This window comes from Amblyraja radiata, chromosome 26, assembly GCF_010909765.2.
Source record: "Amblyraja radiata isolate CabotCenter1 chromosome 26, sAmbRad1.1.pri, whole genome shotgun sequence".
In the NCBI taxonomy this organism is placed as follows: Eukaryota; Metazoa; Chordata; class Chondrichthyes; order Rajiformes; family Rajidae; genus Amblyraja; species Amblyraja radiata.
Genome location: NC_045981.1, coordinates 11359553 through 11643367, shown reverse-complemented (window position 1 = coordinate 11643367; position 283815 = coordinate 11359553). Strand labels below are relative to the sequence as shown.

Here is a 283815-nt window from a genome sequence, read left to right as displayed (position 1 = left end):
TATAAAATCATCAAATAAAAACCAGCCTTTGATATTTCACTTTGATATCGCATCTACTGTAAGTTTGGGTTTTAAGTGTCCAATTGTGATATATTTTTAGATTTTAAAACTTGCATTTACACCAGCAATATGTCTTTATATTTTTTCTTTTATTTTCTTAACAATTACTTAATATTTTGTGAAAGTACTTATTTCATAAAGAAACATTCGTTATTATGGATCCTGAAGGAATATTTGTGGTAACTGACATATTGTGTGCAAATAGGTTTGCAATCTGAATCAACAATAAATATTAATCCACTGTTTCAAATAATGTAATAAATTTAAATATTAAATACATTATCACTGTTTCTAGAACTGAAATAATCACGTCTGAAAATAGCGGGGGGATATTATAAGGTTGAAAATAAGGGTTCTCTGCTTGTTATCTGCATTGCTAATGTTGCAGATAATTTTACCATTACTATAAAGCCAGAAAATGCTGCAACCTTTGTCAGATCAGAATACATCCATGGAAAGAAAAACAGTTGATATTTCAGATCATATGCCCTTAAAGAGAACTAGAAAGTGAGATTAAGTAATAGAGGCTGGATCTTCAACCTTAAACTCTGCTTCTGTCAGTATGTTCTTTGGAACCTATCACTTTGGCCAACTATATGTCCATTTGTCCAAAGTCTGCTCATGTGGGTTGATGCCAAAATGTATGTGTTGACACTTTTGTGAACCACTTGAGTTGTTCTACTACATTAAAAAATACTAGGGAGTTTTGCAATGTTCCTAGAATAGTACGAGATCATCTCAGCAAGTACTTAAGCATTTTTTTGAAAACCACTGAATTAGTTGAACAGAACTGACTTTTCAGTCTGAGGAAGGGTCTCGACTCGAAATGTCACCTATCCATGTTCTGCAGAGCTGCTGCCTGACCTGCTGAGTTACCCCAGCACTTTGTCTTTTTGTGACCTACTCTAATGGCTTAGTTTCTCTAAGTTCTCCTTAACTATTCTTTGTTATGGATTCCGATAACTTAACCACAACTGAGAATGCAAACCCTTGTAATATTGTGCATATAACTCTAAATATATTTTTAATTTCTATTAGCGAAAAATGCAGGAACAGGGCTATTGCTTAGAAAGAAATGAAATTATCATGAGTTTTGCTGTTGGAAACAAACAGGCAAAATTTGTGTCATTTGCAAAAATTCATGAAATAGATAATGATTTATGTTTTTTGCATTGACAGTCAAATATTTTGATTTCCCAGGTTTAATTAATGTGTTTATGAGAAGAAAAGAAATGCAAATGGCCTTGATTTACTTTCGACAATAATTTTCACATAGTATATAGTTTTTTTTGTTGAATAATAGTTTTACTTAATAACAGAAATATTTTTCTTTCAGGTACAGAAAGGATTATGTGAATTTCTTTTCAAACTATTTATCCTACAATATTTAATGGGCACCGATGAAAAGATGTGGAAGTGCAGTCAAAGACATTTGTACGTTGTGGAAATGCTTAAGGGATCTGGATTTCTTCCCAGGATGCGAGCAAGACATGTACGTAATGTAATGCATTGGTGGGAAGAAGCAGGCAGGAATTATTTTCAAAAATATATTTAAAAGATTGAATTCTATTTGTGCAATTAAAAGAAATCAATTTTCATCAGGTATCTTTTTATCTATATTACTAAAATTCTGATCTTGACCACTTCCTGTTGTTCTGTATATTGATTTTAGAAAAGACGCTGCCACTTACGGCTGTGATTTTTGGTCATCTTACTCCGATTCCCCCTCCGCTGCGCAGGACAAGAGGATTTTTCCCATTGATTAATAATAAAAGAGTTATTAGTGTTTAAAACATGTTGAGATTCTCTCTCCTGAAGGCCATGCCCCTTCCAGAGGGACTATAAAACCTGGAAGTGTTGAGTGCCTCAGTCGCTTGCTCCCCCATCTCAGCAAGATGGGGGAGCGAGAGGGTCACGTCTCTCAACCTGAGCTGTGAATGACGCTGAACACATGTCTTAAGAGGTTGGACAGGCTAGATGCAGGAAGATTGTTCCCGATGTTGAGGAAGTCCAGAACACGGGGTCACAGTTTAAGAATAAGGGGGAAATCTTTTAGGATGGAGATGAGAAAAACATTTTTCACACAGAGAGTGGTGAATCTCTGGAATTCTCTGCCACAGAATGTAGTTGAGGCCAGTTCATTGGCTATATTTAAGAGTTAGATGTAGCCCTTGTGGCTAAAGAGATCAGGGGGTATGGAGAGCAGGCAGGTACAGGATACTGAGTTGGATGATCAATCATGATCATATTGAATGGCGGTGCAGGCTCAAAGGGCCGAATGGCCTAATCCTGCACCTAATTTCTATGTTTCTACTAAACTGAGTGGTTTTACTGACCTGTCAGCGCCCTTAATGTGGTTTGAAAATATAATTTGGAAATGCTAAAGCTATATTGCCTTTGGTTTGGAAATGCTAAAGCTGTGTTGCCTTTGGTTTGGAAATGCTAAATCTGTGTTGCCTTTGGTTTGGAAAGGCTAAAGCTGTGTTGCCTTTGGTTTGGAAATGCTAAAGCTGTGTTGCCTTTAGTTTGAAAATGCTAAAACTGTGCCTAATTAAAGTTGCCTTGCCTAATTAAAGTTGCCTTGCCTAATTAAAGTTGCCTTGCCTAATTAAAGTTGCCGCCTAATTAAAGTTGCCTTGCCTAATTAAAGTTGCCTTGCCTAATTAAAGTTGCCTTGCCTAATTAAAGTTGCCGCCTAATTAAAGTTGCCTTGCCTAATTAAAGTTGCCTTGCCTAATTAAAGTTGTCTTGCCTAATTAAAGTTGCCTTGCCTTCTATATAATTAAAAGTCTAATCTTGACCACTTCCTGTTTGTGCTTTACATTGATGTTAGAAAAAACGCTACCACGTACGGCTGTGATTTTTGGCCATCTTACTCAGAGTCCCCCTCCGCTCATCAGGTGCTGAGGATTTTTCCCATTGATGAAAAATAAAAGAGTTATTAGTGTTTAAAAAATGTTGAGATTCTCTCTCCTGTCAATCACGCCATGAAGGCCACGCCCCTTCTGGTGGGAGGGGGGCAGGGACTATAAAACCCAGAAGTGTGGGGGGGGTGGCTCAGTCTCTGCAAGATGGAGGGGGGAGAGGTCACGACTCGCTGTCTTTAGTGGCCTTGCACACTGCTTGAAATGGTATGAAACTGCACGAATTTGGTGGCCTTGCACCCTGCTTGAAGTGGTAAGAAACCACGTGAATTTGGTGGCCTAGCACCCAGCTTGAAATGGAATTTCAAAGAATAGCCATGAGTCAACTGCCAGCCCACTAGCCGTGAGTGAGTGAGCTGCCAGCACAACAGGCTTGAGTGATTGAGCCGCCAGCCCAAGAATCCATTCGGCCCACAATGTCTATAATAGCCCTTTGGAAACCAGTCCCTTCAGCTCACAACACCCATACTAGCGTTCCAGAAAGCGCTATTGGAATTGGTGGAGAGGTGGAATATTGCATTGGGGGACCAGTCCTCCCATGTGATGCTGGGACCCAACGGATCCCACTTAGTCTAGTAAAGTAGAGACAATTTTGCCAGAAGCTAAAAAAAAATTAGCAGATGAGAGACAGGAGAGTATCTATCGTTTCCAATTAGAAACTGTTTTAATTCAATTATACTTTTTATTTCAGAGTGCACAGGTGGCAAGTTACAATTTTCTAGATGTCTTCCCAAAAGTGTACTGTAGACCACCAAAAGAAGTACTTGAAGAAGAAGTACGAAAGTCCGAAACTCAGTCGTGGAATGGGAATGATATTGATCCTCTCATGGATGAGAAAGAATTTCGAAGTGAATCATTTCAAAGACCTTATCAGTATCTCAGAAAATTTAAAAACAGACAGACCTTGGATACCTTTATTTACCAAGGAACTGTTGAAGGCAACCATGTTGAATGCTTACAGTTGTTTCTAATCTATTCTGGGGTAATGGATCCTTCCTGGTCTGAGTTACGGAATTTTGCCTGGTTTCTTAACCTGCAGTTGAAGGACTGTGAAACGTCTGTGTTTTGTAACTTTGATTTCATCCAAGATACTCTACAAGGCTTTAAAGATTTTGTTGTCAACTTCATGATTTTGATGGCAAAAGATTTTGCCACACCATCCCTTAACATCTCAGACCAGAGCCCAGGAATTCCAGTTTCAAACTTAAATGGTGCTTCAGAAGAAGACATTGCACCATTTCTTTTGAGAAAAAAGTGGGAATCCGAGCCACATCCTTACATTTTCTTTAATGATGATCACATATCTATGACTTTCATTGGTTTTCATCTCCAACAAAATGGGCAAGGTGGCATTGATGCTGTTGACCCATCAAATGGCAATATTATTAAACCAAATGTAATGACCCGTCAGCTATATCAAGGTTTGCTGCTACAAAAAGTCCCGTTCAACATTAATTTTGATGAGCTTCCACGGAGTGAAAAGATTGAGAGGCTTTGCATGGTACTGGGCATTGAGTGGCCAATCGATCCCGATGAAACCTACGAGTTGACCACAGACAATATTTTAAAAATTCTTGCCATTCACATGAGATTCAGGTGTGACATTCCTGTGATCATTATGGGAGAGACTGGGTGTGGTAAAACAAGGCTGATCAAATTCTTGTGTGAGTTACGGAAAATTGGTGCTGACACAGAGAACATGAAGCTAGTGAAAGTGCATGGTGGAACAACTGCAGATGTAATCTACGCAAAAATTAAAGAAGCAGAAGCCCTTGCAATATACAATAAGCAGGAGTTTAATTTAGACACCATCCTCTTTTTTGATGAAGCCAATACAAGTGAAGCTGTTAGCTGCATTAAGGAAGTTGTTTGTGACCATATGATTGAAGGCGTTCCTTTAAGTCCCAATACAGGCTTGCAGATAATTGCAGCATGCAATCCTTACAGAAAACACACAGATGAAATGGTAAAGCGTTTGGAGTCAGCTGGGTTAGGCTACCGTGTCCGAGCAGATGAAACTGAAGATAAATTGGGATGCATTCCTTTGAGGCAACTTGTCTATCGTGTGCAAGCTTTGCCTCCTAGTATGATACCATTAGTGTGGGATTTCGGGCAACTTGATGATCTCACTGAGAAGATGTACATCCAGCAAATTGTCCAAAGGTTGACTCAGTCCATTTCAGTTTCCTCTCTCAATATTAAATGCATGGTGGATACTTTGTCAGCTTCACAAAATTTCATGAGATGTCAGCAAGACGAGTGCAGTTTTGTAAGTCTTCGAGATGTGGAGAGATGTATGAAAGTGTTTGTTTGGTTTTACAACAATCGCAACATGCTATTGGACAATTTGGAACAATTTCTACAAGATGTTGGCAATAAGGAGGTATCCATTCCATCAAGTGATGACAACTGGCCTTTTGTGTTGGCACTTGGAGTTTGTTATCATGCATGTTTGGAAAAGAAGGATGTTTATCGTAGGGCTATCTGCCATCATCTGCCTTCACCATATGATGATCCTTCCAAATTTTCACAGCAACTTGAGCTCTTCCAAGATCTTTTACTAAGTGGTGCACCCCTGCGAGAAACAATTGCCAGGAACTCTGCATTAAAGGAGAACGTTTTCATGATGGTCATTTGCATTGAACTTAAAATCCCTCTTTTCTTGGTTGGAAAGCCTGGCAGCTCCAAATCTCTTGCAAAAACAATTGTAGCAGATGCTATGCAGGGCAAATCAGCACATTCTGAATTATATAAAAAACTAAAGCAGATCCATTTAGTGTCTTTCCAGTGTAGTCCTCATTCCACCTCTGAAGGAATAATTAATACATTTAAGCAGTGTGCACGCTTCCAAGAAGGGAAGAACCTAGATGAATATGTTTCTGTTGTGGTCTTGGATGAAATTGGTCTTGCAGAAGATTCACCAAAAATGCCACTAAAAGCTCTTCATCCACTCTTAGAAGATGGATGCATTGACGATGACCCTGTTAAACATAAAAAAGTAGGTTTCATTGGAATATCCAACTGGGCTCTAGATCCTGCTAAAATGAACAGAGGGATTTTTGTATCGCGAGGGGATCCTGACAAAGAAGAATTGATTGTAAGTGCCAAAGGAATCAGTTCTTCTGATCCTATGATACAAAAAAAAGTGAAAGGGTCATTTGTGAACTTTGCAAACGCTTATCTAAAAATTTGTAAACAACAAGCTAAAGAGTTTTTTGGACTACGTGACTATTATAGTTTAATAAAAATGGTCTTTTCACTATCGAAAACCTCCAAATCAGAACCAACCCCAGAGCAGTTAGCCAAGATTGTGCTGCGTAACTTTAGTGGAAGCGATGATGTTAATGTTATGGATGTTTTCAAGCCTGTACTTGGGAATATTTCTCATGACAGCATCAACACGTTGGATCTGATCAAATGCAACATATATGCTGCAGATTCTGATGATATGGAGTGTCGGTACCTTCTTATTCTTACCAAAAATTTTGCAGCTCTTCAAATTCTTCAGCAAATGTTTTTTGCCAATCAACATCAGCCTGAGATAATCTTTGGGTCTAGTTTTCCAAAAGATCAAGATTATACTCAGATTTGCAGAAACATCAACCGTGTTAAGATTTGCATGGAAACTGGGCAAATGGTAGTTCTGTTAAATCTGCAGAATCTTTATGAAAGTCTTTACGATGCATTGAATCAATATTACGTGTACCTTGGAGGACAGAAATATGTGGATTTAGGATTGGGGACTCACAGAGTCAAATGCAGAGTCCATCCAAAGTTCAGACTGATCGTTATAGAGGAGAAGGAAGTAGTCTACAGAGAGTTTCCAATTCCACTGATCAATAGACTTGAGAAGCATTATCTTGATATTAACACAGTCCTTGACAGAGAGCAAAGAAGTACTGCAAACTGCATGGAAAAGTGGGTGCAGAGGTTCACAGCAGCCAGATCCCAAAATGTTTCAACCCATGGCAGGGAACAGAAATATGGTCCATCGGATGTGTTTGTTGGCTATCACTCTGACACATGTGCAGCTGTTGTTTTAAAAATAACACAAAGCTTGAAGCAGACTCAAAGATCTTGGGAAGATGTTCTCAATGAAGCACAATGGGTGCTACTGAATTGTGCCACCCCAGATTCCGTGGTTCGTTTAACTAATTCTAAACTTCCTGCACACGAGGCTGATGTGGTTGTGCAGAAATACTTTGAAGAACAACATCACGATTCTCTTGCCGATTTCATCCATTCTCATATCAAATCTGGAGTTCAGACCTGCGCAGTTTTCACCGAGGTACTGTAATTTTTATGTCAAACATAATTTGCCATGTTATAACAGTGACATTACTTTTTAGATTACCAGATTAGTTTGCAACTCTAGCCATACTAAAAATCTACAGATTTACCTTCTGAAATCTACCGTCTCAATAACGTTTGAGAACGTTGTTTCTTCAGGCAAGCTTAAAAGTTAGAATACTTTTTGGTATTGGAATTTAATTTTTTTTCATCTCTTGGTAAACTGTATATAATTTAACCATACAAGATTCCTATTTCATGCATGTTTCACTTGGGTTATGTCCACAATTTGAAATAAAATTAAGAATGTTGAATTAGTTTACTAAGACCATTATCAATAATTCAAGAATGACTTATTCTTTGTTTTAGGTTACAACATATTCACGGCTTCTAACTGCTTCTGACATTGAATTCTTGCAAAGAGAAATAAGTGGCAGTGTTCAGAATATCTTCCTTTGCTCACTACAGCAGTTTGAAACGGAGCATTCATTTCTGAAGAAAATAAGGTTTGTTTAAAGTTAATGTCCAAATGAAATCAATAGTCATCAAATTAGTGATAGAAGCCAAAAGCAACAAGGATCTATTTTGCACCAGTATCACAATGTACATTTCGTTTTGCTAAATGTGTGGAGACATTTTGAATTTCTAAATTTAGTTGTATTTTTATTTATGTGATCTTTTATTTTGTTCAATGATAGAAAAGTGGCGTGAGAATGTCAACTTAAAAAAAAACCCAATAAAAATAGAAAATGCTGTCAGATAGCACTGAGCAGGTCAGATAGCACATCTTCTCTGTGCGTAAATGCTGCCTGCCTTGCGGAGTGTTTCCAGCAACTTTTGTTTTTATTTTAGATTTGCAGCATCTTTGGCTTTTTCAAATTCACATCAGGAATGCAAATGTATTTGGCTTCTCATGACGCAATGGAGTCCAATTCACAGTAACTTGGAATACCATGATTTATCCTTTCAGCTCAATTATGCCCTTCACTATAGTCCAGCTGCCTGTAATCCATTACTGATTGTTAAAATGTAAAGGTAATCGTTTTGATGTCAGAGGACACAGTGTGAAGCATAAAGAAATCAAAATCATATTTCATTCTTTTAAATACTGTACCTTATTATTAACAAATACAAATTATCACATAAAAATATATTCCCAAAAGTAGTTTGAAATAAATTGAAATGATAATGTAACACTACATCACCATAAAGACTGATATAGAGAAAGTTGTGATAATTGTTTTCTCTTTAATGCAGTTGGGAAGGATAACCAGATTAATAAGTATACTAATCAATATTTCCTCTAATAAAATCCACCTTAATCTTGTTTGCTTACTATTTAAATGTAAACAAATGTTGGTTAATTAAACATATTCAAATGTCTTGTTTCTAGGCACTGCATCTATTCTAGCCAGGGAAACACAATCTTGCTTATACAAACGGATTTTGAAAACAGTTTACAGAGTGCAAATTTGGTTGCTTCTGCCAAGTAAGTCCATGTCAGAGTTCTACTTTCACTTTAATTATTTTCTGATTTTCTTTGTTGAGAAAATTTAAAGCAAGGTAATGCTGGTCATGAGATCTTCTTTCTTCTAGCATGGTTACTGTTGCTGCAAAGATAGGTCAGAATGATTTATCATCTTTTCGACATACCTTGAAGCCTTTAAAGAATGAATGCTACAGTGAAAAGTGTATTTCCATTTTAATTAGGCAAAATCTTTGATTAGTGAGAGCATACAACTTGATAGGAGGATGTCAAAAAAGTTATAGGAAGTGGAAAAGATGAGTTTGAATTTGAGAATATGGAAGCATAAGACACAGTGTGCAATGATTAAAGTAAGGACTAGGAATATGTAAAAAAACATACTTGGAATAGAGTGCAAAGCCATTGGAATACTCTTGCAATAGAGTTCACAGAGATAAGAAGGAATGAAATGGTGAAGAAAATTGAACCACGGAAGAGAATTAAATGTGAATCTTTGACCGATCAGAAGCCAATTTTCATCGTTAAAGGATGAGTGGTAGATGAGAGACTTGGTGCCTTTAGATAGCTATTTTGGATAAACAGGAATTTATTACAGGTGGAAATTGCAAGGAAAGCCATTTGAACATTCCAATAGGATTCCAAAAGAATAGATGTAGATTCAACTGTCAATAAGGTTGATGGTAGTGAAGGTGCAGTGTATCTTGTCCAAGATGCCATTCTGCATCACCTATTATATAACACAGCCTAAACATTTATCCATCTAAACCATGTCAGAACTCTCTTAAAATTATTTTGTTGTAGAAATATATTTTTAAAAAGATTAAAGATTAAATTGCCTTGATTTACATTGAAATACATTATTGGTCTTTCCTGGTACTGAATGATAGAAACATCTATGATTGCAGTTATAACCATATAACCATATAACAATTACAGCACGGAAACAGGCCATCTCGGCCCTACAAGTCCGCGCCGAACAATTTTTTTCCCTTAGTCCCACCTGCCTGCACTCATACCATAACCCTCCATTCCCTTCTCATCCATATGCCTATCCAATTTATTCTTAAATAATACCAACGAACCTGCCGCCACCACTTCCACTGGAAGCTCATTCCACACCGCTACCACTCTCTGAGTAAAGAAGTTCCCCCTCATGTTACCCCTAAACTTCTGTCCCTTAATTCTGAAGTCATGTCCTCTTGTTTGAACCTTCCCTATTCTCAAAGGGAAAAGCTTGATCACATCAACTCTGTCTATCCCTCTCATCATTTTAAAGACCTCTATCAAGTCCCCCCTTAACCTTCTGCGCTCCAGAGAATAAAGACCTAACTTATTCAACCTATCTCTGTAACTTAGTTGTTGAAACCCAGGCAACATTCTAGTAAATCTCCTCTGTACTCTGTAATGAATATATTTTAATTGCAGTAACCATATATTGGATAGCTGTCACCAACTATTATTATTTTAATGTGATTATTATTTCCATCATTAATTCATGTTGTATGCTGGGGTTTTTTCAATAAAAATAAATTTAAGCAAGATTGTATAATTTTACATGGTAGTAAACTTTTTCCACCCCAAACCTTTTAAAATAATTTGTTTTTGTCGTCATTATCTTTCTAGGCACTGATACTTAGGAAATTAATATTTGATTTTGTGTATTTTATTATACATGTTCATAGTAGCAGCAGTTTGCATTAACATTTGTAAAGGTATTATGCTTTGAATTTCGTGAGTGACTGAAATGATAGATGTTAAAAGTAGAAAATAATCCACAGAGAATCATAGTCTTAAATGTTTGGGTTAGTTTATACATATTCTAATACAATTTGTATTCTTTGTGCAGGTATTCCACTTTAAATGAAATCAACAAAAGCAAAAGTGACAATCGAACAGTCTACATTTATTTTCTCACTAAATTGCCAAGAATAGAAGGTGGATCAGCATACATAGGATTCCATGGAGGTATGAGTGATACTACACAGCTGAGCAGTTTGCTTTTTTTGTACCTTAAGTTAAAAAAATTTAAAACAGCTACTCCTGAGTTTAAAGTGGTCTTATGTGAAACAATACATAGTTCAATAGTAACTGCCAGCATGAGTAAATTATTTAATTTATTTTATTTAAACAAGATTTGAAATATAACATATCTTGCAAACTGTTCATCAACTTACTGTGAATCCTGCCGTATTCTGCCTGAGAATGTATCGCTGGCATCTTCAGTTGAAAGAAATGTGTCTTTTATAAATTAATCCACAAGTATTCATGGAAGAATTCTATGTAATCAACCAATAATGTTCACACTGTGTACATTTACTTGATGTCCCAGTCACCTCTTGTTTGTAGTCTTTCTTGGCCAAGCCCTCTCCATTCATTCAATTCGTTATTGGATTCAGACCACACTTTTCCAGGTCTCAGAGCTTTCAGAAAATCATAAAACTTATCAGTGTGATTTGCTTAGAGATGGTTCTCATCCATTTATAGAACTCTCTTAACTATGGTCATTGGTGAATTGATATTTTTGCTGTGATGATGTCTCAAAAAACAAGTATAGAAACAGTGATGCATCATTTCGTCACCCAGAGAGTTGTGAATATGTGGAATTCTCTGCCACAGCAAGCAGTAGAGGCTAATTTACTGGATGAATTTAAAAGAGAGTTAGATAAAGCTCTAGGGGCTAGCGGAATCAAGGGATATGGGGAGGAGGCAGGCACTGATTGTGGATGACCAGCCATGATCACAATGAATGGCGGCTGGCTCAGAAAGCCAAATGGCCTCCATTGCACCTATTTTCAATGTTTCTATGATATATGACACAACTTAATTTGTCCTCTTTTAACCCTTCCACCCCATATACCTTAATCCCTTTTACACATAAAGATCTATCATTAATTTGTTGTTGTGGATATATCAAACTCTGTTTTTCCGTTTGTTAACTTTATATCTGAGAGAGATGGTTCTAAATTTTGCACATCCTGTACTTTTGGTATATTGCAGTGTAAATTATTCTGTTTATTTGATTGACATTCCAGATTTCCAAACCTTTTTTTGTTTGAAAAAAGTTTTGCTTCTTACCTTCCAGATAGTTCTTGTATCAATGTATTTATATTTGTGCTGCTTTTAATGAATTCTTTGTCAAGGAATATTTAAATATCACACATGGACAAATGATCACATGTGATAATGTTGGGACAACAGTGATCTTTTTTTTCAGATCAGCAAGTTTATTGAAAAGTTGTTAATTTCCATTCACAACGACTGAATATGGATAATGTTAGTAAAGACATCTAATTTGTTGAAATATCAGAGCAGCCACTTGAACAATATAAATAATAGTAAATTATTTGGGGTTTGCATGCCTTCTGTGTTAAACATATGTGATGAATAATCAATAGAATCCTTGAACCATTCAGCAGCATATGTGGAAGAAAAGTGGACTTATGATTTAGATTGAACAACCTTTTGTTTTACTGGCTTTATGATTCATGGCTTGCTACCAGACTCAATGTTGTCTGTTCTGTTAGTGCCGGTCATTAAGGACAAAGCTGGTAAAGTAGGCAGCCTAAATAATTACAAGCCCATAGCTTTAGCCAGCATATTGTCAAAAGTTTTAGAAAGAGTTCTGCTGGATAGAATAAATTAGTTGTTAACTCCACAGATAACCAGTTTGGCTTTAAAGCTAAACATGGCACTGACTTATGCATATATGCCCTAAAGGAGATTGTAAACAAATATAGAGGCAAAAACTCTTCAATCCTTATGTGCTTTATTGATGCTTCCAAAGCCTTTGACCATGTTAATCACAGAAAGCTGTTTGGTAAAGTGAGTCAAAGAGGGGTGCCTAAATACATTGTGAGAATTCTGGCCTACTGGTATGCCCACCAGACTATGCAAATAAAATGGGGCAATAGGGTCTCAGCCCCATTTGGGGTTAGCAATGGTGTTAGACAAGGGGGAATTTTGTCCCCAGTCCTTTTTAATCTATATATTGATGATCTGTCCAAACAATTGAAAGCCTGCAATACTGGGTGCGTGATTGGTAATATTTTAGTGAACCATATTATGTATGCAGATGATCTTGTGATCTTTAGTCCATCTAGTGCTGGTCTCCAGCAGCTCCTTACTATATGTTCTGTGTATGGTGTGGAACATGATATTAAATATAATGCTGGTAAGAGTGCTGTTATAATCTGTAGAACCAAAGAGGATAAATGTCTAAAATTTCCTGATTTTAAATTGTCTGACAATAATCTTAGTGTTTGTAATAAGGTAAAATATCTAGGGCATTTTATTACAGAACAAATGACAGATGATGAGGATATTTATATGCAACGACGCATGCTGTATGTACAGGCGAATATTCTCTTGCGTAAATTTGGTGCGTGTGCAGATGTGGTGAAGATGTCGCTATTTAGAGCATACTGCACACCACTCTACACTGCGCACCTGTGGTCGAACTATGGAAAGACATGTTTGCAGAGACGAAAGGTGGCACATAACGATGCCATGAGAACACTGCTAAGGAAACCTAGATGGTTTAGTGCCAGTATTATGTTTATGGCTGCAGGAATCAGTACTTTAGAAGCTATCCTAAGAAATCACATGTATAAATTCATTTGCAGGATAAATGACTCTAAAAATGTAATTCTTGTGGCCTTGTCAAACATAAGGGTTAGCACTACACGCTACGAATCCCAGCAGTGGACACACTGGTATCGTTGTCTCGTTGTAGGACATTGATCATTCTTTTAATCTGGATTTTTAACTGATGTATTGTGTTTTTTTTAAATATAATTTATAATGCTTTTATGTGATATACTAAGATTTTATATGTACTTTACGATATTTTTTTAATATGCAATGCATTTTTTTATGTAATGTTGCCCCTTGTCTGGACCTCGAGTCCATAATAAAGATTATTATTATTATTATTATTATTATTATTATTATTATTATTATAATAACCTGGCTAAACACTTCCAGCATTTTCTGTTTCAATTTCAGATTTACAATTTTATAATTCTTCAAAGTGTTTATATATTTTATGTTTCAAACCAAAGTAATTTATAGTGAATAAAGCTCCACCTTAATATATTCTGTCTATTTTTAGACCCATGGCAGTCAGTTCATATTGATGACCTTCGGAAATCGAAAGACATGTTTACAGATCTGACAGCTTTCAAAGGGATTACTATTAGCCAGCTTTTCGGCAGAGACCCAGGGGAGCCTGAACGTATGTGCTTAATATTTTTCTTTTTTTAGAATTTCGCTTGCTTCTATATGATCTCCATAAAATTTCAATTATCCTAATATGAATTGGGATATAGTTGGTGTAACATCAACAAGTGTTGAGAGGGCAGGAGTTGCTGTTTGTAGATGGTGCAGTTCTGGATTTGGCTTTTGGAAATAAATCATTGGAGAAAGTATTGATAGGGGAGTATTTTTGTGATGATCTGACAGCATCTGTTGCGTCCAAACTGTTAATGTTTTTGGTCAGAAATTCAAAAATTTAGAAAACAGACATGCTTTAAATTTTAAAAAAAATGCAAGAGTTGCAGAAAATCAAAAGCATATTTGTGCTAGATGGAGACCTAGGGAAAATAAATCACACAGATTGGTGATAGTTGAAGACACAGGTTGGTGACATACAGTAGATTGGTATTATCAATTCTATGTCATTCATTTTATTTTGGTTTCCATCTCATTAAGGGTGTTCCCTGAATTACATAACAGCTATTTTTTTTGGTGACAAGAAAATTATTGGAACTTTATAAACTTTAATTTCAAAAGGCACACATTAATCAAGGAAATTAATCATGTACTTGTAAAGGATATTCGTGTATGGATAAAATGTTTGCATGCAGTTCTGGGTGTCATGGTACAGGAATTATGAGATGATGATAAAGAAAGTGAAGAGAGTTATTAACATATGTCAATGAATTTTAGAATTTGTGTGTTATAGTTAGGCCAATATTTATTGTCCATTGTTTAAAGATTTTTGGGAAGATCATGGTGAGCGGTGTTCTTGGAACAGCTAGCCTTCTGAAGGTATGACATTGACCTGGCATCAATTAAAAGCAACAACTTCTGATTTGGACAGAATGATGATAACTTGGATATGAGCATCGGGGAAGTGGGTGCAAACATTTCTTGGTGATTCAGGATGTACGTTTGGGGATGTGTTGAAGACGTCCTGGCATGTTGCTGCAGTGTATGGCTAGTTGTCGAAGAAGTGGATGCTTAAAGTAGTGAATCAGCAGTTAATCAAATTAAGTAACAGCTTGATGATCTTGAATCAGACCACCATCAAATGAATTGCTGGCTGATGTTTCTCAAGCTGCATTCAACTAAGGAAGAATATGTTGTTACACTCCTGATTTGTATTTTGTTTTCAGAGGAAAGGCTTTGAGTATGTGTAAGAGGGAACAGCAGATGTTGGTTTACACCAAAGATAGACACAAAATGTTGGAGTAACTCAGCGGATCATTCATTATCTCTGGAGAAAAGGAATAGGTGACATTTCAGGTCAAGACCCTTCATCAGAAGTGGTCTCGACCCAAAACGTCATTTTCTCCAAAGGCTTTGAAGTTTGGTTGATAATTGTTCAATTGATGAGTGAACTGATGTCAATTCATTCAAATCGTCTTTATAAGAATGAAATGTGTGTATTTAACCAATATCTGTTTGTATTTCAGCCATGATTGTTGATCAGGAGGAAGAGATTCTTGTAAGTATTTTAATTATTTTGGTGATCGTTTTCTTGGAATCACTGCAGTATTGTACATTGTCAATGTCTCTGAAAATCCTGATGTTAAGCTTTTGATTTAGATATTTCTGAAGAATGATGTAAAACACAGTTTAGCAGGTTTGATTTGGCTTTTCAAAATCCCAGGAGAGAAGAAGAAACCTAAAATAGTACAGAAGGAAAACTAGATTGTTTAAGATTGGTAATGAACAATTTGAACATGTACTGCATGTAATAAGTTCTATATATATACCTTTTATATATGGTTTGCTAATTTATAAACATTGTTACAAAAATAGTTTTTTTTTTTAATAAGGATAAAACAAAGATACTGGATACAACTTCCCTCATAAGGAATTGTGTGCAGTCTGCTGTTAGCATGCTGAGAGATCTTCATCGGAGTTCAAGTCGCAGCACCACACGAGTTGAAATCCTGCTTTCTCTGTTAAGAGAAGATGTTGAATTCAAAGGTTTGTTGTTAATGTCTTTACATTAATCCGTTTTATGTCTAAAATGATAATTTAAATTTTAACAACATTGTCAAAATTTATAATAATGGCAAATAATCGGCACTAACATTGATTACAGGATAAGTTCATACACAGGCAATTAAATGTGGAAGTCTAAAATTTGCTGTCAGAAGTATTATGTTCTTATTTTAGTATATCTGATATTTTTGAAACAACTATCACCTAACCCATAATGGCCATTTGTCCAAATGAGCAATCTAGCAAAAAAAAAAGCAAAACATTAGATGATGACAGAAACATTAGGGATTGCAGTTGCTGGTATCTTGAGCAAAACAAGTGCTGGAGGAACTCAGTGGGCCAGGCAGCATCTGGAGGAAGAAGACAGACAATGTGCGGTGTTCAGTGTATGCAAATGAATACCTATATCAGTAATTAGTTTTGAATCTCAATTTTATTTTTTTGTTTAGCTTCATTCCTGGCATTGATGAAGCAAAGGTTGCACTCCCTTCTGGTGAAACGTGATGAGGAGTCTTTCAGTGCAACTGAGTGGATGCTACGGGAAGCCTCAAATGTTGAAGCCCTTCAGGAAGGTGGCACTTTCAGGTAAACTCAAGGACGCCCCCTGGTCTCAGAAGCCATACAACATTTTTTAAATATGAAATGAATTACTGAAAAAACATATGTAGAATATCATTCCAAAGCAAACAAAAATTGTGTGCTTGTTGGAGAGAGTATCTAAATACACCATTACCAACTTTAATTGCAGCAATGGAATGGAGGTTCATTTAATAATTCATTTAAATTAATGAATTCTTCATATTCAATGTGAATCTGAGGTTAAAAGTAGCTTGGCTAATTGGCACCATTGACCCATTCTTACGTACTAGTGTTTCCATTCAAACACAGCACCTCCCTGGGAGAAATGGATCAATAAATTTACCTCCACATTGCAGGTACTTTAAAAAAAACGTTTCCTGAAATTGCATCATTTAATGTGATGGTCTAGTACCATGTACAATATTATTCCTCATTCTTGCTTAATTTTCATTCCTCTTCATTTCTACTTACCAGCACATTAATTTATTTTGCTGTGCTTATGCAATTTTCATTGTAGAGGTATGTTCAGTTTGAAAGATGCCGGAATGTTTAGAGGATGCTCTTAGATGGAATTGTGTTACAAATGTCACAAAATCCAAGCAGATTGAATCAATTTACCAAATGCAATTTCTTGTTTCTTGATTTAATTTTCTATTTACACGCACAATTTTAATTTATTGTGCCAATTTGCATTGGTAGAATAATATTGCTGCCCATCCTTCTTCCATCGTGTACCCTCCTCACCAGCTACCACCAAATAATCTATAGTGTGTTCCTGAAGAGATTGGATTCATCCAACAACAACACTTGATATATCGCATATGTCTTATATTTAATACTCGTCAGGGTTATCTTGGCTTTGGGATTCATACTTTAAAAAAACGTTAATTTTTGCTTCACAGACACACACTTTGGAAGCGAATTCAAACAGTAGTAACACCTCTTCTGGCACAGATAATCTCTGTTATAGACCGAGACTGTAACTTAAATTTGTTACGTGATGATACTCCTTTATTTGTACGAAATCTATGGATGAACATTTTTAATGACGCAAATCTCTTGGAGCTTCCTTACAACAGAACTATCTTCAGGTTAGTATTTATATTGAAAGGAAAGTCAGTATTTCAAAAGGATCAGAATTGATTAAGATTTGTATTTTTCTGTTTCTATTTTATGAATATATGAATTAGGAGCAAGAATAGACTGCTCAACTCCTCAAGCTCAACCACCCCACCTATAACATATTGGAATCTTCCTGCCTTGTTTTTAAATATTCAAATTCTGCTTCTAATGCTCTCTGCTGGGGAAATAATTGTACTCATAGGCTTCTGAGAAAAAAATCACTTCATCTTTGTCATAAGTAGGCAACCTGTCATTTTATAAAATGAGAGGTTGACTATTTATGACAAAGATAAAGTGTATTTTTACCCCCATAATTGTGTAAATTAGTGTTTTTAGTGTATTCAATTGTTTAAGTTTTCTGATTGTAACGTACAGATCTTGATAATTTTCTAACAGTCGTAGACTAAAATCAGGCACGAGTTAATGAGTGGAATAGCTACAGTCACCTCACAGGACATGAATATCATCCAGCGCCAGTGAAAATTAGAATTGACATAAATCAAGAGACATGTTTGAGCTGCTGTATTACATTTTTTAATATAATCCAGAAAAATTGTATTTATTCTTTTGACAGTTTGGAATCTGAAATTGTTGTCCACAATTATATGAAGATGGACGTACTAAATATTGGCAATGAGCTTCCTTTCAGTTGGAGAATAAAGGAGTTTCTGGATGAGCTATGGATTCAAGCCCAATACATGGAAGGTATTAGCAATGGCCTACTCCTGCCGAATGTCCCACTCCTGCACCTATTTTCGATGTTTCTAAGATATTACTTGTTTTATTTCCAAAACCCATAAACAGGACAAGTTGAACCAAAGCTGAATGAAATATTTAACAAAACTGGATTTGGAAAGTACTTTTCAAATGTGAATGAAGAATGGAGACAGAACTTTTTCTTCAGGTACTTGGCTGATTTCCTGCTGATGACAATGAAAATCTCAACTGAAGTTGAATTTGAGGTAATTGCGAAAATGTGGTTAAGTGCCGCGTGCTTTTCATTGTATAAAGCAGAGTTCTGTAGAGGGGTCCTGACACAAAACGTCATCTATCCATGTTCTCCAAAGATGCTGAAAAAGTTACTTTTATAACAACTAAACAGGTTCGCTTCTTAATAAACAGACACCACACAAACTGTTTGGTAGACCAGTTCAAATCTTTACTTATTATCGGCCGATGGAAGGGAGCGAGAATTCCAGTCAAGTGACCAATGTAGACACTTAACTGTGCTCTCCACTTCCCTGAACAACAGAATTACATAGCATTATATAGTGTATGTTTGTCACCTTAGCACATTCCACAGACATTAGTCATGGTCAGAGGTACAGCAAAAGGCATCACATCAAAGGCATTTTGTCACATGGTACAAGATATATTAAAAACATTGGCCATTTGGTTTATGACATCTTACTTCAAAGAGATGACTAGCTGTTTCTCTCTTCCTCTCTGTCACCTCCTCCCTCATAAACATTGGCCATTTGGTTTACGGCATCTTACTTTTCAAATACATCAAAGAAATGTAGCATCTCTCGTCACCTCCTCCCTCATAAACATAGGACACTTGGTTTACGGCATCTTACTTCAAAGAGATGACTCAGCTCTTTCTCTCTTCCTCTCTGTCACCTCCTCACTTGGGAGACAATGTTATAGTATTTATTATCTCACACACCGCAACCTGAGGCAAGCCTAATTTGACACTAAATATAAGCTGTAAGGTAGCCCAGAAACCTATTTTAATATTTTCTTATTTTTGTAACTTTATTCAGCTTCATCAATGCTGCCTGACCCATGAGTTACTACAGCACGTTGTATATTTTTTTGTAAACCATCATCTGCAGTTCTTTGTTTCTACTTTGTTCACAGGAAGTTGTTCCCCCTCAAATTTCCCCTCATTATGAAAATCGTTATCAAGGTTTATTTTCAGCCCTGGATATGGCAGCAGTGAACTAATTCATGATGTGAGCCTGAGAAATGCTTGTACATAATTTGTTATTTACTAATTTGAGGTTTTGTTTTTCATAGTTCCTTCAAGGAGCACTGATCTCCTGCATAAATCAGCTGAAAATAGAACATAATATTGGAGACGAAATGTCTTTGCTTTGGGTGCACGTTGCATATCAACATTTCAAAAACCGTCTGCAGAACTTTTCAAGAATTATTGTAGTGAATCCTTCTGTTCTGACATTGCTACAGAAGATCAAAGATAAAATACAGAAGGCTGAAGACAAAGAGATGGTGAGAATATTGCTGAATATTTTGATTAATTTGCTAAATAATTTGGATATTTTTAGAGCTATTAAGAGAAAAAATTGCATTTAAATAGAACTGTATAATGTTATATAATATTGGGTGTCCTAAATCACAGATTTTTAAAAATCCTAATTTTCTATTCTATAACCAGCTGTTACATTTATCGTAGGCAAAATAAAATGATATTTTACATCAAGCACCATTCATTCTAGATGCACCATTCATTCTAGATGATATTTTAACAATTGACCACGTCAAAATAATGTATTAATGTACATTAATATGTATTGTAATTGTATTGTACTGGCATTTGATCAAGTCAAGTCAAGTCAACTTTATTTGTCACATACACATACAAGATGTGCAGTGAAATGAAAGTGGCAATGCCTGCGTATTGTGCAAAAACTATAGAACAGAATAGAATAGAATCAGTATTTACGTTAGAAAATATTTTTTTGCAAAAGACACAACACAACAGTAAATTAGTACAGTAAATTAGTCCCTGGTGAGATAGGAGTTTACAGTCCTGATGACCTGTTTTCACAGCATTACAGCAGAGGCGTTTGCCTGACCATAGCAGCTGGAATAGTCCGTTGCTGGGGTGGTAGGGATCCCCCATAATGTTGTTGGCTCTGGATCTGCACCTCCTGGTGTATAGGTCTTGCAGGGGGGCGTGTGTAGTTCCCATACTCTGCAACGCCTTCCTGTCCTGGGCAGAGTTGTTCCCAAACCGGTTTGTGATGTTGCTGGACAAGATGCTTTCTACAGCCCCAGAGTAGAAACACTGTAGGAGCCTCAGAGAGACTCTGAATTTCCTCAGCTGCCTGAGGGGGTAAAGGCGCTACCTTGCCTTACTCACCAGTGCGGCAGTGTGTGTTGTCCATGTCAGACCCTCTGTGATGTGGACTCCCAGGTATTTAAAGCAGCTCACCCTATCCACAGTAGTCCCATTTATCTCCAGTGGCGTGTACGTCCTTGGATGTTGTGCTCTTCTAAAGTCCACAATCAGCTCCTTCGTTTTTGTGACATTTGCCATATTTGCCATACAGTCATACCAAAAAAACAACAAGATTCACAACTACATAAATTGAATTGAATTGAATCCTTTATTTGTCATTCAGACCTTTCGGTCTGAACGAAATGCTGTTGCCTGCAGCCATACATGTAATAATAACAAAACACAATAAACACAAATTAACATCCACCACAGTGAGTTCACCAAACACCTCCTCACTGTGATGGAGGCAAAAGTCTTAGAGTTACTGTCTCTTCCCTCCTCTTCTCCCTCTGCGCCGAGGCGATACCCCACCGGGCGATGGTAAGTCAGTCCCGCGGCTCAACCGAGCTCCGCGAACGGGCCGGTTCAAGCTCCGCGGCCCGGGGGATGGTCGAAGATGCCCGCAGCTGTTGTGTCCTCCATTGGCCCGCGGCCGAGCCCCGGATCCAGGTCGCCGCCGCCAGAACGCCGCCTCAGCCGCCGTCTCCGCCCCGCACCGGGCCGTCCACAAGGCAGCGTCTCAGCCCCGCACCGGGCTGCTCACACGGGAGCACCTTCCAGTCGGTAGCCTTGCCGGCCGCACGGGAGTGTCTCAGCCCCGCGCCGTTCGCCCTCACCGGAGCGCCGAGTCGTGCCGCTACCCGGACGTCGCCACAGCTCGAAGACGGCCAGCCTCGCGTTGGTGAGTCCTGGCTGGCTCTACCTCCGGACCCTCGAGGTCGGTCGCAGGTTGGAGGCCGCCAGCTCCGCCATTAGGCCTCAGCGCAGACGGGGGAAGAGAAGGGGGATACGACAAAAAGTCGCATTCCCCCGAAGGGAGAGACAGAAAGCTCTGTTTCACCCACCCCCCACACACATAACACCACCTAATAACCAAAAAAATTACTAAACTAGACAAAAAAAACCAACATAAAAAGTAAAAACAGACAGACTGCAGGCGAGCCGCAGCTGTATCACAGCGCCGCCACTTCCGGAAAAATGTACATAAACATCCACCACAGCGCACTGTGATGGTAGGCAATAACGTATTATCTTCTTCCCTCCTATTATAAATAAGAATAATGCCATTTTATTGTTTTTGTCAAAAGATAGAATACAAATAGCTTCCCAGTTATGTTAGGAAACCAAGACTACAAAGAAAAGTAACTAAAGGAAATCAGTATTGGTAAAGAAATAGTATTTATGAAATTGCAGGAATTAAAAGCTGGCAAATCCACAGGATGGGAAAATCTACTTTCTAGAATACTAAAGGAGGTGGCCCTACGAATAGTAGAATGGTGGTCTAAAATTCTTTAGACACTGGAACAATTCCTCTGGTTTGGATTTGTATGATAGAACTGCAGATGCTGATTTAAATTGAATATAGACTCAAAATGCTGGAGTAACTCAGCGGGACAGGGAGCATCTCTGGAGAGAAGGAATGGGTGATGTTTCGAGTCAAGACTCTTCAACGGACTGAAGAATGGTCTCGACCTGAAACTCATTCCTTCTCCCCAGAGATGCTGCCTGTCCCGCAGAGTTACTCCAGCATTTTGTGTCTATCCTCGTGTTTGGAGGTTGACAAATACTATTTCAAATAGAAGCAAATGTATAAACAAAGAATTATGAAAGAGTAAGCCTGACATCATAGCCATATACGGATAGAGCTATGTATATGGCATGGAAACAGGTCTTTTGGCACAACTGTCCCATTTGCCTGTGCCAATATATATGTATCTGTCCAAGTTTATTTTTAATTTTGTAATTACATCCGCCTCTACCACGTCTTCTGACAGTTTGTGGAAAATGTTGTATCTCAGATAACTTTTAAATGTTTTCCCTCTACCATAAACATACATCTTTAGTTTTAGACTCCTGTACCATAGTGAAGAGACTGATTATTCACCTTGTCTATGTCCCTCATGATATGGTATTGCACTATAAGATCATCCCTCAGCTTCCATTGCTGCCAGGATATACGTTTGAGCCCATTCAGCCTCTGGTAGTTTTAAATAAAACTATTTATGTGGATGAAATTGATAAAGTGGCGGCGGTGGGAACGGCTGCGGCTCGCCTGCAGTCCGTTTGTCTTTTACTTTTTTGTGTTGTTTTTTTTAGTTTTGTCTAGTTACGTTTTTGTTTTTTAGGTTGTGTTTATGTGGGGGGGGGGGGGGTGAAACGGGGCTTGCTGTCTCTCCCTTCGGGGGAATACGACCTTTTTGTCGTATCCCCCTTCTCTGCCTCCGTCTACGCTGAGGCCTAATGGCGGAGCTGGCGACCTTGGGACTCTGGAGGCAGCTGACAGGACTTGCCTTGAGCTCGCTCCCGTGAGGGTGGCCCAGCCCGGGGCTGGAACTGCGCTCTCGTGAGAGCGGCCTGGCGAGGGGCTGAGAGACTCTCCCGTGAGGGGCTGTGGCCCGTTAGAGTGGCCCAGCCCAAGGGAGAACAGCACTCCCGTCGGAGTGGCCCAGCCCAAGGGAGAACGGCGCTCCCGTCGGAGTGGCCCAGCCCAAGGGAGAACGGCATTCCCGTCGGAGTGGCCCAGCCCAAGGGAGAACTGCACTCCCGTCGGAGTGACCCAGCCCAAGGGAGAACGGTACTCACGTGAGGGCGATCCGGCTCGGTGGGCTGGAACGGTGCTCCGGTGGCTGGGACGGCGTTCTGCGGCTATGACCCGAGTCCTGGGTTCAGCGCGGGCCAGCGGCTGCGTCCGCTGGACTGGAGGGCGGCAGCTTCGACCACCCCCGGGCCGCGGTGTATGAACCGGCCCGTTTGCGGGGTTCGGTGAGCCGCGGGACTGTTAGTACCATCGCCCGGTGGGGAATCGCCTCAGCGCAGAGGGTGAAGAGGAGGGAAGAGACAGTAACCCTAAGATTTTTGCCTCCACCACAGTGAGGAGGTGCTTGGAGGATACACTGTGGTGGATGTTAATTTGTGTTTCTTGTTGTTTATTATTGTATGATTGTATGTATGACTGCAGGCACGAAATTTTGTTCAGACCGTAAGGTCTGAATGACAATAAAGGTATTCAATTCAATTCAATTCAATTCAAGTATTCAAAAATATAATCGGGTTACTGGGTCCTGAGGGCTTAAGTTAGAACCCTAACTTAAACACTTCTAACTTAAACCTTCAGGACACAATAACCTGATTTTATATTTGATTTTTTAAAATCAGTTTCACCCACATTTTAAACAATTTAAATAAAACTACCAGTTGTTCCAGCATCTTAGAGTCATGGAATCACACAACACAGAAATTGGGCCCTTCAACACAACTTGTCCATGCCAACCATGCTGTCTACCTGACCTGCCCCATTTGCCTATGTTTGGCCCATATCTCTCTATACCTTTCCTATCCATGTACCTATCTAAATGTCTTTTAAATGTTGCAATTGTACCCACCCCTACAGCATTCTCTGGAAATTCATTCCATACCCACCAGCCTTTGTGTGCTAATGTAGCTCCTTAGATTCATTTTAAATATTGCCCTTCTCACTTTAAAGCTGTGACTTTTAGCTTTAGATCCCCTACCCTGGGGGGGGGGGGGGGACGGGGGGGGCTATTCACTTTACCAAGCCATTTTGTATCCAGAGACACGAGACTGCTTGGATAGCTCACCCTGGATCCCATGATCCCATGTGATTTAACTAGCCCATGTGGGACCTTGTTAAAGATCTTGCTATCATCCATGTAGATGATGTGTAATACTCTGCTCATCGATTTGATAGTTTGCCAGTGTAAGTAAACTGAAAGATTTTCTTTAAGCTTGCTGCCTGGATATTAGTGGTGCTTTTCGTAAAATGAGAATATCAGATTGGAAAAATATTGTGTAATATCCAATATAATTATTTTCAGTATTGAATAATGGTAGAAGTGGTATGCTTAAAACATTAGTTCAAGGCTATTTCTAATGGATTTATTTAACTATTTAAAACATGTATACAACTATTAATGTTTGCAATTTTAATACAGGTCATAGATATTTATGCAGCAGCTGCCTGTGTTGATCTGCTGGAATTTGAACACACTAAATTGTCATATCCGGCCTGGCTGCAGATGGTGAACACTCTGCAAATGCCCATTGAGTTGGTCTGCACAGAAGTCTTATCACAATGTGAAGGAAGGAAATCTTCCATTATGCATTATGTCCAGTAAGAATTTTGTGTGTCATTTTTGTATTTATAGGAGGATACTGTTTTTTCAATTAATAGAATTTTCAAAGTAAATTAAAGATTTGTAATCATCTATTCTGTGTGTTTCAATGAGGTCCCCCCTCATTCTTCTGAACTTCAGCGAGTACAGGTCCAAGGCCGACAAATGTTAACCTACTAATTTCTGGGATAATTCTTGTAAATCTCCTCTGGACCCTCTCCAGAGCCAGCACATTCTTCCTCAAATATGGTGCCAAAAATTGCTCACACTATTCTAAATGCGACCGCACCAGTGCCTTATAGAGCCTCAACATTACATCCCTGTTTTTATGTACAAGCCATCTTGAAATAAATGCTGCCATTGATATTGCTTTCTTTACTACCGATTCGACTTTTTGGGAATCGTGCACCAGCATTCCCAAGTCGCTTTGTGCCTCCGATTTCTGGATTCTCGCCCCATTTAGAAAATAGTCTAAACCTTTATTCCTACTACCAAAATGCATGACACCACACTTTGCTACACTATATTCCATCTGCCACTTTGCCCATCCTCCCAACCTGCCCAAGTCCTTCTGCAGAGTTCCTGCTTTCTCTACACTAGCTGCCCCTACACCTATTTTCGTATCATCTGCAAACTGCCCCAGCACTGACCCTTGCGGAACTCCACTGGTCAACTGTTTTATTGTCATATGTCCCAGATAGAACAATGAAATTCTTACTTGCTGCAGTACAACAGAATATGTAAACATAACACTGTAAACAATACCAAGCACCTTCTCCCTAGCAATAGCCACTCCATAAACTTCCACCCCTGACTCTTCGGGCACGTTGCTGGTGTCTTCCACTGTGAAGACTAATGCAAAAAAGTTATTGAACTCCTCAGCCATTTCTATATTCCCCATTATCACTTCTCCTGTATCATTCTCCAGTCATCCAACGTCCACCCTTGCATCTTTCTTGATCTTTATATAACTGAAGAATCTCGTGCTATCCTCTCATATTATTGGCTAGCTTACCTTTGTATTTCATCTTTTCTCATCACTAATCATTGCTATGTTATACACATTTTTGTTCTCATGTCATTGTTGGCAATTTCCTCCTATCATTTATAAGTTTTACCAGATCATAGTTTATTTTCCATTTCATTAGGCAGCTGATCATCTCATTCCTGCTGACAGTTTTGTAATTTCCACTCTAAACAAGGTTAACCTATCCACAGAACATAGAAACATAGAAAATAGGTGCAGGAGGAGGCCATTCGGCCCTTCGAGCCAGCACCGCCATTCATTGTGATCATGGCTGATCGTCCCCTATCAATAACTATCCCTTGACTCCACTAGCCCCTAGAGCTCTATCTAACTCTCTCTTAAATCCATCCAGTGACTTGGCCTCCACTGCCCTCTGTGGCAGGGAATTCCATAAATTCACAACTCTCTGGGTGAAAAAGTTTTTTCTCACCTCAGTCTTAAATGACCTCCCCTTTATTCTAAGACTGTGGCCCCTGGTTCTGGACTCGCCCCACATTGGGAACATTTTTCCTGCATCTAGCTTGTCCAGTCCTTTTATAATTTTATATGTTTCTTTTAGATCCCCCTCATCCTTCTAAACTCCAGTGAATACAAGCCTAGTCTTTTCAATCTTTCCTCATATAGCAGTCCCGCCATCCCAGGGATCAATCTCCGTTTCAAATGGGCACTTTACAAGACTCATTAAGTCAGCAGTAAAGTAGTGGTTCTGGCAGGTCAAAATACTCGAAAGAAGAAGCTAAAAGGAAGCATTATTTGGTTGCTGGGAACGAGAGAAGAAAAAGACAATAAATATACAGAGTGACAAGGAAGACAAATATCTTGATCAAAGGGGAGGCAAAATACCCATACAATTAAGCCTAAAGAAGATTCATCTTATATAGGATTATCAAAGCTTAAGATAGATAGATATATCCTGATTGTAAACAACGCACAGGGAGGAGTTATTGTGCAGAGATCAAAGTTATGTTTGGTGGTCTGTAATTGGCTGATGGAGGTAGAAATTATGCAACTAATCTGCAGAACCAATGAAGCCGATTTGAAGATTAACATGCTGGGGGGGATTCCAGGAGCTGCGTAAAGAAACGGTAAATTAATGGAAAGACAATGCCAGGTTCACCTGTAGAAAAGAGGGAATCAAGTTGGCATCTATTGCCAGTCCTATACCAACAATGGTTAAGGAAGTGCCCAGCAAATAACAGCATACTTTTGGCGCAGTATACCAACAGAAGTACGTAAATTACAATGAATACTAGAAAAGTAAATGAGAATAAAAGTTATTTGGCAATAGTCTAGTAGGTTCCAGATGGACAAAACAACAGGAATAGATCAGAGTGCAAAGTTAGAAGGGGAATGGCGGGAAATTCTGTCCATCTTGTATTAAACACAAAACAACTGGAATTGCTGGAATCTCTCCACGGGTCAGGCAGGATCTATGGAAGGAGAAACAGAGTGAACATTTCTGGTTGAAGACATTTCAGCAGTGTCCTGATGAAGTCTTTAATCTGAAGTCTAACTCTGTTTCTCTTTCCACTGATACCGCCTGGCCTACTGAATGTTTCCAGCCTTTTTTTTTCAATTGGACTTGCACCATGTTTATATTTCAGATCTGGGTGGCGGAGAATATTTTCATTGTCACTTTTCGTGGAGCATCTCATTTTGGGAGTTGATGAAATACATAGTAAATTGCAGAACATGGTTGTAATCTACGCTGTTCGACTTGCAAAGGTACCATTAGGTGTTATGAATCGCTCTTACTGTTTTTATTTACCTATGGTGTTTACTTACGTGCAATTTGACATTATGCAGTAGTCATGATAATTTAACAATCAAGTTTAAAAAAACCAAAGCATTTTTCACGCTGCTGGTATAATTATGTTTGAATTTAATTTCAAGTAATAATGGCACAGTATCATTTCAGTGACTAACACAATATTTTTGCATGTCTGAATGGTAATCAGATGTGCTATTTCCATGTCAAATCAGCTGATATTCTTTCAAGGCTTAGGACTTTTTAATCAGTAGCATATGAACATGGTTATTTATAAATGTCAGCTTCTGTAAGGCCGGCATTACAATTGTATTTGATTCCATTTTTTACTTTTGCAGAGTCTGAACAGTAACTCTGATTTGAGATTGCAAGATCCCTTTCAGGCTGTGATTACGATCCTAAGGGAATGCAAACGTGATGCAGGATGTCTGTTTTTCAGGTAAGAGAGTTCGTACAATAATTATGAGGGACGTGTTTTAATTCTATGTGTTACACCGAGCTCATTGTGTCACTCTCACATTTGTAATACATAAATGACCTCTCAAGGTTGTTGATCAGTGAAGGTCTCCGTTGTCGTTGGGGCTGAGCAACGTGGAGCGGCCTCCAGCAGGAACGACCTAGGGCTCCAGTCGCGGAGCTGCGGACCTACTCACCATCGTAGAGCTGGCCGAGTTCGGAGCGGGAGGAGCGGTGGTGGCGCGCTGCTGCGACCGGACCCCCGGAGATTCGGAGGCTTACCGCAGGTCTGGTGGACAGAAACACCGGGAGCCCGTGGGTCCCTGCTGGGGGACCGCTTTTCGGGGCTTCCGCAACGGCGACTTCTCCCGCCCGAGTTGCGGGGTCGAAGAGTACCTGGAGCGGGGCCTTACATCACCGCCCCGCGCGGCTTGGAATGGCTGCGGGACCAACAACAAGACCCGGAGTGCGGCCTTGCATCACCCGGCGCGGCGTTAATGGCCGCGGGACAATTACCATCGCCCGCCGGGGGCTTTGACTCTGACATCGGGAGGGGAATGGGGAGTGCAGGGGAGGGATACGTTTTTGCCTTCCATCACAGCGAGGAGGAGATGCGCTGTGATGGATGTCTGTAAATTGTGTTGTGTCTTGGGTCTTTTTCTTGTGTGTATGACTGCAGAAAACAACATTTCATTTGAACCTCAATGAGGTTCAAATGACAAATAAAATTGTATTGTATTGTATTGTATTGATCCTGAGGGGATAAATTTCTCTCTTGAAATCATGTACTGTACAGTACATGCAAAGAATGTGCACTTTGAGGAAATAAATTAATTGCTGGGGGAACTAAGTGGATCAGGTAATGCAGTGGATCAGGTGGCGCAGCGGTAGAGTTGCTGCCTTTCAGCATCAGACACCCGGGTTCGATCCTGACTACGGTCGCTGTCTATATGCAGTTTATACGTTCTTCCTGTGACCTGCGTGGGTTTTCTCTGGGATCTCCAGTTTCCTACCACACTCCAAAGACGTACAGGTTTGTAGGTGTGTGGTTTGTTGGTGTGGACTTGGTGGGCCGAGGGGCCTGTTTCCATTCTGTATCTCTAAACTAAAAATGTCCATGGAGATGAATGGACAATCAATGTGTTGGGTTGAAATTCTGCTTCAAGACTGACACATGGTTTCAACCTGAAACATCCATTTCCTCCCATGGATTCTGAGTTCCTCTGGCAGATCATATTTTCTGCTCTAGATTCCAACATCTACAGTCTCTTGTGTCCCTATATTTTTAGAGCATTCCCTAAAAATAGCATTCCATCGCTAACCAGGAGATTATTTAGCATTTCAAGCTAATCTTTTTTGCAGTTTTCTGATTTCAGGCTGCATACAGAACAATGATAGAAAGCAAATTGTACATATTACTAGGCATAGCGAAAAATACAGGATTTCTTAAGTTATTATCTGAACAGCTGTCAAAAGATCTACATGTAATTTAATTTTACTGTTGAAGGTAGACACAATGCTGTAGTAACTCAGCGGGGACAGGCAGAATCTCTGGAGAGAAGGAATGGGTTACGTTTCGGGTTGAGAGCCATCTTCAGACTTTTTCAGACTATTAATTTTATTGTTGATCTTTTATTGTATTGTAGATACGGTCTGCAAGAATGTTCAGTTTGCTTTGGAGAACTCAACAATCCTGTATTGCTTCCATGCGATCATCTTTACTGCTTAAACTGCATTAAGCAGTGGTTCGCATCAGGAGATGTATACTGCCCATGTTGCCGCACTGCTGTGGCTAATGATTATGTACCAGAGGCGTCCGAAGAAATAAGGTATTCTATAGGTGTTACGAAATTGGTTGATTTCAATTTATTAGAACAAAGAGTAGGGATTAACGGGTCTCTTTCAGAATAATAATAATAATAATAATAAATGTTATTTATGGGCGCCTTTCAAGAGTCTCAAGGACACCTTACAAAAATTGAGCATGTAGAGGAAAAACATGTAAGGGGAATGAAATAAATAGTAAAGACATGACTAGTACACAAAGTAAAGACAAAATTCAATACAAAACACAGTATGAGGCAATTAATGCACAGATGAAAAGGGACGGGGACGTGGGGCTAAGGATAGGCAGAGGTGAAGAGATGGGTCTTGAGGCGGGACTGGAAGATGGTGAGGGACACGGAATTGCGGATCAGTTGGGGGAGGGAGTTCCAGAGCCTGGGAGCTGCCCTGGAGAAGGCTCTGTCCCCAAAACTGCGGAGGTTGGACTTGTGGATGGAGAGGAGACCGGCTGATGTGGATCTGAGGGACCGTGAGGGTTGGTAGGGGGAGAGGAGGTCAGTGAGATATGGGGGGGCCAGATGGTGGAGGGCTTTGTAGGTGAGGACCAGGATTTTGTAGGTGATCCGGTGGGAGATGGGAAGCCATTGAAGTTGTTTGAGGACTGGAGTAATGTGATGCCAGGATTTGGTGTGGGTGATGAGTCGGGCGGCTGCGTTCTGGACCACTAGTTCTGGACCACTAGTCACTGACCACTAGTCACTGCTTGCCATAGAATGGCAAGCAGTGACTAGTGGGGTACCGCAAGGCTCGGTGCTGAGATTGCAGCTATTTACAATATAAATTAATGATTTAGATGAAGGGATTAAAAGTAACATTAGCAAATTTGCAGATGACACAAAACTCGGTGGTAGTGTGAACTGTGAGGAGGATGCTATGAGGATGCAGGTTGACCTGGACAGGTTGGGTCAGTGGGCAGATGCAGTTTAATGTGGATAAATGTGAAGTTATCCACTTTGGTGGAAAGAACAGGAAGGCAGCTTATTATCTGAACGGTGTCAAGTTAGGAAAAGGGGAAGTACAATAAGATCTGGGTGTCATTGTACATCAGTCACTGAAAGTAAACATGCAGGTACAGCAGGCAGTGAAGAAAGCTAATGGCATGTTGACCTTCATAACAAGAGTAGTTGAGTACAGGAGCAAAGAGATCCTTCTGCAGTTATACAGGGCCCTGCTGAGACCACACCTGGAGTATTGTGTGCAGTTTTGGTCTCCAAATTTGTGGAAGGACATTCTTGCTATTGAGGTAGTGCAGCGTAGGTTCACAAGGTTAATTCCCAGGATAGCGGGAATGACATATGTTGAAAGAATGGAACGACTGGAATTTAGAAGGATGAGAGGGCATCTTATTGAAACATATAAGATTATTAAGGGATTGGATACGCTAGAGGCAGGAAACGTTCCTGATGTTGTGGGAGTCCAGATCCAGGGGCCACAGTTTAAGATGAATTGGTAGACCATTTAGAACAGAGATGTTTCCACCCACAGAGTTGCTAATCTGCGGAATTCTCTACATCAGAAGGCAGTGGAGAGTGATTCTCTGGGTGCTTTCAAGAGAGAGTTCGATAGTTAAAGATAGCGGAGTCAAGGGATATGGGGTGAAGGCAGGAACGGGGTACTGATTGTGCTTGATCAGCCATGATCACAGTGAATGGCGGTGCTGGCTCGATGGGCCTAATGACCTACTCCTGCACCTATTGTCTATTGTTTAAATAATGATAGAGCGCAACAAACTTGATCTCGCTAGTAACACAAAATATATTTATTTGCTGAGAGGATTCTTCATAATTCATTTGTTATAAGATTTGTAGTTACTGGTTTGGAATGATAAGCCAGAATCAGATCACAACACAATTGTAGCAAGGGTTGTTTTACTACTTAAGTACTAGCTACATTACTGTTGATTTCTTAATCTTTGGCACTAATGAAAATCACGAACCAGGCCTTACTGATATAAGGTCTTGAAAGCATATTTCCCAGATTGAGTATTATGTGCATATGAAACATTTTAAACATAAAAATAATTTACGAAATTTTATTAATCAAAATTAAAAAATGATTGTTCTTTATTTGAATTTCCCCATATTCTTGCCACTGCCTTTAGCTTGGTTTAGAGATGGGAATTAGTTGTCAATAGTGAAACTTATTGTTCGCAATAATTTCTTGTTAAAACCAACATTTTGATGAATTCCTTACCTAATATTAGGATCTAAAATGCAAAACTGAGTCCATCAAATGCAGACTTACTGCATGTCTTCAAAATCATTTAGTGTACACTCAATTTCACAAACAATCTGAAAGAAAATAACATTTTTTTTGATTCTTTAAAGTAACTGTGCTATATTGCAGAAGTAGCTGAATATTTACACTGCCATGATTTTTTATTTCTATTACAGTGAAGCTGTTTCAAAAGTAATCCTATTTTGCAAGAGGTGTGATGCATTTTTCATAGCTTTGGTTTCCATGGTCTGCTTCAAAGATAACTCACCACCAACAAAAGAAGTGGTTCACGATCTACTGTCTCTGCTACTTTTTCTAAAAAAGGCAGATCCCAGCGTCTCAGACAAAGGTTAGACTACTTTGAAGGAGTTATGTAATTCCTATTATTTTGGTTAGTGGGGTGGTTGCACAGTCTGTTTAGTCTCCTCACTCCTTGTATCTGGGTGACAAGAGTCCAGCGTGAAAGGAACTTGATAGGAATTAGAGTAGGTTTAATATTTTAACATTTGGTTGGATTCAATGTCAGTGCATGGATATCAGCCAGTGGGAAGATGTGGGGTGGTTTGAGGGAGAGCCATCACAAGAGGTGAGTATGTAATCAGATGATCTACCTGATGTAGTTGTACTGATGGTGATAGTGTTTTTCTTTGCAACTAGCCTATACGTTCTGTGGGCCACACCTGCATGATGGAAAATCATGGCAATGGCATTGAATATTGCTGGATCTGGATTCATTATACCTGTCCAGATGCCTCCATGCATTAGCATGTCAGATTCACATTGGTGACAAAAGGGATAAAATAAGTCTGGAAGACATTATTAAGTCGATCAGCATCTATGGGCATATGATACAATAGAACTTTATTTATCCCAGGAGGGAAATTGATTTGCCAACAGTCATAAAACACAAGATACATGAAATTAAAGTGACGAATGGGAAGGATTGGGGATGTTCAAAGATTGGGGGGCGGGCAATCTATCCCACAAAGAAGGGGGAGGAGTTGTACAGTTTGGTAGCCACAGGGAGGAAGGATCTCCTGGGATGTTTTGTACTGCGTCTTGGTGGAACCAGTCTGTTGCTGAAGGTGCTCCTCAGGTTGACCAGTGTGTCATGGAGAGGCCAAGCTGTATTGTCCAAGATGCTCCACAGTTTGAGGAGCATCCTCCACTCCAAGACCACCTCCCATGAATTCATCTGTAGTTTAACTTGGCATCATGTTCTTCTTGGACAATGTGGGCCAAAGGGCTTGTTCCTGTGCCATACTGTCCTATATATGTTCTGTGTTCTATCCACCTAATTTTCTGGGTGATGATTGGATTGAAATGTGGGAATGTGCATCAGAGGTGGAGATGGAGCAGATTATTAAAGGGGAGCTGTTAAAACTATCTCTGCTTTGCTGACCTGGTAGTGTCTGATGCTACAGAATGCAATTGAAATTGAAAGTATTCTGTTACTCAGTAAAGGTGCCCTTCACGTAGAATTAAAGGAAAAAAGTTGGTTAACTGGGCAAAGTTGAATGAGTTGGTTAGCTCTTGGGAAGGTCGTTTTTAAAACTGAGTCCTAACTACTAAAGTTTCTATATTCATTGATTTCAACAAAAAAATTATCAGTTATGCTCTCGATGTACAATGAAAGTATTAAGAAAGATTAATAGTTTCAGTTTAGTTTAATTTATTGTCACGTGTACCGAGGTACAGTGAAAAGCTTTCTTTGCTTGCTAACCAGTCAGCAGAAAGACAATACATGATTACAGTCAATCCACTTACAGTGTATAAATACATTATAAGGGAATAACAAGGTAAAGTCAGCAAAGTCCGATCAAGGATAGTCCGGGGATCACCAAAGAAGTAGACAGTAGTTCAGCACTGCTCTCTGGTTGTGGTATGATGATTCAGTTACCTGATAACAGCCGGGAAGAATCTGTTTTGTAGAATTGATGATATGAGTGTTTGTTTCTATGGAGATAATCTAATATTGTTTCTGTCATGGATTCTTCTGGAATGGGAGATCTCCCCATGTGATTTTTTCAAACTGGCTGTGGAACCTTTCATTGCAGGTTTGTTCCCACTTCCTGCTGTGGAGCAGTTGCTTTGGCATTTACCTTAGCAGCTTTCAACTCATTCAGTAGCAGGGAAGCAATTATTTTGGTTGTTGAATGATGCTATCAGTGTTGTAAAACAATACTTAGTACTTAGTCTCACATTTACCTCAAGCATTGCATTGGTTAATTTCCCTTTCTACATCAGTTGCTTTTTCTTTTCCCATAGACTGTTCGTATGCTACGAGACGTCTTTCACCATTTGTTGAGGCCGCTGATCAAAATCCTGTTGTCCGTTCCATTGTTCTTAAACTACTGTTGAAATACAGGTACAATCTATTGTTGGTATTAGTATTACTACTGGTTTGTTGTAAAACTAGAGAAAGTTATGAAAAAAGAGCGGTATTAAATGTGAATATTGAACTTCCATTCCAATTATTTCACTACAACTAGAAAAATTAAATGATGGCATGAAGTCTACATGAGAATTGTGAGTTAGTAAAAAAAAGTTGCAATCAGTTTTTTAATTTCATGTATATTTTTAAAAGTACCTCGTAAACTCCAAACAAAATAAATGGGGACATCTCATGACGGGGTTTTTTTTAAAGAAAATCAAGTGCTGTTTACCACCAATATTGCATTGCTTTAATTTAAGAAATAGTGTTTGTTGTGTCTTAATTACAGTAGTGGCCATGTTTTTTTATTTCAGGAATCAGCATCAGATTAACAAATGTTAAGCTTATGCTTTGTGTATAAATCACCAGAGAGAGGAAATCCTTTCTGTTTAATCATATTTCTCTTGATGCAGTCTCACTGGTCAGGATATTTACTACTTCAATAGAGAACATCGTGTTCCAAGGCGATTTTCATGTTACAGTCTCGTGGTCTTGTTTTATTTATTTTCATGTATTTCACGGATTTCATAGGTTTGCTTCTTCTGATATATTGGTTTCTTAAAAGTTTAAGTTGTTCCAGAGAAAATCCAAAATGAGTTGGAAGTGATTTGTTTTTGGATTCATCAGTAGTTTGAATGAGTTTATTTCAATATTTGACCAACATTCTTTGAGTTGTGGTCATTCTCATGATGATCAGTAATGGTGTCTTTATTTTATATTTATTATTGGTATGATGGTTTTAAACTTTGCTTGGTTTGTTAATGATTTTTGTTATGATTTTGTAATGCTTATTATTCTGAGGAATAAGATGTACATATATTAGGAAATATGGTGGTTGATTGGGGATAGTCAGCGAGAGCTATGTCCATGGCAGATCATGGATCACAAATTTGAATTTAGTTTTTAGAAGATGTAACCGAACGTCAATGAGGGCAGGGCAGTTGATGTCGATATGCACTTCAGCAAGGCCTTTGATAAGATTTCATTAGGTAGGCTACACTGGAAAATTAGATCACATGGGATCCAGGGAAGCTAATTGAATGCACAATTGGCTGGATAGTAGGAAACAGAAATTGATGTGAGGGGTGTTTGAACTGAGGCCTGAGACTAGTGGTGTACCACGTGTCGGTCCTGGGCCCACTGTTATTTGTCATCTATGCCAATGATTTGGTTGAGTATATACAAAGTATGGTTAATAAGTTTGCAGATGACACTAAAATAGGTGATGTTGTAGACAATGAAGAACATTATCAAGAATTATAGCGGGATCTTGATCAGTTAGGTAAGTGAGCCGAGGAATAACAAATTTAACTTTAGTTAGATAAATGCAAGATGTTGTATTTTGTTGAAGTTAAACCGGGACTTTCACAGTGAACGGTAGGGCCATGGGGAGTAAAACAGAGGGACCAAGAAGTACACGTACATAATTCCCTGAAAGTGGCACCAGAGGTAGATAAGGTGTTGAAGAATATTTTTGGCACTCTGGTCTTCATCAGTGAGTATATTGAGTACAGACGTTGGGATATTATGTTGCAATTGTTCAAGACAATGGCGAGGCTGCACTTGGTATATTGTGCTCAGTTTTGGACGCCTTGCTAAAGGAATATACCATTAAACTGGAAAGTGCAGAGAAGATTTTTGAGGATGTTGCCAGGTTACAAGGGGCTGAGTTATAGGGAGCAGTTGGGCCAGATAGGACTTTACGCCTTGGAGCGTAGGAGACTGAGGGGTGGTCTTATAGGAGTATAAAAAACATGAGGGGTATAGATAGGGTGAATGCACACAGTTTTTTCCAAGGGTTGGGGAAATCAAGAATTAGAAGGCATAGGTTTAAGGAGAGAAAGGAAATATTTAATTGGAACCTGAGGGTCAGCTTTTTCACACAGTGGTGGCATGTCTATTGAATGAGCTGCCAGAGGAAGTAGTCAAGTGCAATAACAACATTTAAAAGGCATTTGGACAGGTACACGGTTAGGAAAGGTTTACAGGGATATGGGTCAATCATAGGCAAATGGGAAAAGCTTAAATTGATCCTCGATTAGCATGGAGGCTGGTTTCATGCTCTAAGACGGTGACTCTATAAATTCCAGTTTTCAATATTTCATTAATTTAAAAAAAATGTTTATCTTTCAGTTTTGATGACATTAAAAATTACCTGCAGGATTATCTATCTGCATTTCAAAACACAAAAATATTTCAAGAAAGTGAGACTGAACTCTATGCATTGTTTCTGAATTGTTTGGAGGTATGTTTATCCTGTGTCATTGCTACTCATCTTGATTTAGTTACACTATAATACAGCATAAGTTCCCAGCAGTTTCTGGAGTAGAGCCGGTTACATTTTCTGGTTTGCTATGTAAACGATTGATAGCTGTCAATATTTTCTTGATGTCATGATGTATGGTTGATGTTATTGAAGTTATTCCTGTTTTGGACAATACATAATCAATGATTGCACATTATCCCACAATATTCCACAGGTTGCTCCACGGAACAGGCATCCTTTAATTAAAACTGGAAGTTGAACTTTGATTTTTATTATTAGCGGTTATGGGCTTGTCCCACCTAGGCGACTCTTTTGGCGAGTGCCAGAGACTAGTTTTAATGGAATTCACCTACGACACCTGGCGACAACGTACGACAGCACTTACGACAACATCTACCACAACCTATGACAGCATAAATTGTTGACCACAGTCGCCTGTAGTCGTCCAAAAAATCGCCTAAGTGGGACGAAGTTAATGAAAAACACAAAATAATTTACTACCAGTAAAATAATTTAATTCAAGTAAAATAACTTTTAAAAACTATCTGGTGAGTTGATTTTGTGCTGGTGCTATACTTGTTCCTTTGTTACTGAAACTCTTAACAGATCCTCATTTATAAACTGATTTAGATTTGTGATTGTGATTTGTACACTTACAAATGTCATAAACACTGAGCAACCTGAGGGATATTGTGCAATACAGGGAGATATTGTGTGAGGAATACCCTCAATAACATCATCCAAAAGCATCAATCAAGAATCATGACATCAAGCAACCTTGGCAGCTATCACCTTAAAAAATCGTCTTGTATACCAAGCCAGAAAATATAACTCAAAGTAAATATCCAGAAATTAGAATTCTCTGCTCAAAATGATGGTGGAGGCCAGATGATTATATATATTTAAGGTACAGATTAATATTTGTAAGATTGAGAAATTAAGGGTAATGGGGGAATGGGCACAGAAAAGGAATTGAGGCTGGGATAGGTTATCCATGATCATGTTGAATGGCGGTGTAGGCTTGAGGGACCAGGTGATCCACCTCTGCTATTACTTTCTTTTTCTTGTGTACCATTCTAACATCTCTGTCTTTAGTAACACATGTTGCATTTTCAGGGCTATCATTTAGACATTGTCATTTCTGTGCCGTAACCTGAACAGTTAAATTCAACCATTTGTACGTCAAAGAGAATCTGTGTAACTCTTTCATCCATTCTTTCTTCAATTCTTACTCAGAAAGAATATAGGATACATTCACTTTCTGTAATGTATATATGTAATTAATAAGCCATTTTACTCCATGTTTAGGATTCAATTTACGAAAAATCTCAGTGGTGTACAGTGCAAGAAAAAATTGCATATCTAGCCCAAGAGGGTGAATTCCTTCAGATGTACATTCAACATAAGAGGAAACAGATGACAATAGAAAAGCTACAGATAATTGCCCGGATTCGCCTCTGTTTTGACACTGCTTCCCAGCTACTTTGTGAATCGTGTGACACACTTGGTAATACTGGATTTTATCTTTATTCAATCCATCGTTTGAGAAGAGCATGATCACTTTGCGTCCAACTAGATTGGTCAACACACCAGTATTTAAAATTTGCTGATCTACATTCCCAAGAACATTTCCTCTGTACACATGTACACAAACAATATGTGGGATATTTTCAGTTCTGGTCTTTGATTTGACATCATTTAACTGAGCAATAACTAATAATAGTTGTAGGGGCTAGAAAGAGCACACTTCACTTGACTTCATGTCAAAGTATTCAGTGAAATGCTGAATCTCCTTATACTTCTATGAAAGTTGAGGCGCAGCCTTCGTGATTACATGTATGTGCTGAGCTCAGGACAGGTCATCAGAGATGTTATCATCCAGTAATTTGAGCTGCTAACTCTTTCCACTGCCAACCCACCAGTCAAAACTGACACGTGTATCTGATGCATAACAATGCCAATTTCCATCTATCAACATCTTTAATTAACAATAGAAGTAATTGGTAAGCATAAATGTATTCTTAATTTGGTAGATGGGCCATGTTAAACTTTAATTTTTACTGATTTGTATTTCCAGATCAGGATTCAAAATATGCACGTGCAAAAGAAACTTTCCTACATTGCATTAAGAGTGTGATTCTCAATCGAGGAAATGATTGGTTCAAAATTTATCTTGTGCGAAAGTTGTGTAGTCTAAATGGAATAGAGTTCGTCCAGGAGCTCATAATGAATGACCAATTTTCATGGATCTTTCCCAAGGAAGTTTTACAAAGGGTACAAATAATAAACTGTTCATTATTGACCCATGGTTGGTTTGGTTAAGATTAGTTGCAATTGTCTTCTTTGCTTTAGTTGAAATTGTTTCCTTCTCATGCCAGAAAACTTGAGTAAAATTACAAAAATATATATTTTTTCTTAATATGTTGCTTCTGCTAGTATGTTGTAGCCCATTGTACTGCACCTTTAGGATTCTACTCATGAAATATCCTGAAAGAAAGAAAGACATTGCAAGAAATAAATATTTATCTAGTCTAGCCCATGAGGGAGTATTCCCACAGATGTACATTCAACATAAACAGGCTACAATAGAAACATAGAAAATAGGCGCAGGAGTGGGCCCTTCGGCCCTTCGAGCCTGCACCGCCGTTCAATATGATCATGGTTGATCATCCAACTCAGTATCCTGTACCTGCCTTCTCTCCTAACACCGAAGTTATTATTTCCCTGTTGCCCGACAATTTATTCTTTCCCACATGTCCCTCAAGTCTTCTGTGAATCTTTTGCCCTTACTAACACTAAGGCATATTGTGTAGAGATGATAAATAGCTCAGTGATATAGATAATGTTGCCTTTTTTAAGAGTTTCTGGGCAACCTTTAATTCTCATGGAAATATATCCAGTAACATTCAAAGGCCTTTGAATGAGGTATGAAAATGGAGAAAAAGTAATGGATTATGAAGAAATGTTGCAAAATCTCCTGAAAATTACCTTGCTTTATCTTTTTTTTGTTTTCAGAGAGAGAGTACTGGACAAATTGATCGTTACATTGCATGTGGCAAAAATTATCAAACGCTTCGTGATGCTTTATTCAAATCCTTTGTTTCGAGTGAGCCTAAAAGTATTGAAGAAGCTAAAAAGGTATGAGTGAAAATACCTAAAAGTAATTTGGCCTTGAAGCCAGAAAATATTTGCATTCAATTGAAGTGAACTAGCCTAATGCTAATTGGAGTTCAACACTGGTGAAGACTAAAGGGCCTGCTCCACATGGGCCGTCACTAAAGCGACAGGCCGGTAATGACAGTCTTGCGAGAGTCATGCGCCCGCACAGCAGTCTGGAGCACGTGACGTCATTTGAAGATGGACACAAAATGCAGGAGTAACTCAGCGGGACCGGCAGCATCTCTGGAGAGAAGCAATGGATGATGTTTCGGTTCGAGACTTCTTCAGTCTGAAAGAAGGGTCTTGACCCGAAACGTCATCCATTCGTTCTCTCCAGAGATGCTGCCGGTACTGCTGAATTACTCCTGCATTTTGTGTCTATCTTCAATTTTCTTGGCCCCGCTCTGGGAGTAGGAGTGGGGGGGGCGGATCCAGATCCGCAACTGCCGTGAGCCCCAGGCTGAGTTGGACGATCGTTTGCCTGCCGTTGGAGGTGAAACGTTGCGTCGCGCCAGGGTCTTGGGCCTGTCCCACGTTGGCCGTCAGTTATGCGACAGGCCGGTGGCGTGCGAAGATTTTGTGCAGGACCAAGTCCACACTCCTCCACGCCACTCCACACTCCTCCACATCACTCCATGCGCCCGTCCCCGCGCTACCCACGCTCTAGCAGGTCGCGTAAACGGCGTGCGAAAGACAGCCAAGTGGGACAGGCCCTTAACCTTTAATGAATCATTTCATATGTGTGCAAATTCAGTAGGTAGCTTGCAGATGATACAAAGATGAATGGGAAAGTTACTGAGGAAGAACCAATGAAAGGGATGCTGATAGTTAAATGTGAACAAAGAGATTACTCTACAATGTGGTTGCAATATTAAAAATATGGTATTATTTAAGAGTGATTTGTGAGTGTTCAAGGTGTCCTCGTGTAAATCATGGGAAGTTGTCATTTAGTAATTAAAACAAATGAAATGTTAGCTTTTGTTGCAAGAGGGTGGAGTATAAGAGTAAGGAGGTCTTGCTGCATGGTGTGAGCACACATGAGCTATTGTATTTAGTTTTGGACTCCTCAGGTAAGAAATCGTATACATGCCATTGAGGTGTTGCAGCAAAGTTTCTTTAGATGGATTCCTAGTTACGAAGTTGTATTATGAGAAAACGTTGAGTAGAATGTGCCCATAGACGGTGGCGGAGTGGTAGAGTTGCTGCCTTACAGCGAATGCAGCACCGGAGACCCCGGGTTCGATCCCGACTATGGGTGCTATCTGTTTGGAGTTTGTACGTTCTCCCCGTGACCTGCGTGGGTTTTCTCCGATCTTCAGTTTCCTCCCACACGCCAAAGACGTACAGGTTTGTAGGTTAATTGGCTTGGTAAATGTAAAAATTGTCCCTAGTGCGTAGGTTAGTGTGCAAGGATCGCTGGTCTGCGCGGACCCGGTGGGCCGAAAGGCCTGTTACCGCGCTGTGTCTCTAAACTAAACTATATTACAAGTAGAAGAGATTACCTCATCAGATTCTGAAATGGCATGAAGGAGTGGATATTTGGACAGTGTATCTTTTGGTGGGGGGGAGGGAATCTAGGAAGGAGAACAGTGGCAGGATTAAGGATTTGCCTTTTAAAATTGTTCTGGCCCAAAGAACTGTGGATCAGAGTAATTAATATATTCAATGCTGAGGTAGATTTTTGGATTACAGAGGAATTGAGAGTAATTAGAATCAGATAGGAAAGCTTGATTTGAGATCAAGGACCAGATTAGCCTTAAACAGCTTCTCCTATTTGTTATGTTACTATGTTTGGAAGGATAGGCTGGACAATAGAATTGTCCGAGTTATTTCTGGAGTGTATGTGATTGGTTGTTCTGCTTTGAAGTAAACTTAACCAAAATTATTTTACATTAGGTTTGCAAATGCTCTTCCAAAGAGAAAGGTGCTCATATGACCCTCGCAATATTCCGGGAATTCACTATTCTGTACGCATCAAGCAAACCAAGCGACCATCCAAACAAAGATGTAAGTCTGGATAATGTGGATTGGATATTAAGTAGCCTGAACACAATGTTGCTGTTTTCTGCTTGTAAACTTTTATATTTACAGAGCATGAGTGATAAGGAATATTTTATAGAACATAGAAGAGTACAGCCTAAGAACAGGCCCTTTCCACAATATTTGTACCGAACAGAAGCAATATCCCTCCATTCCCTGCATATCCAAAAGGATTTGCTTTTTACAACTGATGCCATGATCATATTGAATGGTGGTGTTGGCTCAAAGGGCTGAATGGCCTACTCCTGCACCTATTTTACTATATTTCTAAAGTCTCTTAAATGTTACTATCGATCTGCCTCAACCAGCACCTCTAGCAGTGTGTTCCAGGCAATCTCCACCCCGTGTGTGAAAAATATATATACAGTACTTACTCCCCCCCCCCCCCCCCCCACATCCTGTTTAAACGTTGTCCCTCACACATTAAAGCAATCTAATCTAGTATTTAATTTTTCCATCCTGAGAAAAAGGTTTTGGCTGTCAGCCCTATCTATGCCTCTCATCATTTTATACACTTCTATCAGGTCTTCCCGCACCTCTAGCATTCCAGAGAAAACAATCCAAGTCTGTCCAGCCTCTCCCTGCAGCTAATACCACTTAAGATAGACATAAAATGCTGGAGCAACTCAGCAGGACAGGCAGCATCTCTGGAGAGAAGGAATGGGTGGCCACTTAATCCCGGCAACATTCTGGTAATCCGCTTCTGCACCCTTTCCAATGCCTGTAATGGGATGTCCAGACCTGCACACAGTACTCCAAATATAGCCTAAAGATCTATAAAGTTGCACCATGACTTCCTGACTTATAGTCAATGCCCTGACGAATGAAAGCAAGCAGTGCATATACTGCTTAACTACTCTATCTACTTGTGTTGCCACTTTCAGGGAGTTACTGACTTGGACCCCAAGATCCATCCCTCTGTACATCAATGCTGTTCAGGTTCATGCCATTAATTGTATATTTTCCCATTCGATGTGGCCTCCCAAAGAGCACACCACATTAACAACTCCCATCTGCCATTTCTCTGCCCATTTCTGCAGATAACCTATATCCTGCTGTAAACTTTGACTTTCTCACAGCCTTCATCACAGTCGCAACCCAACGATTTTGATGTCAGCTGCAAATTTACCAACCAACCCATCTATGTTTAGGTCCAAATCATTTATACTTAAATATCACACACGGCAGAGGTCTGTGATATATTATTGAAGAGAATTTGGAAAAGAGCGGCATTATCAGAGGTTGGGAAAAGTTTATATCATGCATTTTCTCCACTCATTAAAACTATCAAACAGTCCAGTATAGCATGACCAGATACAGAGCGAACTCCCCTAATCTTCAAAGTGCAATTCGGTAAATTGTTCGGCACAGATGAATTGGGCTACATTATTGGGCTTTTGCACTGTATAGTTCTGTGACTTCATGACTCTTTATGACAGTAGTTAACTGGTGAAGAAGCCACTTTTAATTCATGCTGAAGTCAGGCAGTTTTAGCAGAGTTACTAGAGGGCAAAATACTAGTAGGGGCAGCGGAGAAAGCCTCGAGGTGGCTCTGGATCAGGAGAGGAGGTCCATGTGGAGGATGTCACCTGATCACAAGTGGTGGTCTGATCAACCACGGCTGAGTTGCATGGGTGTAGGTGTCTGATGTTGAAAGACCCGAAACACCCAATGACCCCAGGTTACATCACTGATAATGTGGTCAGGAGCATCAACAGATGTATTGTTATCAAATAGGAGGCATAGCTTTAAGATGAGAGGGGCAAAGTTTAAAGATGATGTACGGGGCAAGTTTTTTACACAGACGATGGTGAGTGCCTGAAATGCGCTACCAGGGGTGGTGGATGAAGCAGTTACGTTAATGGCGTACAAAAGGGTTGGATAGGTATATGGATATGTACAGAATGGAGGGATATGGGTTATGTGAAGGTAGATAAGTGATGGTCTTGGCAACATTAATGTGCACTGTCTTTTTATCTGGGAATATTTTTTGTGATTGTTCAGCTCTGCAGATTTGGCTCCAACAGAATCATGTTACAAAATGTATTTTTTAGCCCTCAGTTTTATGCTGGATTTAATCCCACATCTGTAAAGACAGTATTCTAAACACACAAAAGTTAGCAGAGTCTGAACCCTGGCAAAAATAACTCTAGTATATCATTTATTTGAAAAGCTGCAATGAAAACAGAGACTTGTTCGGGAGGAATGCTTCCAGTTTTTATTATGTTTAAATTTAACAGCTTCTGATTCTAAAACTTCAAATTCTGATATGATTGCTGAATTTGTGTAGTATTCTTATCTATGTTGCTCCATAGACCCACCGTATAGTGATGTAAATTATATCTGAAAATGAAAAGTTTCATGTTCAAGGACAAGAAGGCAGATTATTATCTGAATGGTGCCAGATTAGGAAAAGGGAGGTGCAATGAGACTTGGGTGTCCTTGTACATCAGTCACTGAAAGTAAGCATGCAGGTACAATAGGCAGTGACGAAAGCAAATGGCTTATTGCGCTTCATAGCGCGAAGATTTGAGTATAGGAGCAAGGAGGTCCTACTGCAGTTGTGCAGGGCCCTGGTGAGACCATACCTGGAGTATTGTGTGCAGTTTTGGTCTCCTAATTTGAGGAAGGACGTTCTTGCTATTGAGGGAATGCAGTGTGGGTTCACCAGGTTAATTCCCGGGACTGATATATGAAGAAAGAATGGATCGACATGGCTTATATTCACTGGAATTTAGAAGGATGAGAGGATATCGTATAGAAACATATACAATTCTTAAGGGATTGGACAGGCTAGATGCAAGAAAAATGTTCCCGTCATTGGGGAGTCCAAAAATAGGGGTCACATTTTAAGAATAAGGGGTAGGCCATTTAGGACTGAGAATTGTGAATCTGTGGAATTCTCTGCCACAGAAGGCGGTGGAGGCCAATTCACTGGATGTTTTCAAGAGGGGATTAAATATAGCTCTTAGGTCTAACAGAATCAAGGGATATGGGGAGAAAGCAGGAACGGGGTACTGATTTTGGATGATCAGCCAGGATCAAATTGAATGGTAGTGCTGGCTTTCCACTTACTGGTTAACACGCAACATAAACTAAACTGTTAGAGTAGCAATGTTACAAAATTTTGAGATTTTAAAAATCAAGTCTGTAATTTATCCCATCAGATAAAGCATAAAAATAAGTTTAATTTGACACCTAATTCACTTTCATATCTCAAGTATTTAAAAAGTTATGGCCATTTTCATACTCGGAAATGAGCATCTTGTTCCCTATTGATTTTCTATGGAGATAACAAAAAAGTTGTGATCGTGAACAGTCAAAAGCCCATAACTTTCTTAAAAATTAAGAGAACTGAATGAAATTTTCAGTTATCATAGATTGAAGCATTCTGAAACAAATATAAAATAATCTTACTTGGATGACCTGAAATTAAAGCATATAATTAGTTAGTTACCTGATTGTAGCTAATTTCAGACTTCAATTACTAGATCTAAACATCTATCCATTTCTTAATAAATTATTAACATTTTTAAATAGCCTAAATGTCCAAATAATATTCACAAATAATTCACAATAAAACATGATTTTTAAATCTCATTTACATTAATTTATAGACCAAATGGAAGGAATTCAGTGTTCAATTGCTGTAAATAAATGCCCATTTAAATCAGCTTTCCAGTGGGTCCCTGTGGAACGCGCTGGTTTAGAACGTTCACATTGCGGTAGATTTGTGCCCCAAATGCCCAGAAAAATACTGCGGGATATAATGGGCCCAAATTGAGCTACTCGCAATATTAAATTTTGTATAAAGGGATCTTTAGAAGCCCTTTTTAATGTAAAAATATACAACCTAACTTCTGCTATTTGCTTTATGAGACTCTGCGGTTGCTGGCGGTCGCGGGTTTAGAGATTGATTTTTAAACTACTATAACTATTATTCAAGGCCTTTAAACCTAATAATAGCTTTTGCGACGGGGTCTTCCAGCGATTTTTCGTTAATAATTAACTAGGCTGAACATCTTCGATTTGAACAGCCTAGAGAAAATCGCGTTTTAAACCCGCCCCCTCTAAACGGCGCCAAAATCGCGCACACCCGCAACGGCAGATTTTCAAAGACGCTTCAGGTACGCTTTGCAACATACCTAGTTAGAGTATCTTCACATTGTTTAGTGGTTCAAAAAGATCACTCACCATTGTTCCCTCAAGACCATTTAATGTAGCTAATATAGTTTTAGTTCATATTCTTGTCAATAAGAATTTTATAACACTGCATAACTGGTTAACTCTCCTTTTAAGTATTTTTTTTTACTAAAAGTTACATTGGAGGCACAAGAAACTGCAGATGCTGAATCGTAAAGTACTGAAATTACATTAGTAAGCATACAAGGTCAATTAGGGACTCTAGATTCCTGGATATATAAAAATGTCACTGCAATCTTCATTCTTTAGGATTTTGATTCTTTAACTAACATTTTATTTTGTTCCATTGTTCGGTTTCCCAAGTGAATTTCATTGCTTTTGTTTTTTCAGCAATGTGACTTTATTGCGAAGTACATTGAGGAAGAAAATGTTTTTCACTCTCCCATGTGTAAGAAGTTTGCCATCAGATTACTCAAGAATGACATTCCTGGACTTGAGATTAATCCAGGGCTAAATAGCCAGGAGAGGACGATTATCGAGATAATCATTCATGCAGCAGCTGTCATCTTGTTCAGTGAGGAAAATAGCATCCTGACTCCACTCCAGCATCTATCTTTCCAACCTGCTCTTATGGTGGTATGTTCTTTACCTTATATTATAATTTACCTTTCGGTAAGTGAACATTTTCACAGTTGTTTTTCTCCTGCTTGCCATGTTAAAAGTGAAAATAACTATTGCAATATCTGGACTTCAGACATTTACATTTGCCAAAAATGCTAATTGTTCTTTCAGTTGTAAAAACTGCTGAAAATAAATTCTTGAATATCAAGAGTATAAATGAAAAAATTTCTTCATGTATGAGAAAAACATTACAGCAAAATGAACTTGCCCTTTTGTTAAATATACATTTAGAATACGTTCCTACCCACAATGCCTGAAGATATAAGCATTGAAGCTAGAGGATGGGCTGCTTTACAGAATCATACCTGGTATCGTAAGTAACAAAATCAGCCTTTTTGAGTGCATTTATCCATTTGAAAAATGTTCAGTTTAATCATTGGCAAATATATTTGTTTTTCTTGCCAGAATGCCCAAATGGACATCCTTGCCTTGTAGGAGAGGTAAATTAATATGCTCTATTATTTCTTATTCCTTTATAAACTGTCAGATATTTTCAATGCTTCATACACAAAGTGTGGTTTTGCATTTCTGGTTTCTAATTCTAGTGTGGTCGACCTGTGGAAGTAGCCCGTTGTCCTGAATGCAAAGCTGTAGTTGGAGGACAGAATCACATTCCTGTTAGTGGATTTACTCCAGCTGCTATGTAAGAACATTTTAATTCTGGTCAAAAAAGAGTACTCTTGCATAAATCTAATCAAACTGTTACATGCAAGCCATGCTACTATCAAATGGATACTTGGAACCTTTTAAATTTTCTAAAATTAGCTTGTTTTTTTACCCAGTGAGAGAGATTATAACCTCTGATATTGTGTTCCGTTTAACAAATATTGTCATGCTGAAGCGTCCAGAAATATAATAAATGAATATAACTGTGATAGCCGTAGTTTAAGGGGTGGACCTTCGCTGTAAACGGTAGAAAAGATTTATAAGGATGTTGCTAGAACTCGTGAGGGAAAGGTTTGACAGGCTCGGACTTTATTCTTTGGAGGGTATGAGGCTGTGGCGTGGTGTTACAAATGTGTATAAAATCATGAGAAAGATAACTAAGTTAAATGCACAGTTTTTTTACCAGGGTCGGGAAATGTGGAGGGCATAGGTTTCAGGCGAAAGGGGAAGGTTTATAATAAACCTGAGGGCAATGTTTTCATACAAGGGTTGTGGGTATATGGAATGAACTGCCAGAAAAAGTAGCTGAGGCAGGTACAATGACAAAGGACAGGTATATGGATACAAATGTTGTAGTGAGATCTGTTCGTAAATGAGACCAGCTTAAGATGGGGCATGTTGGTCCGTATGGACAGGTCGTGCTGAAGAACCTGTTTCCATGCTATCATGCTTCACATGATCTATATGTTGGAAGAATCAAAACAACAGTACTATAGGATTATATTCACTTCAATGATTATAACAGTTCAGAAATGCACTTGATCAAACCTTGTGAAAGACAATTTAGAATTGGCAATAAATGCTAGTCTTCCAATGATGAATACATTTCATAAATAGTTTTTTTTAAAAGAAAAGGTAGACTGATTATTTTCCCAATTGATACAAAGTAATTTAATCAGTCAAAAGCTTTCCTTCAACTAACTTGTTGACACACATCATTTTAGGTATGAATGCCAGATTTGGGGATTCTAAGCCAGTGGTGATAAGGAGTTGCTGATTCCAGCTCTTTGGATCAGCTGACAATGGGATTTGTTCATTTAAATGATATATGACTGCACTTTATCCAATCTAACATGACTTAAACATTTCTAATCTTTATGAAGGATTAATTAAAGCCAATTTATCTGGTATTTAGGATGGACAAAACACAAACGGGACACATCTTAGGTGATCCCAGGAAAAGAGAAACAATCGTTGCTCCTGACAGACAAATGTCCTTGGTGTCATTTTTACTTGTGCGTCTGATGACACATGTGGCTATGTTTATAGGAACTATGGAGGATGTCAAGGTATTTTATTTATAAGGATTTGGTATTAGTAATCATGCATATCAGTTAAATGCATATGTTTCTAGACAAAATCTAGTTTGAATTGTTAGTATTTTGTATAGACACTGGAGTGGCAGTTTTTGAAAAACCCTGCTCAAACAGTTGTATATTCTGTACTCTGGATATTTTTTTCTCTACCCGTTTTACTTGAGCTTGGCTTGATTGTGTTTGTGTATAGTATTATCTGATTTAATTGGGTAGCATGCAAAACAAAGCTTTTCACTATGGCACGTGAGAATACACATGACAATAATAAACCTCATGTTGACAACAAATCGAACAAACTTAGAGGCGTTGAAGTAAATCAGAAATTGGTGACTATTTTAATAAATGCCTACAAATGTTATAAAGGGGAGTAATATCTGGCACTGTCAGGAGATCTATAGCTTTGCTAGCCTTAGAAAAGTTGATTTAGGAGTGTGAGATGATTCAAGTTTCCTGGTTGATATTTCAGTCGTCTTTAATTAAATATTTGCAAGTAGATTTTCCAATTAATGGTGCTGGATATTTTGATTGTAAAATCTGATTAAAACTAAGAGTAAGTTGTTTCAGCATTGAAAGATTGCAAGAACTTCTATGTTTGACATCAGGATGCATTAATGAATATATATAAATGTCATTATGTACATTCTACCCTCTCATCAAACATTTTACACATAAATTGTGACCAGAAGAGAAACTGTACCATATTCGTGGTCCCTTAGAATTGCTGCTTGGTTCCATGACAAACCTAACAGTAGATAAAATTGAGCCTGAGGTAATATCATGTTTAACCATATCATGGATATTGCAAGTTATTCCACTTTGCAGTGAACTGGAAAAAAAATCATGATTTTTGTCAATTATGTCATCCATGGATATAAAATATAGCCAGCAGGACTAATGAAGGACTAATCAGAATAAAGATGAAAATGAAGTGTGTATACAAGAATAATGAACTAAATCAGGCTAATATACTGGATCTGGTATCGTACTCGAGTTATCATAGAATTTTTAGATATAAATACCCATGTCTCAAAAAAGAGTGATTATTTTGCACAGTTAGTTTGGGATTTTCTTTTAATATGGCACAATACCAACTTGTGCACAAATGTGAGTAGATTGCAAATGTTTTTAAATATTGTACATCCTTAACTTGCACTCAAATTGCAAAATTACCTCAATATGTAAATTATCTTTTTAATTTTTTTGTTCTACATTCTTTTCCACAGTCAATAGAACAAATTATAAAACCACAAGTTCAAAATCCAAGGGACTTTCTCTGGTGTCATATCAAGAAAGACATAGAACAGCTCAGGAATTCACTGGCAAAGACTATCGATGAAACGGCAATAGTTGTTCATCTCTTTCTCCGCCAACTCATTCATCAAAAGAAGCGTAAGTATCTGTGTAATAAAGGAGCAAAATAAGGTCACAAGTATTTAATAGAAGAACAAATGTATTTTTAGTTCTGTCACTAAAATTCACTATCTACTTTTTTAAATATTATTTTTCTAGTCCCTACATTACCAGACCTGTCCACCAAGGTACAAAGGGAAAATTGGGAGAAGTCTATTTCAAAAGAGGTGATAACTCCTGCAGTGGAGGTGAGATTTAATTTGTTTCTGTTTTATTTATATTTAATATTTATAAGTAATATTTAAAATACATGTCCCTGCAACAATACACAACATTTAAAAAAAAAATTAAGTGTGGCAACTATATTTTAGAATTCTGACTAACCTAAATTTGTAAACCCTCTGCTCAGCAGTGGATCTTAAGAGAAAATTCAAGTAGTTATTCACCTTCTTTTATTGACTTCAAACTTCAGATCAGAAAAGCCCAGCATATAATCATTTTTATTGATGGAGCATGCAATGGAATCAGGCTCTTTGGCCCAACCAGTCCATGCCAACCAAGATGCCAATCTGAGCCAGACATATTTGCTGACGTTTGGCCAATATCCCTCTAAATCTTTTCTATCCATTCACCTGTCCAAATGTCTTAAATGGTGTTATTGAACCTGCCCCAACCATTTCCTCTGGCAACCCATTCCACATACGCATTAGCCTCTGCGTAAGATAGTTGCCCTCAGGTCCCTTTTACCTTAAACCTATACGCTGCAGTTTAGGCTAATACTACTAATTCCCATTAATGTTTCTGTTTTACATACTGGGTTACCTGACCTAGACTTAATTGCCTAGACCTAATGAGCACAAAGCAGCACACTTTTCTTAGGATGGTATTCCGTTATGTGATTGAAACAATACACTTCTTTAACCTTGCAAGATTATGTAGTGATAAGCTTGCCAGCAGTCATTTATGCCGTGTTTTCTCTCATCTTCACAAATGATATGCCACATCATCAGATATTGTAATATGATTTCAAGTTGTAACTGTTTTACTGTTTGGTTAGTCGGCATATCCAACATTATTAGACTCAGTTAAAAAGCGAAATGCATACATTAAGAGATGCCCCTGTTTATCTAACAACAAACAATCTATAGGAAAAACTCTTGTTTAGCTTGCAACCCAACATATAAACATTGAATTCCCCAATTTTAGGAAACAAACACACTTCCCCCCTTTTTCTCCCTCCCGCCCTTTCCTGTACCCTGTCCCCACATGGTGGTGAGTATCGTTTCTCTCACAACCCAGCCCCACTTTCCCCTCATCCCTCCTCCCGTCTTCTTCCACCATATCCCTCCCTCTGTCTTTACATCTCACTCCTCTCCTTATCTGACACCCTTTTGCCCCTTTTCATCTCTAGTCTTTGTGCACCCAACTGCCAATCAAACACCTCTCACCTGCACCAACTGGCTGGGCTTTGTCCCACCCACCTCTTTTCCAGCTTCCTCCCCCCTACTACAATCAGTCTGAAGAAGGGTCCAACCCGAAACATCATCTATCCACATCCTCCAAAGATGCTGCCTGGCCCGCTGAGTTACTCCAGTACACTGTGCATCTGCATTTGTTTGTGTCTCTCTTGTTTAAAAATATATAGATTCTACTTGCACATGCAAATATGCCAGTTCAATTGAAATTAGGGAAATATATTTTTGTTTGGATGTTGGAAAATAGATTTCACAGAGGTTCCTCTTAAAAACGTCCATTAAATTAATATTAATGGTTTTCCATGCAAGCAAAATAAAGCATTTTAATTTTTCAAAAATGTCTGTTTCTAGTAATCTCATTTTTTTTCTCAACAATATTCAACATTTTATCTGCATATATTTTGAAAATTTACCTTAATGTAAGAGCGATGAAGGAGTCATGTAAGAAAATAAGCATGACACTATTTCAAAGCATCTCATTGATGCAGTAGAGTATTACCAGAATGCTGCCTAACTGCAAGGAGAGGTTGGACAAACTTCTAGTATTTTCTCGAGAAAGCAAGAGGTTTATAGGAAACTTAATATAAGTATATAGAATTATGAAGGGCATAGATTGGGTAGACTCTCAGAACCCTTTTCCCAGGATGGAAATATCAGAGGCTAGAGGACATAACTTTAAAAGGGGCAAAACTTAAGAGCTGTGCAGGGAAACATTTTTATACAGAGGGTGTTGGGTGCCTGAAACACACATTGTGAGTCGAATGACACAAAATTGCTGGAGAAACTCAGCGGGTGCAGCAGCATCTATGGAGCGAAGGAAATAGGCGACGTTTTGGGCCGAAACCCTTCTTCAGACTGAGAGTTGAATGGTCTGTTCAGTGGTGTACTTTTCTACATTCTAAGCTCTATTGGCTATAAAGCACGTTAGAGGTCCTGAAAACATGAAAGAAACCAACTGAACATTCCTTTTGTTCTATTTTGATTTCAGTCTAGTATTGGAAATATTTTTTTAAACAGTACATGGAAATTTGCATACATGTACTTTTGAAGTGTGATTAGTTTAATTACAGTAGCATCAATTTACCTGTGAACATTTGTTTTAACAGAATCTGGACAGGAAACTTGTGGATATTAACAGCCAGATAAGTCAAGATAAAAGAAGTTGTTCAGATTCTATTGTCCAAATTGTGTACAGTGACCCCCAAACATTCCTTACATTACCTAAAGAGGATGCCTTGTATTGCTCTACTATATGGGCTTGTAGAAAGAGAATTTCTCCTGAACATTTGAGACATATGATGGAGAATAGGGAAGAGAAAGAAAATGTGCCCATCCTGCAGACATTTCTACAAAAGGTATGATTTGTTTTATGATCTATATTCCAGTGAAATACTGTTTATTGTATGTAAAGAGATAGTAGCTTCACATCTCTCTCACCTCACTCGTCCTACCTTCACCCTCACCATCCCTCTCCCCTCTCCCGTTTGCTCCCCCTCTCTCTATTTCTTGCATGTAAAAAGACTGAACTCTAACTTGGTGATGCAAGTTATAATGTGATGATCTTCTGTAATATTTCAATAAACTCTCAATGATCTCCTGATATGTAGGAAGTACAGTTAAGGTTGGTGAAGTACCTGCCAGAATTACTGGCGCTTCAGAATGACTTGACAAAACTATTTCAGAATACAACAGAGGTACCGAAGCGATCCGCTTCTGATTTTCTTCAAACCATCAGCTCTGGTAATTACCTTTTACAGCATGGGATCAGATTCGTTTTTTTTTTGTTGGGTGGGAGAAGCAATTGATGTTAATCCCACTTTTGTTTTGATTTCTTTAGAACCAGTAAGGAGTACATTTACATCCCGAATCTCATGCTTTATCTCTGTGTGGAACCAGCTTCGAACGTTCCTCATTACTAATGGTAAGCATTACTTGTTATTAACTTCAAAACCTAATCCAACATGGTTTATTTTAATTTCTTGTACCACCAGATATATTACATAATTGCTAAATTCTCCATTGGGAAGTAAGTAATCCTATACAGGTAAGACCAAGATTTACATACCAAACTATAACAAGGGCAATTTCCCAAGTTCCCACCGCCATGCTGATCTCAGAGTGCATTGGCAAATCAGTGACAGTATCTTACAGATTTCCACATTTGCAAGGGCTATGGAAAAACAGGATCTGCTATTGCCCAAACAGAGCAACATTTGTGACATATTCCTTCTTAATCAAGACCATTCATCTTGAATGCGATGATATTGTAGAACTCATTTCTAACTATTAATAAGATATTTCTGATAATCTCAAAGATCAAAACTGGTTCTTAGGTCATGTCTTGCCCCTGAACCCTAGCACTATTGCTCGAAACACTTTTAAAAGTTCAATACACCTCGAACTTAGATTTCTGACATGTTGATTTATCTGTTTGGACTTAATGACCTAAATGTTTGATGGATATTCCTAAACTGGAACATGTAATGGGGAGGAAACAAAAGAATAGAAATGAGTTGTCTATTGTCTATTGAGTTTGAGACTTTTTTTTCCCCAGGCTGAATTCCCCACAGGGAAATTAATGAGCAATTTGTGCACAGTAACAGCCTCTCAAACAGCTTGATATGATAACAACAGCCACATTTGTGTTTTGACTGTGTGCTGATATTATTTAAGGAACAAATACTAGATATGGCAATTGTTTGACCTTCAATTTATGAGATCTAATTCCAGCCATCTGCAAGCATACAGAAGGTCTTGATTTAACTTCCCAGACTTGTATATGATATTTCTAATGGTGCAGCACTTCCTCAACATTGAATTAAAACATCAGATATGATTTTGTGTTGTAAGTACCACCAAAATTTGAGTTGATGCACTCTGACTCAGGCAGAATTGCTATCCATAAAGCCAGAATTGATTCTAATCTCTTTGAAGTCTTATTGAGAGCTTACAAAGCCAGGGGAAGAATTGGCTTACATTTTGTGTGTTATTTGTGAGGCACCATACCAAGCAGAAGCAGAATCTATAAGTAGATATACAAATTAAACAGGTTGGTGCCTGAGGTAATTAGAATGAACATTAGAATGACATTGCGACTGGCAAGTAAATAACACAAAAATGCAATGTACACGTTTTGACTATTTTCAGTTTTAATGGCAACGGGTTTACTTTGTTGCAAATCATAAATTACAGGTGAATTTAAGATTCCGGAAGAGTTTGGTGCTTCGGATTTGGACATGCAAAACTGCCAACTTGAGGTTCTGCTCCCTCGACGCCAAGGTCTTGGCTTGTGCTCTACTGCACTAGTTAGCTACCTCATAGCTCTTCAGAATGACTTCGTATATACAGTGGAGAAGTATACTATTGAATCTACTCCGTGAGTTTGTTGTTACATGCATTGATGCTCTATTTTGAACTCTTTATTATTCTATCACTCAATTTATTTTGGTTAATACCTGTGTTACCATTCAACAATGTAAAATCAAAAATGTTCATTCTTCTAATTTGGCATAAGGCAATGAACATAGAAAATCATGAACCAAATGGAGAGAAAAGGAATTAGTTGACATCTTGATAGCTTTTTATTTAAGGGCACTTTGTCAGGACTTATCAATTTCAAGCATGTTCAGATCATTCAAATTAATACTAGTGTTAAAATAACTGACGTATTAGAAAGCTGAAATAAAAAACAAAAAATGTTGAAACTACTCGGGTCAATCTATGAATATTGTGGAGAGAAATTCTTTTTTTTTTTTTATATTTTATTTTATTAGAAGTAAGTACAGTCATATGGCACCAAAGTGCCTAATATATATTTTCATAATACATTTTATGTACAACTTCTTTTTTTTTTTTTGTTACATTGAAAAAAATTAGAATAAGAAAAATAAGTTAGATAGTAAAGGATAGAAAGATGTGAAATATATAGTGTGTGAAAAAAGAAAACGAGTAAATGAAGAAAGTTGAGAGAGAAAATAGAGAAAAGAAAATAAAATAAAAAAGAAAAGGAGATCATTATTTATAATCTTGACCAACCTTCGTCCAGTCCTGAAACAGTTCTTTTACAATTGTGTTGCACCATATGATTCCAAAAAAACGACGAATGGAGACCAACTCGTTATGAATTGGTCTGATTTATCCATTAGGAGGAATCGCATTTCCTCAAGATGAGCGGTGTCCAACATACTTGCATTCCACATTTTAACCGTTGGTATTGATGTACCCTTCCAAAATTTAAGAATTAATTTTTTTGCTATTATTAAACCATAGTTAAAGAATAAATTTTGAGATGTGTTCAATTTATTCCCATCTTCCATTACACCAAATATAATCGTTTCAGTATTAGGTTCCATTCTTGTCTTGAATAATTTTGTAAATATTTCAAAAATATCATTCCAAAATCTATAAAGTTTTATGCAGGAAACTAAGGAGTGTGTTATAGTTGCCTTTTGGGCTAGACATTTATCACAAGTGGCAGATATATTTGGATAAAATTTGTTCAATCTTGTTTTTGAATAATATAATCTATGTACAATTTTAAATTGTATTAGATTATGTCTTACATTAATTGAACATTTGTGAATATATATCAGGTATTTTTCCCATTTAACCTTCGTAATTTTTATCATTAGTTCCCGTTCCCACTCTTCTCTAAGTACCTCTGTCGATGGTAGGTCTATATTTAGAATACTATTATATAAATATGATATTAATTTTTGTGAGTCAACTTCAATATTCATTGCTTCTTCCAATAAGTCAGGAGTTACTTTTTGATATCCTTGTATATATTTTTTCACGAAATCGCAAATCTGAAGATATTTAAAATATTGATTGTTTTTCAATTTAAATTTTAATTGTAGTTGTTGGAATGATAGTAAGTTTCCCATTTCGTACATATCCCCGATCCTTCTAATTCCGAGACTTTCCCATTGGTTATATGTCTTATCAATAAGAGATGGTTTAAATAAAGGGTTATTCGCTATTGGCATTAACAGTGATAGATTTCTTAATTTTAAAGATAATTTTATTTGTTTCCAAATTCTTATTGTACCATATATAATTGGGTTCTTCTTATATATTGTGTTATTCATTTTTTTGGGGGGAATGGAGAGAAATTCTTAACAGTTTAAAATCACTCTGATCTTTTGTCAGTCTTTCTGAAGAGGAAGTTCATTCTTGTATAGATTTAATCTTAGCATTATAGAAGAGATAGGATAATTTTCAATTTGGAATTAATTGCTGGCATTTTGAATGCCATGGGAGCTTGCAATGATACAAGCTGTACAAAATGTAACTATATTGTGGCTTGTGATTTAAAATTCAACGTAATTGTAAAGTTAATTTACAATTAACAGAATTCACTTAGAGACAAGGAATAGCGGATGCTGGTTTACAAAAATAGGACACAAAGAGCTGGACAAACTCAGTGGGTTAGGCAGCATCTCTGGAAGGCATGGATAGGCAGCATTTTGGGTCGTGACCCTTCTCCTTATCCATGTCTTCCTGAGATGCTGCCTGACCCGATGAGTTACTCCAGCACCTTGTGTCCTTTTTTTGTAAACCAGCATTTGCAGTTCCTTGTGTCCAAGTGAATTCTGTTGTCTCTTGTCAAGATATATTGTCAAGATGTAATAGGCCATTCTCACGTTACGAGCTGACGCAAGAGGTAACCCGAGTGAAGGGGTCGTGGTTGAGCACGATATAACAAGTGAAAGATCAAGAGTTTAACCGAGTTCCCACGGGTAGACAGCGGTTTCCCGTTTACTTGTCATTTCTGCGATGTTCCCAGTTCATCTCCCGAGTTACTCTTGAGCCAATCCTGATTGAAGTTTTGTTTTAATAAGCAACAGTGTTATGTTTTAATAAGCAACAGTGTTAAAGAAGACCTCTCCATCCTGTGGCTTTGTTTTAAAGATATAATTCAGAGCGGCCGCATCTATTGATGTGACCTACAAAGGGAAAATGCGCACCATCCAGTGCCAGAGCAGTTATACTTATGATTTGTTTGAAACACACAGGTTTGATATGTTTTAATTGAATTTACTGCCATGTCTACACACTGCGGGGAGACGGGAGATTAAACCTTTGAATGTGGACGGATGTGCACATCAGATTGTTGTAGACGGAGCTCAAGGTTCGCCTCCTGAGTTGCTTTGGTGCTCAGGCGTGAGTTGAGATGGAGAGAGGTTGGGGGGGGTGGGGCGTCATTAATCTGTCTGGGGTGACATGGCTCTTGGGTTAGGCTGGGATCATTCTCTGCCGGGTGATCTTAGTGCGGGAGACAAGTGTAGGAGAGGTGTACTGACTGTGGGCAGAACTTTGGAAGTGATTGCCCACCAATCTCAAATGCCGCTGTGTCTCCCTGTCCCTGGGATAGCAGGGGGCGATAAAACAGCACAATACCCCCCTCCCCCTCCAACTCCAGAGGAATCCGCTCCCCGATGGGCCGCTACGGCGACAAGTGGCAGTTCGTCCACAGCACGAGCTGCGCCCCCTCATCCGCCACCCCAAGAACAAGACGTACCTTGCACACCATCAGCTTCTGCCCCTACGTGTTCCTCGAGTTGGAGCGGGGCTGGGCTGGAGTTGCTGCTGGCTGTGGGTCTCAGGGATCTCCGTGCTTGCAGTGGGCCTGGGGGTCGGTGTCCCGTTGGTCCTGACGTCTCCGGCCACCCCCCTGGACAGGAGCTGAGACTGGGAACTGTACCGCCCTTGCCCCCTCCCTCTGCAACTGCAAACAACCACACTCTCCTGCTCACCTGCAAGGGCGGTACAGTTCCCAGTCTCAGCTCCTGTACAGGGGGGTGGCCGGAGATGTCAGGACCAACAGGAACCCCTCCCCGATGGGCCGCTACGGCGACAAGTGGCAGTTCGCCCACAGCCCGAGCTGCGCCCCCTCATCCGCAACCCGGGTTCCTCTGGAGTTGGAGCGGGGCTGGGCTGGAGTTGCTGTTGGCTGTGGGTCTCTGGGTTCTCCGTGCTTGCAGTGGGCCTGGTGGGCCTGGGGGTTGATGTCCCATTGGTCCTGACGTCTCCGGTGACTGGCACGGACCTGCTGGCATCGCCGACGTGAAGACAATGTAAAGCCCCCGCGCCGGTGCAATGGGCGGGGAGCTGGAGAGGGGAGGGAAGGTGTCACACACATGGCTGGGAAGCAGAGGGGTGTAGGTGGGGGTGGTGACAGATGGGGCCAACAATGAGTGGAGAAAGACAGAAACACCGACGTGCAAAGGAGACCTACAACAGTGCATGATCTCTCTCGCGTGGCAGGTGACTGTCGCTGGGAAACTGAAGGGAGTGACAATCTGCTGCTGCCTGCCCGCTGAGTTAAAGAGTTCCCACGGTAGACTCACGATACACTAAGGTAAACGCACGGGCCACTACGTTCTTAAATCGAGTTAAAATGTTTCAATTATTAACCACAAGAGTAAAATTGACTCGTGGAAATTTCAAACATGTTTGATTTTTTGCAAGAGTAGACAAGTTACACGAGAACCTGCCGTTAGCGCCATGATGCACTACGTTGCGTCCACGAATGCCGTACGTTAATCGTACATTATTACCACGAGGTTTAACTCGGGTTACCTCTTGTGTCAGCTCGTAACGTGAGAATGGCCTATAACCATCAGTCAAACAAAAAAAGGTGTTTTTTTTCAATCTGCTGTGCCTTGAATAAAAGTTCAAATTTTGTGGCCTTTATAGATACTCAATCAGTCCACAGGATGTATCCGACTTGCACGTAATCAGATATGAGGTTGGAAAGGACATAATTCCTCTCCTCTTGTCCAACTGTCAATATACAATGGAAAAAGGAAGCGAAATTGTGATCGAGTATGACTTCAAGAGAATTGAACAGCAATTGACCAACAGATTCTTAAAAGGAAAACCACTTATTAGTTTAAAGGTAAGTCGCCATTAATGAGAGTGGTTCCTTATTTAGTTTTGTAAATAAATCTGCACAAACTATCACCAACTGTGGAAAAAAAGGACCATAATAATGGAAGATAGACACAAAATGCTGGAATAATTCAGCAGGACATGCAACCACTCTGGAGAGAAGGAATTAATGATGTTTCGGGTCGAGATATTTCTTCCGACTGATAGTCAGGGGAGAGGGAAACTAGAGATATGGAAGGGTAAGACATGAAAATGACAGATCAAAGCAGAGGATGATCAAGGAAATGAAGAATGCTTCGTTGTTGGCTGAGGGGAAGGTGACAATGAGGCATACAAACAGTAAAATGAATCAGGAGGACAGTAAAACTGGTCAGGGAACGAGGGTGGGGGGGAGAGAGGGAAAGCAAGGGTTACGAAGTTAGATAAATCAATATTAATACTGCTGGATTGTAAGCTGCTCAAGCAAAACATAATAATAGAACTTGTGAAGGATGTCAGTGCGGTGCTCTAAATGGTCACCTGTTTTTTCCCCACATTTTTCAGGGAATACCTACGCTGATTTACAGACAAGACAGAAATTATGGAATTATCTTTCATGATATCCAAAACAGAATTCCTCAGGTATTTTAGTTTGATCTTTTAAATACTGTATGTTTATAAGTAAATTTTGCATATTAATACACGTAGAAAAGACTGCATTCATTCTGCTGGAGAAATTAAAATTTCAGGCTATTTAATTTGCTTCAAAATGAAAGAAATATGTTAACACGCAAATACAAAGCCAAGAGTCATGTCTAGAGTCAAGAAAGTTTATTGTCATGTGTCCCAGATAGGACAATTAAACTCTTGCTTGCTGCAGCACAGAATATTGTAGGCATAAATACAGATTAGATCAGTGTGTCCATATACCATAGAATATTTATTATATATAATGGTAGGGAGGTCAGAGCCGATGATGGACTGGGCAGTGTTTACAACTTTTTGCAGCTTTTTCCGCTCCTGGATGTTCAGGTTGCTGTACCAAGCCACGATGCAACCGGTCAGCATGCTCTCTACTGTGCGCCTGTAGAAGTTCGAGAGAGTCCTCCTTGACATACCGACTCTGTAATCTTCTCAGGAAGTAGAGGCGCTGATGTGCTTTCTTTATGATTGCATCAGTGGTCTGGGACCAAGAGAGATCTTCGGAAATATGTAGCCCAGGAATTTGAAGTTCTTGACCCATTCCACCATCGACCCGTTGATATAAACTGCACCATTTGGTCAATCGGTCGATCTCACCTCTATACTCTGACTCGTCCCCATCAGTGATACATCCCACAACAGTGGTGTCGTCAGCGAACAGAGCCCAGGGAAGATGATCTGAGGGAGGAAAGAACAGGTTACTATATGACAATGTGGATGATGATGCAGGGCGAAAGGGAAGAAATAAGTTGGAAAAGAACTGGAGGTCATGACAGAAAAGAACATCAATGAAAACTAGATTAAATAATCCTTCAACACACTGGAACCACATTCTATCCCCTCCCAAATAAAAGGTGCAGAGGAATAATTCAATTGCTAACAGTTCCTTGGTGTATCCGGAAGTGGCGGCGCTGCCTTGCAGCTGCGGCTCGCCTGCAGTCCGTTTGTCTTTTCTGTTTTTTGTTTTCTTTTGTCCCGTTGCAGTTTATTTCGGTTTATTTAGTTGTGTATGTGTGGGGGTGGGTGTGGTATGTTTTTTGACTCTTCCTTCGGGGGGGGATGTGAACTTTCCTTCCGTGTCCGTCTGCGCTGAGGCCTATCGCGGAGCTGGCGGCCTCCAACTGCGACCGACCTCGAGGCTGCGGAGGCAGAGCCAGGACTTACCAACGCGAGGCTGGCCGACTTCGGGGCTGTGGTTGCGGGGCGACCCAACTTCCGACTTTGGAGGCTCGGCCGCGGGCCAGTGGACGACATCATCGGGAGCTCGCAGGTCACAGGTGGTGACCTGTTTTTCCGGAGCTCCCGCAACTACAGCTTCGTCCGCTGGACTGGAGGGCGGCAGCTTCGGCAGCTTCAACCGCCCCGGGCCGCGGAGTTTGAACCGGCCGGTTTGCGGAGCACGGATTCAGCCGTGGGACTTACTTACCATCACCCGGCGGGGCCACAACATCGGAGGCTTGGATTGCCTCAGCGTAGAGGGAGAGCAAGGAGGGAAGAGACAATGACTTTGGGACTTTAAACTGTTGAGTGTTTGCTATTTATTCTATGTTATGACTGCAGGCTAAACCATTGAATTGAATCCAATCCAATCCAATCCAATCACCAATAATTTGTCCTTGTCCAACCATATACGCTACGGCCAAGAAAGCTCTATTTCCTCAGAAGACGAAGGAAATTTGGTGCGCCTCTAATGACTCTTACCAATTTCTATAGATGCACCATGGAAAGCATTTGGTTTGACAACAGCTCTGCATCAAATTACAAGGGTTGCAGATACAGCCAGTACATCTTTCAAACCAGCCTACCCCTCCTATTTATTTTATCGACACTCCTGTAAGCTAAGGGCGTAATCCGAACTCCCAATTTACCTTGTTGCTTCCCTTGCACGATTCTTAAATCTACACTTTCTCCGTAGCTGTAACACTATATTCTACATTCTGTTGATTTTTCTCTTTACATGATCTGTTGTACTTGTGTGTGATTTGATAGCATGGATAGCGCACAAAGCAGAAATTTTCACTGTACCTCTGCACATGTGACAATAATACCAAGCATTTAACCCTTTGCAATGTTCTACAAGTCGGTCATCATTTTCAACTCATACTTGCTAATGCTTTTCCTCTCAGGAATCACTGCCAATCTCTGTTATTAATGTCATAAGTGGTGAACTTCAGTCATACAGTGAAGTATGCGAAGCATTCACTGCTGTGGAAGTCACTTCAGGATTTTTGGCCATGTCAGGAGGAGACCCTGATCTAAAACTGGATGTTTACTTGAAGGATGTATTGCAAATGGAAGCTCAGACCTCACCTCATGTAATGGAAGTGAGTATATATTTATCCTATTTGCATTACAAATTGCAGCATTAATCTAGTATTTTTGATAACATATATATATTTTAAAACATTGTAAATTATTCTCATATATTTACCTTGCAAATAAAGGATCATGATGAAAATGATGTGTATAAAAGTCCATCTATTCATATAGATTCTTAGTGTTGTCTGGTGAATTGTCAACTTGTCTCCATTGATAGAACTCTTTTGAGCCAGAGCCTATAGATCCAAGCTCTGCTCTATGAGACAAGTACACAATTTACACATACAGGTCAAGTACAAGGGACCAGTAGGGTTTTGTGTTAAGGTTTTTTTGATCAACAATAAACAGTTTCTATAGATTCCATGACAAAATAGTGCAGATGTTGACAACAACATGCTTCCTGTCTGTTCAGATGATCTGGTTAAATTTTAAGATTCAATGCATTTAATCGGAAAGGTTTAGAGGGATATGGGCTAAATGCAAGCAAATTAGACTGTTTCCGGCTGTATAAACTCTTTGACTGAGTCTATCTGGTGTTGATATATTCATCCAACAACAGCAAAAAATGACTAACTGGTTATTCAACTAATTTCTGGCCTGGGATATTAACACAGAGTGATTGTCTTCTGTGTTTGGCCACAAAATAGTAATGGTGTATCAGAATTGATGAATGATAAGGTCCTACATTTCAAAATGTTAAAGCCCATCTTTATTAGATCTAACAATGATATGTGCCACTGTGATTTCTAAAAAGATTCCTATTTGAAAATATTTTTGCCACCTCCAACGGGATCCCACCACTGGCCACATCTTCCCATCTCCTCCCCTTTCGGCTTTCAGCAGAGATCGCTCCCTCCGTAACTCCCTCGTCAATTCGTCCCTTTTCACCCAAACCATCCCCTCCCCTGGTACTTTCCGTTGCAACCACAGGAAATGCTACACTTGTCACTTTACCCCCCCCCCCCTTGACTCCATCCAAAGACCTAAGCAGCCTTTCTAGGTGAGGCAGAGGTTCACCTGCACCGCCTGCAACCTCTGCTATTGCATCTGCTGCTCTAGGTGTCAACTGCTCTACATCGGTGAGACCAAGCGCAGGTTTGGCGATCGCTTTGCCAAACACCTCCGCACAGTTCGTATTAACCAACCTGATCTCCCGGTGGCTCAGCTTCAACTCCCCCTCCCATTCTGAATCCGAACTTTCTGTCCTGGGCATCCTCCATGGCCAGAGTGAGTCCCACCACAAATTTGAGGAGCAGCACCTCGTATTTCGCTTGGGTAGTTTACACCCCAGTGGTATGAACATTGACTTCTCCAATTTCAAGTAGTCCTTGCTTTCTCCCTCTTTCCCCTCCCCTTGCTAGCTCTCCCACAGCCCACTGTCTCTGCCTCTTCCTTTCTTCTTTCCCCCCCCCTCCCCTTCCCCACATCAGTCAAAAGAAGGGTCTCGACCCGAAACGTCACCTATTCCTTCGCTCCATAGATGCTGCCTCACACGCTGAGTTTCTCCAGCATTTTTGTCTACCTTCTATTTGAAAATCAAAGTCAATGGTGTCGAAATTTTTTTAATAAGAATTTTCTACATTAAGTGGACAGTTTAAGATTTCATTAGCAATTGACAATAGACAATAGGTGCAGGAGTAGGCCCTTCGAGCCAGCACCACAATTCAATGTGATCATGGCTGATCATTCCCAATCAGTACCCCGTTCCTGCCTTCTTCTCATATCCCTTGACTCCGCTATCTTTAAGAGCCCTATCTAGCTCTCTCTTGAAAGCATCCAGAGAACCTGCCTCCACCGCCCTCTGAGGCAGAGAATTCCACAGACTGTGTGATATTTGTTTAAATTTTTTTTTTTTAATATCAAAGTATGGTTTTGGAGTTAAGTGATTCTCTGCACTAATAAATAAGTGCTCTACCCGAACCAATGATATTATATGGCCGCATATAGAACTTCTGAATGAATTCTGCTCTCAGATTCACCTATAATGGGCCTCCCTGGTGACAAAATTGAGAATACCACCTCACAAAATGCATAATTGCAGGAGAGAATCAATTGTCTTCTTGTGAGATCCAGTGTGCTTGTGTTTCAAAATGAAGCACCATCAGCCCTTCATGTCATGTCCAAGGTTAATTATTTTTTAACATTATGTTTTTTCTGTTACTTTATTCTAGACATTGAGAAGATGCAACTTGAAGCACATCCAAGCACTCTGGCAACTCCTCTCTTCAAGAAAATCCGAATGTTCACTTATTTTGAATAGGGTATGAATACATCAGCAATAATTTGTTTACTAGTTTGTGTGTGTGGTTAGTGTTATATACATCACGTTTATTACCCTTTCCTGTTCCTCAAAAAACAGCGAATGACTTCCTCCTTGAAATTCTATATTTCTTAATTTTCCATCAGGGTCTGGATTGGAAGTCCAAATATTTTTACCCATTAGCATTGAAAAATTGGCAACTAGTGAAATGGGATCACGTGGAATTACAGATGTTGTAATCTTGAGCACAATACAAAGTGCTAGAGGAGCTCGATGGGACAGGCAGCATCTCTGGAGTACGTGGTGGATAGACGATGTTTTGGGAAGAAGGGTCCGGATCCAAAACATTGCCTTTCCATGTCCTCCAGAGATGCTGCCTGACCAGCTGAGTTTTTTTTTGCTTAGTAAATGGCATGTTTGAGAGTTGAACAGGAATTTGCAAATGGTTTTTCTATATTTTTGCCAACAACATTCTTCTTGAAGAAAGAAGGAGTAGGCGTTGGTCAACACTTTAGAAGTCTGCTGGACAGGTTCCTGATGTGCTTGCTGTAGATAAATGGCATGGATTCAGGGTTCAGTTACTTTTTTTTAAATGGACTCCTGGATGCTTTGGGCCTTCCTGAGCATTTCCACTGCTCATCGATAAATGTGTCAGTGAATTTACATAATTCTAAATGGCTGCAGATATTTAATTATTCCTCTTATATAGTGAATCAGAGTTCACACTTGAAACTATGGGTGAAGCAGTCAACATTAATATAATGATGGTCATAAAACTGATAGATTATGGAGCAGCTTCATCTGCACAATAAGTAACAGTTATTAACAGTGATTCTCTATACGGTGTTTTTCTGCAGCGATTATGTCAATTGATTTAAATCTCAACTCTCTATCTTGTTTCAAAATATACCGAAAATATTATGTTGCATTGCATAAAGTCTAAGTGAGTTTTAATGGCATTCTAAGCCATAATTATTGCTTGCAGCATGACTGGCCTGAGGAAACCGTATTCTGGCTGTAATTTCCTCCAATAAATATCTCAAGAGCATAGTAGATTTTGCTAAATATTTTATATTTATAATTTTGTGTTTTTCATTTTAAGCTAACGTTTATGTCCTGATCCTTATTTCACATATTGTGAGATCATGAAAAATGAATTGTGAAATCTGCTAGTTACTTCCTGTTCTGTCTGTAAGAATTTTTCATTGAGATCAACTACTCAGCCAACTTAATGAACTTAATGTTATTACACAGCAAGGATCTCCTTGAACTGGTGGTATTTACTGTCTGAGAAACAGCAGCTCACACCATATAGATCATGCAATCTTTTGAATTCAATTTGGTCACTGCAAAATCAATTTGTTTCTGTAGTCTTTGTTTATTATCATTATTATTATTATTATTATTATTATAATTATTATTAAACTTTATTTCAGACTCAAGGTCCAGACAAGATTTGATATTACATAAAATACATTGCATATAAAAACACCATAAAATACATATAAAAGCTTAGTAAATTACTTATAAGAGCATCATAAATTACATACAAAAACACAATACATGATTTAAAATCCAGAATAAAAAGAAAGATCAGTGTCTTACAACGAGACAACTATACCAATGTCTCCACAACTGGGATTGGTAGTTTAGTTTAGAGATAAAGTGTGTAAACAAACCCTTCGTCCTGCTGAGCCCACGCCGACCAGTGATCACCTGTACAGTCGTTCTAACCATCACACTAGGGACAATTTATAGAAGCCAATTAACCTATAAGTCTTTGGAATGTGGGGGGAAACCGCAGCTCCCGGAGAAAACCCCCACGGTCACAGGGAGAATGTACAAACTCTGTGAAGACAGCACCCTTAGTCAGGATTGAACCCGGGTCTCTGGCACTGGAAGGCAGCAACTCTATCACTGTGCCACTCTATCGCGATTGAGAGATACATTTTTTGTTCAGTTGCAAATAACTATTCTGGACTAAGCTGGAGTACAGACAGATGCTCGATGGCTGTGGTAGGGGTTACACCTCCTACAAGGTGAAACTGGGTAGCATAAGTGGCAATGACACATCACTTCTGGATGAGCTCAATGTATTTTATGCATGCTTTGAAAGGAAGAACAATGATACATCTCTACATCAGCATACAGGAGATAGATAGAACACCCTGGTTGAATGCTGCCGCAACACTAACCTCTCACTCAGATGATGTGATAGATAGGAATTCCTTACTCAATAGTGTGATAGATAGGAATTCCTTTTAAGGAGAGAAGAGAATATGCCCCGACTTTCATGCTACAGGTTGCTGACATTCTACTGCAGGTAATCAATCATAAAAGGTGTAAATTTATTATTTGACTGGTGACAGAGTCATGGGCCAGAGTTTGTTTGCGCTATTAATTATTTAGCACGTAAATATGCATGTTATAGTACATATTATGAAAATGAATGTTATTCATGTTTATTCAAATATTACATGGTGACTACATTTAAATGTTGGTGCCTGTTGATTTTCTCAGAAGGAGAAATCTTTCCTGCGAACAGAGTGAAAAAGTAATCTATATTTTTCATTTTTTTCCTTGTGTATGTTTCCAGGATCCTTTCTCAGGGATTAAAAATGAATATAAAGAGCACCTCAGTGAGGAAGTAAAGAAACAATTACGCCCCTTCTTTGTCCAAGCAAGTGTTGATACTTTCATACTGGAATTGCACGAGTTGCTGACTCTGAAATGTAAAAACGTTCAATCACCAGACTCTTTCAACCCAACTTGGAGGTAAGAGTACTTGTTATATGACACGCTCGTATACAACCACATCCTGCCAAACTCTTGTTTAGTAGGTTCGTTTTTTAATGCCCAGCCTTGCCTCTCTGCTACAGTCCTACAATCCACTCACTTTGTATTTGGTCAATGGACAGATGTGTCGCTGGTTCAGCGAGCATTTACTGTCCATCCCTAACTGACCCTGTGGAGCATCCTGGACCATGATAATATGCCAGATAATGAAAGGTCATGCAACATTAATAGACATCTCGAGAGTAGATGATGGGGCAATTCCCCTTGATGAAGAGGAGTTGCAGTGGGTACATATCAAATAAATGAGAAGAGAAATAACAATGACATGAGCAAATGTTTTTTTTAATGCAGATTGTAGTTTGAGCTTGGAATACATTGAGGGTAAATATGGTGGGCAGGTTTAGTTGTGGCCATCCAGAGAGAAATGAATAAATATATGGTCAAGAAGTAACTTAGAAGGTTGTGGAGAAACGATAGAGGGGTGAAACTCCAAAGTTGTTGATGTTACGAGAGTGGAGGATTTAAGTTATAAGGAGAGGCAGGATGAGACTATGAGGAGGCTAAGGGCAGAGGCAGAGACTATGAGGAGGCTAAGGGGTGATCTCTACAGAAGTTTATTAAATCATGTGGAACAGGGAGAAAGTGAAAGGCCACAGTTTATTTTCCCCTAGTGTCGGCCAGTGTAAAATGAGAGGGCAGAGTTTTAAGGTGAGAGGGGAAAGATTCAAAAGTCATCCCAGGGGCAACATCTTCCACAGAGGGTGGTGTATATAAGGAATGAGGTAGGTGCAATTACAATATTTAAAAGATACTTTGACAGGTACATGAAAGGAAATGTTTGGCGGGATATGGACCAGGCACAGGCAACTGAGACTAGTTTAGTTAGACAACTTGGTCAGCGTGCACAATTTGGGCTAAAATGCCAGTTTCTATGCTGTTTAACTCCATGACTGTGATACAGATGAGGCAAGTTTTTTCTCAGTATCAGGAATCTTCAGAACTCTCTTCCTCAAAGATCAGTGGAAGCAGAATTTCTGGCATGGTCTTGATAATCCAAGTCACAAAAGTTTGAAATGATGCTGGAGAGAATGGTTTAAAAAAAAGGTTTTGATAATTGATGAGGAGAAAGAAATGAGGATCCTCTGTTTGTATAATGCTTTAGAAAAAATACAACTATGACAATAACTCTGCTTGCTATTCCAGTCTGAAAATGTCGCTAGGATCTTTTATGGATGTGAAGGAAGTGGACAATCTGCCAGAACTTGAAGACATTTTCCCAGAAACAATTTTGATGTCACAGAGTGTGGAAACCTGGAAAGCAGCCGTGGCTTTCAAACGGGAACAGTTACAGTTTACAAGATAAATCTTAAGAGCTAAAAGCTTTGTCTCTCAGTAATGATAGTTTAACTCTACTTTTTAAAAATGGGACCATTTGTAAAGGGGAGGTACTTTCTGGAGACATTGTAATCTACATATCAATGAAGTAATGATTTACAGAGTACTGCCAGATGTAACCTGATTTACCTGGAGGGTTTTAGATGTTTACAGAAAACAAATTATGATAGTTATTGCTTACCTCTGTGCCTTAATGTGCTATATTGATCAACCACTATAGCCCATCAAGAAATTACTTTTTACTCTGCACTGCATAAACATTTTTATAAATATGAATGTTTTTATATATTTTTGATGCCATGATGAAAATAATGCAAAATTTCATCCATTTGTTGCACTGCCTTTCTGCCGACCAAAACAAGCTGCTTAAAAAATCTAAAATGTAATTAATTTGAATAAGACGTGTTTATTTTGTTCACAAAATTTACTGTTTTTCAATGTTTGTGTATCATTTACTTGATGTAAATTTCAACTGAACTTGAATGTAACCGGAATTAAAAAAATCATACAACATTCAACAGCGGCAAGCTATTTGAAAAGAAGACATTATCAAGTCATAGTGGAAGCATCGTTTGAAAATCAGGAAAATCTGTGATAGAGTGGATAACAGGAGAAACTGTGTACAAGTAGCGATTGTGCAAAAGTGGAGTGGGCAGAGTAGTGAATAATAATTAGTAGGTATGGTAAAGGTATAATTTGGAAATTACCAAAAAAAGAGGAAATAATAATGATGTAAGGCTGGCATGGCAGATTACTGAAAATTGTTGAATTCAATGTAGCGGCTGGAAAATCTTTACAATGTGCCTGTACAGAAGCAAAGGTGCGGTTCTTTGAAATAAATGTTGATATAGTGTAGGAAGCCAAAAGCAGACAGTCCAGAGGGGGGCTAAAATAGAATGGCAGATGCTGAAAGCTCCGTAATTGGCAGACTGAACAGTCATCTCCTGCAAACTTGTAACTCAACCTGTATGTGGTCTCCCCATGAGAACAATTAAGACCCTCAAAGAGGACATGTTTTAGATATAGAGCCGGTGCATGCCAATGAAGGAAAGAAACATGGAGGGCAAGAGCTTCCTGGAAACCCATTCCTGGAATGTAGTTACAGAAAAGACATGAGGTTCATAATAAGAAAACCAAGCTGAATAAAGAAGGTGCAGAAGAGAATAGTTACAGCACTCTCAGCCAAAATGCCACAAATACGTAACTGTTATGTGTTTACCATATTATGTTTAATTAAGTTGATGAAATTAGTATCTTAAGGGAGTTTTTTTTGTTTGAGTTAGGATGAGATATGGCAAGACAGGTCATTGGATGGATTAGTTTAGTATAGAGGTACACCGTGGAAACAGGCCCTTCAGTCCACCATGTCCATGCCGACCAGTGATCACCCTTACACTAGTTCTATCCTACACACTAGGGGCAATTTACAGAAGCTAATTAACCAACAAACTTGCTTGTCTTTGGAATGTGGGAGGAAACAGGAGTATCCAAAGAAAGCCCACGCGGTCACAGGGAGAACATACAAACATCGTGCTGACAGCAGCCGTAGTCAGGATTGAACCTGGGTTTCTGTTGCTGTAAGGCAGCAACTCTACCACTGTGCTACCCCCTGGACATGCTCCTTTACCATGTAGGAGGTAATGGATGTTTCCAATCTATCTTGGAAATCGTGTGCAGTATCACTAGCTACAACTGCTTAAGCTCAAGATTTCAGAGTTGGAACAGTGGTTGGATCTGCTGTGGCACATTCACAAAGCCAAGAACTTAATGGAGAGCAGGTTTAGGAAGTGGTCTTCTTGCTGCTGAGCTGTCATTTTGCCTGTCCACATCTTCCAGAAATCTTGCCTGACCCACTATGTCACTCCAGGACTTTGTGTTTGTTTTTTGTAAACCAGCATATGAAGTTCATTGTTTCTCGAATATGACAGAGATGACTGATTCAAGGGGAATTAAAAGGAATAATGTTTCATACAGCATAGAAGCAGGCCCTTTTGTCCAACTTGTCATGCTGACCAAAATGCCCCATCTACACTAGTCCCACCTGACCAACTTACTTTGAAAATAGACTCAAAGTGAAGGATAGATGACGTTTTGAATCGGGACCCTTCAGTGTGCAGAAGTGTCACCCGAAATGTCACCCTTCCGTTTTCTCCAGAGATGCTGCCTGACCCGCTGAGTTACTCCAACACTTTGTGTCTATCTTTGGTATAAACCAACACGGTGACACCGCGGTAAAGTTGCTGTCTTACAGCACCATAGACCCGGGTTCGATCTTGGCTCCAGATGCTTGTCTTCACAGAGTGTGTACATTCTCCCCATGACCTGGTGGGGACTTTGGTTTCATCCCACACTCCAAACACGTAGGTTAATTGGCTTGGTATAAATGTAAAAATTCATTCAATATTATCCGCCGTGTAGGATAGTGTTACTGAAAGTGGATCGCTGGTTGGTGCGGACTCGGTGGGCCGAAATGCCTGTTTCCAGGCTGTATCTCTGAACTAAACTAGCAGTTCCTTGTTTCTACTTGCTTTGAAAATGTTCATTTGATTTTTGTCGTCAATAAGCACACTTTTAATTAAAAGATGTTTAAATATTCTTCATGCCCTTCCACCATTGCATGCCGAGATGCATTGGTTTGCAGTGATTTTTTCAAGGCACAGTTGTAAGGAAAGCATCATATATGTTCATGCATTAAGAGTTGCAACAATCCAACCTCTCTGGTCGGGGTCAAAGATAATCTTTGGTCGGGGTTACGTGGTGGCGCATGCGCGCGGGCGTTGCGGACGCGGGAGAAGCAGGGTCGATGCTGGCGACGCGGGAGGGTGAGGACGGGCGGCAGCAGCTCCGGCAATGGGAGAGGTACAGCCCCCCTCACCCGCTTTCCCTTTCTGCACCACGACAAACGAAGCAAGAGATAGACATAAAAAGCTGGAGTAACTCAGCGGGAGAGGACTCGCCCACATCCACACCGAGCCGCACAGCTCCCAGCAGTGGGCGGTTTGCGCTGTCAGGAGGCGGTGAGCAGGGCTTTCGGTCGCAGCCGCCTCTGGGGCCGCTGGAGGACTGGACTGTGGACTACAAATCCCAGAATGCTGTGCGGCAGGCAGTCCTGCCCAGTCACGTGGCTGGGGCTGGCACTGAGTAACGTAAAGGAGATCATGTGATACTGCAGCATCAGCAGCTCTCTTTTTCAAAAAGGGAAAGCTATGGAGCACCCTACACTGTGTAGGAAGATTAGATTAGATTAGATTAGATTATTTAATGACCACACAGTCAAGGTGGTGGAATTCAGGTTCAGTACAGGATGTTACAAGGTAGGCTGATTCCCGTCAAACATAACATAAAACACAACATCATACAATATACATTACATGCATGGGGAGGATATGTGCTGTTGTCATAGTGTGTTCAGAATTCGGATTGCGTGTGGGTAAGAACTGTTTTTAAATCGAGATGTCTTGGCGGGCAGTGAGCTGTAGCGCCTTCCTGATGGCAGCAGGTGGAAGATGTGGTGAGCTGGGTGGGAGGGATCAGAGATGATTTTCTTCACCCTTGACACGGACCGTTTGTGATGGAGTGATTCTATTGATGGAAGGGGAGTGCTGATGATTTTGGATGCTTTGTTAACTATGCGCTGTAATTTATTACGTGAGTGAGTGTCTAAACTGCTGAACCAGACTGTAATTGATGAAGTGAGCATGCTTTGGATGATGGCTGTGTAGAATCGGATTAGGAGGTGTTTCCTTACTCTAAACTTCTTGAGCTGGCGGAGGAAGAAGAGTCTTTGGTTGGCTTTTTTGTAGATGTGATTTGAATTGATTTTCCATTTGAGGTTATTGCTTATGTGAGTGCCAAGAAATTTGAATGAGTCAGTGGTGGATATGGGTTCGCCTGAGATGAGTAGGGGGGTCTTGGGTTGTGCCTTACGTCTGAGATCAATGATGAGTTTGTGTGTTTTTGATGTGTTGAGTAAGAGGTTATTATCTGTGCACCAAGTGACTGCTTTGTGTGCAGGAACTGCAGATGCTGGTTTACATCTTAGATAGACACAAAATGGAAGGAATACTTTATTGTCACATGTGACTAAGCACAGTGAAATTCTTTGCTTGCATTCTTTTTACAATGTATACAAATAGCAGCCACCTACGGCGCTGACAAAGTTACAAAGCAAGCCAGCGCCTTTTGTCCCCCACCCCCCAACAGTTCCCCCACGCCGGGTCCCCATTGTCCTTTGCCTCCCATTGTCCATTGTTCTCCCCCACCTCCCTCACAGCGGTCCCTCCACTATTCTCCCCCCCTACCTCCCTCACAGCGGTCCCTCCACGCCGGGTCCTCCATTGTCCTTTGCCCCCCAACCCCCCATTGTCCATTGTCCTCCCCCCCCTCTACCTCCCTCCACGCCAGGTCCTCCATTGTTCTTCCCCTCCGACCTCACGGTGGTCCTGAGTTGCAGCGGACTGAGTCGGGAGAGGGAGACCCAGAGATAAAGAAGGATGAGGATGAAGGAAAATGTAGAATCCTTGATCTAGGTCTCAACCTGAAACATCACCAATTCCTTTTCTCCAGAGATGCTGCCTGACCCTCAGAGTTACTCCAGCATTTTGTGTCTATCCCAGACTACAGCACAGCAACAGCACGTCTATGCTGACCACCTTCCTGGTCTAACTAATCCCAATCTGAAGAAGAGTCCTAACCTGAAATGTCGTCTGCCCATTTGCTCCACAGATGCTGCCTGACCCACTGAGTTCCTCCAACACGTTGTGTTTTACACAAGATTCCAGCCTCTGTAGTCTCATGTTTTTAACTAATCCGAGATCCCATCTGACTGCACGTGGTCTACTTCCCTCCATTCCCTCTATGCTCTTGTTTTGGGTTTAATGTCTCTTAAACAATGTTATCTTATCTGCTTTTATCACCTTCTCTGAAAGGTTTTGTTGTGTACTAACCAGTCACCGGAAAAACAAAACATGATTACAATTAGGCCATTTGCAGCGTATGGACACATAGGGAATAACGTTCAGTTCAGTTTTGTGATACAATGAGGAAACAGGCCCTTCGGCCCACCGAGACCGCGCCGACCACTGATCCCGCACACTAACTCTATCCTACTCACTAGGGACAATTTATAATCTTTACAGAGGATAACTAACTTACGAACCTATAAGTCTTTGGAGGAAAGCAGAGATCCTGGAGGAAACCCACACAGGTCACGGGGAGAACGTACAAGCTCCGTACAGACGGCACTCGTAGTCAGGATTGAACCCGGGTGTCTGGTGCTATGAGGCAGCAGCTCTACCGCTGTGCCACCGTGCACCATTGAAAGAGCAGAATAAAGGATTAGCATGTCAACAGTGCCTGCTGTCACTCCCAGACCAAGTGGACAACTCTGTGCAAGTTTAGTGCAAGATGAAGCCAGTAAAGTCCGATTGAAGATAGTCTGAGGGTCACCAATGAGGTAGATCGTAATTCATGACTGCTCTCTTGTGGTTGGATGAATTGGTTACCTGATATCAGCTGGGATGAAAATGTCCCTGAATCTGGAGGTGTGCATTTTCACACTTAGATACCTTTAGGGAGAGGGGAGAAGAGGGAGTGGCCAGGGCACGACTCGTCCTTGATTATGCTGCTGGCCTTGCCGAGGCAGCATGTGGTATAAATGGAGTCAATGGAAGGGAGGTTGGTTTGTGTGATGGTCTGGGCTGCGTCCACAATTCGCTGTAATTGCGATCTTGGATGGAGCTCAAGATGGCGCCTGCCTGCGGCGACTTTTGCGGAGCTCCGGAACCTAAAAGGCTTAGATACAACTTCAATCAACTCATCTGGATCAGGAAAACGGCAAGCTGCTTGAGCACCTCAAGGCTCTCGCAATTTCGCGAGATCTCCCGCCTCCCGCAGCTGCGGGAGCCCCGGACTTTAAATTTTCCCACACTGGCTGTAAAACTCCCGACCCGACTGTGGATCACAGGTACTGTACCTTGAAACCCCGAGATGACCTCCAGAGCCGACGGGCTGGATCTTCCAGGATAAATGAAGCTGGAGCTGCAGCTGCCGACTTTGAAGGAGCTGGAGCTGCCGTCTGTGAGGGAATCCCCGTTCCAGCGCAGGTCCGCAGAACCAGCAGGTACAGTAAACACTACCTGGAAACAAAGGGGAAGCCTCCATTGTGTCCGGAAACATGGCCGACGGGCAGGACTTCAGGTCAGAATGAAGCGCAGGGGACTTCGGCCCCCTCTCCCTACTATACTACTGGCCAATGTACAGTCCCTTGAAAACAAAGTGGAGGACTTAAGGGCAAGGCTGCTTTATCAAAGGGAGCTGAGGGAATGCTCTGTGTTCTGTTTCACAGAGACATGGCTCACCCCCAGCTCCCCAGACTCAGCGGTCCAGCCTAAAGGGTTCTCCATCCACCGTATGGACCGTACGCAGGCATCTGGGAAAGGGAGAGGAGGGGGCGTCTGCCTCATGGTCAACTCTGCGTGGTGCTCAGACGTGGCAGTCCTGTCCAACTCCTGCTCTCCACACCTCGAACATCTGGTGGTGAAGTGCCGTCCCTTCTACCTCCCAAGAGAATTCACCTCCATCATCCTGACCGCGGTCTACATCCCACCCCAGGCAGACGTCCATCTGGCACTGGAGGAGCTGCACGCCGTGGTCAACAAACAACAGACGTCTTACCCCGAGGCATTTACCACCATTGCTGGGGACTTCAATAAGGCAAACCTGATGTTCGGCAGCTGTGGCGGGGGCTGAATGCAATCACCTCCTACAAGGCGAGACCAGGAGGCAGCTCGAATGTCGGCGAAACATCACTCCCTGACGAGCTCAATACGTTTTACACATGCTTTGATCGGGAGAATACTGATGTGCCTTCCCGAGCCCCCATTCGCTGTGATGGTACAGGTTCATCTTTTATCCGAAATTCCGAAAACCGAAAAGCTCTGAAAACCGAACATTTTTAACTGCCGGGATCGAGGCGCAAACTCGCGACCTTGCGGCCACGAGCCGAGCACTCGTGGCCGCAAAATGTTAAAATCTACGCTAAAAATCTTCCATTCCGAAATCCGAAAAATTCCGAAATCCGAAAAGTGTCTGGTCCCAAGGTTTTCGGATAAGAGATTGTGAACCTGTATTTTAGTCTCAGTCACAGAGGCCGACGTCAGGAAATCCTTCAGAGGGGTGAACCCCCGAAAAGCACCTGGACCTGATGGTATACCCGGTCGTGTTCTAAAAACCTGTGCGGACCAACTGGCTGGAGTTTTTATGGACATTTTCAACCTGTCACTACTGAGGTCTGAGGTCCCCACCTGTTTCAAAAGGGCATCAATTATACCAGTGCCCAAGAAGAGTAAGGTGACGTGCTTCAATGACTACCGACCTGTGGCACTAACGCCTGTGGTGATGAAGTGCTTCGAGAGTTTGGTCATGGCGAAAATCCACTCCTACCTCGACAAAAACCTGGACCCACTGCAGTTTGCTTACCGCCACAACAGATCAACGGTGGATGTGATCTCGCTGGCTATCCACTCCACTCTGGACCACTTGGACAACAAAAACTCATATGTCAGGCTGTTATTCATCGATTACAGCTCGGCATTTAATACTATCATCCCCTCCAAGCTGGTCACCAAACTCGCAGAACTGGGTCTCTGCGCATCCCTCTGCAATTGGATCCTCGACTTCCTCATCCACAGACCACAGTCTGTTCGTATTGGTGGAAATGTGTCAGACTCGATAACAATCAGCACGGGAGCACCTCAAGGCTGCGTGCTCAGCCCCCTGCTGTACTCACTCTATACTCATGACTGCCTAGCCGGTCATAGTGCGAACTCCATCATCAAGTTCGCTGACGACACCACTGTTGTGGGACGTGTCACTGATGGGGATGAGTCCGAGTATAGAAGAGAGATTGAGTAACTGTCCATATGGTGCCAGCACAATAACCTGGCCCTCAACACCAGCAAAACCAAAGAACTGATTGTGGATTTTGGAAGGAGTAGGATGGGGACCCACAGTCCCGTTTATATCAACGGGTCAGTGGTTGAAAGGGTCAAGAGCTTCAAATTCCTGGGCGTGCACATCTCTGAAGATCTTTCCTGGTCCGAGAACACTGATGCAATTATCAAGAAAGCACATCAGCGCCTCTACTTCCTGAGAAGATTACGGAGAGTCGGTTTGTCAAGGAGGACTCTCTCTAACTTCTACAGGTGCACAGTAGAGAGCATGCTGACCGGTTGCATCGTGGCTTGGTTAGGCAATTTGAGCGCCCTGGAGAGGAAGAATCTACAAAAGTAGTAAACACTGCCCAATCCATCATCGGCTCTGACCTTCCTTCCATCGAGGGGATTTATCGAAGTCACTGCCTCAAAAAGGCTGGCAGTATCATCAAAGACCCACACCATCCTGGCCACACACTCATCTCCCTGCTACCTTCAGGTAGAAGGTACAGGAGCCTGAAGACTGCAACAACCAGGTTCAGGAACAGCTACTTCCCCACAGCCATCAGGCTATTAAACCTGACTCGGCCAAAACTCTGAACATTAATAACCCATTATTTGCACTTTATCAGTTTATTTATTCATGTGTTTTGTAGTCAATGCCTATTATGTTCTGTGTGCTGAAGCAAAGCAAGAATTTCATTGTCCTATCAGGGACACATGGCAATAAACTTGAACTTGAACTTGAACAAAACCAAGCTGTGATGCATCCCGATAAAATGCTTTCTATGGCACCTCTGTCGAAGTTGGTGAAAACTGTTGTGGACATGCCGAACTTCCTAAGTCTTGGATCTTTATGTTAATTTGTGCGGTCTCCCCGGCATTCCTGTGGGGGGTTTTCCCCCTGAAATTTGGATTGAAATATTTTGATGTAGCGTGATTGATTCTTCTTTTATTTCGTCCACAAAATATTTTCCTGTTCTCAATACAATACAATACAATGTATTTGTTGTCATTTGAACCCAGAGGTTCAAACAAAATTTGGTTTCTGCAGTCATACAAACAAGAAGAAGAACCAAGACAAAACACAATTTACACAAACATCCATCACAATGAATCTCCTCCTCACTGTGATGGAAGGCAAAGCCTTATCTCTCCCCTGCACTCCTCGTTCTCCTCCCGATGTCAGAGTCAAAGCCCCCGGCGGGCGATGGTAAATAAGTCCCGCGGCAATTATAAAGCCGCGCCGGGTGATGCAAGACCTTGCTCCGGGTCTTGGTGTTGGAGCCCCCGGCGTGCGCTAACAAGTCCCGCGGCCATTTAAAGCCGCGCCGGGTGATGTAGGGCCACGCTCCAGGCCATCCTCAACCCCGCAACTCGGGCGGGAGAAGTCGCCATTGCGGAAGCCCCGAAAAGCGGTCTCCCAGCAGGGACCCGCGGGCTCCCGGTGTCACCGTCCACCGGGCCGGCGGTTGGAGCCTCCGAATCTCCTGGGTCGGGCCGCAGCAGCTCGCCACCACAGCTCCTCCCGCTCCAAACTCGGCCAGCTCCGCGATGGTGGGTAAGTCCGCAGCTCCGCGACTGGAGCCCCAGGTCGTTCCGGTTGGAAGCCGCTCCACGGTGCTAGGCCCCAACGACAATGGAGACCCGACAGAGAAAAGGTTGGGTTCTCCGTGCAGGGGAAAGATTTTAAAAGTTTCCCCACCCCACCCCCCACCCCTCACACACATACCCAGTTTTAAAAATAAAACAAAAAACTACATTCAAACGAGACAAAAATAAAAAAAGACAGACGGATTGCAGAGGCCGCTGCGACATGAGTCGCGCCGCCCACCCGGAAGTTTCTCTCAGGAGAAACAATATTCATTCAGTGGTGGAACAGTGGTTAAACTACCAGAGTATTGATATAAGAGGTAGACAAAAGTGCTGGAGAAACTCAGCGGGTGCAGCAGCATCTATGGAGCGAACAAAATAGGCAACGTTTCGGGCCGAAATCCTTGATATAAGAGCTTGAGTAACAATCCAGAAAACTGAATTCAAATTCTACATAAGACTTGTGGAATTTAAATTCAGTAAATAATCTGCAATTTTGGGGAAGAGATAAAATAACTAGTCTTGACCAGAGAAATAAAGTTTGAAAGTTTAAACTTATTTACTAAAATCCTTTTGGGGGAGAAAATCTGCCACCCTTAACCGGTCTGGATTATATATGACTCTAGCCCCACCACATGGTCAATCAACTACTCACAGCACCACATGGTCAATCAACTACTTCCTTCGCTCCATAGATGCTGCAGCACCCGCTGAGTTTCTCCAGCATTTTGGTGTACCAACTACTCACTGAAGTGGCCTCGTGCACCACTCAGCCTTTGGAAGATCAAGAATGAGTCTGGACCTATCTGGCTGTTGGGAAAATCTGACCATGCCAGTGAACCCCAGATCCTAAATAAGTTACCACAACAGAAAGCTTTAGCTCGGCCAAATTTTAATTGGGTTAATAATTGCCACTTGGCAACATGAAATCACACTAGAGTTAAATAACCAGCTCCTTTTAGTATCTAGTTCTCAGTCATAGATTAAGCTAACAAATTAGATGTGGAGGAAGGGACTGCAGATGCTGGTTTACACTGAAGATTGACACAAAATGCTGGAGTAACTCAGAGGGACAGGCAGCATCGCTGGAGAGAAGGAATGGGTGACGTTTCAGGTCGAGAGGAGACCCTTCTTCAGACTGGAGAAGGGTTTCGACCTGAAACATCACCCATTCCCTCTCCAGAGATGCTGCCTGTCCCGCTGAGTTACTCCAGCATTTTTAGTCTAACAAATTAGATTAGTGGGTATTACAATGAAAAACGAGTTTAAATTTAGGAAAATACTATGGGTTGCCTCTTAAATGCCCTCAGTTAACCTTGCAGAGATCCCTACACAAATGTTTGTGAATCGCTGTGTGAGTAGGGCAACCTGTCACTCGGGAGTTGAGGTCAATTTACTTAAGAGGTCAATATGGGATCCATGTAAAATGCCACAGGTAGGACATTGCTTCTTGATGAGGCAGGGGGTGGATAGTATGTTCTTTTTCTGTTGAGCTTTTGTATTCCTACAATCTTACTTAATCCCAGTTGCACTTTCTATATCATGATCATAAGGAATAAGTGTCGAATTAGGCCATTCGGCCCATCAAGTCTACTCCGCCATTCAATCATGGCTGATCTATCTCTCCCTCCTAACCCCATTCTCCTGCCTTCTCCCCATAACCCCTGACACCCGTATTAATCAAGAATCTATCTGCCAAAAATAAGCAGATACGATACTGGCTTTTAAGATGCTTTTGGATAGCCACATGGTATGCAGGGAATGGAGCGATATGCTTCAAGTGCAGGCAGGTGAGTTTAGTTGATCATGTCATCATGTTTGGCACAGATATTATGGGCCGAATGTCCTGTTCCTGTGCTGCACTATTCTATGTTTAAGAAGGAACTGCAGACGCTGCTTTAAACCGAAGATAAACACAAAAAGCTGGAGTAACTCTGCGAGACAGGCAGCATCTCTGGAGAGAAGGAATGGGTGACGTTTGGGGTTGGGGCCCTTCTTCAGATGTCTAAAGAAGGGTCTCGACCCGAAACGTTACCCATTCCTTCTCTCCAGAGATGCTGCCTGTCCCGCAGAGTTACTCCAGCTTTTTGTGTCTATCTGCACTATTCTGTTCTATTAAGTCCAGCATTTATTGTCTATCCCAAGAACTGAATGGCTTGTTTGGCTGTTTCAGAGGCAGTTAAAAGTCAACCACAGTTGCTGCATGTGTATTGGTAAAATAAAATGAATGAAGGCTACTTTTCCAAGTGTATAATGAGAATAATTTGTATGATACCTGAGCCTGATTAAAAATGAGCCAAAATTCAAGCATTGTCACAAGGACTTTTCTAGTCAATGTCAGCAATGTCTCACTATTTTGACTAGTTCTAAATGCTTAATGCTTGATTAAATTAATTATCGTCATTCTAGCTAATGGTCATTGGTAAAACTAACAATTATTTACTGTGTGGCTTTGCTGCTTAAATACTGATTTTGACTTTCTTCTGACAGCCAGCAGGTGGAACTGAAAAAGCAGATGGTTGACCATAATACCGAGGACTGGCAGAGCAATGAAGACTTTGCAGGGTTGGAGCGGGTCGGAGCGGTGGATTTATCCTTCATCAAAGAAGATGAGGTCAATGCTTGTGCTTCATTAGTGGTTCTCAGTTATCCTGGTCTCGAGGTAAAATAAAACATTAAACCTGAAAAGATTGTAATTGCTTCAAGTACAAACTTTTGCCAAAACCGGTCCTGTTCACTGTTGTAACAGCGATCTGCGTCACTTCAGGAACCAGATAAATACGGCACTCAAAAAACGCTGCAAATAGACCAAAGCTGGAGTAACTCAGCTACCGAAGGAAGGGTCTTGACTGCGTTGCCCATTCCTTCTCTCCAGAGATGCTGCCTGACCCGCTGAGTTACTACAGCTTTTTGTCTATCTTCGGTTTAAACAAGCATCTGTAGTTCCTTCGTGCTCAAAATATGCTGATTGCTTGTGGTGTCTTTACCACGCTCCAGATTATGTGGTAAAAATGGAATGTGACAGAGGTTTAAGGTGAGAGGGGAAATACTTAAGTATAGTCTGAGGGTCAACCTTTTCACTCAGAGCGTGGTGGGTATATGGAACGAGCTACCAGAGGAGGTTGTTGAGGCAGGTCCTATAACAATATTTTAAATACTTTTTTTCACAGCTGCAGGTATAGAGAAATATTTTAACATTGTGAACGTCCCAATGCCCTTCACAAGAGGAGAAGCAGATGGCGAAAATTGATGGGATGGGTCAGGATAAAGCTGAGAAAGCAAATGGGGAAAGTAAGAAATGACTAACATGAAGAAAAGGAGACACAAGGATCTGCAGATGTTGGAATCTTGAGTAAAATACAAAGTGCTGGAGTAACTCAGAGGATCAGGCAGCATATGTGGAGAACATGAAACCTTTCACCTTAAACCTATGTCACGTTCAATTTTTAACCACTCTTGTGTTTTGGGACACCATAAGCAATCTGGGAACCCCTTCCCAGTTCTCCCACCAGTCATACTGTCTCCGACTACATTCTATCTTTGTCCCGCCCCCTCCCCTGACATCAGTCTGAAGAAGGGTCTCGACCCAAAACGTTGCCCATTCCTTCTCTCCAGAGATGCTGCCTGTCCCGCTGAGTTACTCCAGCATTTTGTGTCTACCTTCGATTTAAACCAGCATCTGCAGTTCTTTCTTACCATAAGCAATCAGCGCATTATGAGTGCCTTACTGATCTGGTTCCTCTATGTCGACAGCCTTAGGTGAAGTGAGTACATTTAGATGATCGCACTAATTAAGTGATAGTTTCACCAATGACCGTTAGCTAGAATCATTATCATGCCTCCTTGGTGTGTGGGGTTATGAGTGGTACAATATATGAAGATGTAAAAAGTCCTCCCTGAGTTTTAACAGTTGCACATTGAGCAGAGAAGCTTACGTTTGCTTTTTAAACTATGAAAACGTCCTATACATTGAACTTCCCAGCCGGAATTACAGCATTGGATATATTAACATTTAAATATTGAGCAGCTGAGACATTGATTTAAACGTCCTGCATTGTTTAATTTGCTGCAGCTACCTGTCATTGCTATCTGTTACTGTTAATATTCAGCCCATCAGATTCTTGCTGTGTAAGCAACCAAGATAACAACTAAAACATTTAGATTTACCTATTGACTTTGCAAACTTTCCTTATGGCTTGTCAGTTGGAGTAGCAGATTGTCCTAATAAGACAATGAATGTTTCATGTAGAAGCAAGCAACAGCAGATGCTGGTTAATAGACAATGGACATGAAAAGTGTTGGAGCAACTCAGTGGGTCAGGCAGCATATCTGGAGAGCATGGATAGAATACATTTTAGGTCAAGACAGACCCTTCTTCATTTTGAAGGATCTCCTATTCATGTTCTCTTGAAATGCTGCCTGATCTGCTGAGTTCCTCCAGCATTTTGTGTCCTTTAATGAATGTTTTTTATATGAAATATTTAGAGTGATATTTTATCTCTGATAAGATTGAAATCAGTTTGAGCCAGGTTTCTTTACATCCAGAATAGACACAAAGTGCTGGAGTAACTCAGTGGGTCTGGCTGAGGGTCAAGGTCAGCGGGTTGGGATCCTTTTTTCAGACCCGAAATGTCGCCTATCCATGTCATGAGTAAAACACAAAGTGCTGGAGGAACTCAAACGGTCAGGCAGCATCTGTGGAGGATATGGAGCCTCAGTCAGAAGAAGGTCTTGACCTGAAAAGTCGCCTATCCATGTCCTCCAGATATGCTGTCGGACCTGCTGAGTTACTCCAGCACTTTGTGTCATTTTCAGTTCCTTGTGTCTACAACTTTACGTCCAGCATTGTCAATTAAATAATTGTTTAGCATTGTTACCTAAATAATCCTAGAGACGCCACCAAAATAATGTGCTGAACCTGCTTGCATGGTGGAGAACTGTACGGTACATAAATTATATATGGACAATTAAAGATATCATTCAGTTTTTTCTTGTTGCGTCTCTTCATTACTTTTATCGCGTTCTTTTTTTGAAGACATTTCTAACGTTATTATTTCTTGTTGCATCTTCATTCCTTCTATGAAGCCAATAATATATGATGAAAAAGGAGAATTTTATCTATTGGAGATATTTATAAAATTCTAAAGATAATTTTATCCATTAACATATAATTAAAAAAGACATTGTGCTATCGTGTACCGATCTGGCTGTATATTGGCAACTTCCTCCCGTGTCTTTTGTGCCCTTCTGCTCATAAATGCTTCTCGACGTCTCTTTGCGTTGTTCCTTGACCATCCTGCAACTCGATTGCTCCCATTTCTTTGCATGATATAAAAAAAGAGAAAGATATTTATCGCAATATAGATATTCATAAACTTGTAAAGACAATTTTATCTATTGTAGACATTTATAAACTTCTAAAGACAATTATATCTATCAATGCATTAACATGATTAAAAAAGACATTACGCTGTTATGTACCATTTTGGCAGCTTATTCTTGTGTCTCTTGTTCCCTGCGAACTTCCGTAATCTAGTGACCACTAGGGGGCGCCGCATGAAGGTACCCCCTGCCTACAGTCTGTCTGTTTTTCGATCTTTTTTTAAGTTTTAGTCTGTTTAAAAAGTATGTGTTGGAGTATCTCTTAGTACTTTTATGTGGGGGAGGTGGGTAGGGTAAGGGGTAAACTGATTCCATCGCTTCCTGGCAAAGATGCGACTATCTTACGAGTCGCGTCCTCGCCCCCCTACCACCTTTCCAACAGATCCCACTTCATCTCTCTCCACAACCACACCTCTGCTACAGCCACAGTCACTCAAGGCGTTCCCCAAGGCTCCGTACTCGGCCACCCTCCTCTTCATCATCTACATCCTCCCCCTTGGTCAGATACTCCGCCACTTCAACCTGGACTTCCACTGTTACGCTGATGACACCCAGATCTACCTCGGCACCAAATCCCCCCACAACCCCCCCCCTCTCCCATATCAACTCCTGTTTGTCAGCTATAAAAACCTGGATGCAACATAACTTCCTCAAACTCAACAGCGATAAGACAGAATTCCTCCTCATAGGCTCCAAAGCCACACTCAGCAAAATCAATAACCCCACTCTCACCATCGACGGCACCTACTGTCTCCCCATCTCCCCAGGCCCGCAACCTTGGCGTGATCTTTGATTCCACCCTCTCCCTTAAGCCTCACATCCGCCATGTCATTAAAACCTCCTTCTTTCATCTCCGCAACATCGCCAAACTCAGACCCTCTCTCACACCTCCCGCTTGCTGAAAGACTCATCCATGCCTTCATCTCCTCCCGACTGGACTATTGCAACTCACTTCTCCTTGGCATCAGCTCCACCTACATCAACCGACTCCAACTGGTCCAGAACGCAGCCGCCCGACTCATCACCCACACCAAATCCTGGCATCACATCACTCCAGTCCTCAAACAACTTCACTGGCTTCCCATCTCCCACCGGATCACCTACAAAATCCTGATCCTCACCTACAAAGCCCTCCACCATCTGGCCCCCCCATATCTCACTGACCTCCTCTCCCCCTACCAACCCTCACGGTCCCTCAGATCCACATCAGCCGGTCTCCTCTCCATCCACAAGTCCAACCTCCGCAGTTTTGGGGACAGAGCCTTCTCCAGGGCAGCTCCCAGGCTCTGGAACTCCCTCCCCCAACTGATCCGCAATTCCGTGTCCCTCACCATCTTCCAGTCCCGCCTCAAGACCCATCTCTTCACCTCTGCCTATCCTTAGCCCCACGTCCCCCTCCCTTTTCATCTGGGCATTAATTGCCTCATATTGTGTTTTGTATTGAATTATGTCTTTACTTTGTGTACTAGTCATGTCTCTACTATTTATTTCATTCCCCTCACATGTTTTTCCTCTACCTGCTAAATTTTTGTAAGGTGTCCTTGAGACTCTTGAAAGGCGCCCATAAATAAAATGTATTATTATTATTATTACCACCTGGATTGGCGCGGCCTTTCCTGCCGGGGACCGACCAGAGTTTCAGCGAAGGGGCAGCACTGGATTCATCGCGGAGCGGGCGATGCCTCACCTGGGATCGCCGTTTGAAGCTCCGAAGTGTTGGGCTTGCTGCTTCAACATCGTGGACAGTGATGGAAATGGTGGTGGGGGGGGGGGGGGGGGGGGGGTACGCAGGGGGACGGCGTTCCCCTACTTTTCAGTTTCCAGCAAAGACCCTAGAGCGGAGCTGCCATGACCCGTTACTGAGCGATTTCACCCTCCTCCCGCCTTTACTACAAAAAAATAAACACTTTCATTTCCCCGGACGGGTGGAGGGGGGGACCCGAATGCTGCAAAAAACGTAATCTTTTTTTTGTGTGTTTTAAAACATTGCGGGACCAGTGTTTGTTTTTAGAAAGAAGGTCGACACAAAATGCTGGAGTTACTCAGCGGGACAGTCAGCATCTCTGGATAGAAGGAATGGGTGGCGTTTCGGGCCTAGACCCTTCTTCAATTGTCGGGATCTCTCTCTCTCTCTCTCTCATACACATCCTGTGCGTGAATTCGCAGCTTTATCCTGCGCTACTTAAACCAAGGGTGAGCGAACGCGTGGACAGACGGACGAAAGCAACGATCATAGAGCAGAATAGATGACATTTCGGGTCGAGACCCTTCTTCAGACTGAGTCAGGGGAAAGAGGAACAGATATAGACGGTACTAATGACAAATGAATGGAAGATAAGCCTATATCTCTCGCTTCTCTTTCCCTTGACAGTCAGTCTGAAGAAGGGTTTCGACCCGAAATGTCACCTATTCCGCTCTATGATCGTTGCTTTCGTCCGTCTGTCTGCGTTCGCTCGCTCTTGGTGCCGGCGCTTCTCCTCAGACTCCACCAAACACACACACACAGCGTGTCCGGCAGATCGGTGCAGGCCGCGACCAGGAGCAGGGCGAAGGATGACATCAAACAGGTCATGGCAGCTATCGAAAAAGTACGGAAATGGTAAGGGGGAAATTAAAAAAAAAACACCCGAAGGAAATATATGTTTAACAAAAAAAGGCGGCCAGCGATCGCTCTGTGTCCGTGTCGGATGGAGGTGGGGGGGGGGGGGGGGGGGGGGGGGGAAGATGGCTTGAGTGGGTGCAGGATTTTCTGGAGCTCCTTCCAAATGGCAATATTTTGTATGTTCAAAGTTAATAATGAAGACTAGGCAGGAATATCAAAATGATCACCTGCAGCTGAGAAACAAAAAGATGATTTGTGCATGAAGAAGCCATGACCAAAGCAAAGATACTAGAGCGGAGACGGAAGCAGGTTACGGAAATGGTGCTGAAGTTTACCCATGACCTTACTACGGCTTTTTCGTCGAGTGGACTATCTTGCTCCGCTAAAGGATCTTTGGTTTCCAGTCTACATGAGATGGAGAGTGGCGCTGTAAGGGCACTCCACGTCTTTCACCAGCTCATTGGAACTTTTCCAATTCCATAATGACTGTCTAAGAACTTAGCCCTCATCAGACCTGGCGTCTCTCCACCGTAAATAGAGTTCACCTCCTGGACGCTCAACTCGTAGACCACCCGCTCCTTCCTGAAGCGGATATCAAACAGCTGTAATCTGCTGGCGGGACTGTGGCGGAACGCGAACTCCTAGTCAAAGTAGCGAACGTGGTTGTTTACAATGTGGTATCTTGGTCCACGTGGCTCGAACTGGAGGGGGCCGTAGGTTTGAAACTTCTGGCGATGTCTCAGCAAGGCGTAGTTGGGATCCGAATCCATCCTTTGGATCTCTCTCGCTCTCTTTCACCCTCTAACCTCGGCATTCCCGGAATCATTTGCCGTTTTGCAGGGCGACTGCATCTGCGGGTCCTTCCTATTGGGGGGGGGGGGGGGGGGGGGGCGGACTCTGGCCCGTGACGGCTCCTGGTCCATTCCCTCTGCGGGTGCCGCCTTGCCCGCTGAGTTCCTCCAGCACTGTGTTTTTTGCTTGGCTCTGGAGTTGAAGGTGGACACAGGGGGACTGGGGTGGCTCAGCGGGATGGGCGGCGGCTCTGGGGAGTGGGTGGCGTTTCGGGTCGAGACCCTTCTGCAGACAATCACAAGTACTCTCACCGACGAGAGTTCAGTTCAGTCTGAAGAAGGGTCTTCTCTCCAGAGTCGCTGCCTGTCCCGCAGAGTTACTCCAGATTTATGTCTACCTTCAGTTTGAAGAATTAAATAAAAAACACACCAGAGTGCTGGAGGATCTCAGCGGGTTAGGCAGCATCTGTGGAGGGAATGGATTAAGTTGTTTCGGGCCAGGGTTCTTCTTCAATAGGAAGGAACTGCAGATCAAAGATACTAGAGCGGATACTAGTATATTTGCTGCAGATCAGGCATGATATTCTTCCGATTTAAATCGGAATTCCGATTTTATTGTTTTCCTATTTGTCAATTTTTTGTGTCCGATTATTTGGCGGCCAATCAACCGCTGTCTCTCAGGGGGGCTGCGTCCAATCACCGACCAGCTTCCCTAAAAATTCCCATCCAATGAACAAATCGATCTCCTCCGTCCAATCAGCCGCAATCTCCAAGGGCATTGTGTCCAATCACATAATGCACTGGTCATTCGATGGCCAATCAGACACAGTCTCCGAGGGGCCTTGTGATCAATCACCGACCTGCTTCCCTCACCGAAGCAGATGATGGCTGCAGCCAACACAGAGTGAGAGAGAGAGAGAGAGAGAGAGAGAGAGAGAGAGAGAGAGAGAGATGCAAGAAAGCAGCTATGACATATAATACACAATAAACTATATTATAAATACATAATAAACAAGTTATGCATTCTTGTACTCTTACATGGGTATGACCGCACATAAAATAAATCCCCCCCCCCCCTTCCTTCCTAACCTCAGCCTCACGGACCTTAGAGTACCCCTAGTTCCTAAAACCCATTTTCATCACTGATCGTGGAGCTGTGGTTGCGGAGCTTCCAGCCGCAGGCGGCGCTGACATCAACATCGCGGAGCCCTTGGATCCCTTTGCCGAGGGCCGCCAGCGTGAATCTCCGCCCAGCCCGGCCTGTGATCTTCGGGAGCTGCGGTCTCCGGTAAGAAGTGGCCGATTTGGAAGTCCAAGCCGCTGAGGATGTTCTTCCGTTCCGACCTCGGAGTTCTATCATCCCGGCGAGTGGGCCTGAAACATCGGGCCGCCCGTAACGGCGACTGCGGGGAAATCGGGAGGCCCCGACCACGGGTGAACATCAAAGAACATCAAAGATGAGGATGACTGAACTTTGGTGCCTTCCCTCACAGGGGAAAACTTTGATTCCGCGGTGTGGGGATGATTTTATCTTAAAGTCTATCGTGTGTTGTGCTCTTTTTTTTATTCGTATGGCTGTATGGTGACCCCAAATTTCACTGTACCAATTGGTGCATGCGACAATAAATGTCTCTTGTCTCTTATTTTTCGGAGATCCTCAAGAGGTCAGTCCTTTCTTGTTGTGTCTCTTGTTCCCTTCTGCTCCTTACTGCTTCTCAACGTCACTTTGCGCTGTTCCTTGACCATCCTGCAACTCGTTTGCTCCTGCTTCTTGGCATGATTTAAAAAAGACATATTTATTACAATGTAGGCATTTATAAACTTCCAATTGACAATTTTATCTATCAAGCCATTAACATACGAATAAAAAAGACACTGTGCTATCGTATACCGATTTAGGTGTTTTCTGGCAACTTCTTGTTTTGTCTCATGTTCCCTGCTGTCCTTGCTTTATTTCTTGCAGATCCCCAAGACGTTCAGTCTAAATATCTGGGATCCAGAAATGAGGTGACAGCTTGGCAGCTCTAGACAAAAAGGCAGCATTTGAACAGCATGATATTAAGGCATTCTGATAAAACAAGTAAATATGTATCAAGGATTAAAAAAAACTGCACTTGCCCCAAATATTTTCAAATACTGACCTTTCTTCCATCTTAAGATCCGAAGTTGATATTCACTGATGGTAACAGAATTTTCAATTCCAATGCCATTACCAGTACCAAATCCTGTGGTTGTATATCTTGCAGCAAATAATCATTCTGCATGGTTTGTCAGGAAGCATGATAGCAGCTCCAACAACTTTCTATCCAAAAAGCCTACACTGGTTCCCCAATTCATCCTGTACTTACCCCCTTTCCCATCCATCCTGCACTTCTCCTCCATCCATTCTGTATTGATCCCCCATCCATCCTGTACTAATCCACGCATTCATCCCATACTGACCCACCCTCCATTTACCCTGCACCTTCCCCATATTCATCCTGTAGTGATCCCCCATCCATCCTGTACAAGAACAGTCTGAAGAAGGGTCTCGACCCGAAACGTTGCCTATTTCCTTCGCTCCACAGATGCTGCCTCACCCGCTGAATTTTGGCAGCACTTTTGTCTACCTCCATCCATCCCATACTGAAACACCCTATTCAACACTTCTGACATCCCCCGTGCTCTCCCCTCACAATTTTACCTACTCCAACCAACACATACTAATTCACCTGCCTCAATCCATCCATTCTGCACCGACTGCCTTCTAACCCCCCTCCCCCCTCCTCCCGCCATCTATCCACCCCGCACTGATTCACACACACCCCTCCCTGACCCTATTGTCCTGGAAATGTCTTCAGAGCGAACATTGACTATGTTTGATAATGGAATGCAATCAAATGTGTTTTAATTCCCAATGTTATTATTTGTTTTAATCCATAAAGATGGATTAATTAAATTGCGAACACGTGAAACATTAAAACCGCAGCGTTCGATTGTCACTGCTGCCGTTGACACGTTATTACAGAATTCATTTTAACGGCAAATCAATGCTTTTAATATGGAGTATCAGTACTGTAGTTATTTAATGAGCAACATTCACAACTATACGTAAGCATATATGTTACCATGGTCCAGGATTTATTTATACAGGTTGCTCATACGCTGAATAATCCAACCACATTTTTGTTTGGAAGTGGAAAGAAGTAATAGAAATTGCATTAATTGCAATGTGTAAAACGAGTTGAGATACTGTCTGCATGCCATTGCTGCATGCCATTGTGGGATATATCATGTCTTGATTGGTGAATATGTTTAGTTTGTGACTTTATTTGAAGCAGAAATAATATGTGAATACTTCATTGAGTATAATTCCAACTGGTAACTACGCACTTCGTCCGAGCACATTATCGCACGCGTCATGTAAGCCATTTAAATAACCACCTAACCTGTCATTTGGAAACCTAAAAAGCTGCCAAGGTTGCCCGGCTGGCAACAAGGAAAAAAAGTTAAGCGAGAGCCCTGTTGAAGGCTCCCATGTTGATTCTAACAACAATGAGATTATTGTGTAGCTGTTCTACAATCAATCTCGTTCCATTGCAGAGCCTTGGGGGATACAAGTTTCTCATTAAAATGATTGGAGATCCCATTTTCAACTCCAATTTGTGTGGTGGTAATCCACAGATCTCGACTGAATCGAGAAATTCCGTTGTGAAGTGAGTAGCATTCATTCCGTCACTCACGGTATTGAAAGAATAGTACTCCCTCATGGTTCCAGGCAAGCGTCTGAGGCACGTAGAATTGATTCTTCTCATCGTATCGTTGTGAGGAACCAAGATGCTGGGTAGATATAATCAATGCATGCCTCCAGTTTTCTTGCTGAGAGAATCATGTCTTCTGGAATGTTAATTTCATTGTCTTCATTCTTTTCAATCTTGTCCTCTCCAACATCCAACAAAAATTGAGAATACTCACTCTCTCCTTCGGTCAATTACATATTCCTCTTCAATTCAAACTTGGTGAAAGTTCTCCACAAGTAGGATGTCTTGATGCAGGAATCGCCACAACAAATGGTAAGAATCCCGCCAAAATGATCCTTTTTGCGGCATACAACTTGAAGAGTTCTGTCCACTGCTTCAAAGCTCCCCCTCATAATCATTAGGCACTCATCCCAAAATGAGCTTCACTCTCCTGATTAAATCTCCTGTTTCAGAGTCGCTGTCAATGTTGCACGTTGAATTCTCTGTCACGTGGATGGGTATCTTGAATCGAGAATGTGCAGTTCATCCACCAGGCATTAATATAGCTGCGATACCAGAGGATGCTACAGCAATAGCAATTTCACCTTGAGCTCTAACTGTGGAGATGATTAAATTTGTGAGGGGATTTCAATATGCAGGTAGACTGGGAAAATCAGGTTGGTTCAGGACCCCAAGAAAGAGAGTGGAATGTCTCCGAGATGGATTCTTAGAGCAACTTGTAATGGGGCCGACCAGAGAAACGGCAATTCTGGATTTGGTGTTGTCCAATGAATCAGATATGATAACAGAACTCGAGGTAAAGAATCCTCTTGGAGGTAATGATCATAATATGATTAGTTTTAATCTGCAATTTGAGAAGGAGAACGTTAAATCGGAAGTGGCAGTGATGCAGTTGAACAAAGGGGACTATGAGGCATGAGAGGGGCGATGGCCAAAGTAGACTGGAAAGGGATCCTAGCAGGAATGACGGTGGAACAGCAATGGCAGGAATTTCTGGGCATAATCCGGGAGACGCAGGATAATTTCATTCCAAAAAGTAAGAAAGATTCTAAGGGAGCCGTGGCTGACAAGAGAAGTTAGGGATAGAATAAAACTAAAAGAAAAGATGTATAACACAGAAAAGAATAGCCGGAAGCCAGAGGATTGGGAAACTTTCATAGGACAACAGAAGGAAACAAAACGGGCAATACGGGCTGAAAAGATGAAGTACGAGGGGAAGCTGGCCAGGAATATAAAGAAGGACAGTAAAAGCTTCTTTAGATATGTTAAGGGAAAAAGAGTAGCAAAGTCAAATGTGGGTCCCTTGAAGGCAGACATGGGTGAAATTATTATGGGCAACAAGGAAATGGCAGAAGAGTTGAATAGGTACTTCGGATCTGTCTTCACTAAGGAAGACACAAACAATCTCCCAGATGTACTGGAGGACAGAGGATCTAAGGGGGTAGAGGAACTGAAATAAACTTTCATTAGGCGAGAAATAGTATTGGGTAGGCTAATGGGACTGAAGGATGATAAATCCCCTGGACCTGATGGTCTGCATCCCAGGGTCCTCAGGGAGGTGGCTCTAGAAATAGTGGACGCATTGGTGATCATTTTCCAATGTTCAATAGATTCAGGATCAGTTCCTGTGGATTGGAGGATAGCTAATGTTATCCCACTTTTCAAGAAAGGAGCGAGAGAGAAAACGGGGAATTACAGACCAGTTAGCCTGACTTCGGTGGTGGGAAAGATTCTGGAGTCAATTATTAAAGAGGTAATAATGTGGCATTTGGATAGCGGTAAAAGGATTAGTCCAAGTCAACATGGATTTATGAAAGGGAAATCATGCTTGACTAATCTTCTGGAATTTTTTGAGGATGTGACAAGTAAAATGGATGAAGGGGTGCCAGTGGATGTAGTGCATCTAGACTTTCAGAAAGCCTTTGATAAGGTTCGCACGGGAGACCGGTGACTAAAATTAGAGCACATGGTATTGGGGGTAGGGTGTTGACATGGATAGAAAATTGGTTGGCAGACCGGAAGCAAAGAGTAGGAGTGAATGGGTCCTTTTCAGAATGGCAGGTAGTGGCGAGTGGAATGCCGCAAGGCTCGGTGTTGGGGCCGCAACTGTTTACCATATATATTAATGATTTGGAAGAGGGAATTAGGAGCAACACTAGCAAGTTTGCGGATGACACAAAGCTGGGTGGCAGTGTGAACTGTGAAGAGGTTGTTAGGAGGTTGCAGGGTGACCTGGACAGGTTGAGTGAGTTGGCAGATGCGTGGCAGATGCAGTATAATATAGATAAATGTTAGATTGTCCACTTTGGCAGCAAAAACAAGGGGGCAGATTATTATCCCAATGGGGTTAGGTTAGGTAAGGGGGAGGTACAGCGAGACCTGGATGTCCTTGTACACCAGTCACTGAAAGTTGGCGTGCAGGTACAGCAGGCAGTGAAGAAAGCTAATGGAATGTTGGCCTTCATAACAAGAGGATTTCAGTATAGGAGTAAAGAGGTTCTTCTGCAGTTGTATAGGGCTCTGGTGAGACCACATCTGGAGTATTGTGTACAGTTTTGGTCTCCTAATTTGAGGAAGGACATCCTTGTGATTGAGGCAGTGCAGCGTAGGTTCACGAGATTGATCCCTGGGATGGTGGGACTGTCATATGAGGAAAGATTGAAAAGACTAGGCTTGTATTCACTGGAATTTAGAAGGATGAGGGGGTTCTTATAGAAACATTTGAAACATATAGGAAAAATGTTTCCATTGTTGGGCGAGTCCAGAACCAGAGGCCACAGTCTTAGAATAAAGGGGAGGTCATTTAAGACTGAGGTGAGAAAAAACTTTTTCACCCAGAGAGTTGTGAATTTATGGAATTCCCTGCCACAGAGGGCAGTGGAGGCCAAATCACTGGATGGATTTAAGAGAGAGTTAGATAGAGCTCTAGGGGCTAGTGGAATCAAGGGATATGGGGAGAAGGCAGGCACGGGTTATTGATATGGGACGATCAGCCATGATCACAATGAATGGCGGTGCTGGCTCGAAGGGCCTAATGGCCTCCTCCTGCACCTATTTTCTATGTTTCTATGTGAGAAATTTCTTTCCTGTTCCCCCTGGTGAATCAATAAAAATCATTGAAGGTAGATTCCTTTGCAAGCAGTCGCACACCCGATCATAAACTTCTCTCTGCTCAGCATTCAGCGGAGGCTCCTTCTCATCAACAAATCGCTGTTGTTCTGATCTATTGTAATTCAATTCATTAAGTAAATCAACATTTTCACCATCAATGTCCATCCTTTCATTTCTTGGTCGAGGCAAGGAAATGTTTTCCAGTGTAGTGTTGCAATTCTCAAGCTTGTCCTGAATATAAAACAGACCCTGATCGTGATGCCTCTCATCAATTGTGATATTTTGATCACTGTTTCTTCTTTGCTCGCTTTCAAGGTAATCCTCAGACATTAAATTCTTGAAGCGATCCCATAATTGTCGAGGATCGTTGATGTCAGTATTTGTCAGCAAAACAACAAACAAATCCCTCATTGATCTGGGGAGTCTTGTCGTCTCAGCATCTTCCATTGTTTGTGGCCAATGGTCATCAGCATCCAACAAACCACTTTCTCTGCAGACCTCTTTGAAGGAAGGAAGAATTTCTCCATTATGTGTCTTCAATGACTCGAGGGACACTGGCCCTTTGCGTGATGGAGAAGCAGTCTCAAGTTGTAGAGGTACACTCGTCCCAGAACATAGGCTTCAAAAATACCTGGGAAATCATCCACTCTCTTCCCAACCTTGCTTCTTTGCCATCTCCTGTTGATCCATGTATAAAATTGAGGTATATCAGCGTAGTGTAGTGTTCTTTCAAACGGATTTTCAGAACTCAATCCCATAAATTCAGTCAAAGTTGTTCTCACCATACCATTATTCATCCATCGCTGAGCAGCATTCAAGACTTGTTGTTCGTGTGGTAGATGTACATGAAGTCAAATGACAGGTGGTCTCTCTCATGAGTTGGCTGGAGATCTTCTCCTGTACAGAGTATACAAATTCTCTCCACACCTTGTGCTCTCGATAAATGCCTTTGGGAATCTCTTACTGCATCCTCCATCCTTCCAACATGCAGAGGTGTGCTTGCAGAATGGTCCATGGATCATGTGCTTGAGTACCAATTCATGCAGCTCAGAATCTACTTGCGGGTCTGGTATTTTAGCTTGCACAAATCTGTCATAATGTTGTGGCCTTGGCTTACTCACTTCATCAAGCCAAAGCAGACAGTGGAAATGAGGCAGGCCTCTCTTCTGATATTCCACAGTCAAGATGAAAGCTATACAGTTTCCAAAGAGGCCATCTGGTCCAGTGACGGTCTTGATGAATATTTTTATTTTCAGCTCGAATACTCTTGCTATCAAGTCTGGTCTGTCACATGGCTGCTGATTTGGAAAGAGGCACTGTCGGATCTCACTCCTATTCGGATTGCAAGTCATCGTTATGAAGAATGCAGCATTGCCATACTTCTGAACGCACGTCATGGCGTCCTGGCATCGTTCCATCATGTATCTCGGTCCACCGACAAATGTTGAGGAGAGGATGATGCATCTTCCGATGTTTTCCAAATCATCATTATCATTTATTGCATCCGTCAGGCCTTTGTAAGTTGTTGACCTCAACGATACCTGATTCATGCAAATATAATTGAGCATATCACTTTCAATTTTAGCCGCCATATCAACAACATATTGTTAAAAGATCCGTCCTACTCTCAAAACCTGGTTGAATTCATTCTCATGATTCATGATCCTATGGGCATAATATCGCATTAGTGACAATCTCCTGCTGTTACTCATTTGAAGTTGTGCATGCCATCCATCATCTCCAATGGTATTGGGGTGGAGTGCTGACATTGGTTGGCAGACAGGAAACAGAGAGTGGGGATTAACGGGTCCCTTTCAGAATGGCAGGCATTGACTAGTGGGGTATCGCAAGGCTCGGTGCTGGGACCGCAGCTATTTACAATATACATAAATGATTTGGATGAAGAGATTCAAAGTAACATTAGCAAATTTGCAGATGACACAAAGCTGGGTGGCAGTGTGAACTGTGAGGAGGATGCTATGAGAATGCAGGGTGACTTGGACAGGTTGGGGGAGTGGGCGGATGCATGGCAGATGACGTTTAATGTGGAGAAATGTGAGGTTATCCACTTTGGTAGCAAAAACAGGAAGGCAGGTTATTATCTAAATCGCGTCAAGTTGGGAAAAGGGGAAGTACAGCGGGATCTGGGGGTCCTTGTTCATCAGCCTATGAAAGTAAGCATGCAGGTACAGCAGGTACTGAAGAAAGCGAATGGCATGTTGGCCCTTATAACAAGAGGAGTCGAGTATAGGAGCAAATAGGTCATTCTGCAGTTGTACAGAGCCCTAGTGAGACCACACCTGGAGTATTGTGTGCAGTTTTGGTCCCCTAATTTGAGGAAGGACATTCTTGCTATTGAGGGAGTGCAGCGAAGGTTTACAAGGTTAATTCCCGGGATGCTGAGAGAATGAAGCAGCTGGGCTTGTACACTCTGGAGTTTAGAAGGATGAGAGGAGATCTTATTGAAACATATAAGATTGTTAAGGGTTTGGACACGCTGGAGGCAGGAAACATGTTCCCGATGTTGAGGGAGTCCAGAACCAGGGGCCACAGTTTAAGAATAATGGGTAAGCCATTTAGAACGGAGACGAGGAAACACTTTTTCTCACAAAGAGTTGTGAGTGTGTGGAATTCTCTGCCTCAGAGGGTGGTGGAGGCAGGTTTTCTGGATGCTTTCAAGAGAGAGCTGGATAGGGCTCTTAAAGGTAGTGGAGTCAGGGGATATGGAGAAAAGGCAGGAACGGGGTACTGATTGGGGATGATCAGCCATGATCACATTGAATGGCGGTGCTGGCTCGAAGGGCCAAATGGCCTACTCCTGCACCTATTGTCTATTGTGCAAGTGGAAAGAAAAGGATATATTGAAGACTGTCATAAGACCTATGGGACTCTGAAATAATTTGCAGACATCCTGCTCCTCCTCTGTCTCTTATTCTCAAGACAATGTGGCGTGGTGTTGCCGCAGGCTGATTACTGTTTGGTATGAGGACGGCAACTTCATTGGCAGTTTGCGTGTTAAACCACCGTTCATGTTCTAATGGCGGCCGATAATTGGGATCAATAAAGATTCATACCTCTGGTAAATCTCTAATTCTCTCCATTGCCATCATAAGTGAATCAATGTAAGGGTTGTTTAGACTTATCATGTTTTCAAGCATTTCAATAATGTCCCTTTGAATAACAGCATCTTGCAGTATACTCATTCTCAACTCAATGCTATCTTGTGGGTCCATGAAATAGATTTGTAAGAATTTACTTTGTTGGTCTAGGTCAAGCATCAACGAACCAATTAAATGATGAAACTGGCCCTGAATGATCACTGAAGGATTCCATCCATGTGCCACCACTTCCTTGGCATTGGATGATGTCAGTTGAAAGAGTCAATTACATTGTCTAATATTCTTTCTGAACTCGTGTGCTTGTGGTGTGTCACATATATACAAATGAATGAGTGCATTCGGGAGTGTCTTCAGCGGAGCAATGTTGACCTTACCCTTCATGCAGCAAAAGTTGGTAGTTTCTCTTGAGAAATGCTACACTCGACAGAGAGGGCAAACATTGGTCATTTCACCAACACCAGCGGAAAGATTTATCTTGGTGAGACATGCATTTTGTTGTCTTGTATCCCTTCTCCTTTGTATTCTTTCTCAATGTTCCTCAAGACGTTGAGTTGTTTCTTGCTGTGCTGCTTGTTCTCTTCTCACCTGCATTCTCTCTCGTTCATCTCTGAGACGTTGAGTTCTTGTTTGCTGCGTCTCTTGAGCTCTTCTCTCCCGCTGTCTCTCTCGTTGATCTCTGAGATGTTGAGGTTTTTTTTAATCTGTTGTCAATGAAGACAGATCAAATTGTTCATAATGGAGACTTTCCTGTAGAATGAAATCAAACACAATGATTTTTTTTAAATCTCAGTTGTCAACGAAGACAGATCAATTTGTTCAAAATGGAGACTTTCCTGTAGAATGAAATCAAACACAATGAAATTTTTTTTAAATCTCAGTTGTCAATGAAGACAGATCATTTAAATAAAACTGTCAAAAAGCTGTCGAAATCGGCGGAGCAAATAACCACAAAGTTTTAAAACTGTAAAGTAATTATTTGTTCAAAACGGAGTCCTTTGAAACAAAGATAATTTTTTTTAAATGGTCAAAAAGCTGACGAAATCGGTGGAGCAAATAACCATGAATTTTAAAAAAATGTAAAGCAATTATTTGTTCAAAATGGTCCTTTGAAATCCTTGAAATAAAGAGAGAAATCGGCGGCGCAAATAAAATTATTACCTGAAAAAAAGTCTGAAATTAAATGTAAACGTTTCTAATTTAAACAAAAACAATGAAAATTGGCGGTATAATCGTACTGTTATAGTCGGAGCTGTGGAATTCCGCACTTCATTGTTGAGAAACAAAGCGAGAATGGACCGTTGGAGCGAGCGTAATGCGTGTTCATAGGATTCCCTGCGGGGCGGTGAAGAATATTCTGGAAATGAAAGCTCGCTCTTTGCGACGTCATCACTCGGGTGCTCTTTGGCATCTCTCGGGTTGTCAATCTAGAGCCCGGGGAGGGAGGGCTGCTGGGCTGTGGGCGGGGCGAGGCAGGAAGCTACGGCCGGCCGCACTCGGGTGCTCCTCGGCATTTCTTGATCTCTCGGGTTGTCAATCCGCACTCAGATGCCCGTCGGCATCTCTCGGGTTGGCTGTCAGAGTGTGAGTTTTGGGGGGGGGGGGCACATAGTTCGCAGCTCGTGGAAAAGAGTTATGCGGAGGGGTGGGGACAGTTATGCCGGAGGGGGGGATGTTATGCGGGGGGCGGCAGTTATGGGGGTGGGGGGGCGGCTGCACTCAGGTGTTCCTTGGCATCTCTCGGGTTGGCCTTCGGATTGCGAGTTATGGCGGGGGGCGGCAGGTATCTCAGCCCTGGGGTGGGTGATGGCTATGGGCGGGGCGGGGCGCTACGGCAGGCAGCACTCGGGTGCTCCTCGGCATTTCTCGTCCTCTCAGGTTGTCAATCCAGAGCCCGGGGGGGAGGGGGGCTGCTGGGCTGTGGGCGGGGCGGAGCGGGGCGTTATGGCCGGCCGCACTTGGATGCTCGTCGGCATCTCTCAGATTGGCCATTGGAGTGCGAGTTTTGGGGGGAGGGCACATAACTCGCAACTCGTGGAAAAGAGTGGCCAGCAGGCTGCGCTTTGACTAATCTGCGCTGTTCGCCGTGAGGACCAGATGCATTGTGACGTCATCAGCCGGTTAGCTTCAGCTTCAGTTAGCTTTAGCTTCAGATTGGTGGAGAATTTGAAGAAATAACTAAAGAAATAATTTAAATTCTATTTTTAAAATGTCAATCGAAGGAATTTTTTTCCTTGTCTTTAGACAAACAAAGTGAAGCAGTTCTTGTTTTTCATATTTTGACCTTGAATAAATAATATGAAGTAGCTCTTGTCTTTCACAGATAACATGCACTTTTAACCATAACATTAATTTGTTTTGGCTATTGTGATAAATATGCCTTATTTTTATGTTGGGTGCTGCCATTAGGAGAGATGGGGGTAGGGAAGGGATTAGGTAGCGTACTGACTGTCTACTGGTCAGTTTCGGGCTTTGCATGGGTGGGGTGGGGGACTTTTGATTTTAGTTTAGTTTTTTCTATCTGGGCAGTATTTGAACTACAAAAATGTCTGAAATGTCGTCACCTGGCTCTGCCTTAGATTCTGCTCCTTCCAGTATGATGAACTGTTATGCTTTAAGAAATTAACCCTTTACATTCACGTGATTTTTACAAACAATATGGATAAAGTTATTAACTTCCTTTGATGGAATGTGAATGGTCTGAACCATCCCATTAAGAGGAAAACATTTTTTAAAGTTCTTCGTAGACTAAATGCTCAGATTATCTTTGTTCAGGAAACTCATGTAAGGAAAGACAACAATCAACAATTTTTTACATTTTGGAGAGGACAGCAGTTTCATTCAAATTCACAGCCTAAGGTGAAAGGAGTCTTTATTTTCATTGACTCCTCAATTTCATTTGTTCATTATGAAACAATTTCTGATCCATATGGTCGATTTTTGATGATTACTGGTGTCCTTCATAACCAAAAAGTTGTTATGGTGAATGTTTATGCACCTAATATTGATCACCCTGAGTTTTTTAAACAGCTAATCGCATCCTTTCGTAATTTAAATGAATATCTTTTGATAATGGGTGGAGATTTTAACTGCTGTTTGAACCCCTCAATGGACAGATCTGCATCTGATCATGTGCTTCCAAATAAATCAGCTAGTTTTATCAATTCTTGTTTACTTGACTCTGGAGTGTTAGAAGTCTGGAGATTCCTACACCCAAATGACAAAGAATTTTCTTTTTTCTCTCATGTATATCATAGTTACTCTAGGATTGACTACTCTATAATAGATTCTCCGCTAGTTTCATCGGTCACTGCATGTGAGTATGATGCAATTGCTATTTCTGATCATGCACCATTGAAACTATCAATTAAACTACCTGATTCCAAGTTTTGTGCTAAACAATGGCGATTTAATACTACTTTGCTTCAAGATCTAAATTATGTTAATTTTATTAAAGATCAGATTGCTTTTTTTGTTTTAACAAACTCTACTGAAGAAATATTCAATGGTGTAGTCTGGGATGCTTTTAAGGCATATATTCGTGGACAAATTATTTCATACTCCGCGGGATTAAAAAAACAAACTCAAAATGAAATACGTATATTGGCTGATGAGATTAAAGAAATTGATAAAAAATATTCAAAAGCTCCTAGTCTAGAGCTCTATAAGAATCATAGAAAATAGGTGCAGGAGTAGGCCATTCGGCCCTTCGAGCCTGCACCGCCATTCAATATGATCATGGCTGATCATCCCTCAGTATCCTGTGCCTGCCTTCTCTCCATACCCCCTGATCCCTTTAGCCACAAGGGCCACATCTAACTCCCTCTTAAATATAGCCAATGAACTGGGCTCAACTACATTCTGTGGCGGAGAATTCCAGAGATTCACCACTCTCTGTGTAAAAATTGTTTTCCTCATCTTATCCTAAAAGATTTCCCCTTTATCCTTAAACTGTGACCCCTTGTTCTGGACTTCCCCAACATCGGGAACAATCTTCCTGCATCTAGCCTGTCCAACCCAACTGCTGTTGACGATTTGTTGGAATGTATTACAGTAGAAATTTGTATGGAAAAGACCAAAAATGTTATTGTGAGCTGTATATACAGAGCTCCTGGATCCAGTATTGAAATATTTAAAGATTGGGTGGAAAACATGTTTACAAAATCATTACAAAAGATTATGTTCATCTGTGGGGATTACAATATTGACCTGATGAATCCAAAAAAGCATAAAATGACAGAAGAATTCATCAATACTATGTACAGTATGGGTTTATATCCTAGAATAACCAGACCGAGTAGAATTACTTCTCATTGTGCGACATTAATAGACAACATATTCACAAACAATGGAAATGGAAAACAATACAGTAAGCGGACTATTATACAGTGACATCAGTGACCATTTACCTGTTTTTATTGTTTATCACTGTAGTTATAGGAAACCTAGGAACACCAGTCATTTCAAATACAAAAGGGTGAGAACCGAAGAAAACATAAATGCATTTAAGAATGAATTACTGAAACAGAATTGGAGGGTAGTATATGAGGGTGAAGATGTCGACAAAGCATACAATGAATTTCTAAATATTTTTAAATCACTTTATGACAAAAACAGTCCTGTGAAACAATATAGTGATAGAGAAAAACAAACAAATAGTCAATGGATCACTAAGGGTTTAAAATATGCCTGCAAAAAGAAAAACACACTATATAGACAATTCATAAAATATCGAACTTCAGAAGCAGAAAATAAATATAAAAAATATAAGAATAATTTAACCAATATTATGAGGATATTTAAGAAAGAATACTATAATAAAATGTTAGAGAATAATAAAAACAATATGAAAGGTTTATGGAACGTGCTAAATAGTATTATTAGAAATGGATCAAAAAATACAGGCTACCCTGAGTATTTTATTGAGGAAGAAAAGACAATAAATAATATGGATGATGCTGTTAATGGTTTTAACAAATTCTTTGTAAATGTGGGACCAGATTTGGCAGAAAAAATTAATGACCCAGAAACAAAAGAAGGGGCGGATACTGATCTTTGGGATAGAAATAATAGCTCTATCTTCCTTAGAGCAGTCGAAGGAAAATAAATCATAGACACTGTAAGAAAATGTAAAAGCAAATCCTCTACTGATTGGAATGATATTGACATGATTATAATAAAAAACGTTATTGAAGAAATTGCCGAACCATTAACTCATATCTGTAACTTGTCTTTTCAATCCGGTAAATTTCCGAACAAAATGAAAATAGCTAAAGTAATACCATTATATAAAACTGGGGATAGACACCATTCCACAAATTACAGGCCTGTTTCTTTACTCTCCCAATTCTCCAAGATCCTTGAAAAACGTTTTACAGAAAGACTTGACAATTTCATTGAAAAACATAAGCTTTTGGTCAACAGTCAATATGGATTCCGGACAGACAGATCAACATCTATGGCACTAATGGAACTAATTGAGGAAATCACAGATTGCATAGATAATAAAAAACTTACAGTGGGAATATTCATAGATTTTAAAAAAGCATTTGATACCGTAAATCATGACATTTTACTCATGAAACTGGATAGGTATGGCATCAGAGGGGTTGGATTGGAATGGGTGAGAAGCTTTTTAAGAAACAGGCAACAATTTGTAGAAATAGGTGAACATAAATCAACTTACATGAACATAACTTGTGGAGTACCTCAAGGGTCTGTGTTAGGTCCAAAGCTTTTCATAATGTACATTAACGACATATGCAAAGTATCAAATATACTGAAATTGATTATATTTGCCGATGATACGAATATTTTTTGTTCCGGTGACAATTTGAAGCAGCTTTTGGAAGTCATCACATCAGACATGAATAAATTAAAACAGTGGTTCGATGTCAACAAATTGTCTCTAAATTTAAGCAAAACAAAGATTATGCTATTTGGAAAACATAAAATAAACCCTCAAGTACAATTGAAAATAGATAACATAAGTATAGAAAGAGTATATGAAAATAAATTTCTTGGTGTGATCTTAGACCACAAAATCTGCTGGAAACCACATATAAACCACGTCAAAGCAAAACTGGCAAAGTCTATAGCAATATTGGGAAAATCAAGACACATTCTGGACCACAAATCATTACATACTTTGTATAATACACTCATATTGCCATATCTGAGTTACTGTGTGGAGATATGGGGTAACACCTACAAAACCAACCTACAGCCGTTATGCACATTACAAAAAAGAGCAATAAGAATTATCAATAACGTTGGATATCTTGAACATACCAAATTATTATTCTTAAAGTCACATACACTGAAGTTCACTGATCTGGTTAAATTTATGACTGCGCAAATCATGTACAAAGCAAGAAATAATTTACTTCCAAGAAATATACAAAAACTGTTTATGGAAAGACAGGGTTGGTATAATTTGAGAGCGGAACATAATTAAAAAAAACTCAATGTCAGAACAACTCTTAAAAGTATGTGCATAGCAATCTGTGGTGTGAATTTGTGGAATGGTCTGGAACAGGAGATAAAACTTAGCACAAGCATAATTCAGTTTAAAAAGATGTACAAAAACACTTGTTTAAAAGGATATTGGGATGAGGATAGGTGATTGTGATATTTGTTATACTGATTGTATTGGGAAGGGTAATTATAGTGATGGGTTGTAAATATGACTAAGATACTGTATAGTATATGAGGGTTTTTTCTTTTCTTTTTCTTTTTTGTAAGGCTTTGTAAATATTTGATTAGTTCAAATGTAAATAATTTGGTGTACATATAGTGGCTGGTGTACATATGGTGTACATATAGCTGCTAAATTTGTATAAGATAATTACAAGCAGTTGAATAAGGGGTGGGAACTAATAAGCTTTGGCTTCTTCCTGCTCCTTTTCGGAACCCATATGATTTCATTTATTTATAGATATTGTTTAAGACACTTTATAAATATTTTTGTTTTGTTTATTGTATGCTGTTTCACATTTGATTTTATTCTTTTATTCTGTTCGAAATAAATAACTTAAAAAAAAAAAAAAACCTTAAGAATTCTGTAAGTTTCTATAAGATCCCCCCTCAATCTTCTAAATTCTAGCGAGTACAAGCCGAGTCGATCCAGTCTTTCTTCATATGAAAGTCCTGACATCCCAGGAATCAGTCTGGTGAACCTTCTCTGCACTCCCTCTATGGCAAGAATGTCCTTCCTCAGATTAGGAGACCAAAACTGTACGCAATACTCCAGGTGTGGTCTCACCAAGACCCTGTACAACTGCAGTAGAACCTCCCTGCTCCTATACTCAAATCCTTTTGCTATGAATGCTAACATACCATTCGCTTTCTTCACTGCCTGCTGCACCTGCATTCCTACTTTCAATGACTGGTGTACCATGACACCCAGGTCTCGTTGCATCTCCCCTTTTCCTAATCGGCCACCATTCAGATAATAGTCTACTTTCCTGTTTTTGCCACCAAAGTGGATAACCTCACATTTATCCACATAACCTCACATTTATCCACAGAATAGAGTTGAACTTCAATTGAGACATGATTTGTTATTAGTATCACCGATTGAGAATCAGATACTTAAAACCAAAAGTCAATTTTATATACATGGCAAATTACTCGCCAATCAGTTGAAAGCTGCTTCAGCCAAACATCAGATTATTAAAGTGAGCAAACGGGATGGTACATTGACTGTAGACCATGATGAAATTAATAAATCCTTTCAGGAATTTTATACCTCCCTATACCAATCAGAATTTCCTACTGATTCCAATATAATGCATGAGTTTTTAAAGAATCTGAACTTGCCAAATTTACCACATAATGAGTCTCTGTTGTTAGATGAACCCATCACGGAGGAAGAAATACAGAAAGCAATCCTCTCGATGAATTCTGGTAAAGCCCACGGTTTAGATGGGTTTACAGGGGAATTTTTGAAATATTTCTCAAGTTTACTGTCTCCGTGGCTATGCAAGGTTTTTAAAGAAGCCTTTTTAATGAATAGATAACCACAATCCTTTTATGAAGCATCTATTTCTTTAATTCTTAAAAAAGATAGACCCTACTGAAGTGACATCATGTAGACCTATATCACTGTTAAATGTAATAATAATAATAATAAATTTTATTTATGGAGGCCTTTCAAGAGTCTCTAGGACACCTTACAAAAATTTAGCAAGTAGAGGAAAAACATGTATGCGGAATGAAATAAATAGTAGAGACATGACTAGTACACAAATTAAAGACAGAATTCAATTCAAAACACAATATGAGGCAATTCAAGCACAGATGAAAAGGGAGGGGGACGTGGGGCTAAGGATAGGCAGAGGTGAAGAGATGGGTCTTGAGGCTGAACTGGAAGATGGTGAGGGACACGGAAATGCGGATCAGTTGGGGGAGGGAGTTCCAGAGCCTGGGAGCTGCCCTGGAGAAGGCTCTGTCCCCAAAACTGCGGAGGTTGGATTTGTGGATGGAGAGGAGACCGGCTGTTGTGGATCTGAGGGACCGTGAGGGTTGGTAGGGGGAGAGGAGGTCAGTGAGATATGGGGGGGGCCAGATGGTGGAGGGCTTTGTAGATGAGGACCAAGATTTTGTAGGTGATCCGGTGGGAGATGGGAAGCCAGTGAAGTTGTTTGAGGACTGGAGTGATGTGATGCCAGGATTTGGTGTGGGTGATGAGTCGGGCGGCTGCGTTCTGGACCAGTTGGAGTCGGTTGATGTAGGTGATGTAGATTCCAAAATTCTTTCCAAAATATTAGCTATGAGATTGGAAAATATTTTACAGCAAATTATTTCTGAAGATCAGACGGGTTTTATTAAAAATCGTTACTCATACTTTAACGTTAGGAGATTAATGAATATCGTACATACAGCGTCAAATAAAGCTCCAGAATGTGTCATTTCACTTGATGCTGAGAAAGCGTTTGAAGAGTAGTATGAGAATACTTATTCAATACACTTGAAAAATTTAAGATTGGTCCAAAATGTATTTCTTGGATCAAGCTGATATATAATATACCTCAGGCTTCTGTACTTACCAATAATCAGAGATCCCCTTTTTTCAGGCTCTTTCGAGGTACTAGACAGGGATGTCCTTTAAGTCCTTTACTGTTTGATATTGCTTTGGAACCTTTGGCCCCCGCTATTAGGGAATCCCATAATATTTATGGTATTGTCCGTGGGAATAAGACACATAAGCTATCTCTTTATGCAGATGATCTGTTATTATTCATCTCTAACCCTGAGAATTCTATTCCGGCAGTTTTCTCTTAATCAATTTAGAAGATTTTCTGGTTATAAACTAAATCTTAGTAAGAGTGAGCTTTTTCCATTAAACAATCTAGTTTCGAATTATGGACAGTTTCCATTTAGATTGACTACCGAATGTTTTACTTATTTAGGTATTAAGATTACCAAGAAACACAAGGATTTATTTAAAGCCAATTTTATGCCACTAATTGACCATATCAAACAACAGTTTACTAAATGGTCACCTAATCTATCTAACTCACATTTCTTTAGATATTTACAAATTAGACATTTTTTGAAGGCTACTCTACCCTTTTTTCCGTTACCACATCAAACCAAAATCTTGGAAAAGATTTTACATTTCAACCCTTATCAGAAAGGCTTAATAACGACTATTTATGAGTTGATTTTGAAATTACAAATAGATACATTTGATAAAATTAAGAATGACTGGGAAAGAGAACTCCAAATTTCTCTAACTGTAGAGAAATGGGAGAGGATTCTTCAATTAGTTAATACTTCCTCAATGTGTGCAAGACACGCTTTGATACAATTCAAGGTGATTCACAGAGCTCATATGTCAAAAGATAAGTTAGCTCGTTTTTATGGCCGTATAAATCCTACCTGTGACAGATATAATTCTGAAGTGGCCTCATTGACTCGTATATTTTGGTCATGCCCACTTTTGGAAAAATATTGGAAAGAAATTTTTGATACTATTTCTGTAATTTTAGGGATTGATTTACAACCTCATCCTATTACTGCAATTTTTGGGCTACCAATGTTAGATTCTATTCATCTGATCCATTCCGCCCATCGGCTGATTGCTTTCACCACATTAATTGCCAGAAGATCTATTTTATTTAAATGGAAAGACTCTAATCCTCCGCCCACACTGCATTGGCACTCTGAAACGATATCATGTTTAAATTTAGAAAAAATTAGGAGTGACATTGTTGAACCCTTGGTTAAATTTGATAGGACTTGGGGAAGTTTTATTCAACATTTTCATACAACATAAATTGTCCCCTCTCCAACTGTTATAATAAATATTTTACCTTTATACGGTGGAACGGACTTGATGACAAACAGGGACTTAAATTGTTGAAATTCTTTGCAGCCCAGATTCTGTTTTGCTAGTTTAGGGGGGTTTTGTTTTTCCTTTTTTCTCTTTTAACTTTTTGTTTTAATATATATACGAGATTAAGTGTGACCCGTTGGGTCCCATGTTCACACGGGAGGGCTGGTCCCCCAACGCAATATTCCATCTCTCCACCAATTCCAATATTGGAGGCCAGTGGGGGGGGGGGGGTGCATTCTGGAGCGCTGGTATGGGTGCTGTTGGCTGCAGGGACTACTGGTCTCCAGAGGGCTAGTATGGACATTGTGGGCCAAATGGATTCTTGGGGTGGCAGCTCAGTCCCTCAAGCATGATGTGCTGGCAGCGCATTCATAGCTGGTGGGCTGGCAGTTGACTCACGGCTATTCCTTGAAATTCCATTTCAAGCAGAGTGCAAGGCCACCAAATTCAAGTCCATTTTCCTACCATTACAAGCAAGGTGCAAGGCCATCAAATTCAAGTGCAGTTTTTTACCTCTTCGAGCAGGGTGCAAGGCCACCAAATTCAGGTTCAGTTTCCTACCACTTCAAGCAGGGTGCAAGGCCACCGAATTCAAGTGCAGTTTCCAACCACTTCAAGCAGGGTGCAAGGCCACCAAATTCAAATGCAGTTTCATAGCATTTCATGCAGGGTGCAACAACACCATAAAAACCACACAAAACACCACTCACAGTTCAGTAGACATTCAGTGTGTCCAGTTGATTCACAGCTCAGACAGTCATGACCTCTCCCTCCCCCATCATGCAGAGACTGAGCCACACCCACACTTCCGGGTTTTATAATCACTTCCCCCGGAAAAGGTGTGGCCTTCATGGCGTGATTCGCAGGAGAGAGATTCTCAACATTTTTTAAACACTAATAACACTTTTATTATTCATTGATGGGAAGAATCCTCTGCACCTGATGAGTGGAGGGGGACTGAATAAGATGGCCAAAAATCACAGCCGTAAGTGGTAGCGTTTTATCTAAAATCAATATAGTGCAAACAGAAAGTTGTCAAGTTTAGCCAAACAGCCATTTGCAGTGCATTCCCACTTCAAACCAAAACACTCCACTCAAACAGCCATTGCAGTGCATTTGTACTTCAAACCAACCATATTTTCATTTTCAAACCACATTAAGGGCACTCACAGTTGAGTAGAGAAGTGTTTAGTGTTATTCAGAGAGACGTGATCCTGTGGCTTCCTCCATCTTGCAGAGACTGAGGGAGGCACACCACTTCCAGGTTCAATAGTCCCTCCCCCCCTCCCACCAGCAGGGGCAGCAGAGAGAATGGCAAAAAATGTAAAAAGATTAATATCGCTCTGATTTTTCATCGATGGGAAAAATCCTCTGGTCCCGAAAAGGGGAGGGGGGCTCTGAACGCAGTGGCTAAAAATGACGGCCGTAGGTGGCGGCGTTCTCTAGGAAATCACGCCACAGCGAGCCAAAAGCGGTCAAGATCAGACTTTTAGTAATATAGATAAGTTCTCTTTAAAAACTTAACTATATTTGCATAGAGACCAGGAGGTCTATATTCAATCTGTATTTTGACACTGGACTCATATTTAGGTTATCATATCTATATATTTAAAAACTCGTGTGTGTGTGTGTGTCATTTTGCCTTTGATTTTGCCTTTGATTTTTGCCTTTGATTCGTTACTCCGTGAAAACCAGACACAAAAACGCCGAGATCTTTACCATTTCGCTAGCGATTTTACTTTTACATTCGCATATCCACTCTTCATTAAATTTGGTAATTTTTCTGTACACATTTTCAATAAAATCCTTCACAAAACTTACTGTTTTTTTAACTGCGGACGTCACAATGCCCACATGCCGACCAATCCATGCCCACCTGCGTCCTGGCCCCCCGCCGCTGTGGATTAATGGCGCAGAGATATTGAGAAAGTTCTGCAGAACAAAGATTCTACAGCTGCGTTCCGCTGCAGCTTCTTTGTTCTACAGATTGTGGGGCAGCGACTCCTCACGCGCTGAATTTCTCCACATAAGTTCCGCTGAACTCACAAAATCTTGTGGAGCCCCGCCCGCCTGTGCGCCCCTCCCATCCACTACGCGCTCCAGAGAGTCAGACGCCCACAGCTGGACTCTCCTCCTCCCTCTATCCCTTTAACAATGCATTTGCATCTGGCCCAACTGGCCCCGCCGACCCTGCCCCCCCCCCCCCAGCATGCCTGCTGGCCCCGCCCGCTGACCTCACAATGCCTTTGCAACTGGCCCGGCCCGACCCTGCCCACCCCAGCCTGCCTGGTGGCCCCACCCGGCCCACCTCACAAAGCCTTTGCACCTGGCCCAGCGGAGCTCACACACGTCATACTACACGTTTTTCGAGGAGTGGTCTATCTTGCTCTGCTATAAGATCTTTGCTCTCGCCCCTTACCTTCCACCCCTCTCAGTTAGTGTGTGTGCGGGGGGGTAGTTAGTGTGTGTGACGCCGCCTGCCGCACCCCCCCCCCTCAGCCCCCCCCCCTCCCCCGCAACCACACTTTGGCGGAACAGACCCAACGGGTCTGCACTTGGTCTAGTACCTGTTATTAATGTAATCCTGATCCCTATGTATCAATATAATTGTTATGTTTATCATTATTTTGTTGTTGTTTTGTTTGTGAAAAAAAACGAATAAAAAGATTTTAAAAGAAAGAAAGAAAGCTTCAGCTTCAATTAGCTTTAGTTTCAAATTGCATTGTGATATCATCAGCCCGTTAGCTTCAGCTTAAGTTAGCTTTAGCTTCAGATTGGTGAGGAATTTGAAGAAATAACTAAAGAAATAATTAACCAAATTTTCAGATGAGGGGATTTTTGAAATCATGAGGTAAATCTCTACCGGAATATGTAAAAATTCCACCGTTACCACGTCGGGTTTTCGAGGAGATGTGAATCAAAAGCGAACTAACGGAAGTCAGATCAGAGTTTTATAAACTACTAGACCAAGGGGGACCCGTTTGGTCCCGTCTCCTCAACGAGTGGTTGCGGGGGGAGGGGGAGGGGCTGCAGCATCACACACACACACTAACCACCCCCCACACACACAGGGGGGAAGGGGGGTTGAGAGGGGAATGGAGGCGGGGCAGTGGGGGGAGGGCGTTGAGAGGGGCTTGGAGGAGGGGGAGAGGTGGGGGGAGTGGGTGGGGAAAGGGAGGGGGAGGGGGAGTGGAGGGGATAGGGGGAGGGAGGGCCAGAGGGGGAAGGGAGAGAGAGAGAGAGAGAGGAGGGGGGAGAGAGGCGGGGGAGAGGGAGAGGGAGGGAGGGGTAGGGGAGAGGGGTGGGGGGAGAGAGAGGAGGGGGAGAGAGGTGGGGAGAGAGAGGTGGGGGAGAGAGAGGGGGGAGGGCGTGTGAGAGGAGCGGGAGAGAGGGGGGTAGAGGGGGAGGGAGGGAGGGAGTAGAGGGGAGAGGGAGTAGAGGGGAGAGATGAGGGGGGAGAGAGGAGGGGGGGATAGGGGGGAAAGGGAGAGGGGTGTAGGGGAGAAGGGTGGAGGAGGGGATAGGGGGGAGGGAGGGGGATAGAGGGGGAGGGAGGGGGGAGAGAGGGGGGGTAGATGCGGAGGGGAGTGGGAGAGGGGGGAGGGAGGGGGGAGAGCAAGTAGAGGGGAGAGGAAGGGGAGAGAGGAAAAGGGTAGAGAGGAGGGTGGGAGGAGAGGGGGGGAAAGGGAGAGGGGAGAGGGGAGAGGGGGAGTGAGGAGGGGGGGTTGCGGGGGGGCACATAACTCAGTCCTGGGGAGTGAGGGCTGTGGGTGGGGCGGGACGCCACGGCTGGCAGCACTCGGGTGCTCCTCGGCATTTCTCGGCCTCTCGGGTTGTCAATCCGGAGCCTTGGGGGGGGGGCTGCTGGGCTGTGGGCGGGACGGGGTGCTACGACCGGCCGCACTCTGGTGCTCGTCGGCATCTCTCGGGTTGGCCATCGGAGTGCGAGTTTTGGGGGTGGGGGGGGCAGCTCGTGGAAAAGAGGGGCCAGCAGGCTACGCCTTGAAAAATCTGCGCAGCGTGCCACGAGGAGTAGAGGCATTGTGACGTCATCAGCCGATTAGCTTCAGATTCAGCTTTAGCTTCAGATTGGTGAGGAATTTAAAGAAATAACTAAAGAAATAATTAACCAAATCTTCAGATGAGGGGATTTTTGAAATCATGTGGTAAATCTCTACTGGAATATGTAAACATTTCACCGTTACTGTCGGGTTTTCGAGGAGATGTGACTCACAAGCAAGCAAACATAACAACTATCAGTTTTATAAGTATATTGATATGATATGATAAGATATGATGTCCTGAAATGGAACAATGAAATTCTTACTTGCAGCAGCACAACAGATATGAAAACATAGTACTCAGTCGGCATCATAACAAAGAACAAAAATAAGTTCAACTAGACTAAGTAGGACCCGTTGGGTCCCAGCATCAGAAGGGAGGGCTGGTCCCCCAACAAAATATCCCACCTCTGCACCAATTCCAATATTGGTGGCTAGTGGGGGGGGGGGGACTTTCTGGAGCGCTTGTATGGGTGTTGTGGGCTGCAGGGACTGGTTTCCAGAGAGCTAGTATGGACATTGTGGGCCAAATGGATTCTTGGGCTGGCAGCTCAGTCACTCAAGCCTGTTGTGCTGGCAGCTCACTCACTCACGGCTGGTGGGCTGGCTCATGGCTATTCTATAAAATTCTATTTCAATCAGGGTGCAAGGCCACCAAATTCAAGTGCAGTTTCTTACCACTTCAAGCAGGGTGCAAGGCCACCATATTCAAGTGCAGTTTCACACCATTTCAAGCAGGTTGCAAGGCCACTAAAGACAGCGAGTCGTGACCTGTCCCTCCTCCATCTTGCAGAGACTGAGCCTCGCCCACATTTCTGTGTTTTATAATCCCTCCCCCTCCCACCAGAAGGGGCGTGGCCTTCATGGCATGATTGACAGGAGAGAGAATCTCAACATTTTAAAAACATTAATAACTCTTTACATCGATGGGAAAAATCTTCGGCACCTGATGAGCGGAGAGGGACTCAAAGATGGCCAAAAATCACAGCTGTACGTGGTAGCATTTTTTCTAAAAAATGAACAGGAAGTGGTCAAGATTAGACTTTTAATTATATAGAAGGCAAGGCAACTTTAATTAGGCGAGGCAACTTTAATTAGGCGAGGCAACTTTAATTAGGGGAGGCAACTTTAATTAAGCGAGGCAACTTTAATTAGGCAATACAGCTTTAGCATTTCCAAACCAAAGGCAACACAGCTTTAGCATATCCAAACCAATGGCAACACAGCTTTAGCATTTCCAAACCAAAGGCAACACAGCTTTAGCATTTCCAAACCAATGGCAACACAGCTTTAGCATTTCCAAACCAAAGGCCACACAGCTTTAGCATGTCCAAACCAAATGCAACACAGCTTTAGCATTTCCAAACTATATTTTCAAACCACATTAAGGTCACTGACAGGTCAGAAAAACCACTTACAGTTTAGTAGACATGTGTTCAGTGTTGTTCACAGCTCAGACTGAGAGACGTGACCCTCTCCCCCATCTTGCAGAGACTGACTGAGGTACCCAACACTTCCGACTTTTATAGTCCCTCCGGAAGGGGCGAGGCCTTCAGGAGAGAGAATCTCAACATTTTTAAAACACTAATAACTCTTTTATTTTTCATCGATGAGAAAAATCATCTTGTCCTGCGCAGCGGAGGGGGACTCTGAGTAAGATGGCCAAAAATCACAGACATAAGTGGCAACGTTTTTTCGAAAATCAATATACAGAACAACAGGAAGTGGTCAAGATCAGACTTTTAGTAATATAGAAGCTATATAAAAACTATTATTTCCCTCATCACCTATTCTCTCTCATATGCCCAATAACCTCAGCCCCACCCCCGCCCATATACACAAGGAATAAATTACAGTTGTCAATGAAACTATTACACTTACCAGCACGCCATTATGGTGTGGGCAGAAACCAGAGCAAACATGGGAAATCCCAGGGAGAAGGTACAAACTCCAAACACACATTGAAACAGAGGTCAGAAACAAACCTACTGCACCACTATGCTGACCTTTGTTTGCCTTGTGTTAAAAGTGAGCACTCGATGACAGAATCAATTAATATTGCAGAGGATCTTTGCCAAAACTAATGGCTAAACTTTGCAATTAATTCGAAGAACAAAAGAATATAAAAATATGAGAGGGATAGGTGTTGTCCCTCCAGTTGGTATGTGGCCTCATTCCATCAATGGAGGAGGCCTTGGATCGGAAGGCCAATATGGGAATACGTGACTATTTGCGTATTTGAACACTGCCCCCCCCCCCGCCATTTTCTCCCCTCTCTCCTGTGCCCTCGCCCTGACCCACTAGGCAACCATTTTTTCTACTATCCCAAACCCTTCCACCAATAACCATCTCTCTGTCTTTATATATCACTCCTCTTTTTCTTTGACACTCTTTTATCTCCTTTTCGTCACTAGCTTTAGTCCACCCATCTTCCAATCAACCCCCCCCCTCACATGTGTCCACCTATCACTTGACATGCTTTGTCCCAGCCTCACCTCTTTTCCAGCTGTTCCCCCTACTACAATCGGTCTCAAGAAGGGTCCTGACCAGAAACATTCCCTATCCATGTCCTCCAGAGATGCTGCCTGATCCATTGAACACTGAAGCACTTTGTGTTTTACTTTAACTAGAAATATTCCTTTTTTCAAGTGTTAAAGTGGCATTACCAATCTCCCTAATTCTGTTTTGGAATGCACAAGAAAGGTAATGTAGATTCATGGTACCCTTTCCAAAATAGCACTAACAGACTCCCTCTTGTATCGAAGCTCCTTTCTATAAAGACCAGGCATTGCAAGTCAAAGTGTCCAGACCACAGAAACCAATCCTTAATGGTTCACAATAAAACCAACATTCTTGCAGCCATTAGTGAGTGCAAGGGAATGACGTTGTGTTGTGGGAATGGGAGGATGCAAGCAAAGTCCACAGGGAAGGGCAGTGCAACCTGTGTAGACCTCTGCAGAATCATACGCATGAGAAAACCTTATTGAGCAAAACCACACGTGGCAGGATGACACCAGGGTGGTGTTTGCAAGGTGAGAGTGTCCTATAACATAGACAAATGCACCCTGCCGAGATAAATGCTATTGAAACATTTATCATAAATTGCTCTCACTTAAGATACGAAGAAAGAGTGGAGACACAAGCAACTGTGGAGGCTCGAATCTTGCATAGAGCACAAAGTATATGCCCCTGTCCCACTTAGGAAACCTGAACGGAAACCTCTGGAGACTTTGCGCCCCACCCAAGGTTTCCATGAGGTTCCCGGAGGTTTTTGTCAGTCTCCCTAATGGTCGAAAGTGGTTTCCGCTTCTTGTACGTTCCGGCGATTATTTCAAAAAATTCAAAGCCGACCTCGACTAAAAATATGTTGCCGTTTTAAAAATTGGTAATTTTTTAGTCGAAGCCGGTTGCGATGCTAGTTGACGATGGTTGCCGGAGGTTGCAGGTAGTGGAAGGTAAGACCTTTTTTTCATTCAGTTTTGTTCCACTCTCTGAGTAAAGAAGTTCCCCCTCATGTTACCCCTAAACTTTTGTCCCTTAACTCTCAAATCATGTCCTCTTGTTTGAAACTTCCCTACTCTCAATGGAAAAAGGTTATCCACATCTATCTCTCTCATAATTTTAAAGATCTCTATCAAGTCCCCCCTTAACCTTCTGTGCTCCAAAGAATAAAGACCTAACTTGTTCAACCTTTCTCTGTAACGTAGGTGCTGAAACCCAGGCAACATTCTAGTAAATCTCCTCTGTACTCTCTCTATTTTGTTGACATCTTTCCTATAATTCGGCGACCAGAATTGTACACCATATTCCAGAATTGGCCTCACCAATGCCTTGTACAATTTTAACATTACATCCCAACTTCTATACTCAATGCTCTGATTTATAAAGGCCAGCATGCCAAAAGCTTTCTTTACCACCCTATCTACATGAGATTCCACCTTCAGGGAACTATGAAGTTATTCCTAGATCGCTCTGTTCTACTGCATTCCTCAATTCGCTACCATTTACCATGTACGTCCTATTTTGATTTGTCCTACCAAGATGTAGCACCTCACATTTAACAGCATTAAACTCCATCTGCCATCTTTCAGCCCACTCTTCCAAATGGCCTAAATCTCTCTGTAGACTTTGAAAATCTACTTCATTATCCACAACACCACCTATCTTAGTATCATCTGCATACTTACTAATCCAATTTACCACACCATCATCCAGATCATTGATGTATATGACAAACAACAGTGGACCCAACACAGATCCCTGACGCACCCTACTAGTCACCGGCCTCCAACCTGACAAACAGTTATCCACCATTACTCTCTGGTATCTCCCATTCAGCCACTGTTGAATCCATCTTGCTACTCCACTATAAATACCCAACAATTGAACCTTCTTAATCAACCTTCCATGTGGAACCTTGTCAAAGGCCTTACTGAAGTCCATATAGACAACATCCACCGCTTTACCCTCATCAATTTCCCTCTTCAAAAAATTCAAGAAGATTAGTCAAACATGACCTTCCAGGCACAAATCCATGTTGACTGTTCATAATCAGACCCTGTTTATCCAGATGATTATATATATTATCTCTAAGTATCCTTTCCATTAATTTGCCCACCAGTGACGTCAAACTAACAGGTCTATAATTGCTAGGTTTACTCTTAGACCCCTTTTTAAACAATGGAACAACATGCGCAGTACGCCAATCCTCCGGGACTATTCCCGTTTCTAATGACATTTGAAATATTTCTGTCATAGCCCCTGCTATTTCTACACTAACTTCCCTCAATGTCCTAAGGAATATCCTGTCAGGACCTGGAGATTTATTCACTTTTATATTTTTCAACAGTCAGTACTTCCTCTTTTTTGATCCTCATAGTTTCTATAGCTACCCTACTTGTTTCCCTTACTTCACATAATTCAATATCCTTCTCCTTGGTGAATACCGAAGAAAGGAAATTGTTCAATATCTCCCCCATCTCTTTTGGCTTTACACATAGCTGTCCACTCTGACTCTCTAATGAACCAATTTTATCCCTCGTTATCCTTTTGCTATTAATATAGCTGTAGAAACCCTTTGGATTTACTTTCACCTTACTTGCCAAAGCAACCTCATATCTTCTTTTAGCTTTTCTAATTTCTTTCTTAAGATTCTTTTTACATTCTTTATACTCCTCAAGCACCTCATTTACTCCATATTGCCTATATTTATTGTAGATCTCTCTCTTTTTCCGAACCAAGTGTCCAATTTCCCTTGAAAACCATGGCTCTTTCCAATTATTACTCTTTCCTTTCAACCTTAAGCACACAGAAAATAGTAGGCATTTACTACAAAACAGATAAATGTGTCCATATACCATGATATAAATATATACACACATGAATAAATAAACTGATAGTGCAAATAACAGAAAGTGGTTGGTAATAATCAGAGTTTTGTCCGAGCCAGGTTTAATAGCCTGATGGCTGAGGGGAAGTAACTATTCCTGAACCTGGTTGTTGCAGTCTTCAGGCTCCTGTACCTTCTACCTGAAGGTAGCAGGGAGATGAGTGTGTGGCCAGGATGGTGTGGGTCTTTGATGATACTGCCAGCCTTTTTGAGGCAGCGACTGCGATAAATCCCCTCGATGGAAGGAAGGTCAGAGCCGATGATGGACTGGGCAGTGTTTACTACTTTTTGTAGTCTTTTCCTTTCCAGGGCGCTCAAATTGCCGAACCAAGCCACGATGCAACCAGTCAGCATGCTCTCGACTGTGCACCTGTAGAAGTTAGAGAGAGTCTTCCTTGACAATCCGACTCTCCGTAATCTTCTCAGGAAGTAGAGGCGCTGATGTGCTTTTTTGATGATTGCATTAGTGTTCTCGGACCAGGAAAGATCTTCAGAGATGTGCACGCCCAGGAATTTGAAGCTCTTGACCCTTTCAACCATCGACCCGTTGATATAAATGGGGCTGTGGGTCCCCCTCCTACTCCTTCCAAAGTCCACAATCAGTTCCTTGGTTTTGCTGGTGTTGAGGGCCAGGTTATTGCGCCGGCACCATATGGACAGTTGCTCGATCTCTCTTCTGTACTCTGACTCATCCCCATCAGTGATACGCCCCACAATAGTGGTGTCGTCAGCGAACTTGATGATGGAGTTCGCACTGTGGTTCGCTACGCAGTCATGGGTATAGAGTGAGTACAGCAGGGGGCTGAGCACGCAGCCTTGAGGTGCTCCCGTGCTGATTGATATTGAGGCTGACACATTTCCACCAATACGAACAGACTGTGGTCTGTGGACGAGGAAGTCAAGGATCCAGTTGCAGAGGGATGCGCAGAGACCCAGTTCTGCGAGTTTGGTAACCAGTTTGGAGGGGATGATTGTGTTAAATGCCGAGCTGTAATCAATGAATAGCAGCCTGACATATGAGTTTTTGTTGTCCAAGTGGTCCAGTGCGGAGTGGAGGGCCAGCGAGATCGCATCCACCGTTGATCTGTTGTGGCGGTACGCGAACTGCAGTGGGTCCAGGTTTTTGTCGATGTAGGAGTTGATTTGCTCCATGATCAACCTCTCAAAGCACTTCATCACCACTGGCGTTAGTGCCACTGGTCGATAGTCATTGAGGCATGTCACCTTACTCTTCTTGGGCACCGGTATAATTGATGCCCTTTTAAAGCAGGTGGGGACCTCAGACCTCAGAAGTGAGAGGTTGAAAATGTCCGTAAAAACTCTTTCCAATTATTACTCTTTCCTTTCAACCGAACAGGGACAAAAAGATTCTGTACTCTTAAAATGTCACCTTTAAATGTCCTCCATTTCTCTACTACATCCTTCCCATAAAACAAAATGTCCCAATTCACTCCTTTTAAATCCTTTCGCATCTCCTCAAAGTTAGCCTTTCTCCAATCGAAAAATGTCAACCCTTGGTCCAGTTCTGACCTTCTCCATAATTATATTGAAACTAATGGTATTGTGATCACTGGACCCGAAGCGCTCCCCAACACATACCTCCGTCACCCGACCCGTCTCATTTCATAACAGGAGGTCCAGCACTGCCCCTTCTCTAGTAGGTACCTCTATGTATTGCTGCAAAAAACTAACCTGCACACATTTTACAAACTCCAAACCATCCAGGTCTTTTACAGAATGTGTTTCCCAGTCTATGTGTGGAAAATCCTGGAATATTTAGTTTCCAATCACAGCCATCCTGCAACCATGTTTCACTAATCGCCACAACATCATACTTCCAGGTGTCAATCCAGGCTCTCTCATCCACCTTTCTTTCAATGCTCCTAGCATTAAAATATACACATTTAAGAAACCCACCACCTCTTATTCTCTGTTATTTATATTTTTCTTTCTCCCCTACATGTTGGGTCTGACTGCTTCCCTTCTCTGCCTCCTGCCTCACACACTGTCTACTAGCTTTCTCTATTTGATTCCCTCCCCAACCGTTCTAGTTTAAAGTCTCCCCAGTAGCCTTTGCAAATCTCCCCGCCAGGATATTGGTTCCCCTCGGGTTCAAGTGCAACCCGTCCTTTGTGTACAGGTCACACCTTCCCCAAAAGAGGTCCCAATGATCCAGAAACTTGAATCCCTGCCCTCTGCACCAGTCCCTCAGCCACGCATTTATCCTCCACCTCACTCCATTCCTACTCTCACTGTCGTGTGGCACAGGCAGTAATCCTGAGATTGTTACTTTTGCGGTCCTTCTCCTTAACTCTCTTCCTAACTCCCTAAATTCTCCTTTCAGGAACTCTTCTCTTTTTCTACCTATGTCATTGGTACCTATATGTACCATGACCACTGGCTCCTCTCCCTCCCATTTCAGGATATCTTGGACACGTTCAGACACATCCCAGACCCTGGCACCAAGGAGGCAAACTACCATCCGGGTCTCCTGACTGCGTCCACAAAATCGCCTATCTGACCCCCTAACTATAGAGTCCCCTATTACTATTGCCCTCCTCTTTCTTTCCCAACCCTTCTGAGCAACAGGGCCGGCCGCTGTTGCTACCCCCAGGTAGGCTGTCCCCCCCAACAGTACTCAAACAGGAGTACTTATTGCCAAGGTGTACAGCCACCGGGGTACTCTCTAGTCCCAGCCTCTGCCCTTGCCCCTCCTAACCGTGACCCACTTGTCTGCCTCCCGTGGTCTTGGAGTGACCACCTCTCTATAACTCCTCTCTATGATCTCCTCACTCTCCCTGACCAGACAGAGGTCATCGAGCTGCTGCTCCAGGTTCCTAATACGGTCCCTTAGGAGCCCCATCTCGATGCACCTGGCGCAGATGTGGACGTCTGGAGGGCTATCAGACTCCATGACTTCCCACATCTGACATCCAGAACAATAAACTGCCCTGGCACTCATACTCCCCCCTAACCTTAATTAAGGGGGGAGTGCAGGGAGTGCAAAAAGGAACTGCAGATGCTGAACCGCGGTACAAAATACAAAGTGCTGGAAGAAATCAGCAGGGCAGGCAGCATCTGTGGAGGGAATGGACATGTAATGTTTGAGGTTGGGGCCTTTCCTCCGACTGGCCCAGGAGCGGCTGGTGCAGCGTCCGGGCGGTAAGTTTAAAAACAGAGCGGGGGGGCTTTGTTCCGCAGAGGCCCAGGAGCGGTTGGAGCGGCTGGTGCAGCGGCCGTGGACGGCGAGCTGCGGATTCTCGCTGGCGCCGCTACATGGCCCCCCCAGAATCCACGGTACGGAAACGTGCAGGTAAACGGACGGTATGACCGGAACGCGTGGTACGAGGACGTGGGGTGAGCGTAACATTTGAGTGTACAACAGGACCGGGGGGACGCGGAAAATGTGAACGAGGGACGGGCGTAACCAAGGGAACCGTAGAAACGCGACCTGAGGAAACAAGTGCAGAGAGCGGCAAAACAGCAGGTGGACGTCCTCTACGCCGTGGAGTAGCCACTGTCACTGGGCCCTCCTCGTCAATGTGTGCAGGCTTAAGGCGGCTCACAGAAACTAATTTCTCCTTGCCACCCATGTCCAATGTGAACGTCGAAACGCCATTACTGAGCACCTTGTACGGACCCTCGTACACCGGCTGTAACGGCGAGCGATGAGCGTCTCTACAGAGAAAAACATAAGCACAATCCCGTACCATAGTAGGCACATGCACCGAAGACGAGCCATGCCGGGAAGTGGGAACCAGGACCAAAGCGCGCGCCCGCTCGCGAAGGTCCGCTAACAACTGTGAGGTTGAAACCCCCTGGGCTGGAGGGGCAGGCAAGAAATCCCCTGGATCCTGCAAAACCGAGCCATAAACTAACTCGGCCGAGGAGGCTTTGAGGTCCTCCTTAGGCGTTGTCCTGATGCCAAGGAGGACCCAAGGTAACTGGTCGACCCAATCAGGGCCACTGAGTCTGGCTTTTAACGCCGACTTAAGGTGCCGGTGGAACCGCTCAACTAACCCGTTAGACTCCGGGTGATAAGCGGTAGTCTGGTGCAGCTTCGCTCCGTACAGCTGCGCCATACCACACCACAATGAGGACGTGAACTGGGCCCCCGTATAGGTGGTAATGTGTGAGGGGACCCCGAAACGAGCGATTCAATGGGAAACCATGGCCTCGCGCATGCATCAGCAGAGGTATCCGCCAACGGGATTGTCTCCGCTCACCTGGTAAATCTGTCTACGATAGTCAGTAAGTGGGTATCCCCGCGCGAACAAGGCAGGGGACCTACCAGGTCTACATGGATGTGCAGGAACCTGCCGTCCGGGACGGTGAAATCCTGGACCGGTGGGTGTACATGTCTCTGCACTTTGGAGGTCTGGCATGGAATGCAGGAACGGGCCCATGCAGCGACCTGCTTCCTCAACCCGTGCCAAACGAACTTCGCTGCGACCAAGCAGAGGTAGTGTGAATGGACGGGTGTGCTAGGCTGTGGATGGTGTCGAAAATCCGACGACGCCAAGCGACTGGGACAATCGGACGGGCTTTACCGGTGGAAATATCACAAAGGATTTGCACTCCGGAGTTGCCGCATGGCACTCTTACCAGCTTCAGTCCTGATTTAGCATTGCGATAAATCTCCACACTGGCATCGGCCCGTTGGGCGGCTGCGAGTTCCTCGTAATCAACGCCCAGAAGCGCGGAAACTTCGGGCAGCGCTGGACGGGACAACGCGTCGGCCACAACATTCAGCTTACCTGCCACATGCCGAATATCAGACGTGAATTCGGAAATGTAGGCGAGGTGCCGTTGCTGTCTGGCGGACCAAGGGTCGGAAACCTTGGACAAGGCGAAAGTTAACGGCTTGTGGTCGGTCAACGCAGTGAAAGCGCGCCCCTCCAGGAAATATCAAAAATAACGATTGCTAGGTAAAGCGCAAGGAGCTCCCTGTCGAAAGCGCTGTATTTAACTTCGGGGGCTCGCAGCTGCCTACTGAAAAATGCCAACGGCACCCAGCGATTACCTACCCGTTGCTCGAGGACGGTGCCTACCGCGACGTCGGAGGCGTCCACGGTGAGGGCCGTTTGGGCCGTAGCCCTAGGGTGTACCAGCATAGTGGCGTTGGCCAATGCAGTCTTAGCCCCCTCGAACGCCTCATGTGCCTCTTCGGACCAGACCAGGTCCTTGGGCTTACCGGCCAGGCATTGGAATAGCGGCCGCACGATGGCGGCTGCCGACAGGACGAATCAGTGGTATAAATTAACCATACCGATAAACTCCTGCAGACCCTTGATCGATAATGGCCTAGGGAAATGACGTATAGGTCAACTTTCTCGGGTAGTGGTTGCGCTCCCTGAGAGATGAAGCTATGCCCTAGAAACGAGATGGAGCGCAGACCGAACTGACACTTCTTGGGGTTGATCACCAACCCGCGTTTGTGCAGCCGTTCGAAAAGTAGGCGGAGGTGCTTGGTATGGTAGCGAGCGGCTGGCTACTAGGATGTCATCTAGGTAGATGAAAATAAACGGCAAACCCCGGCCGACCTGATCCATTAGCCTCTGGAACGCTTGGGCTGCGTTCTTCAAGCCAAAAGGCATTCTGAGCCACTCGAAAAGGCCAAAAGGGGTAATGGTGGCCATTTTAGGGACGTCGTCCGGGTGGACCGGGAAATGCAAATCTTTCCAACCACTTAGTGAGGGACTGCAGGAGCATGTGGTGAGGGACACACCGAAGCTTGGTGCAGACAACGCCAAGGCTCTGTGGGGGAGAACCACAGTCTAGGGTCCTTCTGCTGCTGGACATTGAAGGGCAAAGTCCAGTAGGGACCCCCCTCAAACAAGGGAAGGGGCAAGGGTGTTTTGCTCAAATGCCGATGCGAACACCACCAAGTATGATACTGAGAATGTATGAATCATTTTTGCACAGGTTTGTTTTGTATGTTTTATTCTAAATATAAAATATGTTTGGAAAAAGATCTGCCGGTAAATGGGTGCCAATCACCATTGCCTGAGCATGCTCAAAAATATACAGCATGCCATTCCCCGCCCACAAGGTGAACTTGAGTTGCATATGAACCTAACCAGTTGCATCAAGGGTGAGATCTAATATCTTTTTTAGTGAAGATAGACACAAAAAGCTAGAGTAACTCAGCGGGTCAAGTAGCATCTGTGGAGAAAAGGAATAGGTGACGTTTCAGGTCGAGACCGTTCTTTGGATTTTTGTGTAACCACGAGGAGCAGGTACATTATTTCTTGTTTCAGTTTAGTTTATTGTCACGTGTACCGAGGTACAGTGAAAAGTTTTTGTTGCGTGCTAACCAGTCAGCGGAAAGACTGAAGACTCAACCCAAAACATCACCTATTCCTTTTCTCCAGAGATGCTGTCTGACCCGCTGAGTTACTCCAGTTTTTTGTGTCTATCAGCGGAGAAACAATACATGATTACAATCGAGCCATTTATGGTGTATAGATACATGATAAGGGAATAATGTTTAGTGTAAGATAAAGCCAACAAAGTCCGATCAAAGATAGACCGAGGGTCTCCAATGTGGTAGATAGTTCAGGACAGCTCTCTACTTGTGGTGGATGGTTCAGTTGCCTGATAACAGCTGGAAAGAAACTGTCCCTGAATCTGGAGGTGTGTGTTTTCACATTTCTATAATTGGAGTGATCTTGCTACATGGAAATTGACATTAGTGCATATAAAGTATGTAATGTATGCAATGTTTGTATTCGTCATAAACATGTCAATGCGAGCACCATCTTGAGGCCAGGGGAAGAAGCTGCCAAGTTTGCCTGTGCCTCGTCACTGATGACGAGTGACCTTCTAGATGCTTCTGTTTGTAGTTGGAAATAAAGTGGGCTCTCAGATCTCATCGGTGTCGGACGTGTCTTTATTGTGCTAGTCACAACCAAAGATCATAGAGCGGAGCAAGGTGGTCCACTCCTGCAAAATCCAGTGGACTAACATGTAGTACGGAACGGGGCGGGACGTCTGCCATTTTAGCAAACCCGACCCGACTGCTGTGGAATGTGTAATCAGCAAAGATCATAGAGCGGAGTCGGGTTGGGCTGGTTTCTTTATTTGAAAATAGAAATGAGGAAAACGATCAAGGGAATGATTTGGTATGGTAATTGAAAAGTTTCTGAAATACTAACTTAGAATGGAATCAGAGCATGCAACCATTGTCTTTTTTGAGGACGGATGAGAATTTTGGATTACAGCCTAGGATGGAATTAATTTTAGCAAATGTTTGCTTGCTGTCAGAGCAATATTTCAATGGCCTGCATTATCTGCAATTCGAACATAAAAAATGGCAAGGAGAGGGCAATGCTTAGGAAGGAACTGCTGGTTTAAGCTGATGATAGACACAGAATGCTGGAGTAACTCAGCAGGACAGGGGGTATCTCTGGAGAGAAGGAATGGGTGATGTTTCGGGTCAAGACCCTTCTTCAGACTGAAAGTCTCTTTCCCGTGATTTTCAGTCTGAAGAAGGGTCTCGACCCGAAACGTCACCCATTCCTTCTCTCCAGAAACACTTCCTGTCCCGCTGAGGTACTCCAGCATACAACAGCGAGTGTTCAAGGATGATTAATGCACCTGGCTCCAGTTTATGTACTTTTTTTTCTTTTTTTTAAATTTATTAGAAGTACAGTAATGTGGCACCAAGGTGCCAAATATATATTGGCATGTTACATTTTATGTACAGCTTCATTTTTTTTTTTAAATAATAAAAGAGAGAAAGAGAGAATAGATAATAGAAAATAGAAAAACATGTGGTGTATGGTGTGTGAAAAAGAAAAGGGAAGAAAGAGAGAAAGTGAGAGAAAATAAAAAATAAGGAGAGGGAAAAAGAAAGAGTAGAAAGTAAGAGAAAGGAGGTAGGTATTTATATTCTTGACCATCCTTCACCCAGACCTGAAACAATTGGTTTTACGATTTTGTTGCACCATATGCTTCCAAGAAGTCGATAAATGGATACCAACTCGTTAAGAATTGGTCTGGTTTATCTGTTAGGAGGAATCACATTTCTTCAAGATGTGCTGTATCCAACATGTTTATAATCCACATTTTAAGCGTTGGTATGGGTGTATTTTTCCAAAATTTAAGTATGTTTTTTTGCCATTATTAACCCATAATTAAAAAATGAATTTTAAAATGTGTTCAATTTGTTCCCATCTCCCGTTACTCCAAGTATAATCATTAAAGATTATAAGTGTTTAAGAAGGAACTGCAGATGCTGGAAAATCAAAGGTACACAAAAATGCTGGAGAAACTCAGCGGGTGCAGCTCCGCTGAGTTTCTCCAGCATTTTTGTATAATCATTTCAGCGTTAGGCTCCATTTTTATCTTGAATAATTTTGCAAACTTTGTGTTTTAACAGCAGTGCAGGCAGAAGTTTACCTGGCTTATACAAACATTTTTAATTGTGTATTTAAAAGCTATTGTTCTCTGAGTGAACAGTGCCAGCCTTGCTCTAGATCAAGACGGTCATTTCCCAACATGGATTTACTATTGAGGTCACTAGATTTAAAAAAATCAGCGCCATCTGAAAGGAAATTCTTGGAATAAAATGATCATATTTTGTTAATCATTACAAATAATGAAGAGATTAATTACATAGTATTCAAACGTGTAAGTGAACTTTGATCTATTACACATATATCAGGAATTTTCCTTCATAAAGGACATTAATGACATTTAGGGATGGGCAACAATGGAAGTATTGGTGGTGATATCCTGTGAACAAATATATTTAAAACCGCATTACTGCTTGTAGGAGCATACTGTACAATGTACAAATTGGCTTCCATTGTTACATTACACTACGTTTATTTGTTGTAAAGCAGCTTGAAATGTTCTAAAAGTATCGTAAAAGGTGCTGTAGAAATGCAAATCTTTCCAACCACTTAGTGAGGGACTGCAGGAGCATGTGGTGAGGGACACACCGAAGCTTGGTGCAGACAACGCCAAGGCTCTGTGGGGGAGAACCACAGTCTAGGGTCCTTCTGCTGCTGGACATTGAAGGGCAAAGTCCAGTTGGGACCCCCCTCAAACAAGGGAAGGGGCAAGGGTGTTTTGCTCAAATGCCGGTGCGAACACCACTAAGTATGATACTGAGAATATATGAATCATTTTTGCACAGGTTTGTTTTATATGTTTTATTCTAAATATAAAGTATGTTTGGAAAAAGATCTGTCAGTAAATGGGTGCCAATCACCATTGCCTGAGCATGCTCAAAAATATACAGCATGCCATTCCCCTCCCACAAGGTGAACTTGAGTTGCATATGAACCTAACCAGTTGCATCAAGGGTGAGATCTAATATCTTTTTTAGTGAAGATAGACACAAAAAGCTAGAGTAACTCAGCGGGTCAAGTAGCATCTGTGGAGAAAAGGAATAGGTGACGTTTCGGGTCGAGACCCTTCTTTGGATTTTTGTGTAGCCACGAGGAGCAGGTACATTATTTCTTGTTTCAGTTTAGTTTATTGTCACGTGTACCGAGGTACAGTGAAAAGTTTTTGTTGCGTGCTAACCAGTCAGCGGAAAGACTGAAGACTCAACCCAAAACATCACCTATTCCTTTTCTCCAGAGATGCTGTCTGACCCGCTGAGTTACTCCAGTTTTTTGTGTCTATCAGCGGAGAAACAATACATGATTACAATCGAGCCATTTATGGTGTATAGATACATGATAAGGGAATAATGTTTAGTGTAAGATAAAGCCAACAAAGTCCGATCAAAGATAGACCGAGGGTCTCCAATGTGGTAGATAGTTCAGGACAGCTCTCTACTTGTGGTGGATGGTTCAGTTGCCTGATAACAGCTGGAAAGAAACTGTCCCTGAATCTGGAGGTGTGTGTTTTCACATTTCTATAATTGGAGTGATCTTGCTACATGGAAATTGACATTAGTGCATATAAAGTATGTAATGTATGCAATGTTTGTATTCGTCATAAACATGTCAATGCGAGCACCATCTTGAGGCCAGGGGAAGAAGCTGCCAAGTTTGCCTGTGCCTCGTCACTGATGATGAGTGACCTTCTAGATGCTTCTGTTTGTAGTTGGAAATAAAGTGGGCTCTCAGATCTCATCGGTGTCGGACGTGTCTTTATTGTGCTAGTCACAACCAAAGATCATAGAATAGCAAGATGGTCCACTCCTGCAAAATCCAGTGGACTAACATGTAGTACGGAACGGGGCGGGACGTCTGCCATTTTAGCAAACCCGACCCGACTGCTGTGGAATGTGTAATCAACAAAGATCATAGAGCGGAGTCGGGTTGGGCTGGTTTCTTTATTTGAAAATAGAAATGAGGAAAACGATCAAGGGAATGATTTGGTATGGTAATTGAAAAGTTTCTGAAATACTAACTTAGAATGGAATCAGAGCATGCAACCATTGTCTTTTTTGAGGACGGATGAGAGTTTTGGATTACAGCCTAGGATGGAATTAATTTTAGCAAATGTTTGCTTGCTGTCAGAGCAATATTTCAATGGCCTGCATTATCTGCAATTCGAACATAATAAATGGCAAGGAGAGGGCAATGCTTAGGAAGGAACTGCTGGTTTAAGCTGATGATAGACACAGAATGCTGGAGTAACTCAGCAAGACAGGCGGTATCTCTGGAGAGAAGGAATGGGTGATGTTTCGGGTCAAGATCCTTCTTCAGACAAAGTCTCTTTCCTGTGATTTTCAGTCTGAAGAAGGGTCTCGACCCGAAACGTCACCCATTCCTTCTCTCCAGAGACACTTCCTGTCCCGCTGAGGTACTCCAGCATACAACAGCGAGTGTTCAAGGATGATTAATGCACCTGGCTCCAGTTTATGTACTTTTTTTTTTTTTTAATTTATTTATTAGAAGTACAGTAATGGACTACAGTATATATTAGCATGTTACATTTTATGTACAGCTTCATTTATTTTTTTTTAATAATAAAAGAGAGAAAGAGAGAATAGATAATAGAAAATAGAAAAACATGTGATGTATGGTGTGTGAAAAAGAAAAGGGAAGAGAGAAAGTGAGAGAAAATAAAAATTAAGGAGAGAGAAAAAGAAAGAGTAGAAAGTAAGAGAAAGGAGATAGGTATTTATATTCTTGACCATCCTTCACCCAGTCCTGAAACAATTGGTTTTACGATTTTGTTGCACCATATGCTTCCAAGAAGTCGATAAATGGATACCAACTCGTTAAGAATTGGTCTGGTTTATCTGTTAGGAGGAATCACATTTCTTCAAGATGTGCTGTATCCAACATGTTTATAATCCACATTTTAAGCGTTGGTATGGGTGTATTTTTCCAAAATGTAAGTATAAGTTTTTTTGCCATTATTAACCAATAATTAAAAAATGAATTTTAAAATGTGTTCAATTTGTTCCCGTCTCCCGTTACTCCAAGTATAATCATTTCAGTGTTTAAGAAGGAACTGCAGATGCTGGAAAATCAAAGGTACACAAAAATGCTGGAGAAACTCAGCGGGTGCAGCTGATGCTGCACCCGCTGAGTTTCTCCAGCATTTTTGTATAATCATTTCAGTGTTAGGCTCCATTTTTATCTTGAATAATTTTGTAAATATTTCAAAGATATCGCTCCAGAATTTATGAAGTTTTATGCAGGAAACAAAAGAATGTGTTATAGTGGCATTTTGAGATAAACATTTATCACAAATGGGAGAAGTATTTGGATAAAATGTATTCAGTCTAGTTTTTGAATAATATAATCTATTTAAAATTTTAAATTGAATTAAGTTATGTCTTACATTAATCGAGCATTTGTGTATATATATCAAATACTTTTCCCATGTTTCTTTCGTGATTTTTATCATTAATTCTCGTTCCCAATCTTCTCTAAGTGCCTCTGTCGATGGTAGCTCTATATTTAAAATACTATTATATAGATATGATATTAATTTCTGTGAGTCAGCCTTAATATTCATTCAGTTTATGTACTTAACTTCATCCCGCGTTGAAACCGATTCACCAGTAAATCCACGCTTCATTCCCCTGTTTTCATTACTTGTATTTAAGAAGGAACTGCAGATGCTGGAAAATTGAAGGTATACAAAAAAGCTGGAGAAACTCAGCGGGTGCAGCAGCATCTATGGAGCGGAGGAAAAAGGCAACGTTTCGGGCCGAAAACCTTCTTCAGACTCATCGGGGGTGGGGGGGCGGGGAGAAGAAAGGAAAAAGGAGGAGGAGCCCGAAGGCTGGGGGATGGGAGGAGACAGCAGGAGGGCTGAGGAAGGGGGGGAGACAGCAAGGACTAACAAAATTGGGAGAATTCATTGTTCATGCCCCCAGGATGCAGACTCCCCAAGCGGAATATGAGGTGCAAATACGAGTCTGCATCCTGGGGGCATGAACATTGAATTCTCCCAATTTTGTTAGTTGACTGGCAGCTTCCACTTTAAATCTTCCTCTTTCACCTTGGCTCACCCTCCTCTGTGTAAAGAGTCCCACACCAGCATTCACTGACTCCCCAGCACCTCATCCAGATAATGCTAAAACACAGGGAGTTCAACGGCCTTGGGCAAGTAACAGGCTTATCCTGTTGTTTTGGCACGATACAGCTCCAAAATCTTAATACTCAAAAGCAGAATACTGATGGAGTTTCAATGAAACGCCCTGTTTCACTCTGATTATTAGCAATATTTAGCAACTGTAGTTTCTTCGTTTAAAATCTGCAATGCCTGATATCAAGATAAAATAAAGTATGAGTAATTTTATATTCATGACCTCTGGTGGTCCCAAATTATTTATAGCTAATCAAATATTCTATTTAGAAGGCTGTGAAATTGCACATCGCAAAACATGGTAAGACAAGGATCAATACATTTGTTTTTATTAATGTTGCTTGAGATATGTTGGTTAGGACAATGGTGCAAGATGAATGTTGGGAGGAACTCTACTATTTCTCAGATGATGCTCTGGAAGTTCTGGGATAAAACAGCCGTATTGGATGTATCACCATCAGATATCACTCACTCATGTATGATTATTCTCCTGGACGGTCCTTTTTGTGGATTTTGAGATGGCTGAAGAGGCCAATCCTGGAGACGCAGAGTTTATTGCAATGTCATAAGTGATAGGAGCAGTATTAGGCCATTCAGACCATCATGTCTACTCCGCCATTCAACCATGGCTGATCTCTCTCCTAACCCCATTCTCCTGCCTTCTACCTATAACCCCTGACACCTGTACTAATCAAGAACATATCTCGGCCTTAAAAATATCTGAAAAATACTGAAATATCTGAAATAACTGAAAAATATCCACTGATTTGCCTTCTGTGACAATGAATTAGACAGATTCACCACCCTCTGATTGAAGAAGTTCCTCCTCATCTTCCTAAAGGAACGTCCTTTATTTGAGTATAAGAGCAGGGACGTTCTACTGCAGTTGTACAGGGTCTTGGTGAGGCTACACCTGGAGTATTGCGTACAGTTTTGGTCTCCTAATCTGAGGAAAGACATTCTTGCCATAGAGGGAGTACAGAGAAGGTTCACCAGACTGATTCCTGGGATGGCAGGACTTTCATATGAGGAAAGACTGGATAGACTCGGCTTGTACACGTTGGAATTCAGAAGACTGAGGGGGGATCTTATAGAAACTTACAAAATTCTTAAGGGGTTGGACAGGCTAGATGCAGGAAGATTATTCCCGATGTTGGGGAAGTCCAGAACTAGGTTTCACAGTTTAAGGATAAAAGGGAAGACTTCTAGGACCGAGATGAGGAAATCATTTTTTACACAGAGAGTGGTGAATCTGTGGAATTCTCTGCCACAGAAGGTAGTTGAGGCCAGTTCATTGGCTATATTTAAGAGGGAGTTAGATGTGGCCCTTGTGGCTAAAGGGATCAGGGGGTATGGAGAGAAGGCAGGGATGGGATACTGAGTGGATGATCCGTCCGGCTGCCTTTCGATTGGTTCCCGCCGTGCGATGTCACAATGCCCGATGCTCGCAGACGTCCAATCGCAATGCCTGACGCTCGCAGACGTCCAACCGCAATGCCTGACGCTCGCAGACGTCCAATCGGAATGGATCCATTTACATGTACGGCTTCTGGCTGCATTTCTTCCTTTGATTCCCTGCAACTCCGAAACCAGACGCAGAATCGCCGACGTCTTTTCCATTTCGGTAGAGATTTCACTTTTCTTTCTAAGTATCCGCACCTCATTACATTTCGTCGTGTTTAAGTACACGTTTTTAATCAAATACTTGCCCCCCCCCCCCCCCCCCCAATATTTCAAAACTAAACTGGCTTCTCACCCACAGAAGCTGCACCAGCCCCAGCCCCTGCTGAACGTTCCATTGTGTGATGTCACAATGCCCAATGCTCAAAAACATCGTTGCCATAGAGAGGGAGTACAGAGAAGGTTCACCAGACTGATTCATGGGATGTCAGCACTTTCATATGAAGAAAGACTGGATAGACTCGCCTTGTACTCGCTAGATTTTAGAAGATTGAGGGGGTATCTTATAGAAACGTTTAAAATTCTTAAGGGGTTGGACAAGCTAGATGCAGAAAGATTGTTCCGGATGTTGGGGAAGACCAGAACAAGGGGTCAAAGTTTAAGGATAAGGGGGAAAGCTGAATCGCCGACATCTTTTCCATTTCGGTAGAGATTTCACTTTTCTTTCTAAGTATCCGCCCTCATTACATTTCGTCGTGTTTAAGTGCACGTTTTTAATCAAATCCTTCTATCCCCCCCCCCCCCCAATATTTCAAAAATAAACTGGCTTCTCACTCATAGAATCAGCACCAGCCCCAGCCCCTGCTGAACGTTCCATCGTGTGATGTCACAATGCCCGATGCTCACAGATGTCCAATCGGAATGAATTCATTTACATATGCCTTTGCAGGAGCACAAGCACTTGGTGAACGTTCCATTGTGTGATGTCACAATGCCCAATGTTCAAATATATTGTTGCCATAGAGGGAGTACAGAGAAGGTTCACCAGACTGATTCCTGGGATGTCAGGACTTTCATATGACGAAAGAATGGATAGACTCGGCTTGTACATACTAGAATTTAGAAGATTGAGGGGGTATCTTATAGAAACGTACAAAATTCTTAAGGGGTTGGACAGGCTAGATGCAGGAAGATTGTTCCAGATGTTGGGGAAGTCCAGAACAAGGGGTCACAGTTTAAGGATAAGGGGTAAATCTTTTAGGACCGAGATGAGAAAAACATTTATCACACAGAGAGTGGTGAATCTCTGGAATTCACTGGCACAGAAGGTAGTTGAGGCCTGTTCATTGGCTGTATTTAAGAGGGAGTTAGATGTGGCCCTTGTGGCTAAAGGGATCAGGCGGTATGGAGAGAAGGCAGGTACAGGATACTGAGTTGGATGATCAGCCACGATCATATTGAATGGTGGTGCAGGCTCGAAGGGCCGAATGGCCTATTCCTGCACTTAATGTCAATGGTTCTATGTTTCCCTCTTCTCACCCCTCTCCCTCTCTCCCCCACCCCCCTTCCCTCTCTACGCCACCCCCTTCCCTCTCTCCACCCGCCCCCTTCCTCCTACCCTTCTGTCCCTCTTCCATCACCCCCCCTACCCCTCTCCACCTCCCTCCCCACTCTTCCACCTCTCCCCCTCCACTCTCCCTCCCACTCTTTCCCCTCTCTCCCCCACCCCTCTCCCCCTCCCTCCTCCCCCTCCCCCACATCTTTCTCCCCATCCCCCTCTCTCACCCCCTACCCAGCTCTCCTTTCCCTCCCAAATCTGTCCAGTTTCCTCCACCTCCTCTCCCCTCCCTCCCCTCTTCACATCCCCCCTCCCCCCACCTGTGTGTTTGGGGGTTGGTTAATGTGAGTTTGATGCCGCAGCCCCCCCTCCCCCCCCCCCCCCCGCAAAACGCCGTTGGGGAAACAGACCCAACGGGTCTGCACTTGGTCTAGTTATATATTAAAACTCTCACCCCATCCGTCCGGCTGCCTGTCGATTCGTTCCCGCCGTGCGATGTCACAATGCCCGATGCTCGCAGACGTCCAATCGCGATGCCCGACGCTCGCAGACGTCCAATCGGAATGGATCCATTTACATGTACGGCTTCCGGCCGCATTTCTTCCTTTGATTCCCTGCAACTCCGAAACCAGACGCAGAATCGCCGACGTCTTTTCCATTTCGGTAGAGATTTCACTTTTCTTTCTAAGTATCCGCACCTCATTACATTTCGTCGTGTTTAAGTACACGTTTTTAAACCAATCCGTCCCCCCCCCCCCCCCCCAAATTTCAAAACTAAACTGGCTTCTCACCCACAGAAGCTGCACCAGCCCCAGCCCATGGTGAACATTCCATCGTGTGATGTCACAATGGCCGATGCTCACAGATGTCCAATCGGAATGGAAACATTTACATATGCCTTTGCAGGAGCCCCAGCCCCTGGTGAACGTTCCATCGTGTGATGTCACAATGCCCAATGGTCAAAGACATCGTTGCCATAGTGACAGTACAGAGAAGATTCACCAGATTGATTCCTGAGATGTCAGGATTTTCATATGAGGAAAGACTGGATAGACTCCGTTTGTACTCGCTAGATTTTAGAAGATTAAGGGGGTATCTTATAGAAACGTATAAAATTCTTAAGGGGTTGGACGGGCTAGATGCAGAAAGATTGTTCCGGATGTTGGGGAAGACCAGAACAAGGGGTCAAAGTTTAAGGATAAGGGAGAAAGCTGAATAGCCGACATCTTTTCCATTTTGGTAGAGATTTCACTTTTCTTTCTAAGTATCCGCACCTCATTACATTTCGTCGTGTTTAAGTGCACGTTTTTAAACAAATCCTTCTCCCCCCCCCCCCCCCCACCCCAAAATATTTCAATAATAAACTGGCATCTCACCCATAGAAACGGCACCAGCCCCTGGTGAACGTTCCATCGTGTGATGTCACAATGCCCAATGCTCACATATGTCCAATCGGAATGGATTCATTTACATATGCCTTTGCAGGAGCACAAGCACTTGGTGAACGTTCCAATGTGTGATGTCACAATGCCCAATGTTCAAATACATTGTTGCCATAGAGGGAGTACAGAGAAGGTTCACCAGATTGATTCCTGGGATGTCAGGACTTTCATATGACGAAAGACTGGATAGACTCGGCTTGTACATGCTAGAATTTAGAAGATTGAGGGGGTATCTTATAGAAACGTACAAAATTCCTACCTACGTACTCCCCCTACCCCTCTCCACCTCCCTCACCACTCTTCCACCTCTCCCCCTTCCCCCTCCACTCTTTCCCCTCTCCCCCCCACCCCTCTCCCCCTCCTCCCCATCTTCCCCATCCCCCCTCTCCCACATCTCTCTCCCCATCTCTCACCCCCTACCCCGCTCTCCTTTCCCTCCCAAATCTATCCCGTTTCCTCCTCCTCCTCTCCCCTCCCTCCCCTCTTCTCACCCCCCCCCCCCCCCCCCCCCCCCCCCCGCAAACGCCGTTGGGGAAACAGACCCAACGGGTCTGCACTTGGTCTAGTGTCCTTTAATTCTGAGGATATGACCTCTGGTCCTAAACTCTCCCACTATGCACTCCTTTCCACTCTACCCAAGCCTTTCACTATCCGGTAAGTTCAATGAGGTACCCACTCATCCTTTCAAACTGCAGCGAGTAGAGGTCCAGTGCCGTCAAAAAAGTGTCCCTTCAGTCGATACCTGTGCACAACATCTTTTAGTGTGGGGAGACTGGAGCACGGACAGCCACCACACATTCCTGACAGCCAGACCTAGTTATAATGGCGTAGATGATTGGGAGCCTCTCCTTGCTGCAGCCCTTTCCCCTTTCTCAGTGCTTCACCTGGCACCCAGCCACCATACCGTGTGTTTCTCTGTTGAGGTATTTTTCTTGGGCCGCACTTTGTCCAGAACCTCCCTCTTCATCTGACTGGTGCCAGGACCATAGCTCCAGACAGTTTAGCTCTCAGGATCTTAGACACACACAAGCTTCTCCACCATGTCCAGATGGCGACCCTCAGAGAAATATAGAAACATAGAAAATAGGTGCAGGAGTAGGCCATTCGGCCCTTCGAGCCAGCACCACCATTCAAAATTATCATGGCTGATCATCCAAAATCAGTACCCCTTTCTGGCTTTTTCCCCATATCCCTTCCCTTAGCCTTAAGAGCTAAATCTAACTCTTGAAAACATCCAGTGAATTGACCTCCACTGCCTTATGTGGCAGAGAATTCCACAGATTCACAACTCTCTGGGTGAAGACGTTTTTCCTCATCTCAGTCCTAAATGGCCTACCCCTTTTTCTTAAACTGTGACCCCTGGTTCTGGACTCCCCCAGCATCGGGAACATTTTTCCTGGATCTACCCGGTTCAATCCTCTAAGAATTTTATGTTTCTATAAGATCCCCTCTCATACTTCTAAATTCCAGCGACCCATTCTTTCATCATACGTCAGTCCCGCCATCCCTGGAATTAACCTGGAAAACCTACGCAGCACTCCCTCAATAGCAATAATGTCCTTCCTCAAATTAGGATACCAAAATTGCACACAATACTCCAGGTGCGATCTCACCAGGGCCCTGTACAACTACAATAGGGCTTCCTTGCTCCTAAGCTCAAATCCTCAGCACAAGTACCCTGCAATGGACTAGCTCAGCTTCAAAGCATTGTCATATCTACCCAAATCCACAGGCCTTCACCTTCATTGTCACCTTTTCCACAGCCAAAAATGGACCACTGTGGGCTCCACCTTTTGTTGGTCATCGGTGCCAGCTCCGATATGTTCAATCCCTTTTCATACCTCTAGTTTCCCTCTACTCTGATTCTCAGTCTGAAGAAGGGTCTCGACCCGAAATATCACCTATTCCTTTTCTGCAGAGATGCTGTCTGACCCTCTGAGATATTCCAGCATTTTGTGACTACCTTCACCTTTTTTGAAATGCTGGAGTAACTCAGCGGGTGAGGCAGCATCTCTGGAGAGAAGGAATGGGCGACGTCTCGGGTTGAGACCCTTCTTCAGACTGATGTCGGGAGGGGGCGGGACAAAGATAGTATGTAGTCGGAGACAGTAAGAATAGTGGGAGAACTGGGAAGGGGATGGCGAGAGAAAGCAAGGGCTATCTGAAGTTAAAGAAGTGAGGTGGGGTGTAAACTACCCAAGCGAAATATGAGGTGCTGTTCTTCCAATTTGCGCTGGGCCTCATTCTGACAATGGTTCCGCAGCTTCTTTAATCTTTCTGCACGGCTACAATTTTCAGTTCTGGCAAAAGCTTGTAAACAGCCTCTGCAAACTGAAGGCCATCACTTATTTCCTGTAACCTATCAATTGGTGAATCATTTCCATTCAAATAATTAAACAATTAGATTTCAATGATTCTTCCCCATGACTCAGAGTAAAACAACTAATTTAGCAGTTTTGGTTTCCTGAAGTCTTTCTCTTTCCCGAACTTTATATAAGAAATCATTTTACGATAAATGGAAAGGTTTCAAAACAGATTTACAATGGCAACATCATTGATGAATGTTACATTGGGAATAACCACTTGCTTGCAATGCTCCATTGTTGACAAGATTTCAGCTCCCAAAGTGTTTCTAACTAAAAAACAAAGGCTTTCAGGCATTATTTTGCTGTAGAAACAAAGAACTGCAGATGCTGGTTACTACGTCTAAAGAAGAGTCTCAACACGAAACATCGCCTATCCATGTATCTGCCAGACCTGCTGAGTTACTCCTGCACTTTGTATTATTTTGCTGTGTTCAATTAGATGTTCAATTTATGTGCTTCCCAGAGCTCTATTCTGAAGAATGATTTACAGAAAATATCAAGATGTTTGGCTCAATGCAGGCAACAAGCAAGAGCAATTAAAGAACCTTTTAATGAACATCACAATTGATTCTGCCACCATACCATTCCTCTGGACAATGCCTTCAGGTTCCATTAAATCATTGTGCAAAAAGTTTTCACCTCGTCACTTTTGTCATCTTCATTATATTTCCCTGGTTGTTGACCCTTGGAGAAAGGTAGACACTCTTACTCAATACCCTGACTGATGAAGGCAAGTAGGAAGGAACTGCAGATGCTGGTTTCAACCAAAGATACATACAAAAAGCTGGAGTAACTCAGCCGGACATGCAGCATCTCTGGAGAGACGGAATAGGTGACGTTTCATAGAAACATAGAAACTAGGTGCAGGAGTAGGCCATTCGGCCCTTCGAGCCTGCACCGCCATTCAATATGATCATGGCTGATCATCCAACTCAGTATCCCGTACCTGCCTTCTCTCCATACCCTCTGATCCCCTTAGCCACAAGGGCCACATCTAACTCCCTCTTAAATATAGCCAATGAACTGGCCTCAATTACCCTCTGTGGCAGAGAGTTCCAGAGATCCACCACTCTCTGTGTGAAAAAAGTTTTTCTCATCTCGGTTTTAAAGGATTTCCCCCTTATCCTTAAGCTGTGACCCCTTGTCCTGGACTTCCCCAATATCGGGAACAATCTTCCTGCATCTAGCCTGTCCAACCCCTTAAGAATTTTGTAAGTTTCTATAAGATCCCCTCTCAATCTCCTAAATTCTAGAGTATAAACCAAGTCTATCCAGTCTTTCTTCATAAGACAGTCCTGACATCCCAGGAATCAGTCTGGTGAACCTTCTCTGCACTCCCTCTATGGCAATAATGTCCTTCCTCAGATTTGGAGACCAAAACTGTACGCAATACTCCAGGTGTGGTCTCACCAAGACCCTGTACAACTGCAGTAGAACCTCCCTCCTCCTATACTCAAATCCTTTTGCTATGAAAGCTAACATACCATTCGCTTTCTTCACTGCCTGCTGCACCTGCATGCCTACTTTCAATGACTGGTGTACCATGACACCCAGGTTTCAGGTCAAGACCCTTCTTCAATGCCATACACCTTTTGTACCACTCTATCTACTTGTGTTGCCATTTTCAGGGAGCTGTTGGGAGAGGGACTGTTGTGGATTCCCTTGTGCTGCTGCTGGTAGTTTGGAAGTGTATAAGACCATGAGGGGGATACGGTGAATCCAGTCTTTTACCCAGAGTAGGGGAATCAAGAACCAGAAGATGTAAGTTTAAGGTGAGAGGGGATAGATTTAATAGGGATCTGATGGGGCAATTTTTTTCCACATTTATATGGGTATATGGAACTAGCTGCCGGAGGCAAGTTCTATAACAACATTTAAAAGATATTTGGACGGGTACACAGAGAGGAAAGGTTTGGAGCAAAGGTGTAAATTTCACCTACCCAGGGAGTAAATTTGTTGATTCTGGATTAGTACATATTTTTTCTCATTGACTGTGTTTTGTTCTGGTATACCAGTATCTGTTCCTCATTAGTTGTTCATAAATAAGTGAAATAACATTATTACGTGCTATTAAAGTTGCAGGGGTAAATGGGACGAAAAAGGTTGGGAACCCCTGGGTTTAGAGGGATATGGGCCAAATGTGGGCAGGTGGGACTAACGTGGATGGGACATCTTGGTCAGCATGGGCAAGTTGGGCCCGTTTCTCTGCTGCGTGGCTATATTTCATCAAATATTGTGAGAGGGAAATGTCATAGTTGTCATTGAAATGGAGATGTCCTGCTGTTACACCAACACTTTGTGTTTTACTCGAGATATCATGTCTGTAGGATTTTAAACGATGCTGCCTTCGTCGTTCAAGTTGCAATGGCAGAATTTACCAAAACCGAAACCCAACCAAGATGAATCTTCAAATCGGATTTCTCGGAAATTCAAAACTGAAAGTAAGATTAGGACGTGGAGTGATAAAAACTAAACCAACATCCGATGCAGCAGAGCAGAACGGAGCATCGGCGGTGGGAGACTGGTCTCCGGGACACGGCGGAGGCTGCGACGTCCTCCTGCAACCCTACGCCCGCAGGGGCCGGAGCCCAGGCCCGGCTGCCCCGGGACAGTCCCAGGTCAGTTGTCACGTTTATTTCATCCAGCTTTCTTCCCCCGACTGTTTTGTAAACACGGATTGCTGCGACATAAAAACAGCGCCCGCCGTTGCGGTCTCTTGCGGATAGGAGCTGGAGGGAGGGAAAGGGGGAGAGAGAGGAGGGAAAGGGGGAGAGAGAGGAGGGAAAAGGGGGAGAGAGAGGAGGGAAAGGGAGAGAGAGAGGAGGGAAAGGGGGAGAGAGAGGAGGGAAAAGGGGGGGAGGGAATGGGGGAGAGAGAGGAGGGAATGGGGGAGAGAGGAGGGAATGGGGGGACAGGGGAGGGAAAGGGGGAAGAGAGGAGGGAAAGGGGATGGGAGGGAGAGGGGATGGCGGAGGAGGATGGGTTGGGGAGAGTCAGAAAAGAAGGAGAAAGGGATGACGAAAGAGGGAGAGATGGCAGGTGGAAGAAGGGATGGCAGAAGAGAGAAGGGGAGGAGTAGGGAAGTGCGTGTTTATGTGTGTGTGTGAGAGAGAGAGACCGTGTCCGCATCCCGCGGCGCTCGAGCAGCGGCCTCCATCCCTCAGTCAGCCGCGCGCTCTCCCCGCCGGCCGTTGGCGCGCGTGACGACGCCGCGCTGTCAGTGCTCGAGCCACGGCGGCCGCCCGTCACCTCAGCGCTTTGGTCTCCCCCTCCCTGTACCCCCCCACCCCCACCCCCACCCCCACCCCCACCCCAACTCCTTCCTCCACCTCCTCCTTTTCCCCCCAACTCCCGTTCACTTCCCCCCTCATTTTCTTTCCACTCGTTATCCCTTATCTTTCTTCCCCCCGCCATCTATTTCATTTTCCCTCTTCCCTCCCTATCACCTCCTCCCTATCACCTCCTCCCCCTCCCCACCACCTCCTCATCCACCTCCTCTTCCCCATCACGTTCTCATCCCCTTCACTTTCTTTTCCTCTCTATTCTACCTCAATTTCCTCCGCCACCTCCTTTCCCATCCCCAACCCGATCCCCTCCTCCCTCTTCCTCACCTCCTTCCATATCACTTTCTCTTCCCTTTCTTTCCCCTCTCTTTCAATTTCCTATCCTCCACCTCTCTGTTCAATCTTTCACCCTTGAAGGGCCTGGGGAAGAGGAAAGGTTATAGGGAAATGTGTGGTGAATGGAACTGAAGAAAGAAGGGTCTCGAGCCGAAACGTCACACATTCCTTCTTTCCAGAGATGCTGCCTGACCCGCTGAGTTACTCCAACATTTTGTGTCTACCTTTGATTTAAACCAGCATCTGCAGTTCTTTCCTACACATGATGTAAATCCTCTGAAGGCTGGTATAGAGTTAATGGATGAGTGGCCTCCATTATAAATATGATAAACAATGTGGGGAGGTGGTTATTGTCCAAATAGCACTTAATGCAGGAAAGTGTGAGGTGATGGTGAGCAAAATTAAACAGAAATTGTGAGCAAGAAACGATATATCGGAAATGGAAAGGATCTCAGACGTGAAGGGCGAACATTCTGAAAATATCAAACTAAGATGCTAAAGAATGCATCAAGAATGCATTGTGTTTCTTAGCTGGGACGTAGGTAGATCGGGTTACAACTATTTGAAACTGGCCATTGTTAGAAGCTATAGTACGGTATATGGTATGAGTGTCACAGTACAATAAGCTACCTTAACAAAGTAGAGTGCAGGGAGGTAAAAGTACTGAGACATGGCTTCAATAGGGCCAGGGCTGGGAACTACTGAGACATGGCTGCAAGAGGGCCAGGGCTGGGAACTGAATATTCAAGGCTATATCACCTATCGAAAAGACAGACAGGTGGGGAGAGGGGGTGGGGTTGCCCTGTTGGTGAGGAATTAAATTCAGTCCCTTGCAAGGGTTGACATTTAAACAGGAGATGTGGAGTCAGTATGGATAGAACTAAGAAATTGTAAGGGTAAAAAGACCCTAATGGGACTAATCTACAGGCCCCCAAACAGTAGCCTGGACATAGTTGAATCAGGAGTTAAAATTGGCATGTAGCAAAAGCAATGCTGTGGTTGTTATGGGAGATTTCAACATGTAGGTAGACTGGGAAAATCGGGTTGGTACTGGACCCCAAGAAAGGGACTTTGTAGAGTGCCTTTGTGATGGATTCTTAGAACTGCTTGTATTGGAGCCTACCAGGGAGGAGGCAATTCTGGATTTAGTGTTATGTAATGAACCGGATTTGATAAAGGACCTCGAGGTTAATGAGCCATTAGGAGGCAGTGACCATAACATGGTCAGGTTTAATCTACAATTGGAGAGGGAGAAGAATAGATCGGAGGTGTCAGTGTTGCAGTTGAATAAAGGGGACTATGGGGCCATGAGGGGGGAGTTGGTCAAAGTTGACTGGAAAGATACACTAGCAGGAATGACAGTGGAACAAAAATGGCAGGTGTTTCTAGGAATAATACAGAAGGTGCAGGATCAGTTCATTCCTAGGAGGAAGAAAGATTCCAAGGGGAGAAAGGGACGACCATGGCTGACAAGGGACGTCAGGGACAGTATAAAAATTAAAGCAAAGAAGTACAACGTAGCAAAGATGAGCGGGAAGCAAGAGGATTGGGTAATGTTTAAAGAACAGAAGATAACCAAAAAGACAATATGGAGAGAAAAGATGAGGTACGAAGGTAAGCTAGCCAAGAATATAAAGCAGGATAGTAAAAGCTTCTTTAGGTATGTGAAGAGGAAAAAATTAGTTAAGACCGAAGTTGGACCCATGAAGACCGAAAAAGGTGAATTTATTATGGGGAACAAGGAAATGGCAGATAAGTTGAACAGGTACTTTGGATCTGTCTTCACTAAGGAGGACACAAACAATCTTCCTGATATAGTAGTGGCCAGAGGATCTGTGGTGACGGAAGAACTGAAGGAAATCCACATTAGACAGGAAATGGTGTTGGATAGACTGATGGGCCCAGGGCCTGATGGTCTGCATCCCAGGGTACTTAAGGAAGTGGCTCTAGAAATCATGGATGCATTGGTGATAATTTTCCAATGTTCTATAGACTCAAGATCAGTTCCTGTGGATTGGAGGGTAGCTAATGTTATCCCACTTTTTAAGAAAGGTGGGAGAGAGAAAACTGAGAATTATAGACCAGTTAGCCTGACATCGGTGGTGGGGGAGGTGCTGGAGTCAATTATAAAAGATGAGATAGCCGAACATTTGGATAGCAGTAATAGGATCGGTCCGAGTCAGCATGGATTTACGAAGGGGAAATCATGCTTGACTAATCTTCTGGAATTTTTTGAAGATGTAACTAGGAAAATGGACAAGGGAGAGCCAGTGGATGTAGTGTACCTGGACTTTCAGAAAGCATTTGAGGTCCCACATAGGAGATTAGTGGGCAAAATTAGGGCACATGGTATTGGAGGTAGAGTGCTGACATGGATAGAGAAGTGGTTGGCAGACAGGAAACAAAGAGTAGGGATTAACTGGTCCCTTTCAGAATGGCATGCAGTGACTAGTGGGGTACCGCAAGGCTCGGTGCTGGGACCGCAGCTATTTACAATATACATCAATGATTTGGATGAAGAGATTCAAAGTAACATTAGCAAATTTGCAGATGACACAAAGCTGGGTGGCAGTGTGAACTGTGAGGAGGATGCTATGAGAATGCAGGGTGACTTGGACAGGTTGGGGGAGTGGGCAGATGCATGGCAGATGAAGTTAAATGCGGATAAATGTGAGGTTATCCACTTTGGCAGCAAAAACAGAAAGGCAGATTACTATCTAAATGGCGTCAAGTTGGGAATCAGTCTATGAAAGTAAGCATGCAGGTACAGCAGGCAGTGAAGAAAGCGAATGGCATGTTGGCCTTTATAACAAGAGGAATCTAATATAGGAGGAAAGAGATCCTTCTGCAGTTGTACAGAGCCCGAGTGAGACCACACCTGGAGTATTGTGTGCAGTTTTGGTCCCCTAATTTGAGGAAGGACATTCTTGCTATAGAGGGAGTGCAGCGTCGGTTTACAAGATCAATTCCCGGGATGGTGGAACTGTTATATGCTGAGAGAATGGAGCAGCTGGGCTTGTACACTCGAGTTTAGAAGGATGAGACGGTATCTCATTGAAACATATAAGATTGTTAAGGGTTTGGACACGCTCGAGGCAGGAAACATGTTCCCGATGTTGGGGGAGTCCAGAACCAGAGGCCACAGTTTAAGAATAAGGAGTAAGCCATTTAGAACGGAGACGAGGAAACACTTTTTCTCACAGAGAGTGGTGAGTCGGTGGAATTCTCTGCCTCAGAAGGCGGTGGAGTCAGGTTCTCTGGATGCTTTCAAGAGAGAGCTAGATAGGGCTCTTAAAAATTGCGCAGTCAGGGGATATGGGGAGAAGGCAGCAACAGGGTACTGATTGGGGATGATCAGCCATGATCACATTGAATGGCTGTGCTGGCTCGAAGGGCCGAATGGCCTACTCCTGCTATTGTCTATTGTCTATTGACCAGATCATTTTAAAATGTGGAGAAACTAAATAAGCTAGGGTTTCTTTTGACAAAAGGACACCGAAGGAAGATTCAACTTATGTATATAGAATTATGGGTGGGATCACCAGGAACAACTCAAATCCCTGAGCACAAAGCCATGCTTACTATCCCTAATTAGTTCTTGCCTTTCCAAATGCCTAGAGATCTTGAGAATCTCCTCCAGTGGATTGCCCACCACTGATGGCCTCATTGGTTTATAGTTCCAAGGAACTGCAGATTTACAAGGAAAGGCACAAAATGCTGCAGTTACTCAGTGGGTTAGGCAGTATCCATGGATGACATGGATAGGTGAAGTCTGATGAAGACTCTCAACCCAAAATGTCACCTATCCATGTTCTCCAGGGTAGCTGCCTGACCTGTTGAATTACTCCAACATTTTGTGTCTTTCCTTGGCCTATAGTAACCTGGCTTGTCCATGCAGCCCTTTTTAAATAAAGACATAACAGCCACTCTTCAGTCTTCTGGTAGCTAATGTATGGCGATGAAAGATGCAACAACCTCAAACAGGGCTCCGGCAATTTCTTCCATTGCTTCCTACAACAATTTAGGCTACATTTCATCAGGAACGGTTGCGAAAAAAAGTCAATCCATATTCTATGATTTAACATAATAATTTGAAATCAGAAGTACCTGTCAACAGTGTAATTGATTCAGATGGTAAGAATGTATGTTTATGTTAGAAATTCATCCAACCCTGGAACTTTATTTACTTTCCTTTATCTACCTTGTAGGAACATTTCTTGAAAAAAGCATACCAGTTAGTTTTATTTCAATTCTGATTTTCATTTTTGGTTTTGAACTTCTTCACTTTTAATTACCTAAAGGAATGGCACAAGTTCATGAAAAGACTGAAGTCCCAAATTTATTAACATCAGAGAATGTTAATCTGGAGGTGTCGTCCACCATTCAGCCAGCCGGTGAGAGTGAAGCGTCTTTACAGGAAGCAGAGAATGCTTGTGAAATGCAGTGTGACCAAAATCCAGTCCTGTCACCCAAAAGAGCAAATGAACATGAAACTCACAAACCGCAGCGGAAGGTAAGATGGCTAAATATGCAAATGGTTTCATAATTTCAGGTAATTTGGTTGGCATGGACAAGTTGTGCCGAACTGCCTATTTCCATGCAGTTTGGTCTATGTTTTTGGAAGATGATTTATTTTCGCTTTGCATTATGGGGGCAGAGTGGGACTGCTACCTCTCATCGTCAGAGAACTGGGATCGATTCTGACCTCGGATGCTGTGCTGTCTATGTGAAGTTTGCATGTTCTCCCTGTGGGTAGGTTTCCCCAGGTTGTTGTAGTGTATTCCCACATCCCAGAGACATGTGTGTTTGGAGGTTAATTGGCCTCTATAAAAATAAAATTGACCCTTTTTTGTAGGGAGTGGATGAGAAAGTGGGATAACTTAGAACTAGTGTGAACAGGTGAACGATAGTTGGAGTGGGCTTGGTGTGCCAAAGGGCCTGTTCCATGCTGTAACGAATAACTAAACTAAATTAAATTGTTCCTCATAGATTCATAGAGTGATACAGGCCCCTTGGCCCAACTCGCCCACACCGACCAACAATGTCCCAGCTACACTAGTCCCACTTGCCTGCGCTTGGTCCATATCCCTCCAAACCTGTCCTCTCCATGTACCTGTCTCACTGTTTCTTAAACGATGGGATAGTCCCAGCCTCAACTTCCTCCTCTGGCAACTTGTTCCATACACTCAACACCCTTTGTGTGAAAAAGTTACGCCTCGGATTCCTATTAATTCTTTTCCCCTTCACCTTAAACCTATGTCCTCTGGTCCTCGATTCCCCTACTCTGGGTAAAAGACTGCATCTATTCCTCTCATGATTTTGTACACCTCTATAATATCTCCCCTCATCCTCCTACGCTCCATGGAATAGAGACCCAGCCTACTCAACCTGTCCCTATAGCTCACACCCTCCTAGTCCTGGCAACATCCTCGTAAATCTTTTCTGAACCCCTTCAAGCTTGACAATACCTTTCCTATAACATGGTGCCCAGAACTGAATTCTAAATGCGGTCTAAATTCGAAATGCGGTCTCACCAACTTCTTATACAACTGCAACATGACCTCCCAACTTCTATACTCAATACTCTGACTGATCAAGGCCAGTTCCAAAAGGCTTTTTGACCACCTTATCTACCTGCGACTCGACCTAAAGGAACCATGCACCTGTACTCCTAGATCCCTCTGCTCTACAACACTACCCAGAGACCTACCATTTACTGTGTAGGTCCTGCCCTTGTTCGACGTCCCAAAATGCAACACCTCACACTTCTCTGTATTAAATTCCATCAACCATTCCTCAGCCCACCTGGCCAATTGATCCTGATCCTGCTGCAATTGTTGCACCATCTTCACTATCTGCAAAACCACTGATGGGCCTGTCCCACTTACTCGATTTTTTTCAGCGGCTTGCCGGCACCGGTCATATTCGCAGCAGGTCTCCGAAAATTTTCAACCTGTTGAAAATCCAGCGGCGACCAGAACAAGGTAAGACTCTTTGGGTGACTACTCACGACCATACAGGTTTCACCCCGCGATATGTCGCGAGTGTGTTGCCTGTATGGTCGTGAGTAGTCTCTCAGTCACCCAAAGAGTCGTAGCGTCTTTCTGGTCGCCGCTCAATTTTCAACATGTTGACAATTTTCGGCGACCTATGACGGGTGCTGGCAGTCGCCAGAAAAGTTGCAAGTGGGACAGGCCCATAACTTTCATATCATCAGCCTGATATGTGACTTCATATTAATGATCTGTTAGAGATACCTGGCATAAGGAAGATAAGAAGACATCACCTCTCAAAAATATTTACAATTGGGAAAATAAGCTTAATTTAATGCTCCTGAAGGCAAGTTTACCAAATGCCTCCATAGCAACCTGAGTCGCCACTTTCATGGATCTATGTACCTGCAGCTCGTTGTCTCTCCTAAAGGCCCTTCTATTTACTGGGTATATTAGGATAAATAAAGGGTTTGAAATTCTGTCTCTTGATAAATGATGCAGGGAGAAAATGGCTGATGGGTCAGTAATTGGAGGAAGCAGATTTAAGACAATTGATAAAGATCTAAAGGAGATAACCTTCCTTGAGAGTCTGACAATTACTGATCTTGCCTCAGCTTGTCTGCTGCTGATGGATGTGTTCTTGACTTTGTTACCTGTGGACGACCAGTGTTGTCCAGATTCCCATCTTTCACTTCCAACTCCATAAACTTGAATTAATTTAAAATTCTGCTGCCTATATTATGACAAATTATATTCTCTGCTCAATCTGTGCTTGATAACCAATATCGGATGTACATAGAACAATACAAAACAGGGCCTGCCCTTTGGCCTGTCATGTTTGCTCGGATCGTGATGTAAATTTAAATGAATCCCATCTGCCTGGTCTGTTCTCCACCTTTTCATATGTCTGTTTAAATGACTCTTAAATATTGTTATGATGTCTCTATCTTCCTGCTTGCCCGACAACATATCCGGGCACTTGCAACTGTCGTGTTTAAGAAATCTGCCTTGTACATCGCCTGTAAACATTCCCTCTCTAAGCTTAAGCCTATACCCTCTACGATTTGACATTTCCATCCAAAGAAAAAACCCTGAATACCCTTCATCTATGTCTCTCATCATTTTATTACTTTTATCATTAAGTTTTAAACCTCTTTCCTGATTTCAAATCCCATTTGGCTCCACCTTCCCTTTTTGACCACCCTATCACTAAGCCTCATTAGGTAAATCTTCTTTTATCTTGAGCTATCAGGTTCCTTCAATTCCACACTCCACACCCAACACTACCCAGGCTCCAAGATCTGCAATTCAATTTTGATTCTTTAAAATGTATCTTAAAACCTACTTCTAATTGAGCTGCTGATCCACTTATAATATTTCATTGTGGCTGATTGTCAAATTTTCTGTTTCCTCTTGTGAAAAGCTTAAAGATTTCTTATGCAGGAAATAACTACAGATGCTGGTTTAAATCGAAGGTAGACACAAAATACTGGAGTAACTCAGCGGGACAGGCAGCATCGCTGGGTAGAAGGAATGGGTGACATTTCGGGTCAAGCCCCTTATTCAGCCTGAAGAAGGGTCTCGCCCTGAAACGTCACCCATTCCTTCTCTCCAGAGATGCTGTCTGTCCCGGTGAGATATTCAATGATTTTGTGTCTACCTGAAGATTTCACGTTACACTTGAAAAATAAAAAAAGTTACGAGATTAAGGATAACCTGTAATAGAGGTTATTACTCATTGGATAGCACCTTTGAAGAAAATGTGCTGAGATGTCTATTAACTAAACAATTCTATGATAGACACAATTCGAAGGTAGACACAAAATACTGGAGTACCCCGGTGGGTCAGGCAGCATCTCTGAAGATAAGGAATGGGTGACATTTTGGGTCGAGACCCTTCTTCAGACTGAAGAATGATCTCGTCCCGAAACGTTGGGTCGACGAAGAGAATGTGCAAAGATGTCAATTAATTAAACAATTCTATGATTTCCTAACTGTAGACTTTGTTCCAATATGCAATTTACAGACCTTGGTTTAGTCTGAAAAGCTGGATTGCTGTAGAATAGTAAGATTAAACGAGAACTTACCAGTTTGAAGTTTGATCTTTATTTTATGAGGAGGAACGTTGAGGGACTACGTGAAGAACCCCGCCTACGGCGCATGCGTGTCATTCTTCAAAGCAGCGGTGTGAGGTCACAGATAGAAAATAATGACCTAAGATAGTAAGATTATTAAAGAGATACCAGTTTAAGATATGACCATATAAGGGTGGGAGCGGAGGGCACGTAGTCCCTCAACGTTCCTCCTCATAAAATAAAGATCAAACTTCAAACTGGTAAGTTCTCGTTTAATCTTACTATTTTACTTCGGAGTCACGTGAGTGACTTCGTGAAGACTTCAAAGCTCTGTGACCTCATGCCGTGGAACGAGTCCAATTTTCACAACTGCCTTGGTAGTTTGGGAGAAATTGTTACTGGTATTTAAAAAAAAAAAAAACACAATGATACCAACATTTTTAAGCAAAAATTGTAAATAATATTGATTAAATCAATTTATAAACCTTATAAGCTTCAGGTGTAAATTAAATAGAACTCAAAATTTTTCCCCGAAAACGTTTCTTCTTTCCTAACTGGTTTGTTGTAATATGTGCGAAACGTTTTCTCTGATGACCATCCTGCAGTTCTGAGGATATTGTCCATCGGTACCTCCAGGCGATTAGCTGCTGATGTAGATGCAGCCCTGGTGGAGTGAGATTTGAATACATTAGTGTCCACTCCTGCCTGAACTAAGCAATATCTCAGCCACCGTGAAATGGTCTGAGTCGAGACTTTATGGTATGGCTTCTTATGGCTAATTAAAAGAGCCTTTTCATTGCCTCTGATAGCCTTCGTTCTGTCCATATATAACATGATGTGTTTTACTACACAGAGACGTTCATCCTGTGGATAGGCTATGAACTCTATCACCTGACCCGCTGATCCTGGTCTATTGTGCTTAATAAGGCCCTGGATCATGAAAATCAGCCTTCCTGTCGCCTCCGTCAAGTTATCCAATCTTAACTTCTGTAATGACTGGACCCTTTGCGCTGTGACCAGCGCCATAAGCATAACCATTTTCATAGTTAGATAGTTTAGCGGTAATGCCGTAGCCGGTGACCAATTCCGTAACATTTTTTAGGACTACGCTTACATCCCAGATTTGGCTATATCTAGCCCTTGGTTGGTTAGTGTTAAAGATGCCTCGTAGCAGTTTTATTACTAGAGGATGTGAGCCGACACCCTGTCTTTCTGTGCCTTCCCATAAATAACTGGACAAGGCACTCTCTGTGCTGCTGTGATCATGTCCACAGTTCTATCAGATAAACCCATATGCCGAAATGGTTCCTTCAGAGTCTACAACCCAATAAATTTAGATAATTATGGCAAGGATGGCTGTCCCCAGTCACCGGATGCACCAGCAACTGAGGACTATGTTTTAAAGTAATATATGGTGTAAGCACCAAATCCTGCAGCACCGAGAACCATGGTTGGGTAGGCCAATCAGGTACTATGAGAATCCCAGATGCCGAGTCTAGCTGAATTTTCCGTAGTACCCGATTGATGAGGCAGAAAGGAGGAAATGCATAAATGAACCATTTCCCCCCAGTGCAAAGAGAATGCATCTGTAGCTTCTGCCTCAGGATCTGGTTCCCATGATATATACCTAGGTAACTGATGATTTAACCTGGATGCAAAAAGATCAATATCCGGCCTTCCGTACTTTGCTGTGATATCAGCAAATATCTTTCTGTCTAACATCCATTCCGTATTTTCATTAAATTTTCGTGACCTGGCGTCTGCCACTGAATTAAGTATCCCTGGTAGATACGTAGCCGATAACCAAATATTCCTTTGGATACACCATTCCCAAATATGGTTTGCCAATTCATCACAGGATATTGATATATTTCCACCCATATGATTTATATATGCCACCACCGTGGTATTGTCTATCTGCAATCTAACATGCTGGTTAATCATTCCCGAGCAATAAGATTTTAAACCATAAAAAGCACTCAACATTTCTAAGTAATTTATACCCTTTGTGGTAAGTAGGTTAGTTTCCTGTATATTCCATCTCCCTCCAGAGCTCGAGATGGTATCCGTTGCTCCCCAACCCAGTGCACTGGCATCTGTTTGTAATACCACAGATGGGTTTGGAATAACTATTGGGTTGGAGCTATATATAACATTTTGTTCCCACCATTGTAGTTCTTTTATAGCTCTAATTGTTAGCTCCCCGTAAATTTTGGTAATGCAATCGTCCAAATTGAATGGCAGGAAACGTGGCTATAATTTTCCCAATAATCCTGGCTACCCGTCTAATGGATGGTTTAACGGTATTAATAAGCTCTGTGCAATCCTTTTGGAACTCAGTGGCTTTCCCTATAGGTAAAGTCACTAACATATCAAGTGTGTTAATAGTGAACCCCAAGTAATCAATATTAGTTGCAGGTGTTAATCTTGACTTAATTGGATGGATAATGAATCCCAGCTGTTCCATCAATTTTCTTGTGGCAACCACTGCTCTACTAGCCAATTCATAAGTTTTCCCCACAATCAAGATATCCATTTTAAAATGAGCATATTGTACAAACTTATTAAGTGTTGATAAATCAATAATTATCCGGCAACCCCCATCTTTCTTATGTCTAATGAATATATTTGAGACAAATTCCTGTTGTTCATGTTTGGTTTTTTCAATTACTCCTTTCGTGAACAACCTTTGTATTTCAATTTTTGCTTTAGCTCTGTCTAATTTGGTAAGCATATAAGTTCTGTCCGGTGTATGTTGTACTGGAGGTTCTTGTATGTGTATAAACTCTATAAGATATCCCTTAATACTGCTAAGGATATACCTATCCACAGTTAACTTACACCATGCTTCCAAATGAAATTGCAACCTCCCTCCAAGTTCTGTGCTCCTTATTAATTTTTGAGGCACAGACCCACCTACCTCCATGGTTATCGGTGGTGTTACTTTCTTGGTCTTAACCGAGGTTGCGGAGGGCCTTGAGGTTGAAAGTGGGGTAAATGTTGAAGTGGAGGCTTCCGCATTTTCCATTGTGGGCGTCCCGGGCCAACCCCTAAAAAAGGACGCTGTTGCTGGTTTCCTCTGGCCTCTCTCCAATTTTTCGTACTATACATACTAGTACTTGCTTTTTTAGTCGTCCCATAAGGATGATACCGTTTTCCGACATATCCTTTGGTCGCTTTTATTAGGCCCAACGTTTTGGCCTCTTCCTCCAAATCTTTGACCTGTTTTGATAGGTCACCCCCAAACAACAAATTTTGAGGTTTTATGGCTTTCTGTTTGCACAGGATTGCAAATTTTGGGTCTAACGTTGGCTGAATAGCCCCTTTCCTGATGTTGTTCAGTTCAAATTGAACATTGCAAAACAGTGCTAAATCGTCTTTCATGTCATTGGACATATCCACATTTTCCAGCGTACGGGCCAAAGCTGTTATACCCGCCGAGAGTCCTTTACTAGCATTCTGTATTTTTATATCCAGACTCCGAATATCCTGCCCCACGTGTCTCCAAATGCTTCGGTTCACCTTGGGTACATTCAGAGCCGCACAATTTCGCGGAGGTAAATGTCTTGCCCATACCTCAGCTAAGGTATCAGTTTTGAGGTGATGGGTCGTCATATAATCAATGCTGGCCGCCATCCTGGCCTCTAGGTCTTTTCCAGTTTCTTCTTGCTGGAAATATGTGTGCACCATGTCCAGCAACTGTGTTCCCTCATCCTCCATATGGGAACGTGGCTCTGACTCTTGTTCAGAGTCCGAGTCAGGCAGCCCTTGAACACCCTCTTCAGATGAGGATGATATGTCCAGCAGCCTTTTCTGGCCATGCTCTGAGGGACTTACACCTGTATGTGTGCGGCTTTTATCCAATTTCTGGAGCCTGACACTATGGAGATGTTCCTCCCACAACCGCTCCAGCCGACTTTCGTGCTCTCCCGCACTAGTCGCTCGCGGGTGTTTCTTTTTAGCCCACCGCTCCTGCCGACTTTCGTGCCCTCGGGCACTAGTCGCACGCGGTTTAAATCGCAACTCGTCGCCATGCCTACCGGCTCTGGTTGCTCCCGGCCGCTGCAAACGCCGTTTTTCGCCGTCCCGGTACTCCTCCAAACAGATAGATGACGGCCCCACATGCTGCAGCCACTCGTACTGTTTTCCGAGCTCTGCAGATGCGATCGCTGCCGGCTGCTCTATGCCCTGCAGCTGGTCATCATCACTGCTATACAAGTAAGTATTTACCGGCGATTTTTCGGGCTCACTTTCCCAGCGGTTCGTTTTGCGTTTCGCCTTCCCGCCCGGTCTAGAATTAGTTTTTCCCGGCGCGGGGTTTGAATCTGGCACAGCTGGCTCAACGCAAACTGCCTGTGCCGTCGGCTGCTGCTGCGGGTCCCCGGCACCTTTACCGCCGACATCCTGCAGCTTCTTCACAGCCTTTCTGCGTCCTCTATCCATTCCTAAAAAACGGTGAAAATGCAGAATCACTTACCTGCCGTCGACCGGCTTTTTAACTCTCCCGTTCAAGGGGACGTTCTCCCCAGGTCCGACACGTTCAATGCGTGTATGCGATATGACACGCATGCGCCGTAGGCGGGGTTCTTCACGAAGTCACTCACGTGACTCCGAAGTAAAATGTGTCTAGCTTGTCAGTGTATTTCGATTATAGTTGTGCATCATCATGCATTCTTAATAAGCAAGATCAGGATCCAGGGGAAGCTGAGGATCAAGATATTGTTAACACTTCTTCATTGCTATTTTAATTCTATGTTATTTAAAAAAATAATCTTAGTTATGAGCTCTTTGCCTGCCTTGTAGTCATCAGAGCTGGTTTTGTAAGTGGGCAACATAGCACATTATAATTTAAAACCCTTGCAAAGTTTATGTAATTCCTGCAAATTCCTGTGCATATGTATGTATTAAAATGCTGGACACTAATACACTAACATGATCGTCCCAATTCTTTTCCCAGTGACCCAATAAAGAGTTTAAAGAGAGTTAGGGTTGGCAAACTGACCTTCCCAGTGAGGCCCACATCTGAAAAATGAATTGACAAGAAGCATATTATTCAGTTGAAAATTTGATAAGTTAATTTCTTGTATGAGTTAAATAGATTTATTGTCTATTTCACTTAAAGTAGAAGAGAATACACTTTGTGACATCTAGAATTCAACAATATATCACCCATGTTTTACTAGCTATAGATAACTTAATAAATAACTTTTTCATGCTTATCAAAATGCAGTAAAACATTCAATAGGAGCAAAATGGAAAAATGTTCACTACGTTGAGATATTGTGTTTGTATTATTCTGGTATCAGTGCCACACTGAATACAATTGAATACGTACCATTTAACCCTGTTTTATTTGTGCAGTTTTCTAATTAACAGTATTGTTAGAAAAACAATTGTTTACAGCTTGTGTGTTGGAAGGGGAATGGAATTTTGAAATCCAGGAGGCTTATGATACTGATTACTGTCATTCATATGATCTGACTGTTATTGTTGTTTTACAAGCAGAGAAAAAAACTGAATAAACGGAGTCTAACTGATGCATGTGAAGTGACTACCTCAGCTTCTCATCTTGAGCAGATTCTTTCAGAGAGTGAACACACGGACACTGAAACAACACAACACAGTAAAATTGATAATAAAACCACTGATTATTTTGCTGACACTGAAGATGTGGCCAATTTTCAAAAGTCGACCAGTGGAAATGATAATCTAGAAGATGCTGTAGGTGATGACCATTCCCCCAAGTCAACGGACAAGAATCAAATGCCAGATAGTTACAGTTCAGTCAAAGAAGAGCCAAATTCAGGCTTGGAATCATCCAAAAGTGGCATTATACCCAGTGAGAACGAAGATCAAGGTGCTATAGCTACTGTAGAGAAGCCAGCACCTCACCCACAGAAGAAAAAGTCAACTGATTCAAAGGAGGGTATAATTTTAACACTGGAAAAACAAAAGGAGAACAATGGTAATGTTGAATCAGCAAAGGAAGTTCATGGAGGCAAATCAGAAGCTGCAAAAGATAATGCTGGAAGTGACCTTGAGTGTACAGGAGCCAGCAAAGAAAAGATTTGCAATCAACAGAACACAAAGAAGGAAGAGAGCATTCCACTTACTAAGGTTAATAACACTGTTTTCATAAATTAAATGTTTTTTTTAATTAAAATAGTATTTTGTGAAAAAATTCAATTTTATATATAAATAAAAATGGCCTGAAACTATTGTAAGCAGCTCGATTAAATAGAAAAAAAATTGAACTGAACAATATTCTACAAAGTGTTAAATTTTCAGCTGGCCTAATGTCTCAACAGGGAAAATAAATTATTTAAAAAAACGTTATTTTTAAAATTTTCCACTTGGAACTGGGATTCCAGCTAAGGCGTCTTGTAAGAATGTCTGGTTACTCTTTGGTGCCTCATCTAATCTATTATTCATGCCTTTCCTTTGACTACTTTGGAGATAATTTTAATAATATAAACTAAAATATGTAGAAAGACATATTGGGTGATGATTCTCAGCAGGTTATTTAATGGGTGAGGACTTTCGCCAAATCCAATCTTGTAATTATCCAATAACGACACAGTTCATGTAAATAAGGCAAACTGCAGAAAACATCTGCCCCTATCAAGGTTAAATATAGGCAAGAGGATAAATTTGGGTAAGGGAGAAGAGTTGTGGAGGGGATATGGGGAGGCATCTTCTTCCCCCAGAGAGTGATAAGTACCTGGAATGCAATTAATGAAAAGCTGGATTGCTGACAGCATTTAAGAAGTGTCGAAATGAACAATTGAATTGCCTAGGCGTATATGGACCAGGTAATGGGTAATATTACTGAAGGGTGCCCATTAGTTGGGATGAATGTGTTGGGCTGAATGGCCTACTACCATGCTTTATGATTCTATGACTCTACTACCTTTGAGGTCCTGCTTTCTAATTTGAATTTGTATTGCATTTTGTCAGTCATGTTATTCATACTGACATGTACCATAATCATCACGGTTCACCTTCTCCCTTCCAAAATACCATCAAGCCACATTGAGACATCCTTGATTCTAGCAACAGTGATGCAATATACGACCCTGAAATCTTGCTAGTGGCCTCAGAAACTTTTGGCTTCTCCCCTTATACTTGAATCCCTAATTGCTTGAACTCTACAATTTTTTTTAATCCTCTCCTGTACAATGGAACCTGTCATGAATTTAGCTGTGACAGCTTTCCCAAGAGATTTTCTGTCCAATATTGTCTGTATTGAGAGGGATTTGTTCACAGAAGATCGCTACACTGCTCTCCTGTGTCTCCTACTCTGCCTGTTGTACCTGCACCTGTCTCACTGTTTCTTAAACGATGGGATAGTCCCAGCCTCAACTTCCTCCTCTGGCAACTTGTTCCATACACTCAACACCCTTTGTGTGAAAAAGTTGTTTGGCCTGTCATGTTTGCTCGGATCGTGATGTAAATTTAAACGAATCCCATCTGCCTGGTCTGTTCTCCACCTTTTCATATGTCTGTTTAAATGACTCTTAAATATTGCTATGATGTCTCTATCTTCCTGCTTGCCCGACAACATATCCGGGCACTTGCAACTGTCGTGTTTAAGAAATCTGCCTTGTACATCGCCTGTAAACATTCCCTCTCTAAGCTTAAGCCTATACCCTCTACGATTTGACATTTCCATCCAAAGAAAAAACCCTGAATACCCTTCATCTATGTCTCTCATCATTTTATTACTTTTATCATTAAGTTTTAAACCTCTTTCCTGATTTCAAATCCCATTTGGCTCCACCTTCCCTTTTTGACCACCCTATCACTAAGCCTCATTAGGTAAATCTTCTTTTATCTTGAGCTATCAGGTTCCTTCAATTCCACACTCCACACCCAACACTACCCAGGCTCCAAGATCTGCAATTCAATTTTGATTCTTTAAAATGTATCTTAAAACCTACTTCTAATTGAGCTGCTGATCCACTTATAATATTTCATTGTGGCTGATTGTCAAATTTTCTGTTTCCTCTTGTGAAAAGCTTAAAGATTTCTTATGCAGGAAATAACTACAGATGCTGGTTTAAATCGAAGGTAGACACAAAATACTGGAGTAACTCAGCGGGACAGGCAGCATCGCTGGGTAGAAGGAATGGGTGACATTTCGGGTCAAGCCCCTTATTCAGCCTGAAGAAGGGTCTCGCCCTGAAACGTCACCCATTCCTTCTCTCCAGAGATGCTGTCTGTCCCGGTGAGATATTCAATGATTTTGTGTCTACCTGAAGATTTCACGTTACACTTGAAAAATAAAAAAAGTTACGAGATTAAGGATAACCTGTAATAGAGGTTATTACTCATTGGATAGCACCTTTGAAGAAAATGTGCTGAGATGTCTATTAACTAAACAATTCTATGATAGACACAATTCGAAGGTAGACACAAAATACTGGAGTACCCCGGTGGGTCAGGCAGCATCTCTGAAGATAAGGAATGGGTGACATTTTGAGTCGAGACCCTTCTTCAGACTGAAGAATGATCTCGTCCCGAAACGTTGGGTCGACGAAGAGAATGTGCAAAGATGTCAATTAATTAAACAATTCTATGATTTCCTAACTGTAGACTTTGTTCCAATATGCAATTTACAGACCTTGGTTTAGTCTGAAAAGCTGGATTGCTGTAGAATGTATCTAGCTTGTCAGTGTATTTCGATTATAGTTGTGCATCATTATGCATTCTTAATAAGCAAGATCAGGATCCAGGGGAAGCTGAGGATCAAGATATTGTTAACACTTCTTCATTGCTATTTTAATTCTATGTTATTTAAAAAATAATCTTAGTTATGAGCTCTTTGCCTGCCTTGTAGTCATCAGAGCTGGTTTCGTAAGTGGGCAACATAGCACATTATAATTTAAAACCCTTGCAAAGTTTATGTAATTCCTGCAAATTCCTGTACATATGTATGTATTAAAATGCTGGACACTAATACACTAACATGATCGTCCCAATTCTTTTCCCAGTGACCCAATAAAGAGTTTAAAGAGAGTTAGGGTTGGCAAACTGACCTTCCCAGTGAGGCCCACATCTGAAAAATGAATTGACAAGAAGCATATTATTCAGTTGAAAATTTGATAAGTTAATTTCTTGTATGAGTTAAATAGATTTATTGTCTATTTCACTTAAAGTAGAAGAGAATACACTTTGTGACATCTAGAATTCAACAATATATCACCCATGTTTTACTAGCTATAGATAACTTAATAAATAACTTTTTCATGCTTATCAAAATGCAGTAAAACATTCAATAGGAGCAAAATGGAAAAATGTTCACTACGTTGAGATATTGTGTTTGTATTATTCTGGTATCAGTGCCACACTGAATACAATTGAATACGTACCATTTAACCCTGTTTTATTTGTGCAGTTTTCTAATTAACAGTATTGTTAGAAAAACAATTGTTTACAGCTTGTGTGTTGGAAGGGGAATGGAATTTTGAAATCCAGGAGGCTTATGATACTGATTACTGTCATTCATATGATCTGACTGTTATTGTTGTTTTACAAGCAGAGAAAAAAACTGAATAAACGGAGTCTAACTGATGCATGTGAAGTGACTACCTCAGCTTCTCATCTTGAGCAGATTCTTTCAGAGAGTGAACACACGGACACTGAAACAACACAACACAGTAAAATTGATAATAAAACCACTGATTATTTTGCTGACACTGAAGATGTGGCCAATTTTCAAAAGTCGACCAGTGGAAATGATAATCTAGAAGATGCTGTAGGTGATGACCATTCCCCCAAGTCAACGGACAAGAATCAAATGCCACACAGTCACAGTTCAGTCAAAGAAGAGCCAAATTCAGGCTTGGAATCATCCAAAAGTGGCATTATACCCAGTGAGAACGAAGATCAAGGTGCTATAGCTACTGTAGAGAAGCCAGCACCTCACCCACAGAAGAAAAAGTCAACTGATTCAAAGGAGGGTATAATTTTAACACTGGAAAAACAAAAGGAGAACAATGGTAATGTTGAATCAGCAAAGGAAGTTCATGGAGGCAAATCAGAAGCTGCAAAAGATAATGCTGGAAGTGACCTTGAGTGTACAGGAGCCAGCAAAGAAAAGATTTGCAATCAACAGAACACAAAGAAGGAAGAGAGCATTCCACTTACTAAGGTTAATAACACTGTTTTCATAAATTAAATGTTTTTTTAATTAAAATAGTATTTTGTGAAAAAATTCAATTTTATATATAAATAAAAATGGCCTGAAACTATTGTAAGCAGCTCGATTAAATAGAAAAAAAATTGAACTGAACAATATTCTACAAAGTGTTAAATTTCCAGCTGGCCTAATGTCTCAACAGGGAAAATAAATTATTTAAAAAAACGTTATTTTTAAAATTTTCCACTTGGAACTGGGATTCCAGCTAAGGCGTCTTGTAAGAATGTCTGGTTACTCTTTGGTGCCTCATCTAATCTATTATTCATGCCTTTCCTTTGACTACTTTGGAGATAATTTTAAAAATATAAACTAAAATATGTAGAAAGACATATTGGGTGATGATTCTCAGCAGGTTATTTAATGGGTGAGGACTTTCGCCAAATCCAATCTTGTAATTATCCAATAACGACACAGTTCATGTAAATAAGGCAAACTGCAGAAAACATCTGCCCCTATCAAGGTTAAATATAGGCAAGAGGATAAATTTGGGTAAGGGAGAAGAGTTGTGGAGGGGATATGGGGAGGGATCTTCTTCCCCCAGAGAGTGATAAGTACCTGGAATGCAATTAATGAGAAGCTGGATTGCTGACAGCATTTAAGAAGTGTCGAAATGAACAATTGAATTGCCTAGGCGTATATGGACCAGGTAATGGGATTATTACTGAAGGGTGCCCATTAGTTGGGATGAATGTGTTGGGCTGAATGGCCTACTACCATGCTTTATGATTCTATGACTACTACCTTTGAGGTCCTGCTTTCTAATTTGAATTTGTATTGCATTTTGTCAGTCATGTTATTCATACTGACATGTACCATAATCATCACGGTTCACCTTCTCCCTTCCAAAATACCATCAAGCCACATTGAGACATCCTTGATTCTAGCAACAGTGATGCAATATACGACCCTGAAATCTTGCTAGTGGCCTCAGAAACTTTTGGCTTCTCCCCTTATACTTGAATCCCTAATTGCTTGAACTCTACAATTTTTTTTAATCCTCTCCTGTACAATGGAACCTGTCATGAATTTAGCTGTGACAGCTTTCCCAAGAGATTTTCTGTCCAATATTGTCTGTATTGAGAGGGATTTGTTCACAGAAGATCGCTACACTGCTCTCCTGTGTCTCCTACTCTGCCTGTTGTACCTGTACCTGTCTCACTGTTTCTTAAACGATGGGATAGTCCCAGCCTCAACTTCCTCCTCTGGCAACTTGTTCCATACACTCAACACCCTTTGTGTGAAAAAGTTACGCCTCGGATTCCTATTAAATCTTTTCCCCTTCACCTTAAACCTATGTCCTCTGGTCCTCGATTCCCCTACTCTGGGCAAAAGACTGCATCTATTCCTCTCATGATTTTGTACATCTCTATAATATCTCCCCTCATCCTCCTACGCTCCATGGAATAGAGACCCAGCCTACTCAACCGGTCCCTATAGCTCACACCCTCCTAGTCCTGGCAACATCCTCGTAAATCTTTTCTGAACCCCTTCAAGCTTGACAATACCTTTCCTATAACATGGTGCCCAGAACTGAATTCTAAATGCGGTCTAAATTCGAAATGCGGTCTCACCAACTTCTTATACAACTGCAACATGACCTCCCAACTTCTATACTCAATACTCTGACTGATCAAGGCCAAAGTTCCAAAAGGCTTTTTGACCACCTTATCTACCTGCGACTCGACCTAAAGGAACCATGCACCTGTACTCCTAGATCCCTCTGCTCTACAACACTACCCAGAGACCTACCATTTACTGTGTAGGTCCTGCCCTTGTTCGACGTCCCAAAATGCAACACCTCACACTTCTCTGTATTAAATTCCATCAACCATTCCTCAGCCCACCTGGCCAATTGATCCTGATCCTGCTGCAATTGTTGCACCATCTTCACTATCTGCAAAACCACTGATGGGCCTGTCCCACTTACTCGATTTTTTTCAGCGGCTTGCCGGCACCGGTCATAGTCGCAGCAGGTCTCCGAAAATTTTCAACCTGTTGAAAATCCAGCGGCGACCAGAACAAGGTAAGACTCTTTGGGCGACTACTCACGACCATACAGGTTTCACCCCGCGATATGTCACGAGGGTGTTGCCTGTATGGTCGTGAGTAGCCTCTCAGTCACCCAAAGAGTCGTAGCGTCTTTCTGGTCGCCGCTCAATTTTCAACATGTTGACAATTTTCGGCGACCTATGACGGGTGCTGGCAGTCGCCAGAAAAGTTGCAAGTGGGACAGGCCCATAACTTTTGTATCATCAGCCTGATATGTGACTTCATATTAAAGATCTGTTAGAGATACCTGGCATAAGGAAGATAAGAAGACATCACCTCTCAAAAATATTTACAATTGGGAAAATAAGCTTAATTTAATGCTCCTGAAGGCAAGTGTACCAAATGCCTCCATAACAACCTGAGTCGCCACTTTCATGGATCTATGTACCTGCAGCTCGTTGTCTCTCCTAAAGACCCTTCTATTTACTGTGTATATCAGGATAAATAAAGGGTTTGAAATTCTGTCTCTTGAAAAATGATGCAGGGAGAAAATGGCTGATGGGTCAGTAATTGGAGGAAGCAGATTTAAGACAATTGATAAAGATCTAAAGGAGATAACCTTCCTTGAGAGTCTGACAATTACTGATCTTGCCTCAGCTTGTCTGCTGCTGATGGATGTGTTCTTGACTTTGTTACCTGTGGACGACCAGTGTTGTCCAGATTCCCATCTTTCACTTCCAACTCCATAAACTTGAATTAATTTAAAATTATGCTGCCTATATTATGACAAATTATATTCTCTGCTCAATCTGTGCTTGATAACCAATATCGGATGTACATAGAACAATACAAAATAGGGCCTGCCCTTTGGCCTGTCATGTTTGCTCCGATCGTGATGCCAATTTAAACGAATCCCATCTGCCTGGTCTGTTCCCCAACTGTTCATATGTCTATTTAAATGACTCTTAAATATTGCTATGATGTCTCTATCTTCCTGCTTGCCCGACAACATATCCGGGCACTTGCAACTGTTGTGTTTAAGAAATCTGCCTTGGACATCGCCTGTAAACATTCCCTCTCTAAGCTTAAGCCTATACCCTCTACGATTTGACATTTCCATCCAAAGAAAAAACCCTGAATACCCTTCATCTATGTCTCTCATCATTTTATTACTTTTATCATTAAGTTTTAAACCTCTTTCCTGATTTCAAATCCCATTTGGCTCCACCTTCCCCTTTTGACCACCCTATCACTAAGCCTCATTAGGCAAATCTCCTTTTATCTTGAGCTATCAGGTTCCTTCAATTCCACACTCCACACCCAAGACTACCCAGGCTCCAAGATCTGCAATTCAATTTTGATTCTTTAAAATGTATCTTAAAACCTACTTCTAATTGAGCTGCTGATCCACTTATAATATTTCATTGTGGCTGATTGTCAAATTTTCTGTTTCCTCTTGTGAAAAGCTTAAAGATTTCTTATGCAGGAAAGAACTACAGATGCTGGTTTAAATCGAAGGTAGACACAAAATACTGGAGTAACTCAGCGGGACAGGCAGCATCACTGGGTAGAAGGAATGGGTGACATTTCGGGTCAAGCCCCTTATTCAGCCTGAAGAAGGGTCTCGCCCTGAAACGTCACCCATTCCTTCTCTCCAGAGATGCTGTCTGCCCCGGTGAGATATTCAATGATTTTGTGTCTACCTGAAGATTTCACGTTACACTTGAAAAATAAAAAAAGTTACGAGATTAAGGATAACCTGTAATAGAGGTTATTACTCATTGGATATCACCTTTGAAGAAAATGTGCTGAGATGTCTATTAACTAAACAATTCTATGATAGACACAATTCGAAGGTAGACACAAAATGCTGGAGTACCCCGGTGGGACAGGCAACATCTCTGAAGATAAGGAATGGGTGACATTTTGGGTCGAGACCCTTCTTCAGACTGAAGAATGATCTCGTCCCGAAACATTGCGTCGACGAAGAGAATGTGCAAAGATAATTATAATAATAAATAATAAATTTTATTTATGGGCGCCTTTCAAGAGTCTCAAGGACACCTTTTAAAAATTGAGCATGTAGAGGAAAAACATGTAAGGGGAAATAAATAAATAGTAGAGACATGACTAGTACACAAAGTAAAGACAGAATTCAATACAAAACACAGTATGAGGCAATTAATGCACAGATGAAAAGGGACGGGGATGTGGGGCTAAGGATAGGCAGAGGTGAAGAGATGGGTCTTGAGGCGGGACTGGAAGATGGTGAGGGACACGGAATTGCGGATCAGTTGGGGGAGGGAGTTCCAGAGCCTGGGAGCTGCCCTGGAGAAGGCTCTGTCCCCAAAACTGCGGAGGTTGGACTTGTGGATGGAGAGGAGACCGGCTGATGTGGATCTGAGGGACCGTGAGGGTTGGTAGGGGGAGAGGAGGTCAGTGAGATATGGGGGGGCCAGATGGTGGAGGGCTTTGTAGGTGAGGACCAGGATTTTGTAGGTGATCCGGTGGGAGATGGGAAGCCAGTGAAGTTTTTTGAGGACTGGAGTGATGTGATGCCAGGATTTGGTGTGGGTGATGAGTCTGGCGGCTGCGTTCTGGACCAGTTGGAGTCGGTTGATGTAGGTGGAGCTGATGCCAAGGAGAAGTGAGTTGCAATAGTCCAGTCCAGGAGATGAAGGCATGGATGAATCTTTCAGCAGCAGGCGGTGTAAGAGAGGGTCTGAGTTTGGCGATGTTGCGGAGATGAAAGAAGGAGGTTTTAATGACATGGCGGATGTGAGGCTCAAGGGAGAGGGTAGAATCAAAGATCACGCCAAGGTTGCGGGCCTGGGGAGATGGGGAGACTGGTGCCGTCGATGGTGAGAGTGGGGTTATTGATTTTGCTGAGTGTGGCTTTGGAGCCTATGAGGAGGAATTCTGTCTTATCGCTGTCAAAGATGTCAATTAATTAAACAATTCTATGATTTCCTAACTGTAGACTTCGTTCCAACATGCAATTTACAGACCTTGGTTTAGTCTGAAAAGCTGGTTTGCTGTAGAATGTGTCTAGCTTGTCAGTGTATTTCAATTATAGTTGTGCATCATTATGCATTCTTAATAAGCAAGATCAGGGTCCAGTGAAAAAGCTACTTTCTTAACTACTAAACCAGGTTCGCTTCTTAATAAACAGACACCACACAAACTGTTTGGTAGACCAGTTCACAACTTTACTTATTATCGGCCGATAGAAGGGAGGGAGAACTCCAGTCAAGTGACCATTACAGACACTTGACCGTCCTCCGTTCACCTCACTGAACAACAGAATTACATTGCCTTAAATAGGGTTTTTTTTGTCCCCTTAGCACATTTCAGACATTAGTCATGGTCAGAGGTACAGGGAAAGGTTTCCACAGAATGCATCACATCAAAGGCCTTTTGTTTACATGTTACAAGATAACATTGGCCATTTGGTTTACGACATTTTATCTTTCCACTTCCCTGTTCCTCTCTCGTCCTTCATAAACATTGGCTATTTGGATAATGCCATTTTATCTTCCCAGAGATCACCCTAGATCTTTCGCTGCTTTCTCGCTGTCATTTGGTCCCTCATAAACATTGGCCATTTGGTTTATGGCATCTTACTTCACAGATATGACTAGCTGTTTCTCTCTTCCTTTCTCGCCTCCTCCCCCATAACATTGGCCACTTTGTTTACGGCATCTTACTTCAAAGAGATCTAGCTCTTCTCTGCTTGTCACTTGGGAGACAATGTTATGGTATTTATTATCTCACACACCGCAACCTAAGGCAAGCCTAATTTGACAATAACTATAAGCTGTAAGCTAGCCCAGAAGCCAATTTAATATCTTCTTATATTTTAACTAAAATTCAGCTTCATCATTCCATCCTTTTATCAAATTTTTGATAACAACTACAGTCCTTGCTGAGTACATACGAAAGACCATAAGCATCTCATCAGACAAATTAATAGTACACTAGTAACACAATCATTTCATAGTGGACAATCGTTCCACAAGTCCCTCCAAACATTTTAAATGGCCACCAACCTCCCCCGGACGTGACACTAAGATACTACCATAGGACAGGAAAAGGATCATTAAAATTGCTCAGCCTTTATTCGGCTTCGCTTGGAACTCCCCGTGTGCTGGTGTAACTGGTTCATGCTTCTCTTGTGTGGCACTGCATTTGCAACATAACAATGCCTGTCACAAATATACTGTTTCCTAAAAATACACCAGTGCCTTGGTTGTGGCAAAAACAGGTAGATTTAACTGGCCTTTGCAGACCTCTTACTGTCTGTAGTCAGGCTATCTTTGCTGTGCTTGTCATGTTTGACTTCAATCTTGTTTAAAAGGAGGTGTGTACCATCCTTTAAATGTGGGTTAGTCCGCAAGCTTGCCATTCTGAAGAAAGTTCAGTCCATGTGGGCTGGGCCACCCCAGAATAAAGGGAGCATCCATAGCCCATCGTCCTTGTTTCCACAAACTGTTCAGTCAATCAAATGTATCCAGCGACGATGATCTTCAATCTTTACAGCAGTTCATGTTGTTAGCAACACTTGGTTGTTCTTTTCAATACAGTCTCAATTCTTCTTGTCCCAGCACCATCATCGTATAGCTTTTATGGCCTTGGTCACTGGTTTCCAGCAAAAACTCCTCCAACCTGGGAATGTAGATCTGGCAAGACATGGGTTAATTGCCGTCCCTACATAATTAGTTAATTGCCCAGGGCCTGTAAGTGGCTTCCCCCCACTCTCCAGGGGGTGGACACCGCAGCTTTTCCTGTATCAATAAAAAGTTGTAAATCTTGTTCCCAGCTGAGTTTCTCCAGCACTTTTGTTTTCCTTTGATCCTCCAGAATCTCCAGTTCCTTCTTAACACTTCCCTGTGAATTTATTCTTTAATCCGATTATATCCGAAGAGGCTCTCCCCACCTAAATATTCAATTCTCCAAATATGTTCTCTTCCCCAATCTACTTTATCTTTTCACCTTGAGTTCCCTCAAACCCCCTTTTGTAAGTCATAAGACAATTTTTCATCTACCTAATTTCCCTCACACAGCCCATGCTTCAAAATCTTTTTGTTTGCTTGAAAACAGTAATCTTGCTTCATTTGCATTTTAAAAGACAACCTCTGTTATCATATCAAAACAATCTTTCCTAAAAGAACTCACTCAGAATCAGTAATCAATAATACATTTTCTTTTTCTCTGTAATTTTGACATTTCCAATCTCATTTAACACTTTAATCGGGATGAGTCTTTTTTAAACTTGGTTCAAAAGATTTATAATCAACCAACACATTTTATCATTCGAGTATAGCTCCGCCCCCCATTCATGCCTGTTTCTTAACGGAGCACACCATAAACTGTCTGTCCCATTTGCATTTTAAAGGACAAACTTCTTAAAGCGACACACAACTTTGCTCATTGCTTCGAATTTCACACATTCCACATAAAAAACATTGTTTTACAAGCAGTACATATACAAAAACATTGTTTTACCAGCAGTATATATACAAAAACATTGTTTTACCAGCAGTATATAATATTTCATCTTCAAAGACATCTCTTTGTAATTTACTTTCCCTTTTTCTGACAAGACTTCTGTTTACCAAAATCCTGGTTACCTAACCCTAATTGGACATTGATCCAGATCATGATTAGTCAGACTCCCCTTGACTTTTCAGTCTCCCTAGCTCTTTCCTCATTTCTCCATCAAATTTCCCTTCATCCCCAATTTTTTTATAACATAGTTGCCTGTCAGAAAAAGGATTTACCTCCGGGGTAATTTTGTTTTGCAATCCCCATTGACTCTTTCCACCATCCCAGATGCCTGTGGGTGGTGTACACAGTGAAATTGCAGTCGAATATTAAAATGTGCACATTTTTCCTTATTAATAGTGGCAATAAAATGAAGACCATTGTCTGAACTTGTGGCAGTAGGTAGGCCAAACCTGGGAATAACTTCTCTTAACAACAATGTTACCATAGTTTCAGCAGTATTATTAGTGGTTGGTAGAGCTTCACTCCACCTGCTAAATAAATCTAAAATCACTAAGCAATATTTATAACACTGGGCCCTTGGCATTTCAATAAAATCAATCTGTATGCATTCAACCGATCGTGATGACATTGGCGTCACCCCTGAGGGTATCTTTGAATTAGTTTGCCTGGATTACTTTGTTGGCAAATTTTACATTCAGAGGCCTGCCACCACGTTTCCTTTGTTATCCTATCATTCCCTCCTTACCAGCATGGGTAAGACGAGTAAAAATGTATCGAATACACCAACTTGTCCAAGCGGGGTGTGCTGAATCAATGGCACAGCCCTCTTGTTTCCATAGTTATTATTATATATGAGAGGCGTCCCTCTTTAATGTACATACCTCCTTCATGTTTGGCAGGACCGTTCTATTTGCTAGCATCTGTTTACGTGCTGTCACTACGCATTTGGATGTACAGGCTGCCTGTTTGGATACTCTATCAGCAACCTATTGCCTTTTGCTATAGGGTCCCTAGCACCAGTGTGTGCAGTACATTTAACAATGACCAGCTGTTCTGGTAGCATCAATGCGTTAAACAAATTACGCACAGAAAGGCATTCCTGTGCTCCCAATCCTGGGGAGCTTTGTAAGGTCAGAACTTCAAGGTATAGGGATGTTACTGACGGAACTGTCCCAGGTAAAGATGCCATTGCTACTGGTAGGGCATAGGTGGACATGTGGACATCTCCCAAAATTATCTAACTCCTCATCTTCACTACCAAATAGGGTCGTCGTGCCAGACATGAAGTCTCCTCCAGAGGATTTACCAGTACTGGGTTTATTTTTTACTAACCATCACCTGTTTCTCACCTCCTGTCTGTCTTTTAATTATTTCCTCTTGTTCCTCTGCCCACTGGCATTCTAGTTGCAATACGTTCCATCCTTTCCTGGTGCTTTCCTTGTTTCTTAACTCTATACCCTTCTTACATACAGTATCCATCTAACTTCGAACTCTACTTTCCTCATGCTTCTCCTCTGTTCCTGCTTTCCATGTTTTAATTCCTTTCTTCCATTTCTTTCCTGTCTTCCTTTCCCATATAAATGTCTCTACATTCCATGTTCCCCCTACTGGCCAGGCTTCATCCCCTAACCGTTTGGTCAACTTGTAACTTAACATTCTAAATTTCTTATTATACTTAGGATTCAAATAACACATATGTTGGACTGTTATCCAGAGCATTCCCCATAGATAGATAGAAAGAAAGAGAAAAAGAAAGCAGACTTCTTAATTCCGAATCGTTCCAAATATATCAACCAGGCCGACTCGCTACTCGAGACCCCAGTTTCTCAATTTGGCTGACTTTTTAACTCTTTAATATACGACCCAAGTGTCTCAACGAAGCCGACTCGCTAACCAAGACCCCCGTTTCTCAACCTGGCAGACGTTTTATCCCTTAAAATAAGCCCCAAGTGTCTCAACGAAGCAGACCCGCTATCCGGGACCCCCGTTTCTCAACCTGGCAGACTCCTTATCCCTTAAAATAAGCCCCAGGTGTCTCAACGAAGCAGACCCGCTATCCGGGACCCCCGTTTCTCAACCTGGCAGACTCCTTAACTCTTAAAATAAGCCCCAAGTGTCTCAACGAAGCCGACCCGCTATCCGGGACCCCCGTTTCTCAACCTGGCAGACTCCTTAACTCTTAAAATAAGCCCCAAGTGTCTCAACGAAGCCGACTCGCTAACCAAGACCCCCGTTTCTCAACCTGGCAGACTTCTTAACTCTTTAATATACAACGCCACTTATTTCTCAATCCGACAACTCTTCGGATGTCTCAATAAACCAGACGCAAACCTCAACCACCGTATCTCAACCCGACAAATCACGGATGTCTCAACGAGGCCGATGAGCCCTTAGTAGAGAGAGAGAAAAACAGAAAACAAAGAGATAGAAAGAGAAACCGCTCAAGTCCTTCTTAAAAATATACACAAGCCCTTCTTAAAAATACATGCACAATTCTGTCTTAAAAATACATACACAATCCCTTCTTAAAAAAAAAATATAAAGCCCAACTGGTCTTACCTTTGTCTGTTTCTAAGAACCTCGGCAGGGAACCAATTCAATGTCTGATGAAGGATCACAGATGTTCCCGGGAGTTTCTAGGGAGTCGGTCTGACAAGGGGGCCGATAGAGCTCAGTTATCTCCCTTTCAATCCCGGCAACCTCTGCAACCTCTTGCACAGTCAGCTGTTGATGTGGTCCCAGCGAGGCCTGCATAACTACGCCAATGAAAAAGCTACTTTCTTAACTACTAAACCAGGTTCGCTTCTTAATAAACAGACACCACACAAACTGTTTGGTAGACCAGTTCACAACTTTACTTATTATCGGCCGATAGAAGGGAGGGAGAACTCCAGTCAAGTGACCATTACAGACACTTGACCGTCCTCCGTTCACCTCACTGAACAACAGAATTACATTGCCTTAAATAGGGTTTTTTTGTCCCCTTAGCACATTTCAGACATTAGTCATGGTCAGAGGTACAGGGAAAGGTTTCCACAGAATGCATCACATCAAAGGCCTTTTGTTTACATGTTACAAGATAACATTGGCCATTTGGTTTACGACATTTTATCTTTCCACTTCCCTGTTCCTCTCTCGTCCTTCATAAACATTGGCTATTTGGATAATGCCATTTTATCTTCCCAGAGATCACCCTAGATCTTTCGCTGCTTTCTCGCTGTCATTTGGTCCCTCATAAACATTGGCCATTTGGTTTATGGCATCTTACTTCACAGATATGACTAGCTGTTTCTCTCTTCCTTTCTCGCCTCCTCCCCCATAACATTGGCCACTTTGTTTACGGCATCTTACTTCAAAGAGATCTAGCTCTTCTCTGCTTGTCACTTGGGAGACAATGTTATGGTATTTATTATCTCACACACCGCAACCTAAGGCAAGCCTAATTTGACAATAACTATAAGCTGTAAGCTAGCCCAGAAGCCAATTTAATATCTTCTTATATTTTAACTAAAATTCAGCTTCATCACCAGGGGAAGCTGAGGATCAAGATATTGTTAACACTTCTTCATTGCTATTTTAATTCTATGTTATTTAAAAAAATAATCTTAGTTATGAGCTCTTTGCCTGCCTTGTAGTCATCAGAGCTGGTTTCGTAAGTGGGCAACATAGCACATTATAATTTAAAACCCTTGCAAAGTTTATATAATTCCTGCAAATTCCTGTACATATGTATGTATTAAAATACTGGACACTAATACACTAACATGATCGTCCCAATTCTTTTCCCAGTGACTCAATAAAGAGTTTAAAGAGAGTTAGGGTTGGCAAACTGATCTTCCCAGTGAGGCCCACATCTGAAAAATGAATTGACAAGAAGCATATTATTCAGTTGAAAATTTGATAAGTTAATTTCTTGTATGAGTTAAATAGATTTATTGTCTATTTCACTTAAAGTAGAAGAGAATACACTTTGTGACATCTAGAATTCAACAATATATCACCCATGTTTTACTAGCTATAGATAACTTAATAAATAACTTTTTCATGCTTATCAAAATGCAGTAAAACATTCAATAGGAGCAAAATGGAAAAATGTTCACTACGTTGAGATATTGTGTTTGTATTATTCTGGTATCAGTGCCACACTGAATACAATTGAATACGTACCATTTAACCCTGTTTTATTTGTGCAGTTTTCTAATTAACAGTATTGTTAGAAAAACAATTGTTTACAGCTTGTGTGTTGGAAGGGGAATGTAATTTTGAAATCCAGGAGGCTTATGATACTGATTACTGTCATTCATATGATCTGACTGTTATTGTTGTTTTACAAGCAGAGAAAAAAACTGAATAAACGGAGTCTAACTGATGCATGTGAAGTGACTATCTCAGCTTCTCATCTTGAGCAGATTCTTTCAGAGAGTGAACACACGGACACTGAAACAACACAACAAAGTAAAATTGATAATAAAACCACTGATTATTTTGCTGACACTGAAGATGTGGCCAATTTTCAAAAGTCGACCAGTGGAAATGATAATCTAGAAGATGCTGTAGGTGATGACCATTCCCCCAAGTCAATGGACAAGAATCAAATGCCAGATAGTTACAGTTCAGTCAAAGAAGAGCCAAATTCAGGCTTGGAATCATCCAAAAGTGGCATTATACCCAGTGAGAACGAAGATCAAGGTGCTATAGCTACTGTAGAGAAGCCAGCACCTCACCCACAGAAGAAAAAGTCAACTGATTCAAAGGAGGGTATAATTTTAACACTGGAAAAACAAAAGGAGAACAATGGTAATGTTGAATCAGCAAAGGAAGTTCATGGAGGCAAATCAGAAGCTGCAAAAGATAATGCTGGAAGTGACCTTGAGTGTACAGGAGCCAGCAAAGAAAAGATTTGCAATCAACAGAACACAAAGAAGGAAGAGAGCATTCCACTTACTAAGGTTAATAACACTGTTTTCATAAATTAAATGTTTTTTTTAATTAAAATAGTATTTTGTGAAAAAATTCCATCTATCTATATTACTAAAACTCTGTTCTTGACCGGTTTTGGCTTTCTGTGCTGCGATTTCTGAGAGTAAGCCGCCACCTACGGCCGTCATTTTTGGCCATCTCACTCAGAGCCCCCCTCCGCTGCATGTGTGCCGAGGATTTTTCCCGTCGATGAAAATTGACAGAGATATTAATGTTTTTACAAAATTCCCCATTCTCTCTGCTGCCTCTGCTGGAGGGAGGGGGAGGGACTATAAAACCAGGAAGTGGTGTGCCTCAATCAGTCTCTGCAAGTGGTGTGCCTCAATCAGAGCTCTGAATGACACTGACAAATGTCTACAGCACTGTGAGTACCCTTAATTTGGTTTGAAAATGAAAATATGGTTAGAGGTAAAAAAGCACTGCCTGCAAATGGTTGTTTGGGTTTGGGTTGAAGTAAAAAGGCACTCTCTCCCCCCCCCCCCCCCCCTCCCTCTCCTCTCCCCCCCCCCCTCTCCTCCTCTCCCTCCCCCCCCCTCCCTCTCCCCCCCCTCTCCTCTCCCCACCTCTCCTCCCCCCCCTTCTCCTCTCCTCCTCTCCCCCCCTCTCCTCCTCTCCCCCCCTCTCCTCCTCTCCCCCCCTCTCCTTCTCCCCCCCCCCTCTTCTCCTCTCCCCCCCTCTTCTCCTCTCTCCTCCTCTCCCCCACTCTCTCCTCTTCTCTCCCCCACCCTCTCCTCCTCTCCCCCCCCCTCTCCTCCTCTCCCCCCTCTCCTCCTCTCCCCCTCTCCTCTCCCCCCTCTCCTCCCCCCCCCCTCTCCTCTCCTCTCCCCCCTCCCCCCCTCTCTCTCTCCCCTCTTTTTCTCCCCCTTTGACTACCTTGGAGATAATTTTAATAATATAAACTAAAATATGTAGAAAGACATATTGGGTGATGATTCTCAGCAGGTTATTTAATGGGTGACGACTTTCGCCAAATCCAATCTTGTAATTATCTAATAACCACACAGTTCATGTAAATAAGGCAAACTGCAGAAAACATCTGCCCCTAGCAAGGTTAAATATAGGCAAGAGGATAAATTTGGGTCAGGGAGAAGAGTTGTGGAGGGGATATGGGGAGGGATCTTCTTCCCCCAGAGAGTGATAAGTACCTGGAATGCAATTAATGAGAAGCTGGATTGCTGACAGCATTTAAGAAGTGTCGAAATGAACAATTGAATTGCCTAGGCGTATATGGACCAGGTAATGGGTAATATTACTGAAGGGTGCCCATTAGTTGGGATGAATGTGTTGGGCTGAATGGCCTACTACCATGCTTTATGATTCTATGACTCTACTACCTTTGAGGTCCTGCTTTCTAATTTGAATTTGTATTGCATTTTGTCTGTCATGTTATTCATACTGACATGTACCATAACCATCACGGTTCACCTTCTCCCTTCCAAAATACCATCAAGCCACATTGAGACATCCTTGATTCTAGCAACAGTGATGCAATATACGACCCTGAAATCTTGCTAGTGGCCTCAGAAACTTTTGGCTTCTCCCCTTATACTTGAATCCCTAATTACTTGAGCTCTTCAATTTTTTTTTAATCCTCTCCTGTGCAATGGAACCTGTCATGAATTTAGCTGTGACAGCTTTCCCAAGAGATTTTCTGTCCAGTATTGTCTGTATTGAGAGGGATTTGTTCACAGAAGATCCCTACACTGCTCTCCTGTGTCTCCTACTCTGCCTGTTGGTTACTCAGCTTTTTGACTGCACAATCCTTACATACAGTGTGACCAGCTCACTAAACATGCTGTTCACAATGTCGTCAACATCAGAGATGCTGTATAGCAAATTTATCAGGAGCTCCAATAGCACAATGTGTTTAGTCAATGGGTGGAGCTGGATAAATGCTCACCTTTTAGGGAATACTTTTAATTCTTTTTGCAGCTGCCCATTTGTCTCATTTATCCACGCTAATCTATTTGCTACAGTTTTGCTCATTCTAATTTGATTTTTTTAATGTAATGATTCACTCTGCAGCTTTCACTGCTGCATATCCTGTGTCATTGACAAACTCGGATATTGTCCTTACCAACAACATCTTTGTTATTTGTTAAAATGCTAGATATCAGATATTCCTCTCATTGCACTAGGCCAAATTCTTTGGTAGACCATTAAATTATCCTCAATTCTATAAGCTCACTTTTTGCCAAGTCTTATGAAGGTACTTTATAAAGTCACAAAGAGAACTACAAAAGCAAATGTATATATGCAAATTGAGCATTTCTGGGATTCCAGTGTATGGTAGTTTCTATTTAAGAATCCTCTAACAAAGCCAATGTTTTGTCATGTATGACCATGTGTAACTGTAAATGTGTTCAATTATGCTTGGAATGCAATGATTCTGCTGCATCAGTAATTGCTTTAGAAACTTAACAGTGAGGAAGGCAAGACCCAAGTGGAAGAATCACAGACTAGAGTCCAGATAGGCTGACTGAAGAACGGTCTTGACCCGAAACATCACCCATTCCTTCTCTCCAGAGGTGCTGCCTGTCCCGCTGAGTTACTCCAGCTTTTTGTGTCTGACTTCAACCCAAGTGGAAGAGGTGGTTTGTTTGAGGTGGGGTTTGATCTTTTTACTTTGGTAGACGATGGCCATGATACTATTGCAAGTTGGTCCACCTTGGACAAAGCACAGAAACATTAGAGAACTTGAACTGAAAATGTAAGGCTACTGATCCCGATATAAATATGTAAGTTTGTAAACATCAGACAAGTGAAGGCATTTCAGAAGTCACTTATGCTGTCTTTGGTGCCCTCTAGGGTGAAGATTCAGGTACTGATAATAAAAAGAAACGGCTTCAACAGAGTGAGAAAAAAAGACCGGAGCAGGAATGCAAGACCGCGGAGGAAAAACATATTGATAAACCTTCGGAAAGCCCAAAGCAGGAAAGTAACAAGGAATTGTCAATGACAACAATAAGCAATAGTGCTGCTGCGGATAAAACATCATTAAGCAGGAAGGAAAAAAAACAGCAAAAAAAGCATTCAAAGGAAATTACTTCTGTCTTAAGGTGCGAAAAGAATGATTTAGTTAATATGTAGATGACTAGTTTTAATGCTACATTTTAGATGATCTTTGCTGGGTTTTAGCTGAGCAAACTTCCTGTCCTTCATCTCACATCCTGTCATTCGGAATTTTGTTTCGGTGGATATTTCCCTGTTAAAGTTTTTTAATTTTGAGTTTATCAATATGATTACCTGCTTTGGCCAGCAGGAGGTATTTGAGGCACTTTGTTTTTTCTTCTAATTTTTCTCCTTCTGGACCACCTTTTGGAATTTTGCCTTTTAGATTATTTTCTGTAACGCTTGTAACCTCTTAATGTTGCATATTATTTGTTAGGTCTTACTGTGTTGTTGGTTGCAACCTATTAGTTGTTTTGTTTAATTTAACACGTCTTCTTTTTTTCACAGCCTCTTGCATTTACAATTCATCCACTTTCTCTTTGCTAGTTGTTATAACGATCAACCGTGCTTACATTTATCCTTAGCCTGTTTCTTGTGTAACTGCCATTGTCTTCTTTTGCAAATAATTTGAACTGATGACTACTCCCAGATTTCCATATTACAAAGAATTCTAATCTTGCTTGTCCTCACCACTTTGAAAGCCTGCTATAAATGTGACCAGTTGAGTTCAGATAGTTTTATTTTATTACACTCATATGGACAGATTGCAAATGTGAGTTGAGAAACCGAGTCAATGTTTCGGGTCAGAGACCTTGACTAAAGTTCTGATGAAGAATCTCCAACCTGAAACGTTGACTTCCTTCCCACTGACCCTCTGAATACTTTTAGCATTTACTGTTCTTGTATTTCCAGCTTCTGCAGTAATCATAGTTTCAGATGTAATATCAATTATCTTATGTATTTTTAAAACCACTAATAAATGGGGACAAAGTTGTCCAAAGGGTAATAGCACTAATATGAATCATCAAATATTTTTTGACTTATCAAGTATCACTATGATTTTGTTTGTAATAAATGTTGTTTTAAATCTGCAGTTACACAAATTTAAAACCTGAAGAAATGGTTTCCATTTACTTCCATGCAATACTGTCAAAGGATTTTAAATTCAATCCATGTAAAGATAAAGTATTTATAAGATCAGGAAGTCTTGCTGATGACTGGGACACAAACATATTGGAAATGAATGTAACTAAGTAAGTTTTCATTTGATTAAGAGTTTTAATTGCTTAAGTCCTTTTCTGGCAGGGTTTTATTTATTTTTTAATTTCACGGTCACTAAAACAAGTGTCATTGTAACTATGTACTTTTCAGAGGCGATCTACACATTTTGTTTGTTACTTGTAGGTTTACGTGTATGCAATTTTATATTAAAATGTAGCTTAGATCTGTTTGGTCCATTAGCTCGCAGGCACTTTTAAAGCACACATTTTGATTACTTTCCATTCTACCATAGAGATATAAAGTCTATAATATAATTTCTATGATTCTACAGACCTTGGCTGGGAACCTGGGGCTCACCAAAATTGTTCCCAATTGGGCCCCGCACCTCCTAAGGTCGGCCCCGTTGATCATGATTGTGTTAGTTTCTGAACTCTCCACGTTTTGGGCACCTTCAGCACAGATAAATAGAAGTTTGAGACGCTGACTCATGGATTGCAGAAAGCAATTCGATAAAAAGTTCTTAAATTGCAAGCAAATAAATAAAAATATCAGAATAAAGTGAGATAAGTAAATCATTTCACTCATTTTTCCCCCAGAATCAGTGACCCCTTCAGTTGAATGGGGATTCAGTTCTTATCAATTATTGCCCTCAGCCTGTCAATGCATCATGGTTGAACTCAATGATGAATTCAGCTCATCATAACCTTGTTCATTTGACACAACTCTGGATGTTAGTCAGCTCCACCTAATTCATTACCCCAATTCTCAGATGACATCTTATTGAATGTCTTCCGAAAATTCAAACGCATGCCAATCAGAGCTTCCCTTTTGTTTGACATCCTAGTTAGAACGTCAAACAACTCAAAGATTTGCCAAACACAATTTCTGTTTCACAAAAACATCAACTTTGTATAATCTGTGTTTTTGTGAGCTCCATTACTGCATTCTTCATCCAATTCTGCATCTCGCTCACTGCGAGCTCACTCGTTGACCTCCCAGTTGCAGACATTGCAAGTATAGATGTCTGGGGTCACTGCTCTGTAAGCTTGCATGTCATCTGTACTGCCATCTTAACCTAAGACATTGTGCATATTTAATTCCATTTTAATTTGTGTAGTTTATTTTTTTTTTTAAACATAATATATTAATTTGTTGTTAATTATAGTTTATCGTGCCCAATGCTTTTCTAGCTTGGAGAACAGAAAGATAACTTTTTAACAAGTCATTCATCTGTGATGCCAGTGGGTCTGTGAATTACCATATTTCCCGGCAATGACAATGCACCTGCGTCGAAGACGCACCCCCAATTTAAGTTGCTAAATTTTGAAAAAAGGATGGCGGGACAGGTTCAAGGGTTTGGTTTAGTCCAAGGGTCGGCATCATCGCCTGTGTGCCCCAGGACTGGCTGCAGTTCCCAGATCCCTCGGTCCCCGGGGCTGGCATGAGTTCCCTGATCCCTCGCGATCCTGGGACTAGCTGCAGTTCCCAGGTTGCCTGCGAGCCCCGGGTCCAGCTGCAGTTCCCAGGTCGCCTGCCCCGGGACTAGTAGAGAGAGAGAGAGAGCAAGCCCGGGATGGTGCAGCCAGCCGTCCGCCTAGTAGCTACCGCCAACCACCATCTGCGCCTGTGCCGAAGGATACCATCGCTGGCTGACGGGCGGGCCGGCAGAAGGTTGTCCGGTTCCGGCGACTGCTCGCAGCCACCCGGGACTAGCTGCAGTTCCACGGTCGCCTGGCCTGGGGCTAGGGGGAAGAGAGAGAGAGAGAGGGGGGGGGGGGGGGAGAGTGAGAGAGTGAGAGAGAGTGAGAGAGAGAGAGAGAGAGAGAGTGAGAGAGAGAGGGGGGGAGGGAGAGAGTGAGTGTATGTCGGCATTGCTCATTTGTACTGAGATTTATTACGTTTGAATTATTTGATTCTTTTGGATCAATTTTTAAAAATTATGCTTCACTTCAACAGGGATTTAGGAGAACATGGATACTTAATTGAAGGGTGCCATTCTGTTCACAAAGACAAGATTCAAAAACAACATCCATATAAATATGCAGTTATAAGGGACAATATAATGCAGTACGAATTTATTTATAAGTCTGACTCACCAAAAGATTGTATCATAAATCGCTGCTTAGTTATAAACCAACATTTCCTTTATGAAAGAGGTAAGAAGGTCCATACAATTAGTTTCTTACCATTGGTTCTAAAACCAGTCTCTTTTTCAAAATGATACTAATTTACTATCCTCTGCACTGCAAAGGAATTTTATAAAACTGTCTTTTGTTCTCAAATTTGGCAAATCTGTTGGCCCTCTTGGTCCTGTTTCATATTTTGTGATCAATCTATCTTGCATTGTGGCTTTCTTGTACAATATATCATTTAAATATACATCATTGTTTATTTTACTCATTATGCTTTTGAATGTATTTTAAGAAAGATGGCACATTATTATAAGCATCCTGTGGATCCCCAGTGCTTCATTATGTATATCAGAGGTTTTAGTCAGACTTGGTTCTGTTGCCTTTAGTTTAAAAAAAAAAATCACTCCTAGGAACCGAGTACAGTGTTTGAACAGATTTTTCTGTCATGAACTTGAATTCTATCTAAGACAATCTCCCGCAAGACCTTTCATAATTTGTGAAATATTTTTCAGTTCCTGATATATTGATATTGTTGTTTATCATCTATTTCAATGATTTGGATGAGAATGTACAAGGCAAGGTTGTTAAGTTTGCAGATGACACTAAAAATAGTGATATAGACGGTGAAGAAAATCATCAAGAATTACAGCGGGATCCCGATCAGCTGGTTAAGTGATGTGAGGAATGGCAAATGAAGTTAAATTCGAAAAAGTGTAACATGTTGCATTTTTGGAAGTCAAGCTCCAGTAGGACAAAGTGAACAGTAGGAACCTGTAGAGGTTTGAAGAACAGAGGGACCTAGGAGACAAGTATATAGATCCCTGAATGTAGTGTCACAGGTAAATAGAGTAGTGAAGGAGGCTTTTGGCACACTGGCATTCATCATTGAGTATAGAAATTGGGGTGTTATGTTGTAGTTGTACAAGACTGTGCATTTGGGCCAAAGGGTCTGTCTCCATGTTGTATGATTCTAGACCCTGGCAAACATCATCAATTATATTATTATGTTATAGGAACTGAATTAGGCCATTCGGCTTGTGTCTTTAGCGGAAACAAATTCATGAGCTCATTTGCAAACTACATTCTCAACTTTGTATTCTTTTGGCAAAGCAATATATTTTCTAATTATTGCTTTCCCGTAATAGTACGTGGCATTCCAGATGAATTTTACACAGCAATATTAATATTATGTGTAATAAGCATGAATTTGCACAAACCTCACATTTGACAGGCAGGCAGCTTAGATTTATCTGAAATGAATCAGATTTATTTCCTGATCAGCAGGCTGTATGAATAGTTTGTTAAACATAATTGATTCTTTATATTTGCATATATTCATTAGCATAAATGTTAGGGTGAGGAGAGTTTAAGCAAAGTTTCTTTCCGAATGAAGGATATTGCATGGGGAATATGCTTCCCTGGTCACAATTAGGCAAACCCACTGAATAATTTAAAGGAAGAGTAGCTAAGCATGGGCTGAGCTTCAGAAAGCATGCATTTTTGATACCTATTAATTTCTAACTGAATTCCTTTATATTTCATCAGAGTGGCATCAGTACGATGATATTATCTGCGCACCACACGATAAAGGTTGGGCAGATAAATTACTTGATTTCATCCGAAGTGAAAAAAATGATATAAAAAGAGGAAAACAACTAGCAGGTGAAATCATGGTGGATTCGATATTTGATATTCTTACACCTTGGAATGAAAAGAATTTGAAGAATTTCCTGCGACAGCTACGGCAATTCTATGAAGTATATAAAAATCCTATGGTTTTTGAAAGAAGGCCAGTTACTTGGTTTTCTCTTTCCTTTGGGATGAAAGACGTAAGTCAGATTATCAATAGTTGGAATTACTTACTCTGTTTATATTTTTATCTCAGTCTCATATCTTTTTAACACATGTGCTAAGTAAGATGAATTAAGGTACAAGCCAAGGGAATAGTAATATGTCTTGTATGGAAAATCAGCCATGTTTGTATTGAATGAGTGAGCCGGGTCAAATGGCTGACCGTCCTAAATTCATTGCTTGCTGTCCTAGAGTCCTTTGTGTCATACAGTCATATTCTGGACTGCTTCCATTCATCAATCTTTAATCTGGTGTTTGATAAGCATGCCTTGGCAATTCTTGCCTTTTTATATAAGAAATAAATGTACTTACTATTCTGCAATCTCTGCGTTTAGGTTGCCCATTTATGATTTAAGCAACTGTTTCTCCAATGATACTGCTACCACTTGCATTGGAACTTACCACAGAACATAAATCACTGATTACGTCACCAATGCTTAAATAAGTAGTTCCACCCTGGTGCAACTAAATCCCAGTACTGGGAATATGCTCCCATGCAATCAAAATCCATGATTAGGCAAAATCCGGCAGGCTTGTGTTCTCCCAGTACTGTCAAGTAAAACCTCTACCTCTCACATACAATATTATGACATTTAATTTAAGAATGGTGAAAGGTTAAAAATTAAAGAAAAGTACAATGTTATCCTGTTTCAAAATTCTGTAAATAATAATCCGTGCTTTAATAAGAATTCCTGAAAAACTTTAACAATGGATTTGGACTTTATGCATTTTATTTGTTCATACAATGACATTGACACTTGACTCGCAACATAGCACCTTAGATAATCTATTTACATCAAATCTCTTCACACCATCATTTTGAAGAATATATCTGTTAGGAAATGTCAGACAAGCCGCAGTGGAATTTGGATAAAGTGGGATTGTAAAAGACATCTTTGGATTGATTGCACAAAATTTAATTTGTGGTGCTATTTCAAGGAAATCTGTTTCACTAATAAGATCCTTTCCACATCTAAAAACATATTTAATGTTTTTTATCCATATGGTCGAGAACTGCATGTGAAAATAAATTCACAGATTTATGTTTATTATTTAGGTTCAGGATATTCTGAAAGATGCTTTAAAGAAAATGGCTAGACGTCCAAATAATCAAGTTTCAGAAACCAAGACGCATGATGTGCAAAGCCGCCTACGAACTGGCATTCTAATATTGGTCCTGTCTGAAGCATATGGTCTTGAATGGTTAAATTCTGAACTGGCTGAAGTTTGTGATTTTTTTAGTGTACAACAATTATCAGCAAATATCATCACCGTGGAATTCAAGACTCTCAAAGAAAGTTTCTATTTTGAACAAAGGTAAAAACCCTGTAAATAGTTCAAAAGTAACAAAATATGTATCTTGCCATTCTACACGTGTACGCTAAAAGTAGATTCTCTTTAATAATTATTTAAAAAACTGAGGTTTTACATTCTGATGTTTTCCAGTTTTCCAGAGTAACAATATGTCAGTGTATGTGCACAAAATCTATCAGGGAAGGCCAATGAATACAAACAAACTCCACACCTGGAGTATTGTGTGCAGTTTTGGTCCCCTAATTTGAGGAAGGACATTCTTGCTATTGAGGGAGTGCAGCGTACGTTCACTAGGTTAATTCCCGGGATGGCGGGACTGTCATATGCTGAGAGAATGGAGCGGCTGGGCTTATATACTCTGGAATTTAGAAGGATGAGAGGGATTCATTGAAACATAAGATTATTAAGGGTTTGGACACGCTAAAGGCAGGAAACATGTTCCCAATGTTGGGGGAGTCCAGAACCAGGGGCCACGGTTTAAGAATAAGGGGTAAGGCATTTAGAATGGAGGTGAGGAAACGCTTTTTCACACAGGGTCTGTGGAATTCTCTGCCTCAGAGGGCGGTGGAGGCCGGTTCTCTGGATACTTTCAAGAGAGAGCTTGATAGGGCTCTTAAAGATAGCGGAGTCAGGGGATATGGGGAGAAGGCAGGAACGGGGTACTGATTTTGGATGATCAGCCATCAAGTCAAGTCAATTTTATTTCTATAGCACATTTAAAATAACTCTTGTTGTCCAAAGTGCTTTACATCAGTGCAGGTACAGGTGCACAACCTTTTATCCGGAGTTCCGGAAACCGAAAAGCTCCGAAAACCGGACATTTTTTCCAGGATGTCATCTGCACACCAAAGCTCGCGTTTGGCGCCAAACCTGACCCGAAACGACCCACGGTCAACCCAGGTCTGTACTACTGTAGCGGCTGCCTCCTCCCCGGAGACCGGGGAGACACTTAAACATCTGTAAATCATTGCTTAAATGTTAGTCAGTTAGTTTGGAGGGCCTTTATGTGGAGGAGGGGTGAGAGGGAGGAGGGAGGGGGGGGGGGGGGTGAAGTGGGAAACTTTAATTCTTAGTCCCCTACCTGGTCGGAGAGGCGGGGAGCGGGCAATGCCTTACCGGGTCGCCGTGCAGTAAGCTCCGGAGCGCTGTGGCCGCTGACTCCCAACATCGCGGAGCTGGGGCTGCGGGCATCCGGCCACGGGCGGCGCCGGTTGTAGCTCCGACCCCGGCAACTCTACACCTGGCTGCGCGGCGCTCCAAATCCAGCGCCACCCGCGGCCGGACGCCCGCAGCCCCAACTCCGCGATGTTGGGAGTCGGCGGCCACAGCGCTCCGGAGCTTACCGCACGGCGACCGGTAAGGCATTGCCCTCTCCCCGCCTCTCCGACCAGGTAGGGGACTAAGAATTAAAGTTTCCCCCTTCACCCCCGCCCCCCCCACCACATAAAATCCCTCCAAACTAACTGACTAACATTTAAGCAATGATTTACAATGATTCCCCGGTCTCCGGGGAGGAGGCAGCCGCTCCAGACTTTTCAAGCCGCCCGCGCTACCTACCTAATCTATGCTAAAAATCTTCCATTCCGAAATCTGAAAAATTCCGAAATCCGAGAAGTGTCTGGTCCCAAGGCTTTCGGATAAAAGGTTGTGTACCTGTACTAACGTACTACAAACAGAGGTACATTGATTTAACAATACATACATAAATACATACATACCGTGCTCCCTCAGAAGACCTCAAGAAACGCTTGTGAATAGAAATATGTTTTAAGTCTAGACTTAAAAGAGTTGATGGAGGGGACAGTTCTGATCAGCAGAGGGATGCTGTTCCATAGTTTAGGTGCTGCAACCGCAAAAGCGCGGTCGCCCCAGAGCTTATGCCTGGACCGCGGAATGGACAGTAACCCCACGTCGGCCGACCTGAGGGACCTGGAGGTAGTATGGTGGGTAAGGTTTTTGATGTAGGTGGGGGCAAGCCCGTTAAGGGCTTTGTATACATAAAGGAGGAGCTTGAAATCGATTCTGAACCGCACTGGGAGTCACTGGAGAGAGGCCAGAATCGGGCTGATGTGGTCCCTTTTTCGGGTGCCCGTCAGAAGTCTCGGTGCGGCGTTTTGGACCAATTGAGCCATGATCACATTGCGGTGCTGGCATGAAGGGCCGAATGGACTACTACTGCACCTATTGTCTATAAGAGTATACCCCCATTTAGAGTCAGAGCAGGAAAAAACTGGTACAAAAATAAAATTGAAGGTTCCTTATCTGAAAGTGGGTAACATTTGTAACAAATTGTAGAATTAATGACGCAAATTATAGAGACATAATTGAAAAGTGACCAAGATCATTTAAATCTACCATGATACTTTTAGAAGAGGTTACTCTGATATTAAATAATTAGATAAAGGGAGTGTTGATGAAGTGCCTTGGCTCAGGAAACAAGTAGAATCAATGTCGATGAGTTAAGGAACATAAAGGTGCAGTAAGCATTTGTAGGAGTTTATGGGTCCTGATATAGTAATGGTAATAAACAGAGTGTAGATGTGAAAATTAGAAATGTGTGTGTCAAGGATAATACAATAACCATCTATTATAATCAACATGTACTGGGAAAATAAATTTAGCAGTTAATAAGAGATGTTTTCCCAGATCAATAATCTGAGCAACAAAAAACGATCTGACAATTCTAGATCCAGCATTGTGTAGTGAGAAAGAATTAAGTGATCTTTTTGCTAAAGGCATTTAAAGAGCAGTGATCATGATATGTAATTTAATATAAAGACTGAAAGCGAGTAAATGCATTGTTAAACCAGTTTCTTGAGTTTGAATCAAGCAAATACAAAGGCGTGAGGTGTCAAACTATCTGGTACATTAGGTACAACACATAATTCTCCAAACTTTCCGCCATCTCCGAGGGGATCCCACCACTAACCACATTTTCCCATCTCCACCACTTTCCACAGAGACTGTTCCCTCCGCAACTCCCTGGTTAACTCATCCCATCCCACCCAAACCACCCTCTCCCTAGGTACCTTCCCCTGCAACTGCAGAAGATGCAACAACTGTCACTATACCTCCTCCCTCGACTGTCCAGGGACCCCGACAGCCCTTTCAGGTTAGGCAGAGACTCCCTTGCACCTCCTCCAACCTCATTTACTGTATCCGTTATTCAATATGTGGACTCTTATACATTGACGAGACCAAACGCAGACTGGGCGATTGTTTTGCGCAACACCTTCGCTCAGCCCGTGTGATCGGCTCAGCCTGATCTCCCGGTTGCTACACACTTTAATTCTCCTTCCCATTCCTACACAGACCTTCCTGTCCTCGGTCTCTTCCATTGTCAGAGTGAGGCTAAACACAAATTGGTGGAACAGCATCTCATATTTCGCTGGGGCAGTGGTGTGAATATTGATTTCTCTCACTTCAGGTAGCCCCGGCATTCCCTCGCTCTCTATCCCATCCTCACCCAAGTCGCACTAGCTTATCATTTTCACCCTACAAACAACTTACAATGGCCTGTCTCCTTTATCATTATTAATTTTTTGCATATCTTTCATTCATTGTTCTTTATCTCTCCACATTACCGTCTATATTTCTCGTTTCCCTTATCCCTAACCAGTCTGAAGAAGGGTCTCAACTCAAAACGTCACCTAATCCTTCTCTCCAGGGATGCTGCCTGTCCCGTTAAGTTACTCCAGCCTTTTGTGTCTATCTTAGGTATTTTAGGAAAGTTTATAAATCAGTTGTAGCCATTTTGGATGAAGAAGAGCTCAAGAGGAAAAGTGGCCTCTTGTGGTTATCAAGAGAGAAGGTGAATATGGTACCACATTGAAGGAAAGGGTTTATGGCATTACCAACAATACAAAGTTATAAAATGGAGGATTTAAAAAAACAGAAATTGAGCAGTGAGGAGAAGGGTCTGATAAGAAAGAAGTAGAATACATGTGTGGTCTAATGAGAAATATAAAAACAGAACAACAACAACTTTAGTTGATAAGTAAAAAGAAACATTTAGGCAGAAGTTAATTTGGGACCCTTACTGACTGAGACAGGAGAAATTATGTGGAGAACTAGGGAAATGTCATAGAACTTAAAGATTTCATATCTACCTTCAAAGAAAAAGACAAAGAAAATGTTCAGGAAATTAAGGCGTATATTTCCAAAATAACTAAAACAAACAAATCAGCAGGAGTAGAAAATAATTGTATTGGGAAAAATGAATGGGACTGAAAGGTGATTAATTCCTCAGACATGACCACTTGCAATTCAGAGCTTTCAAATAGATGGCTGTGGATTTTACTAGTTGACATATTCCAAATTGTATCGATTCCAGAATGATTCCCACATTTTGGAAGGTAACAAATATACTCTCACTACTTATGGGGTAAAAGCAAGGACGAAAACACCATTTAATCTGATGTAAGTTTTTTTTGTGTCAGGGCACTTAGAAGATAATGATATAATTGGGCAGAGTCCTCACAGATTAATGAAAGTTCAATCACATTTAAATAAAACTGTTGGAGCATATTTGAGGGTATAACTAGCAGAACAGAGATGATGTGATACAATTGGATTTTCAAAAGACCTTTGGTGAAATGCTACAAGGGGAATTTATAAATAAAATTAGAGTTCAGGATATCAGGTGATGAGATTCAGGGATGGTTAATGGATAGAAAATGAGCGAAGGAATAAACGGGTCATTTTCAGGTTGGGGGATTCTGACCATGCATTATGGATTATGTCATGGATTACGGTCCCAGTGTCGTCAATCAATATTAAAGCTGTGGGATAAGAAATAGAGTATTATATATATACACATGCTTATGATACAATACCTGATGGCAGCATTTGCAGTACAGGCTTGTAGGTTAATTGGTTTCTGTGAACTGTAAATTGACCCTAATGTGTAGGGCAATGCTAGTATAGTGGGTCGGCCTGGAGTCGGTGGGCCAAAGGAGCTGTTTCCATTATGTATCTCTAAAGTAGATAATTTTAATGTCCTTATTATATAAAGGAGGTTTACTAGATTGTTATATGGGAGTGAGGGTGTCTTGTGAGCAGAATCTTCCAAAACTCTCGGGAACTTAAAGAAATGAGAAGTCATCATACTGAAACCTACAATCTTCTGAGCGAAGGCTGAAAATGTTGGGAACACTGCAATTATTACATGTAAGGTAGACACAAATTGCTGGAGTAACTCAGCAAGATCTGGAGAGAAGGAATGGGTGATGTTTCAGGTCGAGACCCTTCTTCAGACTTTTCATATATCATTTCACATTTTATTGTGCTGCAGCAAGTAAAAATTTAATTGTTATATCTGGGACATATGACAATAAAACACTCTTAATTCTTGACATTTCATTTATCAGTTTGGACAAAGTAACAAGTGCTTGAAACTTTAACTCCATTTCTCTCTCTGCAAAAGATACCTAACCAGCTGAATGTTTTCAGCATTTTCTTTTTTGGTATCAGATTTCTGGATCAATTTTTTTTTAAATTGACAACATTCTGAGGGGGCTTGGTAGATTATTTCTGCGAGAATACTTCTCTGTGAAACAGTCCGAAGGTCTTTTGTAATAGTCTAGTATACTTTTGACTCAATGTCTTTATGTGCTTCTTTCCAATAAGCTGTTGTAGCCCTTGGTAAATGTGTATCAACTACAAATCATTGTAAGAGTCAGGTTAATTCGACTAGCTCTGACATATACTGTACTTTGGTTAAACTCTCCTGACTCCTTATTTATTCAGTGCTGGTTTGTTTGAACAAATAGCTTATTTCAAATAAAAAATAAACGGGTGATACAGTATTGCATGATGATTCAGGGTGTTCTAATGGAATTTGTTTATACTTGTATTTAATCAACTGACAGTAATTCTAATATGATTAACATTTTCTCTTTTCTGCTTAATTTACTTGATACATCTGACTTTTTTTTATATACATTTAGGATTACAACAATACTAAAGCAGATGATGGTTAGATGTATCGACAACAAAATAATAGGATGGGTGCAAGTGATTCCGGTTCTGCATTTATTTGGTTTTTCATCCAATATAGTGAGCCCAATTTTTTTTGGATTATAGTCAGACTGAAGACAGCTGGGCTGGACTTGATGGGCTTCCTTTTATTATTTTTAGGCAAAACATTTATGACACAGTCCAAAGGTAAGGCTTTTTAAAAATTATTGCAATGACAATAGGGCATTGAGATTTTATGCAATGCTGTTCAGGGATGGGGGTAGAGGTAGACAAGGTGGTGAAGGTGTATGGCATAGAGGGAGCACTGAGTAAAATAGCTGGGACATGTTGCAGCTATACAATATGTTTAGTTTAGTTTAGAGATGCAGCGTTGAAACAGGCCCTTCGGCCCACTGGGACTACGCCGACCAGCGATACCCGCATATTAACACTATCCTACACACACTAGGGACAATTTTTACATTTACCAAGCTAATTTACCTACATCTTTTGTGTGTGGGAGGAAACCGAAAATATCGGAGAAAACCCACGCAGGTCATGGTGAGAACGTACAGACTCCGTACAGACAGCACCCGTAGTCGGGATCGAACCCGGGTCTCCGGCGCTGTAAGGCAGCAACTCTACCGCTGCGCCATGATGTCCCAGTGTTGATGAAACCACACCTAATTGTGTGTAGTTCTGGTTGCCACACCATAGGAAGGATGTGATTAAACGAGATTGAGCAGAAAAGATTCACAAGAATGTTGCCTGGACTTGGGAGGGCTTGAGTTATCTGGATAAACTGGAACTGTTTTCCTCGTTAAAAATTGTATAAAAAGAGGAAAACAACGAGCAGGTGAAATCATGATGGATTCGATATTTGCAAGTAAGGTGATATGGCAAGTAAGATGAAAGTAAATCCAAAGGGTTTCTACAGCTATATTAATTGCAAAAGGATAACGAGGGATAAAATTGGTCCATTGGAGAGACAGAGTGGACAGCTATCTGCAGAGCCAAAAGAGATGGGGGAGATATTGAACAATTTCTTTTCTTCGGTATTCACCAAGGAGAAGGATATTGAATTATGTGAGGTAAGGGAAACTAGTAGTAGCTATGGATACTATGAGTTTCAAAGTAAAAGAAGTACTGACACTTTTGAAAAATATAAAAGTGGATAAGTCTCCAAGTCCGGACAGGATATTCCATAGGACATTGAGGGAAGTTAGTGTAGAAATAGCCGGGGCTATGACAGAAATATTTCAAATGTCATTAGAAACGGGAATAGTCCCCGAGGATTGGCATACTGCGCATGTTGTTCCATTGTTTAAAAAGGGTTCTAAGAGTAAACCTAGCAATTATAGACCTGTTAGTTTGACATCAGTGGTGGGCAAATTAATGGAAAAGATATTTAGAGATAATATATATAAGCATCTGGATAAACGGTCTGATTAGGAACAGTCAGCATGGATTTGTGCCTGGAAGGTCATGTTTGACTAATCTTGAATTTTTTGAAGAGGTTACTAGGGAAATTGACGAAGGTAAAGCAGTGGATGTTGTCTATATGGACTTTAGTAAGGCCTTTGACAAGGTTCCTCATGGAAGGTTGGTTAAGAAGGTTCAACTGTTGGGTATAAATGCAGGAGTAGCAAGATGGATTCAACAGTGGCTGAATGGGAGAAGCCAGAGGGTAATGATGGATGGTTGTTTGTCGGGTTGGAGGCAGGTGACTAGTGGGGTGCCTCAGGGATCTGTGTTGGGTCCTGTGTTGTTTGTCATGTACATCAATGATCTGGATGAAGGTGTGGTAAATTGGATTAGTACGTATGCAGATGATACCAAGATAGGGGGTGTTGTGGATAATGAAGAGGATTTCCAAAGTCTACAGAGTGATTTAGGCCATTTGGAAGAATGGGCTGAAAGATGGCAGATGGAGTTTAATGCTGATAAATGTGAGGTGCTACACCTTGGCAAGACAAATCAAAATAGGACGTACATGGTAAATGGTAGGGAATTGAAGAATACAGTTGAACAGAGGGATCTGGGAATAACCGTGCATAGTTCCTTGAAGGTGGAATCTCATATAGATAGGGTGGTAAAGAAAGCTTTTGGTATGCTAGCCTTTATGAATCAGAGCATTGAGTATAGAAGCTGGGATGTAATGTTAAAATGGTACAAGGCATTGGTGAGACCAAATCTGGAGTATGGTGTACAATTTTGGTCGCCCAATTATAGAAAGGATGTCAACAAAATAGAGAGAGTACAGTGGAGATTTACTAGAATGTTGCCTGGGTTTCAACAACTAAGTTACAGAGAAAGGTTGAATAAATTAGATCTTTATTCTCTGGAGCGCAGAAGGTTAAGGGGGGACTTGATAGAGGTCTTTAAAATGATGAGAGGGATAGACAGAGTTGATGTGGATCAGCTTTTCCCTTTGAGAATAGGGAAGATTCAAACAAGAGGACATGACTATTCTTACAACTTGGAATGAAAGGAATTTGAAGAATTTTCTGCCACAGCTACGGGGGTTATCTTATAGAGATTTATAAAATGTATTTAGTTATGTACACTGAACATAAATCAAATAAATCAAAGCATGAGGGGCGTAGATGGTCACTTTTTTCTTCTAAGGAAGGGGAGTAAAAACTGGAGGGTCATAAGTTTAAGAAGAGAGGGTAAACAGTTTAAAGGGGATCTGAGGAACATGTTTTTCACACAGTGGGCGGTGAAAATATGAAATGAGCTGTCAGAGGAAATGGTAGAGGAAGATACAATTACAATGCTTAAAAGGCATTTGGACAGGTACATGTTTTGAGGAAATGTTTTGAGGGATATGGGCCAAATGCAGCTCAGGGGGGCGTCTGTTGGGCTGAAAGACTATTCTGCGTAATATAACTGTATTTCTTTGAGCATATGGGATCTTTGTCATGTCTGGTGCTAAATTGTGTTCTGTTGTGACAGTCATATCCCTATTTAAAAATAGGGGATATAAGAAATATTCAGACTTTTTTTCAGATGTTTTTTTTCATGTTTTAATTATTCCGTATTCAAGATGCTTTGTGATTTGTGGGCTGTTCACTGTACATAACTCAATACATTGCAATTAATTTATGAATTATTTTCTTCAGGGAGCTACTTGAACTCATGAGCAAAAGTAAGCATTTAATGGAAGTAGATCGACTTTTAGCTCGTTCTTGGTTTACCTTATTGCCATCAAAAGCTTTGCCAGATTACTTGATGATGATTACACCTAATCTGCTCGATGTTCTGCAAGGAATCATTCATAGATTGAAGACTAGATCTATTTCAATGGAGGTTTGTATTTGAAAAAAAGTTGTATTGCTTAATCAGGATAAGCCAAATGAATTGAAATCCACACTCCTGCAGGTAGTGACAAATTATTGGACTCCGTGGTCTCCCTCTAAAATATGCTATTCAACTTCAAATTCAGATTCCTTTAATTAATAGGATGCTGATCAAGTGATCCTATGTCAGATCCTAGTGTACGTATTCTGCTTAAATGATCATTTAGTCTCATACAATTTAGTACAAACATTTGTATCTTCAAGTAAACTCAATGCACAGGCTATGATCTTTGGCAGCAACTCATTTGGCTCATTGTTGTTTCTTAATAATAAGTCAAATAAGTTACTTGCCGAAGATAGCATGTGCAACGAGTTTCCCTGTAGAGTATACAAATGTTTGTAATAAAACCCTAAATTATTTATAATGTGTTCAGAATCAGGATCAATTGATCAGTGTAGGAGACACTGTTTTCTGATAAAGGTTGATATTCCATTAACATTGCGAGGCTTTGCTGCATACAAATTGCTTTCTGCTTTTTTCCCCACATGTGAACTGCAACTGCTGTTCAAAACATATTCAAAATGAATGATTAGTACAGACGTCAGAGGTTATGGGAAGAAAGCAGGAGAATGGGGTTAGGAGGAAGAGATAGATCAGCCATGATTGAATGGCAGAGTAGACTTGATGGGTCAAATGGCCTAATTCTACTCCTATTCCTTATGACCATATAAAAATGCTGGACACATTCTGCAAGCCAATCCATTGAACAATGTCAATGTTTTTATATTTAATTTTTTTTAAATAATTGTACTTTTATGAATTTTCTTAACACTGCAATTATTAACTTGGTTATTCTATTTATTTGCATGTCACTGGATTACCACAGAGTTTCAATCATGTTTTGAAACTTGCAGAAGAAACTGTGTACAGTCAGCAGAACAGGTATACAAATTGTAATATCAGTACATATTTCTGATTGTTGTTAATCCAGATTGTTAGTGTCTGTGTGAATTTTTAACTTTGATGTAAATGGACGTATAAACATTAGGCGCATATTCTAATTGGGAATCTACCTGTGGATATTTGATTTCTTGTGGATATTTTGATGTCCATCAAAATAAAGAATTGGTTTAGCAACCAAACTAACTCGAAAAAAAGAGTAACCAGCTAATTGTTAGTTCATAAATTAAAAATTTCAGTATCTTACCGAATTCACTTTTAAATATTTTCTCAAATTCAATGTTATTCTTGTTGGTTCTCAGAGGCTAATATGTATGGCTAAAATGATAAAACGATTGTTGTTTATCATTTTTTCAATGTAATTCCTGCATCAAGATAGCTCTTGGAAATGTGCCAAATAATTAGTAACTCTAGATGGTTAAATTCTCATTTCAATAAGAAGATATTTTTAAATATCGCTTTACTGGCCATGTAGCTTTTAAGGAAGTTGAGTGTTTCACTTTAAACCAATCACCTAATATACTAATTCAGAATGGAGTAAAAGTGTTGACAGCAAAATTGAAGTTTTAAATTAAAATTAAAAAGTGGTGTTTTAATTTTTGAGAGAGAGATTTGCATTACTTTACATTTTATACTGTGTGTTTGTGCATGTATTTGTATTTGCACATGCAAATATCTATGAATGTGAAGGCTGAAGTTGTACAAGGTACAAGGTGATCTAAGGTCAGCATGAAATGAAACTTAGATGTCTCTGCCCACCAGGTTCAGAAGTGTATACGTTCTGATTTGGGTATCTATGGTAATTTTGGACACAAATTGATTCTGTGGTAATTAAAAAAAGTTAAGATTATGGTCACCAACAGAGATGTATTTTTATGTTTAGGGATCTATGTGATGAACGTTTAGAAGCATGTGTGAAAGCCAGCTTGAAAATCCACGAAATCATATGTAAATCAATGAAAAAGGTGGACGTTACAGAAACTATTGCCACTTCGGTTGTGCTAATTAGCAAAATTGCTAAATTAAAAAAATCTTCATCAAAGGTATCAGTAAAAACAAATAATTGTGTAAAACAACCATCGTAATGACTTCTGACATCAATACTTTACATTTTTGCAGATATTTTCATAATTCTAATTTTCTTAAACATGAATGTACTGTTATTTATGTAAAACTTGGTAAATGAAAAACTAGAATCTTTGAATGATTTTAAATTTGTATGTTGGAAAGCAAGCTGTTTCTAATAAAACAGAATAAATAGATGGGATAAAAGAAGTTATGATAAAATTAGATAAGATTAAGGTTCGGATAAATGTCGATCATTACATTTTAATTGGATATCTTTTACAGTATTTAAGCATTTATTACAATACTGGTTTAAGTTTAGAGCAGACATTTGTTTTTCAAAAACTAGGTTGCTGGTGAGCACTCTCAACGTGAGGAAGATCCAGGAATGCCATGCGTTGAATTAACAATGACTTTAACAACTACGAGAGAATGGCTAAAGGCTGTCCTCAGTTCAAAATCACTACTTAACCGAGCTACTTTTTTCAATCAAGATGAATTTCATGTAAGACAATTTTGAAATCCACTATATAAATTACCCTAATGGGGATGATGGCACATAATATTTTTATTTGTTAATTTGTGTTTTGAATATGATGCGTTACATTTTAACTGTTCAATGCTAGGATTTAATGAAATACTGTTAGTATCCCAAATGTGAATTGGCTGTTGTTATTGAAATATTAGTTGGCTATTGCCTCGTGGCTTTTCCTTTCTCTATTAGTTGGGCTATTATATAATTTCACATTACAAAATTTGAGATTAATTATGGGCAGAGAGGTGCTAGGAAACTATGAACTTTACCTTAAACTTGAGTGGCTACTGTCAGTTTGAAGCACTGGTGTGGTGTTTTGAGAGGTCAATTATGACGCATATTAACTTCTGCTTTAGTAAGGACCTAGACTCACTCCAATTCACCTACTGCCACAACATACTGACAGCGGATGCGACCTCGCTGGCTTTCCACTCTGCGCTGGACAACAAGAACATGTGCATCATGCTGTTGTTCATTAACTACAGTTTATCGCACATTAGTATCATCTCCTCTACACCTACTGTCTTATTGTTCATCCCTATGCAACTGGATCTTCGATATCCTCATTGGTAGACCTCAATTAGTATGAATTGACAACAACACTTTCCCCATGCTGACCATCAGCACGGGCACCTCCAGCATGCACTGTCAGTCCTCTGCATTATCTGTACCCACGACTGTGTGGCCAGATTCCACTCCAATGCTAATAATGGCTAATTATGAATCAGAGTACAGGAGGGAGATTAATAATCTGGTTGAGTAGTGCTAGAACAACAATCTTGCTCTCATCTTTAGCAAGATCAAGGAGCTGATTATTAACTTCAGGAAGGGAAATCCAAGGATTCATGAACCTGTCTTCATCAGTGGAAGGCAATAGAGCAAGTCAACAGCATGATGATCTGGTCTTTGTTCCAACACATTGATGATGTGGTCCTTGTTCCAACACATTGATGCAATTGCAAAGAAAGTTAATCAACGTTTCTATTTCCTATGAAGTTTGAGGAGATTTGGTTTATTGCCATATATCCTCTTGCACTACTACAAGTATACAGTGGAGAACAACCATGCCGACAGGCTGCATCACGCCTGGTTCGGTCACTTATATGCCCAAGAATATGGGAGGCTGCAGAAAATGGTGGACATTGCTCAGACCATCATGTGTATTGAACTTACCACCACCAAAGAAATCGACAGGAAGCGCTGCCTCAGGAAGAATGCTAAAATCATTTAAAGACCAACAATACCCTGGGCTTATCTAGCTGCTATCTAGAAGCTCAGAACAATTTGAACTTTTGTGCGTGCACTGTCAAATGCAGGAATGCTGAATGAGATGGAGTTATGATGATATTGTAGCTATGTTATGGTGATGGAGAGAATGAATAATGGGACTGTGGATGAGATAGCATTCTAGTAAGCTGCTTTTGTCCAGAAATGTGACCTTCTCTGCCTTAGTTGATGGAGCCCTCATACATGTTTCTGACATGTCTTCTTTTAACTTCCTGCTCCTCAGACAGATCAGAGATAGAGTTTCCTTGGTCCTCAGCTTTCACCCTATGAGCCACTGTATCCAACATATCATCCCTCTACATTTTAGTTAGCTCAGGGATCTTGCTATCAGTCTCATCTTCTCCTCTCCTTCCCTTACTGCTTTCCACAGAGACCACTCCTCTACACACCCAATTCCACTCACCCCTACCCAACCATCCTTCTTTGTCCTCTGGGACTTTCCCGTGCAACCATATGAGGTGTTACACCTCCCGTTATCTCCTCTCACACTACTATTTAGAGATCTGAACCTTGGCAGAGACTTGCATGCATCTCCTCCAACGTGGTATATTACATTCAGTCCTTGTGATCTGGTCCCCTCTAGATCGGCAAGACCATGCAATTGACTGTGTAATCATTCTGCACAGCACCTGCTCACTATCTCCAATACCCATTATGTCATTTCAACCCGCCCTCCCAATCTTTCACTCTCTGCAATCATACACCAACTAGAAGAACAATATCTCACAATTCTGCTTTGATAGCTTACAAACTTATTGGTAAGAACATTGGTTTTTCCAATTTGAGGTATCTTGAACACCCTGTGTTTCTGACTCCCACCCCTCTATCCAGGTTTTTTTTTTTTTTTTTTCTCTCTCTCTCTCTCTCTCTCTCTCTCTCTCTCTCTCTCTCTCTCTCTCTCTCTCTCTCTCTCTCTCTCTCTCTCTCTCTCTCTCTCTGTCTCTCTGTCTCTCTGTCTCTCTGTCTCTCTGTCTCTCTGTCTCTCTGTCTCTCTGTCTCTCTGTCTCTCTGTCTCTCTGTCTCTCTGTCTCTCTGTCTCTCTGTCTCTCTGTCTCTCTGTCTCTCTGTCTCTCTGTCTCTCTGTCTCTCTGTCTCTCTGTCTCTCTGTCTCTCTGTCTCTCTGTCTCTCTGTCTTTCTCTCTTCTCCCCCCCCCCCACCATCTTGTTAACCAGAGTCATTACTCTCCCCCACTTGGTTCCATCTGCCCATCACCCATCCTGATTGATTTGGGTTGAAGGGCCTGTTTCTCTGCTGCATTACTATCTTAATTTAAGACTTTATTTTCTCTTGCTTAACCTTTCATATTTTCCGGATCCATCGATTCCATCTGTCCATTAATGCTTTTATCTGGTTCCATCTATAACTGACCAGCCTCTGACTCTGTCCATTCACTTCCTACACCATTGGTTACATCTGTCTAATCTCACTTCCCTCCCATCTTTCTATAAAACACACTCCAGTTATGTTTCAACATCCCTCCCTTTCCCACAGATTTGTCCATTATCTGACTCTTTCATTGTGTTCCACCTATCACCTGCATGCTTCTACGTTACCCACCTCTCCCATTTCTATATGCTAGTTATCTTCCCTACACACTTACTCTTGATGCAGGGTCACAATCCAAAACTTTAACCATCACTTTGTTTCCACAGATGCTGTTTGACCTGCTAAGTTCCTTCAGCAGTTTATTTGTTTTCTCTCAGAAAATTATGGCATCTCCTCTTGATTATGTAATCTGATGCCACTCAATTGAATTGAATAATTTTTAAACATATACAAGTAAAACTTTTTTATTTACCTATTTGTAAAGGTATGGATTACCCTTACAACCTTAGACCTTGGAAATACAGAATGGACTTCTTTTTGGATTAAAGGACTCTTGAGTGAGCTAGAAGGGCGAATGAAGAAGGTAGTGCATAATGTCAAATGCTTAAACGTTATGAAGATATTTTTAAACTGCATTATTTATTGATTGTTCCTCACCTTTGCTTAATACCTACTAATATTGAATTACATTTTAATTGGAGCCAGCGAGTCTGTTGTCTGGTCCTGATGTGTTAATCATGGTTAGAGTATGGTTTCAACTTATTTAACAATTGCAAGAAGATAAGAAAGCAGTGTGGCAAGGTTAAATTGTCATTTGATATTTCTCATGCATTTCCCAACAGGATTACTAGAGCAATGAAATTAAATTGTAACCATGTGTACTGTTTCACTCAGAAGTCAGACAAATATATGAATTAGTACAGGTGCACAACCTTTTATCCGGAGTTCCGGAAACCAAAAAGCTCCGAAAACCGGACATTTTTTCCAGGATGTCGTCTGCACACCAAAGCTCGCGTTTGGCGCCAAACTTGACCCGAAACGACCCACGGTCAACCCAGGTCTGTACTACTGTAGCGGCTGCCTCCTCCCCCGGTCTCCGGGAGACACTTCAACATCTGTAAATCATTGCTTAAATGTTAGTCAGTTAGTTTGGAGGGCTTTTATGTGAAGGGGGGGGACTTTAATTCTTAGTCCCCTACCTGGTCGGAGAGGCGGGGAGCGGGCAATGCCTTACCTGGTCGCCGTGCAGTAAGCTCCGGAGCGCTGTGGCCGCCGACTCCCAACATCGCGGAGCTGGGGCTGCGGGCGTCCGGACGCGGGCGGCACCGGTTGGAGCTCCGACCCCGGCAACTCTACCCCTGGCTGCGCGGCGCTCCAAATCCAGCGCCGCCCGCGGCCGGACGCCCCAGCTCCGCGATGTTGGGAGTCGGCGGCCACAGCGCTGGGATACCAGCGGGGAGCGGGCAATGCCTTACCGGGTCGCCGTGCGGTAAGCTCCGGAGCGCTGTGGCCGCCGACTCCCAACATCGCGGAGCTGGGGACTGCGGGCGTCCGGCCGCGGGCGGCGCCGGTTGTAGCTCCGACCCCGGCAACTCTACCCCTGGCTGCGCGGCGCTCCATATCCAGCCCGGCCCGCGGCCGTACGCCCGCAGCCCCAGCTCCGCGATGTTGGGAGTCGGCCACAGCGCTCCGGAGCTTACCGCACAGCGACCCGGTAAGGCATTGCCTGCTCCCCGCTGGTATCCCAGCGCTGTGGCCGCCGACTCCCAACATCGCGGAGCTGGGGCTGCGGGCGTCCGGCTGCGGGCAGTGCTGGATTTGGAGCGCCGCGCAGCCAGGGGTAGAGTTGCCGGGGTCGGAGCTCCAACCGGCGCCGCCCGCAGCCGGACGCCCGCAGCCCCAGCTCCGCGATGTTGGGAGTCGGCGGCCACAGCGCTCCGGAGCTTACTGCACGGCGACCCGGTAAGGCATTGCCCGCTCCCCGCCTCTCCGACCAGGTAGGGGACTAAGAATTAAAGTTTCCCCCTTCACCCCCCCCCCACCACATAAAATCCCTCCAAACTAACTGACTAACATTTAAGCAATGATTTACAATGATTCCCCGGTCTCCGGGGAGGAGGCAGCCGCTCCAGACTTTTCAAGCCGCCCGCGCTACCTACCTAATCTACGCTAAAAATCTTCCATTTCGTAATCCGAAAAATTCCGAAATCCGAGAAGTGTCTCGTCCCAAGGCTTTCGGATAAAAGGTTGTGCACCTGTATTCCTGAATTGTGCATCACAATGTACATTTTCTCAATAAACTGCTATGAGAGCTCTGCATTGCTGAGGCATATTCTTAGGAAATAAAATGAATCGTAATTGTATAAAAGCCAGTCACTAAATATTAATACTCTGCAAAGTGATATATAGCTATATATTGCGGTAATTCTGTTGGCATATTTATTGGTCTGAAAGAATAGAATTAATGAACAATAAACAGCTTCTTGGTTTTTTTTGAGGCATACCACATCCATTTTGTTCTGCAATTTCTTTTGTGTTTTAATAATTTCAGATGAAGTAAAACAATAACAAATATTATTTTTCTATGTTTTTAATCAGGAAAAACCAATCCAACAGATAGAAATCTACTGCAAAAAGATTGAGGAGATAAGAAATTTGCAGCCTTTGATTGCAGAGTGCTTTGAGAAGTGCGCACTTGATGCTGTTTATATTATATGTCAGGTATTGTCATTGCAAAATAATTATTAAAAATATATAGCTAATATTTATTCTTTTGAAAGGCTGATGCAAACTTTATAAATTTACCCTTCCAGGACAAGTCTGAAGCTCAACTTTTAGAAAGATTGTGGAATTATAATTTGACCAAATTTGGGAAATTGGTGTCAACAATAATTGAAAATTCATGGGAAAAAGACTACAGTGGAATGTTTTTGGATGATCCTGATTCAGTTCTCTGGCATTTACTTAACTGGTCAGCAGCAAAGACAATTTTTCAGTTACTTGGTAAGGTAACAATTTTGGTATGTTTAATAAATCTAGTTCATAACAAATTGTTAGTGATGGCAGCCTTGACACTCGTGGAGCCAGTCATCCAGTTTATTATAACTTGAGTGCATTTTACTGTATCTGGCTATTAAAGCTGTTGTGCGGACCAGAAATTGTCCATGAACTTCTGTATAGCTACGGAGCATGAGAATTTTATCAAATGAAAAAATTGTGATTTCCCCCGCATTTTAAATTCATAGTCAAACAGCATGGAAAGAAGCACAAGATCAATTTGTCTATACTAACTAAGATGCCCATCTAAGCTTGTCTCTTTCAAACACCACATCCTTGTCTCTTTCAAACAACACAAACAAGTCTTTGGCAATTATATCTACCAGCACTGAAGAAACCCATTTTACATTTCTGAACTTTCTCTGCCAATATCAAATTTTGACTTGGCTATATTACACTGTTATACAGGCAACTCTCATTGTAATTGACCATGGGGGAGAATGGTGTATCATTATTGCCAATTGTCCATTATAACAGAGTAAGGTATTACCATTCTATGTAGTTGAAACAAAGAATGCAAATAACAATTAACCCACAAAAGGACACAAAATGCTGCAGTGACAGCAGGCCAGGTAACACCACTGGAGACCATGGATGGATGCTGTGTTTCTCCAGCACTTTGTGACGTTTCACCATAAAACCAGGCACTGATGCCGCTGGTCTGCACCAACAACACGGTCTTCTCCCACTAAACGGTCTGGTGACATAACCGTTGTTGTGGCTGATGTTGTAGCCCGTGGTGTGCAGTGCTTTCTTCAGGCCGCTGCCACCGACAGGACGCGCTCAGTCAACATGGAGTTCTCCCCCCACCTGCCAACCACCAACTTTTTCAGTTTGGGAGTGCTACACCCTGATTTACTTGCACTATAATTGTTATTCCCCATCATGCTCTCAAGGGACATCTATATTAGTTTCAAAATGTTGGTTTCCTCTCCAAGTGCCTGAAACATAATTGACAAAAGCAGTGATTTTTCAACTTGGGTACTCAAACTGTAGGGGGTTATAATTTTTTTTAAATAGTGGAGCCAGTTCACTCGGAACTTAAAGATGTAATTGGATATGCCTTGTTCTGGGGCCATTGGGCTATTTCAGTCTCCTTAAACGGAGCAGCCGGATATATCATCAAGCATTTGTAGGGCTTTCCTGTTTTACTGAATATGAACCTGTGCTGGTTTCATTCAAATGATATGGTAACAACTCGTCAAGACAAATGGGGCAAGGTGGTGCAGTGGTAGAGTTGTTGCCTTACAGCCTCAAAGGCCCGGGCTCAGTCCAGACTGCGGTGCTGTCTTTCCGCGCTGTATCTCTAAATTAAACTAAGCGATTGCACATGATTCATGTAGGTTATATTTTACCTTTAGATAACTATGAAAGTAGGAGTAATCGTGAGCAACAGTAGTTGTGTCATATTCAATTTCAATTTTTACCAACTTAATGTTTGAATGTTGCTTTTATAAACATAAATTGGTTCTAAATTTCTGATTCTGCATCAACCTTTATCTGGTACAATTTTATCCTATTTAAAAAAAAATATAGGAATAGATAACAAAGTCACTGAACAGCTCTCAAATAAAGCTAAAGATTTGATGGCACTGGCGGTTCAAATATTCCAACATGTGATGAGGGACCTTTTGGATGGCTCTATCAAAATAAAACATTTAGAGTGGATCTTAAAGAAGAAGGACAACTTTATGGCTTTGCATAAGACAAGTAAGTTGTTTTTATTGAACAAGAACATATCTCTTTATGAAAATGCCAAAAAGAAATGCATGAGTTTTTATATGAGCTTTTTTGTTTTGCAGAGCAAGGTGAATCATTCAAAGAAATAAATCTACGTCAGGTATTGACTTGGCGACAAAAGGAATGGAATAGATTCTTTGAAGAACGTAATTGGGTGGATAGTTTCTTGAAAATGTGCCATAAAATTGATGAACATGTGAAAGGTAACATTTTCATGCATTACCTTTTATTTACATCTTAATACATTTTCTGAAAGATTTTGGATTAAGGGTTTTGAAGTTACAATCATCGTGTTTGGAAAGGAAGTTTTAAAAGATGACACATGATACTTTCCCCTGCAACTGCAGGAGATGCAACACCTGTCCCCATACCTCCTCCCTTGAGTCCGTCCAGGGACACCGACAGTCCTATCAGGTGAGGCAGAGGTTCCCTTGTACCTCCTCCAACCTCATCTACTGTATCTGCTGTTCCTGGTGTGGACTCCTGTATATTAGCAAGACATAGCGCAGGCTCGGCTATCGTTTTGCGGAACACCACCGCTCAGTCTGCCTAGATCTACATGATCTCCCGGTTGTTAAACACTTTAACTCCCCCTCCCACCCCATACTGACAAATCTGTCCTGTGTCTCCTCCAATGTCAGAGTGAGGCCCAATGCAAATTGGAGAAACAGCACCTCATTTTGCACCTCTCTCTCCACCCCTCCTCCTAGTTCTCCGATTAGTTTTGCTGATCTCCAGATTAAATGTTACTGATTATATGCCTCATTGTCACCTTTCCCTCTGCTAAAAATGATTCTTTATCGTCATCCCCTTTTGATCTTTCCTTTTCACACCTTACCCCTCCATATCTCTGTCTCTCTCTCTCTCCCCTGACTCTTAATCTAAAGAAGGGGTCTTGACCCGAAACATCATCTATTCCTTCTCTCCAGAGATGCTGCCGGTCCCACTGAGTTACTCTGGCATTTTGTGTCTATCTTCGGTGTAAACCAATATCTGCGGTTCCTTCCTACACATGATTTACTAGGCTGATCATGTGTTTACTAGGCTGATCTTCGTATCCGGTATGTGAGTATTGGATCTGATTGTATGTCTCTCATTGGGTACTCGCAGGGGGAATATATTTTCATAAGAGAGCACAATCCCTCATTTAAAAACATGGTATATTTAATATTAGTTGCTCCAGAATAAATCTAAACTGAGACTCGCTAATATGCCTGTCATGTTTAAGACAGTATAGAATTAGTAGTTGCACATTTATTTTACTGGGGAAAAAAAATATTAAGATTCAGTGTAGGAAGAAAGCTGTTGTATTTCTCTGAAATATTCCCCTGATTTTCCCTTTAATTATAGTGGCAATCGATGATCTTAAAAATTTGTTTGATCATGATGTTCGGGAAATGAAGCTGAATGAAGTTGTGACGATAGAGCAGATTGGTGCTCAGTATATTGTACCATGCATCCCTATGGTTAGTTATTTCTCCTTAAGTGAAGAGATAAAACAAATGGCAAGTGCCATTGACCGCTTCAAAGACAGCTACATTTTACAAATGTGCTGGGAAAAAGAGGCACACCATATCTATGTTAGCAATGAACAACAGAACGAACCACCACTGTCTCTTGAAGAAGCTTGTACCATGATTTGGAATCCGTGTTTTGACCAGTACAAGGACATTTTTGTAAAAGTAAAGGAGGCCAGTCTTACTTTTGCAGAGGTTGATAACATATTTAAAGACTATCGTGATCGATATGAAGAACTGAGAAGTGATTTAAAGATTATGTGTAGAATAGACGGCAATACTAAGGATAACTGGATTGAAGAGCGAATCCGACAAATTAAGGAATACCACCAACTACACTTGGCTGTTGAATCTGCCCAAATAATTGCAAAAGTGCAGAGTGTTCTTAACCTTACTGGAAACTTCACTGTTCTGGAAACATTACTAAATGTGGTGAGTATGAATATTTCCTATTAAGTTTTTATCCTCTTAAGATATTGAATGTTGAATGGGCTAAGATTTCAAATGAAGCCACTTTCACTCCCAAATTGAATATTAGTACCATTGTTCTTAATCCAAAAAACCTGCTTTGCTGATGTTGACAAAGTCCTGTTAGATCTTTCTTGCACAGTTGGAGGCTCAGTGCCTCTGTGCACACTCTCAAGGTGGCTGCAAGGGGAAATGAGACTGTTCCTCGAACCTTCTGTGATGTGTGAATGCCAAATCTCCTAGATTTTGTCTTTGCCATAAAAGGCCAGGGTAGCATTGCAGTGTTCTTTGTCGAAGCACAACAAAGGATGCTTTGCTTATGTTACATCATGGATGCTTGCTGAGACAGGTATTCTGCAGGGAGAAGATTATAACCTCTGGAAAAGTGCACTTTACTCTGGCTGAAACCCACTTAGTCTTCAAGTGTAACGAGCTTCCCTTTGCCAAATGTAGATCTATACACTCCAAGTTCCAAAAATGTGCGTTGAGGGTTTCATTGAAAGTTGGTATGGCTACCACAAATACTCTCTGAGTGGCAGATTTTTAAGATCCTCCTGCCACTGCAAATTAAGAGGCTACAATCTTATTATCTCATCATTTATGGAATCAATGTAAAATAAAAATTGGCTTAATGCTAAATAAAATCATGTAAGTAATTGGAATTATGCTGTGAAAGATTATATATATTTTACTTTTATGAATAAGGTTTGTTTTTGGAAAATGTCACCAATGTTCCTACTTCAAATCCTAGTATTCATGTATGGCTTAGCTGTGATGCTTCCAAGTAATTGATAATTTGATTGTAGCCCAACAAAACTTGGAAAAGCAGGTATTTTGAACATCTGAAATAAACTGCAGATGTTGGAAGTTGTGGATAAAAGCAGTTCTCTTGTAGCAGCAAACCCTGATGCCCTGTTCATAATTTCTGGTGACTTCACTCAAACATACTTCAGGAATGTACTCCCCAAATATCGTCAGCACGTCTCTGGTTACAGAGTGTTAACACCCTAGCCTTCTGTTGCAACACCATCAAGTATGCCTATTCACTGCATCTACTACCAAAAGGGTTGGTTTCTGCAATTTAGATAAAGAAGTGAGGAGGTGGTGAGAAGAGAGGTAATCTACTATAATTTAACAGAAGGGGGATTTGTATTCTATTATTGTTTGATATTGCAATAGAATCTATGATTAACATGCATTTTTTTGTTAGTTTTAGCAACAAGTAAAATAGCAATATGCCTGTGTTCCAGAACAAATTATATTGATGTTGTCTGAAGTAAGAAAGAATAGTAGAGGTAGTAGTATATATTTTATTTTGAACATGTAAAACAAAAAAAGTTAAACGAAGCAAAATAACAATAAAATGGAATGAACAATAAACCTATACACAACTCATTAAATAACTTCTCATAAACATCACAAATTAAATCTTACATGTTCTAAAAGGAGTAGGAGGAAGTATACACTTATTTATTCCTACCCCTTCTCCGCTACTCATCAATTAATTCACAAACTTTATCATCTACACACACACACACACATTTATCTATATTACTAAAAGTCTGATCTTGTCCACTTCCTGTTCTGTATATTGATTTTAGAAAAAGCGCAGCCACTTACGGCTGTGATTTTTGGCCATCTTACTCAGAGTCCCTCTCCGCCGCGCAGAACGAGAGAATTTTTCCCAATGATGAAAAATAAAAGAGTTTTAAAGAGTTTAAAAAGGTTGAGATTCTCTCTCCTGAAGGCCACGCCCCTGCCGGAGGGACTATAAAACCCGGATGTGTTGAGTGCCTCAGTCAGTCTCTGCAAAATGGGGGAGCGAGAGGGTCACGTCTCTCAGTCTGAGCTGTGAAAAACACTGAACACATGTCTACTAAACTGAGTGGTTTTTACTGACCTGTCAGTGCCCTTAATGTGGTTTGAAAATATAGTTTGGAAATGCTAAAGCTGTGTTGCCTTTGGTTTGGAAATGCTAAAGCTCTGTTGCCTTTGGTTTGGAATTAAAGTTGCCTTGCCTAATTGAAGTTGCCTTGCCTTCTATATCATTAAAAGTCTAATCTTGACCACTTCCTGTTTGCGCTACCACGTACAGCTGTGATTTTTGGCCATCTAACAGAGTTCCCCTCCGCTCATCAGGTGCCGAGGATTTTTCCCCTCGATGAAAAATAAAAGAGTTATTAGTGTTTAAAAAATGTTGAGATTCTATCTCCTGTCAATCACGCCATGTCAATCCCGTCAATCACTAATATATATATATATATATATATATATGTATTCCTTGAAATTCCATTTCAAGCAGGGTGTATATATATATATACACACATATACACACACACCTTGAAATTCCATATATATGACTAAGTTGACTGGTTGTCAGAGGGGCAGTATGGACATTGTGGGCAGAATGGATTTTTGAGATGGTAGCTCAGTCACTGAGACCACACACACTCACACACAGACACTAACTCTCACTCACTCACTCACTCACACACCCTATATATGGCATTAAACTTTCTTGAATACTCACACGGCTGAGCGTGGCTTCTCCACTTTGGGGCTTCCGCAGTCAGCGGCACTTCCGCAATCAGCGTGACCTCTGCACTTACCGGAAATTACGCAATTAGCGCGACCTCTGCACTCACCGGAAATTACGCAATCAGCGCGACCTCTGCACTCACCGGAAATTACGCAATCAGCGCAACCTGTCCACTAAGCGGAAGTCACAAAATGAGCGGGACTTTTGAACCAAGCACAGTCAGACCTAATAAAGCATTTATTCCTTCCAAACACAGTCGGACCTAATAAAGCATTGCAGTTTCAAGCACAGGGAGGGCAGCAGGCCAAACAACTCATGGCATTGTCATTAAGTGCTAACAAATCATTAATTGCAAGTACATTGCAGACTCACAGTTTAGTTGATTCACAGCTTAGAATGATAGTCGTGGCATCTCCCTCACGATCTTGCAGAGTGACTGAGCCATGTCCTTCCCCCCGGAAGCGGCGTGACCTTCATCACGGTGATTGACAGGCGAGAGCATCTCAAGGCTTTTTTAAACACTCATAACTTTCTTATTCTTCACGATGGGAAAAATCCTCGGGGCCTGCTCAGACTGGAGGACTGTGAATAAGATGGCCAAAAATCATAACGATATATGGTGCCCTTTTTCTAAAATCAATATACAGCGCAGACAGGAAGTGGTCAAGATGAGACTTTGCATTATTTTTATATATATACACACACACAGACACGCACACACAAGCGCACACACACACACACACACACACACACACATTATATACTAGACTAAGTGGGTGTTCACACGGGAGGGCTGGTCCCCCAACGCAATATTCCACCCTCTCCACCACTTCCAATATTGGTGGCCAGTTGGGGGGGGGGGGGGGGGGGCTTTCTGGAGCACAAGTATGGGTATTGTGGACTGAAGGAACTGGTTTCCAGAGGGCTAGTATGGGCATTGTGGGCCAAATGGATTCTTGGTGTGGCTGCTCAGTCACTCAAGCCTGATGTGCTGGCAGCTCACTCACGGCTGGTGGGCTAGCAGTTTGACTCAAGGCTATTCTTTGAAATTCCATTTCAAGCAGGGTGCAAGGCCACCAAATTCAAATGCAGGGTGCAAAGTCGCCAAATTCAAATGCAGGGTGCAAAGTCGCCAAATTCAAATGCAGGGTGCAAAGTCACCAAATTCAATTGCAGTTTCATACCACTTCAAGCATGGTGCAAGGCCACCAAATTCAAATGCAGTTTCATACCATTTCATGCAGGGTGCAAGGCCACCACATTCAAATGCAGTTTCATACCATTTCAACAGGGTGAAACCACCATAAATCACCACATAAACACCATAATCACAGTTCAGTAGACATTCAGTGTGTTCAGTTGATTCACAGCTCAGGCAGAGTCATGACCTCCCCCTCCCCCATCTTAAAGAGACTGAGCCTCACCCACACTTCCGGGTTTTATAATCCCTCCCCCCACCCACCAGAAGGGACCTGGCCTTCCTGGTGTGATTGACAGGAGAGAGATTCTCAACATTTTTCAAACACTAATGACACTTTTATTTTTCATTGATGGGAAGAATCCTCTGCACCTGATGAGCGGAGGGGGACTGAGTAAGATGGCCAAAAACCACAGCCGTAAGTGGTAGCGTTTTATCTAAAATCAATATACAGTGCAAACGGGAAGTTGTCAAGTTTAGACTTTTAATCATTTGCTTTATTTCAAACCAACCACCACCAACCATTTTCTGTGCTTTATTTCAAACCAACCACATTTTCATTTTCAAGCCACATTAAGGGCAATCAAGGTCAGTAAAACAACACTCACAGTTTAGTAGATATGTGTTCAGTGTTATTCACAGCTCAGACTGAGAGATGTAACACTCTCGCTCCCCCATCTTGCAGAGACTGAGGCACTCAACACTTCCGGGTTTTATAGTCCCTCCGGAAGGAGCGTGGCCTTCAGGAGAGAGAGAATCTCAACATTTTTTAAACACTAATAACTCTTTTATTTTTAACCGATGGGAAAAATCCTTTTGTCCTGCGCAGCTGAGGGGGACTCTGAGTAAGATGGCCAAAAATCACAGCCGTAAGTTTTTTCTAAAATCAATATACAGAACAACAGAAAGTGCTTTATTGGACAGTTTTTGGCATACAATGTTGTGAATATTTTAAAGAATATTTAATATGCTTTGTCAATGTCTTCTTCCTCGTATATTATTCTCCAATCTTGTGATAGTCATTCATTTCTAAATGCATTCATAGATTCTTCTGTCCTCGTTTGTATTTCAGGTTTTCAACATTCTTATCATAGTTATTGTCAAAGATTGCAAAAACTGGCAAATGGTCACTGATGTCATTTATTAATAACCCACTCACTGAATATATTATCTATTAGCGTGAGATGTAATTCTGTGAGATGTAATTCTGCCAGGTCTAGTCATTTTTGGATATAAACTCATGCTATACATTGCATTAATAAACTCTTCTATCATTTTATGCTTATTTGGATTTAACAGATCTATGTTGAAATACGCACAGATGAACATAACCTTTGTCTGTGAGCAGATGGCGGACCACATCTATCATGTGTACACATGGATCCCACTCCGGATGGCAGGCATCGAATCACGTGTTCACAGAAGATAGACAAAAATGCTGGAGAAACTCAGCGGATGAGGCAGCCTCATGCAATCCTTGCATGTCTCACCCTCTGAGTTTCTCCAGCATTTTTGTCTACCTTGCATTTTTCCAGCATCTGCAGTTCTTTCTTAAACGTGTTCAAAGAAGGTGCGCGGCCGCGCCGGCGGCTTTGCACAGGATGCGGTACAGTCAGAGCTCGGCCACGCTCGGCGCTCGGCGAGCCTAATGATTACAGGGAAAAATAATCCGCTTGCGGGCTGGATGATTTCGGGTTACGGGCTGCATTCGGCCCGGGGGGCATTGGTTGCCAACTCCTGATATATTGTATTTATTTATTTTGTATTTATTTAGTCCCTCATTTTTCCATTACCTTGTTGTGTTCTTTTGGACTCACTGGTATTTGTTCAATTCCTCCATATCTCTGATGACTAGCACTCTAGCCTCTTCAGGTGTTCCATTCAGTTTTATGAAGATTTTGCAGTTTGCTGTCCATGTAGATTGAATCTTCCTCTGCTTTCTCAGGAAGCGTGCCTTTCTGGCAATGTCCGCATTCTTTTTTGTCAGATGCTCATTCAAGTAAATATCTGATCCCTTCAGTTTTTTTTCCTTGCCTTAGCAATGTGGTTTTATGCTTTCTATTCGCAAAGCTTATTATTATGGCTGGTTTGTCACTTGTTTTTCCGAGGGAGAGGGTGACATTCCTCGATGTTGTTATTTCCCACTTCAATTCCCTTAAACTGGAGGAAAGCAGTCACCTGTTGCTCCACAGAGTTTGAGTCCAACTCGCTGAGTTCCCCACCGTTCCTCGTTGTCACCGCCCGGGCGTATGGCCGGGGTTTAGTCTCCAGCCCAGTGACTATGATGTCGTTCATCTGTGTGTACTGTTCCAAATCAGCCACCCGGTTCTCCAGAAAGACGATCTGTTTTTCCTTCTTGGCGTTTTGTAGCCTCAGGGACTTGACCTCTTCCACTAAATACAAAATACTTTTCTGCTGTAGTTTGATAGTAGAAACCTCCTCCATCAGAAAGTCGAGTGACCTTTTTTTGCCGTCGACTTCCTCAGCTGCGGGATTCATTTTTGGTCCATAGCGTTTTTGTTTCTTCCCACGTAGACACAACACAAAGATAACCTGACAAATTCTAGTACGAATTGTACAGCTGCTGTTTTAAACTACAGTCCCAGGCATGGAAGGATCTGCGGCCTATCATGTCCAGTTTGCAAACACAGCTTCGTATTTACAGTTTAAAATGTTAAACAATACTGCATACTGCAAAACAGTCCTGCACTGTATTTAAAGGTTAAGTTCACAAACTCTATCCGATCCTCATCGCCATTGTAAATATTACAGCTAAAAATACTTATCACCGGCGCCTCCCACAAATGGTTGAAATTGATGGGGATTAGTATTGTAATTGAGATATAACAAAAAAAATAGAAGTAATGACTGACAAGTTCTGGACATTTTGCACAACTGTTTCTAGCAACCGTTCTAATCTTCTAGCAACACTGCTCTATCCTAATTTCATGCTCTGGATTGTCATTAGTCTTGCTGTCTATCAACAAACTTGACATGGTATTTATTGTTTAATTTAAAATTAGATGATGGGCAATTTTCCTTTTTTTCTTAGACGAATGAATCCTATAGGGATAAAAGTCTGCACTATATAAATGAGCACCTTATACAAGCCAAGAACCGTCTTGTGGAAATAACAAAGCCTCGGAGGAAAGCTTTGAAAGAGTTTACTCAAAGATGCCAGTTTTTGCAATGGGTCAAAGAGGCTTTGAAAGGTAAATAAGCACAAAACATTGTAATCTATGCAGAAGACATTGCTTAATTTTTTTTTCCTAATTATTTGAAATTGTTTTTGGAAATTAGTTTTGAGTTTTGCTAAGTTATTATTTTTCTTAAGTAAACTGGCTGTTACTTTATTTTATTTGTACCATTATGTTTGTTCTGAATTTTATCTATTTATTCCCAGTGAAGAGCAGCATCTGAAGAATTATGAAAAGACAGTATTTCACATGCACCTAACTAGTCCATCAAGCTACACGCAATCTTCTTTCCCAATGCTTCCCACCTCTCTCCCCCTTGAGACTCATTGTCTGTTTTTCCTATTCCCCATAATCAACTTCAATGATTCCTACTAATCTTTTCATTGCTTCCACGTGTCTTTTAAAATATGCTTCTCGCCTGATCGGCCCTTTAACAGGACCAGTTGTGGTGCAACAGTTAAATTGCAATACTAATAATCCAGATATCTGAAACAAAAGCAGAAAATTCTACACTCCACTCCACAGGTCAAGCAATATCAATGAAAAGAGAAAGAGCGTTATGGTTCAGGTTGACGACTCTCCATCAATTGTAGGGAGTGTGGGAGTGGGATGGCTAAGAAAATGGAAATATTTCATCAAAGCCAGAAATGCCCTGATAATGTACTCCAGCAGCATGAAGAGGCTCTTTGTGCAACACATCCATGCTGACTAAGATGCCCTCCTGAGCTAGTCCATTTGCTTGCATTTGGCCTGTTTCCCTCTAAACCTTACCAAGTCAAGGATCTATCTGAATGTCTTTCAGATTTTGTAATTGTACCCACCTCTGGTAGCTCTGCCCACCACTCTCTGTGTGGAATAACTAGCCTTTTCGGTCTCCTTTAAATCTTTCCCCTCTGATCTTAAACCTACGCCTTCTAGTTTTAGACGCTCTTACATTGGGGAAAAGATTGTAATCAGCCTAATCTATGCCCCCATCTGATTTTATGAAACTTCTGTAAGGTCACCCCTCAGCCTCATCACTCGGGGAAGTCAGCCCAGCCCAGCCCAGCCAATTCAACCTCTTAAAGCCCTCCAGTTCCTGTCTCCATTCCAGCAAATTATTGCATAATATTTTACTAAAATTATTTCTTTTTTTTATTGCTTAGATTCTCTGATCATAAGCGACATTTAGAATCGGTCGAAAAAGCTATTTGACATAACATTTTGGCAAAATATCCAACAGTTTGTTCGTTTCCACCATTTGTAACCGAGTTGGCTCTGGCTTGCTAATCACTTTCATAAAATGATTCCAGCAGCATAAATGGGGGAGTGTTAGATGCCCTGCAGCTACAGAGGTTAAGTGCATTTTTAGGCATTCTGAGAGTAGCAAACGTGAGACATGTTTGGACTCAAGTGAAATGCTGCCAACTCATTGGAGTGTAGAAACCAGAAAAGGATTGTCATGTATTTTAAGAGAAATTGCTTCAAGAGGACAGAGCAAGTAGAGGTTGTGACTATGGTACAAGCTTATACCCAATTATCATCTGCCATAAAGAGATGAGGTAAATACGTGAAACTGTAATAATATAATATGGATTGAAAGCAAATGTAACTTAAGAACTTCATTATTTTTAAGGTCCCTCAGCTGTAGATAAATATATTGTAGTTAAAAAAAACAAAAACGTTTTTGGGGTAATAATTCCGTTTTACAATGCTTAGATTTCTCTGGTGATCAGTGCAAAAGATTTTTTGCCTTTTTTTCTTTTTCTTCTTTACCAGATGTAACTGAGTTGAAAGTGTTTGTGGACCTGGCTTCAATCTCAGCTGGTGAAAATGATCTTGATATCGATCGTGTGGCTTGCTTTCATGATGCTGTATTGGGCTACTCATCATTGCTGTTTGAAATAAAGCCACAAGCTGGATTTGATGACTTCATACATTGTGTACAGAAATTGTGGAATGCTTTAGATAATGACCCGGATCTTACCAAGAAGCTGGTAAATTTAACCTTAAGTTTCAGCATAATTGTGCATGATATTTGGTTTACAAATGGCTTGAGTAGCAGGTTTTTTTTTTACAAAATGTAATTTTGAGAATTGCATGCTCTGTTTAACAATATTCCGGTTCGTATTAATTATAGGAGTGCTAAATACCTCAGAATTTTTGTAAGCTTGAATTTACTCATGGGCATATCAATATTTCTCTTAAATGCCTTAAAAGCTACCCTGTCAGATATAGATGTGCATTGACCAACCTAGGAATGGTGGTTTGAGAAGTATTTTTGAGTTAAACCTGTGGATTGGAATACTTTAATGATTCAACTAAGGTTAGAGAAAGGAGATCAAATACAAAATGAAACACCATTTATCTTCTCAAAACGCGCTATAACCAGAGCTTTCATCAGTCTTTCCTTTTCTCTCACCATTTTTTATGGCTTCATGATTGGCATTAAATTTTGTCAAGAAACAGACAATGTAGAGGATCAATACCATTTTTTCTTCAATTCTGCATTTTAAATGTTCAGTAAAACATGGAAGCAGAGAGTGAACATTTTATGTGAAATATCCTTCAGTAGTGTGATTACTGTTGCAGTGGAGAATTTAATTTGAGCATAGGGAGCATGGAGATCCATGGCTTAATTTTGCTTTGCAAATGGAAATTGATTTACTTTTTTCACTGAATCATATTTACGAATACTAATAAGAGCTTTGAAGAATACACAAGAGACCAATAGTGTACTGTCCAAATTGTCAATGTTTGCAAGTTTGTTTTGAAGGTAACTTCCTTTTCCACTTTCAGCAAGATTCAGCTCGGCATTTGGAATGGCTGAAAACAGTAAAGGAAAGCCATGGGTCTATAGAACAATCATCACTTTCATTGGCTTCAGCTATAAACAGCAGTGGAATTTATGTAATCGATTCTCAAGGGAAAAACAAGGTATTGCAGAGCAGCGATGCTGGAGCAAAATGTTCCACAATATACGATAATATTAATGTTCGCAAATTGTTATACTCTTTTTTAATAGTACGTGGAGCAACTTTTTAGAATAATTTTTATGAACATCTTAAATAGAAGCACCTCCTCAATCCCAAGGATCTAGTGATTCTATACTTGGCCTCATCGGTTGGGGCAGTGAGTATAAAAGTCAGGAAGCCATGTTGGACTGAGTCCAAGCCAAGTAAATCCTCCTTTAGCTATGAAAATCGAATTGTACTTGCTGCTCCAAATTAAATCTCACCAGAGCTCCAGCCAGTCTCAGAAAAACATTATTAATTTTATACCCAAACACCCTGCATGAACCAGTACACTAAGATCCCAACCTACACCATCATTTGCTAGTTTACTCAGTATTTAACATGTCATAGGGTCTGTTTATCTTCTTTTCTTACCAAAGTGTATAATCTCATAGTTTCTCACATTCCTTACACCGCAGCTTTAAGCACTTGCTTAATCTATCTGTATGTCTTTGAAACTCTCGTAACAGCTCATTTTTCCACCAAACTGGTGATGTTATATTCTATTAATTTGTGTTTATATAAATTGTGGATAACTGAGATCATTATGGCGACCAACTTGATTGCCAACTTGAAAAAGACATATATTCCAACTATGTTTTTAAGAAGGAACTGCAGATGCTGGAAAATCGAAGGAACACAAAAATGCTGGAGGAACTCAGTGGGTGCAGCAGCATCTATGGAGCGAAGGAAATAGGCAACGTTGGAAGAAGGGTTTCGGCCCGAAACGTTGCCTATTTCCTTCGCTCCATAGATGCTGCTGCATCCGCTGAGTTCCTCCAGCATTTTTGTGTACCTTCCAACTATGTTTTGACTTATTTTCAGTCTTCTTTCCCTGATAATGTTACCACCTATCTCATCAGCAGAATTTATCAATTTCCTTATAAAATTCAAGTCCTAATACGTTATTGCTCCTTCAAAAACACACTCAAAACGATCAAATGCAATTTTCCTTTGTAATATATTAAGTCCGCCCAATTAATTTACAATGTTGCAAGTGTTTTATTCTCATATGCAACAAATGTTATGCTAACTCATCTTTGGCTCCATAGTTTTACTCTTCTTGTCTTTCAATTTTCAAAATATGCTGCAGTCAAACTAATTTTGATAGTTCAACATTAATGCATCACAATTAAACGTGTTCACTGTTATTTAAACCACTTCGTTAAAAATATTGTGAGGAAGGAGGTAGGTAAGGATTGGTAATGGTAGGTAATGTCAAAGGATACAGCAGGATATTGCTGTGGAAATATGAGCTGTGAGATGGCAGATGGAATTTAATCCAAACAGTGTTCACTTTGGAAGCTCAAATGCAAGAGGAAGGTATACAGTGAATGGCAGGACTGAGGAGTATTGATGTGCAGAGGGATCTTGGGTTGCAAGTCCATGGCTTCTTGAAAGTGGCAACACAAGTACTTAGACATATAGCATACTTGCCTTCATAGGTTGGGGCAGTGAGTATTAAAGTCAGGAAGTCATGTTGCGGATGTATAATATTTGTTTCAGCCACATTTATAGTATTGAGTGCACTTGTTGCAATCATTGTGTTCTCACAGTAGGCCAGAAACTGCATCCTCGGACACTGCCAGCAGAGTTTGAGATATTTACGTAGATATGGAATGATATTAGTTGAAGCCTTACCTGTGGCAAGCATTTTTAGTCTTACCTACGTGTTTTCAGTGTATCAAGCTCTTCCAAGAGAAATAAACTATTGTGCACAGTCAGATCCATCTCAGTGTGCTTAATTATTTTCAATTTTTTCACAGCTTTCTTTAGGTTCAGCTATCATATTAAAACTGCCAGAAGCTCATGGTGACAATGAAGAAGTACGAAGTTACACTCTTGAAGACCTAAAAGAACTGCAGAATAAACTCATGCTGATGTCAGGCAAGGGAGATCATGGCCGGAATGAAGTGGACAGATTCGTAGAGGTAACTGACTACTTTAATGCATTCATATATCTATAGTGGGAAGCACAGCAGTGGAACACTTATTAGTCTTTGAATAAAAATGCACTTTATACAGATTTTTTTTTCCTCCAGAGGTTTTAATGCGATAATGTCTTCAGTGATTACAGAATTGGTATGATTTCAATACACAGACACTGAGGTCTTCATCATGAGCATTTTATCATTACTTTGCTGAGAACCTCTGATAACACAATTGCACTATATACAGTATTTAAACATCTCAATTGTAAATAAAGGCAAAGATAACCTTTAAGATCTTGTAATTTATGTTTGCATATATCCATATGATTTTACTTGTCATCATTTCATTTGCAGACCATAATGAATATCTTTTGTGCACAGGTATTTGCCAATGTCCAAAGACTTGCAACGTCATTCATCAGTCTGTTTTCTGCTGGCAACATGCTCTTTAGGAACTGGAAAATAGAAGTGTATTGTTCAAGGACGTGTGAGGCTTGCTTGATAATAGATTTCAATCTAAAGGAAGTGCGTATTATTAAAGCTGTTGGAAAAGTCACCGAACAACTTCCCATTCTTTGTAAAAAGATGGAAGCCTATCTGGAAGTATGGAAGCAGTATATGGATAAGCAAAGGTCCCGGTACTATTATTTAAACTTCTACACAGCTGAACAAATTGTTTACCTCAGTACCCAATTATTTAATCGCAGCTGTACCAAATTAGATGTTCTGATGATGTTGTCATTCATTAAACCCAACTGTACTGCCGGCGACCTAGAAGTAGCTCAACAGAAACTTTTTGATGGAGATACAAGCATAGGACATCGCCCATTAGGTGACAGGAAGAGTTGTGTCCAACCTTTTATGATGAGACAAGTAGATATTCAAGACATAGCCATGGAAGAAACAATGGATTTGGTGTGGAAGCAGTATATGGAAAACATGACTTATTTCCTGTCCAACTGTCTTGATGTCAGCACCCTTGGTAAACTTCTTGAAAATGTTGCTGACATGAAACAAACTGTTGCAAGGACAATTCCACCTGGCTTTCAGACAGGTCATCCTAACCTTGTTGTTTGTCCACATTCTGAACTGCTTACATCTGCTTTATGCATTTACATGCACTCCAGTAATCAGCCATTGCCTACTTACGATGAAGTACTTATTTGCACAGCTGATACCACAAATGAACAAGTAGAGCTTTTCCTGAGACGGTGCCTGACTTCTGGCTGCACACATTCCAAGATCTATTCTCTACTGTATGCAGATGAGCTAACATATGATGTTAGTGTAAGGTTTGAAGAATTGTTCAAAAATCTGGAGTTGAAAAGTCAGTCAGATCAATATAAATTGGTGATATTGTGCAATAGTGAGAGGGAACACTGCTACATTCCAACAGCGTTGAGTCGACACAAGGTGCACATGATTCCGCAACAACCTTTAAAGGAAATCCAGAGTTATCTCGAAAATCATTACAGAGTTTCAACTAATTCATCAGCGGCTACTGTCTTTAGAGATGGAATGTTTGTGAGGATCATATCTTCAAACAGAGCTGGTGTTGGTAAGTTCCCATGCAAGGAATGAGATATAACTAAACATTGATGAAGATTTTATTCATTTTTGCTGGCTGTGAAGCATTATGTGAAATGAGTTTGGGGGGGAAATCAATTTTATGGTTGCTGTACATCCGTAGCCTAAAAGTACTTACTATTTAAACATAAAGGTCGACATGTATCTATGTTACTATATTAAAATTCACATTGAGAAGCTGTACTAGTGGAAAGATCAGACAAATATGGGATAAACTCGTTCTCATGAATCGATTGTTTCTTGAGACTTGACCAAGGAAACATCCCAAATAATGGCAAGTTAATTAACTATAACTTGCACCTTCATTTGAGTGCCTGTGTGTGCTTAAAACATACCTATTCTTCTGTGAAGCATACAATGAATTGATAACATCGGCTTATGTGCTGGTGAGTTTATTTTATTGTGTTAAAAAGCTAGTGGATTTTAATTAAAATATATAAAGAACCATAGATCAGTACAATCTGTATTTTTTACTGAAAAGAGCTAAAGAATTCTGCTGAAATTATATGTGAAGTAAAGATGTGTCTGTATATGGTTTAATTAATACTGATCTTCGTAAATTATTGTGAATAATTAAATAAGCACATCGTCAATCAAAGAGAAAACAAGCTTGCTGTTGAAAATAATCTGGCTGCTCTGGCAATAAGCAGTTTCTGAGTTGGATTGGACAGCTGGAATGATTTATTTTTTTCATTTAAATTGAGACTTATTTTTAAACTTTTTTCTCTAAAAGGAAAATCACTTTATGTGAAGAGATTACATGAAAAATTAAAGAAACAAGCTGGAAAGGATAACTTGTTGAAAACAATCCATCTCTTAGAACCACAGGTTGATGAAAATAAAGTTCTCCAAGCTCTCTTTTCATGTATAAAATCATCAAATAAAAACCAGCCTTTGATATTTCACTTTGATATCGCATCTACTGTAAGTTTGGGTTTTAAGTGTCCAATTGTGATATATTTTTAGATTTTAAAACTTACACCAGCAGTATGTCTTTATTTTTTCTTTTATTTTCTTAACAATTACTTAATATTTTGTGAAAGTACTTATTTCATAAAGAAACATTCGTTATTATGGATCCTGAAGGAATATTTGTGGTAACTGACATATTGTGTGCAAATAGGTTTGCAATCTGAATCAACAATAAATATTAATCCACTGTTTCAAATAATGTAATAAATTTAAATATTAAATGCATTTTCACTGTTTCTAGAACTGAAATAATCACGTCTGAAAATAACGAGGGGGAAATTATACGGTTGAAAACAAGGTTTCTCTGCTTGTTATCTGCATTGCTAATGTTGCAGATAATTTTACCATTACTATAAAGCCAGAAAATGCTGCAACCTTTGTCAGATCAGACTACATCCATGGAAAGAAAAACAGTTGATATTTCAGATCATATGCCCTTAATGAGAACTAGAAAGTGAGATTAAGTCATAGAGGCAGGATCTTCAACCTTAAACTCTGCTTCTGTCAGTATGTTATTTGGAACCTATCACTTTGACCAACTATATGTCCATTTGTCCAAAGTCTGCTCATGTGGGTTGATGCCAAAATGTATTTGTTGACACTTTTGTGAACCACTTGAGTTGTTCTACTACATTAAAAAATACTAGGGAGTTTTGCAATGTTCCTAGAATAGTACGAGATCATCTCAGCAAGTACTTAAGCATTTTTTTGAAAACCACTGAATTAGTTGAACAGAACTGACTTTTCAGTCCGAGGAAGGGTCTCGACTCGAAATGTCACCTATCCATGTTCTGCAGAGCTGCTGCCTGACCTACTGAGTTACCCCAGCACTTTGTCTTTTTGTGACCCACTCTAATGGCTTAGTTTCTCTAAGTGCTCCTTAACTATACTTTGTTATGGATTCCGATAACTTAACCACAACTGAGAATGCAAACCCTTGTAATATTGTGCATATAACTCTAAATATATTTTTAATTTCTATTACGAAAAATGCAGGAACAGGGCTATTGCTTAGAAAGAAATGAAATGATCATGAGTTTTGCTGTTGGAAACAAACAGGCAAAATTTGTGTCATTTGCAAAAATCCATGAAATAGATAATGATTTATGTTTTTTGCATTGACAGTCAAATATTTTGATTTCCCAGGTTTAATTAATGTGTTTATGAAAAGAAAAGAAATGCAAATGGCCTTGATTTACTTTCGACAATAATTTTCACATAGTATATGGTTTTTTTTTGTTGAATAATAGTTTTACTTAATAACAGAAATATTTTTCTTTCAGGTACAGAAAGGATTATGTGAATTTCTTTTCAAACTATTTATCCTACAATATTTAATGGGCACCGATGAAAAGATGTGGAAGTGCAGTCAAAGACATTTGTACGTTGTGGAAATGCTTAAGGGATCTGGATTTCTTCCCAGGATGCGAGCAAGACATGTACGTAATGTAATGCATTGGTGGGAAGAAGCAGGCAGGAATTATTTTCAAAAATATATTTAAAAGATTGAATTCTATTTGTGCAATTAAAAGAAATCAATTTTCATCAGGTATCTTTTTATCTATATTACTAAAATTCTGATCTTGACCACTTCCTGTTGTTCTGTATATTGATTTTAGAAAAAACGCTGCCACTTACGGCTGTGATTTTTGGCCATCTTACTCAGATTCCCCCTCCGCTGCGCAGGACAAGAGGATTTTTCCCATTGATTAATAATAAAAGAGTTATTAGTGTTTAAAACATGTTGAGATTCTCTCTCCTGAAGGCCATGCCCCTTCCAGAGGGACTATAAAACCTGGAAGTGTTGAGTGCCTCAGTCGCTTGCTCCCCCATCTCAGCAAGATGGGGGAGCGAGAGGGTCACGTCTCTCAACCTGAGCTGTGAATAACGCTGAACACATGTCTTAAGGGGTTGGACAGGCTAGATGCAGGAAGATTGTTCCCGATGTTGGGGAAGTCCAGAACACGGGGTCACAGTTTAAGGATAAGGGGGAAATCTTTTAGGATGGAGATGAGAAAAACATTTTTCACACAGAGAGTGGTGAATCTCTGGAATTCTCTGCCACAGAATGTAGTTGAGGCCAGTTCATTGGCTATATTTAAGAGTTGGATGTAGCCCTGGTGGCTAAAGAGATCAGGGGGTATGGAGAGAAGGCAGGTACAGGATACTGAGTTGGATGATCAGCCATGAACATATTGAATGGTGGTGCAGGCTCGAAGGGCCGAATGGCCTACTCCTGCACCTATTTTCTATGTTTCTACTAAACTGAGTGGTTTTACTGACCTGTCAGTGCCCTTAATGTGGTTTGAAAATATAATTTGGAAATGCTAAAGCTGTGTTGCCTTTGGTTTGGAAATGCTAAAGCTGTGTTGCCTTTGGTTTAGAAATGCTAAAGCTGTGTTGCCTTTGGTTTAGAAATGCTAAAGCTGTGTTGCCTTTGGTTTGGAAAGGCTAAAGCTGTGTTACCTTTGGTTTGGAAATGCTAAAGCTGTGTTGCCTTTAGTTTGGAAATGCTAAAGCTGTGCCTAATTAAAGTTGCCTTGCCTAATTAAAGTTGCCTTGCCTAATTAAAGTTGCCGTGCCCAATTAAAGTTGCCTTGCCCAATTAAAGTTGCCGTGCCTAATTAAAGTTGCCTTGCCTAATTAAAGTTGCCTTGCCTAATTAAAGTTGCCTTGCCTAATTAAAGTTGCCTTGCCCAATTAAAGTTGCCTTGCCTAATTAAAGTTGTTTTGCCTAATTAAAGTTGCCTTGCCTAAATAAAGTTGCCTTGCCCAATTAAACTTGCCTTGCCTAATTAAAGTTGCCTTGCCTTCTATATAATTAAAAGTCTAATCTTGACCACTTCCTGTTTGTGCTTTACATTGATGTTAGAAAAAACGCTACCACGTACGGCTGTGATTTTTGGCCATCTTACTCAGAGTCCCCCTCCGCTCATCAGGCGCTGAGGATTTTTCCCATTGATGAAAAATAAAAGAGTTATTAGTGTTTAAAAAATGTTGAGATTCTCTCTCCTGTCAATCACGCCATGAAGGCCACGCCCCTTCTGGTGGGAGGGGGGCAGGGACTATAAAACCCAGAAGTGTGGGGGTGGGGGGGGGTGGCTCAGTCTCTGCAAGATGGAGGGGGGAGAGGTCACGACTCGCTGTCTTTAGTGGCCTTGCACACTGCTTGAAATGGTATGAAACTGCACTTGAATTTGGTGGCCTTGCACCCTGCTTGAAGTGGCAAGAAACTGCACGTGAATTTGGTGGCCTAGCACCCAGCTTGAAATGGAATTTCAAAGAATAGCCATGAGTCAACTGCCAGCCCACTAGCCGTGAGTGAGTGAGCTGGCAGCACAACAGGCTTGAGTGATTGAGCCGCCAGCCCAAGAATCCATTCGGCCCACAATGTCTATACTAGCCCTTTGGAAACCAGTCCCTTCAGCCCACAACACCCATACTAGCGTTCCAGAAAGCGCTATTGGAATTGGTGGAGAGGTGGAATATTGCATTGGGGGACCAGTCCTCCCGTGTGATGCTGGGACCCAACGGATCCCACTTAGTCTAGTAAAGTAGAGACAATTTTGCCAGAAGCTAAAAAAAATTTAGCAGATGAGAGACAGGAGAGTATCTATCGTTTCCAATTAGAAACTGTTTTAATTCAATTATACTTTTTATTTCAGAGTGCACAGGTGGCAAGTTACAATTTTCTAGATGTCTTCCCAAAAGTGTACTGTAGACCACCAAAAGAAGTACTTGAAGAAGAAGTACGAAAGTCCGAAACTCAGTCATGGAATGGGAATGATATTGATCCTCTCATGGATGAGAAAGAATTTCGAAGTGAATCATTTCAAAGACCTTATCAGTATCTCAGAAAATTTAAAAACAGACAAACCTTGGATACCTTTATTTACCAAGGAACTGTTGAAGGCAACCATGTTGAATGCTTACAGTTGTTTCTAATCTATTCTGGGGTAATGGATCCTTCCTGGTCTGAGTTACGGAATTTTGCCTGGTTTCTTAACCTGCAGTTGAAGGACTGTGAAACGTCTGTGTTTTGTAACTTTGATTTCATCCAAGATACTCTACAAGGCTTTAAAGATTTTGTTGTCAACTTCATGATTTTGATGGCAAAAGATTTTGCCACACCATCCCTTAACATCTCAGACCAGAGCCCAGGAATTCCAGTTTCAAACTTAAATGGTGCTTCAGAAGAAGACATTGCACCATTTCTTTTGAGAAAAAAGTGGGAATCCGAGCCACATCCTTACATTTTCTTTAATGATGATCACATATCTATGACTTTCATTGGTTTTCATCTCCAACAAAATGGGCAAGGTGGCATTGATGCTGTTGACCCATCAAATGGCAATATTATTAAACCAAATGTAATGACCCGTCAGCTATATCAAGGTTTGCTGCTACAAAAAGTCCCGTTCAACATTAATTTTGATGAGCTTCCACGGAGTGAAAAGATTGAGAGGCTTTGCATGGTACTGGGCATTGAGTGGCCAATCGATCCCGATGAAACCTACGAGTTGACCACAGACAATATTTTAAAAATTCTTGCCATTCACATGAGATTCAGGTGTGACATTCCTGTGATCATTATGGGAGAGACTGGGTGTGGTAAAACAAGGCTGATCAAATTCTTGTGTGAGTTACGGAAAATTGGTGCTGACACAGAGAACATGAAGCTAGTGAAAGTGCATGGTGGAACAACTGCAGATGTAATCTACGCAAAAATTAAAGAAGCAGAAGCCCTTGCAATATACAATAAGCAGGAGTTTAATTTAGACACCATCCTCTTTTTTGATGAAGCCAATACAAGTGAAGCTGTTAGCTGCATTAAGGAAGTTGTTTGTGACCATATGATTGAAGGCGTTCCTTTAAGTCCCAATACAGGCTTGCAGATAATTGCAGCATGCAATCCTTACAGAAAACACACAGATGAAATGGTAAAGCGTTTGGAGTCAGCTGGGTTAGGCTACCGTGTCCGAGCAGATGAAACTGAAGATAAATTGGGATGCATTCCTTTGAGGCAACTTGTCTATCGTGTGCAAGCTTTGCCTCCTAGTATGATACCATTAGTGTGGGATTTCGGGCAACTTGATGATCTCACTGAGAAGATGTACATCCAGCAAATTGTCCAAAGGTTGACTCAGTCCATTTCAGTTTCCTCTCTCAATATTAAATGCATGGTGGATACTTTGTCAGCTTCACAAAATTTCATGAGATGTCAGCAAGACGAGTGCAGTTTTGTAAGTCTTCGAGATGTGGAGAGATGTATGAAAGTGTTTGTTTGGTTTTACAACAATCGCAACATGCTATTGGACAATTTGGAACAATTTCTACAAGATGTTGGCAATAAGGAGGTATCCATTCCATCAAGTGATGACAACTGGCCTTTTGTGTTGGCACTTGGAGTTTGTTATCATGCATGTTTGGAAAAGAAGGATGTTTATCGTAGGGCTATCTGCCATCATCTGCCTTCACCATATGATGATCCTTCCAAATTTTCACAGCAACTTGAGCTCTTCCAAGATCTTTTACTAAGTGGTGCACCCCTGCGAGAAACAATTGCCAGGAACTCTGCATTAAAGGAGAACGTTTTCATGATGGTCATTTGCATTGAACTTAAAATCCCTCTTTTCTTGGTTGGAAAGCCTGGCAGCTCCAAATCTCTTGCAAAAACAATTGTAGCAGATGCTATGCAGGGCAAATCAGCACATTCTGAATTATATAAAAAACTAAAGCAGATCCATTTAGTGTCTTTCCAGTGTAGTCCTCATTCCACCTCTGAAGGAATAATTAATACATTTAAGCAGTGTGCACGCTTCCAAGAAGGGAAGAACCTAGATGAATATGTTTCTGTTGTGGTCTTGGATGAAATTGGTCTTGCAGAAGATTCACCAAAAATGCCACTAAAAGCTCTTCATCCACTCTTAGAAGATGGATGCATTGACGATGACCCTGTTAAACATAAAAAAGTAGGTTTCATTGGAATATCCAACTGGGCTCTAGATCCTGCTAAAATGAACAGAGGGATTTTTGTATCGCGAGGGGATCCTGACAAAGAAGAATTGATTGAAAGTGCCAAAGGAATCAGTTCTTCTGATCGTATGATACAAAAAAAAGTGAAAGGGTCATTTGTGAACTTTGCAAACGCTTATCTAAAAATTTGTAAACAACAAGCTAAAGAGTTTTTTGGACTACGTGACTATTATAGTTTAATAAAAATGGTCTTTTCACTATCGAAAACCTCCAAATCAGAACCAACCCCAGAGCAGTTAGCCAAGATTGTGCTGCGTAACTTTAGTGGAAGCGATGATGTTAATGTTATGGATGTTTTCAAGCCTGTACTTGGGAATATTTCTCATGACAGCATCAACACGTTGGATCTGATCAAATGCAACATATATGCTGCAGATTCTCATGATATGGAGTGTCGGTACCTTCTTATTCTTACCAAAAATTTTGCAGCTCTTCAAATTCTTCAGCAAATGTTTTTTGCCAATCAACATCAGCCTGAGATAATCTTTGGGTCTAGTTTTCCAAAAGATCAAGATTATACTCAGATTTGCAGAAACATCAACCGTGTTAAGATTTGCATGGAAACTGGGCAAATGGTAGTTCTGTTAAATCTGCAGAATCTTTATGAAAGTCTTTACGATGCATTGAATCAATATTACGTGTACCTTGGAGGACAGAAATATGTGGATTTAGGATTGGGGACTCACAGAGTCAAATGCAGAGTCCATCCAAAGTTCAGACTGATAGTTATAGAGGAGAAGGAAGTAGTCTACAGAGAGTTTCCAATTCCACTGATCAATAGACTTGAGAAGCATTATCTTGATATTAACACAGTCCTTGACAGAGAGCAAAGAAGTACTGCAAACTGCATGGAAAAGTGGGTGCAGAGGTTCACAGCAGCCAGATCCCAAAATGTTTCAACCCATGGCAGGGAACAGAAATATGGTCCATCTGATGTGTTTGTTGGCTATCACTCTGACACATGTGCAGCTGTTGTTTTAAAAATAACACAAAGCTTGAAGCAGACTCAAAGATCTTGGGAAGATGTTCTCAATGAAGCACAATGGGTGCTACTGAATTGTGCCACCCCAGATTCCGTGGTTCGTTTAACTAATTCTAAACTTCCTGCACACGAGGCTGATGTGGTTGTGCAGAAATACTTTGAAGAACAACATCACGATTCTCTTGCCGATTTCATCCATTCTCATATCAAATCTGGAGTTCAGACCTGCGCAGTTTTCACCGAGGTACTGTAATTTTTATGTCAAACATAATTTGCCATGTTATAACAGTGACATTACTTTTTAGATTACCAGATTAGTTTGCAACTAGCCATACTGAAAATCTACAGATTTACCTTCTGAAATCTACCGTCTCAATAACGTTTGAGAACGTTGTTTCTTCAGGCAAGCTTAAAAGTTAGAATACTTTTTGGTATTGGAATTTAATTTTTTTTCATCTCTTGGTAAACTGTATATAATTTAACCATACAAGATTCCTATTTCATGCATGTTTCACTTGGGTTATGTCCACAATTTGAAATAAAATTAAGAATGTTGAATTAGTTTACTAAGACCATTATCAATAATTCAAGAATGACTTATTCTTTGTTTTAGGTTACAACATATTCACGGCTTCTAACTGCTTCTGACATTGAATTCTTGCAAAGAGAAATAAGTGGCAGTGTTCAGAATATCTTCCTTTGCTCACTACAGCAGTTTGAAACGGAGCATTCATTTCTGAAGAAAATAAGGTTTGTTTAAAGTTAATGTCCAAATGAAATCAATAGTTATCAAATTAGTGATAGAAGCCAAAAGCAACAAGGATCTATTTTGCACCAGTATCACAATGTACATTTTGTTTTGCTAAATGTGTGGAGACATTTTGAATTTCTAAAATTAGTTGTATTTTTATTTATGTGATCTTTTATTTTGTTCAATGTTAGAAAAGTGGCGTGAGAATGTCAACTTAAAAAAATAAACAATAAAAACAGAAAATGCTGGAAACACTTAGCAGGTCAGATAGCACATCTTCTCTGTGCATAAATGCTGCCTGCCTTGCGGAGTGTTTCCAGCATCTTTTGTTTTTATTTTAGATTTGCAGCATCTTTGGCTTTTTCAAATTCACATCAGGAATGCAAATGTATTTGGCTTCTCATGACGCAATGGAGTCCAATTCACAGTAACTTGGAATACCAAGATTTATCCTTTCAGCTCAATTATGCCCTTCACTATAGTCCAGCTGCCTGTAATCCATTACTGATTGTTAAAATGTAAAGGTAATCGTTTTGATGTCAGAGGACACAGTGTGAAGCATAAAGAAATCAAAATCATATTTTATTCTTTTAAATACTGTACCTTATTATTAACAAATACAAATTATCACATAAAAATATATTCCCAAAAGTAGTTTGAAATAAATTGAAATGATAATGTAACACTACATCACCATAAAGACTGATATAGAGAAAGTTGCGATAATTGTTTTCTCTTTAATGCAGTTGGGAAGGATAACCAGATTAATAAGTATACTAATCAATATTTCCTCTAATAAAATCCACCTTAATCTTGTTTGCTTACTATTTAAATGTAAACAAATGTTGGTTAATTAAACATATTCAAATGTCTTGTTTCTAGGCACTGCATCTATTCTAGCCAGGGAAACACAATCTTGCTTATACAAACGGATTTTGAAAACAGTTTACAGAGTGCTAATTTGGTTGCTTCTGCCAAGTAAGTCCATGTCAGAGTTCTACCTTCACTTTAATTATTTTCTGATTTTCTTTGTTGAAAAAATTTAAAGCAAGGTAATGCTGGTCATGAGATCTTCTTTCTTCTAGCATGGTTACTGTTGCTGCAAAGATAGGTCAGAATGATTTATCATCTTTTCGACATACCTTGAAGCCTTTAAAGAATGAATGCTACAGTGAAAAGTGTATTTCCATTTTAATTAGGCAAAATCTTTGATTAGTGAGAGCATACAACTTGATAGGAGGATGTCAAAAAAGTTATAGGAAGTGGAAAAGATGAGTTTGAATTTGAGAATATGGAAGCATATGATTAAAGTAAGGACTAGGAATATGTAAAAAAACATACTTGGAATAGAGTGCAAAGCCATTGGAATACTCTTGCAATAGAGTTCACAGAGATAAGAAGGAATGAAATGGTGAAGAAAATTGAACCACAGGGAAGAGAATTAAATGTGAATCTTTGACCGATCAGAAGCCAATTTTCATCGTTAAAGGATGAGTGGTAGATGAGAGACTTGGTGCCTTTAGATGGCTATTTTGGATAAACAGGAATTTATTACAGGTGGAAATTGCAAGGAAAGCCATTTGAATATTCTAATAGGATTCCAAAAGAATAGATGTAGATTCAACTGTCAATAAGGTTGATGGTAGTGAAGGTGCAGTGTATCTTGTCCAAGATGCCATCCTGCATCACCTATTATATAACACAGCCTAAACATTTATCCATCTAAACCATGTCAGAACTCTCTTAAAATTATTTTGTTGTAGAAATATATTTTAAAAAAGATTAAAGATTAATTTGCCTTGATTTACATTGAAATACATTATTGGTCTTTCCTGGTACTGAATGATAGAAACATCTATGATTGCAGTTATAATGAATATATTTTAATTGCAGTAACCATATATTGGATAGCTGTCACCAACTATTATTATTTTAATGTGATTATTATTTCCATCATTAATTCATGTTGTATGCTGGGGTTTTTTCAATAAAAATAAATTTAAGCAAGATTGTATAATTTTACATGGTAATAAACTTTTTCCACCCCAAACCTTTTAAAATAATTTGTTTTTGTCGTCATTATCTTTCTAGGCACTGATACTTAGGAAATTAATATTTGATTTTGTGTATTTTATTATACATGTTCATAGTAGCAGCAGTTTGCATTAACATTTGTAAAGGTATTATGCTTTGAATTTCGTGAGTGACTGAAATGATAGATGTTAAAAGTAGAAAATAATCCAGAGAATCATAGTCTTAAATGTTTGGGTTAGTTTATACATGTTCTAAAACAATTTGTATTCTTTGTGCAGGTATTCCACTTTAAATGAAATCAACAAAAGCAAAAGTGACAATCGAACAGTCTACATTTATTTTCTCACTAAATTGCCAAGAATAGAAGGTGGATCAGCATACATAGGATTTCATGGAGGTATGAGTGATACTACAAGGCTGAGCAGTTTGCTTTTTTTGTACCTTAAGTTAATTTTTTTTAAAACAGCTACTCCTGAGTTTAAAGTGGTCTTATGTGAAACAATACATAGTTCAATAGTAACTGCCAGCATGAGTAAATTATTTAATATATTTTATTTAAACAAGATTTGAAATATAACATATCTTGCAAACTGTTCATCAACTTACTGTGAATCCTGCCGTATTCTGCCTGAGAATGTATCGCTGGCATCTTCAGTTGAAAGAAATGTGTCTTTTATAAATTAATCCACAAGTATTCATGGAAGAATTCTATGTAATCAACCAATAATGTTCACACTGTGTACATTTACTTGAGCTCCCAGTCACCTCTTGTTTGTAGTCTTTCTTGACCAAGCCTTCTCCATTCATTCAATTCGTTATAGGATTCAGACCACACTTTTCCAGGTCTCAGAGCTTTCAGAAAATCATAAAACTAATCAGTGTGATTTGCTTAGAGATGGTTCTCATCCATTTATAGAACTCTCTTAACTATGGTCATTGGTGAATTGATATTTTTGCTGTGATGATTTCTCAAAAAACAAGTATAGAAACAGTGATGCATCATTTCGTCACCCAGAGAGTTGTGAATATGTGGAATTCTCTGCCACAGCAAGCAGTAGAGGCTAATTTACTGGATGAATTTAAAAGAGAGTTAGATAAAGCTCTAGGGGCTAGCGGAATCAAGGGATATGGGGAGGAGGCAGGCACTGATTGTGGATGACCAGCCATGATCACAATGAATGGCGGCTGGCTCAGAAGGCCAAATGGCCTCCATTGCACCTAATTTCAATGTTTCTATGATATATGACACAACTTAATTTGTCCTCTTTTAACCCTTCCACCCCATATACCTTAATCCCTTTTACACATAAAGATCTATCATTAATTTGTTGTTGTGGATATATCAAACTCTGTTTTTCCGTTTGTTAACTTTATATCTGAGAGAGATGGTTCTAAATTTTGCACATCCTGTACTTTTGGTATATTGCAGTCTAAATTATTCTGTTTATTTGATTGAAATTCCAGATTTCCAAACCTTTTTTTGTTTGAAAGAGGTTTTGCTTCTTACCTTCCAGATAGTTCTTGTATCAATGTATTTATATTTGTGCTGCTTTTAATGAATTCTTTGTCAAGGAATATTTAAATATCACAGATGGACAAATGATCACATGTGATAATGTTGGGACAACAGTGATCTTTTTTTTCAGATCAGCAAGTTTATTGAAAAGTTGTTAATTTCCATTTATGCACAACCACTGAATATGGATAATGTTAGTAAAGACATCTAATTTGTTGAAATATCAGAGCAGCCACTTGAACAATATAAATAATAGTAAATTATTTGGGGTTTGCATGCCTTCTGTGTTAAACATATGTGATGAATAATCAATAGAATCCTTGAACCATTCAGCAGCATATGTGGAAGAAAAGTGGGCTTATGATTTAGATTGAACAACCTTTTGTTTTACTGGCTTTATGATTCATGGCTTGCTACCAGACTCAATGTTGTCTGTTCTGTTAGTGCCGGTCATTAAGGACAAAGCTGGTAAAGTAGGCAGCCTACATAATTACAGGCCCATAGCTTTAGCCAGCATATTGTCAAAAGTTTTAGAAAGAGTTCTGCTGGATAGAATAAATGAGTTTGTTAACTCCACAGATAACCAGTTTGGCTTTAAAGCTAAACATGGCACTGACTTATGCATATATGCCCTAAAGGAGATTGTAAACAAATATAGAGGCAAAAACTCTTCAATCCTTATGTGCTTTATTGATGCTTCCAAAGCCTTTGACCATGTTAATCACAGAAAGCTGTTTGGTAAAGTGAGTCAAAGAGGGGTGCCTAAATACATTGTGAGAATTCTGGCCTACTGGTATGCCCACCAGACTATGCAAATAAAATGGGACAATAGGGTCTCAGCCCCATTTGGGGTTAGCAATGGTGTTAGACAAGGGGGAATTTTGTCCCCAGTCCTTTTTAATCTATATATTGATGATCTGTCCAAACAATTGAAAGCCTGCAATAAATACTGGGTACGTGATTGGTAATATTTTAGTGAACCATATTATGTATGCAGATGATCTTGTGATCTTTAGTCCATCTAGTGCTGGTCTCCAGCAGCTCCTTACTATATGTTCTGTGTATGGTGTGGAACATGATATGAAATATAATGCTAGTAAGAGTGCTGTTATAATCTGTAGAACCAAAGAGGATAAATGTCTAAAATTTCCTGATTTTAAATTGTCTGACAATAATCTTAGTGTTTGTAATAAGGTAAAATATCTAGGGCATTTTATTACAGAACAAATGACAGATGATGAGGATATTTATAGGCAACGACGCATGCTGTATGTACAGGCGAATATTCTCTTGCGTAAATTTGGTGCGTGTGCAGATGTGGTGAAGATGTCGCTATTTAGAGCATACTGCACACCACTCTACACTGCACACCTGTGGTCGAACTATGGAAAGACACGTTTGCAGAGACGAAAGGTGGCACATAACGATGCCATGAGAACACTGCTAAGGAAACCTAGATGGTTTAGTGCCAGTATTATGTTTATGGCTGCAGGAGTCAGTACTTTAGAAGCTATCCTAAGAAATCACATGTATAAATTCATTTGCAGGATAAATGACTCTAAAAATGTAATTCTTGTGGCCTTGTCAAACATAAGGGTTAGCACTACACGCTACGAATCCCAGCTGTGGTGACACTGGTATCGTTGTCTCGTTGTAGGACATTGATCATTCTTTTAATCTGGATTTTTAACTGATGTATTGCGTTTTTTTTTAATGTAATTTATAATGCTTTTATGTGATATACTAAGATTTTATATGTACTTTATGATATTTTTTTAATATGCAATGCATTTTTTAATGTAATGTTGCCCCTTGTCTGGACCTCGAGTCCGTAATAAAGTTTATTATTATTATTATTATTATTATTATTATTATTATTATTATTATTATTATTATTATTATTATTATTATTATTATTATTATAATAATAATAATAATAACCTGGCTAAACACTTCCAGCATTTTCTGTTTCAATTTCAGATTTACAATTTTATAATTCTTCAAAGTGTTTATATATTTTATGTTTCAAACCAAAGTAATTTATAGTGAATAAAGCTCCACCTTAATATATTCTGTCTATTTTTAGACCCATGGCAGTCAGTTCATATTGATGACCTTCGGAAATCGAAAGACATGTTTACAGATCTGACAGCTTTCAAAGGGATTACTATTAGCCAGCTTTTCGGCAGAGACCCAGGGGAGCCTGAATGTATGTGCTTAATATTTTTCTTTTTTTAGAATTTCGCTCGCTTCTATGTGATCTCCATAAAATTTCGATTATCCTAATATGAATTGGGATATAGTTGGTGTAACATCAACAAGTGTTGAGAGGGCAGGAGTTGCTGTTTGTAGATGGTGCAGTTCTGGATTTGGCTTTTGGAAATAAATCATTGGAGAAAGTATTGATAGGGGAGCATTTTTGTGATGATGATCTGACAGCATCTGTTGCGTCCAAACTGTTAATGTTTATGGTCAGAAATTCAAAAATTTAGAAAACAAACATGCTTTAAATTTTTTTTTAAATGCAAGAGTTGCAGAAAATCAAAAGCATATTTATGCTAGATGGAGACCTAGGGAAAATAAATCACACAGATTGGTGATGGTTGATGACACAGGTTGGTGACATACAGTAGATTGGTATTATCAATTCTATGTCATTCATTTTATTTTGGTTTCCATCTCATTAAGGGTGTTCCCTGAATTACATAACAGCTATTTTTTTTGGTGACAAGAAAATTATTGGAACTTTATAAACTTTAATTTCAAAAGGCACACATTAATCAAGGAAATTAATCATGTACTTGTAAAGGATATTCGTGTATGGATAAAATGTTTGCATGCAGTTCTGGGTGTCATGGTACAGGAATTATGAGATGATGATAAAGAAAGTGAAGAGAGTTATTAACATATGTCAATGAATTTTAGAATTTGTGTGTTATAGTTAGGCCAATATTTATTGTCCATTGTTTAAAGATTTTTGGGAAGATCATGGTGAGCTGTGTTCTTGGATCAGCTAGCCTTCTGAAGGTATGACATTGACCTGGCATCAATTAAAAGCAACAACTTCTGATTTGGACAGAATGATGATAACTTGGATATGAGCATCGGGGAAGTGGGTGCAAACATTTCTTGGTGATTCAGGATGTACGTTTGGGGATGTGTTGAAGACGTCCTGGCATGTTGCTGCAGTGTATGGCTAGTTGTCGAAGAAGTGGATGCTTAAAGTAGTGAATCAGCAGTTAATCAAATTAAGTAACAGCTTGATGATCTTGAATCAGACCACCATCAAATGAATTGCTGGCTGATGTTTCTCAAGCTGCATTCAACTAAGGAAGAATATGTTGTTACACTCCTGATTTGTATTTTGTTTTCAGAGGAAAGGCTTTGAGTATGTGTAAGAGGGAACAGCAGATGTTGGTTTACACCAAAGATAGACACAAAATGTTGGAGTAACTCAGCGGATCATTCATTATCTCTGGAGAAAAGGAATAGGTGACATTTCAGGTCAAGACCCTTCATCAGAAGTGGTCTCGACCCAAAACGTCATTTTCTCCAAAGGCTTTGAAGTTTGGTTGATAATTGTTCAATTGATGAGTGAACTGATGTCAATTCATTCAAATCATCTTTATAAGAATGAAATGTGTGTATTTAACCAATATCTGTTTGTATTTCAGCCATGATTGTTGATCAGGAGGAAGAGATTCTTGTAAGTATTTTAATTCTTTTGGTGATCGTTTTCTTGGAATCACTGCAGTATTGTACATTGTCAATGTCTCTGAAAATCCTGATATTAAGCTTTTGATTTTGATATTTCTGAAGAATGATGTAAAACACAGTTTAGCAGGTTTGATTTGGCTTTTCAAAATCCCAGGAGAGAAGAAGAAACCTAAAATAGTACAGAAGGAAAACTAGATTGTTTAAGATTGGTAATGAACAATTTGAACATGTACTGCATGTAATAAGTTCTATATATATACCTTTTATATATGGTTTGCTAATTTATAAACATTGTTACAAAAATAGCTTTTTTTTTTAATAAGGATAAAACAAAGATACTGGATACAACTTCCCTCATAAGGAATTGTGTGCAGTCTGCTGTTAGCATGCTGAGAGATCTTCATCGGAGTTCAAGTCGCAGCACCACACGAGTTGAAATCCTGCTTTCTCTGTTAAGAGAAGATGTTGAATTCAAAGGTTTGTTGTTAATGTCTTTACATTAATCCGTTTTATGTCTAAAATGATAATTAAAATTTTAACAACATTGTCAAAATTTATAATAATGGTAAATAATCGGCACTAACATTGATTACAGGATAAGTTCATACACAGGCAATTAAATGTGGAAGTCTAAAATTTGCTGTCAGAAGTATTATGTTCTTATTTTAGTATATCTGATATTTTTGAAACAACTATCACCTAACCCATAATGGCCATTTGTCCAAATGAGCAATCTAGCAAAAAAAAAAGCAAAACATTAGATGATGACAGAAACATTAGGGATTGCAGTTGCTGGTATCTTGAGCAAAACAAGTGCTGGAGGAACTCAGTGGGCCAGGCAGCATCTGGAGGAAGAAGACAGACAATGTGCGGTGTTCAGTGTATGCAAATGAATACCTATATCAGTAATTAGTTTTGAATCTCAATTTTATTTTTTTGTTTAGCTTCATTCCTGGCATTGATGAAGCAAAGGTTGCACTCCCTTCTGGTGAAACGTGATGAGGAGTCTTTCAGTGCAACTGAGTGGATGCTACGGGAAGCCTCAAATGTTGAAGCCCTTCAGGAAGGTGGCACTTTCAGGTAAACTCAAGGACGCCCCCTGGTCTCAGAAGCCATACAACATTTTTAAAATATGAAATGAATTACTGAAAAAACATATGTAGACTATCATTCCAAAGCAAACAAAAATTGTGTGCTTGTTGGAGAGAGTATCTAAATACACCATTACCAACTTTAATTGCAGCAATGGAATGGAGGTTCATTTAATAATTCATTTAAATTAATGAATTCTTCATATTCAATGTGAATCTGAGGTTAAAAGTAGCTTGGCTAATTGGCACCATTGACCCATTCTTACGTACTAGTGTTTCCATTCAAACACAGCACCTCCCTGGGAGAAATGGATCAATAAATTTACCTCCAGCAGGTACTTTAAAAAAACGTTTCCTGAAATTGCATCATTTAATGTGATGGTCTAGTACCATGTACAATATTATTCCTCATTCTTGCTTAATTTTCATTCCTCTTCATTTCTACTTACCAGCACATTAATTTATTTTGCTGTGCTTATGCAATTTTCATTGTAGAGGTATGTTCAGTTTGAAAGATGCCGGAATGTTTAGAGGATGCTCTTATATGGAATTGTGTTACAAATGTCACAAAATCCAAGCAGATTGAATCAATTTACCAAATGCAATTTCTTGTTTCCTGATTTAATTTTCTATTTACACGCACAATTTTAATTTATTGTGCCAATTTGCATTGGTAGAATAATATTGCTGCCCATCCTTCTTCCATCGTGTACCCTCCTCACCAGCTACCACCAAATAATCTATAGTGTGTTCCTGAAGAGATTGGATTCATCCAACAACAACACTTGATATATCGCATATGTCTTATATTTAATACTCGTCAGGGTTATCTTGGCTTTGGGATTCATACTTTAAAAAAACGTTAATTTTTGCTTCACAGACACACACTTTGGAAGCGAATTCAAACAGTAGTAACACCTCTTCTGGCACAGATAATCTCTGTTATAGACCGAGACTGTAACTTAAATTTGTTACGTGATGATACTCCTTTATTTGTACGAAATCTATGGATGAACATTTTTAATGACGCAAATCTCTTGGAGCTTCCTTACAACAGAACTATCTTCAGGTTAGTATTTATATTGAAAGGAAAGTCAGTATTTCAAAAGGATCAGAATTGATTAAGATTTGTATTTTTCTGTTTCTATTTTATAAATATATGAATTAGGAGCAAGAATAGACTGCTCAACTCCTCAAGCTCAACCACCCCACCTATAACATATTGGAATCTTCCTGCCTTGTTTTTAAAATATTCAAATTCTGCTTCTAATGCTCTCTGCTGGGGAAATAATTGTACTCATAGGCTTCTGAGAAAAAAATCACTTCATCTTTGTCATAAGTAGGCAACCTGTCATTTTATAAAATGAGAGGTTGACTATTTATGACAAAGATAAAGTGTATTTTTACCCCCATAATTGTGTAAATTAGTGTTTTTAGTATATTCAATTGTTTAAGTTTTCTGATTGTACCGTACAGATCTTGATAATTTTCTAACAGTCGTAGACTAAAATCAGGCACGAGTTAATGAGTGGAATAGCTACAGTCACCTCACAGGACATGAATATCATCCAGCGCCAGTGAAAATTAGAATTGACATAAATCAAGAGACATGTTTGAGCTGCTGTATTACATTTTTTAATATAATCCAGAGAAATTGTATTTATTCTTTTGACAGTTTGGAATCTGAAATTGTTGTCCACAATTATATGAAGATGGACGTACTAAATATTGGCAATGAGCTTCCTTTCAGTTGGAGAATAAAGGAGTTTCTGGATGAGCTATGGATTCAAGCCCAATACATGGAAGGTATTAGCAATGGCCTACTCCTGCCGAATGGCCTACTCCTGCACCTATTTTCTATGTTTCTAAGATATTACTTGTTTTATTTCCAAAACCCATAAACAGGACAAGTTGAACCAAAGCTGAATGAAATATTTAACAAAACTGGATTTGGAAAGTACTTTTCAAATGTGAATGAAGAATGGAGACAGAACTTTTTCTTCAGGTACTTGGCTGATTTCCTGCTGATGACAATGAACATCTCAACTGAAGTTGAATTTGAGGTAATTGCGAAAATGTGGTAAAGTGCCGCGTGCTTTTCATTGTATAAAGCAGAGTTCTGTAGAGGGGTCCTGACACAAAACGTCATCTATCCATGTTCTCCAAAGATGCTGAAAAAGTTACTTTTATAACAACTAAACAGGTTCGCTTCTTAATAAACAGACACCACACAAACTGTTTGGTAGACCAGTTCAAATCTTTACTTATTATCGGCCGATGGAAGGGAGCGAGAATTCCAGTCAAGTGACCAATGTAGACACTTAACTGTGCTCTCCACTTCCCTGAACAACAGAATTACATAGCATTATATAGTGTATGTTTGTCACCTTAGCACATTCCACAGACATTAGTCATGGTCAGAGGTACAGGAAAAGGCATCACATCAAAGGCATTTTGTCACATGGTACAAGATATATTAAAAACATTGGCCATTTGGTTTATGACATCTTACTCCAAAGAGATGACTCTAGCTGTTTCTCTCTTCCTCTCTGTCACCTCCTCCCTCATAAACATTGGCCATTTGGTTTACGGCATCTTACTTTTCAAATACATCAAAGAAATGTAGCATCTCTCGTCACCTCCTCCCTCATAAACATAGGACACTTGGTTTACGGCATCTTACTTCAAAGAGATGACTCAGCTCTTTCTCTCTTCCTCTCTGTCACCTCCTCACTTGGGAGACAATGTTATAGTATTTATTATCTCACACACCGCAACCTGAGGCAAGCCTAATTTGACACTAAATATAAGCTGTAAGCTAGCCCAGAAACCTATTTTAATATTTTCTTATTTTTGTAACTTTATTCAGCTTCATCAATGCTGCCTGACCCATGAGTTACTACAGCACGTTGTATATTTTTTTGTAAACCATCATCTGCAGTTCTTTGTTTCTACTTTGTTCACAGGAAGTTGTTCCCCCTCAAATTTCCCCTCATTATCAAAATCGTTATCAAGGTTTATTTTCAGCCCTGGATATGTCAGCAGTGAACTAATTCATGATGTGAGCCTGAGAAATGCTTGTACCCTTTTATTGAACATAATTTGTTATTTACTAATTTGAGGTTTTGTTTTTCATAGTTCCTTCAAGGAGCACTGATCTCCTGCATAAATCAGCTGAAAATAGAACATAATATTGGAGATGAAATGTCTTTGCTTTGGGTGCACGTTGCATATCAACATTTCAAAAACCGTCTGCAGAACTTTTCAAGAATTATTGTAGTGAATCCTTCTGTTCTGACATTGCTACAGAAGATCAAAGATAAAATACAGAAGGCTGAAGACAAAGAGATGGTGAGAATATTGCTGAATATTTTGATTAATTTGCTAAATAATTTGGATATTTTTAGAGCTATTAAGAGAAAAACTTGCATTTAAATAGAACTGTATAATGTTATATAATATTGGGTGTCCTAAATCACAGATTTTTAAAAATCCTCATTTTCTATTCTATAACCAGCTGTTACATTTATCGTAGGCAAAATAAAATGATATTTTACATCAAAGCACCATTCATTCTAGATGCACCATTCATTCTAGATGATATTTTAACAATTTACCACGTCAAAATAATGTATTAATGTACATTAATATGTATTGTAATTGTATTGTACTGGCATTTGATCAAGTCAACTTTATTTGTCACATACACATACAAGATGTGCAGTGAAATGAAAGTGGCAATGCCTGCGGATTGTGCAAAAACTATAGAACAGAATAGAATAGAATCAGTATTTACGTTAGAAAATATTTTTTTGCAAAAGACACAGCACAACAGTAAATTAGTACAGTAAATTAGTCCCTGGTGAGATAGGAGTTTACAGTCCTGATGGCCTGTGGGAAGAAACTCCGTCTCATCCTCTCTGTTTTCACAGCATTACAGCAGAGGCGTTTGCCTGACCATATCAGCTGGAATAGTCCGTTGCTGGGGTGGTAGGTGTCCCCCATAATGTTGCTGGCTCTGGATCTGCACCTCCTGGTGTATAGGTCCTGCAGGGGGGCGTGTGTAGTTCCCATACTCTCTGCAACGCCTTCCTGTCCTGGGCAGAGTTGTTCCCAAACCGGTTTGTGATGTTGGTGGACAAGATGCTTTCTACAGCCCCAGAGTAGAAACACTGAAGGATCCTCAGAGAGACTCTGAATTTCCTCAGCTGCCTGAGGGGGTAAAGGCGCTACCTTGCCTTACTCACCAGTGCGGCAGTGTGTGTTGTCCATGTCAGATCCTCTGTGATGTGGACTCCCAGGTATTTAAAGCAGCTCACCCTATCCACAGTAGTCCCATTTATCTCAAGTGGCGTGTACGTCCTTGGATGTTGTGCTCTTCTAAAGTCCACAATCAGCTCCTTCGTTTTTGTGACATTTGCCATATTTGCCTGGGAACAAGAATTAGCTATAAAAATTTCAAAAGAGAGCTGGGATAATCATTTACTACAGGTGCATAAATGCTCGATCAATGTACGACATACGCTTATCCAATTCAAAACATTACATAGACTATATTATTCAAAAACTAAATTAAATAAAATCTTTCCCAATGTTTCACCAATCTGTGATAAATGTCTGTGTCAAGAAGCTACCATAGCGCATTCTTTTGTTTTTTGTACAAAAATCCAAAAATTCTGGCATGGAATATTTGATATTTTTTCAAAATTAATTAAAATAAAACTGGTACCAAAACCAGAATGGATCATTTTTGGGATATCGGAAGGTATCCCTGAATTAAACGTGTATCAGAAGAATTTACTCAATTACGGGCTAATAATGGGAAAAAAGCTCATACTTAAATTCTGGAAAAATGCGCCTACACCAACAATAAAAATGTGGACATCAAATATGTTTGAAACATTACATCTGGAAGAGATGAGATTCCTCTTAGCAGGTAAAGCAAACCAATTCCAAAAGACGTGGTCTACGTTTATGGACCTATTACAAGCATGAGGTGCAATAGTAATTTTAAAAATAAATAAATAAATAAATGGTATCAGGACCTGGCAATGGGAGGTAAAACAACAAAAACAGACTTGGTTGGTAGTCTTTCTGCGGAGTTTAATGTTATAATAGAGCGATTGTCCTTACTTTCTTTTTCTTTCTTTTCTAGGGTCTACTTTCTTACTTCACTTCCTTCTCTAACTTCTTTTCTAAGGGGCTTTCTTTTCCCAACACTCTCTTGCACTTCACGACTCTTGCGCACCTTCTTTACTTTCCTTACTTCTATCTTTTTCTTAAAACTTTAAAAAAAAATGAAGCGGTACAAAAAATGTATTAAGATATATGTGTTGTGTGTTATTGTAATTTACCGTACTTCTAATAAAAATAATTTAAAAAAAATAAATAAATTGAATATAGACTAAAAATGCTGGAGTAACTCAGCGGGACAGGGAGCATCTCTGGAGAGAAGGAATGGGTGATGTTTCGAGTCAAGACTCTTCAACGGACTGAAGAATGGTCTCGACCTGAAACTCATTCCTTCTCCCCAGAGATGCTGCCTGTCCCGCAGAGTTACTCCAGCATTTTGTGTCTATCCTCATGTTTGGAGGTTGACAAATACTATTTCAAATAGAAGCAAATGTATAAACAAAGAATTATGAAAGAGTAAGCCTGACATCATAGCCATATACGGATAGAGCTATGTATATGGCATGGAAACAGGTTTTTTGGCACAACTTGCACATGCATAACCAAGCTAGTCCCATTTGCCTGTGCCAATATATATGTATCTGTCCAAGTTTATTTTAAATTTTGTAATTACATCCGCCTCTACCACGTCTTCTGACAGCTCAATCCACTTGTGGAAAATGTTGTATCTCAGATAACTTTTAAATGTTTTCCCTCTACCATAAACATACATCTATAGTTTTTGACTCCTGTACCATAGTGAAGAGACTGATTATTCACCTTGTCTATGTCCCTCATGATATGGTATTGCACTATAAGATCATCCCTCAGCTTCCATTGCTGCCAGGATATACGTTTGAGCCCATTCAGCCTCTGGTAGTTTTAAATAAAACTATTTAATGTGGATGAAATGGATAAAGTATTCAAAAATATAATCGGGTTACTGGGTCCTGAGGGCTTAAGTTAGAACCCTAACTTAAACACTTCTAACTTAAACCTTCAGGACACAATAACCTGATTTTATATTTGATTTTTAAAAATCAGTTTCACCCACATTTTAAACAATTTAAATAAAACTACCAGTTGTTCCAGCATCTTAGAGTCATGGAATCACACAACACAGAAATTGGGCCCTTCAACACAACTTGTCCATGCCAACCATGCTGTCTACCTGACCTGCCCCATTTGCCTATGTTTGGCCCATATCTCTCTATACCTTTCCTATCCATGTACCTATCTAAATGTCTTTTAAATGTTGCAATTGTACCCACCCCTACAGCATTCTCTGGAAATTCATTCCATACCCACCAGCCTTTGTGTGCTAATGTAGCTCCTTAGATTCATTTTAAATATTGCCCTTCTCACTTTAAAGCTGTGGCTTTTAGCTTTAGATCCCCTACCCTGGGGGTAAAAACGGGCTATTCACTTTACCAAGCCATTTTGTATCCAGAGACACGAGACTGCTTGGATAGCTCACCTTGGATCCCATGATCCCATGTGATTTAACTAGCCCATGTGGGACCTTGTTAAAGATCTTGCTATCATCCATGTAGATGACGTGTAATACTCTGTGCTCATCGATTTGATAGTTTGCCAGTGTAAGTAAACTGAAAGATTTTCTTTAAGCTTGCTGCCTGGATATTAGTGGTGCTTTTCGTAAAATGAGAATATGAGATTGGAAAAATATTGTGTAATATCCAATATAATTATTTTCAGTATTGAATAATGGTAGAAGTGGTATGCTTTTTACTATTTCTAATGGATTTATTTAACTATTTAAAAAATGTATTCAACTATTAATGTTTGCAATTTTAATACAGGTCATAGATATTTATGCAGCAGCTGCCTGTGTTGATTTGCTGGAATTTGAACACACTAAATTGTCATATCCGGCCTGGCTGCAGATGGTGAACACTCTGCAAATGCCCATTGAGTTGGTCTGCACAGAAGTCTTATCACAATGTGAAGGAAGGAAATCTTCCATTATGCATTATGTCCAGTAAGAATTTTGTGTGTCATTTTTGTATTTATAGGAGGATACTGTTTTTTCATTAATAGAATTTTCAAAGTAAATTAAAGATTTGTAATCATCACGCAAAAGGGTTTGGGTTTGTTATATGTGTTTTGATGTAATATGGCGTTATAAACTTACTCTCAACTCTGAGCAATGAATTTTAAGGTCATAAGAAATAGGAGTAGTATTAGGCCATTCAGCCCATCAAGTTTACTCCAGCATTTAATTATGGCTGGTCTACCTCTCTATCCCAACCCCACTCTCCTGCCTTCACCCCGTAACCTCTGACACCTGTACTAATCAAGAATCTATCCATCTCTGCCTTAAAAATATCCACTGACTTGGCCTCCACAGCCTTCTGTGGCAAATTCCACAGATTCACCCTCAGACTAAAGAGATTTCTCCTCATCTCCTACCTAAAAGAGCGTTCTTTAATTCTGAGGCTATGACCTCTCATCCTAGTCTCTCCCACTAGTGGAAACATCCTCTCCACATCCCACTCTATCCAAGCCTTGCACTATTCTGTGTGTTTCAATGAGGTCCCCCCTCATTCTTCTGAACTTCAGCGAGTACAGGTCCAAGGCCGACAAATGCTCATCATAGGTTAACCTACTCATTTCTGGGATCATTCTTGTAAAACTCCTCTGGACCCTCTCCAGAGCCAGCACATTCTTCCTCAAATATGGTGCCCAAAATTGCTCACACTATTCTAAATGCGACCGCACCAGTGCCTTATAGAGCCTCAACATTACATCCCTGTTTTTATGTACAAGCCATCTTGAAATAAATGCTGCCATTGATATTGCTTTCTTTACTACCGATTCGACTTTTTGGGAATCGTGCACCAGCATTCCCAAGTCGCTTTGTGCCTCCGATTTCTGGATTCTCGCCCCATTTAGAAAATAGTCTAAACCTTTATTCCTACTACCAAAATGCATGACACCACACTTTGCTACACTATATTCCATCTGCCACTTTGCCCATTCTCCCAACCTGCTCAAGTCCTTCTGCAGAGTTCCTGCTTTCTCTACACTAGCTGCCCCTACACCTATTTTCGTATCATCTGCAAACTGCCCCAGCACTGACCCTTGCGGAACTCCACTGGTCAACTGTTTTATTGTCATATGTCCCAGATAGAACAATGAAATTCTTACTTGCTGCAGTACAACAGAATATGTAAACATAACACTGTAAACAATACCAAGCACCTTCGCCCTAGCAATAGCCACTCCATAAACTTCCACCCCTGACTCTTCGGGCACGTTGCTGGTGTCTTCCACTGTGAAGACTAATGCAAAAAAGTTATTGAACTCCTCAGCCATTTCTATATTCCCCATTATCACTTCTCCTGTATCATTCTCCAGTCATCCAACGTCCACCCTTGCCTCTTTCTTGATCTTTATATAACTGAAGAATCTCGTGCTATCCTCTCATATTATTGGCTAGCTTACCTTTGTATTTCATCTTTTCTCATCACTAATCATTGCTATGTTATACACATTTTTGTTCTCATGTCATTGTTAGCAATTTCCTCCTATCATTTATAAGTTTTACCAGATCATAGTTTATTTTCCATTTCATTAGGCAGCTGATCATCTCATTCCTGCTGACAGTTTTGTAATTTCCACTCTAAACAAGGTTAACCTATCCACAGAACATAGAAACATAGAAAATAGGTGCAGGAGGAGGCCATTTGGCCCTTCGAGCCAGCACCGCCATTCATTGTGATCATGGCTGATCGTCCCCTATCAATAACCCGTATCTGCCTTCTCCCCATATCCCTTGACTCCACTAGCCCCTAGAGCTCTATCTAACTCTCTCTTAAATCCATCCAGTGACTTGGCCTCCACTGCCCTCTGTGGCAGGGAATTCCATAAATTCACAACTCTCTGGGTGAAAAAGTTTTTTCTCACCTCAGTCTTAAATGACCTCCCCTTTATTCTAAGACTGTGGCCCCTGGTTCTGGACTCGCCCCACATTGGGAACATTTTTCCTGCATCTAGCTTGTCCAGTCCTTTTATAATTTTATATGTTTCTTTTAGATCCCCCTCATCCTTCTAAACTCCAGTGAATACAAGCCTAGTCTTTTCAATCTTTCCTCATATAGCAGTCCCGCCATCCCAGGGATCAATCTCCATTTCAAATGGGCACTTTACAAGACTCATTAAGTCAGCAGTAAAGTAGTGGTTCTGGCAGGTCAAAATACTCGAAAGAAGAAGCTAAAAGGAAGCATTATTTGGTTGCTGGGAACGAGAGAAGAAAAAGACAATAAATATACAGAGAGACAAGGAAGACAAATATCTTGATCAAAGGGGAGGCAAAATACCCATACAATTAAGCCTAAAGAAGATTCATCTTATATAGGATTATCAAAGCTTAAGATAGATAGATATATCCTGATTGTAAACAACGCACAGGGAGGAGTTATTGTGCAGAGATCAAAGTTATGTTTGGTGGTCTGTAATTGGCTGATGGAGGTAGAAATTATGCAACTAATCTGCAGAACCAATGAAGCCGATTTGAAGATTAACATGCTGGGGGGGATTCCAGGAGCTGCGCAAAGAAACGGTAAATTAATGGAAAGACAATGCCAGGTTCACCTGTAGAAAAGAGGGAATCAAGTTGGCATCTATTGCCAGTCCTATACCAACAATGGTTAAGGAAGTGCCCAGCAAATGACAGCATACTTTTGGCGCAGTATACCAACAGAAGTACGTAAATTACAATGAATACTAGAAAAGTAGATGAGAATAAAAGTCATTTGGCAATAGTCTAGTAGGTTCCAGATGGACAAAACAACAGGAATAGATCAGAGTGCAAAGTTAGAAGGGGAATGGCGGGAAATTCTGTCCATCTTGTATTAAACACAAAACAACTGGAATTGCTGGAATCTCTCCACGGGTCAGACAGGATCTATGGAAGGAGAAACAGAGTGAATATTTCTGGTTGAAGACATTTCAGCAGTGTCCTGATGAAGTCTTTAATCTGAAGTCTAACTCTGTTTCTCTTTCCACTGATACCGCCTGGCCTACTGAATGTTTCCAGACTTTTTTTTTCAATTGGACTTGCACCATGTTTATATTTCAGATCTGGGTGGCGGAGAATATTTTCATTGTCACTTTTCGTGGAGCATCTCATTTTGGGAGTTGATGAAATACATAGTAAATTGCAGAACATGGTTGTAATCTATGCTGTTCGACTTGCAAAGGTACCGTTATGTGTTATGAATCGCTCTTACTGTTTTTATTTACCTATGGTGTTTACTTACGTGCAATTTGACATTATGCAGTAGTCATGATAATTTAACAATCAAGTTTTAAAAAAACAAAGCATTTTTCACATTTTTCACGCTGCTGGTATAATTATGTTTGAATTTAATTTCAAGTAATAAAGGCACAGTATCATTTCAGTGACTAACACAATATTTTTGCATGTCTGAATGGCAATCAGATGTGCTATTTCCATGTCAAATCAGCTGATATTCTTTCATGGCTTAGGACTTTTTAATCAGTAGCATATGAACATGGTTATTTATAAATGTCAGCTTCTGTAAGGCCGGCATTACAATTGTATTTGATTCCATTTTTTACTTTTGCAGAGTCTGAACAGTAACTCTGATTTGAGATTGCAAGATCCCTTTCAGGCTGTGATTACGATCCTAAGGGAATGCAAACGTGATGCAGGATGTCTGTTTTTCAGGTAAGAGAGTTCGTACAATAATTATGAGGGTCGTGTTTTAATTCTACGAGTTACAACGAGCTCATTGTGTCACTCTCACATTTGTAATACATAAATGACCTCTCAAGGTTGTTGATCAGTGAGGGTCTCCGTTGTCGTTGGGGCTGAGCAACGTGGAGCGGCCTCCAGCAGGAACGACCTAGGGCTCCAGTCGCGGAGCTGCGGACCTACTCACCATCGTAGAGCTGGCCGAGTTCGGAGCGGGAGGAGCGGTGGTGGCGCGCTGCTGCGACCGGACCCCCGGAGATTCGGAGGCTTACCGCAGGTCTGGTGGACAGAAACACCGGGAGCCCGCGGGTCCCTGCTGGGGGACCGCTTTTCGGGGCTTCCGCAACGGCGACTTCTCCCGCCCGAGTTGCGGGGTCGAAGAGTACCTGGAGCGGGGCCTTACATCACCGCCCCGCGCGGCTTGGAATGGCTGCGGGACTTTGCTAGCGCACGCCGGGGTCTCCAACAACAAGACCCGGAGTGCGGCCTTGCATCACCCGGCGCGGCGTTAATGGCCGCAGGACAATTACCATCGCCCGCCGGGGGCTTTGACTCTGACATCGGGAGGGGAATGGGGAGTGCAGGGGAGGGATACGTTTTTGCCTTCCATCACAGCGAGGAGGAGATGCGCTGTGATGGATGTCTGTGTAAATTGTGTTGTGTCTTGGGTCTTTTTCTTGTGTGTATGACTGCAGAAAACAACATTTCATTTGAACCTCAATGAGGTTCAAATGACAAATAAAATTGTATTGTATTGTATTGATCCTGAGGGGATACATTTCTCTCTTGAAATCATGTACTGTACAGTACATGCAAAGAATGTGCACTTTGAGGAAATAAATTAATTGCTGGGGGAACTAAGTGGATCAGGTAATGCAGTGGATCAGGTGGCGCAGCGGTAGAGTTGCTGCCTTTCAGCATCAGACACCCGGGTTCGATCCTGACTACGGTCGCTGTCTATATGGAGTTTGTACGTACTTCCTGTGACCTGCGTGGGTTTTCTCTGGGATCTCCAGTTTCCTACCACACTCCAAAGACGTACAGGTTTGTAGGTGTGTGGTTTGTTGGTGTGGACTTGGTGGGCCGAGGGGCCTGTTTCCATTCTGTATCTCTAAACTAAAAATGTCCATGGAGATGAATGGACAATCAATGTGTTGGGTTGAAATTCTGCTTCAAGACTGACACATGGTTTCAACCTGAAACATCCATTTCCTCCCATGGATTCTGAGTTCCTCTGGCAGCTCATATTTTCTGCTCTAGATTCCAACATCTACAGTCTCTTGTGTCCCTATATTTTTAGAGCATTCCCTAAAAATAGCATTCCATCGCGAACCAGGAGATTATTTTGCATTTCAAGCTAATCTTTTTTGCAATTTTCTGATTTCAGGCTGCATACAGAACAATGATAGAAAGCAAATTGTACATATTACTAGGCATAGCGAAAAATACAGGATTTCTTAAGTTATTATCTGAACAGCTGTCAAAAGATCTACATGTAATTTAATTTTACTGTTGAAGGTAGACACAATGCTGGAGTAACTCAGCGGGGACAGGCAGAATCTCTGGAGAGAAGGAATGGGTGACGTTTCGGGTTGAGAGCCATCTTCAGACTTTTTCAGACTATTAATTTTATTGTTGATCTTTTATTGTATTGTAGATACGGTCTGCAAGAATGTTCAGTTTGCTTTGGAGAACTCAACAATCCTGTATTGCTTCCATGCGATCATCTTTACTGCTTAAACTGCATTAAGCAGTGGTTCGCATCAGGAGATGTATACTGCCCATGTTGCCGCACTGCTGTGGCTAATGATTATGTACCAGAGGCGTCCGAAGAAATAAGGTATTCTATAGGTGTTACGAAATTGGTTGATTTCAATTTATTAGAACAAAGAGTAGGGATTACGGGTCTCTTTCAGAATGGCAAGCAGTGACTAGTGGGGTACCGCAAGGCTCGGTGCTGAGATTGCAGCTATTTACAATATACATTAATGATTTAGATGAAGGGATTAAAAGTAACATTAGCAAATTTGCAGATGACACAAACTCGGTGGTAGTGTGAACTGTGAGGAGGATGCTATGAGGATGCAGGTTGACCTGGACAGGTTGGGTCAGTGGGCAGATGCAGTTTAATGTGGATAAATGTGAAGTTATCCACTTTGGTGGTAAGAACAGGAAGGCAGCTTATTATCTGAACGGTGTCAAGTTAGGAAAAGGGGAAGTACAATAAGATCTGGGTGTCATTGTACATCAGTCACTGAAAGTAAACATGCAGGTACAGCAGGCAGTGAAGAAAGCTAATGGCATGTTGACCTTCATAACAAGAGTAGTTGAGTACAGGAGCAAAGAGATCCTTCTGCAGTTATACAGGGCCCTGGTGAGACCACACCTGGAGTATTGTGTGCAGTTTTGGTTTCCAAATTTGTGGAAGGACATTCTTGCTATTGAGGTAGTGCAGCGTAGGTTCACAAGGTTAATTCCCAGGATAGCGGGAATGACATATGTTGAAAGAATGGAACGACTGGAATTTAGAAGGATGAGAGGATATCTTATTGAAACATATAAGATTATTAAGGGATTGGATACGCTAGAGGCAGGAAACGTTCCTGATGTTGGGGGAGTCCAGAACCAGGGGCCACAGTTTAAGATGAATTGGTAGACCATTTAGAACAGAGATGTTTCCAACCACAGAGTTGCTAATCTGCGGAATTCTCTGCATCAGAAGGCAGTGGAGACTGATTCTCTGGGTGCTTTCAAGAGAGAGTTCGATAGTTAAAGATAGCGGAGTCAAGGGATATGGGGTGAAGGCAGGAACGGGGTACTGATTGTGCTTGATCAGCCATGATCACAGTGAATGGCGGTGCTGGCTCGATGGGCCTAATGACCTACTCCTGCACCTATTGTCTTATTGTCTAAATAATGATAGAGCGCAACAAACTTGATCTCGCTAGTAACACAAAATATATTTATTTGCTGAGAGGATTCTTCATAATTCATTTGTTATAAGATTTGTAGTTACTGGTTTGGAATGATAAGCCAGAATCAGATCACAACACAATTGTAGCAAGGGTTGTTTTACTACTTAAGTACTAGCTACATTACTGTTGATTTCTTAATCTTTGGCACTAATGAAAATCACGAACCAGGCCTTACTGATATAAGGTCTTGAAAGCATATTTCCCAGATTGAGTATTATGTGCATATGAAACATTTTAAACATAAAAATAATTTACGAAATTTTATTAATCAAAATTAAAAAATGATTGTTCTTTATTTGAATTTCCCCAAATTCTTGCCACTGCCTTTAGTTTGGTTTAGAGATGGGAATTAGTTGTCAATAGTGAAACTTATTGTTCGCAATAATTTCTTGTTAAAACCAACATTTTGATGAATTCCTTACTTAATATTAGGATCTAAAATGCAAAACTGAGTCCATCAAATGCAGACTTACTGCATGTCTTCAAAATCATTTAGTGTACACTCAATTTCACAAACAATCTGAAAGAAAATAACATTTTTTTTGATTCTTTAAAGTAACTGTGCTATATTGCAGAAGTAGCTGAATATTTACACTGCCATGATTTTTTATTTCTATTACAGTGAAGCTGTTTCAAAAGTAATCCTATTTTGCAAGAGGTGTGATGCATTTTTCATAGCTTTGGTTTCCATGGTCTGCTTCAAAGATAACTCACCACCAACAAAAGAAGTGGTTCACGATCTACTGTCTCTGCTACTTTTTCAAAAAAAGGCAGATCCCAGCGTCTCAGACAAAGGTTAGACTACTTTGAAGGAGTTATGTAATTCCTATTATTTTGGTTAGTGGGGTGGTTGCACAGTCTGTTTAGTCTCCTCACTCCTTGTATCTGGGTGACAAGAGTCCAGGGTGAAAGGAACTTGATAGGAATTAGAGTATGTTTAATATTTTAATATTTGGTTGGATTCAATGTCAGTGCATGGATATCAGCCAGTGGGAAGATGTGGGGTGGTTTGAGGGAGAGCCATCACAAGAGGTGAGTATGTAATCAGATGATCTACCTGATGTAGTTGTACTGAAGGTGATAGTGTTTTTCTTTGCAACTAGCCTATACGTTCTGTGGGCCACACCTGCATGATGGAAAATCATGGCAATGGCATTGAATATTGCTGGATCTGGATTCATTATACCTGTCCAGATGCCTCCATGCATTAGCATGTCAGATTCACATTGGTGACAAATGGGATAAAATAAGTCTGGAAGACATTATTAAGTCGATCAGCATCTATGGGCATATGATACAATAGAACTTTATTTATCCCAGGAGGGAAATTGATTTGCCAACAGTCATAAAACACAAGATACATGAAATTAAAGTGACGAATGGGAAGGATTGGGGATGTTCAAAGATTGGGGGGGGGGGGGGGGGGGGAGCCAAACTATCCCACGAAGAAGGGGGAGGAGTTGTACAGTTTGGTAGCCACAGGGAGGAAGGATCTCCTGGGATGTTTTGTACTGCGTCTTGGTGGAACCAGTCTGTTGCTGAAGGTGCTCCTCAGGTTGACCAGTGTGTCATGGAGAGGCCAAGCTGTATTGTCCAAGATGCTCCGCAGTTTGAGGAGCATCCTCCCCTCCAAGACCACCTCCCATGAATTCATCTGTAGTTTAACTTGGCATCATGTTCTTCATGGGCAATGTGGGCCAAAGGGCTTGTTCCTGTGCCATACTGTCCTATATATGTTCTGTGTTCTATCCACCTAATTTTCTGGGTGATGATTGGATTGAAATGTGGGAATGTGCATCAGAGGTGGAGATGGAGCAGATTATTAAAGGGGAGCTGTTAAAACTATCTCTGCTTTGCTGACCTGGTAGTGTCTGATGCTACAGAATGCAATTGAAATTGAAAGTATTCTGTTACTCAGTAAAGGTGCCCTTCACGTAGAATTAAAGGAAAAAAGTTGGTTAACTGGGCAAAGTTGAATGAGTTGGTTAGCTCTTGGGAAGGTCGTTTTTAAAACTGAGTCCTAACTACTAAAGTTTCTATATTCATTGATTTCAACAACAAAAATTATCAGTTATGCTCTCGATGTACAATGAAAGTATTAAGAAAGATTAATAGTTTCAGTTTAGTTTAATTTATTGTCACGTGTACCAAGGTACAGTGAAAAGCTTTCTTTGCTTGCTAACCAGTCAGCAGAAAGACAATACATGATTACAGTCAATCCACTTACAGTGTATAAATACATAATAAGGGAATAACAAGGTAAAGTCAGCAAAGTCCGATCAAGGAAAGTCCGAGGATCACCAAAGAGGTAGACAGTAGTTCAGCACTGCTCTCTGGTTGTGGTATGATGATTCAGTTGCCTGATAACAGCCGGGAAGAATCTGTTTTGTAGAATTGATGATATGAGTGTTTGTTTCTATGGAGATAATCTAATATTGTTTCTGTCATGGATTCTTCTGGAATGGGAGATCTCCCCATGTGATTTTTTCAAACTGGTTGTGGAACCTTTCATTGCAGGTTTGTTCCCACTTCCTGCTGTGGAGCAGTTGCTTTGGCATTTACCTTAGCAGCTTTCAACTCATTCAGTAGCAGAGAAGCAATTATTTTGGTTGTTGAATGATGCTATCAGTGTTGTAAAACAATACTTAGTACTTAGTCTCACATTTACCTCAAGCATTGCATTGGTTAATTTCCCTTTCTACATCAGTTGCTTTTTCTTTTCCCATAGACTGTTCGTATGCTACGAGACATCTTTCACCATTTGTTGAGGCCGCTGATCAAAATCCTGTTGTCCGTTCCATTGTTCTTAAACTACTGTTGAAATACAGGTACAATCTATTGTTGGTATTAGTATTACTACTGGTTTGTTGTAAAACTAGAAAAAGTTATGAAAAAAGAGCGGTATTAAATGTGAATATTGAACTTCCATTCCAATTATTTCACTACAACTAGAAAAATTAAATGATGGCATGAAGTCTACATGAGAATTGTGAGTTAGTAAAAAAAAGTTGCAATCAGTTTTTTAATTTCATGTATATTTTTAAAAGTACCTCGTAAACTCCAAACAAAATAAATGGGGACATCTCATGACAGGGTTTTTTTAAAAGAAAATCAAGTGCTGTTTACCACCAATATTGCATTGCTTTAATTTAAGAAATAGTGTTTGTTGTGTCTTAATTACAGTAGTGGCCATGTTTTTTTATTTCAGGAATCAGCATCAGATTAACAAATGTTAAGTTTATGCTTTGTGTATAAATCACCAGAGAGAGGAAATTCTTTCTGTTTAATCATATTTCTCTTGATGCAGTCTCACTGGTCAGGATATTTACTACTTCAATAGAGAACATCGGGTTCCAAGGCGATTTTCATGTTAGTCTCGTGGTCTTGTTTAATTTATTTTCATATATTTCACGGATTTCATAGGTTTGATTCTTCTGATATATTGGTTTCTTAAAAGTTTAAGTTGTTCCAGAGAAAATCCACAATGAGTTGGAAGTGATTTGTTTTTGGATTCATCAGTGGTTTGAATGAGTTTATTTCAATATTTGACCAACATTCTTTGAGTTGTGGTCATTCTCATGATGCTCAGTAATGGTGTCTTTATTTTATATTTATTATTGGTATGATGGTTTTAAACTTTGCTTGGTTTGTTAATGATTTTTGTTATGATTTTGTAATGCTTATTATTCTGAGGAATAAGATGTACATATATTAGGAAATATGGTGGTTGATTGGGGATAGTCAGCAGAGCTATGTCCATGGCAGATCATGAATCACAAATTTGAATTGAGTTTTTAGAAGATGTAACCGAACGTCAATGAGGGCAGGGCAGTTGATGTCGATATGCACTTCAGCAAGGCCTTTGATAAGATTTCATTAGGTAGGCTACACTGGAAAATTAGATCACATGGGATCCAAGGAAGCTAATTGAATGCACAATTGGCTGGATAGTAGGAAACAGAAATTGATGTGAGGGGTGTTTGAACTGAGGCCTGAGACTAGTGGTGTACCACGTGTCGGTCCTGGGCCCACTGTTATTTGTCATCTATGCCAATGATTTGGTTGAGTATATACAAAGTATGGTTAATAAGTTTGCAGATGACACTAAAATAGGTGATGTTGTAGACAATGAAGAACATTATCAAGAATTATAGCGGGATCTTGATCAGTTAGGTAAGTGAGCCGAGGAATAACAAATTGAACTTAAATTAAATAAATGCAAGATGTTGTATTTTGTTGGTTAAACCGGGACTTTCACAGTGAACGGTAGGGCCATGGGGAGTAAAACAGAGGGACCAAGAAGTACACGTACATAATTCCCTGAAAGTGGCACCAGAGGTAGATAAGGTGTTGAAGAATATTTTTGGCACTCTGGTCTTCATCAGTGAGTATATTGAGTACAGACATTGGGATATTATGTTGCAATTGTTCAAGACAATGGTGAGGCTGCACTTGGTATATTGTGCTCAGTTTTGGACGCCTTGCTAAAGGAATATACCATTAAACTGGAAAGTGCAGAGAAGATTTTTGAGGGTGTTGCCAGGTTTCAAGGGGCTGAGTTATAGGGAGCAGTTGGGCCAGATAGGACTTTACGCCTTGGAGCGTAGGAGACTGAGGGGTGGTCTTATAGGAGTATAAAAAACATGAGGGGTATAGATAGGGTGAATGCACACAGTTTTTTTCCAAGGGTTGGGGAAATCAAGAATTAGAAGACATAGGTTTAAGGAGAGAAAGGAAATATTTAATTGGAACCTGAGGGTCAGCTTTTTCACACAATGGTGGCATGTCTATTGAATGAGCTGCCAGAGGAAGTAGTCAAGTGCAATAACAACATTTAAAAGGCATTTGGACAGGTACACGGTTAGGAAAGGTTTACAGGATATGGGTCAATCATAGGCAAATGGGAAAAGCTTAAATTGATCCTCGATCAGCATGGACGAGTTATACCAAAAGGCTGGTTTCATGCTCTAAGACGGTGATTCTATAAATTCCAGTTTTCAATATTTCATTAATTTAAAAAAATGTTTATCTTTCAGTTTTGATGACATTAAAAATTACCTGCAGGATTATCTATCTGCATTTCAAAACACAAAAATATTTCAAGAAAGTGAGACTGAACTCTATGCATTGTTTCTGAATTGTTTGGAGGTATGTTTATCCTGTGTCATTGCTACTCATCTTGATTTAGTTACACTATAATACAGCATAAGTTCCCAGCAGTTTCTGGAGTAGAGCCGGTTACATTTTCTGGTTTGCTATGTAAACGATTGATAGCTGCCAATATTTTCTTGATGTCATGATGTATGGTTGATGTTATTGAAGTTATTCCTGTTTTGGACAATACATAATCAATGATTGCACATTATCCCACAATATTCCACAGGTTGCTCCACGGAACAGGCATCCTTTAATAAAAACTGGAAGTTGAACTTTGATTTTTATTATTAACGGTTATGGTCCCACCTAGGCGACTCTTTTGGCGAGTGCCAGAGACTAGTTTTAATGGAATTCACCTACGACACCTGGCGACAACCTACGACAGCACTTACGACAACATCTACCACAACCTATGACAGCATAAATTGTTGCCACTGTCGCCGAAAAATTTTCAACGTGTTGAAAATTTTGCGGCAGTCGCCTGTAGTCATCCAAAAAATCGCCTAAGTGGGACAAAGTTCATGAAAAACACAAAATAATTTCCTATCAGTAAAATAATTTAATTCAAGTAAAATAACTTAAAAAAACTATCTGGTGAGTTGATTTTGTGCTGGTGCTATTTTGACAATTACTTGTTCCTTTGTTACTGAAACTCTAACAGATCCTCATTTATAAACTGATTTAGATTTGTGATTGTGATTTGTACACTTACAAATGTCATAAACACTGAGCAACCTGAGGGATATTGTGCAATATTGTTGTATTGTGCAATACAGGGAGATATTGTGTGAGGAATACCCTCAATAACATCATCGAAAAGCATCAATCAAGAATCATGACATCAAGCAACCTTGGCAGCTATCACCTTAAAACATCGTCTTGTATACCAAACCAGAAAATATAACTCAAAGTATATATCCAGAAATTAGAATTCTCTGCTCAAAATGATGGTGGAGGCCAGATGATTATATATATTTAAGGTACAGATTAATATTTGTAAGATTGAGAAATTAAGGGTTATGGGGGAATGGGCACAGAAAAGGAATTGAGGCTGGGATAGGTTATCCATGATCATGTTGAATGGCAGTGTAGACTTGAGGGACCAGGTGGTCCACCTCTGCTATTACTTTATTTTTCTTGTGTACCATTCTAACATCTCTGTCTTTAGTAACACATGTTGCATTTTCAGGGCTATCATTTAGACATTGTCATTTCTGTGCTGTAACCTGAACAGTTAACTTCAACCATTTGTACGTCAAAGAGAATCTGTGTAACTCTTTCATCCATTCTTTCTTCAATTCTTACTCAGAAAGAATATAGGATACATTCACTTTCTGTAATGTATATATGTAATTAATAAGCCATTTTACTCCATGTTTAGGATTCAATTTACGAAAAATCTCAGTGGTGTACAGTGCAAGAAAAAATTGCATATCTAGCCCAAGAGGGTGAATTCCTTCAGATGTACATTCAACATAAGAGGAAACAGATGACAATAGAAAAGCTACAGATAATTGCCCGGATTCGCCTCTGTTTTGACACTGCTTCCCAGCTACTTTGTGAATCGTGTGACACACTTGGTAATACTGGATTCTATCTTTATTCAATCCATCGTTTGAGAAGAGCATGATCACTTTGCGTACAACTAGATTGGTCAACACACCAGTATTTAAAATTTGCTGATCTACATTCCCAAGAACATTTCCTCTGTACACATGTACACAAACAATATGTGGGATATTTTCAGTTCTGGTCTTTGATTTGACATCATTTAACTGAGCAATAACTAATAATAGTTGTAGGGGCTAGAAAGAGCACACTTCACTTGACTTCATGTCAAAGTATTCAGTGAAATGCTGAATCTCCTTATACTTCTATGAAAGTCGAGGCGCAGCCTTCATGATTACATGTATGTGCTGAGCTCAGGACAGGTCATCAGAGATGTTATCACCCAGTAATTTGAGCTGCTAACTCTTTCCACTGCCAACCCACCAGTCAAAACTGACACATGTATCTGATGCATAACAACGCCAATTTCCATCTATCAACATCTTTAATTAACAATAGAAGTAATTGGTAAGCATAAATGTATTCTTAATTTGGTAGATGGGCCATGTTAACCTTTATTTTTTACTGATTTGTATTTCCAGATCAGGATTCAAAATATGCCCGTGCAAAAAAAACTTTCCTACATTGCATTAAGAGTGTGATTCTCAATCGAGGAAATGATTGGTTCAAGATTTATCTTGTGCGAAAGTTGTGTAGTCTGAATGGAATAGAGTTCGTCCAGGAGCTCATAATGAATGACCAATTTTCATGGATCTTTCCCAAGGAAGTTTTACAAAGGGTACAAATAATAAACTCTTCATTATTGACCCATGGTTGGTTTGGTTTGCAATTGTCTTCTTTGTTTTAGTTGAAATTGTTTCCTTCTCATGCCAGAAAACTTGAGTAAAATTACAAAAATATATATTTTTTCTTAATATGTTGCTTCTGCTAGTATGTTGTAGCCCATTGTACTGCACCTTTAGGATTCTACTCATGAAATATCCTGAAAGAAAGAAAGACATTGCAAGAAATAAATATTTATCTAGCCTAGCCCATGAGGGAGTATTCCCACAGATGTACATTCAACATAAACAGGCTACAATAGAAACATAGAAAATAGGCGCAGGAGTGGGCCCTTCGAGCCTGCACCGCCGTTCAATAAGATCATGGTTGATCATCCAACTCAGTATCCTGTACCTGCCTTCTCTCCATACCCCCTGATCCCATTAGCCACAAGGGCCACATCTAACTCTCTCTTAAATATAGCCAATTAACTGGTCTCAACTACCTTCTGTGGCAGAGAATTCCACAGATTCACCACTCTCTGTGTGAAAAATGTTTTTCTCATCTCGGTCCTGAAAGACTTCCACCTTATCCTTCAACTGTGACCCCGTGTTCTGGACTTCCCCAACAGCAGGAACAATCTTCCTGCATCTAGCCTGTCCAACCCCTTAAGACTTTTGTGAGTTTCTATCAGATCTTCTGAATCTTCTAGGAAAGTAGAAGATCTTCTAAATCTTCTCTCAATCTTCTAAAACCTCAATCTTCTAAATTCTAGCGAGTACAAGCCAAGTCCATCCAGCCTTTCTTCATATGAAAGTTCTGCCATCCCAGGAATCAGTCTGGTGAACCTTCTCTATACTCCCTCCACGGCAAGAATGTCTTTCCTCAGATTAGGAGACCAAAACTGTACACAATACTCCAGGTGTGGTCTCACCAAGGCCCTGTACAACTGCAGCAGGACCTCCGTGCTCCTATACTGAAATCCTTTCGCTATGAATGCTAACGTACTATTCGCTTTCTTCACTGCCTGCTGCACCTGCATGCCTACTTTCAATGACTGGTGTACCATGACACCCAGGTCTTGTTGCATCTCCCCTTTTCCTAATCTGCCACCATTCAGATAATAGTCTACCATCCTGTTCTTGCCACCAAAGTGGGTAACCTCACATTTATCCACATTATACTGCATCTGCTATATCCAAGTCACCTTGCAGCCTCCTAGCATCCTCCTCACAGCTAACACTGCCCCCCAGCTTTGTGTCATCCGCAAATTTGGAGGTTGCATTAAATTCCCTCGTCCAAATCATTAATATATATTGTAAATAGCTGGGGTCCCAGCACTGAGCCTTGCGGTACGCCACTAGTCACTGCCTGCCATTCTGAAAAGGACCAGTTTACTCCTACTCTTTGCTTCCTGTCTGCCAGCCAGTTCTCTATCCACATCAATACTGAACCCTCAATATCGTGTGCTTTAAGTTTGCCTACTAATGCGGCACCTTGTCGAAAGCCTTCTGAAAGTCCGATATAACACATCCACTGGTTCTCCCTTATCCACTCGACTAGTTACATCCTCGAAAATTTCTATAAGATTCGTCAGACATTATTTACCTTTAATAAATCCATGCTGACTTAATCAAAACTTAATATTTGTAAAGTGCATACATCATACCTCTTCCTTGAACTCCTTTGTGGTTTAATTAATTTGCATCAGCTCAGCATTCTGGAGTGGTTCGCATAAGAAAAGATGCTATTGCTATACAGAAAATACATAATTTTATTTAGGTATATATGAAATTTAGCTAGGAAAATTGATTTTCAGAAAACATCCAGACATTAATCATTTCCTCAGATTCTACACAAACACTTCTTTAACCACATAATAGATCTAATAACAGCACATCTGGTGTCAATTGTTAAATTTGAAATACTTTGGACTAAGAGGCGAGGGAAGTTTAAAATTATTTCTTATTTTAACATAGAACGATACAATTAAGCCTATTGAGTACATTTCAGCTCCTAACACCGAAGTTATTATTTCCCTGTTGCCCGACAATTTATTCTTTCCCACATGTCCCTCAAGTCTTCTGTGAATCTTTTGCCCTTACTAACACTAAGGCATATTGTGTAGAGATGATAAATAGCTCAGTGATATAGATAATGTTGCCTTTTTTAAGAGTTTCTGGGCAACCTTTAATTCTCATGGAAATATATCCAGTAACATTCAAAGGCCTTTGAATGAGGTATGAAAATGGAGAAAAAGTAATGGATTATGAAGAAATGTTGCAAAATCTCCTGAAAATTACCTTGCTTTATCTTTTTTTTGTTTTCAGAGAGAGAGTCCTGGACAAATTGATCGTTACATTGCATGTGGCAAAAATTATCAAACGCTTCGTGATGCTTTATTCAAATCCTTTGTTTCGAGTGAGCCTAAAAGTATTGAAGAAGCTAAAAAGGTATGAGCCAAAATACCTAAAAGTAAGTTGGCCTTGAAGCCAGAATATATTTGCATTCAATTGAAGTGAACTAGCCTAATGCTAATTGGAGTTCAACACTGGTGAAGACTAAAGTGCCTGCTCCACATGGGCCGTCACTTACGCGACAGGCCGGTAATGACAGTCTTGCGAGAGTCATGCGCCCGCACAGCAGTCTGGAGCACGTGACGTCATTTGAAGATGGACACAAAATGCAGGAGTAACTCAGCGGGACCGGCAGCATCTCTGGAGAGAAGCAATGGATGATGTTTCGGTTCGAGACTTCTTCAGTCTGAAAGAAGGGTCTTGACCCGAAACGTCATCCATTCGTTCTCTCCAGAGATGCTGCCGGTACCGTTGAGTTACTCCTGCATTTTGTGTCTATCTTCAATTTTCTTGGCCCCGCTCTGGGAGTAGGAGTGGGGGGGGCGGATCCAGATCCGCAACTGCCGTGAGCCCCAGGCTGAGTTGGACGATCGTTTGCCTGCTTCTGCTGCTGTTGGAGGTGAAACGTTGCGTCGCGCCAGGGTCTTGGGCCTGTCCCACGTTGGCCGTCAGTTATGTGACAGGCCGGTGGCGTGCGAAGATTTCTGCAGGACCAAGTCCACACTCCTCCACGCCACTCCACACTCCTCCACATCACTCCATGCGCCCGTCCCCGCGCTACCCACGCTCTAGCAGGTCGCGTAAACAGCGTGCGAAAGACAGCCAAGTGGGACAGGCCCTTAACCTTTAATGAATCATTTCATATGTGTGCAAATTCAGTAGGTAGCTTGCAGATGATACAAAGATGAATGGGAAAGTTACTGAGGAAGAACCAATGAAAGGGATGCTGATAGTTAAATGTGAACAAAGAGATTACTCTATAATGTGGTTGCAATATTAAAAATATGGTATTATTTAAGAGTGATTTGTGAGTGTTCAAGGTATTTTCGTGTAAATCATGGGAAGTTGTCATTTAGTAATTAAAACAAATGAAATGTTAGCTTTTGTTGCAAGAGGGTGGAGTATAAGAGTAAGGAGGTCTTGCTGCATGGTGTGAGCACACATGAGCTATTGTATTTAGTTTTGGACTCCTCAGGTAAGAAATCGTATACATGCCATAGAGGTGTTGCAGCAAAGTTTCTTTAGATGGATTCCTAGTTACGAAGTTGTATTATGAGAAAACGTTGAGTAGAATGTGCCCATAGACGGTGGCGGAGTGGTAGAGTTGCTGCCTTACAGCGAATGCAGCACCGGAGACCCCGGGTTCGATCCCGACTATGGGTGCTATCTGTTTGGAGTTTGTACGTTCTCCCCGTGACCTGCGTGGGTTTTCTCCGAGATCTTCAGTTTCCTCCCACACGCCAAAGACGTACAGGTTTGTAGGTTAATTGGCTTGGTAAATGTAAAAATTGTCCCTAGTGCGTAGGTTAGTGTGCAAGGATCGCTGGTATGCGCGGACCTGGTGGGCCGAAAGGCCTGTTACCGCGCTGTGTCTCTCAACTAAACTAAACTATATTACAAGTAGAAGAGATTACCTCATCAGATTCTGAAATGGCATGAAGGAGTGGATATTTGGACAGTGTATCTTTTGGTGGGGGGGAGGGAATCTAGGAAGGAGAACAGTGGCAGGATTAAGGATTTGCCTTTTAAAATTGTTCTGGCCCAAAGAACTGTGGATCAGAGTAATTAATATATTCAATGCTGAGGTAGATTTTTGGATTACAGAGGAATTGAGAGTAATTAGAATTAGATAGGAAAGCTAGATTTGAGATCAAGGACCAGATTAGCCTTAAACAGCTTCTCCTATTTGCCATGTTACTATGTTTGGAAGGTTAGGCTGGACAATAGAATTGTCCGAGTTATTTCTGGAGTGTATGTGATTGGTTGTTCTGCTTTGAAGTAATCTTAACCAAAATTATTTTACATTAGGTTTGCAAATGCTCTTCCAAAGAGAAAGGTGCTCATATGACCCTCGCAATATTCCGGGAATTCACTATTCTGTACGCATCAAGCAAACCAAGCGACCATCCAAACAAAGATGTAAGTCTGGATAATGTGGATTGGATATTAAGTAGCTTGAACACAATGTTGCTGTTTTCTGCTTGTAAACTTTTATATTTACAGAGCATGAGTGATAAGGAATGTTTTATAGAACATAGAAGAGTACAGCCTAAGAACATGCCCTTTCCACAATGTTTGTACCGAACAGAAGCAATATCCCTCCATTCCCTGCATATCCAAAAGGATTTGCTTTTTAAAATTGATGCCATGATCATATTGAATGGTGGTGTTGGCTCAAAGGGCTGAATGGCCTACTCCTGCACCTATTTTACTACGTTTCTAAAGTCTCTTAAATGTTACTATCGATCTGCCTCAACCAGCACCTCTAGCAGTGTGTTCCAGGCAATCTCCACCCCGTGTGTGAAAAATATATATACAGTACTTACTCCCCCCCCCCCCCACATCCTGTTTAAACGTTGTCCCTCACACATTAAAGCAATCTACTCTAGTATTTAATTTTTCCATCCTGAGAAAAAGGTTTTGGCTGTCTGCCCTATCTATGCCTCTCATCATTTTATACACTTCTATCAGGTCTTCTCGCACCTCTAGAATTCCAGAGAAAACAATCCAAGTCTGTCCAGCCTCTCCCTGCAGCTAATACCACTTAAGATAGACATAGAATGCTGGAGCAACTCAGCAGGACAGGCAGCATCTCTGGAGAGAAGGAATGGGTGGCCACTTAATCCCGGCAACATTCTGGTAATCCGCTTCTGCACCCTTTCCAATGCCTGTAATGGGATGTCCAGACCTGCACACAGTACTCCAAATATAGCCTAAAGATCTATAAAGTTGCACCATGACTTCCTGACTGTTATAGTCAATGCCCTGACGAATGAAAGCAAGCAGTGCATATAATGCTTAACTACTCTATCTACTTGTGTTGCCACTTTCAGGGAGTTACTGACTTGGACCCCAAGATCCATCCCTCTGTACATCAATGCTGTTCAGGTTCATGCCATTAATTGTATATTTTCCCATTCGATGTGGCCTCCCAAAGAGCACACCACATTAACAACTCCCATCTGCCATTTCTCTGCCCATTTCTGCAGATAACCTATATCCTGCTGTAAACTTTGACTTTCTCACAGCCTTCATCACAGTCGCAACCCAACGATTTTGATGTCAGCTGCAAATTTACCAACCAACCCATCTATGTTTAGGTCCAAATCATTTATACTTAAATATCACACACGGCAGAGGTCTGTGATATATTATTGAAGAGAATTTGGAAAAGAGCGGCATTATCAGAGGTTGGGAAAAGTTTATATCATGCATTTTCTCCACTCATTAAAACTATCAAACAGTCCAGTATAGCATGACCAGATACAGAGCGAACTCCCCTAATCTTCAAAGTGCAATTCGGTAAATTGTTCGGCACAGATGAATTGGGCTACATTATTGGGCTTTTGCACTGTATAGTTCTGTGACTTCATGACTCTTTATGACAGTAGTTAATTGGTGAAGAAGCCACTTTTAATTCATGCTGAAGTCAGGCAGTTTTAGCAGAGTTACTAGAGGGCAAAATACTAGTAGGGGCAGCGGAGAAAGCCTCGAGGTGGCTCTGGATCAGGAGAGGAGGTCCATGTGGAGGATGTCACCTGATCACAAGTGGTGGTCTGATCAACCACGGCTGAGTCGCATGGGTGTAGGTGTCTGATGTTGAAAGACCCGAAACATCCAATGACCCCAGGTTACATCACTGATAATGTGGTCAGGAGCATCAACAGATGTATTGCTATCAAATAGGAGGCATAGCTTTAAGATGAGAGGGGCAAAGTTTAAAGATGATGTACGGGGCAAGTTTTTTACACAGACAATGGTGAGTGCCTGAAATGTGCTACCAGGGGTGGTGGATGAAGCAGTTACGTTAATGGCGTACAAAAGGGTTGGATAGGTATATGGATATGTACAGAATGGAGGGATATGGGTTATGTGAAGGTAGATAAGTGATGGTCTTGGCAACATTAATGTGCACTGTCTTTTTATCTGGGAATATATTTTTTGTGATTGCTCAGCTCTGCAGATTTGGCTCCAACAGAATCATGTTACAAAATGTATTTTTTAGCCCTCAGTTTTATGCTGGATGTAATCCCACATCTGTAAAGACAGTATTCTAAACACACAAAAGTTAGCAGAGTCTGAACCCTGGCAAAAATAACTCTAGTATATCATTTATTTGAAAAGCTGCAATGAAAACAGAGACTTGTTCGGGAGGAATGCTTCGAGTTTTTATTATGTTTAAATTTAACAGCTTCTGATTCTAAAACTTCAAATTCTGATATGATTGCTGAATTTGTGCAGTATTCTTATCTATGTTGCTCCATAGACCCACCGTATAGTGATGTAAATTATATCTGAAAATGAAATGTTTCATGTTCAAGAACAAGAAGGCAGATTATTACCTGAATGGTGCCAGATTAGGAAAAGGGAGGTGCAATGAGACTTGGGTGTCCTTGTACATCAGTCACTGAAAGTAAGCATGCAGGTACAATAGGCAGTGACGAAAGCAAATGGCTTATTGTGCTTCATAGCGCGAAGATTTGAGTATTGGAGCAAGGAGGTCCTACTGCAGTTGTGCAGGGCCCTGGTGAGACCATACCTGGAGTATTGTGTGCAGTTTTGGTCTCCTAATTTGAGGAAGGACGTTCTTGCTATTGAGGGAATGCAGTGTGGGTTCACCAGGTTAATTCCCGGGACTGATATATGAAGAAAGAATGGATCGACATGGCTTATATTCACTGGAATTTAGAAGGATGAGAGGATATCTTATAGAAACATATACAATTCTTAAGGGATTGGACAGGCTAGATGCAAGAAAAATGTTCCCGTCATTGGGGAGTCCAAAAATAGGGGTCACATTTTAAGAATAAGGGGTAGGCCATTTAGGACTGAGAATTGTGAATCTGTGGAATTCTCTGCCACAGAAGGCGGTGGAGGCCAATTCACTGGATGTTTTCAAGAGGGGATTAAATATAGCTCTTAGGTCTAACAGAATCAAGGGATATGGGGAGAAAGCAGGAACGGGGTACTGATTTTGGATGATCAGCCAGGATCAAATTGAATGGTAGTGCTGGCTCGAAGGGCCGAAGGGCCGAATGGCCTACTCCTGCACCTGTTGTCTATATTTCTATGTTATCAGTGCATTTAGTGGAAAGTATCAAATTTAGAATTTTACAAAATGCACCTCAGCTATCTCGAAAGGCTTCTTCAGCAGCACGTCCTCAAAGCCACGATGTATATCACCTGAATAGACAGGAGCACATGGGAACACCAGCATCTCAAGACTCTGTGCTACTTGCACACCAGTTTATAAATGTATCTTTTGTTCTTTCATCGTCTCTGTAGCTAAATTCAAGAACTTCTTATCATTGAATCATGCATTGGCTTTCCACTTACTGGTTAACACGCAACATAAACTAAACTGTTAGAGTATCTTCACATTGTTTAGTGGTTCAAAAAGATCACTCACCATTGTTCCCTCAAGACCATTTAATGTAGCTAATATAGTTTCAGTTCATATTCTTGTCAATAAGAATTTTATAACACTGCATAACTGGTTAACTCTCCTTTTAAGTATTTTTTTTAACTAAAAGTTACATTGGAGGCACAAGAAACTGCAGATGCTGAATCGTAAAGTACTGAAATTACATTAGTAAGCATACAAGGTCAATTAGGGACTCTAGATTCCTGGATATATAAAAATGTCACTGCAATCTTCATTCTTTAGGATTTTGATTCTTTAACTAACATTTTATTTTGTTCCATTGTTCGGTTTCCCAAGTGAATTTCATTGCTTTTGTTTTTTCAGCAATGTGACTTTATTGCGAAGTACATTGAGGAAGAAAATGTTTTTCACTCTCCCATGTGTAAGAAGTTTGCCATCAGATTACTCAAGAATGACATTGCTGGACTTGAGATTAATCCAGGGCTAAAGAGCCAGGAAAGGACGATTATCGAGATAATCATTCATGCAGCAGCTGTCATCTTGTTCAGTGAGGAAAATAGCATCCTGACTCCACTACAGCATCTATCTTTCCAACCTGCTCTTATGGTGGTATGTTCTTTGCTTATATTTTAATTTACCTTTCGGTAAGTGAATATTTTCACAGTTGTTTTTCTCCTGCTTGCCATGTTAAAAGTGAAAATAACTATTGCAATATCTGGACTTCAGACATTTACATTTACCAAAAATGCTAATTGTTCTTTCAGTTGTAAAAACTGCTGAAAATAAATTCTTGAATATCAAGAGTATAAATGAAAACATTTCTTCATGTATGAGAAAAACATTACAGCAAAATGAACTTGCCCTTTTGTTAAATATACATTTAGAATACGTTCCTACCCACAATGCCTGAAGATATAAGCATTGAAGCTAGAGGATGGACTGCTTTACAGAATCTTGCCTGGTATCGTAAGTAACAAAATCAGCCTTTATGCGTGCATTTATCCATTTGAAAAATGTTCAGTTTAATCATTGGCAAATATATTTGTTTTTCTTGCCAGAATGCCCAAATGGACATCCTTGCCTTGTAGGAGAGGTAAATTAATATGCTCTATTATTTCTTATTTCTTTATAAACTGTCAGATATTTTCAATGCTTCATACACAAAGTGTGGTTTTGCATTTCTGGTTTCTAATTCTAGTGTGGTCGACCTGTGGAAGTAGCCCATTGTCCTGAATGCAAAGCTGTAGTTGGAGGACAGAATCACCAGCCTGTTAGTGGATTTACTGCAGCTGCTATGTAAGAACATTTTAATTCTGGTCAAAAAAGAGTACTCTTGCATAAATCTAATCAAACTGTTACATGCAAGCCATGCTACTATCAAATGGATACTTGGAACCTTTTAAATTTTCTAAAATTAGCTTGTTTTTTTACCCAGTGAGAGAGATTATAACCTCTGATATTGTGTTCCGTTTAACAAATATTGTCATGCTAAAGTGTCCAGAAATATAATAAATGAATATAACTGTGATAGCCGTAGTTTAAGGGGTGGACCTTCGCTGTAAACGGTAGAAAAGATTTATAAGGATGTTGCTAGGACTCGTGCCTTAGCTCTGGGAGAGGTTTGACAGGCTCGGACTTTATCCTTTGGAGGGTATGAGGCTGTGGCGTGGTGTTACAAATGTGTATAAAATCATGAGAAAGATAACTAAGTTAAATGCACAGTCTTTTTACCAGGGTCGGGAAATGTGGAGGGCATAGGTTTAAGGCGGGAGGGGAAGGTTTATAATAAACCTGAGGGCAATGTTTTCATACGAGGGTTGTGGGTATATGGAATGAACTGCCAGAAAAAGTAGCTGAGGCAGGTACAATGACAAAGGACAGGTATATGGATACAAAAGTTTTAGTGAGATCTGTTCGTAAATGGGACCAGCTTAAGATGGGGCATGTTGGTCCGTATGGACAGGTCGTGCTGAAGAACCTGTTTCCATGCTATCATGCTTCACAGGATCTATATGTTGGAAGAATCAAAACAACAGTACTATAGGATTATATTCACTTCAATGATTATAACAGTTCAGGAATGCACTTGATCAAACCTTGTGAAAGACAATTTAGAATTGGCAATAAATGCTAGTCTTCCAATGATGAATACATTTCATAAATAGTTTTTTTTTAAAGAAAAGGTAGACTGATTATTTTCCCAATTGATACAAAGTAATTTTATCAGTCAAAAACTTTCCTTCAACTAACTTGTTGACACACATCATTTTAGGTATGGATGCCAGATTTGGGGATTCTAAGCCAGTGGTGATAAGGAGTTGCTGATTCCAGCTCTTTGGATCAGCTGACAATGGGATTTGTTCATTTAAATGATATATGACTGCACTTTATCCAATCTAACATGACTTAAACATTTCTAATCTTTATGAAGGATTAATTAAAGCCAATTTATCTGGTATTTAGGATGGACAAAACACAAACGGGACACATCTTGGGTGATCCCAGGAAAAGAGAAACAATCGTTGCTGCTGACAGACAAATGTCCTTGGTGTCATTTTTACTTGTGCGTCTGATGACACATGTGGCTATGTTTATAGGAACTATGGAGGATGTCAAGGTATTTAATTTATAAGGATTTGGTATTAGTAATCATGCATATCAGTTAAATGCATATGTTTCTAGACAAAATCTAGTTTTCATTGTTAGTATTTTGTATAGACACTGGAGTGGCAGTTTTTTAAAAACCCTGCTTAAACAGTTGTATATTCTGTACTCTGGATCTTTTTTTTCTCTACCCGTTTTACTTGAGCTTGGCTTGATTGTGTTTGTGTATAGTATTATCTGATTTAATTGGGTAGCATGCAAAACAAAGCTTTTCACTATGGCACGTGAGAATACACATGACAATAATAAACCTCATGTTGACAACAAATAGAACAAACTTAGAGACGTTGATGTAAATCAGAAATTGGTGACTATTTTAATAAATGCCTACAAATGTTATAAAGGGGAGTAATATCTGGCACTGTCAGGAGATCTATAGCTTTGCTAGCCTTAGAAAAGTTGATTTAGGAGTGTGAGATGATTCAAGTTTCCTGGTTGATATTTCAGTCGTCTTTAATTAAATATTTGCAAGTAGATTTTCCAATTAATGGTGCTGGATATTTTGATTGTAAAATCTGATTAAAACTAAGAGTAAGTTGTTTCAGCATTGAAAGATTGCAAGAACTTCTATGTTTGACATCAGGATGCATTAATGAATATATATAAATGTCATTATGTACCTTCTACCCTCTCATCAAACATTTTACACATAAATTGTGACCAGAAGAGAAACTGTACCATATTTGTGGTCCCTTAGAATTGCTGCTTGGTTCCATGACAAACTTAACAGTAGATAAAATTGAGCCTGAGGTAATATCATGTTTAACCATATAATGGATATTGCAAGTTATTCCATTTTGCAGTGAACTGGAAAAAATTCATGATCTTTGTCAATTATGTCATCCATGGATATAAAATATAGTCAGCAGGACTAATGAAGGACTAATCAGAATAAAGATGAAAATAAAGTGTGTATACAAGAATAATTAACTAAATCAGGCTAATATACTGGATCTGGTATCGTACTCGAGTTATCATAGAATTTTTAGATATAAATTCCCACGTCTCAAAAAAGAGTGACTATTTTGCACGGTTAGTTTGGGCTTTTCTTTTAATATGGCACAATACCAACTTGTGCACAAATGTGAGTAGATTGCAAATGTTTTTAAATATTGTACATCCTTAACTTGCACTCAAATTGCAAAATTACCTCAACTTATAAATTATCTTTTTAATTTTTTTGTTCTACATTTTTTTCCACAGTCAATAGAACAAATTATAAAACCACAAGTTCAAAATCCAAGGGACTTTCTCTGGTGTCATATCAAAAAAGACATAGAACAGCTCAGGAATTCACTGGCAAAGACTATCGATGAAACGGCAATAGTTGTTCATCTCTTTCTCCGCCAACTCATTCATCAAAAGAAGCGTAAGTATCTGTGTTTAAATAAAGAAGCAAAATAAGGTCACAAGTATTTAATAGAAGAACAAATGTATTTTTATTTCTGTCACTAAAATTCTCTATCTACTTTTTAAAATATTATATTTCTAGTCCCTACATTACCAGGAAACCTGTCCACCAAGGCACAACGGAAAAATTGGGAGAGCTCTATTTCAAAAGAGGTGATAACTCCTGCAGTGGAGGTGAGATCTAATTTATTTCTGTTTTATTTAATAAAGTAATATTTAAAATACATGCCCCTGGAAAAATACACCATACATGTTTTTAAATTAAGTGATGCAACTATATTTTAGAATTCTGACTAACCTGAATTTGCAAATCCTCTACTCAGCAGTAGATCTTAAAAAGAGCAAATTCAAGTAGTTATTCACCTTCATTTGTTGACTTCAAACTTCAGATCAAAAAACCCAGCATATAATCACTTTTATTGAGTATAATAATAATAATAAATTTTATTTATGGGCGCCTTTCAAGAATCTCAAGGACACCTTACAAAAATTTAGCAGGTAGAGGAAAAACATGTAAGGGGAATGAAATAAATAGTAGAGACATGACTAGTACACAAAGTAAAGACAGAATTCAATTCAAAACACAATATGACGCAATTAATGCACAGATGAAAAGGGAGGGGGACGTGGGGCTAAGGATAGGCAGAGGTGAAGAGATGGGTCTTGAGGCGGACTGGAAGATGGTGAGGGACACAGAATTGCGGATCAGTTGGGGGAGGGAGTTCCAGAGCCTGGGAGCTGCCCTGGAGAAGGCTCTGTCCCCAAAACTGCGGAGGTTGGACTTGTGGATGGAGAGGAGGCCGGCTGATGTGGATCTGAGGGACCGTGAGGGTTGGTAGGGGGAGAGGAGTTCAGTGAGATATGGGGGGGGCAGATGGTGGAGGGCTTTGTAGGTGAGGATAAGGATTTTGTAGGTGATCCGGTGGGAGATGGGAAGCCAGTGAAGTTGTTTGAGGACTGGAGTGATGTGATGCCAGGATTTGGTGTGGGTGATGAGTTGGGCGGCTGCGTTTTGGACCAGTTGGAGTCGGTTGATGTAGGTGGAGCTGATGCCAAGGAGAAGATGTATGCCATGGAATCAGGCTCTTCCCTCCCTCTGTCTTTACATCTCATTCCTCTTTGCCCCCAAAGTTGAATCTGAATCTCTTCTCTCCTTATCTGACACCCTTTTGCCCCTTTTCATCTCTAGCCTTTATGCACCCGTCTGCCAATCAAGCACCTCTCACCTGCACCAACTTGCTGGGCTTTGTCCCACCCACCTCTTTTCCAGCTTCCTCCCCCCTACTACAAGCAGTCTGAAGAAGGGTCCAACCCGAAACATCATCTATCCACATCCTCCAAAGATGCTGCCTGACCCGCTGAGTTACTCCAGTACACTGTGCATCTGCATTTGTTTGTGTCTCTTTCTTGTTTAAAAATATATAGATTCTGCTTGCACATGCAAATATGCCAGTTCAGTTTAATACTGGTGGTGCTTTCAGAGCATTGGTAATAACAAATTAAGATAATGCTGTGGTGATGAAGTAGATCAAGCTGAAATGTGGAAATGGAAACTGACACACAAGATCAAATGGAATTTTAAGCTTATTGCTCAGGAACAACACCGGAAATATATTTTTGTTTGGACCTTGACAGGGGTTCCTCTTAAAAATGTCCATTAAATTAATATTAATGGATTTTCCATGCAAGCAAAATAAACCATTTTAATTTTTCAAAAATGTCTGTTTCTAGTAATCTTTCATTTTTTTTCTCAACAATAATCAACATTTTATCTGCATATATTTTGAAAATTTACCTTAATGTAAGAGCGATGAAGGAGTCATGTAAGAAAATAAGCATGACACTATTTCAAAGCAACTCATTGATGCAGTAGAGTATTACCAGAATGCTGCCTACATTGGGGGCATTAACTGCAAGGAGAGGTTGGACAAACTTCTAATATATTCTCTAGAAAGCAAGAGGTTGATAGGAAACTTAATATAAGTATATAGAATTATGAAGGGCATAGATTGGGTAGACTCTCAGAACCCTTTTCCCAGGATCGAAATGTCAGAGGCTAGAGGATATAACTTTAAAAGGGGCAAAATTTAAGAGATGTGCAGGGAAACATTTTTATACAGAGGGTGTTGGGTGCCTGAAACACACATTGTGAGTCAAAGGGTCGGTTCAGTGGTGTACTTTTCTACATTCAAAGTTCTATTGGCTATAAAGCATGTTAGAATTCCTGAAAACATGAAAGAAACCAACTGAACATTCCTTTTGTTCTATTTTGATTTCGGTCTATTATTGGAAATATTTTTTTAAACAGTACATGGAAATTTGCATACATGTACTTTTGAAGTGTGATTAGTTTAATTACAGTAGCATCAATTTACCTGTGAACATTTGTTTTAACAGAATCTGGACAGGAAACTTGTGGATATTAACAGCCAGATAAGTCAAGATAAAAGAAGTGGTTCCGATTCTATTGTCAAAATTGTGTACAGTGACCCCCAAACATTCCTTACATTACCTAAAGGGGATGCCTTGCATTGCTCTACTATATGGGCTTGTAGAAAGAGAATTTCTCCTGAACATTTGAGACATATGATGGAGAATAGGGAAGAGAAAGAAAATGTGCCCATCCTGCAGACATTTCTACAAAAGGTATGATTTGTTTTATGATCTATATTCCAGTGAAATATTGTTTATTGTATGTAAAGAGATAGTAGCTTCACATCTCTCTCACCTCACTCGTCCTACCTTCACCCTCACCATCCCTCTCGCCCTCTCCCCTTTCCCGTTTGCTCCCCCTCTCTCTATTTCTTGCATGTAAAAAGACTGAACTCTAACTTGGTGATGCAAGTTATAATGTGATGGTCTTCTGTAATATTTCAATAAACTCTCAATGATCTCCTGATATGTAGGAAGTACAGTTAAGGTTGGTGAAGTACCTGCCAGAATTACTGGCGCTTCAGAATGACTTGACAAAACTATTTCAGAATACAACAGAGGTACCGAAGCAATCCGCTTCTGATTTTCTTCAAACCATCAGCTCTGGTAATTACCTTTTACAGCATGGGATCAGATTCGTTTTTTTTTTTGTTGGGTGGGAGAAGCAATTGATGTTAATCCCACTTTTGTTTTGATTTCTTTAGAACCAGTAAGGAGTACATTTACATCCCGAATCTCATGCTTTATCTCTGTGTGGAACCAACTTCGAACGTTCCTCATTACTAATGGTAAGCATTACTTGTTATTAACTTCAAAACCTAATCCAACATGGTTTATTTTAATTTCTTGTACCACCAGATATATTACATAATTGCTAAATTCTCCATTGGGAAGTAAGTAATCCTATACAGGTAAGACCAAGATTTACATACCAAACTATAACAAGGGCAATTTCCCAAGTTCCCACCGCCATGCTGAACTCAGAGTGCATTGGCAAATCAGTGACAGTATCTTACAGATTTCCACATTTGCAAGGGCTATGGAAAAACAGGATCTGCTATTGCCCAAACAGAGCAACATTTGTGACATATTCCTTCTTAATCAAGACCATTCATCTTGAATGCGATGATATTGTAGAACTCATTTCTAACTATTAATAAGATATTTCTGATAATCTCAAAGATCAAAACTGGTTCTTAGGTCATGTCTTGCCCCTGAATGCTAGCACTATTGCTTGAAACACTTTTAAAAGTTCAATACACCTCGAACTTAGATTTCTGACATGTTGATTTATCTGTTTGGACTTAATGACCTAAATGTTTGATGGATATTCCTAAACTGGAACATGTAATGGGGAGGAAACAAAAGAATAGAAATGAGTTGTCTATTGTCTATTGAGTTTGAGACTTTTTTTTCCCCAGGCTGAATTTCCCACAGGGAAATTAATGAGCAATTTGTGCACAGTAACAGCCTCTCAATCAGCATGATATGATAACAACTGCCACATTTGTGTTTTGACTGTGTGCTGATATTATTTAAGGAACAAATACTAGATATGGCAATTGTTTGACCTTCAATTTGTGAGATCTAATTCCAGCAAGCATACAGAAGGTCTTGATTTAACTTCCCAGACTTGTATATGATATTTCTAATGGTGCAGCACTTCCTCAACATTGAATTAAAACATCAGATATGATTTTGTGTTCTAAGTACCACCAAAATTTGAGTTGATGCACTCTGACTCTGGCAGAATTGCTATCCATAAAGCCAGAATTGATTCTAATCTCTTTGGAGTCTTATTGAGAGCTTACAAAGCCAGGGGAAGAATTGGCTTACATTTTGTGTGTTATTTGTGAGGCACCATACCAAGCAGAAGCAGAATCTATAAGTAGATATACAAATTAAACAGGTTGGTGCCTGAGGTAATTAGAATGAACATTAGAATGACATTGCGACTGGCAAGTAAATAACACAAAAATGCAATGTACACGTTTTGACTATTTTCAGTTTTAATGGCAACGGGTTTACTTTGTTGCAAATCATAAATTACAGGTGAATTTAAGATTCCGGAAGAGTTTGGTGCTTCGGATTTGGACATGCAAAACTGCCAACTTGAGGTTCTGCTCCCTCGACGCCAAGGTCTTGGCTTGTGCTCTACTGCGCTAGTTAGCTATCTCATAGCTCTTCAGAATGACTTTGTATATACAGTGGAGAAGTATACTATTGAATCTACTCCGTGAGTTTGTTGTTACATGCATTGATGCTCTATTTTTAACTCTTTATTATCCTATCACTCAATTTTTTTTAATTTTCAATTTTGGTTAATACCTGTGTTACCATTCAACAATGTAAAATCAAAAATGTTCATTCTTCTAATTTGGCATAAGACAACGAACATAGAAAATCATGAACCAAATGGAGAGAAAAGGAATTAGTTGACATCTTGATAGCTTTTTATTTAAGGGCACTTTGTCAGGACTTATCAATTTCAAGCATGTTCAGATCATTCAAATTAATACTAGTGTTAAAATAACTGACGTATTAGAAAGCTGAAATAAAAAACAAAAAATGTTGAAACTACTCGGGTCAATCTATGTATATTGTGGAGAGAAATTCTTAACAGTTTAAAATCACTCTGAGCTTTTGTCAGTCTTTCTGAAGAGGAAGATCATTCTTGTATAGATTTAATCTTAGCATTATAGAAGAGATAGGATAATTTTCAATTTGGAATTAATTGCTGGCATTTTGAATGCCATGGGAGCTTGCAATGATACAAGCTGTACAAAATGTAACTATATTGTGGCTTGTGATTTAAAATTCAACGTAATTGTAAAGTTAATTTACAATTAACAGAATTCACTTAGAGACAAGGAATAGCGGATGCTGGTTTACAAAAATAGGACGCAAAGTGCTGGACAAACTCAGTGGGTTAGGCAGCATCTCTGGAAGGCATGATTAGGCAGCATTTTTGGTCGTGACCCTTCTCCTTATCCATGTCTTCCTGAGATGCTGCCTGACCCGATGAGTTACTCCAGCACCTTGTGTCCTTTTTTTGTAAACCAGCATTTGCAGTTCCTTGTGTCCAAGTGAATTCTGTTGTCTCTTGTCAAGATATATTGTCAAGATGTAATAGGCCATTCTCACGTTACGAGCTGACGCAAGAGGTAACCCGAGTGAAGGGGTCGTGGTTGAGCACGATATAACAAGTGAAAGATCAAGAGTTTAACCGAGTTCCCACGGGTAGACGGCGGTTTCCCGTTTACTTGTCATTTCTGCGATGTTCCCAGTTCATCTCCCGAGTTACTCTTGAGCCAATCCTGATTGAAGTTTTGTTTTAATAAGCAACAGTGTTATGTTTTAATAAGCAACAGTGTTAAAGAAGACCTCTCCATCCTGTGGCTTTGTTTTAAAGATATAATTCAGAGCGGCCGCATCTATTGATGTGACCTACAAAGGGAAAATGTGCACCATCCAGTGCCAGAGCAGTTATACTTATGATTTGTTTGAAACACACAGGTTTGATATGTTTTAATTGAATTTACTGCCATGTCTACACACTGCGGGGAGACGGGAGATTAAATCTTTGAATGTGGATGGATGTGCACATCAGATTGTTGTAGACGGAGCTCAAGGTTCGCCTCCTGAGTTGCTTTGGTGCCCAGGCGTGAGTTGAGATGGAGAGAGGTTGTGGGGGGTGGGGCGTCATTAATCTGTCTGGGGTGACATGGCTCTTGGGTTAGGCTGGGATCATTCTCTGCGGGGTGATCTTAGTGCGGGAGACAAGTGTAGGAGAGGTGTACTGACTGTGTGGGCAGAACTTTGGAAGTGATTGCCCAACAATCTCAAAAGCCGCTGTGTCTCCCTGTCCCTGGGATAGCAGGGGGTGATAAAACAGCACAATACCCCCCTCCCCCTCCAACTCCAGAGGAATCCGCTCACCAATGGGCCGCTACGGCGACAAGTGGCAGTTCGTCCACAGCACGAGCTGCGCCCCCATATCCGCCACCCCAAGAACAAGACGTACCTTGCACACCATCAGCTTCTGCCCCTACGTGTTCCTCTGGAGTTGGAGCGGGGCTGGGCTGGAGTTGCTGCTGGCTGTGGGTCTCTGGGATCTCCGTGCTTGCAGTGGGCCTGGGGGTCGGTGTCCCGTTGGTCCTGACGTCTCCGGCCACCCCCCTGGACAGGAGCTGAGACTGGGAACTGTACCGCCCTTGCCCCCTCCCTCTGCAACTGCAAACAACCACACTCTCCTGCTCACCTGCAAGGGCGGTACAGTTCCCAGTCTCAGCTCCTGTACAGGGGGGTGGCCGGAGACGTCAGGACCAACAGGAACCTGCTCCCCGATGGGCCGCTACGGCGACAAGTGGCAGTTCGCCCACAGCCCGAGCTGCGCCCCCTCATCCGCAACCCGGGTTCCTCTGGAGTTGGAGCGGGGCTGGGCTGGAGTTGCTGTTGGCTGTGGGTGTCTGGGTTCTCCGTGCTTGCAGTGGGCCTGGTGGGCCTGGGGGTTGATGTCCCATTGGTCCTGACGTCTCCGGTGACTGGCACGGACCTGCTGACATCGCCGACGTGAAGACAATGCAAAGCTCCCGCGCAGGTGCAATGGGCGGGGAGCTGGAGAGGGGAGGGAAGGGGTCACACACATGGCCGGGAAGCAGAGGGGTGTAGGTGGGGGTGGTGACAGATGGGGCCAACAATGAGTGGAGAAAGACAGAAACACCGACGTGCAAAGGAGACCTACAACAGTGCATGATCTCTCTCACGTGGCAGGTGACTGTCGCTGGGAAACTGAAGGGAGCGACAATCTGCTGCTGCCTGCCCGCTGAGTTAAAGAGTTCCCACGGTAGACTCACGATACACTAAGGTAAACGCACGGGCCACTACGTTCTTAAATCGAGTTAAAATGTTTCAATTATTAACCACAAGAGTAAAATTGACTCGTGGAAAATTTCAAACATGTTTGATTTTTTGCAAGAGTAGACAAGTTACACGAGAACCTGCCGTTAGCGCCATGATGCACTACGTTGCGTCCACGAATGCCGTACGTTAATCGTACATTATTACCACGAGGTTTAACTCGGGTTACCTCTTGTGTCAGCTCGTAACGTGAGAATGGCCTATAACCATGTCAAACAAAAAAAGGTGTTTTTTTTTCAATCTGCTGTGCCTTGAATAAAAGTTCAAATTTTGTGGCCTTTATAGATACTCAATCAGTCCACAGGATGTATCCGACTTGCACGTAATCAGATATGAGGTTGGAAAGGACATAATTCCTCTCCTCTTGTCCAACTGTCAATATACAATGGAAAAAGGAAGCGAAATTGTGATCGAGTATGACTTCAAGAGAATTGAACAGCAATTGACCAACAGATTCTTAAAAGGAAAACCACTTATTAGTTTAAAGGTAAGTCGCCATTAATGAGAGTGGTTCCTTATTTAGTTTTGTAAATAAATCTGCACAAACTATCACCAACTGGAAAAAAAGGACCATAATAATGGAAGATAGACACAAAATGCTGGAATAATTCAGTGGGACATGCAACCACTCTGGAGAGAAGGAATTAATGATGTTTCGGGTCGAGATATTTCTTCCGACTGATAGTCAGGGGAGAGGGAAACTAGAGATATGGAAGGGTAAGACGTGAAAATGACAGATCAAAGCAGAGGATGTTCAAGGAAATGAAGAATGCTTCGTTGTTGGCTGAGGGGAAGGTGACAATGAGGCATACAAACAGTAAAATGGATCAGGAGGACAGTAAAACTGGTCAGGGAACGAAGGTGGGGGGGAGAGAGGGAAAGCAAGGGTTGCGAAGTTAGATAAATCAATATTAATACTGCTGGATTGTAAGCTGCTCAAGCAAAACATAATAATAGAACTTGTGAAGGATGTCAGTGCGGTGCTCTAAATGGTCACCTGTTTTTTCCCCACATTTTTCAGGGAATACCTACGCTGATTTACAGACAAGACAGAAATTATGGAATTATCTTTCATGATATCCAAAACAGAATTCCTCAGGTATTTTAGTTTGATCTTTTAAATACTGTATGTTTATAAGTAAATTTTGCATATTAATACACGTAGAAAAGACTGCATTCATTCTGCTGGAGAAATTAAAATTTCAGGCTATTTAATTTGCTTCAAAATGAAAAAAAATATGTTAACACGCAAATACAAAGCCAAGAGTCATATCAAGAGTCAAGAGAGTTTATTGTCATGTGTCCCAGATAGGACAATTAAACTCTTGCTTGCTGCAGCACAGAATATTGTAGGCATAAATACAGATTAGATCAGTGTGTCCATATACCATAGAATATTTATTATATATAATGGTAGGGAGGTCAGAGCCGATGATGGACTGGGCAGTGTTTACAACCTTTTGCAGCCTTTTCCGCTCCTGGACGCTCAGGTTGCTGTACCAAGCCACGATGCAACCGGTCAGCATGCTCTCTACTGTGCACCTGTAGAAGTTCGAGAGAGTCCTCCTTGACATACCGACTCTGTAATCTTCTCAGGAAGTAGAGCCGCTGATGTGCTTTCTTTATGATTGCATCAGTGGTCTGGGACCAAGAGAGATCTTCGGAAATATGTAGCCCAGGAATTTGAAGTTCTTGACCCTTTCCACCATCGACTCGTTGATATAAACTGCACCATTTGGTCAATCGGTCGATCTCACTTCTATACTCTGACTCGTCCCCATCAGTGATACATCCCACAACAGTGGTGTCGTCAGCGAACAGAGCTCAGGGAAGATGATCTGAGGGAGGAAAGAACAGGTTACTATATGACAATGTGGATGATGATGCAAGGCGAAAGGGAAGAAATAAGTTGGAAAAGAACTGGAGGTCATGACAGAAAAGAACATCAATGAAAACTAGCTTAAATAATCCTTCAACACACTGGAACCACATTCTATCCCCTCCCAAATAAAAGGTGCAGAGGAATAATTCAATTGTTAACAGTTCCTTGGTGTATCCGGAAGTGGCGGCGCTGCCTTGCAGCTGCGGCTCGCCTGCAGACCGTTTGTCTTTTCTGTTTTTTGTTTTCTTTTGTCCCGTTGTTGCAATTTCGGTTTATGTAGTTGTGTATGTGTGGGGGGTGGGTGTGGTATGTTTTTTGACTCTTCCTTCGGGGGGGGATGTGACCTTTCCTTCCGTGTCCGTCTGCGCTGAGGCCTATCGCGGAGCTGGCGGTTTCCAACTGCGACCGACCTCGAGGATGCGGAGGCAGAGCCAGGACTTACCAACGCGAGGCTGGCCGACTTCGGGGCTGTGGTTGCGGGGCGACCCAACTTCCGACTTTGGAGGCTCGGCCGCGGGCCAGTGGACGACATCATCGGGAGCTCGCAGGTCACAGGTGGTGACCTGTTTTTCCGGAGCTCCCGCAACTACAGCTGCGTCCGCTGGACTGGAGGGCGGCAGCTTCGGCAGCTTCAACCGCCCCAAGCCGCGGAGTTTGAACCGGCCGGTTTGCGGAGCACGGATTCAGCCGTGGGACTTACTTACCATCACCCGGCGGGGCCACAACATCGGAGGCTTGGATTGCCTCAGCGTAGAGGGAGAGCAAGGAGGGAAGAGACAATGACTTTGGGACTTTAAACTGTTGAGTGTTTGCTATTTATTCTATGTTATGACTGCAGGCTAAACCATTGAATTGAATCCAATCCAATCACCAATAATTTGTCCTTGTCCAACCATATACGCTACGGCCAAAAAAGCTCTATTTCCTCAGAAGACGAAGGAAATTTGGTGCGCCTCTAATGACTCTTACCAATTTCTATAGATGCACCATGGAAAGCATTTGGTTTGACAACAGCTCTGCATCAAATTACAAGGGTTGCAGATACAGCCAGTACATCTTTCAAACCAGCCTACCCCTCCTATTTATTTTATCGACACTCCTGTAAGCTAAGGGCGTAATCCGAACTCCCAATTTACCTTGTTGCTTCCCTTGCACGATTCTTAAATCTACACTTTCTCCGTAGCTGTAACACTATATTCTACATTCTGTTGATTTTTCTCTTTACATGATCTGTTGTACTTGTGTGTGATTTGATAGCATGGATAGCGCACAAAGCAGAAATTGTAACTGTACCTCTGCACATGTGACAATAATACCAAGCATTTAACCCTTTGCAATGTTCTACAAGTCGGTCATCATTTTCAACTCATACTTGCTACTGCTTTTCCTCTCAGGAATCACTGCCAATCTCTGTTATTAATGTTATAAGTGGTGAACTTCAGTCATACAGTGAAGTATGCGAAGCATTCACTGCTGTGGAAGTCACTTCAGGATTTTTGGCCATGTCAGGAGGAGACCCTGATCTAAAACTGGATGTTTACTTGAAGGATGTATTGCAAATGGAAGCTCAGACCTCACCTCATGTAATGGAAGTGAGTATATATTTATCCTATTTGCATTACAAATTGCAGCATTAATCTAGTATTTTTGTGTATATTTATATTTAAAAACATTGTAAATTATTCTCATATATATACCTTGCAAATAAAGGATCATGATGAAAATGATGTGTATAAAAGTCCATCTATTCATATGGATTCTTAGTGTTGTCTGGTGAATTGTCAACTTGTCTCCATTGATAGAACTCTTTTGAGCCAGAGCCTATAGATCCAAGTTCTGCTCTATGAGACAAGTACACAATTTACACATACAGGTCAAGTACAGGGGACCAGTAGGGTTTTGTGTTAAGGTTTTTTTGATCAACAATAAACAGTTTCTTTAGATTCCATGACAAAATAGTGCAGATGTTGACAACAACATGCTTCCTGTCTGTTCAGATGATCTGGTTAAATTTTAAGATTCAATGCAATTAATCGGAAAGGTTTAGAGGGATATGGGCTAAATGCAAGCAAATTAGACTGTTTCCGGCTGTATAAACTCTTTGACTGAGTATCTGGTGTTGAGATATTCATCCAACAACAGCAAAAAATGACTAACTGGTTATTCGTCTAATTTCTGGCCTGGGATATTAACACAGAGTGATTGTCTTCTGTGTTTGGCCACAAAATAGTAATGGTGTATCAAATTGATGAATGATAAGGTCCTACATTTCAAAATGTTAAAGCCCATCTTTATTAGATCTAACAATGATATGTGCCGCTGTGATTTCTAAAAAGATTCCTATTTGAAAATACTTTTGCCACCTCCAACGGGATCCCACCACTGGCCACATCTTCCCATCTCCCCTTTCAGCTTTCAGCAGAGATCGCTCCCTCCGTAACTCCCTCGTCAATTCGTCCCTTTTCACCCAAACCATCCCCTCCCCTGGTACTTTCCGTTGCAACCACAGGAAATGCTACACTTGTTGCTTTACCTCCCCCCTTGACTCCATCCAAGGACCTAAGCAGCCTTTCTAGGTGAGGCAGAGGTTCACCTGCACCGCCTGCAACCTCTTCTATTGCATCTGCTGCTCTAGGTGTCAACTGCTCTACATCGGTGAGACCAAGCGCAGGTTTGGCGATCGCTTTGCCAAACACCTCCGCACAGTTCGTATTAACCAACCTGATCTCCCGGTGGCTCAGCTTCAACTCCCCCTCCCATTCTGAATCCGAACTTTCTGTCCTGGGCATCCTCCATGGCCAGAGTGAGTCCCACCACAAATTTGAGGAGCAGCACCTCGTATTTCGCTTGGGTAGTTTACACCCCAGTGGTATGAACATTGACTTCTCCAATTTCAAGTAGTCCTTGCTTTCTCCCTCTTTCCCCTCCCCTTGCTAGCTCTCCCACAGCCCACTGTCTCTGTCTCTTCCTTTCTTCTCCCCCACCCTCCCCTTCCCCACATCAGTCAAAAGAAGGGTCTCGACCCGAAACGTCACCTATTCCTTCGCTCCATAGATGCTGCCTCACACGCTGAGTTTCTCCAGCATTTTTGTCTACCTTCTATTTGAAAATCAAAGTCAATGGTGTCGAAATTTTTTAGTAAGAATTTTCTACATTAAGTAGACAGTTTAAGATTTCAATAGCAATTGACAATAGACAATAGGTGCAGGAGTAGGCCCTTCGAGCCAGCACCGCAATTCAATGTGATCATGGCTGATCATTCCCAATCAGTACCCCGTTCCTGCCTTCTTCCCATATCCCTTGACTCCGCTATCTTTAAGAGCCCTATCTAGCTCTCTCTTGAAAGCATCCAGAGAACCTGCCTCCACCGCCCTCTGAGGCAGAGAATTCCACAGACTGTGTGATATTTGTTTAAAAAAAAATATTTTAATATCAAAGTATGGTTTTGGAGTTAAGTGATTCTCTGCACTAATAAATAAGTGGTCTACCCGAACCAATGATATTATATGGCCGCATATAGAACATCTGAATGAATTCTGCTCTCAGATTCGCCTATAATGGGTCTCCCTGGTGACAAAATTGAGAATACCACCTCACAAAATGCATAATTGCAGGAGAGAATCAATTGTCTTCTTGTGAGATCCAGTGTGCTTGTGTTTCAAAATGAAGCACCATCAGCCCTTCATGTCATGTCCAAGGTTAATTATTTTTTAACATTATGTTTTTTCTGTTACTTTATTCTAGACATTGAGAAGATGCAACTTGAAGCACATCCAAGCACTCTGGCAACTCCTCTCTTCAAGAAAATCCGAATGTTCACTTATTTTGAATAGGGTATGAATACATCAGCAATAATTTGTTTACTAGTTTGTGTGTGTGGTTAGTGTTATATACATCACGTTTATTACCCTTTCCTGTTCCTCAAAAAACAGCGAATGACTTCCTCCTTGAAATTCTATATTTCTTAATTTTCCATCAGGGTCTGGATTGGAAGTCCAAATATTTTTACCCATTAGCATTGAAAAATTGGCAACTAGTGAAATGGGATCACATGGAATTACAGATGTTGTAATCTTGAGCACAATACAAAGTGCTAGAGGAGCTCGATGGGCCAGGCAGCATCTCTGGAGTACGTGGTGGATAGACGATGCTTTGGGAAGAAGGGTCCGGATCCAAAACATTGCCTTTCCATGTCCTCCAGAGATGCTGCCTGACCAGCTGAGTTTTTTTTGCTTAGTAAATGGCATGTTTGAGAGTTGAACAGGAATTTGCAAATGGTTTTTCTATATTTTTGCCAACAACATTCTTCTTGAAGAAAGAAGGAGTAGGCGTTGGTCAACACTTTAGAAGTCTGCTGGACAGGTTCCTGATGTGCTTGCTGTAGATAAATGGCATGGATTCAGGGTTCAGTGACTTTTTTTTAAATGGACTCCTGGATGCTTTGGGCCTTCCTGAGCATTTCCACTGCTCATCGATAATTGTGTCAGTGAATTTACATAATTCTAAATGGCTGCAGATATTTAATTATTCCTCTTATATAGTGAATCAGAGTTCACACTTGAAACTATGGGTGAAGCTGTCAACATTAATATCATGATGGTCATAAAACTGATAGATTATAGAGCAGCTTCATCTGCACAATAAGTAGCAGTTATTAACAGTGATTCAACTTCTCTGTAAAGTGTTTTTCTGCAGCGATATGTCAATTGATTTAAATCTCAACTCTCTATCTTGTTTCAAAATATACCGAAAATATTATGTTGCATTGCATAAAGTCTAAGCGAGTTTTAATGGCATTCTAAGCCATAATTATTGCTTGCAGCATGACTGGCCTGAGGAAACCGTATTCTGGCTGTAATTTCCTCCAATAAATATCTCAGAGCATAGTAGATTTTGCTAAATATTTTATATTTATAATTTTGTGTTTTTCATTTTAAGCTAACGTTTATGTCCTGATCCTTATTTCACATATTGTGAGATCATGAAAAATGAATTGTGAAATCTGCTAGTTACTTCCTGTTCTGTCTGTAAGAATTTTTCATTGAGATCAACTACTCAGCCAACTTAATGAACAGCACAGCAAGGATCTCCTTGAACTGGTGGCATTTACTGTCTGAGAAACAGCAGCTCACACCATATAGACCATGCAATCTTTTGAATTCAATTTGGTCACTGCAAAATCAATTTGTTTCTGTAGTCTTTGTTTATTATCATTATTATTATTATTATTATTAAACTTTATTTCAGACTCGAGGTCCAGACAAGAGATGATATTACATAAAATACATTGCATATAAAAACACCATAAAATACATATAAAAGCTTAGTAAATTACTTATAAGAGCATCATAAATTACATACAAAAACACAATACAAGATTTAAAATCCAGAATAAAAAGAAAGATCAGTGTCTTACAACGAGACAACTATACCAATGTCTCCACAACTGGGATTGGTAGTTTAGTTTAGAGATAAAGTGTGTAAACAAACCCTTCGTCCTGCTGAGCCCACGCCGACCAGTGATCACCTGTACAGTAGTTCTAACCATCACACTAGGGACAATTTATAGAAGCCAATTAACCTACAAGTCTTTGGAATGTGGGGGGAAACCGCAGCTCCCGGAGAAAACCCCCACGGTCACAGGGAGAATGTACAAACTCTGTGAAGACAGCACCCTTAGTCAGGATTGAACCCGGGTCTCTGGCACTGGAAGGCAGCAACTCTATCACTGTGCCACTCTATCGTGATTGAGTTAGATACATTTTTTGTTCAGTTGCAAATAACTATTCTGGACTAAGCTGGAGTACAGACAGATGCTCGATGGCTGTGGTAGGGGTTACACCTCCTACAAGGTGAAACTGGGTAGCATAAGTGGCAATGACACATCACTTCTGGATGAGCTCAATGCATTTTATGCATGCTTTGAAAGGAAGAACAATGATACATCTCTACATCAGCATACAGGAGATAGATAGAACACCCTGGTTGAATGCTGCCGCAACACTAACCTCTCACTCAGATGATGTGATAGATAGGAATTCCTTACTCAATAGTGTGATAGATAGGAATTCCTTTTAAGGAGAGAAGAGAATATGCCCCGACTTTCATGCTGCAGGTTGCTGACATTCTACTGCAGGTAATCAATCATAAAAGGTGTAAATTTATTATTTGACTGGTGACAGAGTCATGGGCCAGAGTTTGTTTGCACTATTAATTATTTAGCATGTAAATATGTATGTTATAGTACATATTATGAAAATGAATGTTATTCATGGTTATTCAAATATTACATGGTGACTACATTTAAATGTTGGTGCCTGTTGATTTTCTCAGAAGGAGAAATCTTTCCTGCGAACAGAGTGAAAAAGTAAACTATATTTTTCATTTTTTTCCTTGTGTATGTTTCCAGGATCCTTTCTCAGGGATTAAAAATGAATATAAAGAGCACCTCAGTGAGGAAGTAAAGAAACAATTACGCCCCTTCTTTGTCCAAGCAAGTGTTGATACTTTCATACTGGAATTGCACGAGTTGCTGACTCTGAAATGTAAAAACGTTCAATCACCAGACTCTTTCAACCCAACTTGGAGGTAAGAGTACTTGTTATATGACACGCTCGCATACAACCACATCCTGCCAAACTCTTGTTTAGTAGGTTCGTTTTTTAATGCCCAGCCTTGCCTCTCTGCTACAGTCCTACAATCCACTCACTTTGTATTTGGTCAATGGACAGATGTGTCGCTGGTTCAGCAAGCATTTACTGTCCATCCCTAACTGACCCTGTGGAGCTTGCTGGACCATGATAATATGCCAGATAATGAAAGGTCATGCAACATTAATAGACATCTCGAGAGTAGATGATGGGACAATTCCCCTTGATGAAGAGGAGTTGCAGTGGGTACATATCAAATAAATGAGAAGAGAAATAACAATGACATGAGCAAATGTTTTTTTTAATGCAGATTGTAGTTTGAGCTTGGAATACATTGAGGGTAAATATGGTGGGCAGGTTTAGTTGTGGCCATCCAGAGAGAAATAAATAAATATATGGTCAAGAGGTAACTTAGAAGGTTGTGGAGAAACGATAGAGGGGTGAAACTCCAAAGTTGTTGATGTAAAGAGAGTGGAGGATTTAAGTTATAAGGAGAGGCAGGATGAGACTATGAGGAGGCTAAGGGCAGAGGCAGAGACTATGAGGAGGCTAAGGGGTGATCTCTACAGAAGTTTATTAAATCATGTGGAACAGGGAGAAATTGAAAGGCCACAGTTTATTTTCCCCTAGTGTCGGCCAGTGTAAAATGAGGGGGCAGAGTTTTAAGGTGAGAGGGGAAAGATTCAAAAGTCATCCCAGGGGCAACATCTTCCACAGAGGGTGGTGTATATAAGGAATGAGGTGGGTGCAATTACAATATTTAAAAGATACTTTGACAGGTACATGAAAGGAAATGTTTGGCGGGATATGGACCAGGCACAGGCAACTGAGACTAGTTTAGTTAGACAACTTGGTCGGCGTGCACAATTTGGGCTAAAATGCCAGTTTCTATGCTTTTTAACTCCATGACTGTGATACAGATGAGGCAAGTTTTTTCTCAGTATCAGGAATCTTCAGAACTCTCTTCCTCAAAGATCAGTGGAAGCAGAATTTCTGGCATGGTCTTGATAATCCAAGTCACAAAAGTTTGAAATGATGCTGGAGAGAATGGTTTAAAAAAAGGTTTTGATAATTGATGAGGAGAAAGAAATGAGGATCCTCTGTTTGTATAATGCTTTAGAAAAAATACAACTATGACAATAACTCTGCTTGCTATTCCAGTCTGAAAATGTCGCTAGGATCTTTTATGGATGTGAAGGAAGTGGACAATCTGCCAGAACTTGAAGACATTTTCCCAGAAACAATTTTGATGTCACAGAGTGTGGAAACCTGGAAAGCAGCCGTGGCTTTCAAACGGGAACAGTTACAGTTTACAAGATAAATCTTAAGAGTTAAAAGCTTTGTCTCTCAGTAATGATAGTTTAACTCTACTTTTTAAAAATGGGACCATTTGAAAAAGGGAGGTACTTTCTGGAGACATTGTAATCTACATATCAATGAAGTAATGATTTACAGAGTACTGCCAGATGTAACCTGATTTACCTGGAGGGTTTTAGATGTTTACAGAAAACAAATTATGATAGTTATTGCTTACCTCTGTGCCTTAATGTGCTATATTGATCAACCTCTATAACCCATCAAGAAATTACTTTTTGCTCTGCACTGCATAAACATTTTTATAAATATGAATGTTTTTATATATTTTTGATGCCATGATGAAAATAATGCAAAATTTCATCCATTTGTTGCACTGCCTTTCTGCCGACCAAAACAAGCTGCTTAAAAAATCTAAAATGTAATTAATTTGAATAAGACGTGTTTATTTTGTTCACAAAATGTACTGTTTTTCAATGTTTGTGTATCATTTACTTGATGTAAGTTTCAACTGAACTTGAATGTAACCTGAATTTAAAAAATCATACAACATTCAACAGCGGCAAGCTATTTGAAAAGAAGACATTATCAAGTCATAGTGGAAGCATCGTTTGAAAATCGGGAAAATCTGTGATAGAGTGGATAACAGGAGAAACTGTGTACAAGTAGCGATTGTGCAAAAGTGGAGTGGGCAGAGTAGTGAATAATAATTAGTAGGTATGGTAAAGGTATAATTTGGAAATTACCAAAAAAAGAGGAAATAATAATGGCATGGCAGATTACTGAAAATTGTTGAATTCAATGTAGCGGCTGGAAAATCTTTACAATGTGCCTGTACGGATGCAAAGGTGCGGTTCTTTGAAATAAATGTTGATATAGTGTAGGAAGCCAAAAGCAGACAGTCCAGAGGGGGGCTAAAATAGAATGGCAGATGCTGAAAGCTCCTCCATTGGCAGACTGAACAGTCATCTCCTGCAAACTTGTAACTCAACCTGTATGTGGT

At 40.8% G+C, this 283815-nt stretch overlaps 3 protein-coding genes across 3 annotated transcripts in view; all 3 read left to right on the top strand.

Moving 5' to 3' along the window:
• LOC116987734 (E3 ubiquitin-protein ligase rnf213-alpha-like) overlaps window positions 1-69302 on the top strand; it is a 145335-nt gene extending 76033 nt beyond the window's left edge. The window contains exons 16-58 of the mRNA XM_033043966.1: window positions 6-58; window positions 1397-1552; window positions 3676-7272; window positions 7644-7780; window positions 8668-8763; window positions 10607-10725; window positions 13871-13993; window positions 15435-15487; window positions 15822-15975; window positions 16443-16578; window positions 17475-17663; window positions 18269-18399; window positions 18499-18656; window positions 19717-19929; window positions 24895-25073; window positions 27706-27826; window positions 28208-28308; window positions 29972-30154; window positions 32564-32736; window positions 34656-34755; window positions 36955-37066; window positions 38396-38594; window positions 39165-39361; window positions 40103-40225; window positions 42143-42253; window positions 46820-47065; window positions 47342-47423; window positions 47516-47550; window positions 47656-47753; window positions 47876-47891; window positions 48892-49065; window positions 50316-50481; window positions 50602-50690; window positions 53024-53272; window positions 53525-53657; window positions 53755-53838; window positions 55110-55293; window positions 59619-59820; window positions 60357-60434; window positions 62621-62818; window positions 64985-65074; window positions 67670-67848; window positions 69073-69302. Coding sequence (XP_032899857.1) covers window positions 6-58; window positions 1397-1552; window positions 3676-7272; window positions 7644-7780; window positions 8668-8763; window positions 10607-10725; window positions 13871-13993; window positions 15435-15487; window positions 15822-15975; window positions 16443-16578; window positions 17475-17663; window positions 18269-18399; window positions 18499-18656; window positions 19717-19929; window positions 24895-25073; window positions 27706-27826; window positions 28208-28308; window positions 29972-30154; window positions 32564-32736; window positions 34656-34755; window positions 36955-37066; window positions 38396-38594; window positions 39165-39361; window positions 40103-40225; window positions 42143-42253; window positions 46820-47065; window positions 47342-47423; window positions 47516-47550; window positions 47656-47753; window positions 47876-47891; window positions 48892-49065; window positions 50316-50481; window positions 50602-50690; window positions 53024-53272; window positions 53525-53657; window positions 53755-53838; window positions 55110-55293; window positions 59619-59820; window positions 60357-60434; window positions 62621-62818; window positions 64985-65074; window positions 67670-67848; window positions 69073-69232 — 9377 coding nt within the window. The 3' untranslated portion in view covers window positions 69233-69302. The remainder of the gene's footprint in view (window positions 1-5; window positions 59-1396; window positions 1553-3675; window positions 7273-7643; window positions 7781-8667; window positions 8764-10606; window positions 10726-13870; window positions 13994-15434; window positions 15488-15821; window positions 15976-16442; window positions 16579-17474; window positions 17664-18268; window positions 18400-18498; window positions 18657-19716; window positions 19930-24894; window positions 25074-27705; window positions 27827-28207; window positions 28309-29971; window positions 30155-32563; window positions 32737-34655; window positions 34756-36954; window positions 37067-38395; window positions 38595-39164; window positions 39362-40102; window positions 40226-42142; window positions 42254-46819; window positions 47066-47341; window positions 47424-47515; window positions 47551-47655; window positions 47754-47875; window positions 47892-48891; window positions 49066-50315; window positions 50482-50601; window positions 50691-53023; window positions 53273-53524; window positions 53658-53754; window positions 53839-55109; window positions 55294-59618; window positions 59821-60356; window positions 60435-62620; window positions 62819-64984; window positions 65075-67669; window positions 67849-69072) is intronic.
• Window positions 69303-139111: 69809 nt separating this feature from the next.
• Window positions 139112-189713, top strand: LOC116987733 (E3 ubiquitin-protein ligase rnf213-alpha-like). Its single transcript, XM_033043965.1, has 12 exons — window positions 139112-139223; window positions 144527-144738; window positions 153796-154410; window positions 157832-158446; window positions 170329-170940; window positions 173780-174030; window positions 175018-175176; window positions 177101-177300; window positions 178822-179105; window positions 180185-180444; window positions 186390-186606; window positions 189525-189713. Exons 2-11 carry the CDS (start codon window positions 144529-144531, stop codon window positions 186523-186525), a joined length of 3342 nt encoding a protein of 1113 aa, XP_032899856.1. The 5' UTR covers window positions 139112-139223; window positions 144527-144528; the 3' UTR covers window positions 186526-186606; window positions 189525-189713.
• Window positions 187267-283265, top strand: LOC116987732 (E3 ubiquitin-protein ligase rnf213-alpha-like). The gene is made up of 58 exons (XM_033043963.1): window positions 187267-187298; window positions 189525-189711; window positions 190589-190644; window positions 191546-191705; window positions 192077-192232; window positions 195361-195459; window positions 197475-197597; window positions 197690-197879; window positions 199470-199643; window positions 199736-199876; window positions 201024-201622; window positions 208448-208607; window positions 210351-210568; window positions 211371-211508; window positions 213352-213516; window positions 213898-215074; window positions 215837-216027; window positions 217359-217514; window positions 219741-223337; window positions 223707-223843; window positions 224727-224822; window positions 226157-226275; window positions 229481-229603; window positions 231069-231100; window positions 231435-231588; window positions 232056-232191; window positions 233083-233271; window positions 233878-234008; window positions 234108-234265; window positions 235341-235553; window positions 239195-239373; window positions 242476-242596; window positions 242987-243087; window positions 244772-244954; window positions 246712-246884; window positions 248818-248917; window positions 251126-251237; window positions 252628-252826; window positions 253397-253593; window positions 255908-256030; window positions 257963-258073; window positions 261903-262148; window positions 262424-262505; window positions 262598-262632; window positions 262738-262835; window positions 264003-264156; window positions 265407-265572; window positions 265696-265787; window positions 268011-268259; window positions 268520-268652; window positions 268751-268834; window positions 270099-270282; window positions 273252-273453; window positions 273988-274065; window positions 276243-276440; window positions 278593-278682; window positions 281258-281436; window positions 282660-283265. Exons 1-58 carry the CDS (start codon window positions 187267-187269, stop codon window positions 282817-282819), a joined length of 13236 nt encoding a protein of 4411 aa, XP_032899854.1. The 3' UTR covers window positions 282820-283265.
• Window positions 283266-283815: the final 550 nt, after the last annotated feature.

What these genes read in the sequence shown, in the direction of transcription:
- LOC116987733 (XM_033043965.1), top strand. Translation starts at nt 144,529, where the DNA reads ATGGCACAAGTTCATGAAAAGACTGAAGTCCCAAATTTATTAACATCA. An exon ending in GAAATTACTTCTGTCTTAAG is followed by an intron (nt 174,031 to 175,017) that starts GTGCGAAAAGAA and finishes TTAAATCTGCAG; the next exon opens with TTACACAAATTTAAAACCTG. An exon ending in TTGGAAATGAATGTAACTAA is followed by an intron (nt 175,177 to 177,100) that starts GTAAGTTTTCAT and finishes TCACTTCAACAG; the next exon opens with GGATTTAGGAGAACATGGAT.
- LOC116987732 (XM_033043963.1), top strand. Translation starts at nt 187,267, where the DNA reads ATGGATTCGATATTTGCAAGTAAGGTGATATG. An exon ending in TGTTTCTGAATTGTTTGGAG is followed by an intron (nt 251,238 to 252,627) that starts GTATGTTTATCC and finishes CTCCATGTTTAG; the next exon opens with GATTCAATTTACGAAAAATC. An exon ending in TCCAACCTGCTCTTATGGTG is followed by an intron (nt 262,149 to 262,423) that starts GTATGTTCTTTG and finishes ATATACATTTAG; the next exon opens with AATACGTTCCTACCCACAAT.